Source organism: Amia ocellicauda, chromosome 20, assembly GCF_036373705.1.
Source record: "Amia ocellicauda isolate fAmiCal2 chromosome 20, fAmiCal2.hap1, whole genome shotgun sequence".
NCBI lineage: Eukaryota > Metazoa > Chordata > Actinopteri > Amiiformes > Amiidae > Amia > Amia ocellicauda.
The window spans coordinates 13,461,936-13,729,237 of record NC_089869.1 but is presented as its reverse complement, the minus strand read 5'-3'; the positions used below and the strand labels follow the sequence as shown (position 1 = coordinate 13,729,237).

Here is a 267,302-nt window from a genome sequence, read left to right as displayed (position 1 = left end):
TAATCTACGAGCACATTGTTTTTTAAAAGCATAGTCATTTGTTGCAGTTTGTCCTCTAGGTGTCCCCGCTGTAAAAGGAATAAATACACGAACCAGGGGAACCTAGAATGTGAAAGTCTACGCGACAGTGCTCTACGCACAGTGTATTTCTGTACGATGTTTTGCTTGTTACTATCATTGTAATGTAAGTAGTTGAAACTATACATAATTTGAACGAGCCTGAAGATGCGTTGTCTACATGCCGAAATACGTTTGCAGGATACACTGAATATCTACTCTTACTTGTATGGTAGTTTGCTACTTCGTATCTGTTAGGTAAGTAGTTATACATAAGTAATAGCATGTAAACGTAAATATGTAGCTGTAGTATAATATTAGGTATGCTTATCTTCATTAACGTTATATTATAGCCTATAATTATAATACTATTATTATTATTATTATTACTGATCATACAATGGAAATAGGTAGATAATTCGAAGTGCACCACGATGGCACACGACATTACTGTGTTTTAGGTTACTCTAGACTTTACTGTTTTTACCACACTACACTACACCTCACTTTACTCTGATATTAGCATGCTACACCAAAATAGTAATACAAGTAGTATTAGCATTTTATAGCATAATAACGGACGGCAATGTGAAATCACGCTGCAGCCCTTCTCACATTATATACAAATATGCTTAAATATAAAATGTTTTGCAATTTCACAGAGTATGGAGTCGAGAAACATTCCTTGTAGGGTACTTTAAAATTGTAATGTACTTACATTGTCATCGTGTGAACAGATACATACTGTAAAACGCGGACTGTACGCATTCATTCAAACAGCTAGGGCAGTCCCATCAGTCGGCACAGGTGGGGTTGTAGAGTTGCATACAGGTGTATCCCAATTGAACGCAGTTGTTTAAGACGACCCAGGTAGGAAGAACTGAGTTTAATCCCATTAGTCCTGGTAATATTGTGTTTCTTTAAGCTGGCCCTGGTCCAGCCTTAGGGCCACCTTATCTTTTTAGGAGCACTGACACCTGAGAAGAGCTGCTTCAGACGAGGCCGTGTTTACTTTGTTAAAGTGAAAGAGCTGCAGGGACAGATTTTTGAAGTTACAGATAATTGCATATAATCCTCTTTTTTTAAGTTTCAGACAAACCTTTCCAGATTAGAGTAGAATTTCCTTTTGAGTATTTTAATTCTCATTTCCTTGGAGAGGTGTATCATATTCCCTTTTGTCAGGTTTATTGTTTGAAGTATAGGCACCATATTCAAAACTAAACTACAAAAAGCTTTTTACAACTTCACTGCTGATCACATTTTGAGTGTTGAATATGGTGCCTACCTCAAACAATAACCTGTGTCAAAACAGGTTATTCACAGAAATGTCATGCAATTGCATCAGAAATCGAATACCGCTGTTCTGCATCTTCCACTGAAGCAATAAATAGTCCAGTCTGTGGTTACATGTGGCAAACTCCCTCTCTCACACACACATCGTTGAAAGACAGTGTTGATTTAAAAAAAAACGAATTACAAACGTTTGCCTTCACCCTCCAGTTGGACTCTGCAAAAGGCTAGACCACCAGAGTTGCATTTTCACTCGGCAATACCCCAGGGGCCACAAGGCCTGCCCTGACTGCAGAACCATCTCCAGCTATCTCAAGCCTCCAGTCCCCAACACTGCAGGCATTTAATCCACCCCCTGCCATTCCCCCTGGCTGATTACCAAGCATCACCTGAGAACCTGGCTGCTTCTTATCAATGCAACTTCTCTGGATTCCAAGCCAACAGACTGCACGTTTCTTAGGAGGAGATTGGTTGTGAAGAGTCGTAGAAATCCGGAGCGAGATGTACATTTCCAGTCGAAGGTTTTTATTACAAGCAGCTGCAAGGAAGAGGTTCAAGAGGGGATCTCAAGAACAGTCTTAGAGAAGTTACAAACTACAGGCACTTTTATGCAGTCCATACAGGAGAGAAAGATAACAGGCCCACATGTCTGTCCCGTGATGAGCATAAGTTCGGTTTCTGCCTGACAACTGCTCAGGAAGACCCGTATATAGTCAAACCGGGGAGAATTAAAGCATACGTAATGTTTAATATAAAGGGGGTTTGTACGATGTATCAAGCCCAAATTGCTGGAGAAAACTGGTTCTTATCAGACTCTGTTCCTCTGGGTATCAGGGTTGCACTATGGCACAGGACCGTAGCACAGCGAGACAGTGACCTTGTTTACACCGACACACAGGGGAAGAAATGCAGTTCATCAGGTTGTTTTCCAACTGTGGATCAAAAGAATGAACAAAACATCCTGTAATCAGACAGCACGACCGGAGGATTAAACAAGTTTAATACAAAAAAATAAAAGCATATTTTTTGGAGGAAGCTAAAGATTTTGAGGGACTAAAAACTTTGCAAAGGGTAGGTAAATTTAAACTCTGTAAATTATAATCTCATTAAGGAAATAAAAAAATGTTAATCTAAGAAATATTGTCTTTGTCAATATGAAGGTTTGTGCACACATTTACATGGAGGTTTATTTTGTGGAGAGATAAAACCTTCCTTATAGGATCCATGTGGCCTCTGCACAATTATAAATGCTCTGCGAACTTCAGAGTTTCCCCGAGATGAAGTAGAAAATGTATATAAGGTCATTAATCTTTTAGGAGTGATCCTATTGTACACATGCAATGTACCAGCCACCACCAACTGCCCCATTGAATAAACATGTCAAAAATATGTAAAGTCCATTTACTTTTATTCATCGCCATTTTACAAAAATGTTAACAATGCCAAAGGTTTAGAAATGTAGTCTCATGATAAGGTATTAAATGAATTCATCATGAAGTATTTAGAGCATTTTTTAAACAAATCAGAGGTATAAAAAACACAGTCCATGAATAATACCAACACGGACAATTTATTTAAATGAAATGCATGAGATCTCTGACAACAAAGTACTTCATAGCCCAAATCTCCAATTATGCCTGTTTCACTAATTTGGGTAAAGCAGATATTCAGGTCTAAAGCCTGGGGTATACTTTATATATGGAAGTTATTTACATATAAGAAATTATTTACATGTGTACAAAAATGTCTGTCTGTCCACTGAGCAGAGCAGTGCATTGTGAAGCGGGGGAGACTGCGCCCGCGGGGGCGATCACACGTTCATCACCGGCGTCAGCTGCAGCAGAGAGCTCTGGGGGCGAATCGCATTGCTCTTGGAGTGCAGCTTCTCCAAATTCTGGAGAAAACTCCTTCGCTTCAGTCCTTCCAGGATCACAGAGTTATTGGAAGCGAGACTCACACGAGTCCTGGGGAGAAATAAAAACAGACATATTGGTTTCATAGACATACCCTTTTTAGTTTCCTGTCCCAAATCCTTTTATCCACCAATATAGCCATTTAATTAATGAGGACCAAATGCATGATAGCCAACTAAATACAAACCTGATTACAGCTTTATATAAATTACTGTGCATTAACATCAGGACAACAAAGCATGTGTTTTGTGTGCGTTTTATTTTACATTGTGAATAACTTCAGCTCTGGGAGGATGTGACAAAATCTCAGCCTTTTGCATTTCACAATTAATCCAGATCTTTCCGGTTTTGATTCTTCCACTTATGATTTGCAATAGAGTTCAATTAGTAATATAGGCCACAGTACAGACATGTGGGATAACTTAAACAGAAATCGAGGGTTAGGATGACAATCAAAAGGTGAAAGGGGGTGGGGGCAATTATAGAGGGCTACACATGTCATACCATTTGTTGCCTACCCCACTGGGCAGCTAGGTGAGGTTTATAAATCACAATATAAATACTCAACTGACAGCTATTCATTTATTACTTTCCCGATTCCTCAGCAAACCACTTAGGACAGAAATCCTCTATAAACAGTCATTATGCACTGCAATCATCTTTTAAGTTTTAAGAACCTATTGCTCCCCAACTTGCATGGCCTTGTATATTTGTGTTATTAAGAGTATAAAGCGGAGGAGATTATAGTATTGTACAAATGCAACAAGTGAATAATCCAGGAATTGGGCATCTTGTGTCAGAATAGTTGTATTTCTGAAAGTCTGTATTATTTAAAATAGCAGCTTATTTCAATACAGCAGCTTCAGATGCATGAAATAACACCCCACTTGTACAACAATATGTGTAGCTTGAATAGGCTATAATAGTTCCCAATGCTTGCAGGCTTTTTCTTGGAGAGTCTAGCCTCACAATTTGGTTCTAACATGCAGGCAGTTAACATAACAGAGTGATAAACCAGCTGTCAATTTAACTAGATGGTTGCACCATATTAAACATCTTACCTAGGGGAATCTATTCCACTGTCTCCTGTAATGCTGTGATTTTCCACCTTTTCACCAGGAATCGGTCCTCCCGGGGCATTCTGACTAGACACTGTATTGTGAGGAGTACTGCGAAGCTCTAATTTTTGCTCAAACTGTTTTCGGAGGCTTTCCTCAGCATGCTGCTCATGGTTCCAGTGGGAGGACTGGCCTTCCCCTTCATCAGCAGACTTGTGCAAAGTCTCAGTGTCCGAGTCAGCCTCACTAGTGTGGCAGTAGTCAAAAATGCTGCAGTCCACCGCTTCTTGTGGCTCCACTGTATGATTCGCCTCTTCGCGGTGCTCGTACAGGAACGGAGATCTCTGCCTACACCCGTTCTCGGTTTGGGTAATATGTGTGTTGGACGTCTGCTGGGTCCCAGACTCGTGCCACCTTGAATCGTCCTGATGACAGAGAGACCCAAATACTGCACCGTGCTCCTGCTGAACGCTGGCTGAGCCTTCCTCCACCACAGTGCTGCTCCACAGGTCCTCTCTAGAGAAAGGCTGTTGGTAATGCACGGTGCCCGACTGAGACGCTTCCCTGCTGTCCAGATCAGAGTCCTCATTCAGGTACAATGAACTGCAGGCATCGTCATCTTCAACTGCCTGCTGATAGAAAGCCTGGTCATCATCTGTGAATCCCTCACTGTCCATCTGACCCAAATCTGGCGGCAGGCCATTATCTTTTGGCAAGAGTTCACTTTTCGTACTGTTAATCTGTGGGTGTGATGGTAAGTGATCTGGCTTCTGGGTCCTGTCACCTGTACTGCTGAGCTGTCTGAGTGAAAGCGAGAGCTGATGCTGGTTGTTGGGCCTGGACCATGAAGGCAGCACCGCAGCGGTGTCACAGTGGTATGTGACCTGGGGCGGTAACGCACAGCCAAGCTGTTCAGCTGCTGCCTCGGCCTGCCTGGAGTGATGCTTTGTGTTCAAACTGTCGCCCACATACCCATCCTGCAAAAACGCGTACCTTGTGTCTGTTTCACAGTCGTCATATACACTTCCGCTTCTGGATTTCCCTTCCTTCACATGTTTCCATTTGTCCTCTATCCTCAAGGTGCTGCTTTCTGGGTAACTTGAGCCATAATCATCCAAACACTCTTTCTGAGGTCTGGTGTCCAGACTTGCATCGTAATTTAAACTTTTCCCCTTAATGCTTTTGCAGGGCCGGTCATCGATGGCTTGTATAGCTTCACTGCCAGTCGCTTTTGTCCTGGAGGAATCCCAGGACTTGGACCAGTGGGCAGCGCGCTCCTTTCGCTCTGCCCTGTGCTCCTTTGCTTCACGCTTCTTCTGAGCTCTCAGGCCTGTCCCCAGTGCAGCATCTTTCGCCCCCTTCCCTTGAAATGGATTATCTATCCGCTTCTTGTATAAATTTTTGGAATCCACATTGACAAAATCCTCACGCGCTTGGTCCTCCAACTCATCAACGGCTATTTCGGGTCTTAGACGAGAAGGCACTTTTTCTGTCACGGCAGCCTCCTGCGCTCCCTCGAGCTCAGCGAGGCACATTGAGGCCTTGTTCCGGACCCTTTGCTTTTCTCTGGAGGAGTGTCCCTTTTTCTTCTGCCGTGCCGTTTTGGAAGCAGATCTCCGGCCGTTTCCTTTGGAGTGGAGCCGGTGTTTGGAGGCCAGTATCTCGGTGGAGATGCCCTTGTTGATACCGTGTTCCTCCAGCTTCTTCATCATGACTGTGTGCCGCACCAGGTTATCCACGGTGAGCTCTGGGTTGATGCGCTTGATGATGGCGTGCTCCAGGTCCCGGGGCAGATTGTTCAGGTCATCCTCGTCTCGGACGGGCCACTCCTCTGGGGGAAACTGACCCGAGTAGGTGGCGTATTCCTTCTTGGGTTTTTCCTTTTTGGCCGTGTTGCGCCTGAATAGGCTGAGGCCAAATTTTCTGCTGGCTTTCTCCTTGTCTTTCCGGCTGGTGGTCGACTTGCTCATCTCGCTGGGCTGGTAGTCAGCTGCCGTGGAGGTAGACTGGTGCTGAACAGATGGCTTGGTTTCTTTGGGCCACTTCAGACTTTTTCCAGTGTACTCGCTGACAGACTGCTGGTCCTGCACAGATTGAGCTGGCTGCTGAGTGAAACAGCGGCAGGATTTGCAGTGGGCTACAGTGGGAGCAGCTTCAGTGGTCGTCTCGACACAGCTTTCAGTGCTCACCAGATAGGTGATGGGAGGAGGGGAGGGAGGGTCATTTTCAGCCGTGATCCACCTTTGCTCGTCTTTCATCAGGCTGTTTGTGATGAAGTATGTCTGTGGGGTGACAATGAAATATCCCTCTCCAGTGTGATAAATCTTTCTCTCCTTAATCAAGGCACCCAGCGCATTGTAGAGGATGTCTTGGGTAGGAATGGTCATACCTGAAACAGGAAGTGTGATGATTAATTGATAAATACCAAAATTCCTTTAAAATAAACTTTAAAAAGGTCATGTTAAACAGCTGTGTTAAACAGTTGTAAAGTGCTTTACAAGTTCAGATGCATTTATAATACAGGAGAGCTAAAATAAAATAAAATGATCATGATCACAGAGAAGATTTAACAATTAATTTTGTAGTCATAAGGGATCTCAATAGATTTTGAGGTTACCTAATAGTTGGAGTTAACTAAAGAGGCCATTCAGATGGCCATTCAAGGAGAAGATTAATGTTTTAGTGCTAAAAGTGGGCCACAATTAATCACTTAATTAGTCTAAGACTGCTAAACCCTCAGACTACCATGATGGTGGGGGTCTAAGAGGCTCCCAGATGTACAGATTTCCAGTACAGTTCTTTAATATTTAAATAGAGGACAAAAGGAAACTTTAATTTACAAGATGTGTAGTACATAGAACTACACAGTGGGATATCTTCCTCAAAATATATTTATAACATGTAATAGTATAATATTACTTTAAATTATTCTCAGAGAACGTGTTTTTTAGGTAGCCTTTTTTTAAAGAAAGACTCAAAAGTAAACAATTAAAAGAATAATTCTCTAAACTCTTAATTATCTATTAAGTTCCACCTAATTAAGATTTTCACATGTCTCTTCACTGATGGACTTTCTCACTAGTGTCTTGACCTCTACCAGGTTATTGTAAGAATGATCTCAGCCAAATGTGAAGTTGTGTGTCAATGAAGAAATTGCTTGTTATGCAGCCCTCTAATGGGGACATTCAGTACCTGGATGAGCTTTTGTCATGTGACTAATCAAGGCCTCTTGATTGACGACGATGTGAGCGGTGTTCATGTCCGATATGACTGAGCACAGCACCTCGGAGAGAGGAATGAACTGCGACTGGGTGATGGGGGACATCTGCATTGGAGACACATCGCCTGCAAGGCAAAGACACAAGGAGACAAATTGACAAACAACATAAGGGTTTACTCATACATGTGTGTCTGCAATTATTTTAATGTAATATTTGTATCTTAACTGGGCTGAAACTGAATATCTTTCAAGAGAAGCTGAACATAAATTACAGTAAACAATGTGAGGTTCAACTGCATTAAAAGCAGCATTTTAAGTCAAATGGCAAGCATAGTAGTGAAAAAAGGAATAACTTTAATGGCAAATGTTAACCTTATTAAAATTTTTGAATTAGTCAGTTTCATGGCTTTATTTACTTTTTATGCTCCTAAAACAAATCAGATTCGTTTACAGTTGTATTATACATAGTTTTGTTATGTACATATACCCTGGTTTTGATTAAAGCAAATACGGTATCCCAAAGCTTTGGTTAATGTAACACACAAGCAGACCGTGAATATGCGGGTTTACACCATGAACATAAACAGCAGTTCAAGATTGCTAAACCTACTTATCCTGCTATTCCGTTTTGTTTATTTTTGCTGGGCTACGCTATGAACTGGTTGCTACAAGTTATTTAAAGAAGCAATAGAAACATTCTCCTCAAATAAGAAACCTGCAACAAATACAAATACAGAAGCATGATACATGTCAGGCATGAAGCCAAGTAAAGCATAAGTTCAGTGACTGGAATACATTAAGAATCCACATACCACAAGCTAATGCATAACATAATAAAATATATTTTAAATAAATAATATTACAATGAAATAAAATATGTCACTGTAAATATTTTGATTTGATTGACATTGCTTTGGAGAGAAGGTACATTTTGGAAGCTTCATGTATTGTTCTCTATAGGGCAATATCATCATGTTACCTCTTATAGCTTTTACCAGTATGACCAAAAACAATATACGGACTGTCAGTATGTAAAGCCACAAGGGCCATTCGGAGCAGTCACTGGAAGGTAAACAATGGAGGAAGTCTAAAAGGAAAACAACTATGTGTCACTCCAAGGCTCAGTTTTGGATTACAAGGGCCTCCGTTTTCTTTCCATCTGGGCCGAGTTACACAGTTACAAAGGTAATACACATTTGATCTCTTTTTATATGTACAGCATCTTGACCTACAGCTGCCAGGTTTTGGATATCACTTGTACTTCTTTTTTTTTTTCCTGGTTTCCTCTTCAGTAACCGGTCAAACACTCTAGCTCTGTGTATGTTTATAGCAATCTCATTAGGGAGCCGAGTTCTCCGGGGAAAAGCAGACTGGGATGTCATGTTTCATTGGCAATGAGGCCTTGCTTGGGTGGATGGACCAAAATGCACAGCCTCACAGAAAACAAAACAAGAAGGCCGTTTCCAAACAGGATGCCCAATAGTCAACACAGAAGTACATCGCAGCGTCATTGGGTGGCAAACCTTGAATGGTGGTAGGCCTAAGGACAGATTAACGACATTTAAAAGCAGTAGATATTTCATGAAAAGGCAACCTTCGCTATCCTGGAGCACAGAAATGTTACACACCTTGCTGTTTAAGCTTGTAACTTAATTTGCTCTGCAGGGCCTTACAAAGAGGGGGAGAAAAAAACAACCTGGATGGCATTTTTTCTGTACTTCATGATGCTAAATTAAACGTTAATAGCCTGAAGCTAATGTCTACCTAATGTCGTGTCCTAAGACTGAGTGACTGAGAAAGTAAATCTTTAATGACTTTGGTAAGCCGGTGAAGGCTTCTAGCTTAGCATCTAGTCATTAAGGGCTGCCAAGGGGCCCACCTTAAGAGCTCAGCCAACCTTCAAAATATCGCTTGTTTGCACACGGCAAACAATACGAGCAAGAATCGCTGTTCATCTTACTACGCTCCACAGAATGTCACCAAACTCATTTCGCTAGTTTTACAACTCCTTTTTTAAGCGCTTTAACTGCAGTAGGTTCAGCTTGAGAGACCCAAACAAAGGCAGTATCTAAGAGACGACTGGTGTGCATGAATGAAAGGCAGAATTACTCCAGCTGTAGGACCACGCTGGGGGCTAAAGTGGCTCTGTGGAAGTGAAATACTACTAGTACTCCTCCATGTGCTTCCCATATGAAAATGAATGCTAAGGAAAACACCAGCGATTGCTTACATTTCCCTCAATTAATCTGAAAGCACACAGGCTCTCTTGCTGAAACACTTAAGTCATGGTTTAAGAAAATAAACCCTTAATCAAAAAGAAGTCTAATCCAGAGATAAGACCTTGAACCAGTCTCCTGTGGCTCTCAGACCTGTTCAATCATCCTTTTTTCCTTTTTGTAAAAAAGGAAGGAAAAAAGGATAACAGAAGTCTGATTCATGGAAAACAACTGAAAAACTATTTCATATGCCGACACATAACCGTTCCCTGGTTCCTGCACCATCTGTGTGTAAGGGACTCAAACATGATAAACAAACCAGGCCTCAAAACAGCTGGCACTTCCTTAATCAGTGCTATTTTTTTTTAAAGCTCAGACCTTGTCTGCAAATCTCAGACAAGGAGAAATGTATTTGGTGAAAGGGACTACTCTGCTTAAAAAAAAAAAAAAAAAAAGGTACTACTTTTGGAATTAAGAAATCGTACATTTCTAAAAGTTCAATTAATGAAAAGCCATCTCTGCAATAGTAAGAAACAGTATCCATTAATGATTCCCTGTCACAAAATACATTTGTTTTTATGATGAATGTATAATGCGACATCTTTCAAATGGTGCCAAAGAAAACTTCAAATTTTAACTTCAAGAAAAAACTGAGCAGGTTTAAATATGGTTTTACAAAAAAGTGAAATTATTTTAAAAAAAGTACAATCATAACACGCAGAAAAACACATATCAAAACCGTGGCCTACAATAAGGAATAGGAATTGAGAGAACTTGTTCAAAGTTAAGTTTTTGAAATGTGATACCAAAGACAAGATTCTCTTAAAAGGCCTTGGAAGGCTAGATAGATATGTTAAATGGGGTGGTGTAATGGGGTGTACTCACTATGCAGTTAGACCTGAGATCTTTAAGCTCAGCTAATTAAGACCTTAAGCTGAGAGTGTCCTTTGTTGTTTAACAAAATCTAAGCTCCTTGAAATCCCTGAATTCAGGAAGAACACCTGATGATTTCCATAGCCTGATTTCTAACAACTTCCACTGTGATGAGGAGTGGAACTGTGCATATGTCTGGGGAGCAGCCAAACAATTTTTCCAGGGTCGGGCCTGTCTGTTCTCTTCAACAGTGTACTTATTCAACAGCATCTGCTTTGATTGACCTTGACTCTGAGGGAAGCCTCTCAGAGAACATCCCACTTCATAGACATCTCCCCACCAGAACCTCAGGTACGACATACTGACAAAACAGTAATGAGGGGAGCCGGAGGAGTCACTGGCTATAAAACAGGCTCTAAACAGAGATGCCAAAATGTACAAGGTTAAAAAATGACATTGTCCAAAAGGAAGAGGTATCAGCACTTCTATGCTGTGGTAATACGGATATCCCATTTTAAGTCTAGAGACAGAGAAGGAAGGAAGGAAGGTCTGTCTGGCTGGTCTGACTCTCTCCCAGTGACCTCCATGTTGGACACTGTGGAGGGGGCAGGTTCAGTTTTGTTTGCAAGTCAGCTCTGGTCACCCTGCTCTCTCAGGGTGAAAGGGGTGGGGGGGGGGGGGTTAGTAAATCCAGGTCAGGAGACAGACAGGGGAGGCAGGTCAAAGCACGACTCAGAGAATAAGGCCTTTGTCTGACCCAGGATGAGGCAGGGCTCTGAGCCCTGCTCAGTAAGAGAAGGAGACAGAAAGTTGTCTTCCTTTTGTAGGGCTATTGTCCCCAGATATTGAAGCAGGATTTGGAAACAAGTGCCTCTCTTATGAGAACATTGGCTATCCCAGGGGAAGAACATCCTTTGTGAAAACACAAATTAAGTGATAGTTAATTGTGGTTATTATTTTTTAATCGAATATATATAACTAAGAATGAGGACCTATGTAAAATCCATCCATTCATTTTCGAAACCGCTTATCCTGGTGAGGGTTGCGGGGAAGCCAGAGCCAATCCCAGCAGGCATAGGGCGCAAGGCAGGAATACACCCAGGACGGAACACCAGGCCATTGTTGGGCAACACACACACACACACACACACACACACACAGGGCAATTCAGCGTGGCCAATTAACCTAAGCTGCATGTCTTTGGACGGTGGGAGGAAACCGGAGTGCCCAGAGAAAACCCACACGGACACTGGGAGAACATGCAAACTCCACACAGACAGGCACCCCGAGCCAGGACTAACCAACGCGCCATCGTGCCGCCCTCTGTGTAACATCCTGATCTTAAAATATTAAAAAACGTTACTGACTGATTTGAACATTGCATCTCAATGGGATTTTTTACATTTTTGGCTTCTTAGATGTGAAAAGAACATGGTTTATAAATAAAGAAGAGTGGCAGCTTTTGAATGTGCCCACAAATTGCATGACTAACATCTGAGGAAGTCTGAAGCTAATTTATTGCAGAGTAAGGCCTAGCACACTGTAACCAGATCACAGAACAATGGGCATACTGGCTTTTGTCACGTATGTCATGGACACCCAACTGGTGCCATGGTTACAGAATAGTATTCCAAAAGCAGGGCACTGATCCTTTTCCAAGGGGAACAGGGAACAACAATAGCAGTCGTGTTGGAGGAATGCTGACAGTGATAACATGGCACTGACACTGAACTCATGAATACTGATCTCATCTCCTATCGCATTTGATTTACAACTTTACCATGCCCATGTTAAGTTCACCCCCATATTTAGAATGGCCATTTTAACTTCCATCCTTCAAAAGCACGTTTGGCATCTAAAATTCTAACATACTCTTAATTTCCATTGTTGATGCCATCTCTGAGGAGGAAACATAGTTTACAGCCACAGAGGATAAATACACACTCCTTTGAAACGAGAATTCCAGGTAAGGCTCTGCAGGAATTATCAAGGCCACAAACAGTAGTTGACACAAGAGAAAGTGACAGACACTTTACATAAGCCATTGGTGTCAGGAGCCCAGGAAGACAAAAAGGCTCTTTTAGAAGGATTAGCACTTAAAAGTATAAAAGGGTAATTCACTAAAGGGTTTAACCAATGTGTTATTAGCACAGTTTTAAAAAGAGAGATGCAAATACATTAGAGGAAAAACAATTTGTGGAATGTGACATTTTGGACATTTTGGTTCATTTAAACATTTTTCTTTGGATCATTACCTCTTTTCATATGACTGCATAAGAGACTTGACTTTGCCTAAATTCTATATTTTTCAATGTGGGTAATCACAGTACAGACCAGGTTTAAAAAAAAAAAAAAAAAATCATCACTGTAAACTAAAAGTTTTTCTTAAATGATATTTCTGTCACTTCAGGTATTTCTCAGTTAAACGCAGCATTATGTTTCATTGTGTAGCTGTACTTATGTTTATTAAAATCATGCTTCTTAGATTTGCACTCTTGGTGAATTTGCCTGTGACTGTGAAGAAGCGGTCGTAACTAAAGCAGTTTTGCAAAAGCATAAATATACCACCTGTATACACAGCTGTGATCTGCTATCCTATTAGAGTCATATGAACCAAATGAAAGGACTTGATTGCATTACTGGCCACTGTTTGTCCTTCTGACCTGTAAACATATAATACTGGCTTGTTGAAACTTATTGGGAAGAAAATTAATAATAAGTACTGCAACTGCAAAGCGAAATACACAGAATTTCACAGATGGAACAATGTAGCCACATTAGTTCGTATATGGTACACTCGGGATACAGGCCTTCTCGTGTTGTCACTCTGAAGCTCTCGGCCTGTTACTGATAGAGAAGCTCCTACTTTGTCCTTAATATAATCAGATCCAAAGACAAGGTCTTTCCAAAAAGCAACTGTCATTATTTGTATTTATTTTAAAATCATAAGTGCCTCATTCTTACTCTACTTACATTTGAAGAGAAATGGTTGTATTGGATGTTTTTGAAAAGAGAGGACAATAATGCCAAAACTTTAGTTCATGTACACAAAGGATTATTGCTTTTTCTTTATAGATTTCTCTCCAGTTGTACTTTTAATACAGCCTATGATTATTATTTATTTATTTGTTTATGTATGTATTTAGTTATTAGCAGACACCCATATCCAGGTCGACTTTACATAAGAAACATTTCAAGACATTACAAAGCGAAGTAATACAATCAGTACAAAATACAATAAGCACACACTCTAGTACAATGAGCTAACAAAGTTAAGACATAATATTATAATGTAATAAATTGAAATAACTGCTCTATAAAACTGAAATTGATTGATTTCTAATGCAAGACCTCCATAAACAAACACCACTATAACAATCAGTATCAAAAGGCTAAAAACATCGCACAGCAAAACCTCTTGAAAATGCCAAGGTTTCCGCCCCCTCCTTGATTTCAGAAAAAATAGCTTTTATAAGAGAGGAAAGTGGGTAGAAATAAATAAAGTGCAGGAGGTGGATTGAGGTGTGCCTGCTGTACACAACCCTTCTGTCTTCCGTCTTCCCCAGGTCTATAAAAACAAACGATCCATAACACCTCCACAAGTCTCCCCTTTTTGAGCAAACGACCCATGCAATCCCCATGTAAAAACAATCTGGGCTTAAGCAAAGCAAACACAGCAGAGTAAAGAACGACAAGAGATAAAAAGTTGTAATTGGAGCGCCTTCACTACAATACACGTCCTGCCACAGCCTGGCATTTGCCATTTCAAAATGCAGTGCTCTTTAAGGCTGTGGTGATCTTTATTTTCTAAGAGCATCTGTGCATTTGTCGGTGCTTACATGGGTTAGGTTTGCTGCTCTGACAAAGATATTATCTAGGGATGTGAAAGCTGAGATCACCTTGCTGGGGCTCATCATTGAGAGACACTGTGGGAAACTGCCTGATACAAGAGCCATGCTGAAAACCCAACACAGCCTGCAAAGCGTGGCAGTGCACAGCCTTCACGTTGCAATGCCTGATTCACAAAGTAATACAGCAAACTCCACTGGCACGCACCCCATTTCATAAGTCGTTATTAAGGATGGAGTAACAGAACTGTTCTGATGTTGACAATCATTGCAATACAACTGAGCTTTTCACTCTGAAATCTCCTCATGAAAGGACATTTCTATTTTATTCAAACTTGGTTCAGTGGACTTTGAGGACTGGTCTTGTCAAATCTGAAACCTTCATTTTTTTCATAAAACCATAATCATGATTATAGGAAATTCTTGTAAAGCAGATTGTAATTAAAGCAAATTTCTCTGTATTTTGAATGGCCAATTAGAACATTTTAGAAATATCTGTCATAAGAGACTGATTGCCTGTGATCTCCATGTCTTTGTCAAACAAGTGGCTGCTTTCAAACTGTGACATCCCAAGCCCGACCTGGAGAATTCACAGCCTGCTGAGAATGAGTGAGCTTGCCGCTGTAATCCGACTGAAGCAGCACTTAGCACAGGCCAAGTATTGAGCATTAACATTCTCCTTACTGGTGTCTAAACTGACATTCACATGTACCTGAACAGCTTGTTCTCATAAGATTCATCCCTCCCACAGCACATACATCACATTCCAACTCTAGACCGCTTTTTTTGTTGTTGTTGTTATTAATAATATTATTATGGGAGCCTCCTACAGGGATATGACACCGCCATGGACAGATAACTCCTGCCCTAGATGATTGAAAGCATCTGGAAATCGTGTCAGATGTTAAATTCCTGCATGTGAATTAATGGATACAGGAAGCTGCATTATTTACACATTACCACTGTTTGGGACAGGTTGTACTATTAGGGTTTTAAAAATCAAATCACTGACCAACTCTACCACCTTAAAAAGGTCTTGACCCTGAGAATGTATACAGCTCTCTCACTCTGAGCTATCAGATTCAGTAAAGCCAACTGACTGTATCAATAATACACTGGGCAATGTCTCAAGACACCAACCGTTTATCTGTTTACCAGCTTATCAGTCACATGACCCACAAAAGATACATTAAAAAAATGGTAGCTGGAAGGTGTGATAAGTTACTTTACCTCAAACACTGTAACCATTTGAAAACAAATGTATCAAAGTTATTTAACAACATTGAATTAATAACCACAATGTCAAATAATCCCAATGTGAAAAGCATCTTTTGAACCTCAAGAATATTGCATGCTTTTAGTATTCTGTCCTGCAAAGCAGCTGGGTTTATATTCAACAAAAAATTACTCTGTTATTGCATTAAAGCAATTCCACGCTCACAAACAAGTTTAAAAAACATTCACAGCCTTTTAGCGAGAGTATCCTCACTACTACAGATGACTAATGAGACTCCTAAATTGTCATAAGCATTTGCCAAGCTTTTTCCTTCCCAGACGTCCTCACATAAATACGTTTTATGGGGGCACGACTTCCAAGCCTACAGAAGGGGAGACAGATGTGGGCAGTGCAGTAAAAACAGCCATAAAGCCCCAAGACAAGGGCACTCTCCCCAGCCCAGTGCTACAGCCAGCAGCCCAGCATTCCCCAGGCCCTGGCTTCCAAGGAGATGAACCGAGGCTAAAGAAGGGGGAGACAGGGAATGTTAATATGAAGGTGGTAAAACTACACTACATCAGAAGGGACTACAGAAACTATTTGACTACTCTATCTGTTCATACAGCAGTTATATAATTTGAGATTATATATACAGACACACACAATCAAATGTATATACATATAACGTGTTACCTAATTTCAAACCAATGAATAAGCCAGTTGGCATAATGCAAACACGTATAGCACCAAGCAACTGTGTAGACATTTATATAAATCCCAGAGCTAATCACAAAGCATGTATGCAATGGCAGCAATTTCAGTCAGAGGCTAACAGCACTTATATGTACACTTTCTGATTTCTAAATAATTACTCCACCTTTCAATACTCTGATTAGACTGACCCTTCCCTAAAGAGGCTGTTTAAATATTTTAGCAGGATCATTATGTTTACACTCCTAATGCATTGGAGTTTAACCAGTAAAATGGGAGGAAACCAAAGTGAAGTACTGTATGACTTCATGATGTTTTGATTAAGGTCTTATCTCAAACACAAAATATGAGGAAATTGCCGCAGTTTCACACGTGTGCCCACACATGGCCATGCAGTTTGCTCCATCTTACACGGCCCACCAGAAGTGACAAAGACTTGCTGAAAGAGCGAACTCGTGTTCATTGTTGTTAAGCCACAGTTCAGAGGTGTTTGAAAATCAAAACTGCTGTGCCCACTAGTGAAAATAAACCACAATTACTGAGCAATTTGATCTAATTGCTGCAGCTACATCAAGTTTTTTCAATAGGCGAGTAGAAGAAAATACAGCTCAGTTCCGGTTTTAGATTTTTAACAAGTTGCTCTGTTATTGCTTTCACTGGTTTAAACATTTCAATCTTAGCCAGCATAGTATTTTAAAGAAATGGTTCACAACCGACTTCTGATGTATTGCAATCAGATTTCATGTTTAAACCACCACTGACCTTTCATATATATATATATATATATTTATATTTATATATTTTTTTTTAACCAATTTCTATTTTTAAATTTTAAATTCTAGAAATTATTTTCTGCAAAGAATCTTGGAATTGGGTATGGATTCAGTCCGAGACATATACTGTTTATTTGATTGGAAGTGTTTTGAAGTGCCTGGTGATTATTTCTTTAGAATATCAATTATTTTCTATCAGCTTTTGACTCTCAACACATGTTTAAAAATAAGCTGGAAACTGAGAGGGTATTTACCAGTCACTGTCTTTCCCACTGCCTTGATGTTTACTACATTTGTACAGTACTAGTACAGTGTCTGTGGCTATAATTTTGGACAGATGAAACCTATTTCCTCTTACTCCATCTGAACTGCATCTAATTGAGTTTTTTTCCTTTCATTTGTGAATCTAAGTGTACAGCAGTCACTGCATTCAATAAGGATTGTGGTGATCGGCTAACTTCACTACATTTCTGTTGGTGAACAGACCTTTTCAAATATTTTTTTTCAAGCAGCTTTTAAAGAAAGCAAAACAAATCTAAGAGAGTTTGCCTTTTTTAAAGACAGAAAAATAAGAAATCCGTCTTCAGGTTTTTGGTTTTCGGTTTCATCTCAATGGCTGTTTTTTAGATAAATGCAGTCACAAGGCAAAATTCAATTTAGCAAAACCACAGAGAAGACTTGTGCTGATGTATAAAGATTGATATTCACAGCACTCACAGGAAAGGGAGAAACCAGGAATAAGACCCAGCTCATCACTCAAGCACCCTGTCATGTCTTGACAGGACTGTTTAACCTTTAAGAAAAATAACAGTTTAAAGGTTCAAGCTTTCTCAAAAAAAACAAAAGAAAATGCCCAAAAGGTATTGCATCAAGCCATCACTAAACACGGTGGGTATACAGTTACTTCTCAAAACACAGCTCTTAACAGAAAGCGGATGCAGCTTGGATTACCTGTTTCACTCAAAAATCGTAACTTTCAAAGCAAAACCCTGAACCATGCAAACTGAAGGTCAAAGAGCTGGAAGAAGGTATAGCTCACTACACTTCAGTAATGCATGTCAACATCTGGAGCATTATTCTGATGAACGTTAAATAAATAAACAAAGTAATGAAGAGTGATTCCATGAAAAAGCTGGACATCCACGCTAAAATTACAAAATGCCTAATTGCTCTGGACAGTAGTCATTTTTTGTGCTCTAATCAAATTACATCCATCAAGTACATTAAAAAATTCATATACCTATACTTGGTTTAAATGGCTGGCACGAAAACACCAAAGAGCAGCTGTGTCAAATAGGCACTCACCTGTCAAACAATACTGTCCTAGAAAGTCATACAGCAATACAGGTTACGTCTGGTGTTATATTCATTACGGACAACTCAAATTTCCAAAACTGAGCCAGCAGAAGATGTTTGTAATTGTAAAAAAATACATTTTGAAATACCCTGATGATCTCATATGATACAGTTATCATTAAATAGTAGGATACAAGATATAACAATTTCAAACACATTTGAAGAGAACTACAGTAATGGCTATGAGTCACCTCCAGTCAGTGTACCTGGTTTATATGAATTGAGCAGTCTCTATTTTTGGATACGCAATAGTTTGTCATACACCTATAAACATTAAGTGCTAACTGTAGTACTTTACAACTCCACTCTCTCATAGCTTGCAGGGAAGCACAGACAAAAACATGAGCATAAAGTGAGGAGAATTCATTTGATAACAAGCAAGTTTTAAAGAATAGGCCTAATTGTAATCAAACACTATACCCTGTTACAAGGTTACTCTAATAAAAAGAGCCTTAAAAAACAGACACTGAAAAGAAAACCAAGAGAAATAGTAGAGGCTGATCAATGGAATTCATAAAGGCACACTAACAAACACCTCAGCAACAATCAGCCCTTTCAGATGCATTATTTTACAAACAAAACGCGCAAGGTACAATTTCATGCCGAACAATACAGCCTTATTTTGTATGTAACAGCTCTGGGGTTCTGAAAAGATGTGCGATGTGTGCATATGTGCTACACCTGGACTTCCTTTGTTTTTATATGAAACTGCCAGTGATGACCCCCATGAAAACCAATGACCTTTGTTCACTGGTCTGCTTCTTATATTATCCTCCCAGCATGAGGGAAGTATTCTCCATCAGTAGCAGGAGCAGCACATCAAACCACTCAGTAAAGAGGAGACATCTGGAAACAGCAGAACCCAAACGATGCCGAGGAATGAACGGGGATGCAGGTTGAGTGGTGGTACAATGTTTATTGGTTTCCTTCACATAAAAATCCAGAAGAAATATCCCACAAAATTACCACACTATGTGGTTCTTTTTTTCAGACCAAGTAAAATAAAATAAATATCCCTGGAATTAGAATAAACGTTACAAATGACCCAACACAGGTAATTGCTATCTGCAAGGAGACAGGATAGCCAATTACAACATGCTGCCACTAAACATAAATGTTTTAACATCTGGCAATGGGTCTGGAGTTATTTAATAATGCAGGAGGAGTAGAAGTGAATGAGTCTTCAGATTTCACTGACCAGGCAGAGGGAACCAATCACTTCAATGACAGGTTGAAGTCTCATCCTTAACTGCCAACATTCACTCACAAATATGTAAATATACTTTATTTTACTTTTTTTTTTAATGCAACTTTTTTTTTTACTCAAATCTTTACCACAGCATTTGTATGTTTACCATCTCATCGTTTCACACGCACATAAGATAAATAAACTCAGTATGTCTTTAAATAAGCAAGGTGATCAACTGAATGAGCAGTAATTCAGGTAAAGCTGGGTGTGTTCGTTAGCTCAAGAGACAAAACCCCTCTGCTAATTCCTTTGTCTGAAAAACCCTTAACATACAGAACAGTCATCTGTCTTTCAAAGATGTTGCTGCTATTGGTTGGGCCTACATCAGGAAGAGGTTATTAGTGGTGCTCTCAGGTTTAACTGCACATCCATGGGGCGTGATGCTTTTAACAAGTAATGATCACTGAAGGCTGTCTTATTTTGCTAAACTGCCACTTTCTCATCACCGTAGTTATGATCTTCAACTACATCAGGTTAATTATTAGTTGAATGTAATGCTTGGGACAAAATCTCCCTCTGACTGAGACTAAGGACAGTGTAGGAGGAGTTAATGTTTATAAAAGCAGTTCTGTATGTTGACTAGGGGTTGGCTTAAATCAAAACTTTGACCCATCCGCTAATAGGAAACTAAAAATCTGTACATAGTAGCGGTAATATTTATGATTATAAGAAAGTGGCATCTTACTGAAAATGAAGCCGCAACTGTGGACAATTTTGTAGTTTTCTATTAGCGGTTAGGTCAAAGTTTTGATTTAATCTGGCCCTAGGTCTGGAACAGACTAGTAAATGGGGGACTACTAAAGCAGGTTTAAAAGCCAGGTCCCCATCATCATACTACATTTTCTGTCTACTTTGATGAAGCACACTAAACATCTTAAATCTTTTATGCTTACAAAAGAGAGACACACAAAAAGTCTTGAAGAAAAACTCTTAATGCCTAAAACTTTCAGTCTCACAAAGACACACTGAAAACGGATGGTAGGAGGGTGTAATGGCCAAGCAACTTCATAATAAGGACTCATGAGGCTGATTATTGTTTTAAGACACCTTTATCCGCTCCACAAAATGCATCTGGCTATTGATTTGAGAGGGTTTCCTGACTGAGTCACTCAGGCTATTTAAACTTGTCCCCAGGGAACTCCAGACACACAAAAGAAAAAGAATCGAGTGTAAAATCACTGAAAGGTCAATTTGAATAATGCTTTCCAGTAAAGAGTTGTGCCCGAAAAAACTTCAGTGCGTATTTATTGCAGTCAAATGCTTACTTTTAACCCTGATTAAATATAGATTGCATTAATTCAACTATTTGTCCTCACAATGCAAAAAAATGTTAACAGAAAATGCACATTTCCACAGCGGCTATGACAGCAGGTAATAAACACTGACGAGCAGCAAGCCAGGAAAGTGCGGCACTCCACGGCATGCTGGAAGCTGTAAAGCACAGTTATCTCCTTGCATGTTACAGTGGCTCTGGATCCGATGCTAGATAAACTGGATACTGGATAAAAGCTTGCCATTGCGTTGTCTGGCCAGGGGAGGAAAGCAGTGACCAGCACCCCCAACTGTGCTGTCACCCTCATTAGGTTTACGTGCTCCTGTCACAGCACTGCTCCTTGGCCTGACAAACAGCAGGACCAAATGGCAGGCCTGACACAGAGTCTGACCCCAGCTGGATGAAAGAAAACAAACACGTGCCAAAGGCTCCCGAGCTGGACAAGCCAGGAGACATGTAGAAAAGCATATTAATAATCCAGCCACCTAAAGCCTCACACACTTTTCAATCATTCGGCCAAAAACCAATGGAGACAAATGAAACGTGAATGTAAACCCTACATTAAGAAAAGAAATAAATCATATTTCTCATAAAGCTTCAAAACAATGGTTTGCTTAAAAAAAAAAAATGGCTACCAACTAAGTTTATTTTTTTATCCAGTGCTTTGAGTTTACTACCTATAAGGGTCTTTTACAGCTCCATGCCAGTCATATTTAAAAAAAGGGTGGCTTTGGAGGAATCTTAACTTTGACCTCTGAACCTGAGCAGAGATTAACCTTCTGTTTGTGAAAGCAGGGGGAAATGGCCACCCAGCAGGTACTCCTGTGTCCTTATTAAACAGTTGTGTATGGTAACCAGATGGGAGCCAGGGACAGCACTGGGAAGTTCAAATTGTTAGTAGCACACAATAGGCAACGACTAGCGAAGATTAATTAATGGCCAAAGAGAAAGGTTTTTTTCAGACAGATGCCAATCTAAACCTAATTAATTTACTGCCTCTACAATAAACCGCAATATAAGACTCTTGGAAATTAACAGTATCTGACAAAAACAATACACATCGTAAATGGTAATGGAACATTTCTTACCAAGAGACTCAAGTCATTTAATCAAATATCTATATTTATGTGTGTGGATGTGTATAAAGATACTATGGGAGGTACAATGATACATAACTATTCCTAATTTATTAATAGAACTCACAACACTCAAGTTCTGAAGGAATTTCCTCCTCCTACTGACTATTCATTAATCAAACAGTGACCCATGAACTGGTCCTCTCTAATGTGTATATGAAACACTAGCCTGGTCTCACGTTCATTTGTGCAAATCACTGAGGCATAAAATAGATTGCATTACAATGCATTATCTGCAACCTTATTTAATTGCATGTATTTTTCTTAAGAGTCTTAGGACAAAGTAAATTAAATCAACTAGTTCCAAAAATCCCTCATCCCCCCCCTAAAAAATAAGCACAATATGTGTCAGGGCAGGTTAATTTATTTCACAAAAGAACAGCAGTTGTTATGCTTGTGTTGCACAGAGGTTAGGAGAATTGTAGTTTTCCGTTACTCCCACAAAATACGTGTATAAAATTCATCATGGTGCACCTAGCAATGTAACAAGGGTAAAACTATGTATGATGTAAGAACAAAACAAAACAAAAACAAGATCCTTTATCCAAGAAGAGTTTCCAAGCACCCACTGTAATAAATACCAACCTTTCACTTACAATGAAGGGCTTTTCAAAACCAAATTACAAGTCGTCTACTGAGTTTTATTGCAGCAAGAAAGCCATATATTCAATGCAGTATTCTGTTGTGTTAAATACAATTATTACACATGCTATTCATAAAATGTATGTTCATATATAATTTGTCATTGTAAGTAAGAATCCCAAAGTGCCTTTCAACAACCCACTGAAAAAATCTAACTGGAGTGCAGACAAGAAAACTATTTTTGATTGCAAAAACACACCTAGAGCCTGAATGGTCTCATAATTTTGATTTTTTTTTACTGCTGCCATGTACTTTATTCCTTTAATCCTTTACAGAAGACAAACACTATGATATTTCCTCCCATTGGACATAGGAAATGCCTTAATTATCTGCATGCCTGAGCTTTGCCGGTCTAGTTGGTTTTTTTAGGGTTGTTTAATGGGAAAGGGAATGTTAGGAATCGTTAGACATTCAGAAAATGTTTAATGTGAGATGTAATCTTTTTTTTGGCTTCAGTTACAGTGTAGAAAAAAGTAAATTCTTGATTTATGTCTGATGTAAAATGAATACACTAAACCCAATCCACAGTTTCACTCTGTTCACACTTACTGCCTGGTCTCAAGGCCCTGTTCTCAGCCCATCCATCGGCACTTCGAACTCTGGGGGAGGTGTGAGCACATGACACCAGGCCTTTCTAAAGCACAACCCACTACAACAATTATATCCTAGGTAAGCTGTGTCCCATGTACAAAGCCCCTGTAAGTGTCTGAGGTTACCAGGATTGTGTTCTTTAAGATCCTTCTGAAGGCAACAAGTGATCCCCATCACCTACATGTTTTACTAAACTACATTACATTCGACACAACAACTGTGACCACTTATTGCATTTTCTTTTGATTTTTGAGGTAACCTTTGAGGTCTAAATGACAGCCACTGCATAAAGCGCAGCGTGATCAACAACACAGGTAATAAAAACAAAAACAAACACAATTCTAACAGACATGTATTAACAAGGTAGATTCGGATGTACGTATAGGATGCATTACAATAAGCATGAGGCACAATCATATACAATTATTAATGGAATATTGTCATTTGTACAGCTCCAACTTTTCAAACCACTTATCTGCTACACCTTTAAATAGCAACACTATGCTCTAGAAACTGATTTCGTAGCTCCCATACCATTATATGTAGACAGCCTAGTTGTATGAAGTCAATCTATGGAGAAATAGCAGTGTCTGAAGTCCTGTTAACTGATACATTTCCTCTCATAGACTTCTATGCCAAAACAAAAATGCTAAGATGTCCATTAGTGAAACAGCCATAATGGGGTTTTGAAATGCCACCTCAATGCTTTGAAACCAATTAAATTCAATGAAACCAGTGCTTTCTTTAAGAACTGGCCATTTTGCAAACAAGGGTCTTGAAAGCCCCCCCGAGTTCTTTTATACATGCAGTTGCAGCGAGAGTTTCCTCACCGACCAGGCGGATGTAAATGAGCCTGCCTCGAACACTTCCTGCTTATTGTAGGAGCTCTCATTTGATAATGGTGTCTTCTGACCATAGCACACACAAGTAAATGATCTAAACTTGGGGGTGTGAATGGCTGTGAGGAGAACTATAGGGATGCATACTACAACAAAATCTGTGCTAGGAGGTGTGGAATCTGTGCCAGACAGTGCAAGTGTCAGTAAGGAGACTGACTGATTCAGGGGCATTTGCATGAACTGGTTTGGAAAACCACGTCTCTCTTTAGCAGTTGGAGAACAATTGACTTTGGATCAAAGGAAAACAAGCCAGACAGAGGGGATCAGAAGCATGAGCCTTGATTCTTGAAGACATGGTACTTCAGGTCACCTCAAACGGCTACTGTAGGGAAGGCTGCCCGGCATCGCTGCACAACATCTCCTAACAAGCTGGGGTTCGACAGGAGTCTAATAACCAGCCTAAAGTGGGTGTACTTATAAAAACTTGAACCACAGTATCTGAGTCAGTAAAACACAATGAATCACATTCCTTTCAGCTATACTTATGTAATCTCTTATCTGCCATCTCATGAAAAATATTAGGTTTTCATGTACGTGCAAACAGCAAGTCGGTGGCTTGAGAAAAGATCAAAGGAGGTTTGTTAAATCTCAGACTACCACATACATCTGTCATTCAACATGCAAGTTTGGGTGGTGTTATATGGCCTGTTTTATAACCTATTAAAAGCACAAAGAGGAGTGAGTTTGATCTTCTGATAGTAGATGAAAATGGTTATAAAACTGTTAGTCATCGCAAAGCCTTTAATGCATTCTTCACATGAGTGTGCCCTTTAGGTTTTGTACTCTTCATTTCATAGTTGATGTATTTAATTTATCATATATTTAAAAAAACTTGTTGTCCATATATTTCACTTTATTTTTGATCACTCACAGTTATTTTAAATTTTGAGACATATCAGAAGAAATCATTTGTTTCCTAAGGCTTATGGAGCTGCATTCCTCCCTAAGTACATAACTGTACTGTTTACAATCTTCGGCAATACATTACTGAAGCAATTATGCGCGAACATCAAGGAAACTGCTGTTTGGGTAGAAAGGAAGTATATTTAGCTGTACGTTTATGAAATTAAAACTACCATGCTTGTGTGTGGGCCTTTTAAGTAGGAGGATTCCCCGAAAAATAAGCAAAACCGTACGCTAACGTCCAGGCACAGTTAGCCTAGTTAACTACAAAAGAAATACTGTACAGCGATTCATTTAAGTGTATGCATCACGTTTGTATGATATTATAATTCACAACGATACATTTGTGTTTAAATGTGATCACCTTTTCCCACAGAAGTCAAATGCTTTCATTGCCACGTTAATGCTTGAATAATATCAAAACGTCTTCACCTTTCATAAGCTTGTCTTAGGACTTTCCTAGATAAACCAGTGCGTCAATTCAGTCACTGAACATATCTATTTTTAGGCGAGGTTGGTAAAATAAATAAATACATTTAAAAAAGCACAAATAAAATCTACAATATAAATCATAATACACAAATCTCGAAAAGGTGAATATAATGTTGATTACCTTAATATCTGAATGTATGCATTAGATGTTGTGAATCAAGTGAAACAAAGTGACCATATGTAGATAATGTAACGGCAGTGGAGTGAGCGTGAACCCCTGACGTGTCTCACATTCACACACATGCCAACGAGCTGCGTTCCTATAGCGCAGCTTTGCGCAGATGTGCAGAAATCCGCCGCCCCCATTGGTGGAGCAGCGCAGATCCGCGCAGAACTGCAGACGTCTGCGATACAAGAACCAGACCACAGTCCACAGGGTTGGCACGAGTGTATGAGATTCAGTGCTCATGCAGGGTGTCCTTATCTCCAGACAGCAATTCAATAAAGTGCAAATAGTGTGTGCATCTTTCACATTGGTAAGTATTAATCCATTCCGACAAGACTAGATATTTAACATTCACAAAAAGACTAATTGATGTCAGTATGCGCACATATTGACTTGGTATATAAATAAAATGTTAATTTCATATATATATATATATATATATATATATATATATATATATATATATATATATATATTATATGAAAAAATAAAAATGATCAGTACACTTTAAGTATGAGTCGAAACACAAGTACAGTCCACAAAAGTATACTTAACTGTACTTCTCTCTCATAAGGGCAGGCTACCCCTAGTATTGCCAGTCACATTTAAAATGTCCATATCGCAAGCCTTGATTTAAAGATGTTCGCCCTGCAAAAGGAGTATTGGCGACTTACCCACTGCCCGGATGGTAAATCCCTTTGGAGACCTCAGTGCCCGTCGCATCCACGTTTCCCTCAGCACTTCCAAATGGTTTGCATTCCCATGAACCAGCAAGACACAGTTCTCCATCCATCCCTGGAAACAGACCTCCGCCACGGCTTTCACCAGCCTCTTGTTCCAGAAGCTGCGCAGATTCTGGGCTTTAAAATCCGCGAAAAGGTCCTGGCCACTGGGAGCGGGACTGTCGCATTTGCCCCCCTCTCCGTCCCGGCACAACACCAGGGCAAGGGCCGCCGCGGAGAGCTGCACCGCCCGCTGCTGGGACATGGTGTGCTCACATGAAAGACTGCCCGCTGGCTGAGGAACCCCGGCAGATTGTGCGATCTATGCAAACATAATCGAAATGACCCGACTCAGCCCACAACTGCGCACATTTCAGCGCAAACTGTGCGCCTCCGCAGGCCAGCCTGGGTCTGAATAGTTTCCTTTCGCCTCCAAGGTAACGAGCGGTAGGCGGAGGCGGAGGAAAGCGTCCAGCCACTGAAGACAAGCCAATAAACACTGCAGTCGAGCCCATAGGCGTGTTCTTGTAGTATTAGCATGCGTATTGTACAGGTGCAGACACACGCAAAGATGCTGGTAAGTGCAGGGTATGCAGACCTTTAACATGTAATAAATGCAATGCAAACGTAACTATAATAACAGATACACTTTATGCATGTTGATTGCTCACACTCCGTTATAAAATTGTATTATTAATGTATGCAACTCTAGATAATTATTCTAATGTGAGAAAAAGACACGATTAGTAAGGCAGTTCAAAGTTATAAAGGCTTTAGAAAAAATCGTTTAACGGATGCTTCTCTCTTTACTAATTAAGGGGGTTAAAGTCTGCTGAGTAGGGTTTTGTACATCCATATTTCCCTACAGCTTTTTGACTATGATGTTGCAAGGTAAAGCATTTCTTGTAGACATATTTGGTGAGTCTCACTAGATGAGGCTGTTTTTTTTGTGCTTTTATAAAATGTCAATTTATAAAATTAGCCAGATTGGTCTCTCCCTCATCCTCACACTGCCCCACAACATATTTTTTGACTCGAAACTAAATGAATCAGTAACTAAGAGGGTAAAGGGGGAAATCATGACAATGCAAATGGGCAATAATGCTAATAACTATGTTTATTTTTCAATCTATTCTTGAAAAAGTAAGCTAACAATGACATTTTTGACTAATAATTCTTCCCCAGGCCCACAAGTCATGTGATGTGAAAACTAATTTCCCGAACATAAACATATCAGTAAAACAATACCCAATGACTTAACCATTTAAGATCAAAACTATTCAAAGACATGACATGTCAAACAAGAAATTTGTTAAAATATCGAATGCAATGGGAATGGAATACCCTGGGGGCCCTTTAACCTAAACTGATTTAATCTGTGTCTTCACCTTATGTTGAAAACCAGAGTCAAGATGAAAATCAGATTTGTCTTGAATCGCTTTGCAGGGATTTCACTGTAAACACTGTGCCGTCATTCTGACTTTTTGTATAAATTCAGAATTTACAACATGAGGAAGCACTCGGAGAAAGTTTTTAATTACACTGTGGATGATATGACATCACTCAGACCTCCCAACACTCGGGGGAATTGGTTTTGAAAATCCCCCCACATGTCAGGAAGGCAGCACACACATGTGTGCCCGACAGAGCCGGCTTTAAGGTATGGTTTAGGGTATTTCTTACGCACAATGAATAAGCTGATGGCAAAACCTGGAGCAGCCTATTAGAGGATACACAGTGAAAAGAGTCAGGCTTTGGCCCTTAGTCCATACAGGACATCAAATGAAGGGCCATGACCGAGTATATTATTGAGCCTTGTGCAAGAACAGAACAATGCTTTATGTTAGTTTCTTTGATGTGAGCTTGGTGACATATGTCAGAGAGCTCATGGAGAGGGAATCTATAGGACAGAGAGGGCCGAGATCTCTGCTTCTTCCTGCAGGAAGCATATGCTGCACTTTGGCAGAGCTCTGTTGCTATTGTGTAAACTGGACAGCCCACACAGATATACATTTTGAGCAGCCAGGTAATACTCCTTAATTTCTCACAGCTAGTTTAGTACTCAGTAAAACAAAAGCCTTTTTGATATAAATTTTTCAGTCAAGAACAAACTTTTTATTCCAATACTCCTGTCGTAGGAGAGAAAGAGTACGTTGTTGTGTTTGATATGTACAACAGTTAGGATATTACTTTGTTTTGCCAAGGGTGTTAGAACTCTTTCCCAGGTGTTCCCATGGTGATTTTGTCATCTTATCTACCTTCACACAATATTTATTGTGATTGAAATGCAAGTATAGAGTCTGCATTTTAGTTGTGACCTTGAGGGTGCTTCCCTTTTCATATTTTTGCAGCTGGAAAACTGCTTTGGAGTGTTTGCTTTGCTAACCTAAATCACACTGATTGTCATAATTAAGTCTGCAGGAAGTCATTCCAATCACCTGCAGAAAATGATGTTAAGTGGTCAGAGGTGGTTAAACGTAGTATGCATTCGGCATTGTATATTAACAAAAATGAGCAAATTAGATTGGTTACTTTTGAATGCTAAATATTGCCTTGGAGCGTGAAGTGTTTATATAATGTATTTTACAGGTCTACTTATTCAACCATCTCTCTGCAGAAACATCTGAGACTCTCCTGCTAGACTAAATCCTGGGCAAAATTGTATAATTAAACAAAATTATTTGCTAGGCCAGTACTTGCACATTTTTAAATTCAATTTAAATACTCCTGGCAATAAAGTTGATTGGGAATAGCATGACAAAGTCTTATTAATCCAAAGAAAACATCAGTGTGAAACAATATGTAAATCTCATTAGGTTAAATAGTGCAGAGTGTTTATTTAACCTGGGGAGAAAGCCTTTGAGACAAGGATGCCATTACCCATGGTGACACTGGCCTCTGGTCAGGGACTCAGTGGGACCTGGGGTCCCATAAGTGGGAAAGGGGTAACCCCCAGAGAGATGAAGACAGGAGGGTGCAGTTGTCCAGGAGCACCTGGTGGATCCATTAATTAGGCCCAGTTCACCTATGATTCCATATGTTGATGTAATACACCTAATAAACTCAATAATCTCAAAGAAAACAAATCCAAAAAACATGCGATGCAGGAAACCTGGAAATTTTTTGTCTCCACTGAGAAAATTCTAATTGAAGTTTGGTTTAACACTCAAGAACAAATTGTATATTTTTTATTTTTTTTACAGAAGCTAGAAACATAAGAACACTGATAAAAACAAAAACTAAAAAACACTGGGGTGTGAAAACAGCAAAGTAAACAGTTAGTGTGAGTAACTAAAGACAACTTTTCTGAAAGGAACAAAATACATTTAAACATACAGTAGCTGAGAACAACACACTCGTTTTCCCAGACGATGCAATGCTAAGATTTTTATTGAGATACATTTATTTTGAGCTCACTCATCCTCAGTGCTAAAGATTCTTTATTATAATTTTGCCTTGGTAGTTTTTATTAGCACTCAATTACAACTATTGATATTACAAACAATGATTCAGTCTTTGAACTTTCATCTTTAGATGAATTCTGATCAGTCAGCCAGGGCCATTAACAAATTAATTTGAAAAATGTGCATCCCTGCACATTAGCTAAGCTCTGGAAGCTGAACATTATTTCTCTTTCATCACTTTTGTCTTTTGGAGAGTTAATATTACGTACTTGTTCATTTTCGTGATATTTTTATTAAAAAAAAAAAAAAATCCCTTGATACTTTCTGAAATATTACTATGACATTAAGTAATTATGATACATTTTATTACCAAAAAACAAAAAAATTCTTTACAATTTATTGTTAATTATCAGGGCCAATTTGTTGCTTGTCTAACTTAAAATGAATCAAAGCATCTGTAACCTGTTTTTTTACTAAGTGCATTGAAAAAATAAACCAAGAGAACATGCCTGTTGGTGTATTAATACACTCCAGACAGAAAACGTATTGAAAAATCAAACTGCACTCAGTATGACTGTCATTAACATAAGGAAAAACAGACACAACAGCTCTAAATGACTGTGGCCTAAACAATAAAATGTAATAGCTCTGAATCGAGTGCTTGTCATCTTGTTTTAATATGTCTTAAGTTGTAAAGAAAAGAAAGGGAAAATTATTTGAAAGCAAACATGTAAATCTAAACCAAGAAGGAGCTGTTTTTTTTCTCCTTTAGTACTTTTTTTATGAATTGCTGAACCAGTGAGTACATCAAAGAGCAGGAAACACAAAATCCCCATAAAATGCATACGTTGCTCAAACACATATTATAATTAGAATCAAATTCTATACACAAAATGCTTTTGTCAGCTAAGGAAACATGACAACAGGCCATTAGCCTTGAACCTGACATATAAGTCTTTTGGACACTCATCAACAAGACTCAGACTCACAAATATCATGATTAATGAGCAAAATATCTTGGAATCTGAGTTCTTGGCTTGGCTTGTTTTCATGTTCAAAGATCATGATGGCTCAGATATAAATCTTTTGGGCCTTGTATAATTACTGTCTAATTTTAACATTCTAGACATTTATAGAAGACAACATATACATTTCATCCAGCTGAAAATCTATTAATTGTTCACACAAAAAGCTATAGGATTTGAATGCGGTTCAAATGTAGCATTTTTTTTTCCTTCAAATATCAAGTCTTACAGAATTAAGTATTGTTCTGTATTTGTTTTAATTCATAAATGGATACCATGAAGACCAGAATCATAATGAAGCTATCCTAATTGCCATTGTAGCAACATTTTGATGCCACCAGAGAACCATAAGGCCTACAAAGCAACCATTTCTCCCTGAGGGCTGCTGTTGTGTGTTTATACATGATGATTTTCTTTTCCAGTGTTCTTAGTGTCATGTTAAAGGCAAGAGATGCCTACTGATGTGCTTACTTGAACTTTCATAAGTTTTGACAAAAAACAAACAAGAAAAAAGAAAAATTAATATTTCAGCACATGCCAGAACAGAAAACCTGCTTTTCATGTTTTGCACAGACATACTACAAAAACAGCAATCAGCATCCACTTTGAAAATGGCTTGGTTTTGGATTTCAGGAAGAGGTGGATTAAAAAACAGCTCGGATTTAATTATTCTAACTTCAGGTCACCACTCATACATATATATTAGCACGGAGAGCATGCTAATCATTAAAATAATTGAGATGTTATAATGGCAATGAGCCAGACACACAACAAAAATCAGATCAGAGATGGAGTAAATTACAGAACAGAACACAGAAGACAAGAAAACGACCCAGAAGAAGAACCCAAAGAACATGTGACAATGAGATCAGGAGCTTTGCTGGAATAGACTAGGAAAGAGATGGTAGAAATGTAAACAAGTACAAATATCTTGGGGAAGCCTTCTTCCAACAAAGGCAGCTGCTGATTATCTATCTATCTATCTATCTATCTATGCATGTATGTATGTATGTATGTATGTATGTATGTATGTATGTATGTATGTACGTATGTATAAGTTCCTATGCAAAGAAACAACTTGAATACAAAACGTTGTAATTGTTCTTTAATGGACCTGACTGATTTGTTTCCTGTGGTGTGGAGAGTGGGTGGCGATTCCAGTCCCTGTGGAGAATGACAGGACAGGCCCAGGTGGGCTGTGGGAAAGAGGACGGGAAACCGCAGCTGTGCTCAGAAGCCTTCATTTGAGCTATCGCTTCCCGGCAAACCAATAAGCTCACTTAGGGCAATAAGAGCAAGCTAGCCATTCACAACAACCTGCTACATTAATATGGTCATATATTAAAGCCTGGGAGAGCTCTAGGGAAGGTATTTTAATACAGAAGACAGGGAGAACAGATTCATTTGGCTCCAATTATTTCATGCTTTAAATACTAATTTTCCATTATATAGGGACAAATAAACCTGAGAGACAAACAGCACAGTCAAGTTACTTCAACATAAGTAATATGTTTCTTGTAGCCAACACATAGAAAAGTGAATTTACTTCAAATAAAGTTAATCAAGCAGACAGACTACATGTAGGAATCTCAGATTAGATTCAGGGAGAGAGTTCAAAATGTCTACTTGACTTTAGATGTTTAGATGGCTCATTTACATAACACACTACTGTATGGGACCAGGAAACTAACAAGATGAGGAAGACAGCTGGAGTTTTATGGGAATGCAATTCAATGATTCAATGATATATAAACAGAGATCCTGATTACAGGGAGACTTCAATGCCTTTAAAAATTTAAATGGAAAAAAACCAAACTCAAAGCAAACCAACTACAGGCAATGACACGAGTTAAAGTCTTGCACATATTTTCTTCATTAACAAATGAGCAACTTAAAAGTCGCATGCTGCTTTATACAGTACCCTGTATAAATAGCGTTGCGCCACACAGGAAATACCTCCTCTGGTCCCCTTTACCTGCCTATAGCATTAAGTGAGGTAAGCCTGGGATGTTTTGTTTTAGAGTAGCACACTTTTAGACATTTATTTAATCATCACTAAAAACCCATGACATTGAGCTGTATCTTTCTCCTGTTATTGATTCACTTTTTATGCTCAATAGTAAGATTACCTTAATTATTACCTCCAAAGTGTGCTATTTATAAAACAGCATACCTTCTCTCTTACAGGATAAATTGCACTGATCTCAGTCAAAAGAGACTTTAAACAAACCTAAATTAACTGACCTTAGCAACATATAAACATGGTTCAATGTTTATCTAGATCTGGACAAAATGATTGAGCATTCAATGGAATTAATCTTTCCTTCCTGGCTGTCAGGTTATGATAAAGGCCAGGGCCATAAGCAACCATCCTAACACAAACCCTAGGCCTAAACCATTGAAAAGCTCCCCATATTTCACTGTTCATTAAAACAGGCCTTTAAAAATCACCATCTACCAAGAAAATAGTGTCTGGATTTACTGTGAAAACCTGAGTCTACGGCTGCCCAAGTCCTTTCAGAATTGCCTTGCTGGCTTCCCTCTGGAATCCCATTCATCTCCTCAGGTGTTTGTGCAACTTTAGACTCAGCCTACGAAGCGTGACACCCAGCTGGTACACTGGAGGCCTTCAGAGCGGCCAAGCCCAGTGTGGGGGCAGATTGGGTTCTGCTTGTGATCGGGGTATGTTTGAATGGGTGTTTCATTTATACTTTTTGTTAATTTAGAAAACAGAAAACATGACTCATAAAGAAGTCCCTGACATAAAGCTGGTTGCAGTATCCACACATAACTTTGCTTTATTAAAGCAACATAAAAGCGTTTTCTATTCGAAGTTATTTATTTATTTTACTACCAAGGGTACAAGCCATAAAGAATGCAGTGTTAAAACACAGAAAAAATTGAAAGAATATTTAAATGCTTTAGCACTTCTTAAAGTAGCTGCCATGTAATGGTGTACTGTTGTCTCAAAATGAACCTTATTGCAGTTGACATACTACTCAAGAGTCACAGACCTTAGACCTGATAACTGATCTCAGGCTACAGACGATCTATAGTATGCTTCAAATCAAAAGAAAACTGTATCCATCTGAATTTGAAAAAGAACAGCAAAGAACTTCATGGCTAGTTTCTTTTTCTTATTATTGAAATGTCCACCTTTTATTGGTGAAGCACAAGAGGAACCAAAAGTGGCCTGATTTAATTCAATCAGAAAGGTCCAGAAAAAGTGAAAAACTGTATACATTTTTTTTTTCTGCAACTCAGTATTCCCAAGACTCCATCCAGGAAAGGGGTTAATTTCCTCTTGGACCACACCACTCTGGTTATTACTGAGCCCAGGGACATTGCGTCAAATTACACCCAGCACACAGGTCCTTTGGATGCTAGAGGCCTAAACATTGATAAGCAAAGAAATGGCCACAAAATATTTCAAACCAGGCCCAGCAACTCTGCCTCTGTTGTAAAAACGACCAAATCTGCCAGGATAACAATCAATGAGTGTGACAGCCATGTAAAACAACCCTTTTTTGGAACTAAATTAAACACAGCCATTTAGTACAGGCACTTTATACATATATTTTGACTTTGTGGTCCAAATATCAGTGTTTTACCTGATAAGGAAAGTGGAAATAAGGTGATTGCTATTCACATCATTTGCATGCTTGTCCTCTAAACAGGATGGTTTTACACTGGCTACTTTAATACATTAAAATAAACCTAATGAATAAAAAATATGTTTGAAACAGGGGACGCATAAAGGAAATCCTAACTGGGGAGCGGTAGGGGTACAATACATACATGCCTGTATCTGTGTTTAAGGGACTGGTACAGGAAATAAGGAAGTGGAAAACTTAGTTGTATCCTGTTAACTGCCCTTATATTTTCAACTTGTCCCTACTCTACTTCTAAGAGTGAATTAAAAAAAGAACAGTTATTATAGGTAATGTCAATATTCCATAGTGCATAATAAATAAAACACAACAATATTTCAAAACCATGTTCATATTTACTGAACTTCCAGTTCAGTAGCGGTAACTGGTACATTTCATATGAGCAATGTAAATTTACAGGGTTCCCTATTTTATCACTATCTGCTTCATGTAAGCAAATGCCACCTGTAATATTGTTTGAATTGTACTGTAAAGCCAAATATTATGCTTACATTACTAGATTATTTCCAGCACACACACACTGGGGTGAGTACAAAGTCCTTGGCTTATCATTCTCCCCTGAGTAAGAAGTAAAGTAATGCATGAGTGAATGAAAAACTGGGGGGAAAATAGCATGTACGCTATATAAAGAACAGTGGTGTAGCTTTACATTTTTCCAAGTCGGGCAAAAAATACAAAAATCATAAACTTAACTGATTCCAGTGGTCAGCTTCAACACTGACATTTTATGGGGTTGTACAAGATTTCAGCACTGTGAGACTCTGTAATAAGTAATCGTGGTGCCAGAATACATGATTCCTTTACTGAGGTGTTTTATGTGAGCATGTATACAAATATCTATTGGCAATACTACATGATTGTAATTTGAACTCCAAAATGGAAGTGCTAAACACATAAATAATGCACATAAATGTATAATAAGCCAAAATGTACCTGAAATGGCTTTGCTGTAGCTCCAGGAACTTTATACAAATTTGCCTTGTGCATAACAAATCTCTGAGCCAATGTGTAGTGCTTTTTGTGTCAACCTTAGCAACAACTCTTCCACAGATACTAAGCTGGATTTGTGTGATCTCCAGTTGCTGATCTGTTTTCTATGATTGCATCTGCCTTGTGAAGTAGTAATACTGTATGTTAAATTGTACTATTTGGGCTTTAATGGGAACTCATACAAATGGAATGCATAAGCAAAAAAAAAAGCATCAACCAAAAATGACACCAACGTCGAATTAATAGGTTATTATGTAAAGCTTAGGTTTTGGTTTACTGTAAAGCTTGAGGTTGTCAGGATGCTTTGTAATGGAAATGGGAACAGTGAACTTTTGACTACTAGGCCAAGCATGTATTCAGAGTCACGAAGAATGAACAAGAGGAGGGAGATGACAGAGAGTGAGAGAGAGAGAGAGAGAGAGAGAGAGAGAGAGAGAGAGAGAGAGAGACTGAAAGACGGCTTATAAAAACATAGCTGTGCTTGAAAAGGGAGGGGAGCTGGGCTCAGACTGAGGTCGATTCGATTAACAAACGAGGAGAAGGGGGTATACAAAGCCAATGGATCAGACTGTAAAAGGAGGTGATGGAAGGCAAAGACGGCTGAATCCCAGAAACAAAGAGAAGCCTAATGAGATGTAAAGAGATTAACACTTCTAAATTGAAATTTATCCTGGCATACAAACAGGGAGGAACATGAAGAAAGGAGGGCTTAGGGAGAGTGTAAAAAACGGGTTAATTAAACGAGAGAAGGAGCATAAAGGCTTCTTTAGATGAGGCTGTGCGACAAAAAGAGCAAGATGAGAAAATCAAGAGCTGGACTAAAACACTGAAAGTCTCAATTTTCTGTAATGAATAGCCTCTGGTAGGAACAGGGGAAAAAGCAGCCTTTAGCTTTCCCACCAAGATAAAGACTGACACCTCCTTTGCCTTCCAGCAACACTTTTTCCTCTTAAAGTGAAGTAATGTTTAAAATGCTAATTCCCAAAAGGTGTCTATGGACTCAAGCATGTTCTTGTTTATAGTTTATATACTGCAGTGTAATGCAGTATGATATAAATAATACAGTGTAATGTAATATACTGTAGTGCAGTGTAGTACATACATACTGCTGTATTATTCCTGCTTCTGAAATACATATACTTCAACTGATATACTGTCATCGACACTAACATATTTGCTTTTATAATACTGCTAATGACCTAATTACTGTCATATACTATGACTACTCCTAATCTAATTTCTAATACTTCTTCTACTTACACTAACCTACAAACTATCACTGATCATATCCTCTATATGACCATTAAAAATGACACATATGCAGGAATACAGTGACTTGCAAAAATGTTCACCACCTACCAATAATTTCACATTGTGATGGTTTATATATAATGATCAAACTTCACACTGTTATCTGTGAAGGACGTTGAATGTCACCTAAACCTGCAAAGAAAATATATAAATTGAAATTTACTGATTGCATAAGTATTCCATCCCTAAATCAGTACTTGATGGAAGCACCTCTGGCAGCAATTACTGCTGTGAGTGTTTTCGGATAGGTCTCCGGCAGCTTTGCACAATGCAATGGCAAAATTGCTCAAGTTCTGAAAAGTTCGATAGGGATCGTGATGGAATGCAATTGTCTATTGCATTCAAGTCCGGACTTTGACTGGACCATTCAAGGACTTTCACTTTCTTCTTTTGAAACCATTCCATTGACCTTGTCCTCTGGGTCATTGCCTCTCTGAAATGTCATATTTTGACACAGTTTCAGATTCTTGCCTGACTCTAGGTTTGTAGGTTTTCCTCTAGGATACGCCTATACTTTGCAAAATCCATTTCCTCTGACTCCTGACACACTTCCCAGTCCCTGCTCATGAGAAGCACCCCAATAAATGCTGCTGCCACCACCATGCTTGACAGCTGGGATGGTACTGACTGGGTGATCTGCCATGTTGGGCTTGTGCCAGATATGCTTAATGCTTTAAATTTAGACCAAAAAGTTCATTTTTCCTTTCTTCTGACCTCAAAACCTTCTGCCACATATCTACTACCACTCCATATGAGATTTAAGATGAACATTTTTAAAAATGGCTTATTACTTGCCACTCACCCATACAGGCCAGCTTTTTGTAGGGACTGGAATATGAATGTCTGAAGAAGAATCACAGACATCCCAACAACTCCCAGCATCAAACAGAATAATGTGTGCATTTCTTAATTATCTAGTAACTGGGTAAGATAATATATTTACAATTTCTCAACACCTCTCCCTGTGTTTAACTATGAACTGTTATCAAAAGTACAGCACTACAAATACACACAAATCACACAATTATTATCAGTGAAAGTGTTGGTAGGCAGTCTATAAGAAGTTAACAACACACACACACACACATATATATATATATATATATATGCTAGCCCACCCATGTGAGTCTGTTGAAAAGGAGAGGACTGAAACTGAATCTCTATAGTACCCTAACAGACTCTAGACAGATGCAACACAACTCCCCTTTACCCAGTTCAGTACCTGCAATCAATTGGGCTAATTGTCCTGGGAACAGCCAGTGTTACACTCACTACAGTTTCTGTTCAGGTTTTACTGAAAGAGCGAACAAAGAAGAGCACTGTTCAGTGACGGAGTCAGGTTTACCTGTGCAGCTTGCTTTGGCCATTTCACAACAACCGTAGGCCATATTATTACTGTACACTAAAAGAGAGGCCTGATTTGAATACATTGATTTTATATCAATATGGGAATAAGTGGAAGAATGCCTTCATACATATACAGATATAGGCCTATATATTGAAATTGTCACACTATAAATGGTGAAAAATGCTTTATCAGTAAATCCCTTACCAATCATATGCTCATATATATATTTAAAATCTATGGGGAAAAAAAGTTTTCACTTAACCTGCCGATAATGCAATTCCATTCACACTGGAATTATTAATCCCTGCACATTTACTGTGTCATTACAGTTATAACAATTTTCTAACTCATTCCAAGAACGGGAAACTATCTGTACTAACTATATCTACATGAATGTGGCCCTTATCCTGAGTGCAGGAGAGAACAAATTAACAATCTGTTTTTTAATATACAGCAGTGAATTACATAGTGCCAGCTGGAAAACAAAAGTGACATCTCTCAAAACCCGTTTATTTCCTTCACTGAGGTGGGAAAGGGAAGTAAAGATTCCCACCATTGTATCCTTATAACAAGGCCGTTCAAAACAAATACATCCTGCATGGGGTGCACCCGGTTGTGCATCAGGACAGGGTTACTCTCTATAAAGGGCTTCAAGTGTGAGCTCAGTTTGTGATTTGGGGAAGTGCTTTTCAAACGGCTGTGTACAGTCACAGGCATGGGAAGGTGTTTAGAGCAGGGGGTGGTGCCAACCACGTAATATCAAGGCGCCATTGCCATTTTTAATTATAGTGCTGTATCAGCTTGTTTGTTTATGTATTTTGCAGGGAGGAGCTTAAGAAAAGATAGTCGTGGTCAAGAATCATGGTCAAAAGATTCGCCCAATACAATAGGACCACACCATCGTAAGAAAGAAACATGTCTTACCTACAGCTATGCGTCCTACTCTCTGCTAAAGGCTCAGCACTTGCATCTGCGATTTTATTTTTGTTATCGATGTTGTCTTTTCAGTAGAACTGTTAAAAAACAAGTCAGATCAAGTCTATTTTCCATTTTGCATCCAACTGTATGTGAGCGCCCATGCCAGCAACCAGGGCGCTGATTGGCTGTTGTTAAACTGAATATGCTATGTATTGTCTTCCCTCAACAAATCGCGATAAACTATTATTGTGGCTGCCAGTTTCCCTGCCGCTTCAACCAATGACGCCAGTCTCAGGGTTAACAATGTATTTATAAAAATCGTATATATTGCGATCCTTGTCACTGCGCTAAGCACCAGCAGGGGGTGCTGCACACCCTCACCACCCCCTTCCCGGGGCTGTTTACAGACCACCTGAACTTGGGGCAAGGTCGGCATAGACTGCACAATAAGTACCATGATATGAGAAAGATGTATAGTTTAAATGAATACTAATGATAACAAAAAGTGAAGGCAACCCCCTCCCCCCGCAAAACTACAGTACTGCACAAATTAATTTCTAATTTGCAATATGGTACAATATATTTCAATTAAGTAGGGTAGCCACCTCTGATATGATGTGACTGGAGGGGTTTTACCATGGCCTGCCTCACAAGGCTTGGTCACTCAATAACAATAACGATACATTTAGAGTTGTACAGCTGCATGTCTTGTACATCTGTGCCACCTTGTGGTTGGCCATGTTTTGTTTTTTAATTATAATTTATTTCAGTAGTCCCGAGTACTGAAAACACCAAAGGACAAGTGGAGATTAGCAGAAACAATATTAATAACCATTTATTTACACAAGAGAGAACTTCAGGGTACATTTAGTTTTATAATAAAATTCACTTAATTAGTTGGCTCGTTGTGCTTGTCTGTCTCATTCAGAAATGTTCACCTTGCACACAAAAATAATCAAAATATATTTTAGTTAGATTATATAATTTAAGACTATAATTAAGCTATACATGTTCTATAATCTTATGCAATATTTGCTTTAGAAAGTACAAATATAGAGGTTTATGTGGAAATTGACCACTTGAAAGTTTAAAAGAGGCTTACAACAAGCATACTGTGGCTGCAATTCTTGATCAGTGGCAAGGACTACACATTTAGTTTCCACAAAACATTGTTATTTATTCCTGTTGTACTGGTGCACACCATTTATTTTTCATTTTTTACATGTCTTCCTTTCCTCATAAAAAAACTACTGAAATAAAAAAAAAATCTACTGAGAAACTCCTAAAATGTATAAAGTAACTGATACAACCCTAAAATCAATAAATATAATTCAAACCAAATACAACAATATGATCCTTAGTCTGGTAACAGCAAACAACACAAACATTTTTTTAAACATGTTTAATTATTTTATTAAATTAAGCAAGCAAGCAGCTGAAAAAAATAATACAAACATTCAGTGTAAACATTTGTTACCAGACTAAGTTTCCTTAGTATTTCAACACTAACTTCAGATAAGATTGAGATGTGCTACACTTTGTGCTTAGATTTAAACTTGCTAACTTTTTGTTTCTTTCTTTCTTTCAATGGCCCATACATATTGAAGCATTGGTTTAAAATAAAATGTCTCCAATAAGAACAGTTTGCACAAGTAAGTAATGGTACCTGCTACTTTAAAATAGAAAAATATCAGTAAAGCAGTAACCACTGTTTTAAACAAGGAACCTTCAAATTCATTTTAATTGGGTGTTATTTGAAAAATACAGTTGAGTCCCAAATTTCTGCTAAAAAACAAACAAAACAAAAATCTGATATTCAACAATCCTGTCAAGAACACATTTTTGTTAGGCAAAGTATTATTTTAATATTATAATAAACTTACATTTGATAAGTTTTATTATAATTCAAATACATTTGAACCTACAGCTTTATGGAACAAAAAAAAATATCAAATGATAATTAATCTGACATGAATTTTATGGTAAGACAACACTTGTTCATAAAACTGTACATAGCAACAACCAAATTCAGTACTTCAAATAAAACGTGCATTATGTTCATTTTGTCTTGGGCGTTAATTCTTCTTATTTACACATTATCTAGCACAAATTTCTCCTAGGGGAAAGGCAGTAACATCATTCGTCAGATCCATTCTCTTGAGATTTTCGGTCACTATCTTCAGAAGGAGGAATGTCCTGGAAGAAATTAAATTGAAAATAAGCTAAGAATATATTTGAACACTTATTTGAACCATGTTGACTTCACTGCACTTAAAATGTACTGCTGACATAAAAAGGCAGCATATTAAAAGAAAGTCGACAGCCCCCAAATCTCTGAATTTTAAAATAACAAATTGCTATAAAATGGGTGATCTTACTTTCCCAAATGACCACAGCTATTGGTTCATTCTCAAGTGGTGGCAACAAATGATGGCAGAAAGAAACTGACATATTTAGGTGGAAAAAAGTGCAGAACGACTAGGAACTAGGTAAAAAGCATTCAACAACTCATCTATTCAGGAAGAACAAGTTTAAATCCCTGATATGTTGTATTCAAAAGCACAAGATTGGTACTAACCTTTTTTAGGACCTTCTGCAGGTCCTCCATTACTGCACTCAAGCTGCTGACTGTTGAGTGAAGCTTTTCTTCAAAGCAAGACTTCTTTCCCTCCGAAGCTTTCAAATGATCTTCCGTATGACTTAGGTCCTTTTTAACTACTTCTAGTTCTGTTGCAAGGCTCTTGTTCGCAGTCTCAAGTTGAATGATTTGTTTTGCATATTCATCTACAATAACAAAAAGAGCCTCAGTTAAATTACTACAAACTGGCTGAATATAAAGGTCAAATATTGAATAGATACATTTTTCAAAAATTCCTATTTACTATTATTTGATACTTATTCAGTTGAGCAGGGTTCCTGTCGTACGTACCACTTTTAGTCTCCTGAGAAAGCAGCTTCTGCTCGATCTCTTCCCTGGATTTCTCACTTTTCTCCAGTTTTTGCATCAGGCTGCCCACATCCACCATGGCACCATTATACACGAAGAGACTGCCCGAGTCCTGAGCCGCACTGGCCTGATGCTTTGCTTTAGGCAACGGCATCAATGGTTTATTCCCTGAAAAAGAAGGTTATTCATGACTCACACACTGACCTCTATTGTGGGAGATTCATTAAATTTTTGTCAAATGAAGCAAGAATTTGAATGCAGTGTTTTAATTAAAACATGACCCTTGGTTTGTATGAAGTGTTTTAATTAAAACACCCTTGTTTTGTATGTCATAAAAGATGTACCTTGAAGAGTTCAGTGAACACGTCAATCAAAGGCTGGGACAGTGAGTAGGAGGGGCACTAAACCGGTCTTCTGAGATATAAGGAAGGCGTCTCAAGAGCCGAACATGTTTAGATACCACTGTATTTTCCCCGGGCCTTTATACTCTTGTGTCATCTCATAGCACCACAGCATAAACTCACCCAGCAGGCAGTCTTGTGGGGCCTCAGCAGGGACTGGGGCCGCCTCGTCTTTCGGCCGATCAGTAAGTTTCCGGTAAAAGCACGATTCCCTAACGACAGGTTTGTTAAGTAATTTCTTCACCTGAAAATGAATGAAATGATGTGTAAGTCAAGTTGAAATCCCTATAGAAGTCTGTTAAGTCCACAATATACACATCCACACATATATTATACACAAATACAGTATGGTTGAATGTACAATATAAGATCTGCAGCACCTGAGCTCGGGAGAGGTGCAGTCCCAAGGTATACATGATCTCTTCCAGGTCCTTTTCCAGCAGGTATCCACAATGACTTTGATCGAAATACACGAAAGCCATTAGGAGGTCTTTGTTGTATGTTACCATCAGTTTCTTTTCCTGTTTTAAAAAATGTATATAATTTTAAATAAATTATAAATGACACTGATACATTTTAAGTGAATTACAAGTAAAGCATGAAAAAGTGCATTTTTGTGGTGAATTTGTGGTGAAAAAATGCATTTAAATTCCAGGCCATGAGGCAAAAAGTTAAAATTTTAAAAGGGGATGTAGACTTTCTAAAGGCACTACATAAGACAGACCTTGTCTTTTGAAGACCTCTCTTTGGACTTCCTGTCATCTCTTCTGTCGTCCCTCTTGTCCTTGCCATTTGAATCTTCATCATCTTTGTCTGTGGGCAAAATGTAAAAAGGTCATATATAGTTGAAAATGTACCATAATCTACCTATATAATGAAAAAAGACCTGTAAGACGACACTGGAATATAGTTTGGAAAGTTTTACATGCAATCTGAAACTCTGCGCTGTAGAAGTCTATTTTACCATCATCGTCGTCGTCATCAGCCTCCTCGGCCTCCATGGGGTCATACTCCTCGGCGTTGGTGTTACTGCTCTCCTCCTCCACCTCTTCTTCATCTTTAGACTCCTCTTTCTTCAGCTCCTTTTCCCTCTCTTTCTCATCCTCCTTGAGATAAATTATAAAACACCTTTTACTCTTACGGAGTTTACAACTGGAATTAGCCTTCTGAAGGACACCCTGGCCTTCATTAGAAAAGTTAATATGAAATCATGACACTAAAGTGCTTTGTTCTTCTGCCAGAAAAATAAATACTGAATGGTGGGAGTTTTATAGTATGGAGGTGCCATCTAATAAACTTGACAACAGTGGAAAAACATATTCCAATACCAACTGACTGGCTGCAATTATTAGGTTCAGTGAGACTCAGACCTTTTCTGAAGATGTGAAGGCATGATTTACTACAAAACATAATGGAATGAGTCCCACAGAGTCAAGACTTGGAAAGTTATTAAGCACTTGTAGGTTTAGATCAAAACAATTAAATCGCTTCCATCCTTCTAATAAAGCAGCTAATTGTAGCACATACGGAAGTGATTGCCAACTAAATGTAGAGACTGCCAAGATTACTAAACATAGTGATCGGCAGCTTACGGCAATGGAAGATTTGCAGAAAGGAAAAGGGTTCAAAGTGTTTCACATCCTGACAAACAGAGGCTTATATTAGCTGGCCACATTTAACTCTCGTTTTACAAATATGGCAATTTTCCTCTGCACATATAGCTAAAACACTCCCAAACAGTACAAATGTGACATTAAACGTGCATTTCTAAATACTATTACAAAAATACTTTCCAATCTAATTATTTTGCATCATTTCGGTAAATCAAACTTTTTATTTGCCGACCTTCTTATCCTCCTTCTCGTCTGAGTTTTTAATTTTTTTCACAGACGGCTCCCCATTTTCTTCATCCTTTTCCTCCTTTGGTTCCTTCTTTATTTCTTTTCTTTCAGTTTCCTTCTTCTCTGCCTCTTTCTTCTCAGCCTCTTTTTTGGCCTTCTCTTTCTTTTCCTTCTTCTCATCCTTCTGAGGTATCGAGACCAGCGCTTTGAAGATTCTGTAGCCAAAGTCTCTTTGGAGCATTTCATTGAACAACTCGGCAAACAGGGATACCTGTAGAGAAACATACTTCAATCATATAATCTCTGAGGAAAGGATCTTGTTTGATTTGAAGTTGTGGTACAATGGTATTAACAAAAGGATCTGAAACTAAATGCTGAAATTAACATAACAGAAACGTCCTCTACTGCACTTGACTGTAGTTCTAGATCCTGTTTTCAATATCAAAATATTTCTATAAAAAAAAGAAAAGCAGTATGGTAAGCAGCAAAATATTATAAAATAAACTCCAGTCTATCCTCAGCACAACACACACATCCATACAAAACCTGTTTCTCTCTTATTTCCTCTATTATATCCTCTATAACTTTCTTTAAATAAGATAATTTATAATAAAATCAACCACATTAGTTGTGAAAAATGACAAGAGCCTGAAGCCCAGAATGGAGGAGATCTGCCCTGAGGTGAGAAGGAATGAACGCTTACTTCAAATGAGTGCTCCTTGTTGTCTTCCAGCCTGTAGTCCAGAAGGACACTCAGGGACATGATGCTACAGTCAAACTTGCCATTCTTGGCCGCCCAGTTAGGATGGACAATGATAGTGGGCTCTTCTGGCAGGATGTAGCGTCTCTCTCTGCGCTGCCGCTCCTGCTCCTCTTGACGTTTCCTTTCCTCTTCCTGGGAAGAAAAACAAAAAAAAAATTCTACCTTGCTTCTGTTCTAGGGTTGACTTAAATGAACAGGAGGAAAATACATGAACTCCCTCATTCACACTCAAGTTCCCTTAATAAAGTGGTTAAATAGCCTATAGTAATGCTCCAAATAATCCTTGGAAATTGGAAAGATAGGGCACTATTCCTACTGAACTAGCTCAGAAGCAGTATTTCTGTAAGCTGGAAGTAAGTGTTACTGTAAGGCATCTCCATCTTGTGGCTCCAGGTCTACCTCTTTGTCTTCCTCCTGCTTGGCCGGCTCTTCCTCCACCTCTGGCGGCACCTCTGGTTTCTCAGGCTCTTTGGCCTCATCCGTCTGTTCCTCCACCTTCAGCTGTTTAGTCAGACGAGCGATCAGCTGTGACTTGAGGCCCTTGGAGCTGAGGCTGCGGCTCTCCAGCTCCTTGCGCAGGTCATTCACCTATCAATCGGAGAAGCGTCATCGTTCCGCTCATAAACATCACCCACAACAAACAATCAACTCTTTTGTCCAACATGCTACCAACTTCAGCTAAATAATGAAATACATCTGTAACCATCCATGCCAACATTTCTAGTTTATGCTAAGAAAGTACATCTGATGCTTTGTCAAGTTGGGGAAAGCTTAAATTTACACATGGGATCACATTGTTAATCTCTACTATTTTGCAAAGCCAACGATATAGTTAAGTGTTTGCATACAAGATGTTAAGACCAGTGAATACGTAAAAGTATTTAGAAGTGAACCAAAAGGGAATACGAAAGCAACTTCACTCTAATAATACAGATATCTAGAAATCCTACTGTACAAACGTTTACACCCACAGCACAGAAGATACTGAAGGGCCTTGGTACAGATGTCAAAACATTTATAGCACGTAAACCGTAGTAAAAAAAGCTTTCACACCTTCATTGACTTCGGATCAAGCTTGGACCAATGGGTAGGAGTGGATATCTCTTTTAAATCCTCTTCGTCCTTTTCTTCTTCCTCCTGAATCGAGAAACGTTCATAAAGAGAAAAGACGACATTGAAGGTGCTGCTCCCACAGTGCACTGCCACTTATTCATTCTGAAACAAAGTTGATCCGTGCAAGTAGCAAGGTCACAACTGTCTCTCATTGTCTCCTGCTATTAAGTTTTCCAGTAGGTAAAAATCCACTGCTACGTAACATGGAAGCTCTAGAGCTTTTTAAAGATCAAATGCCACCCATCAGCCAATCAAAGCCAGATCTGTGGAACACAAAAAGGTCATCAATGACAGTAGGTCCAAAAGATATATAAGACAGGTGCACACAAAGCTGTTGTCCAAATTGTGTGTGTTGCCTAAGCCTAGCTGTACGCCACCGCTTGAAGATTTTTTATTTCTAGTCACTCGTAAAGCTTGGAGACTGTCGCTCAACCAACTGCCCTGGAAAATCAAACACTTCAAAAGGGTCTAATACAGAGTCCAATCGGAGAGTACCATAAATCAAAAGGGACAGACAAGAGACAGAATTTAGAAGTTTTGGAATATGGCAGATAATGGCAGAGTACAAAGCTAGGACAGACCCAACAAGACAACTGGTCCTCCAGGTTCCAGCATGGTTTTGGTTTTTAAAGTTTGCCTCCACTCAAATACACACAAGCCTAGCATCTATAGCCCTTCCCAAAACTGACACATCAAATCCAATTAGAAACATGAATTTAGTTTTCACGTATCAAGGAAAAAATCTGACAGACGTGGCTCTGCCGAAGCTGGAATCTGTTTTACCAGTTGATGCAGTTTCAATGCAGTAAGGCCTAAGCTCGTTCCCCTGTGTGTGACTGCGGTGTAGTATCGGAGTGGGGCGGGGGGAGGACGGGGGTGGGTTTGGACAGGTAAAGGGGGTGGGTGTACGTATTTGTTTTGTGTTTTGTTTTTTGTGCCTGTGTTTCCTGTGCCTGTGAGAAGCGGAAATGAGAAAAAGGGATTAGCGTTCAGTGCCTGTTCTCCATCAGCCTCCTTGCGTTCAGCCAGGAGCTTCTCTGCCAGCTGCTCCTTGTATCCCCGGGAGAGCGACTCCCATTCTGAGCGGGTAGGAAGACAATGCCAAACATCCGGGAGAAATAAAACCACTGTCTCCACATGAGCAGGAACTGTACGCCCCTTGTGCGTCTCCTCGGGGCGGTGATACCGAATCTCTGCAAAACGATACCTGTCGCAAGGGAAGAAGCGTATTGGAAAGAAACACTCTATCAGACATCTTACAGAGCCTAGCACACGCTCACACTTCCCTGACAACTTCATAACTTAACTACTCTCCCCCACCCCCTTCTCATTTCCTCCACTTTTGCAAAAAACAATTGCAGCTCCAAATGTAGCTTCTCATCTTGAATGGCAGCCACACGTTCTAAAAGATCACGCACAAAAACAAGACAATAACCTGGACACATTCTCATTTACCATCTGATTTGTGTGTAGATTGGTGTGTGTGTGAGAGTGTACAAGTTCAAAGTCCCTTCAGAAAGGGGACAGATTACAGAAAGGACAGTGAATCAAGGACATATTGAAAGAAAGTTATAAAATAAATAAATGACAAAACATAAAAAGAAAAAGAAATAACGATGAAGCCATGGACGACGAATCCTCCAGCACGGCTCTTCGAGCGACAGAATCAATACATTCATCACCACATTAAAAACAAAGAGTCAGGGTTTCTTCACAGAAGATTAGCAAACACAGTTCGAAATTGAAAGCAAATTAAAATTAATCATAATCTTAATAAAATAAAGCATCCAACACAACATGGAATATAGCAAAGTAACTGACAAACATGCAGTTGTTTTTAAATACTGTGGATTTTAGTACCACCGCATATTAACATATCAATACACCTGTGGTATACGTGTTGTATGGGTTTGTACTTACCACTGCGTGCACAAACTCAGATCAATGCCTGTGAGTGCCTTACAACAACGTATAGCCGTCTTTATCAGGACAGAGGCGTCTTTCTCCGGATCGGCTCCATCGAGGGAGGGGGACCAGTGCCCTCCAATGGCCATGGCCTCATCCTTGCCTTTCATTCCAACTAGGAACTAAAGGAAACAAGTTTTAAGTTTAGTTTCCTGGCAGACAAACACAAATCTGTATTTAGGTACAGGTACTCAGGTACTCTCAGTGTGCAATAATCTATCTGCTCTATCATTCTGAAACCTCCTGTACCTTGATCAGCCGGGCCGGGTGCTGAAATGAATCCCGCAGTTCCTGTGGATCATCAGCAAGGGCACAAGACTTGTGGTACAGATCCTCCAAGCTGGGGTTTGCCAAGAGCATCACCTGTGCAAGAGCAGACAAGTCAACGGACAGCACCCACATCATTTCACAGCTGAAGAAAATGAAATATCCCCCATAACTTTTGTAAATTTGTAATTTTTATGAATGATATCCCTGTGATGATTTCTGTACCGTCCTGCCCAATGTAATGTAATGTATAAATCACGTCTGTTTTGTATTAGTGAAATTTACTTCAACCAACACGCACACCCTAAGACATGTTTCACTAGAATCAACAGCGACCAGCTACCTTTGCACTGTATGAGTGATTGGCATCAGGGGGGTCCAGAACTGAAGTATTCTTCACCAGTGGATCTACCTCCTTGTTCATTATGTGGAAGTTACAGTAATTTCCAAAGTGAAAGGAGCGGGACACCGGGAAGGCATCCACCCAGGTGAACTCGGCATCGAAGAAATCGCTGGGGATGTAAAGATTCTGGTATCGTCTCCTGAGCTCCATCATGTCACAACTAGAGCTGGAATTTGAAGACACAATAGTAACATCAGTGCATTAGCAGCCATTTTATTATATATAATTTTTGTACAGTATAGCAGCATGGAACAAACTACAAGGGTAATAGAAAAATCCATGTATATTTAGTCATTTTGTTAGTCACCCAGATTAGAAGGGGTTTAATGTAGTACTGAAAGAATCCATCAGATATTTGCTGAACTAACACAGCAATTCCTGGCCCTTATTTGGAAAATTCAAGACTAACAAACATCTAAATCTTCACAGAAAATAATCATATGCTCCCAGTGATCTGTAGGCCAATCCGAACTGTCCCTGTTAAATTCTATTGAGAACAAGACTAAAAAAAATAAAAATACAGCCAATATTACCAGTTGAATTGTACAAGGTTGAATTACATCAATAACACAACAACAAAGCATTTTCATGTTTTACACTACAAATTATTTCCCCTCTTTACTCCTGTGAACCTCTTTCTGCCACCCCATATGTATTTTCTAAAATAAATGCCTACTTGACCTACTGGAATGGTTTCCTTTTGCTCTCCATTATTGCACACACCAGGACTACTGAGACGAGAAGATGAGAGCTGTGGGTGACCTACCAGTCAAGAGAGAATTTGGAGAACTGCACCGTGTAGCGGGGGACGACCCTACGAGGCCGCCGAGGAGAGCGGTCTCTGCGCGGAGAGCGATCTCGAGAACGTTTCCGTGTGGGCGATCGCTCCCTGGACCTCCTCCGGTCACGATCTCGCTCACGGCTACAACCGGGAGGGACAGACAGACGAGGTGCTTAGCACACAGACGGTGATTTTCTTTAATCACTTATCACCTAAGAAGGTTATTCCAAATAAATACAAAACAATCTGACATTTCAAATACATTAATATGAATTCATTCTTGAAAATATAATAAACAGTTGAGACATCAAATCAAAATTTTAAGTTATCATGCACAAATTCAACTGTACTGGTTGAAGCAAGAAGCTAATTTGTAGTGTTCACATAAAATCATATGCCTTACTCATGTAAAATTAAACAAACTACTCACCTGCGGTCATCCTTTCTGATCATCAGGTCTGCCCTGTCATTGCGGCCGGGGAACCTAGGCGTGGGGTCTAACCGGCGCGCTGGCTGAGGCTGGGGCATCATGCGTACTGGAGGCTGAAGCAGCCCCCCAGAGAACACACAATCTGCAACAGAGACCAGAACAACACACCGGTGAAATCCTCAGAGTGCCTCAGTTCTCATACAGAACGCTTCAAGAGGTAATTGCTTTCCTAAACGAGCAGCTGAGGAATACCTTATTAATGCCGACTAAAAAAATAAAAAGCCTCAGCTTTATTTTGCTCTTGACGAGACAATTATAGACCTTAAAATACTTTTTTGTGAATTGTTCTGCATTTAAACCCGTTCAAATATTGGCAAAATTAATCGTAAAGCCAGGGTGATGTGCCACAGTTCAAGAACTTAAGAGTTACTATGCCGATGGCTGTTCAAACAAATTATTTATACATTGGTCATAGACTGAAGCTACAAAAATAAGGTGTTATTAACAAATCCTTTAGATTGTCATTTCTGTAAAAGCTATATTGGCATAACAATCCTATGAATCCCTGAATTACACTATACTTACCTTTAGGTGGTGGCTGGGGCAGCAGGGGCTGGGGTGGGTTCTGCAGCAGAGGGGCCAAGGAAGCGGCAGAGAGCTGAGCCTGGAGCAGGGATGGGGGAGGGGCCTGAGATGGAACGCCGAAGGAGGTGGGTGGCGGGAGCGACTGCAGCATTGCTGGGGCAGTCTTCATCATGTTCGGCCCTGGGGGCTGGCTCTGCGACAGTGGAGAACACAACAGGGTTAACATTTTCTCAGTAATGGTCAGTGAAACTGAACAGCTATGATACCAAGATACCAAACTACCCGACTATAGAGCGCCATACAAAATTAAACGGGGGTAGAACACAGAGGTCATTTTTTGTGCAATACACTACACACCGGCCTGACCACAGACACTGCTTGAAAGGGAGTGTGCGGTGCAGGAAACAGACTCTGAAACTCTTACAGGTAGGAGTGTTGGCCATATTTAATATTCTCCTTTGGATTTGGCCGTGAGACCACATTTGCACATTTAACAGCAGATAATTGAGAAACATTATTGAATGCTGTGGACAATATTAAAATACGCCATTCAACAGAAGACAAAGAAAAGCCTCCACAATACAAGACCATCATCCATATATAAAGCTAAAGGCCCAAGCATTAGAAACGTGTTGCTATTAACATCCCAACACCTTTTGAGAAAAGCAGAAAAAAGAATTTGCATTTATTATTGTGCATTTATGCTAAATGTGGTTTTAGCTAACCTTTTCACAGTAATCAAGGACAGGCTGACACACAAAAATGGCCATGTCCTTGTAAAACCAGCCAAGTCAGATTAGTCATGTCACACTATCATTTCCAAACAGACCGCAGCCAAACACAGGAGACATCAAATAACCCTGACATTCAAATGTCTTCGGTCATGAAACAAAACAGTCATCCTTGTTTACTGTAATTTTTCCATTTAAAACCAACATACCAAGAAAGAGAGAAGTGAGAACCCATGATCAAAACATACCAGACTTTTAAATATAATGTTACATGCTGTATGTTGTACTACACTGTGTTATCTGTAAAGCTCTTTGAATTTTGCATTGTATTCAATGTGACATTAACAAACCCTTTGTAATCAAATTAGTTGCAATAACTAACATTATACCATCACTTGAAATTAAATGTTGCACAATAGCCTCCCACCACACACACACACAGTATTTCATTCATAATTTGAACTGTCCAACACTTATTTGAATTTACACTTAGAAAACAATTGGTAATTCCTGTTGTCCATTACTATGTGTGTTCAAAGTTTTAACATCAGTGGGCTTTTAAAAATTGGAAAACACAAGAAAAGGAGGGAGAATAACCCTCCACAATTCAGTTTAACTACACTCCCGGGAAAAGATGTCAGTAATCGGCACAGAATGTAGATTACATTGGAAATAAATTGGCGTATTTCATATCCTGTGGGGATGGTGCTTCTGTCACAGCAAATGGAGCTTTGTAGAAGTTACAGGTTTCCACATTAAACTGCGTCAGTGATTAATTTGCTAGAAAATTATTTATGTTTGTTTTATAAACCTCTCTCTCTCTCTCTCTCTCTCATATATATATATATATAAACAAATCTGCATGCTGTCAGCTTATCTTGGGAGTGTAGTTTCACTAAGGTTTGACTGTAAGGAACAAGTGGAGCAAATAATTTAGTCAAGGGGAAATCACCCAAATCATTTCTGTTACATTTTGTCTCGTGTCCACCGCAGGGAGACCATCTGAGTAGAGAGACAATCCTGCTTCCGAGTAAAAACTCGCCGACTGAGGGGAAATGTGAGGTAAGGGCAGGGGCTGCTGTAACTATATAAAATTAAGAAAATGATAAAAAAAAAAAGAAAATTAAGTTTGTTAGTGCAGCACACATTCATAGATTTAACTACAGACAAACAGCTGGCTTGACAGTAAATACTTACCGACTGTGGGGTGATCTGAGGTAAGGTCTGTATCCTCTGGGCGTTCCACTTGAATGGCATGTTGGGATTGTATACGGCTTCAACCAAAACACGGTCGCCCACCTGAGGGGTCTTCCCCTTCACAGCACTATAAAAACAATAATGCATTTTCAGTGCAAATATGGTCATTAGACACAAACTAAGGTAATTCTTTTTTACCAGATCTAATTTCCATTTCTACACCATTTGAATAAATACAAATATTGTTTTTCCACACAGGATTTTATAAGCAAACACATACACAACTTGTTGAAGAAACAAACTGTCTGTAATTCATGCACTTGCTAATTACAATATGTATTCCCGACATGTCCTAATAGTGCTCATTAGTCAACAAAACAATACATCCTTACAGAGAAATAACCCCCTGCACACACAAAAGCAAGCATTGTTCTGGATCAGCAACAACGCCAATCTGGCGATTGGGAGATTAGCATTGAGAACCAACAGTGCAGACAGCTCAGTAGCACCCCCCATGGCTTACATATGGTGGGGGGGGGGGGAATTTGATTTGGCTAAGACACCATTGAGACAAAGGGTTCATTAAAAAGGGGTCCTGCAACAATTTAAAATTAAAAGCCAGTGCAAACCAAAATCAGGAGCAATCTACAAATGCAAAACACATACTTTATCTGTCAGTATTTGAAGAGAAGAAAATCTGATTTACCTACTGTCAGAGCCAGTAGCTTGATAACCAAATAGCATAACCTAAAAAGTTGAATAACAAGAGGGCTTACCTTAGCTGAAAAAATACATCTTCATCCACAAAGCCGAAGGTGTCGTGCAGTTTGGTGACGACTCCGGTGAAGACGCGCTGTTTCTGGGGCTGGGTCTGCTGCTGGCTGGACCTCGGGGCTGGGTAGGAGACTGTTATCTGTGCAGTTTGCTGGGGGTTAGACAAGCTGAGACTTGTAGGCAAGGCAACTGGAGGCTGCAAAACAAGTCCAACTAACAAGTTACTAAAACATCTGCAGAACAAATCTAAAAATACTAACAACATGTACGGATTGACAGTACTTCAACTTATTCACTCATGCTTTGATAGCAACAAGGATTTCAAGGACAGTTTTTAAAGGAACCTGTGAATTGGTATAGACTGCCTGCATATCATGAGAATGGGACTACACAAAATGTAGCTCTACAAACACTTCTGCGCAAAGACAATACATATGCTGTAAGAAAAAGCAAACAGACATTAAATGGCCTTAAAAGGTAATATTACCTGTGAAAGCAAGGCTTGCTGGGGCTGCTGTAACTATATACAAATGAAGAACAATAGAAAAATGGTCAGATACATAGCTTTATTTATATATTTTTATATATATATATATATTTATATACACAAACACATATACACAGTGCAGTCGCAATCGATCAAACTAATAGGTCAGTCAGGTCATTCGCAACTCATTATATTTCAGTGTTACCATGTGAAATCTGGCCACCACAATACGTACAGACAGTCATACAACACCTAAATAACTAACGCAGCATAACACATAGTTAATATGAGCTATATTAAATAATTGGTAATCTTCATTTGACATAACCGTTGCAAAATGCAGGAAACAGATGTGCTGTGTACCAAATTTTTCCTTCCCGTTTTTAGATCCTTGGTGCTTCTCCTTCGCCATAGTTACTATAGATGGGATAAGCACTGCAAGGCGAATCAAAGTCAGCACAATTATTAAAGATGCCATTTCGAATGCCGTATACCGCACACTGTGAAGGTCTGTACGCAACTGAACAGCGGGTTTCACTGAAGCACAGTCCGAGTCACGGCGCGCCATGCTGTCTTCGCAGGTGTAATTCTGCCGTCTCACACGCATACCTGTTGCTGGACGCTGTACAGTGTCTGCTGTGGGGGAGGCTGCTGCTGCTGCTGCTGTTGCTGTTGCTGCTGCTGTTGCTGTTGCTGTTGCTGCTGTTGTTGCTGCTGCTGCTGGTACTGCTAAGAGAGAGAATGAAGGTGTGAGTGCAGTCTGACAGACATCACACGCATGATCATGTACACTGACAACACACCGCTGCAGGCTGACACAGTCAATGCAGAGGTGCTACATAAGACTATCAAAGTTCAAATAGCCCAGTTCCTAAAATAAAAAAAAAATAGGGGGTTGTTAATATTAGTTACGTGGAGTTGTGGGGGAGACTCAGTGAGCGTGGGAGAGCAATGCTCCCTTACCTGTTGCAGTGCAGCAGCAGCAGCAGCGGCTGCCTGTTGCTGCAGGGCCGCGGTCTGCTGGGAGAGCTGGTAGTTGGCAGCGGATTGTGAGTTGAGACCAGCGGCTGCCAGCGCAGACTGCTGGGAGTACATTGCAGGGGAGGCACCCAGGAGAGAGGGCTGCTGAACTCCCAGAGCTGTGGAGAGGCAACAACATCAAGGACTGACAAGGGATACAGCCATATACTCTTTGATAGATCCTGCTTTATGTAAGGGAGAAGACAACAGGTTATTTTATAGCAGAAGGTTTTAACTGGGACTTCAGTCTGAAAGCTCTACATCATCTACCTATGTTTCGTTTTTATACACTCACTCTTTGTGACTAATTTTCAAATTTACAAAAAATGGTATGAAAGCAAAAACAAATATTTTTGATAAGACACTTAAGTGGGGCAAAAAACATGAGAAAAAAAAAAGCACGCACATATAGGCTACATTACAAACTTAAAAGAACTAATGAAAGGCATTATAGTCTGAATACAGAAGTCACAGAAAAACCTCAGTGGAAAAAATGCTGTACCATGAAGTGACATGGAAAATACCTAATAGAAAAGTATTTATTCATAGAACATATCACAGAAAAAATAAATCAAGAGAGGGAAAATGTCATGAAATTATTTCCATCACATTTGCAGGATTTGTCAATTTCAATGTTTCAATCAACATTATTTTATCTATAGTATACTTCACTTGACATTACTTACATAAGAATATAAATTACATTTTCAAAACACTGATTAAGCAGTCAAAATAATACTTATCATCATGTGTTATTCATCAAATTGAACAGGAAAGCATATTAGTATATTCTTTACATTCATAAATATAAGTGTAATTAAAATCATAAGATGTGTGAAATGGAAAACAATGAATTAAATATGGTTAGAGAGCTCCCATTGCAAACAAAACAAACAAACAAAAAAAACATCGTATTGTAAACAACTCGGTAAATATAAAAATATCCTGACTTTGAAATCCTTTGACATTTACACTTCTTTATACCGCGGGGTGGATTGTCATGCATTTTAAATCAATTAAGAATATAAACAAATAACTGCGAACAATTTTAGCTTGAACAAAACAGATTTTTTGGTTTTTAAAACGAATTGGAAATACTTACAGTGCAGACTGTTCATGTCGAGCGACTGCCCGGGCTGAGAGACCGCGGTAGCGGCATACTGAGCCGCCCACGGAGGGTTCTTCTGCCCCCCGAACTGAGCCATAGCGGACCGGGCTGCGGTCTGGCGTCTTTACAGGCAGATGCTGCGACTTCAGACCGATCTTGTCAAAAATAAAAAAGAAGAGATCATAATTAGCTGACGTCTGATAATAAGTCTAACGTGTGGAGTCCATGGGGGATGCGCACTGCGAGGAGTAAGAGGCCACGAATGTCACATACAACAGTATCACTAGCTACAGATGGTGAAGTACCTCAGTACTAAATTATATATGAAGAGTATGCGCCAAAATACTGCATGAGGAGCAATTCACTCACCCGATATTAAAAATAACATCAAAATCATAAAAGGATTCACAGATCTCTAACTCTGGAGTGTTGTTAATGAAGGGACACTGAATGTCCGAACAACAATGCACCAGCAAACTTCCAGATGTAGATGAATCAAAGCACAAACATGTAAATGTCTAGTAAACACTGTGCTTATTAATAAGCACGTATGTTCTGCACTCTCGTATTACAGTGTATCTGTACATGTACTCTGGCGAACCACTGGAGAGAAGTCGTCCTGGTGTCGTCGCTACACCAGTCCGATGATGATGGCAGTGCTGTTTTGTTTTCATGCAGGGCAGGATAATTAAGGCCCAAGGCCTGGGGTTCATGGCGAGACTAAAGTACTCTTCAAAACAACGGGCGCTTTCCGTTTCCCTGGCGAGTCCGTCATGCACTCGTCCTTCAAAATGCTGCTTCATCTCTGGACACACACATGGTCGAAACACAACGCTGTGGTTTTTTTTTTTAATTATTTCTTAATCCAGACTGTTCGCTGTCTTACCCTGTCCTCTGATCAGTCACGGAGCACCGGCGGAGACACATACGAGTCCGAGTACTAACTACTGCGCATGCTCCGCTGCCCCAGCAGACATGCGCGGACTCGGGACACATTGCAGTGTGATAGGCGATAGATACTGTGTGGTGACGTACTCGATCTCATACTTCATTCGAGTAGAAGTTCATTTGTCCATTCAATGATCACAAATGGAAAAGTAGTTAACTAATGTCAGTGTTGAAATTATGTAATATAACTGAACCCGATGCACTAAGACTGTTCAAATTATGAAGGAGGTTTTGGACTAATGTGGGTGCGATATCTAGCACAAAATACATTTGTCTTATGACTACAATAACTGATTCATACATCCACACAGCCCCACTATTAAATATATATTCTTTACTTTCATGACAAAAAGACCGGCGTTTAAAAGACTTGACATATAAAATGGGCCCTTGATTCCATGAAACATATTTAAAAAGAATATAGTACATTTTAGCATATTGTCACAGACTCGTCTCTACACATTGATTTATTTATATTCTTCATTTTATTCACTGTAATTGTATGCGTGTGTGTGTGTGATATCAGTGTCGGCCAAATAATAGTAGTAATAATCATAGGAACTAGAATTTTTAAAATAAGATATCTTGTGCAAAAAGTACTGGCATGCAGAAAATGTATTATTGAATATGTATTATTTTGATGAGTAATATACAGATTATGGTCAGTGATATTTATTATTATTAATACTGTTGTTGTTGTTGTTGTTAAAACCATTACATAAACACAAGAGTAATGCTCATGTTTCTATCACAATAATTAAGTAATTCCCCCTGAGCCCAAACTGAAAAACAAACAAAACTTTGGCATGTTTAAATGATTTATTTTTTATTATTACACCTGTATATAAGCAAATCAAGGTTACAGTAAAAGCCATGAATGCATTTGATTTTAAATAGTGAAACCCCGACTTCATATTATAAAAAAATAATTTGCCCAATTCTTTTGTAATAATAAGATGTTTTATATTCCAAGACCTGCATTTCAGTATTTCAACATCATCAGAATAACCGTTACTGGGCATCTGGCAACAAGAACAAGAGCACTGAGACTTGCATAAAAACATATCCAGGGCGACTTTCCATAGTTACAATATATCATAATGTTTTACATACAATTACCCATTTATACAGCTCTTATTGTTTTTTTGATCTTTTTTTTCTGGAGCAATCTAGGTGAAGTATCTTGCTCAAGGGTACAGCAGCAATGTCCCCAAGCCGGGACTGAACCCACAACCCTCTGCCCCAGAGCCCTAACCACTACTCCACACTGCTGCCATTGAAACATCTGAAAAATGGTAAATGGAAAGTATCACATGTCTTAATTTGTTATTTTGGACTGTACAATATTCATCTACACTAGTAGTTTCCCTGCTCAAATCAAAAAATGTTTTTTTATCAAATTTATTTTACTTTGTCATAAATACAAGTTAATATAAATACACTGCAACTATTAACTTCCAGCATAAGCAAAGTTTTGCAAACTCAGAAATTCAGCAGCATAAAAAGTCAAAATTAAAGCTAGCAAATATTTCATACTGTATTTTAGTTACTAAACACTAGTCATGAAGAAATGACATCCTTCAGCAGCAGAAAGAGACTATAAGGACATGTGGGAGATATTCTGAGTGTGTATATTACCTTTTAAATATCAGTTGTACACAACTGTTTTGTACAGTTCAATACACAATAATACATACTTTTTATTTCACCTTACTTAGCATCACTGCACAGCCACAGGCCAAAAGATACTTGGTTTAGTTTTCCTACTGACATTTCTGAGATTCAACAAATAGCTTTGTGCAACGCATTAAAAAAAGAAAAATCACAATATTGTATTTCAAGTTACAGTACTCATTCCAAGACTGACCAGCTATTTATTAAATCTGTCATAGAATAAGGATATTACATTATGAACTGCAAGAAATTAAAACCACAGAGGGTTTTAAATCCCAAGACAAATCTATGAGTCCTGCAACCTTTTTTCCAATTCTGAAAATACTTTCTTACTAACTTCATCCACCTCATCTTCAACCTGAATGAAAGAAAATAAGAATACAATAAGCAAAGAATTACAGTTCAGATTACAGATTGCTGCATTAGAATCAGTCATGTACCATCGACACAGACATGGTCTTGTGTCATAATGGAGCTTTATTTTATATTGCAAATTAAAATTATATGTTTGTTAAAAGATGTTAAATTCCTTTTCATTAATACAATATAAAAGCAGTTATACCTGGTTCAGAACACTTGGTCATGCCGATTCTGAAATCCTCTTACCTGCTCTACCTCGTCCACCTCTGGGATGTAGAACTGCAGCATGTTCTGGATGCCATTCTTCAGAGTGACCGTGGAGCTGGGGCAGCCTGTGCAGGAGCCCACCAGCTTCAGTTTCACAGTCCCATCCTCAAAGCCTTTAAAAATCACATCACCACCATCTTCCTGCACTGTGGGTCTGGGAGATTAGAGAGAGGTCAGCTCCCTGAAAATAAACACTGTCCTGGACAAATCTTTGCAAATACATTGTGTGGCAAATTTTCAACGTATCAAAAAATGAAATCCCTTTGCAGTAGACCTGTATATCTATATCTATCTATGTGTGTGTGTTAGGGCTGTGCGATATGACGATATATATCGTATGACGATAGAAAATGGTCTATCGTTTCATATTGTGCTATATCGTTTATATCGTGGTGTCGCAAATGGCAATCTTTACGGCAGTATTTTTCGTCATTAGGACGCTTTGCGTTCTTCCCGGTTCTTCCACACGTGTCGGATGCGGCAAGAAATGAGCATCAGAAACACAGACAGACAGGAGGAGAGTGAAGTGACACACAATAGCACACAACCAAGAGATACTTTAATGCGCAAGCGCACACGGTCCGCCCGCTCTCGTCGCCGGGCTGAACTCGATCTCCAGGCACCCCCCACCCCCGCTAATTTAGACTTATATTATTTGTATAAAATTAATAAACGTTTGTTTGTATTTTAATTAATTGGAAAGCAATGCAAACACATGCAGAAAGTATAATTTTCTTTTTATTAAGATAGTGAAGTGGTTCAACAGTTGTATTATTATTATTATTAAACTATTTTGTATTAAAAGCGTGCTGTACTTGTAAGTAGAATCGAGACGCGACAGTCACAGGAGAAACGTCTGTCCAGCAGATGTTAATGCGCCGCTATAGACCCGGCTGTGCTCAATCTGCCTGAATCTGTACCTTTACTGCGCATGTGCTGCGTGATTACCATTACTTGTGTTATTGTTATGTGACAATAAATCATAATGTGTGTGTGTATATTTGTGCTCTGAGGAAGATAAGTCGAAACGCGTAAGCATTATGATGTTCACTTTTTCTCTAATAAATCATTTTTGAGACATCGGTGAATATGGACTGTTTTTAGACGGGAGCTGCTGTCCTTCCTTCCTTGACCGGATAATTGTTCTATATAAAATCTCTGGGATAAGGCACCCTGCATTTAAGATTTATTAAAACTATTGTAACGCCAGCTATTTTTAAACTTATATATATCCCATAACAACATAACACACGTAATAGTAATCACACAACACTTGCCCTGTAATGTGTTGCATTCTGCATATATTTACCATGACAGCCTGCATGTAGTATTTGTTCGTTTTGCTTATTGGAGGATTAACGAAATACTTGTAGTTTGAATGTCTCTGGTCTTATTTTGTGGCTTGATTGAATAAAAACAAGAAATATCGAGATATATACCGTGTATGGCCCAAACTTCTAAAAATAGAGATATTATTTTTAAGTCATATCGCCCAGCCCTAGTGTGTGTGTATTTGCAATTTATGTTTTTTTTTTTTCTTCACACAATCAGTCTTGAAAAATAAACATATCAATTAGTATTAGGAAAGGTTCTGCAAGCTCTGGTCCAAACTGCATATACAAGTTTGCCGATTCTTACTTTATTTTGCATTGACACTGAGTTAAGCAGGATAATATATGCAGAAACTGGATTGTTTGTTCATACAGTTTGTTGTAGCAATGCAAAAACATGTCTATGTCTGTAACAAACCTCTTCCTTAGCTGACCAAAAGTTAGCAGAATAGTAATTGTTCGTTTATTTAGTAATACAAATGTGTGGTTTACATGGAAAATCTCTGAGATAAAATTTGCAGTCAAAAGTTTTATAATAAACACAACAATGAAGAAGTCCACTGTGTTTTGCACTACAAGCCATACTAGACTTTGTATTTCTTGGTTTTACCTGATCCTAGTGTCCAGAAGTTCTTTGATCATGGCGACAACCTCATCGTCTTCTTCTGAATTGCCTATGACAGGGAACAAGAACACCCAGGTGTGATAGCCAATCCACAGATCAGGTTGTATATCTGGCCTACCCCAGGGAGTCCACTTCCTGCCCCACCTCATGTCTGTTCCAGATTAAAGAGATTTTAGTCTCAACGAGCTTCCTAGTTCAATACAAGTCGAGACAAATAATATTTTTTACATTATTATCTATTTTTTTGTTGTGTAAAATGTGATTGAAATTTGAATGACAAGATTACTTATATCTTACTGGTTTCAGCTTGTGGCTCTCCAGTAGTTATGGGATTTCCACTAGCAAAGAACTCCGAGATGGCTGCAGAAACTCCAGCCTTGATATCCGTCCAGGGTATTTCAGCATCAGCCTGTGAACAGAGCATGTCACACTTGTGGGTTCAATACACATGATACACAAATGAGTAACAGAAAATAAGAAGGTGCCCAGTAGTACCTTAGTCACTGTGATGAAGTCAGGTCCGAAGAACACACTCTTAACACCCTCCACTAGAAAGAGGTCTCTGGGAGAACATATATACAGAAAGAGATAGAGAATAATTAGTACCTTCATGATGATATTGATTCACTTAGTTTAGACATCATGACAGATTCTACATATGGGCTTGTGCTAAATTACTTATTAATCAAATGTATAATTCTAAAGTTCATCAAACTCTTAGACTGAGGATGAGGGAATATATTTCAGATTATATGTTATATATTTAAGATTAGATGACAAAAAACTATGAAAAAACTACAATCATGTTTTCGTCACAACGCACTTTCTTAAGACAGTCCTTACCTGGCTAAAGATGAAGATTCTGCAGAGCTTGAATTGGGGAAGTCAAGAGTCCCTGTTCCCAGAACTGGCTTCCCAGGGAGGAATTTCAGACTTCTTGGATTTGGTGTGTCCTGAGTCTGAATAAACATGAACCGCACTGCAAAATATGACAACAATATCCATTTTTGCACTCAAAACGTATTGAATGACGTTTTGACCAGTGCTGCCATCAAACATCTGAGATTGTGGCGTTAAATGTAGAGTGAGAAGAATGGAAGGTATGTATACATCTCCTATTGTTGATAAATCAATTGCACACCTGTTGGAAATAGCCAGGCGAAGCTGTATATATACCTGAACTTGAAGGCTTTAGTGTGGAAACGTTCAGGATCCTTGGTTTGCTGCTCTGTTTAGCACATACAGAGAAGCACTGATGACTAACTTTGGACGGTGACCTGTTAAAACAAATAGGAAAATGTCACCTTTCGTCACGTATTTCCAATAAGCTTTTCTATTTGTGTTCAATTAGGAAGGCTGTCAATGCTAAATACACTATATAAAGCCTAGTTACGTATTCTACGTGGAAGTTGAATTTTGTACGCAATAAAAAAAAATACATGAGACAAATAGCACATCCCATAATCAAACATGTGTCTTTTTACTAATTGGCATAATTCATTTTCGAATCACTTTAACCTGATGTCGCGTAAAGCTGTCCCCAGTCTCAAACCAATTAAACTCCATCTTCTGGACGCCGCCATGACTGTTTTGAAACCCAGGACCCAAAGCTGCGTCCTTACATATCCTGATTGAAAATAAAATAGTATACATATATCATATATGTTTATTAACTCTGAAGTTCATAGAGTTCATTCATATATAAATATATATATAAGTGTATGGTGTCTTTTTTGCTCGCATTGTGAATTGGTGATCTAAACAGGCATCGTACAACTCCAGTAGCGCGTCATTGGAGTAGGACCGCGGGACGGAAGTCTACGTCTGACGTCACGGTCTGTAGGACGCAGCGTGGACATTTGAGCAGATTAATTAAATACGGATGAAATCGTTCATGTTAATTCAAAGAGCTAATCTCCAAATCAGTTAAAAACCTAGTCATTCAAACATCAAAGTAGTATTCATAGTAATTTGTAGCAATGTTTAACGTATTATTATAAAGTCAAATAAAACCGGTCTTCTCCCTGAGAAGCCGAAGCTCCTCTATCTAATTTAGGATACAATCTGGAATACTGACATTAATTACAGTGAGAGTTTAGATGTACCCTTAGAGGTTTATTGACAAGTTCATAACACTAATCAATGCTGTGTCGTGGTGATCCCGGTACTGACAGTCTCCAGTGGCGAGTGGTGTTGGCACTAGCGGTGCCACCAGGGGGCGACAGAGCGCGGGGAGATCTTCATGAGTGATAAATCTGGGGACCAGGGAAGTCAAATTATGTTCTGCAGAGAAAGGTGGATAAGTCGACTGCCCTCCAAGTTTCAACCAGTACATTGGTTAAAATAAGTGATAAGGGCGCCTGCCAATAAATAAATACATAAATAGAAGTAATACATTTAATATATCTTAATTTATTTACGAATTTGTACATCCAACTTTGTGTTTATGTAAAAAGGTTTTACCTGTAGACTGTGATAAAGGTCACTAGGCACTCCTATGATGTCAAATAGCACAAAAACATTGTCCCTAACTAACATGTACCTGAGAGGTTAAATGCTATTCATAATATTTGATGTCTTCATTAATGATGTCACTAGTCATGAAAGTCATCAGAGCATTTCACACCATCGTGGGTTATAAGTTCAGTATCATTTGTCTAATGACTTCCATACCCGTGGGCAACAGTAAAAATACTTTCCTATGGCTCAACAAAGAGTTTGAAATGCCAAATACCACCATTTCACCTTACGTCTTACTGGGTGAGGCTACCTTTTAAAGCAGAAAAAAAACCACTCAGATATTTTCCTCTGATGGAGCAATGAGGTGCAGCTGATCTGCTGTATTAGTTTGCTTATTGAAGACATCTATTTAAAACAACAGCAACAACAAAAAGTGAAATAATGGACCATAATGTGTGATTTTCTCCAGATATATTCTCGAATTTAGTGTAATGGGGAGCATTTGGCTTAAACATGTTCTTCTAGTTGAGAGGTCTAAAATGTGTGAAATATGGGGACCATCTTTGATATAAATTGCTTCTATCAGAGGCAGTTCAGACAGAAAAGCAATTTAAGAATGATAAAACTGATAAGAGAAAGAAACTGTTGATTTTCTATGTCAGGGTGACTATTTTCAGTTATTTTCTAAAGACCTTAGCATTTCAGGACTTTCTCAGACAACTTTACTGTATGGTTTCACTGTTGGGGGAACAAGAGGGGAGAGATGAGATATTAAGATTAAGACATGACATTGATTCAGTGATTAATTGGCACTGCTTTAGAAAGTCGTTTTAATCAGTGCAGTGTGTTTTCCAGTAAAGGCGCTGAAGGATATGTGGCTGCAGGGAGGGTGTGGCCAAACTGGTCTGTTGAGCTTTTAGGTTCACCCTGCTGTGGATATAGCAGGAATGTTACTGTACTGGGCAGAGGAGCATGGCAGCTGAGAAATGCCACAGAAAAAAAACAATTTACTCACGGGAAGGAAAAAATTGTAAAGGTGTGACACCAAGGAATGCTTGCATACGATATCAATATTGTGACATCTTAGCCATACATATTTCATTTGACTTACAAGAGCTCTAACAGTCTTCATCATCTGAACATTGGCTGTACATCCTCGCAAACAAGAAATGGTTTTCTGGATTATCATTCCTATCTTGTTTTCATCTATATCATTCATAGGTTCATGGGCAGTGTAAGTAAAACCACTTTATCTCATAGAAAAATGTTTTTTTGTTTTAAATTTTAAATATGTCTGTCTGGAAATATAGATCAAAAAGCAGCAAGTGCAAGATGTGGTCATTAAAGTAATTGAAATGTGCTTTAACTCTGTAGGGAGAATGTAGTGCAACGTTCAGAAGACAGCAACATTTTAGTATTAAGGAATATAACCTTAGAAGTGTTTTTCTTATTATTATTATTTAGTTTCCTGTCATCATCATCATTATAATTATTATCACACACACACACACACATATATATATATTTACATATTTCTGAAATATTTATATATATTTCATGGATAAAATGTATTTCAGCATTTTTCCATAACTGAAGGGTTTTATCTTCATCTTTTTATTTTAAAAAGTAAAACATTTAACAGGAACTCTTATCTGGAGTTTAACAGTATCAGTTACTTCATGTAAATGTCTGTGACTGTTGAAACACTACATGAAGCAGGATATAACTTGTCAGTTTCTCTCACATGCTAAAAGACTGTCCCAGTAAATATTCCACACGATTATTTGTTTGTTTAAAAAATCAATTTCAGAACAGGTTCAGACATCTGATATTTTGAGAGCAACCTCTGATATTAAAATAAGTCTACAGAATTCTACAGAAAAAGTTCAGTTTTTGTCGTCATGAAACAGAGCTTTGTATATGTACAATAAGAAGTTGCATTTGTCATTTATTAGCACTACAATCTGTAATAGTTACTATATACAATCAAGTAATGTGAAACAAATCATACTTTATACCTGCAACTAGAAATAAAAAATATCCATAATCCATAATCTTATCTGCACCCAATGGCAGCAAACGTTTAACATCCAATTTCTGACCTTTCTTGTTGAGTTATCTTTTTAATTATTCATGTTGGGGATACCAACATTGTTTGCCTTTTAATACACTTCTCAATTCAGTTTATCATGTGTACAAAGGTGCATTGCATATGTATTTGAATTTGATAATACATCTGTAAGGTATGGTAACACCCTAGCGCTATAGAGAGAGTTAAGTGTTGATTTTAGGCAGCTCTCACAGATGTTTCTCCTTTTCAGTGTATTGACGTAAGGACCGGTTCAGTTGAAGACAGCATACATAGGGGGAGATTCTCAAATGAAACCTTCTCAAATGACTAACATGGAATATTGAATGTTTTGAAAAGGTTATAAAGCAATAACTACATATATTTTGTCAGTATCAACCTTTGTAATTGAAGTTTTTTAAACAAAACATAATAAAGAGAGAAGACTATGACAAATGTGTGTATATATATATATATATATATATATATATATATATATATATATATATATATTCACTCACCTAAAGGATTATTAGGAACACCATACTAATACTGTGTTTGACCCCCTTTCGCCTTCAGAACTGCCTTAATTCTACGTGGCATTGATTCAACAAGGTGCTGAAAGCATTCTTTAGAAATGTTGGCCCATATTGATAGGATAGCATCTTGCAGTTGATGGAGATTTGTGGGATGCACATCCAGGGCACGAAGCTCCCGTTCCACCACATCCCAAAGATGCTCTATTGGGTTGAGATCTGGTGACTGTGGGGGCCAGTTTAGTACAGTGAACTCAATGTCATGTTCAAGAAACCAATTTGAAATGATTCGACCTTTGTGACATGGTGCATTATCCTGCTGGAAGTAGCCATCAGAGGATGGGTACATGGTGGTCATAAAGGGATGGACATGGTCAGAAACAATGCTCAGGTAGGCCGTGGCATTTAAACGATGCCCAATTGGCACTAAGGGGCCTAAAGTGTGCCAAGAAAACATCCCCCACACCATTACACCACCACCACCAGCCTGCACAGTGGTAACAAGGCATGATGGATCCATGTTCTCATTCTGTTTACGCCAAATTCTGAATGTCTCAACAGAAATCGAGACTCATCAGACCAGGCAACATTTTTCCAGTCTTCAACTGTCCAATTTTGGTGAGCTTGTGCAAATTGTAGCCTCTTTTTCCTATTTGTAGTGGAGATGAGTGGTACCCGGTGGGGTCTTCTGCTGTTGTAGCCCATCCGCCTCAAGGTTGTACGAGTTGTGGCTTCACAAATGCTTTGATGCATACCTCGGTTGTAACGAGTGGTTATTTCAGTCAAAGTTGCTCTTCTATCAGCTTGAATCAGTCGGCCCATTCTCCTCTGACCTCTAGCATCAACAAGGCATTTTCGCCCACAGGACTGCCGCATACTGGATGTTTTTCTCTTTTCACACCATTCTTTGTAAACCCTAGAAATGGTTGTGCGTGAAAATCCCAGTAACTGAGCAGATTGTGAAATACTCAGACCGGCCCGTCTGGCACCAACAACCATGCCACGCTCAATATTGCTTAAATCACCTTTCTTTCCCATTCAGACATTCAGTTTGGAGTTCAGGAGATTGTCTTGACCAGGACCACACCCATAAATGCATTGAAGCAACTGCCATGTGATTGGTTGGTTAGATAATTGCATTAATGAGAAATTGAACAGGTGTTCCTAATAATCCTTTAGGTGAGTGTATATATATATATATATATATATATATATATATACACATTTTCAAAAATTCACATGGAAATTGATTTATGACTGTGATTAATATACTTACATTTCTATTTATGTAATGTCAAGTTAACCAACTATTTAAATTGACCAGTCATTTAAATAGAAATGTTTCTTTTCAGTAAAGTCACACACTTCCGAGGTGAGACAAAAGTTTCTAATGGAAAAACACAAAAGGAGAGGAAATTAGGTTCATGGAGCATCCTGTTTTACATGGGTTAAACTCTTGATTGTGGGCAGTAGAGCCATTTCACTGTTTTTGTTTAGTTTTTTCTTTCAGCATGCTTGCAAATGCACTTAGATGAATAAGGACTATGACACATTAAAATCAGCAATATAAGTAATCACTTGGCAAATTAGAGATTATCAGTTTATTTATGTTGATTTCATATTCCATGAAATACCCCAAATACTGTGTTCAAATGTTTAAACACTGCTGCACATGCAAAGATATTAAAATAGTAATAGTGCTGGCCTTTGTATTTATAATAATAATAATAATAATAATAATAATAATAATAATAATAATGCAATAACTGCTGCATCAGGCATTTAAAATAGGGCTTACAACACATCTGTGGGAGGGAATGCAGTAAATTTAAGATTAAGTTATTTGCTGAGAGAAACACACCAAGTCAGTGAGTCAGTAAGGAGTCAGGGTTTAAAGCAGGAACATCCTAGTAACACGTCAATAGCCTGATGTGTTTGTTAACTTACACTGAACACCCAGATTAAGAAATGCAGCTGTGCATTTCCTTGAATGTTACCCAAGTTCTATGCTGGCCACAGTCACCCTTTCCTGACAGAGAAACACATTTTAATCAGTTACCGAAAGCCATTTGTGTTCTTTATATTTCAGGTCATGCTTTCTGGTATTTGTTTGCTTCCAAGCAGTTACTAACTTGGTGTCGAGTTTTAAGTTTTTCTCTCCAGACTGCACAATAACACATGAAAAGTGTTCTACGATCAAGGTGTTCCACAATGAATACCTTGTCATTTTTGTTATCCAACAAAAACAACTGCCTGTACTAAGACATGACATAACAGGCAGTGCTAGATTTTTCCTCTGTGGCAAATTACATGTGTCAAGAGACTATTCTGGGAGTGTACATAACAGTGACATGATGTTATTTTCTAGAGAATGTCATGAGAATCGATCACAATACAAACCTTCATTGTTGAAGCATTTCCTTATTGAACAAAGATGGGTCAGGGTACACACTGCAACACATTGCATATGACAGACTTGTGAATGTTTGATCTCCTTTTAAAGAGGAGTTGTGTACCTTTCCCTGGACTGTATGCATTCAATTCCTGGTTACTCATTAATCAACTCAGGTGTTGAATTCACTGGTATTATTAGAACTGTAAATGGAGCTATTGGAACACACACTTTTTTGGGGAACTACAGTATTAAAGATGAGAGTCCTGACTATTGATGGGAACAGGCACTGTAAATCAAACAAAGCCAGAATATCAAAGACAAAATCATTTCAAGTTGGGTAAAATATCAAGTGTCTACAACATCAGCCAAGAAAAAGTATACATATTACAGCATATTGGTGTTAAGGCACCCAAGTGATTTCTATCGTAGAAATACCATGCTTAACTAAAGTTACACTTTTGGGAGGTTACACATGAGTTGATTGTTTTCTTTTCTTTTTGGAAAATGTGCTGTTGAATGTACCAATGTATCAATGATGAAAGGTTTTAAGGGGATGTACTCAACAGGAAATATGGTGTTTTATTTGCAATGTGTGGTTTGGTGTGGTGAAATATTAAGGTTTTAATTAAGATTACGTTGAGAAATATGAGGGATTAGACTTCCTTCAGAGGTAGATGCTGCAAGTCTGTGAAATCTTTGAGGGATTTTCCATTCCTCCCATACAGCAGTTACAATCTTATAGGTGTATTTATTTATGACTGAATATAACAAATCAGCTCCTCTGGTCACCATTTATATCAACACATACACAGTCAATCTATTGTCCAGTGAGGTTGGGTACATATTGGTTTCCTTGTAGAATAATCACTGAAACTCCTTGCAATAGGATTGAAAAGCCATTTAGACTCACAGGATGAGTATGTGTCCAAAAAAAGCAGTTAAGGAGGGCTGGAACTGAACTGCAACAAAAGGTTTCTTAACTATTAATGATAGACTGAAAAAGCACTATGAAGTAAATTGGAATGTCAGTTACCATCCATAAAAAAAAAAAAGTAAAATCTAAAAAAAAGTTGACCTACCCGTGGATCACAAAGTACCATATAATAGTTTAATATATTGTAAGAAATCCCTTTCTACTACTAATAAATCCAAACACAATAGGGTACAGGATTGTTGAGTGGCTCAGTGTTGATTTGGTCTAGCCCTTTGTCTGAATGATGTTTATCTATGGTGGTAAAGAAAAACACACATTTTCCAGGTTTACGGGGCACCTTATTGTTCTTCAGTTCTGACGTCAGAAATCTGTCATGAAGGCTCAAGGCAGAAAGGCTTTTCAACATTCTTCCAGTAAGATAAACCAGTTTAGTCAGAAAATCGCCAAATGTGTGACAGGAATTTGATTTTGGCTCGAATTAAATTATGCTTTTGCCTTTTGAGCTGAACTTCAACTTCAATTGCATATTTTATTTTTTTCTTTACAGGTATGGACTAGCACTGGCCAATAAACATGTATGTCCACTCAACAACTGGTACGTTGGTGTTTTTCCTCAATTTCCCTTTCAAACAGTCGATTACTTTAAGGCATTATCATTTAAAGGCAAACCAATAATAACTCAAATGTTTGTGATGCAGCTCCTCTGTCTGATACTGTTAAATTGTAAAATCCTAGTACTTTTACTTTGGCTGTTGAAATTAGATGTCTGTGTGTGGAAATTCTCCTTGATGCTTCATTATATCCTGATTCCTGTTTTCTTTCTAATCATTTCCAGGGAATATAGGAATTCCTGTCAAAACACATCAAACACATCAGAATTATGCTGCACAGATGCAAATATCCCTATGATAAGGTATGAAACCAGTTCTCAACAGCACATGTGGAACTGAAAACATATAAAGTGCATGTACATATAGCAAAGGTAACAAAGAAATAGGCATGGGTCTTAAATTACACTGTCTACCTTGCATCTGACAAAATGGTAAGCCCATTTTCTGATGATCTTACGTACAATATACTATGGCTTCCTGCTCTCCGGAGGTTCCTGACATTAGAGTACTTGATGAGCAGTGTGAAGGTTTAACAAACTCCTTAGAAGATGTCTTTTTGACATAAATAGGGTGAAACCGTTTCCCAATCCATTTTCACTGCATGTATGACAACCAATTTTTTTTTACAGTACTTGTGGGACAAATGAGCCAGAGAATTCCCTGTTCACTGCAACTCTCAATGCCGGATCCTTTTTGTGTAAGTGTTCATAATTTAAGTCTACAAGTCTAAGACTAGAGAGTTAACAGGAAGAAAATGTCAACAGGTGGAACATTTGAGGTGAATTTCTGTTTTTAAACTAATAAACGAATACGTATAGAAGTCCGAATCCACGTGTCTGTGTGCTTATGCAGTACACAGTGTTAAGATGTTTTACGAGTGCAGGTGCTGAGCTACACTTGTGTCTTTTGCAGTTCTGCTGTTGTGTATTTTCCACCACGCTCACATCCTGGACAGAAACAGCAGCTATGCGATTGTCAGTCGAGTGGCCTTGTTCTTCGGCTGTGTGACGGCCTTTGGAGCTTTTGTAGCTGGAAACTGCAATGTAAGCATCTCAAATCCGTAGAAGTTGTTTCCCCCTGAACTTGAAATTGAGCTTTCAATTAACAAAGATGCATTTGTTAAAAATGAGATTCAGACATTATTCTCATCTGCTACGGGATATTTAAAATATATGGGTGCTTGGTGTTGGATCTTTCTTCGTTTCCATACATCCCCATATTCAAATTGACAAGCTCACTTCCAAACCACTCTTAGGCAAATCGAAAAGAACTTCAAATACACTGATATTTGTATTTCACATTGACAATCAATTTCTATTGCATATCATTTGCATTTCTGATGGGCTCTTCAAGAGAGCAATCGAGAGTGCTTTACAACCAGCACAGGATTGCACAAAAACAACTCATGCGTCACTGCTATCTCAGAACGCAAACAGTAGCTCCACCCTATCTATTACGCTGATGCACTGTGGATATACAATATACTGTGGGGGGGGGTCATCTGAAAACTAGCATACTTTTCTGGGTCATTTCAAGTGTGGAAATGTGATAAATGTTTTGCAGGAATTTCATTACATTCATCGCATAACATCTTAGTAGTTTTTCTATATTGAAATGCACATGTATTCTCACCGTTTTCTTCTAGCCTGGATCTGTGCGCTTGCTTCACTACATGGGAGCCGCAGTGAGCTTTGTGTCGCTGTGCTTCTATGCCCTTATCGTGACCTTCCTGACGTGGCGCTGTTACATCAGTGGGCTGGAGCACATCCTCGCTCCCATACGGATGATATCAACCGTCATTCAGTCTTTTTCCACAATCTTATGTATCCTTTAAAGCAACAACCCCAGTGTGACAGTGTTTAACTAGCTCTATGCAGCTTTTTGTGAACTCTCTCAGGTGAAGGGAAACAATAGCTAAGGGTAAGCAATTTTGAAAAATACTTTCTTCAAACGTTCCATTGATTATCAATTTTTAAATCAACACATTTACTTTCCAAAAAAGAACCAATGTCGAGAAATAGATAAACTCAAAATCATATCAATGCCACAGTGTTGATGGCGTCCTCTGTCAACAGCTGTCCTAAAATCTTTTGTACAGATCTTAAACCGGTCCAAACGAGATGTAGATTAAATTTAATTAATTAATTAAAAACACACTTATTTCCTTAACCAAGTTTAACCAGATATCGTTTTCTTTCTTCAAACGGAACACACCTACCTACACCTGGCTGCTATTTTTGAATGGATTTTGGGCACCAATCTTCAGTTTTTTATACTGACTTACATTACTGAATTTAGCTTTTTTTCCACCCCCATGCTGGCTCTTCTCATAAAGACAAAGGATGAGGAGAAATCACTGATTTTGTCCTGAGCCGTAGATTAGCTCAGTAAATCATACTTGAGTAGATAGAAACTTCTAATGGCCTTTTTATGGACACTGTGTGCCACCCATGGAACTTGTAAAAACAGCGGCGATCGATCAAATACCTGCAACCCTCACATCCTTGCCACGCCACAGTGCCAGGGATTTATTAATCCGAGTAGGAGCTCTGTAGTAAAAAGCTCTGTAAATACTTCAGCTATTTATTAAATTGATAAAATGCTTAACCAAAACCAAAGAGAATGTAAAGCAATGGTAACTAAAATGGCTAAATACTCCAGTATGGTGCAGTGCAATTCAATAATTTATGGTTTTAATGATTGAGCCTTGACCATTAATTTGGTTGTGTATTTTTGACCCAACTGAACACATTGGGTGCCTTCTTCCAGCAAAGGTAGGTAGGACTCTCAGGGGTTTTAAAGCCAGAACAAATCAACAAAACTTCTTAGCTTACCTACACATGTATCAGACCGTCTGATCAAATGTACAATAGAATAATCAAATGTTCTAGATGTTCTAATGTTAAGGCTAAGAAAATATAAGTATTTATATATAAGTATTTAATATATTACAGTTAAATTCTAGATATACTTGATGTGACAGCTAATAGATTAATGATTTAACAGTTTTAAAAAATGTAATTATAACTGACAATTTGTATTTTTTGTTACCGAAAATTCAAAATTGTGTAAATTGAAGATGATTTTGAAGTTGTTGGTAAATGGTGTAATGGATGTTAGAAATCACTTCAGGTGCTTCCTTACAAATATGTGAAATTACAGTAACGTTTCAACAGTAGTGTGCAATTAGTAATACACAATGTCAGAAAGCCATACTCACTGACCATGATCTTAAATATTTAGTGATCTTCATTCAGCAGTTAAGTATAAATCAGTTTTTGTAATTAAAATAAAGGCACATGTTAAAGACTTGATCTTTGCCCATTTTATTTTAATTTAAAACAGTCCTTTTCAGTGGATGTGCTTGGGTGCACCTTTTAAAGGGTGTGGTGATAAATCGGTGTTCTACCCTTCATTTTAGTCCTCTGCAGAGAACAATACCTAATACATGGATGAGTTTATGAACAGTTCAAGTCAAACAAGACAGACAGGTTCATACCAATTGTTTAGTTCTTAGGTTTTTCATGGAAACAAACATCTTTGTTATTTTAAAACTTGTGAGCAGCTTAAATCTGTATTACAGAATAAATAAGACATGACAATCAACACACTGTATAATCCAAGGGTTCCCAAACTAGTCCTTGAGGACCCCTTGCCATGCTGGTTTTGTTCCAGCTGAGCACTTAATGCAATATAATGCTCAATTATATAATTGTTAGTTCAATTAACTAATCAATTAAGCAATTATGTCAGTCAGAAACACACAGGGGGTCCTCCATGACTGGTTTGGGAACCCCTGGTATAATCCAATAATTTAAAACAAGAGAATCATCTTGGTCCTCTCTGTTTTTAAAAGAAAGAGAGCCTAAAATTGTCTGAGAATTGGGATGTATTTGGTGGTCTCAAACCAGTCAAAACATTGATGAAAAAGCAGAAATCCAGGATTTATAACCATGTTTTTATTCCCCCCACCCCCCATTTTTCCAAAAGGCATACTAAAGAGGTATTTAATATCTAAACTTGGATATCATTTTGAGTGGGTTGATATATATCTCTAGCTATATATATATTATATTTATATTAATTAGTTTTACATGCTGATAATAGTACAGTGACAGTAATTATAGTAATCACTTTAGTTTATTTAAAATTAAACTACCTCAGTGTTTTTCTATGATGAAATAAAAAGGTGGGTAGTTTACCCATTTCAGTATAGCGGGGAAAGTGTCAGACATTGGTGCACACATGTACAGTAGCAGATGGTGTGAAATGGTTACAGAAATGGAATTTGACCCGGTAACATTTGTTTACTCTAGGCAGCTGTGCATTTTGTTTGTTCACACTGTGGATGGAGTTACTGTAAAAGTAATATATCCGGAAGGAGTGCCTTTTAGATGTGTAATCATCAGGACAGTTTAACTACCTAGCAATGGCAGAAATTGCAGTTAAGGACTTAGTTCTGCTTCACCTTTACCACACACATACACAACAAACCTAGCTTCAAAATCCTGTTTGCAAAGAAAGCAATCCCAAATGGTCATACAGAAACTCACCATGTAAACCACACCTGCTTACATCACCAGTTACCATGGAATGCACCTGCAGTTTATGGGGTGTATTAGAATAACCAGAACCGATTAGTTGTTACTTCGTCATATAAAGCTAGATAATTAAGCATTGTTAGAGATTTTAAAAAAGTGGGTTACATCCAGCTGCCAAAAACGTATGGAACTTAATTGGAATATTCTGGATGGTGAGGAATGGTGGATATGCCTTTTCAAACAATCCTGAATCGTTACCAATTTCTAGAAGGCACGCTAATCAGAATAGTTTATTGATCTAACAACTATTGGGACAACCCTGTAAAATAAACTTTGCACTTAAATTTGAAAACCTCTACACAAATTAGGATTACTGGTAAAACTCAATCTCCGGTTAACGTCTAGACTCCCAAAAAGCTATTCAGACTTTCACTGTAAAACGATGAAATGTCCGATTTGCATGATATCACTAGTACAGTCACTACAACAGATCAAATCACAGGCAGCAGTTTGTTCCTCAGCTATGCACGAGAGTTACCAGGACAGGCAGACAATGGGATAACTGTGTATAAATACAAGTAAGGCGATTCTGAAGGCACAAGTTGGAAGGAAAATGAAACAATGGAATTCAGATCCAGAAAAACTTGGGCATACAGAGTAGCTAGAGATAGTGACAGGCCTTAACTTAAATCCACTGAAATGTTACAGTACAGCATGATATTTTAATGAGAAAAATCTTAAGCTAAAATAAAACCAGAATTTGTTTTTAATCCAGATAGTTTGTGGATTCTTTGTTGGATATCAATAAATATGACAAATTGACCATGTGTGTTCTTATTCAGATTAAGAAAAAGACAACTAGAGATGAAACAACACAATGGCCTCATGTACCCTTAAAATAAAAGCAACATAGCCATTTGGTGCAGATAAGTGAACCTTTACAATGTGACTAACAAAGAAGAAAAATGAATACAGTCAAATACAATATGATGAAGCCGATATGAATATTTTTGCAAAGCAATTAACCTTTAAAGAATTTAATATACATCCTGGAATTACAGAATCAAAATAGATACATTAAGAGCAAAATAATTCACAATGAATTCACTTTTGCATTAACCCAGAAGTAGTGTGTAACCAAGCAATGTCAATTTGAATTAAATGGTGAAAAGCACTCTTAAAAAGCATGTGTCCAGGCATGTACTGTATAAAACATCTCTATCATATAAGCAGTAGTCCACATTGCTTTTGTTAACAAATCAAAACTAAGGACTGCAGTCCTCAAACTAATAAGTTCCACAGCAATGCTTATACCATAAATAATGTTGGAAATCATAGTTCAAAATATATAGTTCTACAAGCAAGAGTGCGATTTCAGCTTGGCCGAAATTTGACGCTTTTCTTTGAGTTTCTATTCCAGCGTGAAAGTCACAGCTAACTTCCAGAAACATGTCATAGATATTAAATTTAAGTCTGCAGGCTTAGTTCTCAATACTTATTTTTCAACACTGTTTACCACAAAGGATATTAAAATGTTCTAAACGGTCTACTAAAGTAACATGGAAATGCCTTAATTATTCTATTTTTGAGGAACATTTTAGAACATTGCAGCAGCATTCTTAGAGATCCAGAAAAGCAAGAGTTTTATTTAAACTTCACAACCTCTTTAGTGTAACTACATATTAGTAATACACGTTAAAAAAAAAAAGTTTAATATACACTTTTAGTTCCATTCAAACGCACTGCTAATTCCATCGGTTTAGACATTTGCTTGATTGCTCAATTAGTATTGAAAAATACTGCCAGTAAATTTATCGTGAAGGTAATGAATTATTGTACATATACAAACATGTTAAAAAAGGACACTACAGTAGTTGACAACTCAAAGTATTAATATCATGATGAAGATGGATAATTGTATAAACCTACAGCAAATTTAACCCAAGTTTTCTTCAAACTGTATACATGTTCTTTGTTGTGGATCCGCTTTTGCTAGAGGTGTCGTCATGTGACTGGTAGCCGATTAGGGCTTTAATGGGAACATTCAAACGCTCTTTGTATTGTTGCCTGTGATCAAAAGAAGGAGAGGAAAAAAAAAAAAAAAAAAAAAGTTAAGTTTGTATAGCATACCAGAAATAGAAGAAATGCCTGCTAACTAAGCTTGCACAGCCCACGAGCCAGAAGGAAGGGAACACCCCCCACCGCCCATTGTCTTCCTGCAGCACAACTTTACACTTTCACTTTTGTTGAGGCTCTGTAGTTGGTATTTTCTGGACATTTGATCAATTTTACAAACCATTATCCATGGCCCAAAAGTCATCCCAAGAAAAGATTTGGTGGAACAATACCAAAAGGTAAAAATGTTAATTCCTGCAAACCAATCTATACTGATCCCATTACTTAAGCTACTTACACAGGGTGGAGGATAGGTCAACACGGCGAATTATATGCGAGGTCAATGGATAGGTTCTTTTTTCAGAAAGACCTGTACAATATGTACGAGTGTGCATACAGTTAACAGCAGCAACTCATTTTTAATCATTCCTTTATGATGCACATAATGACCATAATCCTATTCTGTGGAAATGTATTGTTTCCCCAATACCATCTGTTAAGGCAGGGCTAACCAGATTTCAAAATAGTTAGACAACCATCATGTTGCTCAACATTGTGTGGGCTGCTTAATTAGCAGTTTTAAAAAGTGAGTCAGGTTGTAAATAATTAAAATTGACATTCTACTGCCACTGACAATTTAGGAAGTCTTGCTAATCAATTTACTGTACATAGCTGCCACCTAGTGGTGCATTACAATTAAAAAATAAAAAATAAATACAGTATGAAATTGTACAGCTGGCTGCCTGACCTTTCATTTCACCCATTACACATACAGAGCTCTAAAACAATGTGTCAGGGCCTGCAAATCTGAATGAAATGGAAGTTGAATCTTAGAGAAGTTGTTCACATTTGCACAATAATCACAAATGAGTGCAGTAGTGTGAAGTGAGTATGCGTCCCAACCCTCCATTCCCTCAACAAACTGGAAGAAAAACTGACAAGTGGATAAATCACTAAATAGCCTTTTAAAAATAAGCAACATTAATTAACAGGAATAACATATACTATTAAAAAAACAACTTAGAAATGGCAAATATTCTGGTCTTGCTTGGAGGTGATTTTGAGATATTCCTTAATTAAAAGATAGTAATGCGAATGTAAATATGAACACTGAACAAATACTCACCCTATTGTCATGATGGCTTCCCTATTTTGGCAGTTTCCTGTCCAGATGGCTAGTTTGTCCCCTTTTGGTCTAACATTGACGACGGCACCGCAGACATCTTCACTGGCTTCATCAAAAGACTCGCCGATTAAGCACAATAGCTTAAGAAGAAGAAAACAAAAAAATCACATTTCAGTCAGTAGGCCATCACAAAACTTTCTCATTTCTAAATGTCAAAACCTCAAAGCAGAAGAAAAGAAAGGAGAAAAGCAGAAAAAGATAAAATGAATTTACCGTCTCCATCCAGTACCGGTCCAAGTCATTATGTCTCTGCTGTTTGCCAAGTGTCATTAACCACCTGCCTCCCAGTTTATTTCGGTCATCTTCCCACATTGGTTTTATTCCATCCTGACATGAAAGCAATATCAAATCTTAAGTCCAAATTGATTTATAACGCAAGTTTCAGCCTTAAGTTACCTGTGCTCAAGGACAACACTCCACACAGACAGTTTACACTTATTCTACAAGGTCTCCAAGTGGCTTCCTTTGATATTTATACAAATATATATATATATATATATATATATATATATATATTACACACACACACACACACACACACACACATACACATATACCTGACCATTTTCTTAATGCATTTTACCTCCCACTAATCACATTAAATTTGTATTTCTTGCAATTCTGATAAGATGCAATACAATAACTGGGATGTACTCCAAGGATCTGTCCTGGGCCCCTTCCTGTTCTCTGTACAATGGCTCTCTGAACCTCCTCATTGCATCCCATGGGTTCTCATACCACTTCTATGCAGATAATGCCCAGATCTTTTTTCTTTTCCCTCTTTTAATACTCTCATCCACTTACATCTAGGGCTGTGCCAGTGAAAGATTTTGTATCACTACACCATGCAAGAATTCAACATGGTGGCCTGTTATCTTCTCCTGGATGCACTCATCACCTGAAACTTTTAAAAGGTAATATTTTCTTGTTTCCCTTGTCCTCAACTGATCTCTCGATTTCAAATACCCCGAAATCTACCACACTCTTCCTCTAAGAAACTTGGAATCACCTTGACACAGCTTTGTCATAGTCCTAGTACATTTCCATCCTGACGCACACCTGCCGATTCTTGCCGAGCAGAATCTGACCCACCCTCACCAACTACTTGACTCGTCCATATGCTAGTTCTCTGCATCTCCCTCTCGGCTGGCCTGCCTGCTTCTGCTACCCGTCCATCCGACCTCATTCAGAACTCGGCTGCTCATCTGGTATTCTCTTTGCCTCGATTCACACAAGCTACTCCCCTCTGGCTGCTTATCTCAGCCCCTATTCAGTTCAAAACTTTGCTTCTTGCCTACCAGACTGCACCTAGCAACCTACAGACTCCTCTTCTTAACTCTCCCAAACCCACTACAGACCTGCTACAGACGATTCACTGTATACCCTATCCACTCCCATATCTCCAAAGCCCGCTCCTTCTCCACCCTTGCCCCTAAGTGGTGGAATGACCTACCCATAAGGTCTGGATCACACACTGCCTGACCACTGCTCAAGACATTAGTTCAGACCGCACCTGTAATATGGGCCCCTTAGCCCACAGCAGGGACATTAGGTTTGCAGCTGTTAGCTCATTTATACTAGGATGTATGCTTATTGTATTTTGTACTGATTGTATTACCTATACTTTGTTATGCTTTGAAAAGGTTTCTTTTGAAAAATAATTGTAAAAAATCTCCCTGGGTAAGGGCATCTGCTAATACATAAACAATGTAAGAATGGGGGGGGGATTATTTGAATAAAAACAAAACCCTACAGTTTACATTGTGGATTTTATTAATTCATTCATTTATTGGACCAGTATTTTCCAATAAGGGGAGTGATTTCAAAAAGACTATGTAAACATTAACTTCTGTGTAACAGCATCCAACATCTAGCGTTTTACAAATGTCATGCTTTGACTTACCTTAAATAAACAATAGTCGCATCCAAATCCAAGCTTACTAGGTTGCTGTATGTGATTGTATAACCTAAAGGACAAAAAAGCATGGTGTGACTATACAGACAACAGATACAAATAAGTCTCAGAGCCAGGGCATTGCAGTTTTCCACAAACTTAACATTTAGTTCTGAAATTGTGACGTGTCCAATGGCAGATGTGAGGCAAATGCTGTAAATATCAGTTTCAGTTCTACTTAACAGAAGGACTTGCTTACCGAAGCTTCAATTTGCACATGAAATACATTTATACCAGGTTAATCTTATAGTGGTATGTCTTCAAGTGCTCTGATCTACAAGATCATTTACTTACGCCCAAAAGTCCTCGACTGTATCAAATTTGGCAATGAGACGCAGATTTTCTGTCCAACTCTTGCTTTTGTCATTTTTGAAATACCAAAGGGCCCATCTGTGAAGGAAAAACAACAACTCAGAGACGTATCATATGCGGTGAGCCTACATCCAGTCCACTCTCAGCTCTGGTCTCCTGACTGTAGTGTCTTTTTCCCCAAATATCCAGCCTACCCAACCCATTGCCATTCCAATGGAAAGTCTAACAATGATTTCCATTACATCCATTCAAAATTTTGAACCTACCTAAATGAAAGGGAAGGACTACATCTGCGCTGGCCTGCTCTACTCTAAGGATGTGCATTTTTATTTTTATTTTTTAATGTTTGATACACATCCCTATCTATACTTAAGCTCCTGCCAATCTGAAATGTTAATGCTCTTTTAGAATGAACTGTTCAGAAAGTAACAAGACAACAAAATCTTATTTATGCAAAATTAGATACTTCAGGAAAATAATCTGTAAACTTAATAAAAAAACTAAATAAAAATTGGATAAAAAAAAAATGCAGAAGTATGTTCAGTTCAAATGTGACAATCGTAACTCACAATGAATGAACTCAACTCTCTCTTTGTTGAAAACCTTTTTAAACTAGAGACTTTCTAGAAAGCGTAGACTAAACCATTTGTGCTTAGCTCCGCGGAAACACAGCAGAGATGAAAACATGCAAGCTTTTCACAGAAACCACCACTGTCCACAAGCTCCATTCTTTAATAGGGAGGGGAAGGTATTGCAATTATTTTGGTATTATGACAAGTCATATGGCAATACAAAGCAAACCATTTTTATTCCTTAGCCAGACAACTGATGATATGAAGCTCCAGCACTATCACAGGAGCATGAAGGTCTTAGCACTACAGCAAACTACTGTTCATATAATCTGCTGCTGCTGGAATACAGACTAGTACATACATTTGAGAGAGATATCAGATGGGTGTGCTGACTACATGGCAATCTTTTTGCCTTAGAATTACGCTTGATACAAACTGTATGGTATATCTGGCCTGAGAAACTGAACCCAACTGAGTGTAACCAAAAGATCATTGTAATCTTCATTAGAATGTGCAATTTATACCAAGAGCACATTTTACATTTATTATTTTCCATTTTATGTAACCGTGAAAGGTAAATACAAAAAATCTTCAATCCTTATTCTGAAGTACGATGCCGCATTGCAGTGTCAAAAGGAGATCTTACCCTATAGCTACACGGTTGAATTATGCTTTTCCTAGATCATGTTCATATGTAATAATATTCATGGATTCAACCATTGTATTACAATCAGCAGGTATCTTGCTGCATTTTAAGGCTAAATGCCAAATCTTCAAGCTAACCCACACAAATATACACCGGATTCAGTGAAGTCATTAGAAAAGCAACCCTAACGAGAAAGAAAGCCAACCTTAACCCTGGACAAACTGTGACCCAAAGTTACAACAATTTATATGCAAAATTTGCAAGATTACTGAAAAATGTAAATGAGATCAGTCCTACCTTCATCCAGTTACAAAATTATAAGTTATCTTGGCTACATTTTCTAATTTAAGATGTTTTCTATAAACAAAAAAGTGAATTGTCCCATAAATATACAAATATTAAGTTAATACATGAACAAGTCAAAAACCTAAAGCAAGATTATTTTTTTCTAAGTGTAATTTAAAATTAGTTTAAACTAAGTTTGAGAATCCATTAATGGATGAGAAAATACCACGCACTAGAAAATGCCAGTTTCATTTTTTCCAATTTCCCTACGATGACAATCAGTCTGAGAACTCTCACTAAACTTCTGCATTTTAACTTTGGATCATATGACAAGTATGACATATGTATATAAAAACCTCTTACTTTGAATTGTTGCTTTAAAAATACATTTATATAAACTGCAATAGCATTGGAAAAGTTGCATAAAACAAGCACCTTATCCATTAAAATGTTTAGGAGACCTTCATTTACTCAGAGTTTAACGATTCTAAGCACAAGGGCATATTAAAAATGTAAACCATCAAGCATTAAGTCCTTTGATATTATAACTACCTCTACTATAGATTCATTTCAGCCACAGTTAAATTATCTAAACCCAAACACTGTGGTAAAGCATGAAGACAATAAATAAGCATATGATTTGCTGACCCTGAATAATCTATTTTGCTAGTGTTGGTTTCACAGGTTTCCATAGATGAAATATTCACAGCTGCACATAAAAATAAATTCCTTGTTTACAAACCACACACAATAGTGTAGGCAGCTGCAACACAATAGGTTATGTTTCTCCATAAACTCAGATATCTGACTAGTGAATATACAGCCTTCTAAAGTGGTAATTACTATTGTATTCAATAACTGGAATACAAATGTTCCTAGGTGAATGTTACCATATACACAACCTATGCAGTTTTATTTTCAAGCACAAACAGATCACTGAAGTGGTCTCAAAACCACCTGATATTCCAACAACAAGACAAATGCACAAAAAACAGTTACCTGTTTTGCAGGGGGTGTTTTACATACTGCTCTGTGCTGGTGACTTCAGGTGCGGAAATCTCCACAGAAGGTTCTTCAGGATCAGTTGCACGCTGCTTAATGCCAAACAGAAGAGAGGGTTTTTATTAGCATACATTTTATTATATTTACATTTTCCATTAGTGTGTTAAGGAAAGTACTTTATAAAGTGGATAAGTGTGCAGTGTGTACTGAATTAAGGTTTATATCCTTCAAGTGGAGACAGGACTGAAGGAGGAAACGTGTACATTGTTACATAACTGTGAAAATCCTTTGGTTAAGAGGTTCCTAACACATTACATTGTTTCTGATGAACAATGCAACATTTACAAAATGATTTCGCCTCAACAAACGTCATTAGACCTACTGACACAGTAACGGTGCCCTAAATAGTGTGTATGTACCCCTTTAGATATACACTTATATGTAATTAAGTAATATATAGAACTGCGATTCACGTTTTCGAGATCTCCATAGCAAACAACTTAATTCTAACTTAAAGTGTCAATTTTATTATCCAAGAAATTAAGCTGAAATACAGTGTATAAGAATTAGAAAACTTTTGTTTGGAGATTATGCATTGCCTTATTAGATCGAAAAGAGCTACCGTGTGCCTGCTCTTAAAACAGCACTACACCGGGTGTATGACTATGATGCACATTATTGACGCAGCGCAGTCGGTGTACAGCGGGCTGGCGCTGCTGTGCGTGTCCTATATTCCGAGACGCCGGCGATTCCTCCGAGGTGGCAGCCGAGCCCGTGTAATTCAATCGGCGATTTACATCTACAACCATGCTTCCCCCGCTGCGATCAGACACAAGAACAACACACCCGCTATCTGTAACAGGGTGCAAAGAAAGCCACGTCTTGAAGCAATGGCAGAAAGCGGACATAATCCAAATTCCGGGTGTCTGACCTACTCGATTCATTCAGCCAACACACACGTGTCTGGCTTTTTTGCTCAAGTCCGTCGAACAAATGAATCCTCCGCAGCAACACGTTTTACAAGTTAAATACACCCTAGAGCAGGATTAATAAAATCCACCCTGTACACAATATTTCACGTCTGCCTTTTTTTCTATTAAATCAACTAGTATTGTTCCGTCTCTACACAGAACCAGGTCGTTACAGCACCACCTCCCCCCTCATTTCACATTAGCATTCTGGGTACTGAACATATTGCAAACCAGACAGCATCGAAATAGAGGCTGCGGACTCTTAATACTCCCTTAAAACAACATTGCTGGCATCTCGGATGTTTACAGTCGTCCGTACTGGACAGCTAACGTGTTTATTCCGCTTTTCCCGGTCTCTTTAGACCGTCGGAGGCCCGACACTCCATCCCAGCTTACCGGCTCCGACGTCGCCATCTTGCCTGTAAAAATGCTCCTGTCCGCTCGGCGCTGGTGCGTCACACATCCATTCGCACGACGACTACGGGAGCTCGCTGAGGTCAATCTTGTTGTAGTAGGATTTAACACACACTGTCCGTACGCCAGCAAAGCGTTTACTGAAGTGCGACGTGTCTGACTGTCCATTGAGTCATTGCTTGCCCACCCTTTGGGGCATAGTTGAGTGACTAATTATAATGGGCTTTATAGTCAACACTACAGGGAACGGGAAGTTTCAATGTATTTATGTACCTGATAAATCATTGACCGTTAAGTAGGCCACTGGAATATGAACATTAAAGCAGATTGTGTAAAATGTCAAATTAAATTAATAGTTTGGTTGCCTGAAAGTGAAAATATACACAAACTATGTCAAATAAGACTTTCATTATTAGGATTCTGTGAATTGTAGCTACATAATCATTTAAACTGTCAAGCATTTCCTTTATTCATTTATCAAATCATTTAATTGTAATAATGTAAAACGTTGTCTGATATTATCTCGAAAATATAGAACTTGCAAACTGACCCTTCAGCCAAAAAATACATAATATAAATAAATCTGGCGTGATTCCTTGACATGTTTTATTCTTGTTGCTATATTGAATTTTCAAAACGTGTTATACAAAAAGTAATGGACTTTCATACCATGCATGATGGTGTTCACCTCCATGCGACTTATATGTATATAGGCTATATATCTTCCTTGAGTTCCATTATGAAGGCTCAATATCAAGGTTATCATTTGATTTTGTGTCAGAAAGAAATATATCCCAAAACTCAGTGATGGATAGCACACAAATGGCATGATGGCTGTTGTGCTGTATACTTACCTGAATCATGTCCACCTGTTTTAAGAGTTGAAAACAACTGACAAGGCTGAAATAAGACAATCATCAATTAAGGGTCCAAGTAAGAGCTCAGATAGAAATTAAACCTGCAGACATGTGAGACCCCCAGGACCCCTGAACCTCTGATCTGATGAATAGCAATTTATGATTATCTTACTGATACATAGCTGTTGGAAATATAATAATACATGATATTTGTCCTTACACGATTATCGTATTGGTTTAATTAAATGGAACTGTGATTTGCCATAAGGAGTATCTTAAAGTCAGTGCTGTTTCACTTTATCACAAGGGACCAAACTTACTCCTCTACAAAGATGTTATGATGGCACAGAGCTATCTGGAATGTAGGTGAAGTTTCAGAGAAAAAGGGCTAATTAGTTTCCTATACAGAAATATTCACTCTTTGAAGACCCTGAGTCACAGCAAATAGTTCCATTTAATAATATAAATACACTTTCACATGCACATTGTGTGAATGTTAAAAACATAAACATAGCATAACATAGATTTCATATTAGGTGTGGTAGATTCTGAGTTAAAGGTTGTATTTGCTGATTAAGGTGGGATGATTTATTAGCCTTAATTAAGCCCATTTCTAACACCAACACTTCAACCTCCACCAAACCCTTTATTCTACATGAACTACTCAAAATAGTACTTTTAAACAACCATACGTATGTGTAAAACCACTCATACCTTTACCTGTATCCCTGAATGAACCTAATTATAATAACCCAAGTCTATACTTTACATCTAGGGCCGGATTAAATCAAAACTTTGACCCACCCGCTAATAGCAAACTACAAACCTGTACATCATGAGGTTACATTTATGATTAGAAGATAGTGGCATCTTTCTAAAAATGAAACCGCAACTGAGTACAGTTCTGTAGTTTTCTATTAGCGGGTGGGTCAAAGTTTTGATTTAATCCCAGCCCTAGTCTCTTTTGGCTTAATAAAATCTACCCTTAAATACCAGGTCTGTATATTGCAATTGGTGAGTGGGTCAACGTTTTCTGGGCATTAGTGAGTTTTCTTTGTCCATCTGTGCATTACAAAGTGAAGACCTGCTCAGAAATGTGAAAGCATTGTTTTCAAATAATGAAAGGTGCATGTTTATACAGAAAACATAAACGCATATGAAGTGCAAAATATAAATATATCTTTATTTTAAAATCACCCACAAAAGTAGGCATTATTAGGAATGGTAAAATTATTCAGATTTTTTTTTTCAAGTCTGTAAAACTGATATTTAACTAGCATTTATGTACAGTATTTTATTTCAACCAGTCCCCAAGGAAACAAAATGACTGATGACTATACCATACAACAACGTGTAACTCAAGAATATACAACAGTCATTTCCACATGGAAAAAACCTTACATTGTGGATGCCTAAACTTTACAATCCATTTTCCTACAAGAACCTCAAGCATTTACAAAGCTGGTGTTCATTAAATCTCCTCGTTTTACGACAGGTTTCAAGTTACACACAGGTACAACTCAGAAGTCTTCAAGTAAAGCTAGCAAAATACACACTTGTCAGCAAAAGAAAAACACGGTTTTATGCATTACAAACGACTTACAGAAGAAAAAAGCTCCAAATCACACTGTTTTATACATTTTTAAAGTCCTTGTTAATTTGTAATTGTTCATTTTTGTTCCCACCCTCTCATATACAGCAACTACCTTTCAGTTAAGTTGACTGTAGCTGACCATTCAGTCACAAAGTCTTTTTGTAATTCACTGTCACAGAAAGCCAAATGAAACCCATGATATGACACTAATGTCAATGTGCATATCTTTACTGATATTTTTCAGGCTAAATACTACATATACACAAGCATACAATCAAAGATCACCTTTCATATCTTTATCATCAAAAAGACTGAATTTAACCCAACAAAATAAGTAACTGTTTTCTCACTGTGAACTAGTTGATGTTCTGATTATTCTTCCCTATTGATTCCTTCTAATATTGAATTAAAAGATGGTTAACTTTCCACTGCAACATTAATATAAGACATGGATTTTTACCAGAAAATAAAAACAATGGATTACTACATAGCAGTAACAGAGTCCAAACAAATTGAAAGTACATTCAGGGACAAACAAATACACGTAAAAATGCAATTTGAAGCTTTTCTCTTTTGACAATTTCTTCACCCATGTAACTTCAGACAAATTATTTTAGCTTATTTGGGAAATCCGTATATTTTTAGCCCAACATATTTGTTTGTATTTAATCATTATTTTACATGTTATATTTTACAAGAGTGTCTGAAATTAGAAACGTACAATGTACTAAAACATGGATTACTCCCTGATAGATATTAATGAAAAACAAGAACCTAAAAAGCAACATACATGTACAAGTATCCCTGATTCTGAAGTAGAGAAAAAGGCATTCATAACAGTTCAACACTTTTTTTGATGAACATACAGTCAGAACAACTTTCTGACACACAGTAAATCATGAGTTGGGTTCCTTTATTTGCAGCTTGTATCGATTTACACCAGAATATCTTGGGTTTAACAAAGTCTAAAGTCTTTAAAATAACTGATATTTCTGTGGGCTTCAGTGAGGTACATATAAAGGAAATATATTTGAGAGCTTAACACTTAACACCTGCAACACCCACAACTTTGAACTCCAACCACAATCTACCATGTTTATTATTTTGATGATTTGTAGAATTTATGATAAACTACTGACATACTCTTACAAAAAACCTTTACACCTCTCACCAATAATTTATAATCAATACTAGTCCTACTTAGGGTTGTGGCATTATAGTCTACATCGGTCCGAAATATTCCCTATTCAATGGAGTGTCAACTACATCTCTTATTCAGTTACATCCTCATGGCTGGTAACCATTACTACGTACTGTACCAAATTTTGTTAAAATATATACTGCAGTGTAACTGTGCTATAAGACTTTGAAACGGCATAGCATAGAACTACTGAGGAAACTTGGATTTTTGGAGTTGACCCAATGATCAAAACAGTAAGGAGAACATTTAGCGTTAAGGTGAGGGCTCCCATTTTTCAAAGACTAATCAAAGGAAAATGCAGTGATTATTATTATTATGATTGAGGATTAAACAATTATTATATACTACATATATTCTGTATATGTAAACTAACTTTGTCTGAACATAATACATACATATATAAGTTTGTGTTTATCATGCATTTCCTTTATATCCCCTAAATGTATTCAGAAAGTTTTTTTATCTGAATGCATGTGCCAGCACCTTCAAGCAGTAGCAGAAAGTAAATGTCCCCTTAAACAGAAATCAAATAAAATATAATACAAGACAAAACTAATATTTTCAAGCCGCATTATTAAAATAACAAACTTTGAAAGTATATTATGATGTTAATTCATGCTATGCATTCTTTATATGCCCCAAATGATTCATGCAGTGAGCCTAAACACCAGGGCATGACAGATGTACTCCCAGAGTTCACAGACTATGTCACCGGTGTCATTGCTGAAGAAATGTGCTACGTGATCTAGGAGAGATCTTCACTGGAATTTCTGCTGGCATACTGACACATCTTTAGGTTCTGTAAACTAAACCTACCTAGGCAAAACATGTCAGAGGTTAAAATGTGCCCCCTGGAGGCAACATCCGGGAATACATCTGGCACGACCCTCTGAAAACACACTTAATCCTGCTAATATACAGTTAGTGTTCCAGTTTTGAAATTACAGGTAACAGAACTAACAGAATAATTTAAACATTATTTAAAGAGTTTAGAAACTGTAAAAGTTCTTTTTGTGCCTTGCTCGTCTGTGACATTCTTTGATTTCATATCCTGTTGCTTCTTGTGTTTTCTCAGCAACTTCAGTTTATACCTGTACAGTTGCAGTGCACCGTCAATTTTCTATCTAAACCATTCCATACTGAAGTTCTAGTTCAGAAATGTGTCGGCTTCCCACGCACAGAGCTGCATTAAATTCTGCTATCAATCAAACTGATATTCTAGTACAGCTGAAATGGCAAAAGTATACTACATTACACCAGATGTGGCTGTTCTGCCAACCGGATTACTTTCTGTATAAAAAGGATTTAAAATATCTCAAAAAAGCCAAAGTTTTAAAGCATTGTTACAAGACATCCTAGGGGTGCAGGTTTAGCTTATACAACACAGAGGTGATTAAGAAAAATGAAATCAGACACATTTCTGTACAAATATTATAATTTCTAGAGTAAATTAAAATAAAAATAGCATTTGAAAAGTGGTTAATAATTATTTTAAAACATAAAAGAAACGGAAAATCTAAACACAACAAAAACAAAACAAATTGGTGCTGTTCACTGAAAACCTACTTGGTAATTGAATATACATCATTGGCAGAAGCACAGCAGTTATATTTCTTCTACCAAGTCGCTGTTAATAATAATAATGCATTATTTTGTTCTGCTTTCCAGTTCCTTTGTCTTTACCTATAATAAACTCATATTGCATATTGTGTGAAAAACTTTAAAGTACTATTCTGATCAGTTGTCCTACTTCAATATTGTTGGGCCACCCAAACAGTATTGAACCAACTCCTTATACTAGGGGGTTAGCCATATATGATATACATGTGCTTTTCAAAAAACAAGGTGACCTACACAATTATTTTTGTGTTTGCATGCATGCTTTTATCAGTGTAAATCATCAATTTGGCTAGCGTAGTGCTTCTGCCTTTCTCTGGTTAGGAGGCATATTGATGCACTTTATTGACTGGCCAGTTATTGTTATGGGTTGAACAATGTTGTAGATACTGACATGGTATGTGGTTTGTACAAAATATATACAATCAAACTTGATGGAAAGGAGCTTGCCTAGGAATATGACCATGGTTGGATTATATAATATTTGAATGGCTCTGTCCAAATTAGAGTAGAAGATCTCAGTCAGCTGGCCATAGTGTGAGTAACCTGCTGTGACTCTATATGTCAACTGCAGGTGTCAGTAAAGACTGAGCTGAACAGGCCTTGCCGCACAATTTCCAATTGCAACACACTATATGTGTGTCTAAATTGGTTTCTTACTTTAAGACCCAATTTTCTACTAATTCTGGTTGTAATATTGTTGTTGTATAACTGAAATTAGCCACCACAACTACGCTTATACTCCTAAGTAGAAATGGGCAATATGCAAACTGAAAGCATTTTAAAACAGAACAACTGCACAAAAAACAACAAAAAACAGCTACAATTTAAATATGGGACTAAAAAAGTGATCTAAAACTCAAAATAAGGCTAGACACCTGTGTGTATACTGCCAGGTAAATGTTTATTTGGTAAACGACAGTAAAAACTGTTCATGTATCAATCTGAGCGATTTTGCAACTACATAATTAATGGGAGCCCTAGTCAAATTTCACAAATGTATCCGATATAGCATGATTTACCATTTTCCTGCATCACGTAAATGGATTCTACACATTTTTTAAGTGCCTCAAAAGGATATTCAAGTTTTCTTTTTCTTCTACTGACTGTTTCAGGTCACAACCTGGGGAAATTATACTGCATTATTCCTCCTGCAGTTCTAGATAGATAGATAGATAGATAGATAGATAGATAGATAGATAGATAGATAGATAGATAGATACAAAGTGCACATTCGTAGCAATTAAAAGAACTCAAAGATAAGACAATCTTGGTGGACAATGACCACTATAGCTTAATGGTTTTACAAGAGCTTCTTCACAATTAGCACCAGGACAAAAAACAAAGTTCATTTTTACACCACTGTTGGTCAATTAGACAGACATTCTGAAAACAGTTCCTCGTTTATCATTCTCATTAGATAAAAAAAGAAATACCTTGATGTAATCTGCTAATAATCTGCTAATAATCAAGCCCAGAATATACATATATATTGTTCCCAAATGTATGTATGCTATAGTTGATAAACTGTGCTTCTGGGATGAATTCCACTATATACCATGCCTTTTCACAGCTTTTTAATATATGCCAGCCATAGCACCAAATTTATGATATCAATTAAACAGTAAACCTGGCATTTTCAAACTCCACGTAAGTTCAATGAGAATACTGAACTTGAACAGTACATTATAAGAATGTATTTTTGTGGAACACATTATTATCCTCAAAAACGAATAAAGCACCATTTTTCCTTTAGAAGAATAGCACCGAATAGGACTTTGACAGCTGCAATCTTAGTTATAAGTTTAGTTTGTTCTGACATCAAGCCAGTTATCTTATGTTACTAGCACTGTGTTTAGCTATAGTGCCAGGAAGGCAGGTTGTGTGGTTGCCGACATTTAACAAAATACTGTGAAGAAGCTGCTTAGACGTAAGAAGTTTGATGTATTGATGTTTTAGCACAATTTTGGAAATGAGGAGGTGTTTGTATTATTATTAATGAGCAAGGAATTCAATATCCTGCTGAACTGAATTGATTGAAAGTCTAAGAAAATGTGCATGTAAAAGTATGTACCTTGATGCTTTTTTTCAAGTTTAAATTGCAAATATTAAATGAAAGAAAGCTGAAAATAATTAGATGCTGAATTATATATAATTTCTGCAGTTTCATATATATATTCTGTATTTCATGAGGGCTTTAATCTTGTTGATGTGTGAGCTATCTCATAGCAGTTCAACTTATTTTTAATTAGCACCTTGGGAAATGTCGACCCAATGAGGAGGAAACTTTTAGGATATTATCCAAATTCTCTCATGGTTTTGAAGATTTCTGCTTCAAATATAATCTAAATTTCTTACGCATACTTTTCACTGAGTATCACTATTGTGGAGAAATGTGTTTGTTGGTTCTATTATTACAGGAGATCTACAATCAGAAATCTGTGTATAACAATTACAGAGTGTTTTTGCAAATCAATAATGCATTACCTTAGATTTTTAACAAAGGAAGATCATGTATTACAGGGTATTCACAACTTCTGTTATCTTCATCTATGTAAATCTGATCTTTAACTATTTCAAGTTACTTTCAAATTAAAAAGTGCTTTTAGATATTTCATATAAGTAGGCTGAAAACAAATCAATGTAACAAACCAAACGAAATACATATCATGTACCTTTCCTTCATTGTTAATGCCATAGTCAACAAAGTCAATTTAAACATTAAAGTTGAAGGAGGAATAATTAATGTAATGCTACAATTTTGCATTATAAAACACCTATGGCAACAGCAATATGTTTAGCTTTTTTGTTTTTGTTTTTTACTTGAAGTTACTGCTACAATGGCACCATAAAAATAGTTAAATTTTTATTAAAATTCATATTATAAAAAAAGAGCACCAGAAGCTGTTCTTTCTACGAGTTAATGCAAAATATGAATACAAATTAATAGTATATAATTTAGGTTTCACTATGTAAATTCAGACCTAGAGTGTTACTATTTGCAAGTCAACATACAGTAAAATTGCAGTAAACAGGCGTAATCGAAAGCACCAGAAATAAAATCTCTTCCTATGAGAAAAAATAGCCTTGATGATAACCAGAATAAATAGTTATTCCCATTTGTACGTTCTCATTCAATCTGTATAGAAAAACTGTAAAAAACAAACCAAAAAAAACATTTACTTTAAAATCTGCTCTGAGCACCATTCTTTTAGAACCAAACGAACAAGAAACAAAAACATGTACAAATAGTCCTATACTCACAGTTAAAAACCCACAAAACAGTAAACCCTCATCCTAATGATAGTTGAGATGAAAAATATATATTTAAAAAAATTAAAAATACTAAAAAATAAAAAGTGTAAAACGGTGTAAATCTCACAGCACCAAATGTTAGCTAATGTTGAGGTAAGGCAGCTTGAAAGTGATGGGAATTTTACAGCCAGCGGCTGTAGGGGCCAGTCACTTGAGTCAGGGCATACGAAGAGACAGTTATGACTCCGTCCCGGGTGATGGCCAGTGCCCCGCGAGTTGGAATCTGCAGAAGCTCTTGCTCCCCCTGCACACTCTCCTCCTGGACACCACCATTGCTGGGATTGGCTCTTTTGTTCTTATGTTTGGTGGAACCGCTATCGGCCACCACTCCTAACCTCAATGCTTCCTCCTCTTTCTCTTTGGCTCGTTCTGCCATCTTGGCCTCCCACAGTGCCAGCCCATGCTTGGGCTCATTCAGGCTCTTGTGCTGGTAGAAGACGAGGGAGATGCGTGTCGGGTGGCTGCGGTTGGGTTTCTTGATGGGGGTGGTGGCGTGGAGCTCTCTTCTGGCACATTCAATCAGGATGGAGCCGTGGGATGGAGCCACAGCCACCCCACCAATGTTAGCATCCAGGAAGTTGTGTTCACTATCTGACCAAACTTCTTGGGTTTTATCCTCGGTCAGTGGGTCCATCTGGGCTGCAGAGACATTGTGTGCCCCCTGCGTGCACTCAGGAGGAGGTCTGTGGTCATCCTTTGAAAGCTGAACTCTGTGCAATCCATTTGGCCGGCTCTTCAGTGCCTCAGGGGTTTTGGAGCTAAAAATTTCAGGAGTGCTCTCCATGGGGAATTTTGATAGTGAGGAGCTACGGTTCTTCTCACCGAGTTCTGCTTTGAAGTTGTGTGAGTTACAAAGTGCCTGATTCGGCCCCAGACCAGCAGAGTTGGCCAACAGGTGCTGGTTTCTGTGGTTCTTCTGCTGAGCAAGATCATCAGTGTAGCCATTCACCGCAGTCCCTAATGGGCTGCTGTTGTATTTCAGAAAGGGTGGACCAAAGCTTTGACTCCCAGGTAAGCCAAGATACCCGTATGGGACAGAAAAACTGGGATGAAATGTGGAAAGTGCTTCCATGCCAGGGGCAGGCATGACGGATGATAAAGGGTACATGTTAGTTAGGTCATAAGGGGAGGAGGGATTATATTTGTCTAATACGTAGTTTCCAATGCCAGGCAGTTTAAATGAGCTGTAATAGTCCTGAGGTTCCATTTTGAATGTTGGCGACTGTTCCACTGGGGTTCCTGCCAAAACAATTACAGTTGTTACATACAGTACTGGGGAGGAACAATTTCAATATATTTAATTTCTCAGGATTGTGTTTTTTATCATCTATTGGTGGCTAAAATGAGTGATCTTAACCCAACACTGGCCAATCATCCCATAATACATAATCATCTTAACTTCCAAATAGCTTAATGCTTGTAGCAACGCAACAAGCACAATCTCCATCACTCTCAGTTTGATAACAAGAAAGGCAGCAAAAAGACACCTAGTCACCTGTTACATTCTGAGTGCTTCTGTCTGGCTCGTTTTTGAGCTTCGCGGGGGTGGTCTGTTTCTTGTCCTGGCTGTTCTGTTTCTCTGCCGTGGCCCTCTTTGCTTCCTGTTTCCTTTTGCGGGCAGATTTGACGGGCTCTGCCAGCAGGCGCACCTCCCTGGGAAAGGCGGACAGGACTTGTAGAGCTCCCGTCTCCATTTTGGCCTGCTGGGCCTCCACGCTGCCGAACTCATCGGTCTCAGAGATCTTGTACAAGGGCAGCACGTGCAGCTGCTCGTCTTCTGGTGTGTTCCTCACGGCGCGGTTGTCCTCCTTCGTTAAAGTGCATACCTGTTCAAAAACAGGGGGGAAAACTTGGCTTACAGACAGACACAAGTACAAAATTGAAACGTACATGGATAAAAAATATGTGCGTTAAATTATTGCTTTCCCTACAAGTGAGAAAATACTGAGATACGTACTACAGTGCTTCCATTGTTCATGTTGTGTGTGTCTTTATGGGCATGAGCGCAGAAGTCAACACACGCTGTGACACCTGAGAACGGCTTGCCTTCTTTCAGACCGAGACGGCAGTCAATGCCCATGTGTTCCTGTACAACCTTCAGACACAAAAACACAAGTGGTTCAGATAGTTTGCATATGTATTTTGGGGATCATACTGAAAAGTCATCAGGAAATAGACTACAGTTACTGCCACAAAATACACCACACTGTAATTATAGTATCCAATATTGGTGCTGCACCTGGTTCTGAAAGGCCTCTGGAGCAAGTTTCTTGTACACAGGAGCCAGGTCTGATGCTAAACTCTGAAGATTGCTCTCCAGCTTTCCTTCCTGCACAAAGAAAAAGTCAGAGCAGAATGAAAATCACCTTTAAAACAGGGCATCCTGTGCAGCTTCAGCAAACACATCTGAGAATTAATGTGCCCTTTGACACACTCATTTTCATTAAAGACCACATCCTCGCAACACAGTATTTACTGTAGAATCCCAAAACTGAAACTATTTGTATTAATTAGATAAGTTTGCAAAGCTGAATGGTTTGAATGGTTTCAAATTCCAGAGGAGTCTCTCCTCCAAAGAAATGCTAAAAAGCCCTAATATTTCTTTAATTGTCCTCTCACAGGAAGCTCACAAAAACACCAAGCATTACTGTTTTAAAAGTGGGAGGTTTTCTCCAGCCCAGGTACATTCTTTTTGTTTTACTGAAAATACACAATGTATATGAAATAAAGCACGGTAAACAAGACTTTCTTTTTACTTTGTCTGAGCCAGAGCACAATTAAACCCTTTCACAAAAACTAGTTTTTATTTTAAAAATGTTGAAAAAGAATATACTGTACATTTTACTTTCATTTCAGAGTTTCAGACCACTGAAAATACATAAAACAGTTGCAGCTCACCTCTGCAGGGTCGTCTCCCAAGAGCCTGAACTTGCGAGGGAACTTGCTGCGGGCAAACTTGCAGCCGTTGAAGTACATACTCCACGAGCAGCCAAAGGAGAAAGACGTCCCACAGGTCTCAGGGTCCAGTCCTTGACAAGCACAGGTTCGACTGAATTGAAAAATAAATACATTTCAAAAATACAACTTTCACAAATCACATTTCAAATAATCAATATTACATCCTTTCTGTGGAACAGGTGGGTGTGAAGACAGACTGCAAACACACAATCTCTTTACTCCAGTAACTGACGAGGCAGAAATAAAGTATTTTAGAAGATATTGCTAGTAAAATTAAGTAATCCACTGCAACACAAGTAGATAAATTAGGTCATCGGGAGCACAATTTGTACTTTAACTCTGTCTTTCAACCAAGAATGTTTGATTTATGTATCGTTTAATGTCGTGGGGTCTGGTGCACTGGGCTGCTGGGTCCCTGGGTGTTCATATGACAAACAAGCTGTACTCACTCTTCGTTGAGGGCACATCTGCGGCTGGTGGGGGAGCCGTACTTGCACAAAGTCTCGGTGAGCTCCTGGTAGAGAGTGTCAGCCACCAGGCGTGGGATGCCCTCCCAGGCCAGGATCAGGATGACAACCACGGCGTTCTGGCAGTGGTGCCCGGCCCGCTTCCTCACCAGACACAGCAGCTTCTCCTCCTCACTGCCACGCCGGATCACCTGCCCGACAGCAGCACCCATATCACAATGCTAGTCCCACAAACTAGTCCCACTATTTCCAGCAACTGTTTTGTACAACACACACTTTACAATGGTGACACAAGACAACAAGTGATGTCAGCAGATTTGCAAATTGTTGATGCCAATTCACAAGATTGTTAAATACATGGCTGTGATCCCAGAGACGGCAACGTGGGCTCTGTCATTTCTGCGATAGGGTGGTGATGGGATTGTATTGTAACATTTTAACATTTGTTTCCTATAACAGCCTATATCTGTAGTGAAATAAAAAAATTGAATGTAACACATGATAAACATATGAATTTTGGTTTTCCTTATTACACAGAAGGAGAGTAGGTAGAACATGGCTTACATTCCATTTTATTTAAGATATAGTGAGAGTTTAGATGTACCACTGCAATGATCATCACATATGCCAGTTTGTCCTGTGCCAATAAGCAGCTAGACTTATTGGCAGCAGTTTTTCTAGGAGGATTTTAATTCAGATGAGAATTCAAAGGGGGATATTTTGGATTTCTGAAAATAATCTCTCCTATACCGAATATAATATGCACAGCTATCCAGACCAAAACACTGACAACCATTGACCTCAAGGCAATAAAGCTGTTGATTTCAGGGCTAGCACAACGTGTCAGTGAACATCTGATTTATACTGTCACTTACCCATTTTGCGATTGGACATCCCTGGGAGCTCTTTCCCTCCTTCCCAGTGTAAATCACCACTTCAACCCGGACCGCTTTCCCTTTCTCCCCATACCTGCGTCACCATGGGAACAAATAAAACGTGAGACACCAGACTACAACAGATTAACTCAGTACAGGACAGAGAGACCTACAGAAATCAACCTGAAGTTGGAAAGACAAAACATGTTACATATAAAATCATAAAACAGATTTAATAGTACATTTCTATTAATAATATTAATACTGGCTAAGGCACCAGTAGTGATAGTAGATGTACTTGATGTACTAAGATGTGGTAGAAATATCCTGTACAATTTTACTAATATTTATGGATGAAAACAGATTGTCTTTTTATATACTTTTTATACATATATTATTGTATCTTCCTTAAGAAAATCATTACGTTACTAATTAAAAACAAAAGTACAGATCTACAAGCTGAACATTTAAAACAGACTGTTGTTTCACTTGCATTTTATTAACAAGCGTATTTCCATCAATAGGTCAGCAACATGGCCACTAAGAAAACACCTTTGGGTTTCCTCTGCATACATTGTTCACATGTCAAAAAACAAAAACAAAAAAACACAAAAAACAACACCAGGAGGCTCAAGTGAGCAAATCTGAATTTAAATAAACCAGTTTCTACACAATATTCTCCATTGACTCCACAGCATGGAAAATATGCAGAGATCCCACCACCTGTTTTCAAAATAACTGAATGTAAGCTGTGGTTCAAAGGCTAGCAGGCTCCATTCACATCAGCTTTACAAAAACACACCTGCTTCACAGAGGTCATACAGAGATCAGTGAACCTTTCCCATATCTAATATGGAGCCACAGGAAAATGAACTGCTCTTAACCCAGAAACTCTTACTTTCAGAACATGTATTTTATTGATCTAAATCAGTTGGCTAGTCATGGATGTCTAGCACTTGTTTCCATTTCTGGCTCCTGATGGAAATGTATTATTAAGGAATTAAGTATAGGCTCTATATTTAGCAAGGCTTAAAATTAAGAAAAATAATGTCACGTTGCTATACATTTCTACATAAATATTGTTCTTATAAATTAAATTACTTTTCTCATGAACTGTAGTTCTTTCAAAAGCAAGGATGAAATATACTAGGGCATTGAAAGCATATTTGCCAGACTTAACAATATTAACATGAAAGCTGGTGAAAAATGGATGTGCTACTCTGGATAAGAAAATAAAAAGCATCCTGCTATCTTAAATCTCCTTGGAATTTTTTTCCCTCCTCAAGCATATTCTGCAATTAATAGTTAGATTTACCTTATTATGTTGTTTATACACAAAACAAATAATGATATTGCATACAATTAGAAATATTATTTATCATGTGAAAATTATGACTCATTTGATTAACTTTGAGTGGGCAATAGTAATTGTGAATTACAGATAGGAAATTATACATACAAAAATAAATAAAAAATAAACAGCTTTACTTGTCAGTTTCCTCATTTGTTATTTTTCTTTTGTTCTTTGTACATATTTTCACATCCTGTGGCTCAGTTTGTAAAGGAAGCCATTAGAACCTCCACATTTCAAGTTGCATGATGCTGGGAGACAGTGTGACATTAAGTGTTGGTCCAATCTGCCATGCAGTGTCCATGGTGAAATCGAGGGTAAAACACTCAATTTAAAAAAAATAACAATTTACTATTTTCCTAAGAAAACAAGAAGAGACAAATTCTCCAAGCAGCTTTTTCTAATTTACATTAAAAAAAAAAATCATATGGGCCTAAATAATTTTATCATATCAATGACAAAAATCCTGTCCTACCTGTTTTCCATCAATTCCCTCACCGCAGCAACACTTGGTCCAGACCCAAGGTGTGTGTAATATGGTCCTTCCTCTTTCTCTATAATTTGTTCTGTAGAGAGAAATGGGTACATTTAATAGTCTTTCTCCACACATATATAAAATCAATATATTTTTAAAACTCTGGTCAACAGCAACAAAACCTCAAAATAGTTTTAAGCCTTCTGCTCTTGAGTCTGAGTTGTATTACGTTCCGCTGTGTCCTCCTGCAAAACGTATTTATACTATGACTGCAGGTTACATAAAACCTTTTCCTTATTGCTTTCTAATGTCAAGATTTGAATTCAAGACATATCAGACGTTGCCCATATCAATTTTGGTGGAGTCAACTTACCCACACAGTCACAAGTAGGGAAATCACATCCTTTTTTAGGAGGTGTGTTGATTAAGTTTTTTGTTGGGGTATCCAGAAACTTAAGAGGAGAATCCAGAAAGCTATTCAGCGTGTTTTTGGCAGGAGTTGACCCCCCGTGGAGGTCGGGTTCAACTCCAGGACAGTTCAGATTTGATGTGGAAAGGACAGTAACAGAACCAGACGTTTCTACTTTGATACGTTGCTCAGTTGTTATGGAGGGCAGTACTTGACCTCCTAAAAAGCTGTTGACAATAGATTTGTCAAGACTGCCTGGAGATTCATGCCTGTATTTTGAGTCTTGGATTTGGAATTTGACATTGGCAGAGTCTGCCTGTGAAGTAGCACCATGCTGCTGCCCATATGAACATTGAGATACCTGAGTATTTGAGTCACATTCTGTTTTTGGCCCTGGAGAAGCTTCTAGGTGTTCATTTTTCTGTTTTAAAAGTCTCTCAGAATCCCAAACAGCGTGAAGTTCAGACGAATGATTTGAAGGCAGAAGCCCAGAGTTTCTAACAATATTGACATCTCCAAGTTCTGAAACAGACTGATGGTGTAAATGCTCAGACTTCACACAATTGTTGGAGTTGCTGGGGTAAAAATGTGTGTGTTTTTCCTGAGATACCTTTGCTAGGCAACTTTTCAGGTCTATCTGAGCCCGTGGAAGAAACAGGGGAGATTTGTGGTGCTGAACTGTTGGTCTCTGTGGGAGCACCTTCTGGACTTTGGTTCTGTTGGGTGGCTTGGTGTTTGGACCCCTTTTGGGTAAAAGGTCTACATGATTCTGTTGCGCTTGCCCCCCAAAGTGGTGTGCATTGTTATCTACAAGGTTTTGCAATTGGGCCTTCTTAGATGTCCTCTGTTTAAAAGGGGGCGTTCTGCTTTTTTTTACTGGAGTCTTTTTCAGGTTTTGAAGCTGTGACTGATGACTGTTTGTAATTATGTGAACTGGGATTCCTAGGGGAGCATTCCTGTCTGGTTGTTGATACTGATGAATAGCAGGAGCTTCATCAGCTTTTAAGGGATCCAATTGGCCCTTCTTGTGAGTTGATTCAATTATGAAAGCCAGCTGGGCTAACTGAGAGGCCACATCTTCTTCATCCTTGTTCCTCACCCTTTTACTAAGCGGCAAAGTGCCTTTGAAATGAGGGGCTTCCTTCTGTCCTTCAAAAACAGTGCCTCTTCGGTCTAGTCCCTGTGTTTGAAATTGCTTGTATTCACTTTTACTATTGAAGCCTCTCTCAGCGTCGTAACATTGTTTTTCACAGTTGACACAGGCTGGGATTTTATCTGCTGCTGAACTGGCTTCTAAGAGATCCTGTAAGGAAAGCTTGCCGGTTGAAGATAAGCGATGAGAACTGTGGCCAGTGCTGCTTCGTGTATCCAGTGGAGTCTGGATGGGGGAGTTCTCATGCAGCACTGGGCAGATAACAGGGTATTCCCTTAGGACAGAATCTGATGCCAGTTTATTGTCTTTTGGAAGTTCACTTTTGTATGAAACTAAACCTGGAGATGCATGTTCCTCCGGGCTCTCATTGGTTCCAATGGTTTGTGAGAGGGTTTTCAAAGGAGTTACTGCAAGTTGAGTCAAGGCGTCTATAGCTATAGCCTGCTCAATGCTGATGTTTTTTTTCTCAACTAATGATAGCAGGCTTGGCTGAGACAGCACCAAAGAGTTTTCACCAAAGGAATTGTTCGTGTTTGCAAGACTTTTAGCACCATTATTAGGGTAAACATCATCTACAGTGTCCTCCAGTTCATTTTTGCAAGTGTCAGAACTTATGAGTGGTCCATGAAGACCATCGCCTACTACCTGATTTTCAGATATCGAGTAGCAAACTACTGCCGCCAAAGTGGTTAATGCATCCTCATATTCACCACCGCTTTCATACTGGGCCAAGCTGGATTGATGACAAATCCTCATGCAGGACTCTTCCAGCTTAATTTTTTTAAGGGGCACAACACTTTCTGCGAGTTCCTCAGCTTTGGATTTGGAGGCATTTCTGGACTGTTGTGGGAAAGTTTCTTGGGACTCAGGTAGGAGTAAACCATCAACTGGGTTTACTCCATTGTGCTTCCAGTTTTCAGGAACTTCCCTGGCCACATATACATTGCCATTGACCTGGGGGTCAGAAAGCAGATCCTCACACTCTCTAGCCAATTCCTTCTCTAGAACACAATTGCTATTCTTTGCTTCTTTCACTGCTGGTGGAATGGGGTATATCTGCAAGGTGAGATCCTCCTCTTGCATAGAAAAGGTTTCTTCCATCTGGCTTGCTTTTGTGCCATTTACTGATCTTCCATGCGGTTCAACCTTCAAGTAAAAACAAAACAAACACAAACACTAAACACAAAGAATGCAAAAGACATGAAAGAAGCAACTTTTAAAAATGACATTGTGTAATCAATGTTGCAACATGGAAGGCAAAGGGGAAAACTACACACCTAACAGATTGTTACACAACAGGAAGATACTTACTTACAGTCCAAAAAGCTATATAGTATTAGCAGCAACAAAATGAGTCTAATCATGTAATAGAAATACATTACAAATACCCTAAAAAGTTGGTCACTTTAAGGGGATACTTTTCTTTGCTGTTTTATGTATTTTTTTGTTTGTTTGTTTGTTTGATGAGGTGCATGAGCAGAGTACATTTGATTTATTATAAGTTTCATGTACTCACATTTTTTAATAAACAGTACAATATTTTAATATGTAGGGAAACAGATGTGGTTGTTTTCAGCACAAATGAAAACACACAAAGGATGTCCCCAACCAAACATGAATATATGTACACACCTAAACAGCACATCAATAATGTACTTTGCTTTGCTATCAATTAAAAAGATCAAATTGATTATTTCCTTATGCATACCATAAATAAAGCTTATTTATTTATGTATTTATTTATTTATCATTTTAAACAATTTTGAGCTTTTTAAGTCTATGACTAATATTTTTAAGAGAGCAACTTTTTTGTGAAGCAGGGATTTCACAGTTGCTACTCGAATGTTATGTTATATGCTCCACATTTGCCAGCATAAATAATTTCTGATACATTTCTAATAATAATAATAAATGGCATTCATTCTCAAGAAATTAGCAATCTAGCTATTCCTAGTTTCACTCTTCTCATACTTTAGCACACAACACATTTAAAAAAAATGTTTTTTAAAAATGTATAATACCATTATTACATACACTCACCTAAAGAATTATTAGGAACACCATACTAATACTGTGTTTGACCCCCTTTCGCCTTCAGAACTGCCTTAATTCTACGTGGCATTGATTCAACAAGGTTGCAGTTGATGGAGATTTGTGGGATGCACATCCAGGGCACGAAGCTCCCGTTCCACCACATCCCAAAGATGCTCTATTGGGTTGAGATCTGGTGACTGTGGGGGCCAGTTTAGTACAGTGAACTCATTGTCATGTTCAAGAAACCAATTTGAAATGATTCGACCTTTGTGACATGGTGCATTATCCTGCTGGAAGTAGCCATCAGAGGATGGGTACATGGTGGTCATAAAGGGATGGACATGGTCAGAAACAATGCTCAGGTAGGCCGTGGCATTTAAACGATGCCCAATTGGCACTAAGGGGCCTAAAGTGTGCCAAGAAAACATCCCCCACACCATTACACCACCACCACCAGCCTGCACAGTGGTAACAAGGCATGATGGATCCATGTTCTCATTCTGTTTACGCCAAATTCTGACTCTACCATCTGAATGTCTCAACAGAAATCGAGACTCATCAGACCAGGCAACATTTTTCCAGTCTTCAACTGTCCAATTTTGGTGAGCTTGTGCAAATTGTAGCCTCTTTTTCCTATTTGTAGTGGAGATGAGTGGTACCCGGTGGGGTCTTCTGCTGTTGTAGCCCATCTGCCTCAAGGTTGTACGTGTTGTGGCTTCACAAATGCTTTGCTGCATACCTCGGTTGTAACGAGTGGTTATTTCAGTCAAAGTTGCTCTTCTATCAGCTTGAATCAGTCGGCCCATTCTCCTCTGACCTCTAGCATCAACAAGGCATTTTCGCCCACAGGACTGCCGCATACTGGATGTTTTTCCCTTTTCACACCATTCTTTGTAAACCCTAGAAATGGTTGTGCGTGAAAATCCCAGTAACTGAGCAGATTGTGAAATACTCAGACCGGCCCGTCTGGCACCAACAACCATGCCACGCTCAAAATTGCTTAAATCACCTTTCTTTCCCATTCAGACATTCAGTTTGGAGTTCAGGAGATTGTCTTGACCAGGACCACACCCCTAAATGCATTGAAGCAACTGCCATGTGATTGGTTGGTTAGATAATTGCATTAATGAGAAATTGAACAGGTGTTCCTAATAATCCTTTAGGTGAGTGTATGTGTTCAGCTAAGTAAGAAACAGCTCCCAACCTTGCATGTCTTTTACTACAGTACATCAACCAGAATAAAATGATGTATCTGTCTAAAAAGTATATTTAATAGTATGTTGTAATAATCTATATTTACAAGGCATTTCTAAAGCGTTTCCAAACAAGATCAATAAAATGGTGACTTCTACAGCAGACTTAATTCCCAAGATGCTTAAGTTATAGAAGCAGAAGTAGACAGATATGCCACAGACCTTACAGACATTACACTCACAGATAATAATAGGGAGCAGGTAATGAAACAGGTTATACAGTATAATACAATATAACTACATCTATACATCAGCAGTGAAACTCTGTAATTACACACTGTTTTATTGTGGCTTGCTTCACATTAGAATAGCTATATCCCTGTGGAAAATATGTAAACAGCATTACCAGCTATTCATGTATTTGCTATTTACCCCAGGGTGATACAGTTGAAGCTATAAATCCACAAATACCACTTTGACTCATGTACTCCAGAGCACACATCTGCTCTTTTATACATCTGACAGAACACAGCATACATTTGTATTAAATTAAAAAGCATTGAGATTCTTTATAATTATGAAGGAGAGTGAAGTTTTACTAAACCAAATACTAACATTACACTTAGTTATTCATTTCAGTATATGGAAATGTGACAACAACAATCAATACCATGACAATATCTTGGGTGAAATGGAAAGTGAACTTTCCTCCACTTGATTGTATCAATTGTATCAAAATGGCTCAGCCAAAAGATTAACTTCAGTAAATATTTGGGTTTGTTAAGCATGGTATTGAACAAGCAGCCTCACACTTTTCACTCAGTGAACAACTCGTGTGGTTGGCATATTTATGCTGTTCACATTAAAACCACTGGGATTTGAATGGCTAGCAAGCACCAATGAGCTGCTGATTCTACTGAATCATCAAGCAGATCAATCAGAACAGATTCGCAGGTCCAGATCATATGAGACATTTATTTATTTTAGCCAAAAAGCAAGGATGAAGGATGGAAACAAAAGCGATACAGGTGGAAGAAATTAAAATAGTAGAGAAAAAAACTTTAAAAGTACTTATATTAACTACCTGTCTGTACAAAAACCGAAGCACAGTACATATGCAGGGAACAATAATACATCTTGCATACTTTCAATAAACTCCCAAAACATTTCTCAGTGTCAGTCTCTTTCTCTTAGCATTTGCACACCTCAGTATTTCAAACGGCAAATGCAATGCTTTTCTCCCTCTGTCCCTGAATATTTAAATGAATTATCTTTCTGTGTATTGTTCCCCTCTCTCTTGCTTTTGTTTTTGTCTTTACAAAATGTTCTTACATACTTCAAAGAATGAACATTGCATGAACTACTTACTACCATATTGTGGTGTTGTGCTTTAAAAAGAAGAGAGAGAAAAAAAAAAAACTTCCTTCCTATGCAAGTGCATTTCTCTGAAGTCTTGTGAGTATTCTTTTCATTCACAGAGCTTACCTTTCCTGTTTTAGCTCTGAACTGTTCTGAACCAAACAAAACAGCAACTGAACAGAAAATCAAACCAGAGAACATCTCTAATAACACTATAATGTGTATAACTATATTCTACACAAATTACATTGCACTTACTGCAATAACAGCAGGTGCTTTTACATCTAACTGTTTAACATCATAAAGCACTGTATAAACGCTGCTCATAATACAGACATTCAATTTAGTATCCATTACCTTGGAAACTCGCTTTTTATTCTGTGGTTTGGCTGTATCCTTGCACCCCACCTGCAACAAGACATCAGAACACATTAAGGGTGCTGTCTCAGATTATAAAATAAAAACAAAATAAAAAAATAAAATAAAATACTAAAAAAGGGCTTCAACCCCCTTAATCTAGGCATGTATAAAATAACTGCTGGCTTACCTTTTTTCTGCCCAAAACGTGACCCTCAATTATGGGTAACATATCCTATAAGGTAGCCATCTTGCTTCCTTCAGCTTCAAAAGAATAACTGGCTACAGTACCTCATTCTTCAGAGAGCCTTTGGTATCATTATCATAGCGCTGGAAAGCAGTTGCTGGCTGCTGGTGCTGCAGACGTGCTGGGCATGCCTTTTCGCAAAAGCAGCCAAGGCCAAATCAGCCAATAGCGTGGGGAGTTTAGCGGCTTGTAAATTATCTTCCATGCTTAGACCCTCCTAAACAAAGGATCCCCTATGTGGGTTTTACTCTACAACTACGCACAGGAGAGAGATACAATCTGTGTCATGGACGTTTCACAAGACTGGACTGGAGCTGACACCAGCACATGGACACAGTGCTGGACTAAAAATACAGACTCAGAAATCCTGTCTGAGTTTTTTTGGTGTCTATTTTCAAACTGATCTCTTTCTAAAGTCGTGCAGAGAAATACAATCATTCAACTTACTGTCTGTCCTTGTTCTCCAGACAAGCAGAGATGTTTTTAGTGTTAAAAATATTCATAAAACCCAGATTTAATTATTTACACAACAGCAGAGAGATGCCTGTGTAACTTTAGGAAAACTTAAGTCCTTTATAATGTATGTACAAATTGTTTTTAAAAAGTATTTTTCAGGAGGAGTAAGGTACACTACTTTTACTTTTAATTAAGATATTGATAGATTTACATTGTTTTTCACTTTTGAAGATTACTATACAGTATATATATATAGAGATACAAAATTGTATATCATACACATATTATACAAACTTACAAACATAGATGTTAAATATAATTAAAACATGATTTATCCATATGCATTATGGACTAATGTGAATGTTAAACAATCTAGTAACCATGGAAATGTTAAACTACACATTCATCATGCAAGGTTGAATTCCTCTTTAACAAATGTACATTTCAGCATTTGAAATACACTCTCTCTTCAGTGCCCATTAAGTACACCCTCACTTCTTAGGTCATGAAATCTACATTGGGATCCGCTGACCTGCGTAAACTTGACCCGAGTGAACTAATGTTCAAGAGGTCTTCAAATTCAAATTACCACATCCTGAGAGAAACATTTACATTGTCTTCAACAAAATCCAATTCAGTCTTTCTGTATTGTTGAAACAATAAGGTAGGCCCTCTTCAAAACACTTGACCTTGTGAGTTATTTAAGGATTGATTGAGCATTCATATAGCATAGGCTTTGGAAAAGCAAGAAGTAATTTGTTTCTTTAATAAAAAATTGAATGCGCTCTGGTACAATCTCAATATAAATAAACATAAGAAATCAATATTATTTTTACTGAAAACAAACACCTTAGGTAGTATTTATCAGTTCACACTCATGAAGTCATCAGCTTAGTAATTATTTGGGATGGAATTATTTCATATATCTTTAGGATACCTGTATATTGCAGGCAGGAACACACAAAATAAGATTAACATTTCTCATAAAGCTTCTAATATCTGACCGTACGGTGATGGGAAAATCTGATCAAGTTGTTGGCACTAATCAGTGATAGATTTCAATACAGTCACAGAGGACGAGAAACCTCAACATTTTATCATAACACTTACTTGTGAATCTTACTGTGTTAAATGTTACCTCTCATAAACTTCTGCACTCCTGTCAAAATCTGTGATGAAATATAAGTGTCACCTATCGTGGACGAGGAGGACAGCTGCTGAAACTGTCGTTAGCAGATTTTACTCACTGAACACAGCGGACAACTTTGACGTCTGCTTCAGTGCTCTTTTGGAAACGATCAGAAACAGCTGTTCATGCCATGGAATAACAAATAAACTGCTTACCTCCAGCTAGAAGTTCGACTGATTAACTTGCTAATTTCAATCATTCCCTTTTTCTTCTGTGATTACATAAAAAACTAAGTGACTGCAGTGGTTCAAACTTTCCCTGTAAAACTCTTTCTCTGTTTATGGAAGAGGTGGGTATGAAATCATGAGGGCTTCACAGAGCCACTCTCTCTTCCCTGGCAGACTGTTAACCCACTCCTAGTTGCTGCTGAAACTATGGGTTTGAAACTACACAAAACACCATCTTCTTAAGAATAAAATACTAAACAAGCACAATGCCTGGAGCTGTATGCATTGCTGCATGCTTTAAGATAAAGTTAAACATGTGGTGGCGAAGGTCACGTAAGGACAGCAGTTTGCTACCTCCATCTGTCAGCATGTCTGATTCCACGTTACCGCTGGTTTCAAACTCTGTTACGCACTCCAGCAGCCAGACAGCTCTTCTATCACAAGCAATAAAACTTGTGGCAAAAGCAAGATTCGCAGCAACCCGCATGACAACCAACAACAACAAAAACAATTACAGTTCTTTTCTATTTTTTCTGTAATGTAAGTCATGTATTTTGCTTATTTAGATTCAATCACAGTCTTGCCACTTCTGTCTTGAGGAATACTAACTGTAACTCTGAAGTAACCCTTTAGGATGCTACAGTAGTAAGAAAAGTGTGAAGGAGTTATAAGGTCAGAAGTTATGCAGATAAAAGCAATGCAATTTACCTGAAGCTCTTATTTCAGTAGTCAAAGCATCGTCCGCATTTCCAGGATAGTTTCACAAATTGAAAGTTTTGAAAGCATACAACCATATCATATTCTGCTGTCATGCAGATCAAGATACTTACTTTTAAGAAGGTGAAAATGCTGTCAAGGCTGGTTTAGAGTTGTCTATCTACGTGCAGCTAGTTAAAGATTATGGGTGTGTCTTATTCATGCTCAACTGGCCGAGCCAGCTGCTTGTAAACAGGGAGGAAGCCCTTCATAAGACTGGATACATGATCTTATTCTGACAACAGTGTTCTGTCAACATGTAGGGAAGTATTCAGGGGAATCTAGCTGTAGCTGTAAGGATTTACTGCAATAGACTTCATTTCTCTGATTTAACTTCAATTTCCATTCTCGTTTTGCATTTGGATACTATACCTTACAACATATATGGTAATTTAACTCAGTTTAAAAACACTGCTTTGAGAGTGTTGGTTAAGGTTATGTTGTAGATGCCTTTATACCGGATGATTTACATGTTTTTCAAGCACTAATTTAAGCCAATAACTAATAATAATAAGAGGGGGCAGAGAAATCAAACATTATGGAAGTACCAGTTTTAACTCCATTCAGGCATCTCTGATTTAGGGCTGCAATACAAATGTGACTTAATTTAAAGAAAAAAGAAAATCCTACGTAAACCCCAGTCGGTGTACTAAACAGGGCTTAATACAATCTGCTGGGGCTCAGCCAAGAAAAAGCAATACGCTTCTCATGTAGGAACTGCCAAGCACCCTCCTGGCACACTGACAGCCCAGACAGCATTTACATGGTTAACCGTCAGCTGTGTATATTTGGCTCGTCTCCCCTCCTCCCCTCCCCCTCTCCAGCTCACTCAGCCCCTACGTAGAAACAGCCCTTAAGACCCCCCCCAGCGTCTGCCAACTCAGGCGCTGAAATCACGACCTCTGTTCACACGCGCACTCCCCCGCACACACGCACTCAATCGCCTGCTCCTGTTGCCACACAGGTTCTCGCAGGTGCGGTACAAGATTTACCGACACAACTGGTTAGGAGGGACGGCACGATTCTCCCTGCACAGACTTTAAATCCTGACAAAGGCAACATGCCACTGAACCTTCAATTTACCTAGCCTTGAGTTTGCATGCAGGCAACTTTGTATGGTCAAGGTAGAAATCAACATGCCGCAGCATTCTCCTGTGCTTTGTATCAACAGCTCTTGAACAGGGGGGGCAGCAGACCTCAGACTGAAAACAAAGGACTCGTGAAACATGCCTTACTCTTTTTACAGCTCTACTAAAAGTAAAGTCTAATATAAAAATCGCAATTATTATACCAGTTTTAAATTATAATAATAATATCAAATAATGAATCCCTCAGTTACAGAATAATATATAATCAGCAAATCTCTTCTTCTCAAGGTGTAAGATACCTAAACTACATTTGGATATAGTAGCTATAGTATTTGACTTAACATGTAGACAGTTATGATGAAGAGGAGTTTAATTGTTATATTATTATTTGTGTTTGGTTAGGTGTACAACGTTTATCCATCACAAAACAGGATGCCTTTTCAAACACTTTTTCTAAATCAAAAGCGTAGTAAATACATAAGGTAATAAAACAAAACCATTGATTTTTGTATTAACGCAAAAGCTGTACACCCCACTATTTATGCAAAAGCTTTGCCAAAAACTTACAAAATAATACAATACCTTTCAACCGATGATACAGAGTAACTAAACTGGTTATTGGACCCATTTGTTTACTGTATCAATTCACTTGTTTTAATTCTGTAACCAGCACCACCAGTTTTGCATGAGCTCAGCGATACTCAAAATAGACAGCTCCTAATGCATTATTAACACGGTAGTCTCACATCAGTGAGGATTTGGCATGTAACAGCAAAGATCTACAGAAAACAGCTCAACCTGAGACGCGGGTTTACTGAGTTTATATGTTCATTTCCAGTAAAGAATTAATGCATCATAACGTTTACAAAGCAATTATAAACCCAGAATCAACTGTATTCCACTTACAAGATGCCTCCTGGAGAAAATACATTGCATTTGTTAATCAAAGATCTCTCTCCTGGCTGTTGGCTTGAGGCTAAAGATCTGCCACATTTCTTTTCCTTTTTCCACAATACAATATTTTGAATGTTTAAAATATTCCACTTGTAGAAAATTGTCCAGTCTTTTACAGAGTGCTCACACCTGTCTTCATTTTTGCACTGGTTTTCTCACCCCATTCCTGAAAGACAAGGTACACCACCAGCACAGCCCATTGTTGACCTTCTTGACTTGATCTTGAGAATGTGATTGACTGAAGAAAGCAAGACTATCACAGGACACAGATCCGTGCTCTACTATCACAGTGCAAAAAAGATGTGCTTGTATCCCTACTCATATCAACAGTTGTTAAGGCCTGGTACACCTCAGCTGGCAACAAGGGTGACTCTGCTGCAAATTCCCCAGACTGCATTTACAGTACAGAAATGGATCTGCACGGAGCAACCATGACGTTTGTAATGAGTACATTTGCATGAGGTGTGTAGACAGGCAGGCAATGTTTTTTTTCCCCCTTTGCTATTTAACTGCCGCCTCCTCTGAAACTGTCCCACCTTATTTGATCTAACAAGATGTCCAGTGGTCATTAGCCAAATTAGGTCTAAACATCACTCATCAGAATATCTTTGAAGTGCTGTATATGTCAACTAACTGGCAGCTTAAGGTGGGGCTGGCAAAGTGAGCAGTTCAGGTGGCCAGAAAAATCCCATCACCAAGAAAGAACATTTTGAACTACACGTGTGATATTTGGACACAGATGTTTCAGCCAGGAATGAAAAAAAATATTCAGACACTAGCCATGTTTTTTAGGGAGTTTTGACAGTCATGGGAAAACATGACTTCAGACCTGGACTCTTCTTTGGTAATCACACACTGTAAATCAAATGCTAAAATACCTCAGAAAAATATAGACCTTAATTTGAAGCAAATGTTTCAGTGAAGAATATGGCAATTTAATTAGTAAGAAACCACACATAATAACCTTGCTCTATTCTTGAGGTTGAAGCTGCAAAAGTAAGTTTGTCCATAAGGCATGACACTCAAGCACAGAGGTATATAATATTAATATTAATGTTAATATTGATAGGTTAACTTTAAAAAAAATGGTTAGTAACAATGAAAACTAGAAACTAAACTAATGTTGCTAGTGTCCATTAAAAAAACAATGGCTTAGTTTCTCTCCTGAAATACATACATTAAAATTCCAAGATCACCCGTACCCAACAGTCAGGCATTTTTCTTTTTTTTTTTTTCCAGCCAACAATAACCACTTTCATGGTCATCTGCAAAGCTGTAGTTCACTTAATTAGGGGCTTCATAACCACTCACATTTCTCATGGTGCATGCAAATTGTTTACTGCGTTTCTGTTATTAAGGAACAGAAGCACCAAACATTTAAACTGTCATTTTGAAAGAGTTTGAAAGTGACAATTTATGACTTAATCGTGTTTTCTTCTTCATAGGAGAAAGCTTTGCCTTAGCCCAATTGTTGAATGATATTGAAGAACTCTTCTGCCACTGCTTTTGATCAGATTATGATCATAAATCAGATTATCAATGATTTACCATATTATGAATTATCCCTTGTAACCTGGTTGATTTTACAGATTATTAAACTCATCCAGTCTACCTAATTATCAGTTTACCTGTCTGAGAACCATCACTGGCACATCGAACCTTCTTCAGAAGATCCTACTACAAATTCTACATCACCCTCTACCCCTTCCCTAAGAGACGTGTTTTGCACACATCCATCGTACAATACCAGGAATTATTCTCCTGCTAAAGTTTTTATAAATCATTAATAAGCAATATCATCCCATAATGAAATGTTCCTGTTGTTTAAGTGAATATGAAACTTTCTTTTAAAACAATAAAGGAACATACTAATCCCTGCCATTCATATGCTGAGAGTGGGATAAAACTGTTGCTCATACAGCCTTCTCATTCCAGGGGGTATACACAATTAGCATACAAAATATGTTTATTGAAATATCTTTCAAAAAGTCAAGAAAGCCTACCTTGTCTTACTCATAATTTGAGTGGGCTCTTTAGCGTCCATGCCTCTGGTTCATCCTAAATTCAGTAGTGTTTTTAGACTGGCCTCTCGAACACAAAGCTTCAGGCTTTGTCCTTGACTCTGGCGCACGCCAGGCGTCAGGTGTAAACTGAACCAGGCTGAATGTAGCTGCAAGCGATTGACAGCTTCACCTTTTCTCACAAAAGCAACACAAATACAAACCTCCACAAGCTGTAATATGAGCCAACACGGAGCCAAGACAGGGTTTTCAATATTTACTGTACTGCACTTCTTTTTCAGAAGCTTATGTGTGTATTGTTTCTCAACCAAGCAGGGTAAAACTTGGGGTCCTTTGGAACCCCACACAAAATATCCCCCCCCAAAAATTACAACTTGACAATAAATCTATAAATTGAGTACTTTCTCTTTCACAGAGAGCTAAATGGACCAAAGGGAGCTCAGCTATTAACTGTATAGAATTGCACACCAGTGTAAAATCACAACACAGTCAATACAAGCTAGTCCCGTGCTTTTAGTGTTTGGGGCAGGTTTCTACATTTGTATGTTTTCCCACAATTGATTTGTATACACAACAACCCATCTGCCAATGAAACTAATTTGAAAGGAAAACAAATGAACAATAAAAACAGCAAAATAAACCAGGGAATGGATCCAGTCACTGCCAGGTGAATCATAGCACACTGTGATCATCGACATGTCCCCTCAAAGTAGGGTTTATTTATTTATTTATTAACTCTATGAAACACAGTCCACTCTACCTCCTTGTCTAAAGCTCTCTGCACATCGCACCTTTTCATTGTGGAACCATACAACACATTATAAAAGTAGGTGCCTGCTCAAAGAAGGAAACTTGATACGAGTCTGTTTCGGCTGTCAGCCGTGTGCAGAGTCACTGAGAAGAGGCCGAGCCCAGAGTCAGTGCTGCTGCCTCTGCCAGAACAAGCCACTCCTTCAGCCACTTCTCCCAGCAGCTGGGGCCGAGTCCTGGAGGCCCAGGTTTTCCCAGGAAACAGCTTGCTCAAGTTTATGCAACATAAACTGCTGAGTCAGGAGAAAATAGCAGAATATACAGTATACATAAACAGAGACGATGTGAGGCCACATAGTGCTCAATTGCAGCGGCAAAAGTAATGTTGTTTCCCCTTTGCAAGCTACATTTTTTCTCTTTTTTTAAGAGATCCATTTCAGTTTGCAAATGCACAGGTTCAAAATGAGAGATGGCTGATGAGAACCAGATGTAACTCTAAAGACTGGAGTTCTGAAGGCCAAACTAGAGCCAAATGTGATTTGGTGCATTGGTTTATATGGAAGTATAGTATCACTAAATAATAATCTTTATCTGGTCAAGTTATTAACACCTGTATGCTCATTAGAACTGATACATTAATGTCTAAGTAAATAATGTGTGTGAATGTGTCACACTGTCTTAAATACCATTAAGATGCATCTGTGATAAAACCTTTCAGCTGATAGATAATGCATTTGATTTAAAGAAGAAGAAGGTTTTACTCAATTACAAGACCCGCAGGTAACTGATAATGGAATGTTTGAGGACCTGTAATTTAGCAAGCTTCTCAAAACTACTTGGCCCTGTGCTTAAAATCTTTTTACCTTAATATACAAATATATATATATATATACATATATATTACTTTTTGGCTAAATCCACTTTAATAGTGTAGTAATGCCTTTTACTTTTCCATTTAAATTGAGTTATGAGGACAATTTCTTAACTATCTGATTTATCTTTTATACACCATGGCTTTGCGTGTAGTGTTGTTTTTCACATGAAGTCTACTCAATTATTTGAAATACAATATTCTTGCCTATTTCATATGAAGTATGACGGTTCGTTAAAGCCAGTAGAACAACACCTGTTTCTCCTCTTTTAGCTCACAGTCAGCTTTTCCTGCATTTTATTTCAGGAAAAGTTTACTTCCAAGTGCTCTAACTCTAGAGACTGCACTGCATCGCTCCACACAGTCGGCCTTGTTTTACTTTGCTCTCCTGTACTTGCATCACTACATGTCACAGTAAACCTTTACTGTGACCTTTTACATTTGGAAGTCTCTTATGTACAGTTTTTATATGTATTTGAGGAAGAAAACATTCCTGGCTGAGGCTGCAGGAAAATGGCAAAGCATTTTTAGCAGCTCATAGGCAAACCCCCAAGGAGGAACTGTAAGGTTCATGGGTACAGCCCAACCACTGTGTAAACTAACAGTCACCCAGCCACTACTATGAGCAGCATTTACTGTTTACACTAGACTGAGGTCAAAGGGGTTTATGGATTTCTGCTTTCAGGGAAAAATATATATATATTTGTATCTACTTTCAGACATATTATAAACAATCTTTTATACAGTCCTGTAAAATATGAACAATTTTTTTAAAACAGCTGTTGCACAAAAAACAATTTTCTTAAAGTCCTTTATTGAATTTTCTAATAATACAGTACGGTATTTGTGAGTACATTTTTTTTCTTGGAAACAACCCACGTTCTGTACAACTGCCAACTTATCATGGGAGGGTAGTATCTGCAACAGCAATGGTCACTGGTGAATACCATATGATGCTCCTATTCACAGCACTCCTGTATGTCCTCTGCACTCCACGTCATTTGATGCAGTCCTTCAAAAGCAGCCTTTACTGGAACAGTTCATTAGCACATCAAAAAGCAATCTGTGCAGATTTGTTTTTTTTAATCCTTCAGAACACAATCACTATTACAACAAGAATGAAATAATTCATAAGGAAACAGTAAATGACATAAACTGTTACAATTACTCTTGTGTCCTTTGAGATCCAGGCTGAAGTCTGAGTTTTATATTTTTAATTTATTTTGTATTCCTTATCAGGACTGTGATGTCACATATTTGTTCAGCTGTCCTGATTTTTTAAAGGAGGAATAGCAGCAATGGAATATGACAAAAAGCATTTTCCATGTCAATTGTTTGAAGTGTAGGTACTGTATGAAATAAACCAATCCAGATTCAAGTAACGTTTGCAAAAACAGTAACTCTGATAGCGTAAAGTGTGTGGTAAAATGTAAAATGTAAAAAAGAATGCCTCCAAAACACCTTTTAAAAAGTAAACTAAGCTACTTTCTATGCACAGCAAGTTGTTACTGATATCAAATAAAGGTGTCGAAAATTTTATGCCAAAAACTTTGGAAATGATTCAGTGCGACTCATCATTTCAGAAGAGTCACGTCACGCAGTGTGCCGAGTGTCCTAATCATTTCTCTGACTTTTCACGATTCTCATATTTGTATTGCCTCTTCCTCCTACTGTGCTGCAAAGTTTCACTCCTCACAGCATCGCTGGCCTTGCCCTCCTGTGTACCTCTATCCTCTGTATTCATCCTACTCAGAGACACAGCTTTGTTAAAACATGTAGTGATTCTTAAAGGCTGAAGGTCCTTTCTTTAAACACATTCCAAAAGCACAGCCTACCAGCTATAGCACAGTATGATTCTCCTAAAGAAACAGCAGCAGAAGAAATCATACTTATTTGGTCTTTTTAAGTCTTATCCAAAGTTCCTTGAATATTTACAAGAAAACAATGTAATACACCATGTTTACAACATTATACAATACCAAATATCAAAAGTGCTCATGTAGGGAAGAGTAGTACTTAAGATTAATGAAATTAAAATGTCTGGAAAGAATGAATAGTGTTGATCAGTTCAATCGAAGCTCATTCAGTGAAAGACAACTGCTTGAATCTGTATTGACTGCCCTACATAGGAGGTCATAAGAGGTCATGCAGTTTTTTTCAGAGCTTGACATGTGCCTTTTACACAAACCAATATGTTAGCTGTGAACTCGGTTTAAAAATGAAAATGTTGACGCAGAAATGTATTACCACCACAGGTAAAGCAACACTGAATAAACATGACCTTCAGACATGTAGCGCTTACACTGTGATTGTGATGAAGTCCTTATTCTTTAATGCAAAGATAAGTCTATTTTGGCATCCCACACCCTTCAGTGGTCTTGGATGTATACCCTACAACCTGGAATAATAGATTCAGCCCCACTTACCAAATAAATCTATGCAGTAGCCTGGGAAAGGTGAAGACAATATTTTCACACTCATCGATCTGAGACCATAACACAACCATTTAGGTTGTCTGTGCCAGAGGGGTACAGACACAGTTATCACACACAACAGACTTGTAAGAGGGATCACTGGTGTGAGGATATGAGGCTCCTACAGCCAGCCCTTTTAGCAGCTCAGCCTGGTCTGCTCCACCCACTGGGACCTCTTGGTCAAAGTCAGCTAGAGTCATAGCCTAGGTAACAGGTCAACTCCAAGCTATAAGAGCTATAGGACCTCCTGCATCCTTACCAGAATCTAGGGTCTGCCCTGCAAAGCCTCAAATGCAACCATTCATTACTTACACAAAGAACTCAACCCTTTCAACAACTGTTAGGCTTCCCACATGATGCAGTCTACACTGTAACCATTAATCATTTTGTAATGTGGATGAAGAGTGGCAGTGATGGAAAAAGACAAATGTCCTGCTCCTGAGACAGCCAGGGTCTCCTTAAGAGCCAATTAAGTCCACAGTATGACACAAAGCAGACATCTGGCATCTAACCATGAGTCAGAGCAGAGGAACACAGACCGGCTAATAAACACACAGGCACTGCAGCTCAAACAGGGTGCCCACCAGTAATAAACTGGGCTGGTTAATGAAGTTGGAAGTGTGTCACTTCACTTTCTGTAGAAACACATGACATACAATTTTTGGTTACCTATGGTACTGTGAGCATATTGTCTTTCTGTGATTTTACTTTGGTCATATCTGGCATAAAGGTGAGCAAAAGAAATAAGTTAACACTGTCATAGGTTTGGATTGATTTCCAAGAACTGGCATGCAAGCGCCTAGGAAACATGAACACTGCAGGGACTCTAGTAGAACAAGGCTGCTAATGACAGTAGAAGTTTGGACAGCAGCAAATTCAATTTAAAGTTTGTAATATAAGGCTGTAAATCTGTCCTGCTGTAAGAGACGTTTATTGCCACTACACTCAACGAAAGATTTACAATTAACTGAAAAGAGTTCAGGATACAGGGGAAGAGGTTATCCTTGTATGTTTGCCCCATCCAGACTACAACTGCTTGTTACCTGTGAAAACTCAAGTGTACAGTAGTCTGAGGTCGAGATTCCATTTGTTGGTCGACCCTTACCAAATACAGAAACTAATTTAAAAACAATTGTAAAATGCATAATGTATTATTCTAAATAACATTCTCCTCTTAAATTGTTATTATCCAGCATGTTGACTACCAAATGATAGCCGTGGGGTTTTTTTTTTTGGTTAATATTTAAAATAACTTATGTTTTCACAATATTTCACTGCACTGCCACAGCTGGGCACAGAACAGTAGAGTAAGTGATTGAATCCAGGCAGTTTTGAATGAAAGTACCTCTTATCCTTGATTTGCCTTGACTTAGTTGCCATTGGTGCCCTCCGGACCATGCACTATGCCATGTCACTATATTCAAAGGCTTAATTATGGGCAATGAAAGGTGGTCACATTAACCACCTTTCCTTCTGTTTTTCTTCACACTCCTGCTCTTTTAGGCAGACAGATTCACCCTTCCTCCATATTATCAGCCCTTACTCAATCTGAGGCATACAGCAATGCCCAAGGCAAGCTTCTTCAGGGTAGCCTTCTGTTCAGGTTACATCCATTGAATTCTCATGGGACGCCACTGATCTATTAATTTATGTCCAAACAGCAGTCAGGAGCAGATCCTGTAGGATTTGCTCTGAAGTAAGTTACGTGCTGCTTCTTATTTTGACAAGGTCAAAGAGAGAAGAGATTACAATTTAGCAACTGTAGCTCTGACACAGACCAACTCTTGTTGAAACACAAATATTTTCATTATTTTAACTGGTGTAGTGTGGACGAGTGAAAAATTGTCCTCCCCCAAGGTATTAAGCAACCCCCCCCCCCCCCCCCCCACACCACCACCAGGTGAAAAGGAGCTGGTGAAGGATGCATGTTCAAACAAGATGAATAACCTGGAGCTTTTTGCAGGGCTCTTGGTCCATATTACATTGCTGAGCCATTCTACATGTCATTAGGTCTACAGTAAGAATACCATTGGGAAAATCACATTATTGGTCTTAGTCTCGTCTTTGCACTTTAGATTCAATATGGCTGTTGGTACCAAAGCCATAAAAAATGTCAGGATAACTAATTGTAACACAGGTAAAGAAAACCAAATAAAAAAATGGATGCTACATTGACACATGCTACATGATACATGCAATTTTGACAAGCAGTGTGCAGCACATACATTTCTATGTAATAATGATGTAATCTTCTTGGCTGAATCTTGCCAGCTTAGTAGTTTGAACTTATATTATTGATGTATTGTTCCAAGTCTGAAAACTCAGAGGCAGGAAAGGAGTTAAAGGTAACTGTAGTTACAGGTAGGGATGATTTATGAAAGAATAAAGCATTCTCAATAGGATTGGTATAATCTTGCAAACACAAAAGCAAAACCTTTTTAAAATTATGATGCATTAAGGACAAGTTCTTTAAACCATGACTGAGTGTTCTGTATACTGTGAGGTTTCTCCCTTATCTCCAAAGACCTATACAGACAAAAACAATAACGAAATTTAAATACTTTTAAAGAGAAAATATGTGCGACATATATTTAATCAGCTATTATCTTCCTCTGACAGATTTACAAGCAAAGTGAATAAATTAAAGTTAGATAAACTTGAGCAGTATATCTTGTTCTACAAGAACAAATAACATTTGGTTATTTATTGCACATGTTCCAGACAAAGTGTGCAGAACTGGGTGTTAAAAGCCTTAAAGCTGCTTTACAAGCAAACACAAGTGGATGGCAAGAGTCTACCATTCAGAAACCAGTTTCTCTCTTCTTGCTTCAGTATCAGTGCCATATGAATGTGTGTACTGCTGTATTCCTGCATCAAAATATTTTTTCATGAACACTGGATTGAATAAGTAATGTACTTACTGGGGTCATTAAACTGCTCAAGGTGGGCATACAATGTACATTGTCCATTTGAAAATATTAAAAATTGAACTGTGCAAGTGGCACCACCCGTGTTACTTGAATTCCTTTTCCCCCACATTCACTCAAGTCAAATACATTCAAAAGTATTCCACTTCAATGCAAACAATCCCACTCCCTTCTTGTTAAACAGCCATTCAAACACACTGCACTGCTGCTCCCCTTGGGCAGTTTAGCACACCAGGACTATGGATAGCTCAGCAGTCAAATCATTTGTAGGCTATTGACCCAAATGTCTTCAGCTCAGCAAGAACACTTCGAACAAAACATCGAACTCAAGTGTGATTAAGGAAAAGAACTTGACTAGGGTCCAAAGGGCTCACAAATGGAATGTCAGGTGACACTTCAGTCTGAGCAACAAACATGCAAGCTCCCTACCCAGACCCGAGTGGGAAAAGGCTGTCTTATGTGATAGCATGACCCCTACCAAACACACACTTGGCAAGATGGAGATAGTACAGGTTATAGTGTAGCTTTGGCTCAACAGCAGTCCATATTACAGACACTATTGTTCTCTTGGGGAAAACATTAGACTTTACACATTGGGGGGGAAAAGAAAGAAAGATATGTCTATATTTAAAAGTTAATGTTTAAAGCCCACTCACCAATGTGATCATACACAGTGTATCACTTTCACCCCCAGAACCTTACTTCATCGGTGTGATAATGCTACAGTTACAGTGCACAAAATCCTTTACTTTACAATACAAATGATAAAAAAACACTACTACAAAAAATATATAAAAGTATATATAAAACAGGGCACAACAAACCAGGTGAAGAGAGTCTCTTAAAGCAACTGAAAACCATCAATACCTTCTCAAATAATCTTTGTTGGTCATTGAGTTTAAAGTTTAATTGTTAATAGTTTCCTCACAAAGAGTTCTGGGAACAAAGGTCCTTCAAGCATAATAACCATAATCTAATGGTCATCTTAACACACATAAACAGCTATGCTGATAAGACTGATCATTTGTACAGCTGCACTGTCATTTACTGATGAATTACAAATGATAACTTTTTTGAGTATATAAATTGCCCTTTAAAAGTCAAAGAGTTCAGAAAGAAAGCATTGGTAAAATAACAAAATAATAATCAAAAGAAAAAAGTATAAATCAGTTGTTTTAATTATGTACTGTTCAATAGAGTGATCAAATAATTCCACTTACCAATACATTTTGAAGAAAAAAACTTACTAAAGAGAAAGTCAGGCAGCATTACTTTGTCAGTTTTAGTGCCCTAGAAACATGTAATCTGAAGTGCCTGTAGACAGTATAGCTTTCACTGAAGGATTAATTAAAACACACCTGAGCTTGGCTCACCCTAAGTGCCAGCCTTCAGGGAAGGGGATATAGTGAATAAGAAATGAAATAACTGCCATGGCTAAGACAGTTTTTCCCCATGGGTAGTTTAAACTGGTTTTACTTTTGAATGAAAATGAACTTTCAAAAGGACTTTCAACACTGCATTCTCTGCAGACCATCTGAACCCAATGTTTCATTTGTTGCAAAGACGTAAGCAGACTTGCCAGGCTTGTGTCTTTCCAGCTGAGAATACACAGTTAACGTGTTCCACCTCCTGGCGGAAGCACACTGCTCAGATGGCAAAGCTTTGGAATTGGAAGCGCGGTAACAATATCGTTCAGTAACACAGCGCAGAACGACAAACCCACCAGGCAAACACTTCCTCCAGCAGTTTACTTCACAATTTCACATGCATGAGAAAAAACAATTAACTACATAGCAGGAATCAAAAGAAGTTCAAAACAAAACAAGACCCAAAAAGACGACTGGCTCACGAATATGAGGTAACATTTCATTAATGTAATGCAGCGGACTTTAACCTAGCTGCAGTGCCATGAAAGCATCCAGACACACAAGGAAGAGCCAGAGTTCGAACTTCAACTAGAAATGAAATAAGTTACGATTTTCTCAATCAATTACATCAGTCAATAAGGCCATATTCATTTAATTATAAACTCATGTAAATTAATTTTCAGCTCACTTTAAAATAGCATCTGGTCCCTTCAGATGAAGGCTCACAAAACATAGCATACCCTTAAAGACATAATAGCCTACTAACCAAATACTAAAAATAATTAATTTTGTCTGTTTCATATCCCCTTGGCACTTTTGGCAAAGTTTTCAAGTTCTACAGTATTATTTCTGAAGAATTATAATAATGCCAAGAGGTAATTCAGGCCAGAAGTCAAGTGATGCTTTCGGTCTCTGTATTAACACTAAATGTTGTTCTTGAGACATAGATTACCAATTCACAAAGTCCCAAAGTTGCTTGAGATAGTTAAATAAATAAAATGGAAAATATCATGTAAATAATCTTCATGTAGAATATTTGTGTGGTTATTAGACCTGGTTTGCCTCTTCTTGGTTGAATGCAGTAAATGCACATGTAATGTCTTACCTCAAGCGGAAATAAAGATGGCCTCTTCTTCAGTACATCGCATTTCCTCAGCTTGCAGATTTGGTGGCCTGTTTTACGGTTTCTGCAGCAACTACACTCCCCACAGTTGATCTTCCTGAGACATGGCTCACAGACTCCACACCGCCTCCTCTTCTTCTTATCCATCTTGTCAGGGTCAGATGAAGCATTCTGACCACTGCCCTCTGAACCAGATAAAGGGGTCAACACTCGAGGCATGCTCAGATCTAAGCACCTTGGTTCTTCTTCTATATCAAGCAAGGAAGCGTTGCTTTCAGAGCTACAGAATGATTTACCGTCTACAATGGCGTCCGTTTTGAATCCAAAATCCATCCCTGTTGCTAAGTTGAAAATATCTGAACTGCTGTTGCAATGTTGTGCTGGGGTTTCTGAATCAGAAGTCATCTCTCTACAGAGCTCAGGGCTTTCAGAAAATTCTTTGGTCTCTCCTTGACAAGGTGGCCCTGAAACTGCCATGGAGGAGCCGAGTCCTGGATTCACTGTTGCGTCCTGCAACACACAGCCCTGCGAGTTTTCTTCAAGAGCTTTGGGGGAAGGAATACAGGCAACTCGAGACTCTGGGCACATCAAAGTGGACTGAGGTGTTGAATTCAGTTCAGGACACAATCTGGGGGACATCTCTCCCTGGTTTTCAGACACAAGTTTTATACTATGGTTTAACGATTCTGATAGACTTGTGGCTGAAGAAACAGATTCCATTTGGTGGGACTCAGTGTCAGTAATCGAAGCCTCATCAGGGTTTGATGGACCACATTGTGGTATTACAGTACCTTCTGAATCTGGCAGTTTTTGGAGCTCAGGATCTGGTTCATCATGGCTCAGCTTATCTTCAGGACTATCAGAACTTGTAACAGGCTCCCCTTCCTCTACAGGTGAAGGAACCCCTTCAACAATTTCCCTCACCGTCTCTTCCTCTTGTTTAGGGTCTTTGTTGATAGCACAGTTGCTGATTTCAGGGCAAGAAGCGTTCTTAGCCTGGGTCTCATCCCCACCAACTTCAGTGGCATCATGTTGGTCTGGGTCATCCTCAGGAGGTCTTTCACTGATGTGACTTTCACTCGTCTGTGCTGGCTGACTGCACCTGGACTTTGAAGTCCCCTTCCTTTTGTTAAGCTTTGGAGCACAAGGCGGGATTTGGGAGAGTGGTTTGCCTCGAAGAGACTTCCTAAGGCCTGGAGGGTCTTCAGATAAACCTTGCTGGGGAATGGAATTACCCGAGGGCCTAAGCCTTGTTGATCCTATTACACGAGAGGCATTTTTAACACTGTTCTGTGATCCCTGTGAGCCCCCCCTGCCGGATTTGCCAACTTGAGTGCTCCTCAGCTCCTTGGCTGCTTGTTGTGTTTTCCAGCCTAAGTTTCTAGACCTCCCAGCATCCTCCGTCTTTCTCTGTGGTGGCTTTCCCCTTGACTTGTTGGAGTTAAAAGTCTGTCGCTTGGGTGGTTGAACATTTTTCTTTTTCCCAGTTCTGGTTGTGCCTCTAGGGGGTGCTTTCTTGGATGATTTGGTAGAGCGAGACATAGCTGGACTGGAGGAGAGTGGAAGGGTGACAGGATGAGGAAGCAGGCATGAGCATGAGTTGTGCTGTGATCCCAAGCGGCTCCTTTAATTTTTCCAGGTTGCACTTTTTTTCTATCTTATTACAATCACATGGGTTTACTATTTCATCTTTGCACTTTGGTGAGAATTTTGTAGGGAAACCTGCAAAATAAAATGTTGTTATACATATGTTTTGGTACAACTTAATATATCGAAAATACATGCACAAGTAGTCACATTAATACAAAAACATGTTGTCAAATTTGACACATTATATTTTAAGTGTTTTTCAACATAACCACAGTTTAAGCTATTCTTTGTATAACAAATTTCAGTGCCTTTCAAGTATTTATTTCATCAACAACCAACCAACCAACCAACAGCAATACAGTGAGAACTGATTACAAGGACACACTCTCAAAGTTTTGATTTCAATTACATATCACGTTTTAAATTATTTCCAATTCATGGGTCATGTTTTATTTGCGTTGTACAGTCAAATACAGTCATTTAACGCATGGGCTATACAGTGATGAAGCCACTGAGGAAGTGAGCATGTTAAACCAAGCCAAATATTGATCTAATCAGAAGTTACTTAACATATTTGCATTACTCAGTAGTATATTTATGTGTCGTGCTCCTTTAAGAAACGCAGTGGAGATGGAGCGTGTAATGTGGGTATTCACCCTGAAAACGGACACAACACCCTGTCAAACCAGTGACCCGTGGAAAAAAGACACACTCGACCCTGCTATAGAAAATAGGGACATTTATTTGACCTCTAATAATAATCCAAGCATCGTGCATTACGTATATTATTGTATGTTTCCGAGTAATAGCTTTCTCATTGCTTTTAACAATATGTATTAGATTTAAAAAAAAATGCACAACAGGAACAACAGTTGAACAGAGGCTTTCCTTAAAATGTATTTAAAGCACCGCGATTCTGCGCATAGACAACTTTGCACAGGGCTTCACGCCTTTTTTAGTTTCCAACTTTCTTTGCACCACTGTCTGTCATCGGGCAGTTGTAAACAGACACTTTAAACTGCACCTTCTGCACTTATGACAATGACGCGAGATTGTTGTGAATTGTGACACACGTCTTTTAACTGACTTAAAAGGGAAAAAAAAGAGATCAAATGAGTTACATACCAGAAGGACAGTTGCACTGCCTGTATTGCTAATAATACTCCAGTCTTGCAAGACACGGACGATCCTTGTATTTTTTTTTTCCTTTTCAAATATAGTTGGCAGCACCACTTGGATAAAATAAGACATGAATGCAAACAATCGATACTGTTTAACTGAAGTGACCCTTGCAATAAAAATAAACATAAAGCCCCAATATGAGTAAAAACCAATAATATAAAATAAAAAACGTAAAATCTCCCTATAGCAGTCTCTTCAAGGCAGCCCCTCTCCCAGACAAGACCTACAGTCTCGACTCGACTCGGCTCTTTAATGGACGCTTAAGGGAAAGAGAGAAAATCTGGACCGGATTTTCCCAGCCCCATCAATAAACAGATAAACCTATTAAAGTCACTGCACAAATGTCCAGAGATATACTGTATATATGTACACCTTGGCTTGAATGAATGTCTGTGTAATGGATGTCCAATAAGCCAACCACAATAATTGGTTTGAAAAATATACAGACCCGACCTTGTCTCTAATATACAAACTCAATTTATTTCTCTTCATCTGAATATGTTCCAGTCTTGATCAGTTTTTGACATTCCTAAAAACGGATCTCTCTCTCTTTGTGTTGTACAGGATTAAGTAAGGTATCTGGTTGAAAAATGGTAAACCATCATTCTTACAGGACAGAATCCCATCCAACATTTAGATATGTATAAAAATATTATTTGTGCACCTGAAAATAATCTTTGTAGAAAAAAAAATCCACAGGGATTGTCTAACACCTTCTTGTGAATACTCTTGTTTTAAACCAATTTATTTTGTATCCCAGTATATCTTGTCAGTATCTTTTCACTTGTTTCAGCATAAAAGTCCCAAATTATATTTCACAGACATACAACGGGTGCCTTACTAACCATAAGAGAGGTTCAATCGAACAATTATTGTTTGAGTTATTAGGTTTCCCATTTAATTTACTTTTTGGAGTGTTTTTATTAAATTAATTTGTGTTGTTAAATCAGGCCAAATATAAGAAATGATTGGTTGTTTTGACATGCTAGATGGCTTAAAGTCTCCCCTTTTCTGTATATTTCACCCCTGTAATTGCCCTTATGTTTAAATATTGCAAAGTTATCCTAATATCCTTATTCCAATGCCTATTAACATGTTTCGTAGCTTGTAGATCTGCTAGAAAAGCACCTTTCTGTGTAGATAATACCTGTAACATTCATAATCAGTGCTTTCACCTATTCACAAAATTGCTTTCAGGATGTCTTTACCCTACAGTTGCATAAAAGTATTTTTGTGAGCCTGAAACCTATTGTCTGAAGAATTGATTTCACTTGTTATGTTACCATTGATCTTGTAAGTGTGTCGTGGTGCTTGCTAGCAAACCAGTAAACTGTTGCAGGACTTTAAGGCTAATTTGTGCCATACAGCAAAATTAGTTCAATATGTTCAGTGTAAACTTTGACATTCTTAACGTGTCTTTCTGCTGTGAATGTTGAGAAAATGTTGGCATCTGGTCTCTTTGTACCTACACAACCCTCTGGTGGCCAGCTGGTATTCTACAGCAGAGTTTCCCAAGCTGGGGTCCGCGAGGGGGAGCTAGGGGGTCCGCGGCAAGCTAAGAATAAGGCTCTATGTTCTCCATTTTTCCTTTTATAAATGTAGTATAATGAGGCAGTTGCGGAATGTTTTATAGGTGGGGGTCCTCAACCAGAATCTGATTGGCAAAGGGGTCCTCGTGCAGAAAAGGTTTGGAAACCTGTTTTACAGAGTGTAACTGTCATAAACTTTAATTTTGCATATCATACTTGACCTATTCTCCAGCTTGGTTGTTTTTCTGACAAATAATGATTTAAGAAGAATAATAATAATATGAACATTCACATGTGAAAGGCAATTCAAACATAAATAGGGGTGTGAGGATGCCATTGGCCATTTTTCATTTGTCTTCTTGTTGCCTGTACCTTATTTATCCAGGGATCTCATCCAGTTGTTTCTGTAGGGATCCCAGTGAATTAACTTCAACACCATGGCACGGAAGCTTGTTAAACACCTTCCTTCTCCTCAGTTCCTCCTTGAAGATAACTTTCCCGATGTTAGTCTTGTTATTTGCATGCAACACTTTTAACTTCTCTACTTCAAACTGAATTTGCCTTATTTCTCCCAAGATCTGAAACACAATCATTTATGTTGTTTGTACAATTAAACAATAGGTGAACATATTTCATTGGGATGTGTTCTTTGGAGAATAGGATGGAATTATGCTAGCCAGGATTTTACTAAGCCATAATGAATTCAGGAACATAAGACACATAAAAAAGTCTATAAATGAGAGGCCATTCGACCAATCGTGCTCATTTGGTGTCCATTAATAACTAAGTGATCCAAGGATCCTATCCAGTCTATTTTTTAATGTTCCCCAATTTTCAGCTTCAACCACATCACTAGATTGTGACGACTCTGTGTGAAGAAGTGTCTCCTGTTTTCTGTCTTGAATGCCATGAAGCCCAATTTCCATTTGTGTCCCCGGGTGCGTGTGTCCCTGCTGATCTGGAAAAGCTCCTCTGGTTTGATGTGGTCGATGCCTTTCATGATTTTGAAGAACTGAATCAAGTCCCCACATGGTCTCCTCTGTTCCAGGGTGAAAAGGTTCAGTTCCTCAGTCTCTCAGTAGGACATTCCCTTCAGACCTGGAATAAGTCTGGTTGCTCTCCTCTGAACTGCCTCTAGAGCAGCGATATCTTTCTTGAAGTGTGGAGCCCAGAACTGCACACAGTATCCAGATGAGCTCTAACTATTGCATTGTACAGTCTGAACATCACTGCCCTTGTTCTAAATTCTACACTTTTGACAATATATCCATCAAAGATTAGCTTTGGTTTAAATATACACACAATATTCCTCTTTTAAAAACTGAAACATGTTAAGAGCATTCAGAACCAGGTTCATGTAGTCTTCTACCAATGTGGGAATAAGCAATATGCCGCAAACATTTGAAAGTCTGAGTTTATTTCTCTTTACGACTTATTCATCAAGACCTGCCAAGTAAATGCTGTTAATTGATAGTGTCTGCATACTCCTGCATAATTTATTTAAATACACAAATAAAATTAGAGCAACTTCAACATGATTAATGGAAAGGATTATACTCCCTTGCAGTTACTGGCACTGGATTATTACAGACACACCCTGAAATAGTTCCTTAAATCATATGTTAAAGTACACATGCTCTTTTGTATTGGATTATAGAACTGAGACTGTTGTATGTTATAACAATGCTAAGAGAATATCACAGTGTTTGCATCATATATATCTATATATAGAAATATATATGTGGACAGATATTTTTCAATATCAGCATCTGAATCCTTAATTCCTTGTGATGAAGCACGTGTGCAGACGTTTGATAACCTCGCCATGTGTGACCTGAATATCTTTTTCTATGTTCAAAAGCATAAGAGCCTCAATATGGTCATCCCTCAACAAAGAGCACAAACTGGTGGTTTTAATCCATTTAAGAATTGAGAAGCTGCATTCACAAGGAACATGGGTGAATGACTGAGTTAAAAGAAGTTTCAATGCACTGAATAAAGATCCAGAACTTGCAGAATGGGTTGCAAATGAGTGATGAGCAAATGAGCAAGATATGCACATGAAATGCACACTGACTTTCTGATGTTACACTGCAGTGTAGCGAGTCCTGCTCATCAGTGCTCTCATCAACACTACCTCTTAACTCTGACAGTGTGACATTATCCTCTTTTTTTATGCGTTGCTCTGTCGCTACGGATTGCAGCTATAGAGTCATAAATGCTAGCAAAAGCAAGTAAATCATTCTTCAAATCTTGGACATCAACATTAGTCATGGTGGCAATACCTTCCAGACTTTCAGGCTGAAATACAAAACCAGGCTCCACAATTTTCATATAATTCCTGGCATTCTTCATTAAGTTTGTATGTGTCATAAACCTGTTCTCAAGGGTAACAATGGCCTTGTTGAATATAACTTCTGGTTAGTACAGAGGATGGTAATATTAATGTAGTTAATGCCAAATAGAACAAACCAACTAGCTGAAGACTGTCCTCAGCTCCATACGTTGTTTTTGTAGTTAGTAAGTTAAACAAATATGGAAAATCTAAAAATATATTGCCAACTATTTAATAATAAAATATGAAATATTTTTTTTAATCTTTTGTTTTGCAAAAAAAACAGTTTTATGCCTAATATATTTCACATGGTGGGACAGAGACTAGATATCACGTTTTATTGCATTGCAATTAAATATTTAGCAACACTAATGATCATTATTATACTTCAAAATAAATAGCCTATACATGTCTTGCTTTTAGTTTTTTCATAAATTAAGTCACGGTCGCACTGTCCCAGCCCTTTGCTTTTGGCTCGAACCACCACCTGTGTCCCTTTCGGCTGACAATGCATATCCACTCGACACCCGCTCCTCCAGCTCTCTGTGAGCGAGCCATCCCGCCATCCCTCTGGCCAAATTAAAACTAGACTCACGCTAACGCGATTTTTTAAATCCCAACCGATATTTAAAATGGTGGGCTGCTCGCACTTAACGACAGGCAGGATTTCAACGAATTTAGGTCTTTTGCATCATGATGCCTCAAAACAACTGTTATTTGAGGTATCTGAATCAATACTTATGAAAATCAAAATCAAAAACTCAAAATAATGTAACTTGTTTTCATGGATGTGCTCAACTCTCATTGGCTGCTGCCGGTCTCGGACCCGAGTCGCATCTAATATGAATCGTGTTGGATCTGGTCGGTTAGGCCCCGACCTGCTGCTTTCTGTTCAACCGGACCCTCAATTACTCCATTGAATTAACAACCGGCTTAGATTGTACTTTTCAAATTGTGTGAAAAAGAGTTGGTTATTTAATACGTTATTCATACAATTCTATACTTAACCCCCTACTGTTTAAAATAATGAAAATGCTCTGATTAAGAAATGTTTGATTACTTCAATTAAGGTTCAATTAAGCAATCAAGAGCTCTGTTGGAACAGAAACCACAGCCAGTGCCCATCTTGCCAAAGACTGGGCAGCTTATCATTTGGCCACTTTACACTATGGCTACAGCACTGAAGGCAGTAATGACAGATGCTTTTCTATTAGCTACCATTATTGTTGTCTCTTGTTATAGGCCCACTACTGGCCACTGCTGTGTGTAAATGAGTGAAATCACTCAAGCTGATATTTATTGATTTATTTAACTGGGTTTGTTGAGTGGAAGTCTGATATGTCCATCCTGTTGGCTTTAGATTATGTCCAAACAAACCACACAAGGCCATGGGGGACAGGGAGTGGATATGTCCCGCCTATGGCGATTTGTCAGGACAGGGCCTTGCCCTGCTGATGCAAGAAACAGAGCTGCTCCCGGCCAGAAGAGATGGTATGACATCTTTCAGAGGGTATGTATTGACTAGAGATTATGGGAAACCCGGTATAAAGCCATGTAACATAACCTGAATGTTTCTTCTTAAGGGACAAGAAATTAGAAATGTCCAATGCAGGTCTGTGGACAGGCAACTCTATCTGGTGTCCCACAGGGTTATCTGTGTGGATTCAGCCTTATTCAGGTGATTGATTATTGTGCCATACAAGAAAGAAAAGTAATGCTGGCAAGTCCATTTCTGTCACATTGCCTTCAGTGTCATACTAGTTGTTCTTACTTCAGCATGTGGCTCACTATATAGAAGGTTTTATACATTTTAACTATTTTGATTTGATACAAATGTATCAGTGTATAGGGCTGTGCCAGTGACAGATTTTTGGTATCGATATACCGTTGAAGAATGATGATCGGTATTACCGTGGGGGGGCGTGGCTTTGTTCCGCTATTCTGAAAAAGTAGGAGGACTCTTCTGTTTTATTGTTCAATCAAACAGTACAACTGGTTACTAATTGCTATGACTTAAAATTCCGACTTTAAAAAAAACTGAGGCATTTTGACTCGCTGGTCAGTTCCGCTTCACAGGAGCTGCACAATGCACAGCGTGTGCTCCGCACATCTGACTGGACAAGTGTTGCGACCGCACCATTTTCACAATAACAGCGGGGGGATCACATGACAAGTTAAAATGTGTTTTAATGATAACGATACATTTATTTATCATGTAAATACACTCACCTAAAGGATTATTAGGAACACCATACTAATACTGTGTTTGACCCCCTTTCGCCTTCAGAACTGCCTTAATTCTACGTGGCATTGATTCAACAAGGTGCTGAAAGCATTCTTTAGAAATGTTGGCCCATATTGATAGGATAGCATCTTGCAGTTGATGGAGATTTGTGGGATGCACATCCAGGGCACGAAGCTCCCGTTCCACCACATCCCAAAGATGCTCTATTGGGTTGAGATCTGGTGACTGTGGGGGCCAGTTTAGTACAGTGAACTCATTGTCATGTTCAAGAAACCAATTTGAAATGATTCGACCTTTGTGACATGGTGCATTATCCTGCTGGAAGTAGCCATCAGAGGATGGGTACATGGTGGTCATAAAGGGATGGACATGGTCAGAAACAATGCTCAGGTAGGCCGTGGCATTTAAACGATGCCCAATTGGCACTAAGGGGCCTAAAGTGTGCCAAGAAAACATCCCCCACACCATTACACCACCACCACCAGCCTGCACAGTGATAACAAGGCATAATGGATCCATGTTCTCATTCTGTTTACGCCAAATTCTGACTCTACCATCTGAATGTCTCAACAGAAATCGAGACTCATCAGACCAGGCAACATTTTTCCAGTCTTCAACTGTCCAATTTTGGTGAGCTTGTGCAAATTGTAGCCTCTTTTTCCTATTTGTAGTGGAGATGAGTGGTACCCGGTGGGCTCTTCTGCTGTTGTAGCCCATCCGCCTCAAGGGTGTACGTGTTGTGGCTTCACAAATGCTTTGCTGCATACCTCGGTTGTAACGAGTGGTTATTTCAGTCAAAGTTGCTCTTCTATCAGCTTGAATCGGTCGCCCCATTCTCCTCTGACCTCTAGCATCAACAAGGCATTTTCGCCCACAGGACTGCCGCATACTGGATGTTTTTCCCTTTTCACACCATTCTTTGTAAACCCTAGAAATGGTTGTGCGTGAAAATCCCAGTAACTGAGCAGATTGTGAAATACTCAGACCGGCCCGTCTGGCACCAACAACCATGCCACGCTCAAAATTGCTTAAATCACCTTTCTTTCCCATTCAGACATTCAGTTTGGAGTTCAGGAGATTGTCTTGACCAGGACCACACCCCTAAATGCATTGAAGCAACTGCCATGTGATTGGTCGGTTAGATAATTGCATTAATGAGAAATTGAACAGGTGTTCCTAATAATCCTTTAGGTGAGTGTACATATATATTCTATTTTCAGTGATAAAAGTCAGTAAGTAAATTGTTGTACTTGATCCCATTTAAGGGTCAACCATAGACCTTTGCATGGGCCCCCCTGGGCCTTGGGCCCGGGGTCATCTGTACCCATTGACCCCCCCCGACGGCGGGCCTGAGGATAATCCATGCCAAAAATAAATACACAGAGCAAAGAATGAATACATACATAAACATTGCAATAAATACAGTTATACGAAAAAGGCCTACAGAAATAAGTAGGTAGATGTCCATGATTATTTAAATGTAGGCTATTAATAGATGTCTACATGTAGGCCTATTTTCACATTTCTTTATTTATTCTATTCTGTGTATTTATTTTTACTTTTGACATGGATAGTCTTCTATAACAGACTTTAATAGAGATTATACAACGCATCACAGCGCTCTAAGAAAAACTGAAGGTATGAAGGCCCCAGGTTCGATCCCTGACTCCGGCAATGAGTTTACACAGTTTCCACTTCTACACTTTTACTCTGCACAACAATGTGAAGCAGTACCAAAATAACTCACAGACATGCTCAAGTATTTCTATGTCGTATGCGACTAAATGGCTGCAAGCAGAGTGGCACAGCGGCAGCGCCTCAGGCCCATAACCCGGAGGACGATGGATCGAAACCATCCTCTGCTTCCAGCCTCTGGCAAGATGGGCACTGGCTGAGGCTTTTGCTCCAACAGAGCTCTCGAGTGCTTAATTGAACCTTCATTGAAGTAATTAAAAAATGACTGATCAGAGCATTTTCATTATTTTAAACAGTAGGGGGTTAAGTATAGAATTGTATAAAGAACTTATTAAATAACCAACTCTTTTTCACACAATTTGAAAAGTATAATCTAAGCCGGTTGTTAATTCAATGGAGTAATTGAGGGTCCGGTTGAACAGAAAGCAGCAGGTCGGGGCCTAACCGATGAGCCGCTGCCCTCTGCTCAAACCTGCAGCTCGCCAGGCAGCTGCGACCAGATGCAACACGCTTCATATTAAAGATGCGACTCGGGTCCGAGACCGGCAGCAGCCAATGAGAGTTGAGCACATCCACAAAAACAAGTTACATTACTTTGAGTTTTTGATTTTGATTTTCATAAGTATTGATTCAGATACCTCAAATAACAACAGTTGTTTTGGGGCATCATGATGCAAAAGACCTAAATTCGTTGAAATCCTGCCTGTCGTTAATTGCGAGCAGCCCACCATTTTAAATATCGGTTGGGATTTTAAAAAGAGCTGAGTTGCCAGAGCTGTGGAATATAAATAATAGTAATTCCAGTACAGCCTTCAATAAGTTATAAATAATTTCACAGCCGTTTTCATAATGCAAAACATCGATAATGAAAACCTCTGCAGCAAAACCAGTTTCATTATTCAGATGAAAGTAAGTCTATACAACAGTCACAATCCCACGTATCACCTCACGACTGTGATACTCATTTATTCATACTATTGTACACCTGTGTGCTGTTGGCAGGGAATTATTTCGTTAGTAACGATGCAGTTTTCACTTTCACTTCAGAAATACAGAATCGTTTATATTAGCAGATTAAACAGTTGAATATAAACGTAACTACTTAGAACATTGTTAAATGTAAAAATGTAACTTATTAGCCTGTGTAATTTACCATTGTTAATAAACGGCATGCGTATACATGTTGTAAGTGTAATACAGTTTTCAGTATCACTTTAGAAAAATAGATTTTAAAATAACAATTATTAAACCAATATAATGTTTGACTATTGAGAACAGTGTTAAATCTATTTTACAACACTTACAGTTGTTATTAGTAACGCATTGCTTTCAACTTTGCTTCTCGGAAGTTTTCGCCGCCATTTTTCTAAACTGTAGCGGTTGTTGCGCAGATTTCCGCAGATTTGCAGAATCGCACTGATCCCATTGGTGGAGCAGCGCAGATCCGCACAACGCATAAACGCTGCGTGTATGTATGTATGTATTTATATAAATTTGGCACAAATATTACATTATCATAGTATTTGCAAAAATAGTGGAGATTACAAAACTAAACCACAGGAAGTGAATTGCATATACTGTAGTAGGAGAAATCCCAGCAGGTTTCCTGTTGTGTCCTTTTCTCACATTATTTGTTGTCCGAAAACTTACTCAGAAAATTATGAATTATAAAACGATTTGATATGTCTTAGAAGACTTGTTGTATGCATTTAACAAAACTCTCGTTTTATTGCCAACCATAATTAAGCAAGTAATCTATGTCTAACCCTGCTTGGCAATAAAAAAAACAACAACAACGGGTAACTAATCGGTGTTTATGTATTTCAATAATTACTTGTTCGACCTGAATTCATGGAAAGCATTAACACATTTGAATATTAAAGGTAATTAGATTCCACTGCGGACAACGTGCACATGTTTTAAAGCCTACATTGAACAGGACCATTATCTCCTGCGCACAGAAATAAAGCCCGTCTGTGTGCTGCAGCTCTGCGGAAATGGCAGCGGAAACTGTGGTTGCGCACACAAAGTGCGACGAGAACGAGGAAGGACACGGTCCGTTACCCAAAGCATGCCCTGCTCGCTGTGGCAACATTAACCAGCTGCCGGGAGGAGGACCCTGTTATCTTTACAAAAGCAGGGAAGGCAGGGTGGGTTGATCAGGGCTGTGTAATTGGTTGTATCGGTAAGCCGACAGGAAACGGCGAACACGTTGTGCAACCGCAACCCGGCGCTGACAGCTGACCTTGCATATTGTATGGAAAAGGCGAGTAGGAGCTTCATAGCATGTTGGCATTAACAACATAAACCTTTGAACAGCGTGAAGGTGGCATGGCACGGAGAAGGTAAAGCCACTTTGCACTTCACATTGATCGTTTCCTAGTGCACGACACAAAATATGGTCTTGCTATTCTGTAATGTTTGAAGTTCAGCTCAAATCAAGGTATGGCATCTATAAGACTAGATGACCTACGCTTGGCAAGGTATCCAGCGCCTGTTATCTTTGAATTACACGTGTAGCAGCATGATTTGTGAATTGGATTTAATCGCGCGTCTGGTGTCCTAGCAGGGCGACGTGTTTGGTGACGAAAATGATTGCATTGCCCTGGTACTGAAGGGGCTCCTGTCTCAGTCCATTCCTCCATTTCTCTTGCCTGATTACTATATATGGTGCTACTGTTGTATTTTTAAGTTGACTTAAGACAGTAACTCTTGTAAGAAGAGGGCAAAGGAAGTAACACATCTTCTAAATAGTGTTTGAGATCAAGTAGATGAGACTTTGCAGATTAGTGTTAACTCTAAACCAACTTTAGGAAGTTTTCAATTAATGTGTTTGTAGATTAGCCTACACGTACAGATTTAATCTTATTAGGTATAATGTATAACAAATGATGCCATGTGACTGCAAACGCTGTATACAATTGTTATTAATTTCAAATAAAGATGGGTTCAACTTCCTCCTAACTAAATTAAAAATGAAGTCGACTGGCCTTACCAAAGTATTTTGGGCTTTTGTCCAAGCAGTTTAAGGACAAAGCAGGCTGGTCCAAAGAGAACATGTATCAAATCTGTTGCCTATTGTGAATACACAACACAACAGACATGATTGTATTTAATGAAAAGGCATGAGTTTATAAAATGAGTTGTTTCTTCCAAAATAACATTAAGATGGTTGCAAGATCAATATTCATACTCTGTGATTGGAGGTTTTTGCATGAATTTCAATCTGAGAAAAAACTATTGGCGGAAACAACAACAACCACCACCACCACAACAACAACAACAAAAACCTATTGTGAAAGAGCCACGTAGGTCAAGGGTTTAAGCATTAGACTATGTGACCATTTCTTAAGCTCTCAGTATTTCAGCATGTTTCCTTTTATAAGTAGCTGCTGTAGTTACACGTGTACAGTGGAACATGCAACATATGGAGAAAAATATTTGTTTTTGTTCTCTCAATAGGAAGTACTAAGGACATGGATCTATGAACACCCAAAGCAATTTCAGAAATGGCTACTGAGGCATCTGTTTCAGCCACCGCTCGGACGGGGATGCCCAGTTCAAGTCGGAAAGACTATTACTGGATCCGCTCCTTTGTCGCCGGAGGTAATTCAATCTCCAACAGAATTATTTTTAACGTGTTTTTCAACTATTTTAATAAATTATGGAGCTGCCTTCAGACTACTAAGGACACAGTGATCCTTTTCACTACCAATGCAAAATGCAGTTTTTTCAATAGGTATTCTTCAAATGACAATGCTTTCATTAGTGTATTTTATCCAAATCTCAAATCTTTTTGTTTTGTAAAATTATTTAATTGTTACTATTTACATATTTTAACTTGCTTTTCTTGGCTTTGTGCAGGTGTGGCAGGATGCTGTGCCAAAAGTACTATTGCACCTCTTGACAGAGTGAAGATTTTATTACAGGCTCAAAATCCCCATTACAGTCATCTTGGTGAGTCAATATTTCATGACACAACAAAATTAAGGTAAAGAAGACAAACCGTTTAAAATCTAATTGACAAATTCAAAGTTCATTTCTTTCTGAAGGCTCACCACAGGCATTGAGGACTGAAGGGAAATGTCACCCTGGGGTTAAAGTATTTGAAAGTTGTCCATTTCCTAGTGTTCTAGCTAAACTGAGCTACTGCATTCAAGAACAATCCCAAACCCTGCTGAACCACTCAAACTGAGTACAGAAGTACTGATGGTTTCTGTAATTTCTTCCCACTGGACTGAGTAATCGACAGAACTTGCAGCTTGTCATTCTTTTCACGCATGTCAATCAGTGCCATCCTATACCAAATCACTTTTTTCCAGCATCAATATTCGTTAACTCTTTTCTGTAGGAGTGTTTGAGACACTCTGCGCTGTGCCAAAGAAGGAGGGATATCTTGGCTTATACAAAGGAAATGGAGCCATGATGGTCAGAATATTTCCATATGGAGCCATTCAGTTCATGTCCTTTGACAATTACAAAAAAGTAGGTTAATACTGTATCGGTTCTATTCTGAAATATGCCATGTCTTAGAATTAAAATGGTTACTGTAGGTTTGTTGGCAGGTTGTTAGCCTACATTATTTCCAGTATTATGCCATTATAAAATAAAGGAAGAGAAAACAAAATGAATTTATGAATATATTAAATGCATTTTCAAAATCTTCATTTTCAACAGTTCCTGAACAAAAAGTTAGGCATCTCTGGACATGTTCATCGGTTAATGGCTGGATCTATGGCAGGTAAAGATTTTGTATGGAATTCAACAGCCTGTTTGCATATTAATTTAGTCTTTTGAAGAGTACTGTGAATTCCTAGTACCCAATCAGATTCATATCTTCATGGCAAATTATTGGAATAAATATCAATCCTTTTATAATCTCTTAATTAGGTTAACATGTTGGTAACAATAGTGTTTATTGTGCACCTCTCTAAAGCAGATTGAAAATGTATTACAAAAGCAAGTATGCAGTGATGTTTAAGAACTCTGATGGTTTTAATTGATTGAATGTTCTATGCAATGTTCATAGGGATGACGGCAGTAATTTGCACATACCCACTGGATGTGATCCGAGCCCGACTTGCATTTCAAGTTAAAGGGGAACACGGATACACTGGAATTGCCAACGCTTTTCAGACCATCTACAAGCATGTACGTCCTGTGGAAATGGAGCGTTTTGTACACAAAACTGTTTGCAATCTGAATTCCGCATGTTGTGCTGTACTGTAGACTGTAGTTTTACATCGCAGCAGGAATAACTCATGCCCGTTTTTGCATTTTTGTTTTTAACAAATGTATTTAACAAATCAATGAATAAAGATTTAACTCTTAACCTGTTAGTTTGTTCCTTTACAATTTCTACTGGTATAACTGATAAACCATTTAACCTGCTAAATGACTGAGCAGATATCCCATTGAAAAAACATGCATTTTTATTTATTTTCCTTTTTTAAAGGAAGGGGGTGTCAAAGGCTTTTATAGAGGTTTAACGCCCACCCTCATAGGGATGGCACCGTATGCAGGTGAGATGTACTTCTCATTTTCTGAATTGAAAATGGCGGGGAACACAGTCTACAGTTTGACTTTCTGTGGTGCTATTTTTCTTGCAGGCTTCTCCTTTTTTACCTTTGGCACACTGAAAAGCCTGGGCCTCGCTCACGCTCCTGAGCTCCTGGGAAAGCCATCGTCCGACAATCCAGATGTCTTAGTTCTGAAAGCTCACGTGAACCTGCTTTGTGGAGGGATAGCTGGAGCAATTGCACAGACTATTTCGTAAGTTGTTGCAAAACGCCACTCGGCTTCATTTTCATATCTTTGCCGGACTGGACAAATGTAACGTGCTTGGCAAAACTTTTAGCAATTTCAAAATGTTTAACTTTTTTTTTTTTTTTTCACCATTGGTTTCATGCATCACATGCCATTCCCAACAGTGTAATCTGAAAAATAAAATCACTTGCTTTAAAGGGGAACTTAGCACAGTCGCCAAAACATGAGTTTATATGTATTCTTAGGAGTGTATAAGTATCTTTCGGTTCCATTCTATAATTTTAGTAACTTTTAAAACGTATAACTTCAGTCACAATCATGGCTTCTGGAAATACCGTAAAGGAGTACCTGCCTGACCGCAGAAAAGACTACATCTAAAGTGCAAGGGACTTGTCTTTCCCGCAGCAGCTATGTTTAGTGATTATTTGATAGAGATTGTAAATTAGCCTAACGCTTAAATGTTCTTTATATTTTAAGGTCAAATGGCAGCCTGAATCCCAACCTTAGCCAACACCAAAATTTCAAGGTGGCCCCATACAAATCTATACCCGATTTCAGTTGGCATTAGAAAAAGAACCCTAAACTATTCAACAAAAAAAACGTTTAATGGGATCTCTAACCCTTGCCAGGACCAAAATGTAACCCTACTTAATTTAAATACAGAATTTAGCAAACCTATTCAAAATGATACTTTATAAGACACTTAAATGTAATTAGTCCATTCCTACCTACGTCTGTATCCTCAATTAAGACTTCCCCTTTATAGTGGAATATTTCAAGCTGAATGTAATGGTAAAAACACATTGTGAATTATTTTTAGACATCCAAATCTCCCATTAATACAGGTGTGACTATAACCTAGCCTGAACATAAATGTGATACTGTCATGCAGTGCCTAATTCCAGATGAGTTCCCTCATGCAAGAATGTTTTGCAGATATCCGCTGGACGTGGCTCGCCGTAGGATGCAGTTAGGAACAATCCTTCCAGACTCTGAAAAGTGTCTGTAAGTACCTGTAGGTTGTAGCCCATTAAAAATGCACAACGGTACAGATACAATTGGAGTAGTCTGGGGGGGAAAGCATTTTGTATTGTACATGCAGGATCTGCATTTCTGTGCAATTTGGATGATTTAGAGCAGTTAGTGACTACATTTTCAAGCCAAAAAAAGAACTAGCGATCCAACAGGATGTAATTTCTTTAAAGCATATTATGGTCAGTATGGAAGTATACATTTAAATTTACTACATATTATGACTTTATTCAGCATCTCTTGCTATGGATCTACAATTAAGGTGAATTGTCGGCAATTAACGATGTTACAAGAATGTCTCCCATTTAGAAGCAGAAACCTGCAGATCACTGGAAATTGCTAAAGAAAATGTAATGCTGAGGCTTTTTTTTTCCCTCTTCCTCAGTACTTTGACCAAGACCCTGAAGTATGTGTACACCAAATATGGAGTAAAAGGAGGACTTTATCGTGGTCTGTCTCTGAACTACATCCGCTGTGTGCCCTCCCAAGCTGTGGCCTTCACCACTTATGAGCTCATGAAGCAGGTGCTGCACCTCAATTGATCACCGATTTCCCAGAAACCAAGGAACCCCCAATTCTGTTGAGAGTGAGGCCAAGAAACCTCCCTTTGGCTTTATTACCCCTAATGCAGAATGATTGTGCCATTGCTGTAAAATCACCTTAACAAGAAGCATGTACTCGGTTATTTTGAATTGCCCTGATTTCTGTGGCATAGACTGGACTCTTATACACTGAATTGATTATTTTTATATGTATAGGGTTTCCTTTTATTTATTCTCTACAAGGAAGCGAGTGTTTGAGTGGCACTGTGCTATAAGCTACCAGGTGAAATCTGTGGTTAGCTTTACCATCTACAATTTGTACGTTTTTAGGTATGTAGTGCTTTGATTTCTGTGTTGCTGGGCCACCACCTTCTACACTAACTAGTGGGGAAATGAAAATGAGGGAGATCAAACCTTTTGAATTGCACTAGGAGTGTTTCTGTATTTTGCCTTGGTTTTAATCACTGTCCTTTGTATGTTTTGTTAAATTCTGAGGGGGCTTTATTGGGTTTTTAATGGTTTTGGCTACACTTGAGAATCTCTTCCACTACTGCCTGCTTTAATTATTTTATCCTGCACCTGGTAAATTAAAATGGTTTTATGTTTTGAAAAATTAGATGCTTTCTCATGATCATGAATTTCTCAATTTATAGACTGTGTGGCTAATTTGAAGGGTTTTGTTGAAAAAAAAGAGAACCCCTCTTGCAAATTAACTTGACTGAGCTTAATTCTTTCCTATTCTATGCATATCCTAAATGCAAACATTCAGGTTAATTGTGTGTTTACTGTTCATGTAAATATTTGGTTTAAATGATAAGGACTTGTGTGGATTATAATGGCCTAGATACCCTTGTTTTGGCTTTATTCTACCAAAGGCTGCTTTACACAACAAATGCTGAGACATGGCAAAAGCATCTTCAAACACAGCTCTGGAAAAAAAGTGAGACCACTCCAAGTTCAGAAATCAATGTTATGTTGTCTCAATTTTTTCCAGAGCTGTATATGTATGTGTATTTGCAAATTGGCTATGCACTCCCAGTATGGATAGACTGTGGCTGTAAAAGGTTTTAGGTGTAATGCCCACATGGGGGCGATATTTGCCTTTTTTGCATCTCCAAAGCGTTTATGATCAGATTAACTTGCAGATGTACAGTGTAATCTTGTACTGCAATGAAGGTCTTCTATCTTCGGTATATATTCATGATTATAATCTATTAGTCACATGTACATATTTATGAAAAATATCATTATGTTCTCTAGAATGGATTTTTTTTATTTTTATGATTAATCAATTCACACCCATTTGGTTTCTAATGTATTTTCCACTAAGGACATAGCTGCAGTACCACTTCATGCTAATTATGGTATGTACTAACAGTACAGGGAATACCCTTGTAATGTTTTGGTTCAACCAATGTAATCCGCAACAATCAGTTTCTGTAACAAATATGAAACAAAAAGAGGTACGTTACTAAATTTACACTATTGAGAGATCACTCTTAATAGCTTTTAATCACTCTGGTGTGGTCTTTTCATTCCACATCTTTTGCAGTCTTCTATTTGTTTGTGTAAAAGTTCAGTATAACTGTGAAATGTAAATGAATAAAAAGATGTTCTAGTTTATACATTGGGATATTCAAGAGTGAGCACAATTGTCCATTTGATCATTGTAAATCCAAAACAACAGTTGAAAGCAAAGACTCTTGTTCATCTCAGAAGCTTGTGGGCCCACAGTCCTTTGATGTGTATACACGCATTTTTTTTTTTTTTTTTTTTTTTTTTGTACGTGTGTAGTTCTGGTACATAATTTTTGTAGACCTTTATTAAAATTTGGGTGGGTGTGTGCCAGAATTTCAATTTACATTATCTGAATCAGTTTTATGGGAAATACATTTAAAACAATGTAATTAAACTGTAGAAAGTTACAATATTTCAGTTTGTACAATGTGGTGAGACAGACGTATGAAGCAAAATCAGTACATTAAAAGGAAATTCTTGGAAAGATATGGTTTCTTCAATATGTAACGAAACTCAGTGGGTAATGTTCAATGTAATTATGTAAATTGTAAAACTGTACATATTCATTCTGGTGTTAAATATGTCTGCTGTATGCAAAGTAGATAGTGGATACGTGATGGTTTTGGAGAATGTTCTTGATCTTCTGTATTTCATCAGTCATCGGTTTAGAATTGTGCTGCTGTCACTAAAACCTATAAAACTATGTACACAGTTTTAATTTCCAAACTTGTCAAATTACAAATTGCTGATAAACATGTATCATTCTATGCTTTATACTTGCAACACATATTTGTGGTGTGTGACTGATTATATCTGCACCTGGAAACTCTGTCTTGTAACATTATATGCTGAATTCTAATTTCTAATGATGCACTGTTGCTTACCTTAAAGGTCTCTGATGTTAAGTTGCAGATGCACCAAAATGAACTTGTTCCATCAACCAGTCTCTATGGGAATGTCTTTGCTTGTACATAGAACAAGTCAGTTCAATCAAAGTGTGGTGTGTATCTTGTGTAATTGTACAATATCAATGAGCACACTATACACAAGTCTTTTTTTCTTTTATCCATTTTCACTGTGGCCTTCTATGTTAAAGCAAATGAAAAAGTGTGAATAAATTGATTCTCTACAAAAGTGGAAAGTAGAATAACAGTGACTGTTTCTTGTCTGTCAGCCAGTTATATGTATTTTACCTTCCTTGATGAGCAAGGTCAAACATTAAATACATTGTTGGGAGAAAAAGCAAAGTACAGAGAGTGGGATGAATTGATTAATATTAACTAATTGCCTGGGCAAATAAAAGCTACAGCAGCATATAATATTTCCATTTCCCCGCACCTATTACAACTAAACCTGGTACTATTACAATTATGGTGCAGTGTTCTCATAATGAATTTGAAATAGGAATGAAAGGCACTATGAGACTGATTTACATATAGCTGCTGAATGGGGAGAATAAGGTATAAAAAAGGTATACATTCAAGGGCAAACATTGCTAACGTTCATCTTCCCAATTATTATTCTGCAGAGAGCCACGCAATCTCTGAGAACAAGGTTTTAGTATAATGGTTAACAATAATTAATTATCTCAGGTGACCTGAAACACCAGCATCACTCGTCTACTTATGCAAGAGATGGTTTTTATATGGTGAAATAAAAAAACACTTCCTTTTTATCTTATAAACTTACTATGTGCATACATCATATGATCCTGCATCATTCTTGGAAGTCACAAATATGAAGCAGTCTTATTACATTCGCAGAAAAGTGTAGGCATCAACCTACTAGGGCTGCACACACACGTCGTACGCTAATATACAGTTGTAGTGGGAAAATATACTTTTATTATTTTCTTTATAAATTTTAAAATGTTGTTAATTCAGTTTTGACTGAATTAACAACAAATCATTAGTTTGTATTTACCCCTGTCTGGAAGCTACTTCAATAGTTTGAAAAAGCATTTTGGTCTATAGTGGATGCTACAGAAATCTACCGAAGTCATGTTAACCTGCCTCTGCCTTAAGGTTAATTGTTTCTTGAATTGTATACAACCACTGTCGGAGAGGGTACTTTAACCAACTATTGTCTTTTGAATACTTCATCAACGACTGTATTAGTATGCATGGGGTAAACTGGACTTGTTCAACTGATTTAATTTGTACAACTGGATTGAACTGGTACAACTGGATTTGACTGAGATGTAATTACTTCTGATAGATAAGACTGTAACCTATTGTCAATCTAAAAATACAAAAAGGCTTCTTCCAACTCACATCTCTAGGTCTTTGCTTCACTTCATGTGAGAGGGAAAGCGTTAACCTGTATTTGTTTCCTGTAAAATAAACTTCTTCATCAGTGTATCCTGAGAATTTATGAAACCACTACAGTTTTATCAGTACATTAGTCAGCCATGTTTATTTATTTGCATGGCCTGTGGTTTCAATGCAACAGAGAGAGAGAGAGAGAGAGTGAGTGAGCGAGCAAGTAAGTGAGAAGATGTTTCACCTCTGGGAAAGAGGAAATCATTTGGTAGCTTGACATTACAGTCAAATCAGAGAACTTCAGAATAACAGACAGACTATAAAGCCTGGCTGAAATATTCAGTTTCTAAGAGTGACTTCTGTTCTGTTTTTCCGTTGATCCGTGATGCCGTGCTACACTGTGACTGTGGCAACTGGTAGCCAGTGGTTTGCTGGGACCGATGATTACATTTATCTGACTCTGGTGGGAACTGAAGGATGCAGTGAGAAGTCTCTGCTGGATAAAGCACTCTATAATGACTTTGAGAGAGGGGCTGTAAGTATTTATTCTCCTCATGCTTCTTTTGGTGTGTTTAATTGAAATTATTGACAGTAATAAGAAATAGGCATAGTTTTAGTAATACAATGGTTTTGAAGACCAAAACAATTAATATAAAAAAAAAAAAAACAGGAACATTTTATTAAGTTTAGAGAGAATGTGTTATTGGGGGTAGGACATGTAACAGGTACATTAACAGAAATAATAGGCTGAAAGTTCAGATGATTTTGTTTGGTTTGTGTTTGTGTCATGTATGATTTTCTGCTTCAAAATTTGTATTTAGAATGTATTTATTTTTATTGGGATAGGAGAAGTATTGTACGAATAGTCTGCCATAAAGTGGAGAATATCTTTCTTTTCTCTCCTTGGACTCGTAAGTTTAAAATGATGTTGGTAAGTTACAGGTACAGGAACTAAACAGTAAGGCAATGCCTGTTTCAACGCAAATGTGTGCAATATTATTTCTGCACCTTGCATTTTTAGTTCATTTCAACATTCATTTCAGGAAGGGGGAACACAGTCGTGACCGGGGAGTATCTAAACCCTGCTCACCAAACTTAATCCTGCCTGTTCTCTCCAAGGCAGAGAGAGGAGATATCAGTATATGATCTAGGTTTATTATAAGGGACACCAACATGTACAATTCACAGAATAGCCATCATATCTAGACTTACAAACTTTTACAAAGTTTATTCCAGACCAAAGAAGTTATCTTTAAATGAACCATACTTTAGTACAGTTAACCTGTTTAGAGGCAACACGGTCTGAGACAGGCTACATGGAGGATTGCTGTGCAATTGCCGACGGCAGCTGAAATACCATTCTTCAGAAAGCAAATGTGCAGTTAATCCTCCCAGCTGTTTCTTGCAACACTTACTAGTCATGTTGAAAACCATTCTGTTATATCTGTTATTAACCAGAATAAGAGTTCCATTACTAGAATGTACAGTTTCAGCATAAACTTAAATATAGTAAGATACATAGACTGTGGTTTTGCCAGAAGGAAATGAAAGGATAGCGATAACACTAAAAGGGGAAATCGAGCTGTCAGTCACACTTTGCAAGCAGGATCGCTCACATGAAACCTGAATTAAACTTTTTAATTCTTTTGAAAGCAAAATTCACAATGACTTTTTCTACAACTTCACATAGTTAGGTTCATAGCAGGTTGCAAACACACACTGGATTGTACTATACTAGTGCTGTTCAAATTCTGTAATGTATAGTTCCACTTATTGAATTTAAACATGCTTAATTCTGACCACAAAGCTGTAAGGCTACTGTGATCCTACAAGACTGACGACAGGTCTGGACTGATGGTCTTATGCAATTATACTAAAGATCTTCTACATTCTAGGATTCAGAAAAGGAAGTATATTAGGTAATATCAAGTTTTAAAAATAATAGTAATTACACAAGTCTAGAAAACCCTTCTAGAGTTTTCACAATGTACACACTACAGTCCAATAAAACCATAAAACAGGTTTAAATATTTAATTAATTTTTTCTTCTAAGTCAAATAAAACTATTGCAATTGAAATTTCCATCCTGCTTTGAAATAAGTTAGTAATGTGGAGAATAGTCTCATATTTAGAGGGCAGAATAGATTTAAAACACGTGAATCTGTTCATTTAGTCAACTATTGCTATTCCAGTATTAAGAGAGACATAAGAATCACACCTGTACAGCTTTTGTCTTATTTCCAGTTCTTTGTGTCTGTGTTAAAACCCATTCTTAAGACTGATTGCCGGACATGACTGACCTTATTTCACCAACTTTCTGCTCAACCAATGTCTGTACAGTATTGGCTAAAAACTTCAACTTCTTATTATTCTAGGTTGATTCCTATGATGTTAATGTAGCAGAAAACCTGGGTGAAATCCAGCTGGTGAAAATCGAGAAGCGCAAGTACTGGGTGCAGGATGACTGGTACTGCAAGTACATCACAGTGAAAACTCCGGAGGGGGACTATGTCGAGTTTCCATGCTATAGATGGGTCACTGATGACAAGGAGATAGTACTCAGAGATGGCAAAGGTAGGCATAAGCATTCAAATAGGAATGGGAAAAAACAAGAACAAAAAGCTTGGCTCAAGAATGAGAACATTTCAGCTGTCTGAAAGAAATGTTTTATTTCAGGAATTAGCATTAAAACTGGATTGAGTCAAACAAGCAGGGCGTATGACATTAATACAAAATACAAATACAGAAATATATTTACCAACTTCAATGTTAGGATAGATTTAAAATGTCAGTGACCCTGGATTTAATCACCTGGGAATGTGGGAGCAAGACTTACTGATGTAAGAACTTCATCCAGATGATTCTTGATGGGTCTCAGCTATGTTTTACAATTGTGAAATATTTACAGCAGTACAGTAGTTTATGTACAGTACTGTGCAAATGTTTTAGGCAGGTGTGAAACAATGCTGTGAAGTAAGAATGCTTTCAAAAATAGACATGTTAATAGATTATATTTATCAATTAACTAAATGCAAAGTGAGTGAACAGAAGAGAAATCTACATCAAATCCATATTTGGTGTGACCACCCTTTGCCTTCAAAACACCATAAATTCTTCTAGGTACACTTGCACAAAGTCAGGGATTTTGTAGGCACATAATCAGGTGTATGATTAAACAAGGTGCTAATGATCATCAATTCAATATGTAGGTTGAAACACAATCATTAACTGAAACAGAAACAGCTGTGCAGGAGGAATAAAACTGGGTGAGGAACAGCCAAACTCAGCTAACAAGGTGAGGCTGCTGAAGACACTTTACTGTCAAAAGTCATACACTATGGCAAGACTAAGCACAGCAACAAGACACAAGGTAGTTATACTGCATCAGCAAGGTCTCTCCCAGGCAGAAATTTCAAGGTAGACAGTGGTTTCCAGATGTGCTGTCCAAGCTCTTTTGAAGAAGCACAAAGAAACGGGCAACGTTGAGGTCCGTAGACGCAGTGGTTGGCCAAGGAAACTTACAGCAGCAGATGAAAGACGCATCATACTTACTTCCCTTCATCCAGCAGTGCCATCATCTCAGAATTGGCAGAAAACAGTGGGACCCTGGTACACCCATCTACTGTCTGGAGAAGTCTGGTCAGAAGTGGCCTTCATGGAAGACTTGCGGCCGAAAAGCCATACCTCCGACGTGGCAACAAAGCCAAATGACTCAACTATGCATGAAAACACAGAAACTGGGGTGTAGAAAAATGGCAACAGGTGCTCTGGACTGATGAGTCAAAATGTTAAATATTTGGCTGTAGCACAAGGTAGTTTTTTGGCCGAAGGGCTGGACAGCGGTATACGAATGAGTGTGAACAGTGAAGCATGGTGGAGGTTCCTTGCAAGTTTAGGGCTGGATTTCTGCAAATGGAGTTGGAGATTTGGTCAGAATTAATGATCTCCTCAATGGTCTCCAGAGAAGTATAGGCAGATACTTATCCATCATGCAATACCATCAGGGAGGCATCTGATTGGCCCCAAATTTATTCTGCAGCATGACAACAACCCCAAACATACAGCGACAGACATTAAGAACTATCTTCAGCGTAAAGAAGAACAAGGAGTCCTGGAAGTGATGGTATGGCCCCCACAGAGCCCTAATCTCAACATCATTGAGTCTGTCTGGGATTACATGGAGAGAGAAGCAACTGAGGCTGCCTAAATCCACAGAAGAACTGTGGTTAGTTCTCCAAGATGTTAGGGCCAACCTACCTGCCGAGTTCCTTCAAAACCTGTGTGCAAGTGTACCTAGAAGAATTGATGCTGTTTTGAAGGCAAAGGGTGGTCACACCAAATATGGATTTGATGTCGATTTTTCTTCAGTTCACTCACTTTGCATTTAGTTAATTGATAAATATAATCTATTAACATGTCTGTTTTTGAAAGCATTCTTTCGTTACAGCATTTTTTCACACCTAAAACGTTTGCACACTACTGTAGTTATAAATTCTATTATTAATATGTAAGGTAATATATCAGACCCCCAATTCAGATCACCATCACAGGCATGCCTTTAAGTCACTCAGCTCAAACAGAGGGATAGGGGCATGTGTACACCGTTGGTGATGTCACCATAGCAGGTTTATATACACACAGAACACTGTTGCCATTTTCCCCATCATGCTGTCAACAGCAACTGATATACGATAAAGTACTTAACCACTGTAGTGTCTGCACCTCCAAAGTGCCTGATCTACACCGTGACTAACCTCACTACCCTAAACTCTAGGCAGCAGCATAATAGGCTCATATACAGTACAAGATGAGCACATTTATATGCAAAGTTTAAACATTATTTAATGTCCTAATGTTTTTTTAACTATTTGAAATCCAAGCCAAGAAAACATAGCCTACTTCTTGCTTTACCATGAATGTGCTAGACATATTCCAAGCAATATGTCTACATCTGCAACTGTAGGTTTTGAAACATTACTTTCAATTCTCTGAAGCCACTCTTCCAAAGGATGGTAGCATTTTGACAGGTTTCTGATGCGCTTTCATTTCAAACCAACCAGTGCGTACTTTGTTCTTTATCTCTGCAATCTGCAGCACGGCTGGCCCAGGATGACAAAACGAGACTGGCGAAGGAACACAGACGCAAAGAACTGGAAACAAGACAAAAGCTGTACAGGTGCGATTCTTAAGTCTCTATTAATACTGGAATACCAATAGTTGACTAAATGAACAGATTCACATGTTTTAAATCTATTCTGCGTTCTAAATATGAGACTATTCTCCAAATTACTAACTTATTTAAAAGCGTGATGGAAATCTCAAGTGGAATAGTTTTTTTTATTGCTTGCCAGCGAATGGTTTGTGTAATTTGCGTAAAAGCCTGCAGGCACTGTTAAAAATAATTATAAATGTGGATCACAATCCTTTCAGTTTATCACTGCTTGGGCTCTATACTGTCATGCTACAATTGAATCAGAATACTATGAAATTGCAGGGGAACCGAAACTAAGAAGAAAGAAAGGAAGCATTTTGTGAGCAAATAGGATACTTTAAATGTTGCTTCCAGTTCTGTTCAGAAATCAAAATGCAGCCCGCCAGCTCATATCATGAAGACTGACGTCTGTAAGCTAAACTAACTCAAAGGAAAATAAAACGAGGAATGTGCAAAATCAAAACCATTAATATGAAATACATATATAAATAATATCCATCATCCTCAAAACATGATGCATTAACAGTTGAATCATAATATATAATATCTTAAAGCTAGCTCCTTCAATGCTGTTGTGAATTAGCTTAAACAGGTTTACTATTTATTTATTCTGCCCATAGCTTCTCTTTCAGTCATGCAAAACAATTATATATATATATATATATATATATATATATAGTGCATTAATAGCAGACCCTTGTTTTCTCACTTTGGTTTCTGAAACAACTAGCCAAGCACCATTCAGACCAGGAAGCTGAGAGGAAGACACTCCCTGACTGTAATCTCATATAAACCTTAATTCTAATAGAGGGATAATCATACTGTGATGTGACCCTGAAAATGCTGCAATCCACACACCACACTCCGGCTCTGGCTTAAATAACCTTTACCTTTTGAGTGCAATGTTCTCCAAACCGTTCACAATTGCAAAGGCCTTGTCACAATATCAATGCATGTTTTCTTAAAAGTATTCAAGGACCACTTTAACAATTTATTTTTATTTTTTTCAAACTAGTGTCTTTCAAAGCTTGATGACAGGAAATGGCATGAAGTAGAATAGTCGCACACTAAAGCTTGTAATGCTTCAACGGGGTTGTGTACATTTCTAAGCAATAAGTAGCTCTTTTTAGAAACAAATTTTAAGGATTTAGGAAATGCACACAAAAAGTCAAACTATAATTATCAAAGAAATCTCACATTACACTTTAAAACAGAATGCTCAAAATTAAGACTGAATATTAATGTAGATTCAAATGCCATTAACTTTTTTAATCCTTACAGCGGGTGTGTCATTAGTACCAGTTTCTGTGAATCAATCCAAGGCACAGTGATAGGACATGCTTTTAAGGCACACTATTAAAGCAATCAGCAATTCAGGGCTGTAAAAAGGTCTGGACTGTTTCCCCATAAAAATCTACATTTAAAAATCTGATCAAATCTCTCATGATAAATTTCCCCATGATTACAGTGTATTAATAATTTGCATTTATTAGATATTGTTGACTGACTTGCAGACTTTTTGAAATCTAAAATGGAGGAAAAAAGCAACATGGAACACTAAATATATTGAAACTGAATTCACAAATTAGTTATTTTTGAGTTTGTGTGCAAGATCCAATTACTTTAATTAAATTGGAAGGAAAAATTAAATTATTTGGGTAGTGCCAGATACACTGAAAGATTGTTTTTAAATATAATTTTGGCATACATTTAACTGTTCGTTTCCTTCACCTATCTATGGCATTGTCACTCACGGGGGTAGCTAAAGCACTGCATGTAGGGGAAATTCATAAAAGCTTGTACATCAGTTACTTCCTCTTGTTTATTGTGGTCAATGATGTGTCCTAATCAGTGAAAGTCTGGATTCTTTGCTTTCTTGAAGGTGGAAAGAGTGGCACCCAGGATTCCCCATGAGCATAGACGCCAATGCTCACAAAGAGCTTCCCCGTGACATTCAGTTCGATAGTGAAAAAGGAGTGGACTTCATCCTCAACTACACAAAAGCGTGAGTATTTTCACGCTGATTTACACTTTCAGTTCACAAACACAAAGGGATTAGAGCGTTTTTGCATAGCATAGTACTCAAATAGCAAAAAGTTCCACACAATCTAATAAAAGGTACATGCATGTACATGTATTGTAAATTGGACTGCTGCATAATGACCCATTAAAAAAAATAAAAATTAAAATTAGATGTTTTCATATTATATCTATTAAGGCTGTATTTATTTAGAAAGTTCAATTTGTTCAATAATCTGCCAAAAATTATTATGTGAGCGCTCACGATATCTGCAGACGCATATCCTGTCAGAAAAGATAGTCCCCTCAGGGTAGCATGTTGTGGTAATTGTTAGGGAGCCAAGATGATAAAGATCAAAAGATGTTACAAAATTGCATGATACACACGATAAACTGTGCCAGGAATGTGTAAACTTAGTTCATATGGATTCTGGATTTTGGATTCTGTAAATTAACTGGTGTAGCTGTGAGGCATATATATGTCATTAATATAACCTCTTATATTTACCCCCATCTTCTGTAAACGTATTTATGGCAAGACTTATTTGCATTCATATCAACTCATATCATCACTGGTATGGTTAAGCAAATAATGAAACACAAGCCCTTTATGAAATGTACACTTAGGCATTGAAGACAAACTTACTAACTTCATCTTCTCATCCATAATGATCAGTTAGAGCTCTATTGAAGATTATACAGCATTATATGTTGCAAAGTAAAGAGAGAACAGCTGGTGGTGATAGATTTACTGGTTTTGAAAATAAGGAATGCATAGACCTCTGTGACTTAGTGAATAAGGATATGTTTGGACATGACTTGGAAGAGAGTGAGTGAGAGGGAGAGAGAGAGAGCAAAAACAGTTTTGCTCTATTTCAGCTAATTCTTGCATCTGATTAATTGGCAAAAATAAAAAGTGTGACTGTGACAGACACCTTGAAGCTTTTAGTATTTGCTTTGACACATTTCCAATATAACTGCTTTTGGACTACAAATCACATAACATAAAATTGTCATGCCTTATTAAGATGCACAGAATATACATACAGTATTTGCTTTTTATTGCACATCATTTTGAGGCCAATTTCTCTGCCAGGTCTACAGATATCTCTTTTGTAACGGCTATCTATCACAATGTATTGCCAGTGTTAACTACCAATTGTTGGTTTTCACTTCCTGTAATGAATTTCAACTCGATGGTACATTTTCTACACAAAAATAAAAACTTAGGTAAGAGTCTGCAGCCACAGATAAAAATAGCAGCCACAGAATATCCATTAGCTACAAAATATGAAAATATATAATTATGAAAATAATAAAAGACTGCAGGTATTATCTATTAGAATGGAAAAACTACTTTAAAATATAAAATGTACCCTAAGGCTTCCCATCTTAGGATGTGATAAATCATGGCTTTATTCCAATATTAATGACTCCACAAAACATTTTCAGAGAATTGTGAGCTCACAGTAATAGCAAATGCATTAATTCCAGCCTGCTAAAATAACCAATCTGCTTTGAATTTCCCCAGGATTGAGAACCTCTATGTCAATCGGTTCATGCACATGTTCCAGTCATCTTGGAGTGACTTTGCAGACTTTGAGCAGATCTTTGTGAGGATCAGTAACACAATCTCAGGTGAGGAAAACATGGCCTTAACTTTGAATGCTGATCTTGATTGGTTATTTTATTGTTTTTTCTGAAGTGTCTGCTGAGTCTTGTTTAGTAAAGGCTCTCCTCAGGGTGCAACATGAACTTTACAGCCTGGGGGCAACTGGCTCACATTCAGACTATGAGATGACCTGATAGTGTCATAACTGAGATATCCATTATCCAGAAAGGAAATGGAAAGCGGATTCTCACTTCTGTATTCCCTGAGTTGAAGGATCAAATGAGGCTCAGAGAAATTCTCCCACAAGAGAGGTTATTAATCTGCAAGGTTTTTGTTAAGCAAACACCCTTAGTGGAAGTGGCAGATGTTGCTCTTAAGCTAGTGACAAGATGATATTTTTAAGATTTACAATAAAACAACATCCTTTTCTTGGAAATGCCCCCTCAAGTACTTTCCTCAGAAAAACTATGAAATGTTGAGGTCTAATGTCTAACACGTGAAGTCATCAAGTGGAAGGTCTGCTTGCATTATCTATCACCTTGTCATGGCCCCTTCCTCTCCCACTCTACTTCATGACTCATACTTAAAAACTGAAGTAACACAGTGTCACATTCACATCAGAGTCATTACTTTATTTAGCCACTAAAACAAACTCTACAATTTGTCAGAAAATACGTAATTGCTTGACAGTTGTCTTCATGTGGGTGGCATCGTGACGAAGAGTCTTAGCAGGCTTTTTCACCTGCAGATCACTAAATGCTCAAGTTACTCAAGCAGTTCTTACAGCCTTATTTCAAATCCTTCTGTACATGCATCCTTAGTTTGATTAGACCAACTATAATCAGAGAAGAGATTTTATAACACTATGGATATTCTTGAAACTTACTGCTCGTTAACAGGGAGCAATTCAGACTTTTCAAACACCTTTTGTGCATCTGTAAGTACAACTGTGAGAAACAAATGAGAACAGCCCTGTACTACAATATGAGCTATAGATAACATCATCTTGCAAACCACTATTTGTGTATGTGAAAACTGTTGGTGCACAGGGGTAGAACCATTTAACTTATCCAGCAAAATGGTAATTGCATTCAGAGTTCATTGAAAATATATTGGTTACCCTTTGCATTAATTGATGTAACATCAGGGTGAATTTTAGCTAAAAACCACAAGAAGAGTTTCTGAATCATATAGGTTACTCTAGAAATCCAGACTAGTATTGGGACCTAAATGCCAGCACTAATCATACCTCTGATGTGATCAACATTCAAATTCACAGGAAATACAAGACGTTTACGGGTTAAGCCCATTCTTATGTATTTGGATTCCATTTTTGACTAACAATTAGTGACTTCCTCTTTAAACTGTGGGGTGTATCCATTGCTGTATGCAAGATGGTCAATGTAGATTATACGGTGGTTAAGAAGAAGGTTTATTTTCATTTACAAGAATGACCTGAATCTGCAGTCAAACTGAGTTCTATATATATTTATTTCACATTCACTATTTCTATTCTCATCAGATGTCGCAATTTAGTTTCTTTCCAAATATACACAATAAACTATTAAATAAACAGACTTTCTAAGTTTGCAAGTCCATCAGCAATATTATTTATCCCAAGGCATCAATGCTTAATATAGCATATGTTTATAACGAGTCAACTCCCGGTACTTGTAAATTAAGTCTTACCAAAAATATGAATTGACAGCTTTTAAAGTGAAGTTAACCCTGCTTTGGTAAATTATAGATCTTGATATTTCTCTCACTTTTGTAGAGTATGTCATGCAGCACTGGCAGGAGGATTTCATGCTTGGCTATCAGTTCCTGAATGGCTGCAATCCTGTCATGATAAAGAAATGTACTGAGCTGCCCAAAAAGTTTCCAGTCACCCACGAGATGGTGGAGTTCTGCCTGGAGAGAAACCTCACTCTGGAGGAGGAAATAAAGGTAAGTGTGTAAGAAAAAAAGGCAGTAAATTGAAAACTGAGCATGGCCTTATGCAGAACCTTCCACCTCTGGTTGAGTGGGCAGGGAGACCCTTTCCATATTACATGTATTTGAACTTCTCCAGTCAGATGGTGGAAGATAAATAAATTAAACAGTTCACACTGATGACTTCAAACATGAACAAAATATTAGCACAGTAAACAGATCAAAAGCATTTTCTTCATCAACTATTTCCTTTCCCTCACTCTAGTGTGGTTGCTTGGATGATCATGCACTTATATAGTACTTATGTTTTCTTGTAATTGTACATGACTACCAGATTGCAAATATACATATACATACACACAGATCATCTTTATAGTGTGTCAGTGAAATTATTAAAGTTTGTGTTTGAGCATCATGAACTGGTAACTTAAGAGTAAATTATACAGTTTTTAAGGAGCAAACATTAATTGAAGTGGAGGACTGACTGAACATGTTTGATGTTATGTTTGATCAATGTCTCGACAAAAGCACACTTATAGTGGAGTATGTTTGAAACATTGGACCAAGGGCAAAAAATATGTAACTGAGAAAACGGTCAAATGAGTGAGTGAAGCCTTCCCAATTAAATGTTTAGTTGGAACAAAACCAGAATACACAGTTAGTCCCTTGGACCAGGACAGTGAAACACTTTGCCACACACACAATCACAAATCTTATTTTATACCAAAGCGTGAGAAACATCCTGTAATGAAGGTGCCTTTCTTTAACCACTTAGGTGGAATCCATTGCAACCACATGTTACTAACAAATAGCCCCCACAGTTCAGCTCAAGAAGCAGAAATAGGCTCACATTGGTTATTAATGCCTGCATTTAAATGAACACAGTCTAAAACTAAATCTGAAGTATGCAATTAAAAAAGCCAATGTGACATAAAATTTCTAACATTCAGCACTCCATGGATCATAAAGCATTTTTATATACATTGTCTGTGATTTGCAATTGCATGGAAACATTGACCTTGTTCTATTTAAATATTTCCTTTGCAGAATGGCAATATTTTTATTGCAGACTATGAACTTCTAGATGGTGTTTCTGCAAACTGTACCGATCCATGCACCATTCAGTATTTGGCAGCCCCCATTTGCCTTCTGTACAATAATTTACAGAACAAAATGCTTCCAATTGCTATTCAGGTATGTACATTCCTGCACCATGGGAAGACTATTTTACAATGTGTATAGTATGCTCATGAAAATGTGTAGCCTACATCAATGACAGCATTACCAGTGCTAAATTAAGAATTACAGATCAACAATGAATTATTGGGATCATAGGATAAGTGTACCTATTAAGCCCACTACCATGTTTGACTCAAATAAAAAAGAAAAAGTATGCTATGTTCTGCTGCTTGATATCTCCACCAATGCATGCATTTATTTCCATCCCAGTTTTTATTTTAAGCCAATCAGATGTATATTTATTAAGATATGGGGCCAGATTAAATCAAAATTTTGACCCACCTGCTAATAGAAAACTACAAATCTGTACATGATAGCGATTACATTTATGATTAGAAGAAAGTGAAAATGAAGCGGCAACTGAGTACAGTTCTGTAGTTTTCTATTAGTAGATGGGTCAAAGTTTTGATTTAATCTGGCCCATGGTTCATCAAGTGCTGTCACTTCCTAGTAGCCATTTTGAAAGTGAAGAAAAAACTTTGCTGTGCAGGGGACCCCAGAAAAACATTTTTTAAACATGTTTTAAGTTTCTAGCTAAATCAAAAGATTGGTTTAGAGAGTTCACGATGTACCACATGTCACAGTCAACATGTTAGGGACATAAGTTGTGTACAACACCAATATCAATGACTAGTATTACTGGCTTGCATTTTCCAATGCATTTTGTCCTATATTTATCTTAAATGAACCTTGAATAGTAGTACATATCTATAGTTTTTGTAAAATTCATAGTTTTCCAAGGTAGGCTTTAATGGTACAGTACCACAAAAAACAGTGCTTCGGAGTAGAATGTAAATGAAAATAAGATGAATATTACATTTTGCATAATGTTGTAGTCTACAGTATTTATTTATAGCCCAAACAATTGTTTTCCAAATACATAATCCATAGAGATGTATACAATGTTTTTTTTTATTTTTTTTACCAAATTCTACTGTTGTTCCAATTAAGCCCAGTGTGCTCCTTTTAAGCCCACTTACATAGACTGTGTATGTAAAAAGACATGAGCTCTCCAAGGATCCTCATTCTTGATGGCCATGCCCCCCACATCTCCCCAAGAATTGCTCAAATGGCCATTTGAAATGGTGTGTGCCACTTTACTTTTTTATTTGATTTTAACAGTTAACACTTTCAAATTCAAATGTTTTTGAACTTTTAATGTATTAATTAAAATAGATGTATTGACAAAACTCATGTTGTGGGCTTATTTGGTACATCGGGTACCCATTAAGCCCAGTCAGAACTTTCCACTAATATATGTATTTTTTTATTTTGAAAATATAAAAGTTGAGTAATATAACTTCACATGAGAGATTCATCCTTCATTTTCTCATCACTTCTCTTCCAGAAGCCAGTGAATCATGTCTTTAAAATGTCTCAACTTAGATTTTGCTGGGCTTAATAGGTACACTTACCCTAACTAATATTCCTAATTGAGGTTTCAAGTTATAAGTAACAACAGTAATAAGACATCTTAAAACTTATTTTAAAGACAAATCTGTATTTTCAGGGGGGAAATCAAATATATATATTTATGTGGAGAATATTAAAAAGCCATGCCAATTCTTTTTAACAGCTGGGTCAAACCCCAGGAGACGACAATCCAATTTTTTTGCCAAGTGATGCAAAATACGATTGGATTCTGGCAAAAATATGGGTGCGATCTTCCGACTTCCACATTCACCAAACTGTCACTCATCTCCTGCGGACACATCTGATTTCAGAGGTTTTTGGGATTGCCATGTTTCGCCAACTTCCAGCTGTCCACCCCATCTTCAAGGTGCGATTTGAACACGGTCAACCGGACTTTAACCTCATAGTCTAGTGACCCCAGACTGTAAAGTAATTCACTATTCTCTCTCTGTATTGATGGCTGTCTGGTCCCAATGACTAGGCTAATGTGCTTCTCTTTACTGGCATCTAAGCAATTCATTCTTAAATAGATCTTTAAAAAAATACTTTCAGTAAAAATTTAAATTCCTCTGTGATATAACAGCTTAAAAAAAACCTGTTGTTTAACATTTCAGTGTCTGTCTTCACTTCACAGCTGCTCCTTCCCCATGTGCGCTTCACAATTGCGATTAATACAAAGGCTCGAGAGCAGCTTATCTGCGAGTGTGGGCTCTTTGATAAGGTGAGTACTGCCTCGTTGATGTTTAGCAAATGGCAACTACTTTTACATTTTTAAATTCATTGTTGATGATATACAGTACTGTGTAGAAGTTTTTATGTTGTTTTGAAGGCAAAGGGTGGTCACACCAAATACTGATTTGATGTAGATATTTCTTCCGTTTGCTCACTTTGCATTTAGTTAACTGATACATATAATCTATTAACATGTCTATTTTTGAAAGCATTCTTATTTTATAGCATGTTTTCACACCTGCTTACAACTTTTGCACAGTACTATACACTCACCTAAAGGATTATTAGGAACAAATATTCAATTTCTCATTAATGCAATTATCTAACCAACCCATCACATGGCAGTTGCTTCAATGCATTTAGGGGTGTGGTCCTGGTCAAGACAATCTCCTGAACTCCAAACTGAATGTCTGAATGGGAAAGAAAGGTGATTTAAGCAATTTTGAGCGTGGCATGGTTGTTGGTGCCAGACGGGCCGGTCTGAGTATTTCACAATCTGCTCAGTTACTGGGATTTTCACGCACAATCATTTCTAGGGTTTACAAAGAATGGTGTGAAAAGGGAAAAACATCCAGCACCTTTGTTGCCTTGGCTGTGTGTTTTGGGTCATTGTCATGCTGGAATACCCATCCACGACCCATTTTCAATGCCCTGACTGAGGAAAGGAGGTTCTCACCCAAGATTTGACGGTACATGGCCCCGTCCATCGTCCCTTTGATGCGGTGCAGTTGTCCTGTCCCCTTAACAGAAAAACACCCCCAAAGCATAATGTTTCCACCTCCATGTTTGACGGTGGGGATGGTGTTCTTGGGGTCATTCCTGCTCCTCCAAACACGGCGAGTTGAGTTGATGCCAAAGAGCTCGATTTTGGTCTCATCTGACCACAACACTTTCACCCAGTTCTCCTCTGAATCATTCAGATGTTCACTGGCAAACTTCAGACGGGCCTGTACATGTGCTTTCTTGAGCAGGGGGACCTTGCGGGCGCTGCAGGATTTCAGTCCTTCACGGTGTAGTGTTACCAATTGTTTTCTTGGTGACTATGGTCCCAGCTGCCTTGAGATCATTAACAAGATCCTCCCGTGTAGTTCTGGGCTGATTCCTCACCGTTCTCATGATCATTGAAACTCCACGAGGTGAGATCTTGCATGGAGCCCCAGACCGAGGGAGACTGACAGTTATTTTGTGTTTCTTCCATTTGCGAATAATCACACCAGCTGTTGTCACCTTCTCACCAAGCTGCTTGGCGATGGTCTTGTAGCCCATTCCAGCCTTGTGTAGGTCTACAGTCTTGTCCCTGACATCCTTGGACAGCTCTTTGGTCTTGGCCATGGTGGAGAGTTTGGAATCTGATTGATTGATTGCTTCTGTGGACAGGTGTCGTTTATACAGGTAACGAGCTGAGATTAGGAACACTCCCTTTAAGAGAGTGCTCCTAATCTCAGCTCGTTACCTGTATAAAAGACACCTGGGAGCCAGAAATCTTGCTGATTGATAGGGGATCAAATACTTATTTCCCTCATTAACATGCAAATCAATTTATAACTTTTTTGACATGTGTTTTTCTGGATATTTTTGTTGTTATTCTGTCTCTCAGTGTTAAAATACACCTACCATTAAAATGATAGACTGATCATTTCTTTGTCAGTGGGCAAACGTACAAAATCAGCAGGGGATCAAATACTTTTTTCCCTCACTGTATATGGTGTATATGGTGCTTTTGTCCGTGCTAATTAATTCACGGTTACTACACACCCGCCTATGTTTGTCTTCCATTAGCCAGCTGGCCACTATGACAACTGAGTATACCCCCTTTAAATGGTAAAAACAAATCCTAACTGTTTAATAATGATTATGCCAGTTTAAAACCATACCTTTGAAACATTTACTGGGTAATCATCAAAGTAATCATCAAAGGCTTTAATGCTCTTGGACCAGACTGAGATAAGAAATACCACATCTATCACACATTTGTAGCTCTTTATACAATTACAACTGAACTGAAATAGTCACTTGAAAGGCTAACCACACCAAACACAACATAACTTTCAAACAAACTGAATATCTGTTCCTGCATTTGCTGATTGTTTTAGGTTTAATTAATTTCACCAGCTTCTCTACCACCAATGTGTTATTCAGCAAAAAATAAAGCCTGAGACATTTTAATGGTTAATTTCTGAAATAATAATAAAAAAAGTATTGTCCCTTTTCTGTCATATGTTCCTCACCATTAAATCATTAATTGGATGAAAATGGTAGGGCCCAAAAATACAACCTGTTTGTTTACATTGTAGGCCAACGCAACAGGTGGAGGGGGCCACGTTCAGTTAGTACAGCGCTCCATGAAGGAATTCACGTACACATCCATGTGTTTTCCTGAATCCATAAAAATGAGAGGGTTGGAAAGCCAGGAAGATATCCCCTATTATTTTTACAGAGATGATGGGTTAAAAGTCTGGGAGGCCACCTTGAGGTAGAGTATCATGCTTTTAAAAACTGCTAGTTTCTGCACCAGGCAAATTATGTGGTCTTAAAAATGTTTTAAACAAACAAACAAACAAACATGTTTTTATTTTGTATTTGAGCACCACTAAGGTATTATTATAATCCAAATTTCCAAACATTGATATTTTAAAACCTTGATTAACATTGTTTTCTTAATGGTATTTCATTAAGGATCAGTTTAGGCATTAATTAGTATGATCACGAGAAATTTCATAGGAGCCGAGGTAACTCAGAGAAATGGTATTAACTGAAATCAGATCAGTTTTTTTCCACAATCTGGACAATAATGATATGATATCACGATATACAAAAAAGAGGCCTTGAAATAATAGTAATTATAATAATAATAATAATAATAATAATAATAATAATAATAATAATAATATTAAATAATGTCTGAGCATTCATGGGCTTAAAAACCCTTTACACTCTGCCCCATTTTTCCTGTTATTTTCCTCTTTATTTGTGTGTTGCCCCTTGATACCTTGTGCCATGCATTTCTTCTATCAAATGAAAGAAAAAATTCTGGCCTTTCGTATTATAAAGGGTTAATCGACTGAGTAAAAAAATAAAAATGCAGGCATATGCAAATTAGTCCTGTACACTTTGAGAAATGGGTGATTTCGCACATCTGTAGCTCAGGCTAGAAATACCCAAAATGTATGAAGAAGCCTCCGATCTCAAATTTCTTAAAAGCCGTCTGCATATTTTGTAGTTTTGATAAAAATACAATTTCTCGAATGCTGGATGATCCAAAAATAATAGGGCACAGTGTAATGGGTTAATGGTCATATTCTGCACAGATTCTACGCACAATGATGAAAATATGTGCAATGTAAACATGCCGACAGAACAATGAATTCTAGGCTTGGTAGTTTTCTTTAGGAAGTCTGCTTACAGGCATGTAGCTGGAGTTATCGATATAACTTGAGATTAAAGAGTTGAAAAACAGACAACTGCCATGGGTATTCATAGTGCTATTTACCTTTTATTTATGTAATTTGTAAGTGAATATGTACTGTATCTGTTATACGATTATTATAGCGCTATTTGTTTTAGCACAGCTTATGATATATTGTGGCTTTGGTGACTATAAATTGTGTTTTCACTACTTGTTGATCTTATTGTCTTATTGTCCATTGTGGGTGATGAACAGGGTTGCCAGAGACTTCTCTCCAAATTCCAAATTCCCCTATTGGTAAAAAAAAATGGGTGGGGGGGAGGCACATAAATAGACTACCAGAGAGAGTGTGTTTTTGGTTTTGCTTCAGTATATTTATAGTAAAAGCAAAAAATATGTAATTATCACTTGACTTGACTTGACAATATAGGCCTAAATGTATTTTTAATTAATTAATTTATCACGATATCCACAATATAGTATTCACAACGTATTCACATTCATAACGGTATACTGCCCTCCCCTAACTGAAATTGAAGAACATTACACCAACAATTATCATGACAACCCTTTACATAGCTGCTCTTATTTTTAGGTCTGATATTTTTTTATTGTGAAGTTGTAAAAGATATGCTTGAAAAAAAACATGTGATGTTCTCTCTACAGCTTTGTGGAAGAGGTTGTGAATATGTACTACAAAAGCGATGAAATGGTACAGAAGGATGAAGAGATCCAAGCCTTTGTTAAAGATGTGTGCGTCTTTGGGATGCAGGACAATGAATATTCAGGTTGGTTTTTAGTTTAATTTATTCCTTTATGAATATAAATCCATATATTTTTATCTCATTGTATAAGAGATCATTCTTTAAAATTCAGTTGTGAAAGAACAGATCTACATCGATAGGCTTTAAGTTTTAACTAGATATAGTTAAAACAAATTCAATATAAACAGAATTTCATCTTTTAATTAAGAGATAATCTGTATTATGCAACCTGATTGCACAATAAGATGGGATGTGGTTTGTTTTATAAGAGGCCATTTTATACATTAGAAAGTTCAGAGACAGGAGGATGACACAGTGTAAAGGAAATCCAAAGCCCTCTCTGCAGCAAACGCAATTTCAAAACAAAGTTCCTCTATTTTCAGTCAGAAGTTGACTTCCTCTAAATCAAGCTGGGTTTGTTTGTTGGAGTTAGAAAGGGGCTCCAGTCCAGCTGACAATAGCTTTGCTGCCGTGTGGGTCAGGGACTGATATTATATTTTAACATACATTGTATGAATAGGGAGCATTTCAACAGAGACGTTGAAAACAGTGCATTTCAATTTAAATGTCTTACTTGGCTATTGAAAAGTCTTTTGCAAAATTAGAATAAACAGCATCCCCCTGTTGAACCCTGCAGGCTAAATAACAAAAACTCATTGAGACCTGAGCAGGACTACCCTGCTTACCCAATAAATATCCCAGTAGTCAATCCTGACACGTCTTTCACAGACTATTTAGTGGTAATCTTTGGTGATCTTCATTTGTGGTAGTGGAAGGCCACAGCTCATTCCTGTTTACCTTCAACTTGAGCTCTAACATATTTCAATTATATTTTTATAATTATAGTTATAACTTTATAATGAATTTGTCAAACATTAAAAGGTCAGAATCAGAACAAGATTCAAACAAGAGATGAATCACAGAACACCCACAGCAGGACAGTGCGATTAAGAAATTGTTATATCAATATGTTTCTTTTTCCCTTCTCATTTATACATATGTTTGTCAGAGTTTCCCAAGACTATTAAAACCCGAGAGAAGCTAATTGAATATGTGACTGTGGTGATTTTCACTGCTTCTGCACAACATGCTGCTGTCAATTTTGGGCAGGTAGGTGACTGCTCTGGGTCTAACATTTTCTTAATTCATTATGTGAAATATATCAAAATAACAACAAAGAGGAAAAAATAACCATTACATATAAAGTAATTAAATGAAAAACAAATCAATCAATCAGGTTAATTTGTATGAAGGTGTATCATATCATTTCCAGACATCTATAAATGTGAATGTGACTATTGTACAATTCTGCAGTTCTGAAGGAGTAGTGTGTACAATAGGAAGTACTGTATTTTTTTGAGTATTAATCTACTTTAGCATCTAAAAATAACTATTCATTCTAATTGAAGCACTGTTCAATATTTTTAAATACATAATGTAAGTACTTTCCAAGTTTACGGTTACAATCATTGAACTGTACCACTAGCACTACCGTGCTCCCCTCTACCCCCCCAATGCATGCTCTGAGAAGTGCAGTTAACACAACTTGTGTTTCAAAAGCCTATTTTCTTCAAATTCAGAGTAAGAATACAATATGTATTTGTACCTAAAACTATGAGAGCTGGATTTATCATGTTCTGCATTTTTAATCTGTTAAGTGCTAAAAGGAGTGTTCATCACAGGAAGCACAAATTAACTCAACCACTACGGTTTCTATCGGTGTGTGATTCTGAATAAGATAAAGTTCAACAACCCCAAGACACTGCAGAGCAAACTATGTAATTTCAAATTAGAAACCAAAAGATGACCGACTAGCAGTAGGTTAATAGTGTTCTGTTAAGACAAAACCAGGACACAGTTAATACCAATGCCTCTCATCTGGACAGTGGGTAATAATACCGGTCACAACTCCACACTATTTCAGGTTATATTGAGCCTGTTCTTCCTGGGTCCAAGAAGACTGAAGTTACCTCCTTAATAGTACTGAAAAATAATTTCTGATTCTCCCAATAACAACAAAAAAAAATAACAACACTCTAACCTACCGAGTTGTTTCAATTTTTTTTGTAACAAATAGAGAGGGGATGTTCAAGGAAGGTAATGTAAAAAAACTGATCTAAGCATATAATTTGCATGATCTCTTCCTGCAGTACGACTGGTGTTCCTGGATTCCCAACTCTCCCCCCACCATGCGCCGCCCCCCGCCCACAGAGAAAGGTGTCACCACCATTGAGTACATTATCGAGAGCCTGCCTGACCGGGGCCGGTCCTGCTGGCATCTGGGAGCTGTCTGGGCCCTTAGCCAGTTCCAGGAAAATGAAGTAAGTCAGCAAGCCAACGTAAGATGCCACTTGGCTAACCACCCCATCTCTTAACTATTACATGTTTTGTAAGTCGCCCTGGACAAGGACTAAGAAATAAATAATACAGAGACCAGGTCGAACTCAGGACCAGACAGCCCCACACGTGCTTTTAATGCAAGGCATGGTATCTTAGCAATACATCCTTACAAATTCGCTATTCCCGTGTTGCCAGGATACTGCTGTATAGTCAGAAAACAGAGTGTGAGAAACTCAAAAAGTTAGAGATTTACCTTTAACTGTTACTTAATATCTTACTGGCAGTGAAAATCTATGTTTTTATTTCTTCAGTTGTTCTTGGGCATGTACCCTGATGAACATTTCATCGAGAAGCCAGTGAAGAAGGCCATTGAGAAGTTCCAGAAGAAACTGGATGAGATCTCCAGCTTTATAAAGGACAGGAACAAGAACAAGAAGCTTCCCTACTACTACCTCTCACCGGACAGGATCCCAAACAGTGTTGCCGTTTAACTGTATGAGAGAGCAGATTTTGATTACCAAGTCTTAGAGAGCAAAAAAAATTGATAAAAAAAAAAAAAAAATCTGGATTGTTTGCGGTGTTTATATTTGAAATGGTGGATTCAAAACACACCATATTTGGATAATTGACAAAGTTCATTGTTGTAATTCAGGCTTGAAATGTGTATGATGTCGTTTTTTTTTCTTTAGGTGATTAAAATGGCACGAAAGTAAGGTGCTCATATATGGATTTCTACAGTAAGCCTTATTTTGTTCATTATTAGTGTTATAATGGTCAACAATTTATAGAATGTCTTTCTTTGTAACAAACATTGCAAATTATTATTTAAAAGGCTCACCCCAATGAGCTGAGGCTATATATATATATATATATACACATACACACAATGAAATATACATGTAATTCATGCTTGAACTGAACAATAAGCAAGAAACAAAAAAAACAAAAAAAAACAGCTAACAATATACTCTCATATTTGTATTCTAGGAACATTTTTACCTGGATAAAAAGTGTGATATTGTGTTTTACACAAATTGCTTGCTTGACAATTAGCCAAGCAGTTATATATATATATATATATATATATATATATATATATATATATATATATATATATATATATATATATATATATATATATATATATATTCAAAATATATTGAAAAGGTTCAGTCTGGCTTAAGTTCCATTGGATTAGGACACCAATTATATATGCCTTAAGAAATTTGGATACTCAATTTAATGTATTTCTAATTCATCCATAAATTATGTATTTTATATATTGAAGGCTGATATGGAAGGTCAATAACCAAATCAGAAATCCAATGTATGTCCTACACTTAAATGTATGTCCTAAAACTAAATCTACATTTTGAAGAATTTGCATCCACTATGCTATATGATTAAATTTTTTTTATTATTATTTAAGCCCAGAGTCTAAAACGTAGTATTTTAAATACCAAACATATATATATACTGTATATATATATATATATATATATATATATATATATACATACACACACACACACACACACACACACTTAACCCTTTTATCTCCTTATTATTTTATTTTTTTATGGACATCCAACCTTGCTTAATTTACTGCTGTTCACTGGAATTAATAGCATTTTCTATGTTTTTATGCTTTGTGGTTGTGAAATTCCTTGTATTTTGTAGGCCTGTATATTTGCAATCAAGACAATCAAGCTCAACTCGTATTTAAAAATGCTTACATTTAAAATGTATTATTTTTTAATCAAAAATCAGGAAGCATTCACTGAAGCTTCAGTTTAAAATAAAAACCACATTGTACATTTTTATTCCTTAATATTCCTGCTGTTCAAACCAATTACAGTTACAGTTTCTATTTACATATAAGGGAAGATTAAGAACCCTCTGTTTCTACATGCACTCAGCTACTTTCAAATTGAACTTATCTAACAAAAAATTATCAAAATGGTATATTGTGAATAATAAATACATTTTAAAATACGAACCAGCATAACCGCAATGGAACACATTTAGCCCGAGTGTGCAGTTTACTAGAGCCGAAGTAAAGCAAGCTTTTGTTCAGTATTTATAGCTTTCATCATTATCTAGCTACTTGTGCTGTGCTGCTTCAGTAGATGCATAATTTCCTGTTTACTTTACTAATTTACTTACATATTGCTTAATACTAATAATCATAGTATTTGCTTTAGTTGTCACACATGGTTACTGGCATGTCATTTTCACTTTTTGTATTTCTTTGTCTAAACACCCTGAGAATTCACTAGATCCACAAGCTGTAACATTCTCTATTGCAGTACAATAAATGGTAATCCTGGAAGAATCCTTCATGTTGAATGCATTATGGTAGTAATACCACAACTGTTAATTATCATTGGAAGCCTATATGGTGGTGTGATGCTTAATATAACAGAATGAAATGTTACAGGACATTGAAGACTCATCAAAGTTCCTGCTTGTTCAACTCAATGTTTCTATTGTTCGTGTTGCTGAGAGATTAATGTAAGAGCCTGCAGTGGTTTCTAAAAATAAAGCTAAACTTTATGCCAGAGAAACAATGCCTTTCTATTCATCTAATACTCATTCTGACTTTTCTCTCTCAGAGCAACTAGTAAACACATTTGTTTATCATTTGCCTGGGAGAGTGGGATGGGGCTGTTCTTACAGGGAACACACTGGAGCACCTATCTTGCACAGACAGCGTTTGCATAGATGTGGCCTCATCAAGGGCCAGTTTGCATGGCTAGGGAAATTTGAACAGGCTTGAGGAACAGATTACTGTTATTCTGTTTTTATTTACTTATCAAGAAACAGGGATGTTACACACACAACTGAACTCTGAAAAAAGTTTAAGCAAAGACATTATCTTTTATAACCAATATGACAACTTGACATTATAATGATTTCTACAATGTCTGCCAATACATTCACATTCTAACAATTTTCTGTGCAGAATCATAAAAGGTAAGATTTTTTTTATCTACAGTAAATATGATTTAAATAAAATGGATGAGGCCAATGTATCAACTGGTCACATTGTTAAAAAAAACAGACTGAAGGTTGAAAACAAACACGAGGAAGTAAATGAGAAAGTATATTAATTTGTGTTATCCAAATGAAAGCTTTAAAAACAAACAGGCCTAAGTTACACAGTGCAGGCAAATCAATCATTTGTGAAACAGCATACTGCAAGAGAATTTTATGACTTGATTTTAGAGGCTGACATTTTTTGTAAATCTTTTTTTTTTCTTTCAAATCACTAGTGCCATGCGTTAAAGCTCTTTAGAAATAGATCCCTGTAAACTAGATACCATCCCAGGCACACACATTCAGGGGACACATTGGAAACAAGGGTCGCACTGCAGCTTATGATTGTTAGGTTTAAGATGCTTCACTTCTGTTAAGCCTGATACACTTTCTTTCATGCTTTGCTTGAAGAGAAAAAACTGACTGATAACTGCGTACTGCAAACCAGCAAATATAACACTGAAATACAAGAAGTCTAAAGTTATTTCAAGTAACCATAGAATGAAACAACAAACAGAAGCTATGTGTACAAAGCCTTGACATCCTGATAGATTACAATCTTATTGCAAAAACATATTGACACTGGTATTTTGGTTAAAATATTTGGGGTTACCAGTAAACTGCACTTTACTGGTACAAAAGTTAAATTCTACCAATAAAACATAATTTGTTAATCTCACATTTTGCTCGTCTTTCATGGTGTGAGCACAGCTGCCACAGAAACTTTTATCCATAAAAAACAAAAAAATCACACGTACATAAGTATTCACAGCCTTTGCCATGACACTCAAAATTGAGCTCAGGTGCATCCTGTTTCCACTGATCATCCTCGAGATGTTTCTATATAAGGTCCCACAGTTAACAGTGCATGTCAGAGCACAAACCAAGCGATGAAGTCCAAAGAATTGTCTGTAGACTTCCGAGACGGGATTGTATCGAGGCACAGATCTTGGGAATGAGCACAGTGGCCTCCATCATCCGTAAATGGAAGAAGTTCGGAACCACCAGGACTCTTCCTAGAGCTGGCCGCCCGGCCACACTGGGAGGTGACCAAGAACCCAATGGTCACTCTGACAGAGCTCCAGTGTGTCTCTGTGGAGAGAGGAGAACCTTCCAGAAGAACAACCATCTCTGCAGCACTCCATCAATCAGGCCTGTATGGTAGAGTGGCCAGACGGAAGCCACTCTTCAGTAAAAGGCACATGACAGACCGCCTGGAGTTTGCCAAAAGGCACCTGAAGGACTCTAAGACCATGAGAAACAAAATTCTATGGTCTGATGAAACAAAGATTGAACTCTTTGGACTGAATGGCAAGCGTTATGTCTGGAGGAAACCAGGCACCGCTCATCACCTGGCCAATACCATCCCTACAGTGAAGCATGGTGGTGGCAGCATCATGCTGTGGGGATGTTTTTCAGTGGCAGGAACTGGGAGACTAGTCACGATCGAGGGAAAGATGAATGCAGCAATGTACAGAGACATCCTTGTTGAAAACCTGCTCCAGAGTGCTCTGGACCTCATCTTGCAACAGGACAACGACCCTAAGCACACAGCCAAGATAACAAAGGAGTGGCTACAGGACAACTCTGTGAATGTCCTTGAGTGGCCCAGCCAGAGCCCAGACTTGAACCTGATTGAACATCTCTGGAGAGATCTGAAAATGGCTGTGCACTGACGCTCCCCATCCAACCTGATAGAGCTTGAGAGGTCCTGTAAAGAAGAATGGGAGAAACTGCCCAAAAATAGGTGTGCCAAGCTTGTAGCATCATACTCAAAAAGACTTGAGGCTGTAACTGTTGCCAAAGGTGCTTCAACAAAGTATTGAACAAAGGCTGTGTGAATTCTTACAGTGAGGGGAAAAAAGTATTTGATCCCCTGCTGATTTTGTACGTTTGCCCACTGACAAAGAAATGATCAGTCTATAATTTTAATGGTAGGTGTATTTTAACAGTGAGAGACAGAATAACAACACAAAAATCCAGAAAAACGCATTTCAAAAAAGTTATAAATTGATTTGCATGTTAATGAGGGAAATAAGTATTTGACCCCTTCGACTTAGTACTTGGTGGCAAGTGCGCTGTGAATACTTTCCGGATGCACTGTATCTAATCTCCAGCTGGTTCACAATTCTGCAGCCATGCACATTGATCACTTTGGTGGTCATTTCTGGTTCTGCTTTTACCTCACATGTGTGTAAACTATTCCTATAACATGACATCAAGCATATTTCCTTCTTGCTTGTATTAAACAAAATATATATGCAATGCCCAAAAGGCTTCTGTACAGCCAATAAATAAAGCTTTAATTAATTTTGTAAATTATCTCCTAAGGATTGCTCAGCTCTTCTTGTAAATAAAAACTCAATTAAGACTGTGTTCTAGGTGGATAAATTATGGATTGATTAACCAGGCTGATATAGAAAGAGATTGGTCTATTTTACAAACTTTTCCTCTTATTTCTTCTTTCTTGCTTCATAAACTGACTTCTCCTTCCTCTCTGTACTGTCTTATACCACAGTCTCTCTTTGCAGGGCAGGAAGCTGCTGTCTGCACAGTAAGGTTGTTGTGTCAAGTATTTCTGGTGCTGAACATATGCTCTGCTTTCTCTGTGAAGGAGGTTTTGTTTGTTTTGCTCCGTTTTGTGTGACCTGGAAACAAGTATGACACAGGATTAAATATTGCCCAAGCAGCATTCAGTCAGAGCCTTTTGAAATTAGTGAAGTTTGCAATCTTCCAGTATTAAGCCAGGGTTACACAACAATCTACGCAACGTGGTGAATGCAGACATCTGCACAAACTGCTCCACACTGTTTGGTTTAATTCCTATTTCATTGTTAAATACAGTTAGCCTCTCACCAGCTCACTCTTGAATTAACACTGACTACATGACTCAGGTTGAGTCCACCTCACTAGGAACAGACAGCGCATATCCTAAAAGAAGTCAAACCAAAGACCAATGGCAGGTTCCAATGAGAATCCCTCCTACCTCAATGTGAGTAGGTTAAATTGGCATTAGGGTTAAGATACCTATTCCTCATTAGCTCTAACAGCAGCCAGAACCCCAATCCATGCCAAAAGAAACGTCTACACACTACATTTAGCAACTCAATTCATCTATGTAAATGCAGCAGAAATGCATACCTTACCCCAATGGAAGTCTAAGTGGAATATCTAACCAAAACCCTACGCAAATTGTAGCCTGCTCTCTAAATAACAAAAAGGTAATTTTACAATTCAAACATCTCTGTATGAAGCTTCTGGGTGGCTGATGTTGGGATATATCTAAATACAAGATCAGCAGACATTTTCTCTACACAAATTCCTCTCCTGGGTTGCTTCCAGATGTGTGCTCGGGATCAATCTGTAATAAAGAAGGAAATCCCAAGCAAGCACAGACTTAGGAATGAGAGCTTTTTGGTTAGATCTCAGAAAGGTCAATAAAGAGATGTTTGCTCTGTTGCACTGCTACAAATGCAGGCATCCAAGGCACACGCACGTACCAAAACTTCATCACAGAATGGCGAGAGAGCTGATTGCAAGCTTAGCAGGCAGCTGCCCATAGAAAGAGAGGTACCATGTCAGTCCTGCCGTGACCAGTGTTGCTATATCTGTCCCTAAGTGTTATTCCTACTGTCAACAGGAAGAAACAGGGAAGTGGATAGATTTTGTTTGTTGACCGATATAATGATGTTCATGCTTTTGTCTAAGTCATAAAGTATTCATTCCATTTTTTTTTTTTTTTTTAAATTCTAAAGTTACACTGACATCTGCTGGAGGGGAAAAAAATAACACTTGTCAACCTGTAGGTGAGATTCTTAAAAACAAAGGACAGGGAAACTTTACTTGAATTACACCTTCTGTGTATCCACATTTAAAGAGTTTTTCATAGGTTTTTGCTCCAATGTAAATTTGTCACAATGTTACTGAAAGCCACCATAAGTTTAAAGGTACAGGTTTCCAATAAGCAATATAGTTTACTATATGGCAATATAGGCCACTTTTCTTAACAAAGAGTACAAAGAAAAAAGGAGTGTTATATCATCAGCTATAAAGTAATACCCACCGAGTAAAAAAAAAAAAAAATCAATCAATATTTTCTACAGCCAGTCCCCTAGTAAGGCCATTACACAAATCAGAGATAGATAAACATTTTTAATTTCCAGTAAATTGTATCTGAATATGTATGATTTAGTTAATTGCCAAAATTGGTAACATTTTAGTATTCTGAGTTTTTAAGTCTGCAATTTAGAGATTCATGTGGTGAATTTCCAAGTCATCAAAAGATCATTTTAATTTAGTCACTTAATTGACACTGAATTTTCCACAGAGATGCTGTGTTTGTGATCCTGGTTCTCTAGATATCTGTGAATGAGACTAAATGAATATTCAAGAAGCTTAAACTTACATCAACATGCAACCAATTACAATATATACTGAACAAAAATATAAACACAGCATGCAAACATTTCAAAGATTTTACCGAGTTACAGCTCATATAAGGAAATCAGTTAATTGAAATAAATTTGTTAGGCCCTAATCTAAGGATTTCGAGTTCTAAGGAAGCGTGCGACTGGCCTGCTGACTGCAGGAATGTCCACCAGAACTACAGTCAGGTCAAGACAACAAGCCGCAGATGAGACGGTGTCTGCAGTCCTGGGCAGTGGTCCAAATTGTGGTCTGCGATTGTGAGGCTGGTTGGAAGTACTGCCAAATTCTCTAACACAACATTGGAGCGGCTTATAGTACAGAAATGAACATTCAATTCTCTGGCAACAGCTCTGGTGGCCATTCCTGCAGTTATGCACACTGCCTCAAAATGTGTGACATCTATGACACTGTGTTATTGTGAAAAAACTGGACAGTTTAGAGTGCCCTTTTATTGTCCTCAGCACAAGGTCCACCTGTATAATGATCATGCTTTCTAATCAGACTTGAAATGCCATCTTGGCAAAGGAGAAATGCTGATTAACAGGGATGTAATCATTATTTGTGCACCAACTGAGATAAATAAGCTTTTTGTGCTTTTTTGCACATTGATTACAAGTTTTCTTACAAACTTTCTTTACAGTTCAAGTTTTCTTACACTTTATGATCACTCCTGTTAGATTACAGATCTGTCCTACTGTTTTGCAGAAGTACATAGTTTTGCAGTGTGGCCACAGCTGTTGACTGACCTAGAGGAGGCACTTCATTATCTCAAAAGCAATCGAAACTCATGTTTGCACTGATCTTAGTTTCAACTGCCACACCTCGCAACTAACTTTTACTGGAATCAGAAACATGAGTGAAATAGTAAAACCATAACATTATTTCAAAAGCAGGAAATAACAATATGCTTGCTCTGAGACAGTATTAACTAATTACTTTGCCCACTGCTAATCCAAGACAAGAGAAGATCTGCTTGTTGATCCAAATGCCTACAGTAGATTTGTTCAGGCATACATAGGTGAACAGCACTAGGAAAGCAGATTTGCAAAAATGCTATGGTACAGTTTCTTTGCGGAATTTAGGAGCTACCGGCTGACCAGCATCTCAAAATTACACAACAGTGGACTTGATCTATTGTTTTAAATGGTAAATGCTCCCTCAGATGTACCTTATTATGCTGAATGATAGTGTATTCATGTATGTATTGAGTTCATACGGAACAAACACAAAGTAAGCACTGCTGAGAAGTGTACAATAAGGAAGTCAGATATGTACGAGAATAGGTGGGTCTAGTGAATTGGACAACAAAAGTAGGTATGTAAGCACAGGCAAAGTACAATGTGCTGTAGAGACAGAAAACTCCCTTTCCTCAACATACACGGATAATATAATTTTCAGAACAGGTATGTACCATTTCATAACACACATTTATGTGAAACGGCTACAAATGCATAAACATTTCTTTAAATATGGGTCATTGATTTATAAATCTTCTCTCTCCCATACAGGGAAGATAACACATATATGGTATTTGATATGAATGCGTAAAAATCATAATGAATAATGTGTAAATATCCCCAGATTACTAGAAGAGTTACAAAGAATTGTAAATCTAAGATCTGATTTGTATATATAGATTGTAACTATTGAAACTAAATTATAATTGCAGATTGATTTTAAGTGTTTATATTAGGTTATAGTGTAGAGGTTGAAAATGACTATTTAGGAAAGCTTTAAATCAGTATTATAAATAAATGGCATGTATGCTTCACATTTTGAATCTCAACTTTAAATACTTTTCATATTTAGCCACTGAAGTTCTACACATAATACACATATAGAGAGATATTTTGCCATTTCTGGACTATTTTAACCAAAATGTTTTATTGCTGTAAAAGGCTGAATGAAGAGTGTTAAAATGAAATATTGCAATCTGAACTATCATGTATGCGCACACACACACACCCCTAGGTGTTTAAATCAAATTTGTTTTGATTAGTTCATATATTTTGTACAGGGTAATGAATCTCAAGTGCAATGTGAACCTGCTCTCCGGTGTGGAGAAACTTAGGTTCTTTCCCACTGTTAATAGGTTAGTCTAAGCTGTGGTGCTATTTATAACAAACACGGCCAGTTCAAAAATGTCACTCCAAGGTACTGATGATAAGGAATTAAAATGAGAGATATAATCAAGGAGTTGAGATTAGGGGTTTGTGAACATTTGTAACATTTACACTTAACAAACCATTTTAGTTGGGCATTAAGAACTAGTATTACTGTATAGAGAGAGAACATGCTGCCTTGTGTTCCCACTTCATAAACCATAACTTGGCATCACCTGTGTATTGTGTTTGTTTCTTCTTACGCATCCAGGTACGTGTTCTGTATAAGTATCTGTTATGGTTTCTGCTTGTATATTAAAACAGTTAAATTTAGTGAATAAGACAAGGCTGTATAGCAGTGTGACATTTTCATGAATACATGTTGCAGTAGACAAACTCCACCTACTTCAGATTAGGCAAGGGAACCACGGCTGTCACCACAGAATTACAGCAGAAAGTGTCTTTAGACAGCCAATTTCACATCACCAATCCAGAGCAGCAGATGCCTTGTGGTGAAACCAGGATGCCTGCTTAGCTAAGCAGAAGTAAAGGAGAATCTAAGACACATTTTACAGACAGACATCAAGGAATTAAGTTACAAGACAATGCAGATGTTCTAAGCCACAGCTCTTCTGGTCCACAACATCATCTTCAGCAGAGATTATCTAGATGATTTAGAGAAAGGTGGCCCACAATGTTCTGCACTTCTCAAACACTGGAGTTGAAAACTTTAAATCCACATGATCATGATACATAAAATTTAAAATGGTATTATTGGAATTACATTTTGAATGCCAAGACCACTACATATTATATAATGGAATTGGAAAATAAGCACATTTTTTATATAGTGTTAGTACACAGGAAAACTCAACAATTTTTAAAATTCAATTTAAATTACTTAGTTTGACAGCAGTGAAATCAGTTGCCTTTGGAAATAAAAGGCTGGCTGTATCGTATGCAGTGTGGGCAATGGGCAGTGACATCCAAACAGCTGGGTGGCCGAGCCTGTGGAGAACTCTGACTTTACTCTGAATGGACAAGAATTGTCTCAAAAGCCCCCAGTTAAAGAAAAACAGCAAAAACAACATTAATGTCTCAATTAAACAATTTTAGTGAAAATAAAACACTATCAATAAGCTCTTCTCTGGCATGTTATTTGCTTGCTGAATTTCTGAATTGTAGGAAAAATGCTTTAACAATATTGTCACATGACCATTGCCAACTGTAATCATAGCACCAAGCTAGACTAAAAATGTAATGTTTCTCCAGATGTAGTTAGATTTGCTACTTTTTCCACATCTTACAAATATTTGTAGCTCAACTATGTTTATATCAAGGAAGGCCTTTGCTTGACACATTTAGAAGTAAATTGACACTATTTATTTTACAGATGTGCAGATCCTTGATACTGGGTAACTATGAATGACAATACGGATCACTGTAGGGACTGTAAGGCAAGAAAATTTGGTAAGTGCTTTCGTTCTATATGAAAAATAATATTGCTCTAAATTACTGTACAGTTCATGATTTGGCTAAAAGCCAAACCCACTATTATTGTTGCTACATTATTGACATGAAGACTGTTCTTTTGGAATTATATACAGTAATTGAAAAGGAAACCTTTCTGTTACTAATCACCCTTCAAAATCAGACTGCTTGGTACTTAACACAAACTGCCTAGATAATAATATCACATGAGGTGATAAGCAGAACTGTGATCTATGTGATAAGCAATCTGTACTTCCTTCCTACTATTAAAACAATGATAGTATGAGAGTAGTGTGATACATGGCAAATTCCATAACTCTGCTTTGATTTGAGTGTTTGGAGCATTATAAACGTATTGTTTAAGGTTTCAGATTACAATCCTAACCCAAAATACTACAGAGCTCAAACTACAAAGTTTATCAGGAAAAGCTAAATGTACCCAACAGTGGGTTAAGACAATGACCAGACATATCTATAACTATAAGAGTAGTAAATCCTTTTATAAATACCAGTAACAAAGAATCGAACACACTTTGCTGTACCAGAGGTGGCTGGGACAACAGCATGCAAATTCCAATTTAAATGCTACAACATTGTTAAAAACAAAAAAAGGGTTTTGTTAAAACAGGGCTGCTGCTGTTTTGCTTGTCATGTCTTGTACCTTCTCTTAATGTATAAGGAAATAAATCTGCCTTGTTACATAGCTCTCCCCTCCTCCCCCCACTCCACAACTACGCGCACTGCACTCGCTCAGGCTGCTGGTTTTGTCAGTGGGACCTGTTTCTCTCGCTTTTTTCTAAGTGAAAAATCTCACCCATTGACGGAATGAAAACTTGAGAGCTGTTACATGTTGAGTATCCTAGCTCTACTGCACAGAAATCACTGAAAAACGCAAGACCATCACTATGTAAAATCAAGTAATTACAGCTTCAAACTATTCAACAAAAAACAAACACTGAACACTTTAGATTACCTTGAGAATACACATGTATCACAAATTAATAAGCTTACTGCTTGTTGAATATATAGTCCATTTCATTTCACAGTTCATTTAATTTCTACAGGTGACTCGGTGTTCCATGAGATATACTGCTACGATCTCTACATCCCTTCTGGTAATGAACCTCGAAGTAAAAAACAGGAAGAAATTGACGATCGGATAGAGAAAGAAATTGTCAAACCACTAGAAGAGAGAGGATACAAGTGTTACCATGGCTGCCGGGACTACACTGGAGGAGGGGTATATATGCAAGCCTTCACTGAACCTCTCAGAGTCATCCCAGTTACAATTCTTCCAGTTTACCAGGACCCGTGGTTCTCCAGAATGAAAAGCTGGTTCATGCAAAGCAACATACTGCGTAGAACGGTTCTCCTGTTATTTGAACCCATTGATCACAAATCACCCTTCTTAAAGACCTGCTTCAGTCTGAATGCAATAGACTCTGAAATGGCAGTATTGCTGCCAAAGCTTTGTGAAACAATAGAGAAAGAGAAGGCCAAGTTCCCCCTGGAGAAACGTCTGCAACTGGCTAAAGGAGAAAGAGATTCAGGTAAGCAGCACTGACCAGAAAAGTATGTTACCTGTACTTTTAACATCACTGCCACGCAACTTTCACCTTCATTTGAAGAAGGAAAAAAGTAAGAAATCATTTCAATTCTTGTGGGTTTCCACACAGCTTATTTTTGTGAAGTTGTGAAAGTAGGTTCATTGATGTGGTCAAGTTTAAAAATGCTTAAGTATTGGGAGGATGTCAGAAACTATGTAAAATGATTAATTTGTTTTCCTTTGTGTGTCTGTATCTTTAGGAACCTATAAGAAGTCTTATATAAAGAGATTTGTGCTGGTGATGCACTAAGTGATGTGCACAGTGTACTGCAGCTCACTCTTACCTGATTGACAGGGGGAAAGGTTGACATTTCTGGTCTACAAATGACTTTGAACTGATCAATCCAATGGGATGCCGGTATAATCTCGGCTATGTTTGAATGGCATCATACCTAATGGAATCTGAGTTAACCGTTACCGTACGAGTCACTTTGGTGGATTTCAATTTTGATTAGGGTTCTTCTTTACTCCCCCAGAAATGTCATCAACAACTTATTACGAAGTAACTGAAAGTAAGTAATCCTTTTAAACTGCTGCATTTACGTCAAGAACATGGTTGTTGAGTTGAACATTTTAATCAATGTCATAGTAACACACCACCAATCATTTTACAGCCAAAACATCCCAGGCTACACAAAAGACAGTACTGCGGTTCCACTGGCTTAAGCGTCGTGTCTGCCATGCCGTCCTCACACGCGTCTGGGCTGCGTGTGTAAAGCAGGCCGCAGTCACCCGTCCCTGTGATGGAGGAGCTGCGGCCGTGGGTTTGGTTTGTGTTAAAAACAGAGACAGGAAACACTGCGAGCGACACAGCCTGACGTGGAGAGGACTTGTGTGTCTGCTTTATATGATTGCAAACAGCCTAATAAATACACGTTTCTGTTCAGAGATATTAGGAAGAGCTGAACGTGTACACAACATTATTTTCACACAAGCGTGTTCCCATAAGAATACGTTTCCATGCGCAACAATAAAATAAATAGCAAATATGTATTGTTATTATTATCGTCACCATTTGTGCTGGTATATATGTATTTTAAACGGCACAGCGTGACTCCCATATTACTCTTACTACAGATTTGTAACTGCAATCGATACTATTTGCCGTATTATTTATAATGTACTTATCAGACGTCCTTAACCCGGGCAAGTTACAGCTGAAACACAATACACACGATTCACGATGAATCATCCAGATACAATATAGCCGGTTATAATTGAACTAAAGTGCGCGTCTCAGTCATGCCGTTTATGGACGCATTTATTAATGTTTTAGAGGGAAACCCAGATCCGCTGTATTTATTTATTCATTAATGCATCTTGTAAATGGACACGTTAACTGAATCGTGTTCGCCTTCATACTGATTGTCCTGAACACCGGCCAGCTGTCATACAGTATTAATAACATCGGCTGCTGATCCGATTAATATCCTTCAGTTTATTTTAACTAGTCAGGCGCTGTGTTAATACACACGGATATTAACTGTATCAGTCATTGTTTCTGTACGTGGATTTTACTCCATGCTGCTAATAAAACTGCAATTTCTTCGTGATCGCACTCGGCACTTGAGGTTATATCTCCGACACAATGTGTCTCCGTCAAACACACACTCCGCTGCCCACAGTGAATCACGTCCTCAGTGGGACGGACGCGTCCAGCAGCAGCAAGTTAACCGGCCGCTGAACACGGACGCTTAGCCAGTGGAAACGGGGCACGCCAGCACACACACAATGCCTCACAAACCTGCTGCCCATCCCTCTTCAGTGCTTATCTTGTTTTTTAAATCATGGCAATGGCACATTGTACTATAGTATAGGCCTAACCTGCATGTGTTGCTTTGTTAGTGGATCACTGTTTAGTTCAACTAGGCACGAGTTGCTTCAGATCTGTTCAGTTTTATGTTGGTTTATTTCAGATTCTTCACTCTGCACAGTTTATGATTTGCCCGACCGTCGTAAGTATCCTTTCACGCAGAAACGGCTAATGATATTTGAATAAGTTGAAGATGCTATGCTACATTTCATATAAAGTATATATTAAAGTAATATTAACTGACCCAGAGCAGGTGCAAGTAACAATAGATTTTTCACTGAATGTGATTTATTTCAATAAACATTTTAACTTACCTTACTTGTTTGTTTTGTTGCAGGGGACGTATATTATAATGGGTCTGTTCTTCCTGGTAAGCATATCTCATACCTTTATACTAAATTGCATCCTTACTGCTCACAACAAAAGTCTGATTTAAAATGTCCTGCGGTTTATATTATTTATTATTAGCAGACACCCTTATCCAGGGCAACTTACAAAATATAAGAGCAATACAAAGTGCAATATTAAACCTTTGTTTAAAATTTCAGATTCAGTGTAAAGATTGTTTTGTTTTTTTAATCTTGCCAACATACACTCACCTAAAGGATTATTAGGAACACCTGTTCAATTTCTCATTAATGCAATTATCTAACCAACCAATCACATGGCAGTTGCTTCAATGCATTTAGGGGTGTGGTCCTGGTCAAGACAATCTCCTGAACTCCAAACTGAATGTCTGAATGGGAAAGAAAGGTGATTTAAGCAATTTTGAGCGTGGCATGGTTGTTGGTGCCAGACGGGCCGGTCTGAGTATTTCACAATCTGCTCAGTTACTGGGATTTTCACGCACAACCATTTCTAGGGTTTACAAAGAATGGTGTGAAAAGGGAAAAACATCCAGTATGCGGCAGTCCTGTGGGCGAAAATGTCTTGTTGATGCTAGAGGTCAGAGGAGAATGGGCCGACTGATTCAAGCTGATAGAAGAGCAACTTTGACTGAAATAACCACTCGTTACAACCGAGGTATGCAGCAAAGCATTTGTGAAGCCACAACACGTACAACCTTGAGGCGGATGGGCTACAACAGCAGAAGACCCCACCGGGTACCACTCATCTCCACTACAAATAGGAAAAAGAGGCTACAATTTGCACAAGCTCACCAAAATTGGACAGTTGAAGACTGGAAAAATGTTGCCTGGTCTGATGAGTCTCGATTTCTGTTGAGACATTCAGATGGTAGAGTCAGAATTTGGCGTAAACAGAATGAGAACATGGATCCATCATGCCTTGTTACCACTGTGCAGGCTGGTGGTGGTGGTGTAATGGTGTGGGGGATGTTTTCTTGGCACACTTTAGGCCCCTTAGTGCCAATTGGGCATCGTTTAAATGCCACGGCCTACATGAGCATTGTTTCTGACCATGTCCATCCCTTTATGACCACCATGTACCCATCCTCTGATGGCTACTTCCAGCAGGATAATGCACCATGTCACAAAGGTCGAATCATTTCAAATTGGTTTCTTGAACATGACAATGAGTTCACTGTACTAAACTGGCCCCCACAGTCACCAGATCTCAACCCAATAGAGCATCTTTGGGATGTGGTGGAACGGGAGCTTCGTGCCCTGGATGTGCATCCCATAAATGTCCATCAACTGCAAGATGCTATCCTATCAATATTGGCCAACATTTCTAAAGAATGCTTTCAGCACCTTGTTGAATCAATGCCACGTAGAATTAAGGCAGTTCTGAAGGCGAAAGGGGGTCAAACACAGTATTAGTATGGTGTTCCTAATAATCCTTTAGGTGAGTGTATACCAGCTCACTGATATTGCTGTAATGAGCATTAAAAAAGACTAACCTACCTGCAGTAGAAACCAGTAGAAAGTGTCTTCTGACCACATTTGTAATTTGTGATTCGCAGGTCGGTCAAAGTTTTGATTAGCCCTAATTGTTATTGCTTTTAAATAATCTAAGGTAAGGCTAATATTATCCAAGTCTGAGCAGTACTAATACAGACCAGGTAAAACAAAAAAACTTCATACGGAATACTTTTCTTTTGATTTCATTGATAAGATGTTTTCATCAATATATATTTGGTGAGCCACAGAACTACTACTTAATAGCAAAAACAAAACTGACAGCATAACTACAGCTACAAGCCCCTGCTTGCATATGGGTTCAGTAAATCCTACAAACTCCTTCTTTAACAGATCCATTAAAACAGAGTTTCGACAGAAATCACTACATGAGAGGATCTTTCAGAGGAAAAAAATCTTTATTTCCAGAAATAGCAGCACAAGGTAATAACTGTGAAACCTTTCCTCTAATGGCTAGAGTTATGCTTATAGTAATAAAAAACTGTAAATCTAATACAGATAAACAATAAATCTTTCAGACAAATTCCAGATTAATTATTCAACAAGTATGTGTGAAGACTTAAAATGATGAAATGCCTAGCGAATGTGTTTGATTATTCACTAAACCATCCTGTAAATACCACTGAGGCCACAAAAGACTGAATATCTGAGTCCACACAAATTCAGCAGAACATTAAATGGAAATAATAATAATAATAATAATAATAATAATAATAATAATAATATGATGATGATGATGATGGCTGGAAACAAACCAAATTTGTTCTACCTTTTTGTTAATATTAAGTAGAGACAAAAGAAAATATCTTCCAAAGGATTAAGCAGGCTGCCTCTAAGAATCAAGATGATGTTTTGTGGGCGGCAGCTACTGAAAATGAAGATGAAAAAATAAGAAAGGAAGCCACCTCTGCTCTGGCCAGAGTCTTGAAGAGAAACCTCATCAAATTTAGCAAACAAAGGGATTTGAAAGATTTGGAACAGGATGTCCAGAAACTTATTCTAAGAGAGACCTCTGCTGACCCAGAGCTGTTGTACAGGCAGCAAGAGTTACACTGCTACATCCTGGCAGCTTTCTTCTTAAACACCTGCATCTCCAAAAACCTAGACATACCAGAAAAGATGGTATCTCCTCGTCGGGCATGGAAGCGGTTCTCATTTGCCAGAAAAAAGAAAACCTTCAGCTCACTCTGCCAAAGGTTCTACCAGAAATTCCGAGGAGCCCTTTATGCCAACCTAGAGAGTGCCCAACAGAGTACCAGCAGTATTGTGCAGAATTGCATCAGCCTTCTGGAGAAAGTTCCTCGACTGTTTGAAGAGATGGATTCGGTTGCGTGCCGAGATCTGCTGGTCCAAGACTTCCAACGGAACATGAAGAAGCTACCTTGGGCAATCAGGAATATTTTCCTAGTGATCATCACTGAAAAGGTACTTCATTTTATACCCTTTAAAGGTCTGTTGGCACATTTGGTCAACTGCCAGACAAACAGCAATGACAAACAGGCAGGAAAAAGTATCATCTAAGTGATGGATGGTGTTGGCTTTTAAAATCAACACAGGTCAAATTAAGTATTTAAGCCAAGTAAATTTAGAAAATTGTAGAAGTATTTTTTTCTAAATGTATACATGATAACTCAAGTCTAATTTTAGAAAAAAAAAAAGTCTTTTTATATAAGCATTTTTTTCAAACATCAATACCACTGTCTGACTGCCATTTTCTGTTTGGTTAAGAATGTAACGTCCATCAAATATAAATGTAAATGTTTTCTTAAAATGTACCATGCTATAGAAATCTGACATTTTAATTCAGTGAATTTTGTATTTAACATATGTTAGTGTTAAAGTAAATTAATTTGAGAAATGTATTTTAGATCTTTGAAGAAAATCAGATTAATCAGCACAAGGTATTTCTCCAAAACACCTGTGTAAAGCTGGGAAATAAGGAATGGGGGTGTTTTCTGGGAGTGGTGGAACGCGTCACTGACTACATGCTAAAGGGACGCACATATGGTAAGCAGCAGCTCAATCGGAGCACACGTCCTCCAAAACCAAAACAGTAACAACTGGAGTTCAACAATCGTTTCTCATGTATCTTATTCAACATTTTGAAAACCAAGCTAGAGAGAATCATTAAAGAATGTGGTCACAGATGTTAACATTAAGCTATTCAACTTTATTAATGAGAAAACCCACTTTCAGGCATTATTGATCGGATTACTCATTTGAAAACAAAACCGTATCATGTGCCTCAATTAGCATACTGTGCTTGGTGTTGTTGCCATGGAAAATCCAACAATAAAAGTCTGCTTTCTTGGGCAATGTTTGATGGATGTTCATGGCATATTTTCAAGCAGTCTTAAGATGGGATATGACAGTACGCCATACATAAAAAAAAAGAGGTTTCAAACTCATGAAATCATGTGCTAGAATAGAAATAATCTAAATTTGATTTGATCTGCTCTGAAATTAAATTATAAAGATGTTACTACCATATCTGTTAGAAGTTGTTTACCTTAAAAAAAAGCAATAGCAGACTGTTCACCCAATCCACGTTCTTTACACATGTTTCTCTGTGCTACTTATTTGTTTATTTCCCAATTCTATTTTCCTAACTATTTTTCCATCATTCTAGCGGACGTGGATCAGTGCAAAGCATTACTGGAGAGATTGTGGACATACTGCCAGCAAAAGAGTTCCAAGAAAAGCAATCAAATACTTATCCTTTCACATTTCTTCCAAAAGTTAGTTTATCACCCAGTCAAAGAGGTCAGGAACTACTTTGCCCCCACAGTGTTCTTTAACACAACATATAATGTTTCCAGACTTGGTCAAGAATTTGCAGTAATAAAGGAAAGTCTGGCAAATACCTGCATTGTGCAGTACAATTCTCAGGTATTACTTTCAAAGGCAAGCATCAGAAAAGGATGAACACTTTAGTTCTCAGAGGCACAACATATCAAGGGGATGTTAAGATATACGTGAGCTTGCAGCAGACCCTCAATGATGCCTTGAAAACAAACCACACGGATGAATTTTACATCCGATTTCACGATCTAGTCTTCACTACCCAGGCACTTTGTCAAGACAGTGAGAACGATTTTGTGGCGAAACTCTGGAAAGCCAATCCCCGTGGTCCTTTGCCTTTTTACGCACTCGAGGACCATCAGCCCCTGCTCAGACTCCTGCATGACAATGAAAACCATCTCCATTTATCAAACATGTTGGAAATCTTCCTTTCGGTGGCCAAAGCCGTACACTACTGCCATGACCGCAAACTCCTTCTGAGAGACATAACCCCGGCGAGTTTCACTGGATCAATGAGAACTGGGAACCTGGCGCCACAGCTCGTTGTCAAGCTCTCAAGCTTCCTCATGGCACGAAGTGTGGTGAAGGATCAAAATTATTATTATTCCGATCCAGACTGTGAATATGATACAGATGCAACCTTCCATGGTACTGTTCAATCCTTCTCTTCTCATGTTGTAAAAATAACAGTGCAAAAATCATAGCATTGGACTTTGGGTAAAAGATATAATGCTGTTGTTTGTATTTTTTTTTAACTAAGACATGTATTGGGGTTGCTTGTTTAAAGCACCCTTAATCAGTATCAAATATTGTTAATATAGTAACGTTCTCCACTTTTATCTGACAAAGAATTATTTCATGAGAAGTTTAAAAGGCCTAGGGACAGACTGGTGGGTGTGCAGACAAGTATCCTTGTATAAAGTTAGTATTCCCTCTCTTGCAGGTGACATGAAGGAAGCCCTGGCTGTCCGTTTCAGTGCGCCGGTGTCTCTGAAAAAACACGAATTCTCCTTTGGCTCAGATACATGGATGGTTGCCATAACATACTTCTCTGTCCTGTCATATGGAAGGCAGCCCTATTTGGAGTTAGACCACATGAACACACAGGATGTCATAAGCGAGGTATACTCTCTCTTTTTGTCCAAGGGAGGGAGGAGTGGGGAGGTGGTGCCAGATTGTTACCAAGCTCCTGGGAGGATGCAACAATCAGTCAGTTATGGTTTAAATGTGGGATGAAAACCATAACGAGGACTATAATTACTTCAGTAAAGTTCTGTTTAGCTTGTTATGTTTGTTTAATTATAAAAAAAATGATGGTTACCCAACTTGCCCATTAATATCGTTCAGGTTTATTCCATATATGTTGTAGTAGTTGGATCATTACAATCTCCAATGCAATAGAAAAAAATGCAAGGAGGAGAGTTACAAAAAATAAAAACAGTAAATAACTAAATGTAATTAAGCATGTATTTGTAACAAGTGCCTCTCTCTGGAAACTCCAGACCCAGATGTAAACACTTCTTGCCAAAGATTACATTTAAAAGTAAAGACAAACTGTACAGACTGTATGCTCCTGGTTATTATATGCAATAAAATGTTTTATTTATTTGTATTTCCCTTATAGGTAATAGAAGGGCATAAAGCACAAAAGCTAATCTTCATACCAGACATGTTATATGATATAATAGCCAGTTGTTTGGACCTGGAGACTATTAACAGTTCAAGTGCTGAAGATTTAGTGGTTAAGCTGGAGAATTACAAATTATATTCTGGTAAGCAGCAATAAGCAATATTACATTTTTAACTACATTCAAACTTATATTAAACCAATATATTGAGGTATATACAGGTCGCTGATTTTAATGTTCTTCACTCTTAGGAGACAGGATTGCGAAGCTTCACATTACTGATTGTATATCACCTCCAATTGATGAAGGTAACATTGAAAGGGTAAGTTTCAATTTCAATAACCTTTGTCAAAATACCTCTATAATTAGGATTTGTTTTTTCCCCAGGTGCAACTCATTACTGTCACAGTGGTTAATGTATTACAAATAAGGAAAGAAAACAAGCCATTTCTGAGTCTTATCTTACTATCTGTCCACATTTCTGTAAATACCTGTTCAATAAAACACAATGAGGAAATATAAGCCCTATATACATACATACATACATACATACATACATACATACATACATACACATACACACACACAACTGTAAGTCTGGTGTTGTGTAATTAAATGACAAATATAATTTTAAAAGCAATATAATCAGGTACAAATCAATCCCATGTCTAAAATATAAATTGCCTATATTTGCACTCCAGCATACATAGTTAATAATATTTGAAAGTGCAGTGACACAGGTAGTCAGATAGTTTACTTTAATCTGATGTATACTTCTGTAAGGAAGTTCAGAAACTCCCAATGTTGTCTGTCTAGAAAAATATGAATAAAAATGTAGCGTCTCATTGTTTTGTTTGTGTTTTTCCCCTTTTGCTTTTGTTTTTTCAACAGGGCTATTTGGATGATGATGGTAAGGGACTTAAATCCTAATGTTCAATCCAGAGATCTGCTTCACACAAAAACATCTACACACATCCTTTACATTTCCAGACATTTATCTCCAAATTGAAGGGAGAGGACACACCAGATGGTGGTTCATGATAGGCAGGATCTGTACTGATGCTGCAAAACCACCATTTCTAACCCACATGTTGTGTGTGGTGCTCTCTGTGCGGCAGGGTGGCTGCAAGAAGGCGAGCATGGACAATCGATCCATTCCATTGCCAGAAGGAAGCACACAAATCAACCAAGCACCAGCAAATCAGATTGTGGTTTATGTGTACTTATTTAATCTAATACGATTTAATTAAAATACCTCTTGAAAAATGTGGCGTATATTTTGTTAATTTAAGAATACACTCTAACCTATGGATGAGAGCCAAGACTGTTTGCATAGGAGCTTGATGGATAGACTTTGTTAGATTAATTCTACAGCCTTTTTTATTTTTTACAGCAATACTTTTAGAACTTATTTTAGAACTACAGCTGGCTCAGGTAGCCGGTGGAAACAAGGCACATACTGCCCTCTGTCTGTAGTTGTGAAATATTGCTTCACCTACTTCAAGTTATGCAATACAGCTTCATGACAATAGTCTTAACCTACTTTATAGTCTTTGCTTTTAAGCAATGAGTCAACCAACATTAAACAATTAGTATATATTATACTCACAATATTTTACTGCAATGCTTTCATGAATCCGATATTAAAATGGCTCAATAGTGCATTTTGTTTTGTTTCTCTTTTTAAAGGGATTTATGTTCCAGAGAAAACAGATGAACCTCAGAAAACTGACTTGTGTGCTGACATGATCACAAAGGTGAATATTTCTTGGATAACTCTGCACGCTAGCTGGGCATACAGCAGAAAGAATCCATATTTTAACATTTACCCAACCGGTTTGTGTGCGAATGCAGTTTTTTTTTCCCTCTCTCCATACACTTTTGTATGTGGTTACATGTGGATACATATGTATTATGAAATCAACTTATTGAGTTTTCCACCAGTCATTAAAAACAGGCCTTCTTATCCCTGTATGGAAATGTTTTTGTTATGCAGTGTATTTTGTATATCCAGGGCTTTAATCTGAAAGAGGTGGTCTCTGTAAGAATGAGCCTTGAGACCAGGAAAGCCCTTCTGAGTTTATCAGGACCCAGTTTCCTGTGCATAGACGATATCTCATACAGTTATTCTACTACTCTGGTAAGTGTAACTGCAGCTTTTGAAATGCATCATAAAGTGAAGTTACACTATTTAATTAAATGAATCCCAATTCATAATTTAGATGTATACCTTTAGCATTACAGAAATCTTAATTAAAAATACAACTTAAAAAGTCCATGTCTTTTACATTATCAGTGCATAATAAATTGTATTAGGCTTAAATCTCTAAACTATTCTTCTGGATATAATTACATCTGTTAAAACATATATGACCCACTGTGGTATACTGAGTTAACAAAATAAGCCTATAAATGATAGGGAGCAAAGTATTGTAACTTTTGTTATTTTTGTATAATAAAGGTACATACATCATACCAAAAAAAAAAAAATTGTTACCTAGGCCTGCAGTCTCAAGTCATATGCATCTGAAGACCAATCACCCTCTTAAATCTTCAGTGACATGATCTTGTACACTGGATTTCAGTGTTTGTACGACACTATCAGATACAGAAACACACAAGTGACTGTTTCACGGCCACTTTTCTAGAGTTCAGAGCCTCTGGTGAACTTCCATTTCACCCTCCTTGACATTGCTGCCATGGAGAGCGTGGAGCTGCAGGAGCGGCTGGACTACTTGCAACAGATCGCTCAAGCACTGAGGAACCTCCATGACCTGTCAATCATTCACTGCGACGTGAGGGCCTGTAACATGTTCGTCTTCCAACAACAGGTGATTGATGTGTAGTTTTGTTTGTTATATTTGTATTTAAAGGAAGAATTTGCTTTCGAGAACTGTTGCGAAGGGAGACAAAATTCTAAACTCCATCACTGAAGTCAAATTTCGAACTTCTTTTCAGCAAAAAGTGAAAGTTGGCAGATTTGGACGAGCCGTTTACCTTCCCAATAAGACGTCGGACAATTTAGCATTCCCAAATGTCTACAAATTAATGCCGGAAGATGCAGTCAAATGGTAATTGTGTTTACAACCACATGTGTTTTTAGACAGAATCAAGTGCCATATTTAAAATTCCCATCACAGCAATTCAACCTCAAATATTGATCTAACTTTAACTGTGTTTATGCCTTATGTGATCTTGAATGCCTAATATGGTTACAATATTAATCATTCTACATTTTCATGTTTTCAGTTATACATACTGTGCAGCCAAATATGAACACAGTAGGATTAGAAACTTCATTGATCTCACTAATGCGAACTGAAGTCTTCAAAACCCTGGACCAATGTCTAATGTTCTACTGTTTATTTCACAATCAGGTCTCCTCCAGAAGTTCAGCAGGGGGGAGTGTATTCCCGGGCCTCGGACGTCTTCATGTTTGGCATTATGATCTGGGAAAGTTTACTAGTGTTTGGTATACCCAGGATTTACTTTAAGAAGGCCCTGAAGCCATTCTGTAATGTGAATTCGTGCCAGGTAGGCAACACTAACTTTGCTATACTTAGATTTGTTTAGTGCAAGTATTGATACATTATTCACACAAACTATAGCAGGGGTTGATTGGAAATCACTGTACATTCAGAATAATCTATCCAGCTGTAGTTTCACATATTTAAACCCTTATAAACAAGTCTCCATTTCTCAAATGTTAGTACGTTTGTTTTGTCGATTTCCAATTGCATAACAATTCAGAATGTTGAAGTTATTACAGTTTTTTTAAATTAATTTCCTCAAAAATATAAAATAGTACAAATTACAGAACTGATACATTGTCTGGAGGATATATATTATTGTCTTCATTACAGAAACATGTTTTTTGTGTCCAGTTTGAACTTAGCCAGTGGATATTGTAGAGTTCTATGCAATAGTCTACTTACTGGGGTGGACTTATTCAGTAAAATAAAGTAAAATGGTGCCCACTGGATTCAGAGTTTAATGATAACTGATTTTCCCATATTGATGCAGGTTCTAAATACTGTAAACCCTAGAAATCTCCCAGAGAGCATTGATGGGCCCCTGGATGGCCTGTTTCAGTGCATGAAGAGTTGTTGGAACCCAAATCCCACCAAACGTCCTTCTTTTCACTCGATAATACAAACATTTGGGGAAGTCAGGTAAATGTCAGTCAAGATTCAACATCATAACAAGAACGTGATGAAGAAATGGAATATGAAGAGAGAATACATTTTGGATGACTAAGAATGTATTTGGTAGTGCCTGATTTAACCTATATAAACTGTTTTTTACTCTTTTTATTCCCAGATCCAGATTACCAATGATGTCCAACACAAGGGAATATATGTTGTTCGGTTCTGAATCCAGCACATCCGATGAAATTGATTACAACTTCGAGGAAAATATTTATGAGAATATATTGGAGTATGAGGATGTCATAACTTAAGAGAAGAGACTCTCCTTTCTAACAATCATGCAAGAATATAAGAGTTGCAGATTAACCAATGAGGGGCACTTTTACTGTTCCTGGCACCCTGAGCAGCCAGTCTTAATCAAATTTGCATGTGTGTGGTCTCCAGAGACTGCAGTCATATTATTTTTATAACTGTGTCAAATTAAGACTTTGCACCCTAACACACTGATAATGGGTCAAAGATCTGTATATGCGGCCTATAAAATGAACCTAACTAAATAAAACTTAAAAATACTATTAAATTCTGAAACCTATAAATTGTTACAAAGAGATCAAATAACTTAATATTTTAAGCCAGCAGTGTTACTAGACTATACATCAGTATTATTAGTCATAATTTGATTTGCTTGTAAGCTTGTATGGTATTATGACTGTTTCAAAGCATGTTTGAAACCAATAAAATAATAATGTTCTTGAAGATCAGAGTTCAAAACCAAATTGCCACCAAGACAACCAACCAAATAAACAATAAAAAATAACTCAATCAAACCCCTCGACAAAAGGATGGTATGAAGCACACACGTTGCCAAAAATGAGGTTTGGATTCTTCTCATGTTAAATCAGTACCATTATCTGACACTTCTCCACACAAAAGCCTGACTTGCTAACACCCACGGTTTATGGGCCACCTTTCACAACACCACAAACAAGACAAATTCAAATGTTGCTAAACAGTAAAAGCAATAGCAATAGCAAAACAAATACCCATATCTGACAATTCACAAACAATTCAGATGAACACCTCCATGCACACAAATCCAAATGCAAAAACATAATTGTATTAAATCTGAAATCCTGTGTGCCAGGTTGTGCAAACACTTAGCAACCACAGCTATGCTTTACAGTATCTTTCTAAGGGGATCAATTTAGTCTCCCCAAAACAAAATCAATGATTGTACTCACCTAATTGTTTGAATTGTGTCCTCATTTTCTGTATTTCTTGCTGTTGCTTGGATTCCACTTTACTTTATTATTAGTTCAAGATGGTTCAGTCGTTATGAGTGTGCTGGGAGAGATCTTATTAACATGCAAGACCTCTTCCACTGGCACTTCCATCTCAATCTGAAATGATCAGAATAGGAGGATATGATGAACAGTCCTTTCCCAGCATCAATCCAAAAATACATTAGGGCATAGCAGTCTCACAGACACAGGCTTTATTGAAGCAAAAACTGTTATTTTCAAGGTGCAAATCAGTCAAGTTGGCCTAATGTTCAAAAACCCAAATATGAAATGCATGAAAGAAGAAGGAAATTATAAAACTGTGAAAGTAGGGTTGTGTAAACCAGTTTCTTCTATATTTAGTTGTCCATTACATTCTCAAAGCTTGCCAATGCATCTCCCCCTTATACCCATTAGTGTCCACTTGCTTCCTACAGGTTTTATTAGTTGTTAGTGGTTAATGAGAAGAGACTAGTCATTTGTCCAGTGAAATCATTCAAAACTCAACAGGCTCTCCAGAACCACGCATGGGAGCAGATATAAAAAGGTACCAGGCGGGCACACATTTTACCTCCCTATATTATTGAAGCATTAGCTATATGAATTATTAAAGGTCTACATCATGTGAAAGATAGGGCTAATGATCAATTTACAACAGTTAAGTACTTTTCCGTTGTTAATCTTATGGCACCAATACATTTTAAAATCAATTAACACGTTTCAAAAATCCTGTCAAAAACAATAATAACGAGCTACAATGTAAGAAGATCAAATCGCAATACAGAGTGAAACTGAATAAGGCGGTGAGGATTACTCACTGTACTAATGCATTTCTTATTCAGTTTACACACTTTCATGTATTTCTAAGTCCTTTCAAATGTAGTTTCCTTTTCTTGCTCACTACGACTGTACACAATGGCCGTGTCCCTGTAGCGCAGATTTCCGCAGATCTGCAGAATCCCGCCGATCCCATTGGTGGAGCAGCGCAGAGCTGCGGACAACTGCGCTACAGCAACAGATCAGTATCAAAGTGCTGTAAATACGTTTGTAGCAGGCGATCTGACTACACTTTTTGTGGTTTTCCAATCCCGTCGGGAATGTGGTTCAACAGCTCCATTTGGTTTCAAATCCTGTTGCTGAAATGCATTCATGGCCCGGCAGATATAGGCTTTGAATTAGGCAGCGGCGATGACAATCAAGAAACTACTCAATGGACGGGTTGTTACATCTACAATTTTGTTTGTCAGGTTTACGCATTTTTTTCCGGACAGCGAGTACCATATTGCCTGGTTGTGCTAACGGATTAAAGCAAAGCAGAGCAAAAACAAAATGAAATGGAGACGGAGACGGTAATAGCCTGCTCGATCAATTATTTACGACACAAGTGAATTGCGCGCTTTGAGTGACAGGTGCCGGTGGGAGGGATTTAATGATCAAACGTTGCCGCTAGTTCAATTAAAAAACTAAAGTTAATCTCCCCACCTAGAGTTGTGAATTAGTCATTTTACACGAAATATGGGAAATCTTTTCATGGTGTGAAATATTGAAGATGGCTTAGAACGTCTTCATCTGGAATGTTACACTTCTCAATGTGAAATATGAATGATCTGATGGTAAAGCTATTTTTAATTATTACTTTGCTTGACATGCTGTGATCATATCTCAACTGTGAGAACCTAGTGTCCCATAAACACAACATAAAGTGTTCTTGATTTAAGCAAAGAAGTACTGGGTAAGACTGAATCAAGCCTCCAGCTGTACTTAACATTCATTCTAGATAACATGAACACGATGTTTCTGGAAAAAATACTTGCATACAGGGCTATGAAGGGAGCTCTTAAGACACCCATGACTATAGTGTCTAGTAGAAACCAAGTTGTAGAAATGTAACACACACTCATGTGTTACACAACAGTACTAGGATTTTGAAGACTACAGATGTCAAGAGGTTTCTTGGAGTACATATATACATTTCCCCAAATAGTAATATCAGTGTGAATCCATAACATTTGCCCTTAAAGATGGGAGAACGTCCCTGACTGCAGTCTGTAGATCCCTGGCAATGCACTGGGCTGGCAACATGAACACACTTCCTCACCTCAGTTCTTCACAGTACAGCTGGAGGAAGGGTTTCCCGAAACATGTCGGTTGAAAGATTTACAACAGCAAACATTTGATGCACAAACCAGCAGAGACTATTGTGAAGAACACACACAAAGGGATACAAAACCAATAAAAGATAAATCTAGCAGTTAAGCAAGAGCAGATTGTGCCAAAAGTTCAACAGATATTACTTTTAATTCTCCAGGAATTGTACTCCTATCGTCACAGATGTGGGATCTCTAGTCATCTACAATAACACCGCATTCAGGCCCTTCCTGCTTTCCTGTCCACCACAGGATATGCGTCTGTGCCAGATCTGTGTTTCTAATTTATTGCGGGCAAACACATTCCTCAACTATTACTTGTGGTCTGACATTGTGAGTCCTGAAATATAACTAAATAAATGCCCATTACTCCCCAACCCAATACACTAACCTGGCTTGCCACACTTTTCTGGTTATTTTTAGCATAAAACAGCGAATGAGATGGATATGCCTCTGATTTAAGGAAATAATGCATCTGTTTTAAGAATTCAGTGATCTGATTTTACAGACTGCCAGCAAAAGAAATATGTCAGCTTCCTACACAGTAACTAGAACCTTGGCTAATTCCCAAAAGCTGAAACGCATGTTTGATTATCCAGGGATTTGCAGACCACTGCTGAATTGAGATTATGGAACATGGAACAAAAATCAAAAACACATTTGACATGTGAATCTAAATCTACATGAGAATTAATCACCTTTTTGAAATGCTACTATTTTTAGAGAAAGACTGAGTTTTTTAAGTAGAAGTCTCTCTGCTGTAAACGTGTTTGATGGTTATGGAATACAGACAGCCTGTAAGAGGATTTTTATTGATGACTTGATTCAATTATTCTAAATATGTAAGTGAAGAAAATCATTCAATAATGTCAAATTATTCCTACATTTGCCTGTATCCTTAATCAAACCTAATAACACAATTTGGAAGGAAGACTTTGCAGAATTCTCACATTGGTATTGTAGGAGTTATTTTGGTGTCACAATTAAATAGGCACCAATCTTTTGAGAGACCAAGGCAGATACAGACATGCAAGCCAGTTCAACATGTTAACACTTCAAATGAGAGTTGATTTTTTTATTTTTTTTAATAAAGATTTTTTATTTTTTATTGCTGCAATCAATAACCCCTTGAAACCACGGCACAAACGTAATCACTTACATTTCAATAGGAAACTAAAGAGCCAACCTGCTAAAAGAGAGAGAATACTGAGAAAATATATATAAACATACATAAAAGAATACAAAACTATACATTTAAATTACAACATTTGTTTGTTTTCATTTATCAACAATCATATTTAGCTATTTAGAAAGCAAGAAAGACCGAAGTGTTATGTCTTTGTTGGTACCCCCCCCTTCCCTTCCTTTTTTTCTTCTTGGCAGCACAAACCTTTGAAAAGAAAAAAGAAACAGCACACAATCTATGCTAAATTAAAGTTGCTGTGAGGTCAGCTGTTAACTTCGTTCTTGTGCTGTTAGGTTTCACCTCAGCTCAGTGTAAGGAGCAGGCCCTCCAACTTATAATACTACTTATAATACCTCCAACTTAATAATAATAATTGAGCTGCAGAAAGCCCTAATTGTGTAGTGCCACACTTCACATAAAATAATCTCAGTGTCATTTCAATGAGCAAATTTAAATTGACTGAAAGGAGGGATACATTTTCGAATGATAAATATCTACTAGAGAACCACTTTATGAATTTTCTTTCATTTTTCATAGGGGACAAATAATTCTGAATTTACCACCAAAACATACATACGTGTGTACATATATATATATATATATATATATATATATATATATAACCCACGTCCTGCTACCCAAATTGATGATTACACTTCAAACATAATTTACATTCAGATGTGTAGAAAAGGAATCTGAGATTAAACAGAGTGGTATTTTTGAGGTTCAACTTAATTTGCTGCAAGTGGTCATTAATGAAACACTATATCATTTTATGCAAATAACGCTTTTTCCAAAGAAAATCTAAAGCCTGGTAGTAAATGACTGCTAGCATGGCTCTAAAAGACTATTTGGCTCCTTATGCTAATTTGGTTTGATTTATGGATTTAAAAAATGTTGGAATGTTGATTGGCTATAAAAATGTCACATGGCAAAATGCACAACTTCATGTTCCTCTTCAGATCTCTCTACTTGACAAGTCCTCATCTCTGTTCACACTGCACTGGAAAGCATCTCATTTCAATAAAACTATAAAATCTAAAAAACATCAGAGTAGAGGCATAGGGACATCACTCTGCTGTACAGGTCTTTGGGCCGTGTGTGACAAGTGGCTCAGCTATGGGGTGAAGTTGCCTCATCTGTTACTCCGCAAAACTCTCTAAAAGGGCCAGCCTCTCAGAGCCGGATGACAGCAATACAGAAGTGGGCAATATGGCCACAATGTAATAATATCATTTGAGGGGGAAATGCTACAACACTTAAAAAACAATAAAAAAAAACAAGTTCAGGTGTAATACACATGCAGTGAAATGAGGGCAAATACCAGGACAGTTAGTCTCTGACATAGACCTCAGCGTGTGCGGTGCAGAACAACACGGTAACGGTGTAAACAAGAGGAGCCGGGTCAGGTGATGAGTCTTTGAGGGCTGTGATTCGAACAGCAAGTGTTAGTTGCATAAAACCTGGGTTACTCCGACAAGTGTTAGATAAACACCAAAACTGTGTGCGCTTTACAAACTCTTTCCCCAATAAATACAACAGAAATAAAAAATATATATATACTTATGTATCCAGTCCACCTGTACACAATACACAATGAAATACAAAATGTTTAGCCAAATGATCAGCTCAACAAAGGGTAATTGCACTTTTAAGATGCACATGATCCGATTATGTGGAGCCTTTTGGTGATCATAGAAAGTAATGCAAATCAAAGCCCCTCCCCATCATGTCCATGTTCACGCTAGATGGTGGTGCCATTCTCCTGCCTTCTAGTAAATGGGAGATCCCTTATTCTGTCAACTGGAAAGTTAGAAAATTGATCTGGATTGAAACAAGTAATTAAGCTGTCTTCGTGCAGGATGTGAACATTTTTAAATTGAAATTTTTCCTTTTTCCTTGTCTTCTCTTGGAATGTTGGGTTAGGTATACATGTCTTGAAGACCAAGGAACCTTGAATTACTCCCCCACCCCCCCCGTACAGCATGGATGGCACCATTGATTTCCACCAATTAAGCACTTGCAATTTGGAGTTAATACCCCCTGACACTAATAATAATACAAACAAAAAAAACTAGCACATTTAATACAAGAGGTATCATTCAGACAATAAAAAATAAGACCAATTTCATTTTGAAAGTTTGCATGATACTGGTGGAAATAACCTAAGCAGAAAAGCTCTGTTAAATCGGTAGAAAAATTAGTGTAAAAAGTTTACATTCTTACATCAGAAGGTATGCTTCTCATGGTTGTGCAAGTCAAGCAAAAATTGGGCCCCTTGACTTGTTTGAAGTTACTGAAGTTACTTTCTTTTCCTTTATGGTTATAGACCAATGAATTCCACCCAAGGTCTGAATCAACAGACTATGTTTTACTGAGTTTTAAAGTGTACAATCTTATTTAAAACTGGAATGATAATTAAAATGTGGAATTATACGTGTACTCATTTTTTTACCTTATTTCATCCACAATCTGTTGTGTTACAAAAACCAATAGGATTTCTCTTTTCATCCATAATTATAAAACAGGAGAGTTAGGATTTGGGGAAAAAAAAAAGTGCTTGTATGCATTGCTACAGACTTTACCAGACCTTGATCAGGAGAATCTCAAGAGCTCAGATAACAGCAGTTAAATGGCAGTAGTTAGATGTGTTCAAGATCTGGTGTACTGATTCATACAGATTAGCCAACGTAGATTTACAGGGACAAAAAGAGCCTGGTCACGTTTTCACAAGACTGCGAATCACAGAATATCCGTCCAAGCGCAGGAGTAGGTGGTCCCACTGGGGTGAAAGGGAAGGTCCCCCACATCAATCAAACGTTGAGTATTTCCACGCTGTAGTCCTCTGGCTCTGTGTAAGGTGAAGAGTTTGTGTCTGACTGGTGAGGAGCCAGCGCTTCTTTGTTCTCAAAGTTTGGCTCCATTAGTGCAGGCTTCTCGAAAATTATCTTTTTATAGGTCTCTGGTCGGTTCTGCACATATATTACTCTATTGTAAGCCTTCAGTCTCCTCCACAGTTGGACGTACACTTTGCACTGTACGTACATGAACACCAGTCCTCCAGTGAAACCAATCGCTACCACTACCAGTTTTGTCCAAAACGGCCATTCCAAAATCCCTGCAACAGAAATTCAGAAACGATACAAGTTAAAAACCACAGGCATGGCTTTACAACAATCTGAATATTGTATAGGTACAAAACCATCTCAACACTTTGATTGTGCTGTATGCAGTGGAGCTGCAGATATGTCTTCCAAATAGAGAAATGGAGGGGAGAACATGGTCCAAAATGTACAAGATAAGGTCAGGTAATGCGGAGTAATGCAGTAATTGTTTGTTTTTAGTGACAAAAGTTTTTACACCATTAAAATAAGGTCCGACATTATTTTATGATCACTATCTCCTGTTAATCACAATAAAACAGAACAGATAATTATAGCTTTAAATCGCACTACTAATTCAGAAGCATGTGCTTGGTGTGTAGGCTTGAAGATGTATTGATATCAAAAAAACTAAGACTGATTGTTGCAGACCAAGTACAAGTCCCAGTTCATTCAGGTTGGACTTTGCAGTAGCAGGTTTTGAACAAATGGCAGGGAAGATGGTTAGCAGTCATGCTCATTCATGTGATTTGTAATAACTCTGCATTAACTATTTATAAAAGCTCTTGGTGTAACACGTGGTGCTGTGGTTGATGGGCCGAACACACTTGTAATGTCACACAGGTGCTCTTCCTACAATAAGAATGTATTATCTGGCTGTTTGTGGAAATGTTTCCAGGAACCTGAAACATCAGATTGTTTGAATCCCAACAGTCTGATCTGATAATGATCTTACATAAGGTGAGTGACCTGTCCAGTAACCAAAACAGTTTGAGCAAATAAGATTAAAAATAAGGTTTTAGAATCACAGAGATGGAAATACATACATTTTTTTATTTTATATAGCAATTCTGCAACTCCTAACTTGTCTAACCGGTGCAGCAACATTTTGGAATTGTAAAGCAGTTCTAAATGTCTAAAATAGTCTTATCAATTTCAATATTGGAAAATTCTGTTAATAACTTTGTACAATAAAAATGTCACAAGCCCTGAAAAAAAATACATTAGATTTTATTCACCCATTACAATTTCTAGATTGGCCCATACAAATGTACACCACATTCTGTTAGCTCAGTAGAAACACTATTCTAACCTTAATAACTTAATGGACTCCGTATACTGGGGTCTCTAACCCTCGCCTGGACCAAAATGTAGCCAGAATTTTCGGACTACACTTAATTTTACTGCAATTTTGCTGAATTATGCAATGACACTTTATGAACAACCTAAATGTAACCGTAAGATCGCTTCTATTGTCATCTGTATCCCAGGTCATATTTACAAATTCTGCTTTTTCTAATTATTGTTTTTGTATTAAAAATATATATACTATTTTAACACCCCAATATTCAGTCAATACTGGTAAATCTATAATTTATCTTAACAGCTAAATAATATTCAGAATATTTTATCCAAATTGTGATATTACATTATTTCTAGTTCTGGCGTATTGAAGATAGCCTTTAAGTCTCCGTTTATGTCCACAGATAATGCCACTAAGACAGAAAACAGAGTTGCAAGATGTCTGGTGGAGATCACATGATTTGCACAGCTATTCTCTGCATGTCTTATTGAAATTACGGAATTGACAATTCGGGGATACTGGATAAAAATGCACATAATTATATCTAAAACTACAGGGCCTGTTATATGCTTATTAATGGGCTAGATGTGGGATTCATTGGCTCTTGGGGGTTTTAAATCAAACATTTATATTTGATTTCCTGTTTTCTTTAGTTCATTATTCTGTAATTTGTTTTATTTATTGAATGCTACATTGTACTGTTTACTTGTCCTGTGTACTACATTGATAGTCATGTATTCTGCCAAATCCCAAGAAGCCCATAAACCCCCTTATCTCTGAAATACATGGGACTACATAAGGATTTGTTTGTTCTAAAGGCATACAATTCTGACTTTTGCTGTTTATTGTGATTTTTTTTTTTTTTTTCATGTCGTGAGAGACCCCAGCTATTGCTTTTACATACTGGATACACAATCTGTCTTTAAAATATATTTACCTTGGCAAAATGTATTCCTGTTATTAGTGGACTACTGCAGTTACATCAATATATTGAGTGCATTCTCAATGTTTGAGAGTTAAATAAAATACTGAAGTATAATATATATCCCTTCATACCCAGTTTAAGGAATTATAAACTGCTTTTTGATGTGTAGCACTCAAAAAAATAAAATAAATTAAGGTAAAATATTTACCTGGGATTCTTCCGGCTGCATGGTTAAAAAAAGTTTTAGTTATAATGTAATGCCGAAGAAACACTGTTACCAAGAGAATACAATCCGATATCTGTGGATTGTATTATTATTGGATCAGATTTAGATATTAAATTCATTAGTACAATTTGAAAAATGTAATTCAGCTTCCCAATATCCACAACCTTTCAATTTCTCCCATCATTAATTGAAAGTCAGGAAAATCAAAATCTATTACACTATTACATATTTTTGTAGTAGTAACAGAAGTATCCAATCTTTGTCAAATACTATACTTTTGCAGTAGAATTTTTTATATTATTAATATTAGAGATGGATATTTTTAAGACGAGTAAACCGTTTAAAAGCTTGTATACTTTTATATAGAACTTCTTAAATTATACTTCTGTACCAATTAAAGTATTATTTGATTTAGTAAAAATAGTGGCAAATTCTTCTTTACTTTAACTTCCAGTTCACCCTTGACAAAATGTAGTTCTTCATCAGTAGACATCATCAATGTGAACCATTGACAAGTCAATAATTTCTCTGCAACGCTCAAATGCATCCTTCTTTATCTCTAGACTACTTTAATATGGACTTCCTGCTCAAATATTTAAATGTGCCCCTTTTGACCTTGTTACCTGTCCTACCTTCACAGCTTTTTTTCCCCCCAAGAAGTATCTTCAATGGGGAAATGGGAGTTTTCTCTGCTAAGAGGCAAGCTGCAATCCCATCATCAAATATGTAAGTTAAATCATCAAAATAGGTAAGTTTCGTGTGGTAAAAGCAGAACTTAAAAGGGAAAAGCAGCCGCAATTGTTTTTTTTTTTTTTTTAAGTTTCAAATACTATTTTTTTCAGACGCACATCAAACAGAACACTCCAGTCACCTCCACATCACAAGACAACCCATGCTGAAATCACCAAAATCACATTCCCTTTCACTTTGATGTCGACTGGGACATCGATTGTCTGCGGCACCTTGGAATATTCTTAAGTGCTTTTCTACCCAAGATCTTGCTTTCATCTCCCACCTCCCCCACATGGAGAAACACCCTCAAATGACATTTGTTTTAAGCCTGACTCCATCTACCCACTACTGAACATGTAACAGGAAGACCTCAGATATACATTCACCAAAGAAAACAATGAGGGGTTATTCATAATCGAGACAGCAGGGTTTAGGTACTGGAGTTTACAATACACAATGAAGCTGGTTTAAGCTTGCCGTCACTTTATAATGACAGGTTTGGTGAAAGAGCACCAGACTCTACATACCACTGGTCTGACCTTGTTTAATTTCCTCGGCGGTGCGGTCGATGAGCACATAGAGGGACCACACCACGCAGGTGATGGCGATGACGTGGAAGGTGACTGAGCACATGATCTTCCGTCTCTCGCTGGACGTCATCTGCAGCTTCTCCCACTGTGAGGTTGAGTCAAGAGCCCTTTTAAATCACACCACCAAGAGGAGGGCAAATGCTACCCACAAATCTATCAATGTTATATAACAGCATTGTTGTCTCAATAGTGTTAATCTGTTCTGTTATATTGGCTACAGCACTCTTCTAAAGAAATGTAATTATCAGTTATTTTCTTGATTTCTTGATTACTAAATGTGAGGTTCATCACTTACACTACCATTTTGCACTGCGGGACTCAAATACAAAACAAATGCTTTAATTAAAAATATTTTCTCCTTGAATTTGTTTTACATTTTGAAGAAAAAAAGGTTGATGTAAAACAACTATCATGTTTAATGAAAGTATATTTACATTACATTTGTCATTTAGCTGATGCTCTTATTCAGGGCGACTTACATTTGTACCCATTTATACAGCTGGGCATTTTATTGGAGCAATCTAAGTGAAGTACCTTGCTCAAGGGTACAACAGCACTGCCAATCCCGGGATTTGAACAGAGCCCTAACTGCTACTCCACAGTGCTGCTTCAGTGCTACTTATCAGTTAACACAGGTAGGCTACTCCCCAGCTACAGAGCTGCTATATAATCTGATACTGAACAACAAAAATGGTCCATTGCGTTCAACACAGCACATCCGCTCCTTGACCACTCAGACAATAGCCTTGGATTGAGACAAACTAACTGAAAGCTGGATCCTTTCATAAGAATCCCATACTGAACCAAACCAAGCAGCCTTTACTATACAACCAGCTGACTTTAATTATCAGTTAGAAAGAATTTTTTTAAGTGGAATAAACAGCTTGAAGCAGTGAATCTGTAAAAGACAATCCAGTTTCTCATGACTCATGGCACTCAAAATCTTAGAGTCTTTTTACAGATTCACCACTTCTCGTTGTTTATCCCTTACGGAAATAACATTCATATATATTGTGCTTAAGACGTTAACAAAGAAAATCCCTTATATATGGAAAAAAGCAAAGAGCAAGGGAAGTTATAAGGGCACACAGACTGGTTTGATTTTCATCAACTATGATCAGATGGGGGCTGCAATACCATTTTTAAGAACTAAGCCTTTAAGCTATGATTATAAAGTTGGCTTCCTCAGATCTGGCACGAAGTTCAGTTCATTAAACAGCGATATTCCGCTGGGAATCACAGGCTATTAGCAGGGAGCCTCTTATCAGAGTTCCTCCTTGCATAAGGGCATGTAGTTAAAGAGAATAAAATTCATTAAAATGTTAAATTCTGAAATGATAGGCAACTTATTAAGTAGCTGCTCTTCCGAGACATTTTCCTTTCTTCTTTTAAATCAAACTGTACTTACTTTCCGTAATGGTTTTAATTTGGTCTCCATGATGAACTCATACTTGCACAGCTCACAGCAACGTGTGTCGGAGCTCTTGATCCACTGCTGCAGACAGGCCTGGTGGACAAAGCGCAGGCTGCCCGTGCAGTGGCAGGGGGTGATCAGCGGGCTCTCGTCGTCTCCTTCACAGTGACAGATCCTGAGTGAACAGGTAGGGGAAAAACACGCTGTTAAAACCTGCTCTCAATTAAGCAATTAAGCACAACTACAGATTGAAACTGAAATCTTCAGGGTCTCTGTGTCAACACATGCAGGAATATAAAGGTCATTACTTGTGGCTCTCTGTTTTCCTACCTGTTGCTACTGTCCTCTGCATGTCTTGAGAGGCTTGTGTCTAATTGGCCCAACACACCACTAATGACTTTTTCTCGGGTCTAACCTTTAGAACATGCAGCCACCTGTTACCTGATTATGCTACTGGAGAAATACATATTTAGACAATACAGAACGGGACAATGAGTGCAAGTGAGTAGGGATATGAAAACAAATAGAATGTGAGTAATTTTTATTTTTTTTCCCTCAGGCTAGCCATAAGATATTTAACCAGTGTGCATGGTATTTATTTTGTAGCTCCTATTTTTCCCCTCAGGATACAGTGTTGTCAAAGCTTGTCCAAGTTTTAGGGTTCATTTCCACAGCAGTGATTCAGAATGGAAGAGGAAGAGAAAAAAAAAAAGAAGGAAAAAACAGACTACATTCAATCTTGCTGTTGTGTTTCATTTAATCCAAAACTGCTTGATTGAGGAGAATGTGCAACACACCCACAAGCTTTCAGCAGGATATTTCAATTTAAATACCAGTACAAAAAAATTGGATTTCAACTGAAAATTATTCAACAATAGCTAACACTTATTGGCAAGAGTTCTGACAATACCAGTAGAAAATTGTTTCCAAGCATGTCAATGCATGCCATTATTTTGAAATGCAGTACGTTAGTATTTTTCTGAATTGTCAGTGTAGCTGTGACTGCTGATACAGAACTGTATAATCTAATCTCGTTTTACATCAGGATAAGAATAATTCACACCAAATTAAACATATTTGGTCGTTGGGGGCTTAGAGAATAATGGCAATACAACCAGTTACAATATATTAAAAGGTTTTTCCACTGAAGTTGCATCAGGGGGTAGGGAAGACAAAAGCCAACTACAGACAGTAAGGATACAGTACACTGTTGGTGCATTATTGTTGGTCTTATGTACAGTCCAGAAAACACCTCTGACTCCTAAGATGACCACATATTATTTGCACAATATAATTATAAAAACAATAAAACAAATAAGTGAGGAACACTTTAAACAGTGTTGAGGAACACATGTTCAAAATGCTCTTTGACACCTACAGGGAAAAGTGGAATGCATCCAATGTTATAGAAGACAGGTTTTAGGATGAAGGGATATAGCTGCTGAAAAAGATTTAGTTGCACTGCTCAGATAAAAAAAACATGTTCAAACCACATATCACAGGGGAGTGGAGACTTATCCAATTATGATATTTCAGTTTTGTATTTTGAATACATAATTGTTTTCACAATAAAAACTTGTTTCTACTTAACAGTGAAGAGTACAGTGTTTAGATAAGTGGAAAATATCCTAATTTAAACACAAACTCTGAGGCACTGACAACAAAATGTGAAAAAACTTCAAGGGGATATAGACTTTTTATAGGCAGTGTATATGCATCTACCTCGAGGAGTTGATGAATATGCCATCTGAGAAGTTGGTGAACCTATGAAAATGTCTCCTCCATGGTATCAAAGCCAAAGGAGGATTCATAATGTACAGATTGCCAATGTATAAATACATTTGAGCACTGGCAACATAGAGATATTTATTTACAGATATACTATGGATACATGCAATATTAGTTATAAAATTCATAACATTTTTATTGACCTATAATTTCTTGCTAAATTAACTTTTAAAACTCCCTTTAGGGTATGAATACATCTTTCTGACACACAAACAATATACAAGAACATTTCTGCTGCTGTTAAGAAGACAAAAAATATGGGTATCAAGAAAAACTGCTTGATATAACAGCAATGTAATGAAAATATACATTTTACATGACTGTTTGGCAGCTACAAAGGAAAACCACTGTTCTAAAACTCCATTATCATCATACTCTCACAGTATCTATTATTTGTTTCCAGTTTCTGTAACAATGTAAATTATAGCCAGATATGTTATCAGTCCTTTAATTGCAACTATAATCCGCACAACTTTTAAATATATTTGTGAATGCCTGGCTTCCCTTGCTTTCATTCAAGTGTGCACACTTCATTTTGCGTCAAGTTCATGGGTGTCATGTAAAATCATCCTGCAGTCTGCAAAGGATGGACTCTGTAATGTGAATTTGACTCGACATGGATAGACAGTGCTTTAGGTGATTTTAAGGTGTTAATCTTTTATCACTGAGGCGAGATGTCATTGGGGGTTTAGAACACTAAAGGAAAAAACACCAAACTGGTCATAAGAGCTCACCGTGCAATAAAAAATGTGCTGTGACCAAAGTTGATGCAAGTCTATCAGTTGTGAACATGTTGCTCTGCCCGAGTCAGCAAAGCCTTCTTCATTATAATTTCTCTTAACTTGCTACATTTTTTAACCTGATAGACGTATTATCTTAAAGTATGTGAAATGTTCAGAAGTGCTTGCCAAAAATGTGTATTCTGTAAATGTCAGTTTCAATATTATTCCTGAACATTATTTTGTGGTTCCAGGTCTGTTAAAATCTTGTATCACTATTAGAATCTGTCTTTCTTCCCCCATTATACATTTGACAGAAAAACAGACCCCAGTAACATGGCTACACACTTCAGTGTGAATCATCACCTTTGCTCCCCCTAGTAAAAGGGAGTTAATTTAATTTTTTATGGTCAGGTCTCTCACAAAATTAGCAAGAAACAAGTCTGCCCATGCATTGTGGGCTTTTTGTGCACCCTACCTATGTACCATGTACCAGCAGTGTCCTGTGACATCTCACAACAAACATATTTCACTGCGTCTTCAATCAATCTATACAAATATATATTTTATTTCCAAGGTTTTAAATGATATTAAAACCAACCATGCCAGTCTGCAAGGTTTTTCAAGCAGTTTATTCAAGCTACTTGATATGTATTTTTCACATGCACCATAGCATGGTGTACCGCAAGTTATACTGTTGATGAGTGGCATGTGTTGCTGCCCCGCAAATATTTCAGATCAATGTACAGGAATTCATTTATTCTCTTAGAAAAATGCCACATATTGAATATTGATTTTAACAAATTTTAAATCATAAGTATTTAAATTTGTTTTGAATGTTTTTATTATTGAAATGTAAAATACTTTCCCAATAAAACAGTATTTTAGAAAAATGAAGACATCTGGCAGCACAGTGAAGAATACATTCTACTGGAATAACAAAACACGGGGGATAATACATTAAAAGGAAATCCACAGGCAGTGATCCTATATAGAGGTGTAGATACACCTCTTTTTTCCTTCATTGATTCAGTATTTTCTAAACTGTGGCTAAAATGGCAGTATCAGCAGATTTAGTTCCCTAATTATTCTGGCCCATTTTAGTCTTGGAATATATAACCAGGTATCATTTCTAAAGACAGAAGAAGTGTACAAGTTAATCCAGTGGTTTGCCTTCTGTCTGTTTGGGAATAGTGATTAAAGCTATCCAGCAGTACAAACAGTTCTCATTTCAAATCAAATGGCCCAGAGCCGGAGCATTAATCCCATGTTAACAGCAGTAGTAGGCAGCATTTTCAGTCACCAACTACATCTGGCCTCAGGACACTTTTGTACATCTGTAAAGCTTTGAATATGGATTTGAGATTGAGTAGCTAGTCACATTTTACATGTTTTTCAGTTGTCTCGTCTCTTATTAGACTTACGTAAAAGAAACTAAAAAGTGCGAAATATGGCTTGAAGTCTAAAATCACACTAAAGTTGCACTGACATCTCAAATAACTTAAAAATACAGCAACAGACTAAAGAGGGGTATAACTACCAAAAACACATGTACAGAAGTTGTTTTACAAATAGACCAATGTACAGCCAGTCACAACTCGTTCTCTCTAACCTGCTAACAAAGGGACACACAACAAATGGAGGACTGAAAACAGGAATGAAGATGAAGAAATTTAACAGGGGTCTACAGGGCTGTGTCTAGGGGAGCTGTAGTTTAGAACCAACCTGCAGACATCCCCTGACATTGAATACGGTGACTGTGGGACCATTTTCTCAGAGAGGGGTGATGAGCAGTAATCCAGGTCGCTGTCCTCCTCCAGCGAGCAAAGAGGGGCTCTCAGATCTTCCACTTTACCATGCAACTTGGGACCTCCACTGTCTTCTTCAAAAACCTCATCATCACCAATGTCATCCGTGCAGTACGACTCATTGCCCTCCATGAGCGCGCTGGAGGACTTGACCATGTGCAAACGGGTGGCGTAGCTCTCCAGCTCCGAGAGCTTGTGGAGGCTGCCAGCGGTGGACGAACGGGAAAATGAGAAGAAAAGGCGAAAGAGGTTGGTGCTCCTCTGTGCATCAGGCACCAGCTTTCCTTCTTGCTGAGGGATGGGAATGCTATAATAATCACTGCCCAGGCCGTTGACGTATTTGTAGTTGGTGGAAAAGGAGGGGACACGAGTCGAGAAGGGGAGGTTGAAGTGGTGAGGTTTGCCATTATGAGCCTTGGTTTTGTTGACCGGGAAGCGATTAATACCTGAGCAGTTCTCTGGGACAGATGCCAACTCCCCCTCTGAACAGGTCCTGTCAATGAAGTTCAGTCCACTACATAGGTTATCCATCTTTTGCCCCACATCATTGAGGGATCTGGAGAATTTCAGAGTGCCGTCAGATTTGACATTCATGGAAGGCTTCAGAAAATACATCCACTCGTGCCCAAAATGATTCTTCCTTTTGGTCTTTAAGGCTGCATCTGGGCACACTGTTGTTACGGTGACACCTGGAGCTGCACAGTTCTTGCCATTAGAACCCACCAGGACTACAGCTGTTTGAACTGGTTTCTGTACGCCCTGATCCCCCACGATCGCATCAGAACTGCATGCAGGGTTAATGGGATTAAATGAAGGAAGAACAAAAAAAGGCAGAAAGAAATGTAAATTAAACAAAAACATTCATAAGTCAGAGAGTGCTCAACAGAAGACCAGAAGATCATAGCCTTTTTTTCTCATCCGATCTTGGCTGGTGCCATTTTGCAAAGTGAAGCCCCCAGTATGCCTCTGGGATGTACTGCACTGCACAGCTCTTATGACAAAGGGAAGCTTTACCTGCAGATATCCTGGTTTGATGGTGTGACAGACGTCCGTGAGAAGCTGCAAGGGGCATTTACGGAGGTTGGACTTCCTGCCTGTAAAGAACCAGACATGGTACTGAATAAACGGTAGCATTTTTATGGTGCATTGCATAACAATAACAAAACAAAGACAGTGGAATTCATGTAGAAAAGGAAAACATGTTTTATATACACCAATCTGTGATTTTCATAATGACATTGTTTTATTACATAATTCCTATCCAGGGCAAAGAAATCTCAAGCTGGTCCTTTATGTGACTCTTTAAGATTTTTAAGAATCAGATCGTTTACAGATTTTATCCTTACATGAATGAGCACACATTTATGATCCTTGGCTAAGCAGTGTGTGTGTATATGATATATATGTAAGTATATAATCACTGTGTAAGCAGTGCCTGTCCCATATACTTAATTAATAGAACAGGATGCAATACACAAATACATTTCAGGGAATGTGGTGTTTTCCTGTATTGTCAATTCTACGTTTTTCAAGTGTATATTTTAGGTTTTGTTTTACTCTCAAGGGAAAAAGTGTTGCAAAGATAGAGAAAAAAGTGATTGGTATTTTTAATTCTAGAATTTCATCTACAGGATATTGACTCAAAACGATATGACCATGCAGGCCCACAGGGCAATTTCATAGGAGCCTGGTATCTAGTGGAAAGAGGGAGTATTTTTATCTAATGAGTGCCAGCGATTTTGTTCTTTGCCTTTGTCACCACAGTGGCTTTTAAAATCCCTGATGAGATGATGGCAGAAACTTGGATGAGTTTTCATCCAAGGCGCACTCAGACCATCATTCACTTGCTGTGCTACGGAGAGCCACTGAAAAGAGAAAATCGCTTTCTGAAGAGCTACTAATAATTGAAATAAATCACAAACGGATGTTGGAATATCTTGATAATGAGGACATGAGAGTGCCTGAAATTCACTGGAAACGAAAAGGATATTGTTTAACCTATTTTCCTCCAGCTGGAGATGGATATATTCTTGGATAAGCAACTTATTTAACTATTAAAAAAAAAAAAAAAATGACTGATCACCTGGTCAATCCCCAACTGTCTATTGACAGTTGGGCAATTGCTGTCCTAGTAACCTGTAATAAGCATCTTAAGAAATGTGTTTGAAATTTCCCAAAAATGCAATATCAAATTTAAATTTACTAGGGGTTTGAACTATTTCTGTCCTGAAGACAATACTTTTTGCGCATTGAACTCACAGGGTCACACGATTCTGCCTTGCCACAATACTTCCAATGTGTTGGCAGTCCCTGTCAATTACACTACCCTGTCTTTACTTTCTGTCTGATATTTTCCCCTTCCACTTCAATTCCTAAGGACATTTGATAGACACCTCTGTCAGGGTTAAACACTGTCTCGAGGGATAGCTATGGCACACACTCACTAGCTGCCACTGAATTGCCACTTGGAAAGCCAATTAGATGCATTTGTTTTCCCTTGCTGTAAAATAAATGACAGTAGACGTAGCACAATGTATCTTGCTTATATAAGAGGTAACTATAAACTGACTTCATTCATTGCTTTGAGGATAACTCCCAGACTGCAACATGTTCTCACAAACCACACAGACTTAAAGATAGAGGAAAGAGAGATTATGTCGTATAGACACCTTTGATGCCACTAACCCGTGTATTTGGAAGTATTACAAGATATCATGTTTACCTATACTATTTATTAGCTGACCTGTAATTAACAAAACAGACATATAGGTAGAAGTTCACATCAACAGAGCAGAGTGTATAATATTTGGTACTGAAGTGAAGAAGTCAATCCTATGAGATGGCAATGTATGAATTCTCTGCCTAATATAGACTCTCCTGCCATGCTGGGCCCAAAGTAGATGAACCATGACCCACATGTGTGTGAAAGCTACTGTCAAATGACCTCCGAGGTGAGGCAAGAATTATGCGCTCTGTAAATTCTTGCTAATCCATGAGATTAGCATGATATGACTCATGAGGAAAGAGGGAATACATTATATTATATATATATATATATATATATATATATATATATATATATATACACAAAAAAACACAGGCTACCCATGCTAAACCCTTGTTGTGTCACTGTGCAGAAATCTGTCTAGTGTGCACACATGGGGGATTTAAGGTCTTCTCAGGTCAGGGTACTGCATTACAAAGAGTCATAGGGGGAAGTGGCACAGTAAGGCACACTTAATTTATTTTTTATTTTAAAGAGACATAGAGGATTGGAAAATAAATTCATTTACCCTATAGGGACAACTATCTATTACCAAATGACCTTTAGACAATATCACAGATAATGTGGAAACAATAGTGAGCCAACGATCCTGCCTGTTGGGAGGCCTGCGTTAGACTATCACACTGTGATTGCAGAAGTTATTCCCTCCAGATGCAGGCCAACATCAGTTACTACTCGATAGGCAAGGGAATGGCCATATGAAAGAAAACAAACATAACAAAACAAACAAATGGAGAAAAAACAAAACAAAACTGCAGTGAAATCAATCAATGTTCGTTTGTTGCTATATTGTATGTTTTCCCCGTGCTGCCAGGTTATTTTGGCAGATTGTCTGATGTTGTGTGAGTGCAGAGGTTGCAAGCCTCCTGGGAAAAGCATTATTAGCAGTAGGGCTGGGCGATATGACTTAAAAATAATATCTCGATATTTTTAGAAGTTTGGGCGATACACGATATATATCTCGATATTTCTTGTTTTTATCCAATCAAGCCACAAAATAAGACCAAAGACATTCAAACTACAAGTATTTTGTTAATCCTCCAATAAGCAAAACTAACAAATACTACATGCAGGCTGTCATGGTAAATATATGCAGAGTGCAACACATTACAGGGCAAGTGTTGTGTGATTAATATTACGTGTGTTATGTTGATATGGGATATACATATATATATATATACATACACTCACCTAAAGGATTATTAGGAACACCATACTAATACTGTGTTTGACCCCCTTTCGCCTTCAGAACTGCCTTAATTCTACGTGGCATTGATTCAACAAGGTGCTGAAAGCATTCTTTAGAAATGTTGGCCCATATTGATAGGATAGCATCTTGCAGTTGATGGAGATTTGTGGGATGCACATCCAGGGCACGAAGCTACCGTTCCACCACATCCCAAAGATGCTCTATTGGGTTGAGATCTGGTGACTGTGGGGGCCAGTTTAGTACAGTGAACTCAATGTCATGTTCAAGAAACCAATTTGAAATGATTCGACCTTTGTGACATGGTGCATTATCCTGCTGGAAGTAGCCATCAGAGGATGGGTACATGGTGGTCATAAAGGGATGGACATGGTCAGAAACAATGCTCAGGTAGGCCGTGGCATTTAAACCATGCCCAATTGGCACTAAGGGGCCTAAAGTGTGCCAAGAAAACATCCCCCACACCATTACACCACCACCACCAGCCTGCACAGTGGTAACAAGGCATGATGGATCCATGTTCTCATTCTGTTTACGCCAAATTCTGACTCTACCATCTGAATGTCTCAACAGAAATCGAGACTCATCAGACCAGGCAACATTTTTCCAGTCTTCAACTGTCCAATTGTGGTGAGCTTGTGCAAATTGTAGCCTCTTTTTCCTATTTGTAGTGGAGATGAGTGGTACCCGGTGGGGTCTTCTGCTGTTGTAGCCCATCCGCCTCAAGGTTGTACGTGTTGTGGCTTCACAAATGCTTTGCTGCATACCTCGGTTGTAACGAGTGGTTATTTCAGTCAAAGTTGCTCTTCTATCAGCTTGAATCAGTCGGCCCATTCTCCTCTGACCTCTAGCATCAACAAGGCATTTTCGCCCACAGGACTGCCGCATACTGGATGTTTTTCCCTTTTCACACCATTCTTTGTAAACCCTAGAAATGGTTATGCGTGAAAATCCCAGTAACTGAGCAGATTGTGGAATACTCAGACCGGCCCGTCTGGCACCAACAACCATGCCACGCTCAAAATTGCTTAAATCACCTTTCTTTCCCATTCAGACATTCAGTTTGGAGTTCAGGAGATTGTCTTGACCAGGACCACACCCCTAAATGCATTGAAGCAACTGCCATGTGATTGGTTGGTTAGATAATTGCATTAATGAGAAATTGAACAGGTGTTACTAATAATCCTTTAGGTGAGTGTGTGTGTATATATATATATATATATATATATATATATATATATATATATATACACACACATATATATACGTATATGTATATATACGTATATGTATATGTGTATAAACATATACACACACATATATATATACATATATATATACATATATATACACACATATATATACACACATATATATACACACATGCATAAGTTTAAAAACAGCTGGCGTTACAATAGTTATAATAAATCTTAAATGCAGGGTGCATTATCCCAGGGATTTTATATAGAACAATTATCCGGTCAAGGAAGGAAGGACAGCAGCTCCCGTCTAAAAACAGTCCATATTCACCAATGTCTCAAAAATTATTTATTAGAGAAAAAATGAACATCATAATGCTTACGCGTTTCGACTTATCTTCCTCAGAGCACATATATACGTATACACATTATGATTTATTGTCACATAACAATAACACAAGTAATGGTAACCACGCAACACATGTGCTGTAAAATGGTATAGATTCAGGAAGATTTACCACAGCCGGGTTTATAGTGGCGCATTAACATCTGCTAGACAGGGACATTTCTTTCTGACTGTCGCGTCTCGATTCTACAGTACAGCATGTTGTTAATACAAAATAGTTATAATAATAGTAATAATAATAATACAACTGTTGAACCACTTCATCTTAATAAAAAGAAAATTATACTTGCTGCATGTGTTTGCATTGCTTTCCAATTCATTAAAATGAAAACAAACATTTATTAATTTTATACAAATTATATCAATCTAAATTATTTGGGGGTGGGGGGTGCTTGCAGATCGAGTTTAGCCCGGCGACGAGAGCAGGGCGGACCGTGTGCGCTTGTGCATTAAAGTATCTCTTGGTTATGTTGGTTATTGTGTGTCACTTCACTCTCCTCATGTCTGTCTGTGTTTCTGATGCACATTTCTTGCCGCATCCGACACGTGTGGAAGAACAGTCCCAATGACGAAAAACACTGTCGTAAAGATTGCAATTTGCGACACCACGATATAAACGATATAGCATAATATGAAACAATAGACGTTTTTCTATCGTCATACGATATATATCGTCATATCGCACAGCCCTAATTAGCAGTAATGCTAAACTATATTAAAGGAGTAAATGCAAATAGAAAAATACAAACGGCAATTTTACTGGCAAATAGTGGCACATAATCACACATACACAAGTCCCTGTTTTTTATAATTATTGGTTTTATATTTTTAAATTATGAACAAATCAAATAGCTATCATGTAGGCAATGTGGAAACTAAGCTGAATGTTTATTGAAAGGTAAATTCGCAGTCACTTTAATGCAACACCAAAGCCACATATTGATGTTAATTCTATAATATACATCATGAAGGTTGAACTGAATTTTCGTACAGTGGTGAGCACACGGTGTGAAATCTAACAAGGTGGACCGTATGAGACCAGAGATCTAAAACGATAGGTTATCTGAAAAAGGAAGCACTGCCCAAGGGGGAGGGGTTTCTGCACACTTCTGTAGGAACCTGATCGAAAACATCACTATCAAAGCTGCCATTGGCCCCTGCGCACGTCACTCAGAACAGGTCCCTTCCCACTTCCTGTTCTATAAAACATGACGTCTGTGCCAGTTTGTCCTCTATTGCCAGGAGCTAGGACTCCCGCGCGACCTTGCAACCCATGGGTTCAATCACAAACGGAACACAGGAGCAGTTGATGCCTGCTGATGAGACCAGCTAACGCAGGGCAACATTAGCTCTACTGTGCTGACAAATTAACTATGTATATAGTGGAACACGAGAGTCCGGTCAAGTGCTTACCACTGAGGACAGCAACAGCCGTCTCTTGCTCTATGGCACACAGCCAGAGCGGGGCACAGACCTGCTGACCAAGGAACTATGTACAAAGCGAGGCAGTGAACAACTTGAGCACCATCAGCTGGGAACAGTGGCAGTGAGCTCCATTCTACACAGGCTAGAGCGGAGCCACAGTCCTGCTGTTTACATATGTTATATGAGGCGCCTCACCACGGAGGGTCAACTGGGCATTCACACCCAAGGTCTGACGAGCCATCGCAACCCAAAGTCTGTTGATGGTCAAACCCCCCCACCACCGATTGCCAGCGAGAGGCCTCCTCCAGAGGGAAGACCACAGCCAGCAGCACCGATAAAGAACTTTCTGATCTCCTTGCTGCTGTAATAACTATACTGCCTGGAGGGGAGGCAACCATTAGGCATAGGCCCTAAGCCGTGGACCCCCAGAGATTCATTTTCTCCTACATGCCATCCATAGGAGTTTCTTGTTTTTCTCTCCTCCGTACCTAAATGGTTTATTTACTTAAATGTTCACTCACTTTATTCTAGATCATGTAAAATGTTTACAGGTCTATATTTTATTTTATTGTATTTATGTATTTTATTTTGCTGTACGTTTGTTGTATGTTTACCAGTCTGTAAAGCACTCTGTGGCTACCCTGCGAAGGGCACTATACAAATAAAAATTGATTGATTGATTGATATATACATAGCGGGGTACAGGCCAGACGCCTGCACTACCGCAACACAATGTAATAAGGAACTATACACAGGGTGGCCTCATAAGGCAACTTATCTGGAGGCCGCATGACAGAACCTGGGACACATCAACAGGCTGTGAGCAAGTCAAGGAGCAGCTCACGTGGGCACTCGACTGGAAGGCATAGTCCGGTGGAAGGGAAGACACGCTTCAATAGCTCCATCAGATGTGCTCAACAGGGGCAGACTGGGAGAGGAAATCAGGAGCCACAGCCCGTGGGCTACTGGGGCTTGTCTGCAGCCAACACCAGAATCACAATGGAAGGGACCGGTCCCGTCACATCCAACCTGTAGAACCGGACAAATGTAAGCGGCAAAGCCCAAGCTGCAGCTGCACAAATGTCTGACAAGGGGGTGCCTTGAAAAAGGGCCCATGATGTGGCAAAGCCTCGAATCAAGTGGGCCACCAGGTGTTCAGGCACCGGGGTCCCGGTGGACTCGTAGGCCATGGTAATAGTGTCCACAATCCAATGCGAGAGGCGGTGCTTTGAAAGCGCCTGGCCCTGTGTCCGCACTGCATAAGACAAAAACAATTGGTCTGAGTGCAGAATGTCCTTAGTGCGTTCCAAATAGCACCTGAGGGCCCGCAGAGGGTAGAGCAGGTGAAGCCAACTCTCTTGCTCAGCAACAAAGGGAGGAGGATGAAAAGCCATCAACTCAATAGGCCTGTTGACATGAAGTGGAGACAGCACTTTCAGGAGGAATGCAGGGTTATGCAGTAGCGTGACCCTGGAGCCATCTCCCGCATAACGGCTATACGGACAGAGCGTGTAACTCGCTCACGTGTTTTGCAGAGGTGATTGCCAGCAAAAACGCAGTTTTAAGTGACACTAACTTCAGCTCAGCTGAGTTCAGTGGCTCAAATGAAGCTTGGGAAAATGCGTCCAGCACTACATCAAGCCACCATGCAGGCAGTTGAAGGGGTGCGAGGAGGCAGTAGCTGTTGAGCTCCCTTCAGAAACTGTGCAAACAGGAAATGAGACCCAGGGGGCTTGCCATCAATCTGGACATGACATGCTGAGATGGCCACCAGACACACTTTGAGCGTGGATGGGAATTTTCTCTGGTCCAACAGTTCTTGTAAAAATTATAATATGACCCCAATGGGGCAATTAACTGTGTCTTGACCACCGTCTTGGCACCAGGTACTAAACGTCTGCCAGCGGTAGGGATACCGTGACCTCGTAGAGGGAGCTCTCGCCAACTGAATAGTGGCTACTACCGCATCTGACAGACCACAGGCAATCAAACAATCCCGCTCAGGGGTCAGGCCCAAAGCTGGAGGAGGCCCAGATTGGTGTGCCAAAGCGTGCCCTGCACCTGGGATATCAAGTCCGCTCTCACTGGGAGCTGCCAAGGCTCTCCGTGGACCGCGACCAGGTCTGCAAACCACAAGGCCACCGTGGGGTGTGCAGAACTGCAGAACTGTCACTCGTTCTTTCCTGACCTTCTCCAGGACAACTGGGAGAAGGGGGAATGGGGGAATGGTGGGAATGCGTAAAGGAGACCGCGTGGCCATAAGTGTGCTAGCGTGTTGATTCCTAGGGTTCCCAAGTGGTTTCGGACGGAGAACCATAATGGGCAGTGTGTGGACTCTGCTGAGGCAAAGAGATCCACTTCTTCTCTGCCAAACCGGCTCCACATCGCTGTATCACAAGCAGGTGGAGCCGCCATTCTGAAAGTGGGGGGCCTCCCCTAATGCAAAGAATGGAGTGACATGTACACATCCAATGCCTCGGTTCCACTGGCTTAAGCGTCCGTGCCGTGCCATGCCGTGCTTGACGCGTCCGTCCTCAGATGCGTCACAGAGCTTTTTTTGCAAAACCAGGCTGTTGTGAAGTCAGTCCCTCTGATGGGAAGAGCAGCGACTGTGGGTTTGGTTTGTGTTTCGTTTTAAAAACAGAGACAGAGAACAACAGTACGAGCGACACAGCCTGACGTGGAGAGGACTTTTGTGTCCGTTTTATTCTTTCTGCTTTACATGATTGTAAACAGCGTAATAAATACACGTTTCTGTTCAGAGATATTAGGAAGAGCTAAACGTGTAGACAACATTATATTCAGACAAGCATGTTCCCATAAGAATACGTTTCCATGTGCAACAATAAAATAAATAGCAAATATGTATTATTATTATTGTCACCATTTGTGCTAGTATATATGCATTTTAAACGGCATAGCGCGACTCCCTTAATTTATTACTTACTACAGATTTGTAACTGCAAACAATACTTTTTGTCGTATTATTTATAATTTACTTATCAGACGTCCTTAACCAGGGCAAGTTACAGTTGAAACAAGATACACACATTTCACGATGAATCATCCAGCAACAATATAGCAGGTTATAATTGAACTAAAGTGTGCACGTCTCAGTCATGCCGTTTATGGACGCATTTATTAAACCAGTCCTTAATGTTTTAGAAAAAACCCAGATCTGCTGTATTTATTTATTTATTAATTTAACTTGTAAATGGACACACGTTAACTGAATCGTGTTCGCCTTCATACTGATTGTCTGTGGATTGTCCTGCACACCATTCACACAACACAGCCTGAATCACCGGCCAGCTGTTCATACAATATTAATAACATCGGCTGCTACGATCTGATAAATATCCTTCAGTTTATTTTAACTAGTCACGGCACTGCACCGGTCCTGTGAAATCCAAGTGTTTAATGCACTCGGATATTAACTGTAAGGAGTAAAACATTTCATTGTTTCTGTACGTGGATTTCACTCCATCTTCGTGATCGCACTCAGCACTTGAGATTATATCTTCCGACACAATATATCTGATCTCTTCCCTGTACAAGTCAAACACACACCTCCGCTGCTGATAGCGAATCATGTCCTCAATGGGCAGGACAGACGCTTACGGACATGTCTAGCACCAGCAAGTTAACCGTCCACAAAACACGGACGCTTTCACAAAACAAATGCCTAGGATTTATTTCATTTATTTAAATTTTTAACAGCAGCACAAGTATTTATACAATGTCATACAAAAAAGAACCAAAGCTCTGCTACAAAAGACATGGTCTTGCATTGTTGCATCCAAAAAATATTTGAAATAAGAGACTGTATTTCTCATTGGAAATTGAAAAACTCTGTATACTCAATTCTAATACAAAAACTAAATGGATAGCAATTTAATAGGTCTATTTATTAAACTGATCTTGTCAATGGGAAGTCAGCCAACGCTGAATGAGATCTTATTCAGGCGGGTGGGAGTGACCTTACTCCTGAGACATATCATTTCCAACACCCAAAACACAAGAACTGTTGAACTTATTTTACTATGAAAAGTTTTTAACAGTTAAATTCATTTTTAGACACTACGATAAGTGATTCTGAAGTTACTAAAGCTGAAAAGTTTATATTATTCTTGTTACAGGTTCAGTTGGAATTCCTCTGAAAGGCAGGTACATATTTTATACTGTTAAAATAGAAAAAAGTTGGACATATGACATACTATTTGGATTCTCATTTTTACATTCAAAATTAGGTTCACCACCACTGACACTTTTCATCCAAAAATATACACTAACACTATATTATTGTAATGATTAAAAACAGTTTGTCAAGTGGCTCAAACCAGGATGAAACCCACAGCATCTGAAATAGTACCCAAACCCATTACTAGGAAGGGTGACTTGAAGATCAACTAAGGGTTTATCTTAGGAGACACAGATACATCCCAGAGTGAAAGTGGTCGCTTATCACAGGTTCACTGCTGAAAGGCGAGAAACATGCCCATATTTCTTCTGCTGTGTGCTTTTTCTATCCCACTGAAAATTACTTTAATCGTGATAAGGCAGTGATTAGAAAGGCTGGCATTTGAAAGTCACATACTGTGAAAGGGAATTATCTAGAAGGTGAGAAACTACCCATCATTGTATCATTTTAATAATTATATTAAAAAAATAAACACACACCACGACCTGGTTTGCACTTTCTCTGCGACTTGCCTGTGGTTCTCAGACATGCTGTAATGCTAGAATACAGGACAGTAAAATATCATTAAAATGTCATACTGGTCTTACCACTACCTATTTATCATTTCTGTAAATCATAATGCACAGAGTCCTTTTAAATTCAACACTTATGGATGCCCTTCAAATATGCCAAACAAGTAATCTGTCTACAAATAAATGTCTTTACATTAACTCTGTAAAGATTTTATGGGGAAAAGGCACGATAATGGGCCCTAAACTTTCAATGAATAAAAACACACACTGATGTATAGTTATTGTTTTGCAGTTAAATATTAAATATTTTCCATACCTTTGAAATGTTACTTGACCGACTTGCAGAATGTCCCAGTGGCTTCTCATTCTAAAAAGAGAAGAAAAAATACTTTTTAAAATAAAACAGAGAGAGAGATTGAATTTGAACTACAATACTGTAAGCAATTATACAGGAAAGACTTAATAAATATCCAGATAAAGATGAAGAGGTGATATTAAGTGAAACTAAAGTAAATGAGCAACATTTTCAAGATTTACAAATACTGAATTAACTAAAATATTCAAATTATGTAAAATTTTAACTATCGAATTTCAATTTTATGGGTCAAGAACTTAATATAATCTGTAATCCCAGGTAAAATAGTCATCCATACTAAAAACTCCCTGATGTCAACAGTGCCAGGTATTGAGGCATTGCGACTTTCAACACAAATCAAGGATTTAACAGTACAGGAGCTATGGCACAATACAAAATAAAAATAAATATAAATATCTGGCATTTCTGAGAGTAAACACCCATGATTCCTAACTGCTGGATGTGTAAAATGTTCTTATAATTGTTAGTGTCTGACCAAAGGACCTTTGCACAATCCTTAGTGGTCCTTGTTTTTGCCCATGCTTTAGCAATTTCTCATCATGGCTCTTTTTGTCACTACATAAACTGCACATGTAGCGTGTGCGGTCAGAGCCTCAGTCAAAGAGGGATTACATTACACCCTATCGAGCTCATACACTATGACTCGACACAATATCTTCTCTGTAGAGTTGGATTTCTTTATGAGTGATCCAGTCAGACTCTTTCATTACCATTTTAGATACAATACATATTTTAATGGTTACAAGAGATCAGACAGCTGAGATCTCCAGATTCACAGAATTACAAAGAAGTAAATGTTATCTGAATTCTGTGACTTTAGACCAAATATTTGCATTAATTCAATATCTGCATCTCTCCCAATAGAAAACCTTCCTTTCAAAGATAGAACAGTATAAAATAAGTTAACAGTTAACTGCCACTCCCCATAGGTATAATTATTCCACAATACATGCTCAAGGAAATGTATTTTGAATTTTAAACTGGTTATCAACTGCATTCAGTTTTACTGATCAAAGTGTACACTTGAGGCAACATTTAATGAGGCAATTTAAACAAGGCACAGTGTATGGAAAGCAAAAGCTAATTCAGTATAATGAAAACTTAATTTGTTTTTATTATGGAATATACAAGGTGTAAACTGTGTACACAGTCCCTGCCAAGGACAGGAAGACAATGCGAGGCAGACAGCAGGAAGTTAAGGAGGATGGCCACAATGCAGGGAGGACAGCAGCTCAGGTGGCAAAGCCAACACACAGGCTCATCCAAAAACACAGTCTGTTAGGTCAACCTTAACATTAGCCAGATATAATTAATGCACAGCTGCAGTTTAAAGTAAAAAAAAAAAAAAAGAGAAACCTGAAACGGGGAATACAGTCTGCCTCCAAGCTACAGTACAGTCCCGTGCACAGACCGTTTCAGGGGATGACAGATTTCATGTGTGCAGAATTCCCCTGGGGCCGTAAGACATGACACGGTCCTGCGTTGGGAATCAGATTTCTTGGTTTGTGTTGCATATTTATTGAATAACTTTTGAAATAAGATATTTAGGCATTTGTGTTAGAGCACATAATGAGCCATTTAAAAATGTTCTAATAATCATAGAGTATGTAAAGCAAAGCTTACAATTATATATATATATATATATATATATATATATATATATATATATATATATATATATATATATATATATATATATATATATATATATATACACATATACATACATACACTCACCTAAAGGATTATTAGGAACACCATACTAATACTGTGTTTGACCCCCTTTCGCCTTCAGAACTGCCTTAATTCTACGTGGCATTGATTCAACAAGGTGCTGAAAGCATTCTTTAGAAATGTTGGCCCATATTGATAGGATAGCATCTTGCAGTTGATGGACATTTGTGGGATGCACATCCAGGGCACGAAGCTCCCGTTCCACCACATCCCAAAGATGCTCTATTGGGTTGAGATCTGGTGACTGTGGGGGCCAGTTTAGTACAGTGAACTCATTGTCATGTTCAAGAAACCAATTTGAAATGATTCGACCTTTGTGACATGGTGCATTATCCTGCTGGAAGTAGCCATCAGAGGATGGGTACATGGTGGTCATAAAGGGATGGACATGGTCAGAAACAATGCTCAGGTAGGCCGTGGCATTTAAACCATGCCCAATTGGCACTAAGGGGCCTAAAGTGTGCCAAGAAAACATCCCCCACACCATTACACCACCACCACCAGCCTGCACAGTGGTAACAAGGCATGATGGATCCATGTTCTCATTCTGTTTACGCCAAATTCTGACTCTACCATCTGAATGTCTCAACACAAATCGAGACTCATCAGACCAGGCAACATTTTTCCAGTCTTCAACTGTCCAATTTTGGTGAGCTTGTGCAAATTGTAGCCTCTTTTTCCTATTTGTAGTGGAGATGAGTGGTACCCGGTGGGCTCTTCTGCTGTTGTAGCCCATCCGCCTCAAGGTTGTACGTGTTGTGGCTTCACAAATGCTTTGCTGCATACCTCGGTTGTAACGAGTGGTTATTTCAGTCAAAGTTGCTCTTCTATCAGCTTGAATCAGTCGGCCCATTCTCCTCTGACCTCTAGCATCCACAAGGCATTTTCGCCCACAGGACTGCCGCATACTGGATGTTTTTCCCTTTTCACACCATTCTTTGTAAACCCTAGAAATGGTTGTGCGTGAAAATCCCAGTAACTGAGCAGATTGTGAAATACTCAGACCGGCCCGTCTGGCACCAACAACCATGCCATGCTCAAAATTGCTTAAATCACCTTTCTTTCCCATTCAGACATTCAGTTTGGAGTTCAGGAGATTGTCTTGACCAGGACCACACCCCTAAATGCATTGAAGCAACTGCCATGTGATTGGTTGGTTAGATAATTGCATTAATGAGAAATTGAACAGGTGTTCCTAGTAATCCTTTAGGTGAGTGTATATTTTGTAATAAAAACTGCTAGACCTTCCATTACAATACCACAGAGCACACAGAGGCAAGTCCTGTAGCTTCTTCCTCCTGCAACTGGAAACCTTACAGCAAGAAACGGACACTTTAATTCTCCAAAAACACCTCCTGATAAAAGTCATATATGCCATGCACTTGCAATTGTATTAATCATGGTGCAAATGGTAGATCCTCTGGTACCTCACCTTTAGCATGCTTTTATCCATCATAATAATGGAGGAATCCTGGAAAAGCTGATATTATTAATGTACTAGTGTTTCATGCTAAAGAAAATTAAAAAAAAGGAAATCTTATAATTGCATAGGTAGGAGCCTGTTCCGTTTGATACTTTTTAAAACCTAAACATTTTTTCTAAAATTGAAAAACTACAGTACGATAATTTTACCTATTTAACTGGCAGAGCATCAATATATTCACAATTCATTAATTCAAATGATAGACTGTGAACTTAAAGCCTACTCTGCTATAGCTAACACTACTTTCATGTGCATTCATCTTTTAACCATAGGCACACAAAACAGACTGTAGCTGAGCTGGGAAAGTGTATTTCACCTAGTGTAGAACGTTAGTCTTACTCATCAACACATGGCCGGTTAAAACTATTAGAGGACAATGAGAATCAAAGGAGTTTTCAAAGATGGCAAACAAGAATAATCAAGCACTTACACACCTGACTACAATTCTAACATTTTATGGTGAAATCAATTATTTTCTTGCTAAAAACTGCATTTTGGTCTTTCAAAAAAATACTAACCAAATCTCTATGGTTTTCAGACAGCATTTCCATCTTTAAGTTGACTGTGTAGAAAAACTATCAGATTTTAAGCATCAGTTATAGAAAGTGAACAGAGAGCTTTCAAAGCTTGTCACACTGATAAGACATAAAGGGCCCAACAAATGGCATCTGACAGCAAGTCTTTTTAACTTGTAACATTTGTCGCAGATATCGGAATGTGATTATGCTGTAGTTGTTTTCCAGCTTTTAGAGGTCAGTGGTGTAAAAAGCTTCCCAATAATATCTGAAAAGGAGGCTGCAGGACAAATGTAGGAATCTCTGTAATTACAACAAAAACCACACTAACTGAAGAAAGATGGCCCAAAAATATTATCGCAAGGTCTACATTTAACTAACACATTAACCCTTCATGTGATACAGCACTTTACAGAAAGAAACTTGACACTATAAAAAATATGTATGTTCCAAAATGTGGAAAATGTTTGACACATTGTCGCAACATTTTTGATTAGCTTAATGACTGCACCCTCCTTCTGTTAAAGCTTCCTTCACATTTTTTGAAGATGAGATAGAAGACAGTGAAGACAAAAAACATCTTTAATGTGAAACTCTTGCTGCCCGTAAATATTTGTAATTTATTAATAATTTAATTGTTTCGATTAATTTACCCAGATTAAGTTGTCTTCATATGTAGTAAACAGGCATACTTCCAAAATTTGAAAGCTGTAAGTCTACCCTTATAAGTGGTTAAGCATAGTGCACCTCTGATTGAAATATTTAATGTTCTAAAATTACTTTGATTATTAAATACCAAGAACACTGCCATAAAGAGCACAGTCCTGTAAGGGCAGTGAGGTGTAACATGAATAGTGCTGGAGTTGTGGAAATCTGAGGCACTTGACTTGGTAGACTTGGTGGGTAAACACAACAACTTGCAGAAAGACATCTGAACTCTCGTTATTTATCATGAAGAAACTTCACAACACTTTTCAACCCAAAACTGCCATCAGCAGGCTTTGAAATAGAAAGGGGGACCACAACAAACATATAGGGTGAAAAAACTGAATTAAAAAACATATACAGTGAGGGAAAAAAGTATTTGATCCCCTGCTGATTTTGTACGTTTGCCCACTTGATCAGTCTACAATTTTAATGGTAGGTGTATTTTAACAGTGAGAGACAGAATAACAACAACAAAATCCAGAAAAACGCATTTCAAAAAAGTTATCAATTGATTTGCATGTTAATGAGGGAAATAAGTATTTGATCCCCTATCAATCAGCAAGATTTCTGGCTCCCAGGTGTCTTTTATACAGGTAACGAGCTGAGATTAGGAGCACTCTCTTTAAGGGAGTGCTCCTAATCTCAGCTCGTTACCTGTATAAAAGACACCTGTCCACAGAAGCAATCAATCAATCAGATTCCAAACTCTCCACCATGGCCAAGACCAAAGAGCTGTCCAAGGATGTCAGGGACAAGATTGTAGACCTACACAAGGCTGGAATGGGCTACAAGACCATCGCCAAGCAGCTTGGTGAGAAGGTGACAACAGAAACACAAAATAACTGTCAGTCTCCCTCGTTCTGGGGCTCCATGCAAGATCTCACCTCGTGGAGTTTCAATGATCATGAGAACGGTGAGGAATCAGCACAGAACTACACGGGAGGATCTTGTTAATGATCTCAAGGCAGCTGGGACCATAGTCACCAAGAAAACAATTGGTAACACACTACACCGTGAAGGACTGAAATCCTGCAGCACCCACAAGGTCCCCCTGCTCAAGAAAGCACATGTACAGGCCCGTCTGAAGTTTGCCAGTGAACATCTGAATGATTCAGAGGAGAACTGGGTGAAAGTGTTGTGGTCAGATGAGACCAAAATTGAGCTCTTTGGCATCAACTCAACTCGCCGTGTTTGGAGGAGGAGGAATGACCCCAAGAACACCATCCCCACCGTCAAACATGGAGGTGGAAACATTATGCTTTGGGGGTGTTTTTCTGCTAAGGGGACAGGACAACTGCACCGGATCAAAGGGACGATGGACGGGGCCATGTACCGTCAAATCTTGGGTGAGAACCTCCTTCCCTCAACCTTAATCCCATAGAAAATCTGTGGAGGGAGCTGAAGGTTCGAGTTGCCAAACGTCAGCCTCGAAACCTTAATGACTTGGAGAGGATCTGCAAAGAGGAGTGGGACAAAATCCCTCCTGAGATGTATGCAAACCTGGTGGCCAACTACAAAAAACGTCTGACCTCTGTGATTGCCAACAAGGGTTTTGCCACCAAGTACTAAGTCGAAGGGGTCAAATACTTATTTCCCTCATTAAATCAATTTATAACTTTTTTGAAATGCGTTTTTCTGGATTTTTTTGTTGTTATTCTGTCTCTCACTGCTAAAATACACCTACCATTAAAATTATAGACTGATCATTTCTTTGTCAGTGGGCAAACGTACAAAATCAGCAGGGGATCAAATACTTTTTTCCCCTCACTGTATAGTAAAGTATTACATAGTAGTTTATTATAAAAAATAATGATCTTATGCTTTTCTCCTGTTAAAAAAAAGTCATTCTGAGTAAATTGCTTTTTAGATTTCCTTTTCCTTTTTTAATAGTTTCATGAATCTCAGCCTCAAGCTACCCACTGACAGTACTAGAGACTTCAGCCAAGCCTGAGCTTTACATTGAGTGTTTCTGGAAATAAATGTACAACTCAACTGAGCAGGAGTTGCAGAGTTTGTGAGGCATAATTGATCATGTTTTAATTTCTTCTGAGCCTTTGATTTACACTGTTCTCTTGTTAGCAAACCATGTAAGAAAAGTATCACATGACTGCTTGCTGTTATGGATACAGAACAATCCCCACTCTCCTTACTATTGACCCAATTTAAAGAACAAAGCAATAGGCGTTACATTTCCAAATGACAATCGTGAACAATTAGGTAAGCCATCTGCATTTGTACAATTGATTCAGAGATAGAACATAAAATCAATCATTAGTGATGTGTAACAGAAAATGTATAAAGCTGTGTTGAATCCTCACATTAGTACTCTAAATGAATATGACTATACGTTTGAAAAATGTTTCAACATGCACCTGACAATGATTGAAGTTTTATGGAATAGACTATATGGATCATACATTATTTTGTACTGGTGTACCACTAATCTTTACAATTTCGATCATCATATTTACTTGTCACAACACAGTCTCTTGGTCAAAAATCCTAAATGTGTAGTTCCTAGTAGCAGACTCTACCTTTGCAACCTGCAAAGACCCACACTTATGTTTTTGGACAGCTGTCTAATGTATTGATAGGTGGAGCTACATGTGATTTTACCTTAAAATGGGAAAAGCGTGCGTACACAAAAATGTAATACACGAGAAGCCTGAAATAATCAATTAAAATAATAGAGAACAAATCATATTTATACAATAATTAAAAAAATACTAATATACTGATATACAATTGCCATTAAATGATAAACCTGGACTCAAATACAAAGAAAGATATGTACTTAAAGACAAGAGAAAGAAACTGTTTTACAATTATTCATTTATTTTTGGTCTCTGAGGATTCAGTGGAATGCAATTCACTGAGAATCCATGGTGAGGAAGCCTCTGAAAAAAATAGCATTAAAACAGTAACATTAAAAAAGTTTTTGGTGCTTGCAAGACCTCACGCTCATTACAAACACGTATCAAAAAGTGTATATTTCTCAATAAGGCTTGACACCTGAACAAGAAGAATTGCAAAATATCAAAAGAAAAAGAAGGTTTACTTTACTTGAAATGCTTTCAAAAAAGGCAGATCTGTGCACGAGAAGTATCGCACTTAGACAACAGGCAATGGATTGGAAGAACTGTCTGACACAGGTAGCATATTTCCAGGTTGACTCCTTATGGTTTTTCTGACCATTAATTCCAATCAGACTGAAATTCAAGATGCTCATGCAGTATTCTCTAATTAGTTATGGTCTCTGCAGCCAGTCAAGACATTGCCAATAAAATGCTCCCACATTCGGTCAATTTGGTCTTCAGTCTCTTTCATCATAAAATGCCAGATCTTGTCACAATGACTCATGAAATAGTTCTACCGAGCTCCATCTGGTGAAAGTAGTTCTAGAAATTCACATGACAGCAGGGTATAAGGTGGTGCTTCTGGATATTTTTGGTTTTATTTATTTATTTTGCCTCAACAGACAAATTTTCCTATTCATGAGTACAATTAGGGCATGACTGTCTATTTTTAGGTAACAGTGGCAGTGTGCCAAAGGTAATACAAAAGCAGTTCTCTTCAAAAAATAAATTAAATTAAAAAGGATCACAGGGCACTTGACATTTACATTTAAGAATATATATATACTATATATATATATAAAAACAGCCAGACAGCAGACTTGCATTGTATTATACTTATACTGTTCATATAAGCAGGAAATTAGGAAAAAAGCTTGGGAGACTAAAAAGTAGGATGAGCCTAACGGGTAGGTTCAAAGTAAACGCAGGTTGTGCCATTTCCTATGTGCAGCAAAGAGATTCCATCTGGAGAGACAGGTGGCACAGCGCCACCAGGCCTGAGTAGGGCTGAACTACGACCTGCTTTATGTGTCAGCATTGACTCCTGCCTCTGTGTGCATGCCCTGGGTCTTGGTTGCATCAATAGGTGACGTGTACAGTACGTTCTCTGGGTGACACCCAACACAAATCCAACCTGACTCTGGAGCACAGAAGCCCCATTCTGGATATCTTCCATGTTGTGTGTCAAAAATTCCTTTATTTTAAAATTGTGTCATTTGAGATTTACAATGATATTAATGTAGCTTTCATATTTTCATTTTATTCAAACAGCAGTGCACCAGTTTCTTCAGTTTTCTTTTACAGTTTGTGATGGTTAAGTGACTAACAGCATCACCACTCTTGGTTCAGGTTGGCGGAGGACAGATATCAAACCTTACTGATCACTTATCACAGATATCTAACCTCACCGATCACTTCACAAGAGCAGAGAACAAAAACAAAGATGTGACCTAGCAATACTCAGAGCACATGTTTTTGGTTCTGCAAGGGTTGGATTGCAGTGGGGAATCAAGTTTAATAACTTATATTGTAAGTCGCCCTGGATAAGGGCGTCTGCCAAGAAATAAAAATAATAATAATAATATTAATAATAATAACATTAATAATAATAACAGTGTGGGATTTCAAATTGGAGAGGAAAAGGGTAGAAAAGGGACGGGGATTACCAAAATAATAATAAAAAACCCAATAATAATATAATGATTAATAATATACCGGTTATTAATAATAACAACAACAATACTATTAATAATAATAATAATAATAATAATAATAATAATAATAATAGATCCATGAAGCCACAGTTTGTATGTGTATCAAATAACCCACTCAGACAAGAGAAAAAGTCTGCAGTTGTTTAAATGCAAAGCTTGGTCAAATGGTACGATAACCATTAGCTCAGCAAACCACACATCCACCAAGTCATACCATGAATACCCTTTAGTGTGCTGCAGGAAATAATTTGCTCTTCATCAGCAGGAACCACACATATGGGTTTCTGCTATCTCAAGAATTCTTGGTAAACTAACAAGGCAGATTGCATCCATATGTTTGCAAAGGAAGCTGGTCGACTACAGTATGCAATGCACAGTTAAACTACGACTGCACCTGTAGCCGTATTTTTTTTTTTATTATTATTTTTTTTTTAGAAATTAAGTAAATTCATGTTTATTTGATAAGTTTAAAACAGGAAGAGGACAGCTAAATCTTTTAACAGTTACTAATATATAAATGCCATGACCAGTTAGAACCACATGGGAAAAGTTATTCCTGCTACAGCGTTTTAAAATCAACAAAACAGACCCTGTGGTGTAAGATGCCAACTTCTGATCTTAACTGATCAAACATTTCACATCCTGTGATCGTGAAGTAAATAAAAACAAAAAGATACACATTAATGCACTATGCACAACGACAAATGCTGATAAATAATGTTTAATTCGTAACAATATGTATGAAGGTGAACATTTCATAGTCACCATGGTTTTGTCAAGAATCACACACAACAGTGCAACTAGTCTTGATATGACCCCATGCATTCACTCAAGCAACATGGCAGGTGACTTACTAAAGATATTTGAAATGTAACCTAGGAGTGTTCTCTCACTGTTACTGTGAGTGCAAACAGAGAATAATTCAAAACTGGGTTATATTATCAGTTATGCATGATTGTGTTGACAGAAAAACTGTAGTTAAAAATAAATAGCAGTCAAAAACTGTCAATGTGAGACATTTGAATTTAAAATCTGGCAGGCTTGTTATTTTAAGTCAACAAGTTTTTAACACATTTCTGCAATGCTTTGACTTTTATGTTGTGCCATCAAGTATGTTATGTTGCGTTCAGAAAGGCTGTCAAGTGAAAGAAAACAAGAAGGCCTAGTTAAAGACAAAAAAAAGTGCCAAACCAAACTTACATCTTAAATTATCTCTAGTCTAAAAAAAACATACCATCAGAAACTGATTATAACTAAACAAAAAAAAAAAAAAAAACAGGATAAAGACATCAGGGGAAAAGTATGTGATGTCACTTGTCAGAGCTAATGAATTTTCAGCATGTAAATAAGACTAAAGGGTCATGGCCATATAGAGACTCATTAAACTATATATCTATATGCACACACATAGACACACACGCACGCACAGTAAAATATAAAATCAGTTAGTCATATGTCTCAAAGAACAATTTTGTGGGTTTTCTGCATAATACTAGTACTAAGAGGGATAGAATACTAATACTAAGAGGGATAGAATTTGTGCGTTTGTATTATAAGTATTCATGTACATTCATGTACTTTTAGTAGGTTTACCTTATTTTGCATTCTCTTGGTATTTATTGTATCACAGAAGTATCATTCAGGGCACAATCTGTTATTTTTTTCTGGAGGGGGGGGGCGGGGTGTAGTATTGTATTGTATACACAAAGCTAATCAGAACTATGTAGTCACAGATGATGAAACAGGTTGCCCCTAGTGTAGATCGTGAATCATTTAATAGTATTGTAAACATTGTGTGTTTAACATGGGGATAATCATTAACTTACTGGAGAAAAAAAGCCAAGCCACAGAGTGTAATGTAAATCCTGAGACACTTCGTCCGGGTGTGCTTTGTTTGTGTCATTTTACAATACAAAGTTAATTAACACATATGTCTGGCATACTGGAGACTCCCGTCTGGACCACTGTCCCCTACTGCCATCATTCTGGCAGATTTTACATTTAAGCTTCCGCACAGCATGTGACTGCTAATCTCCTGCTTAGGGATTTCACACAAAGCCACTGATTTTGTACATCAGTCAATGATGCAATTTGCTAAGCCTTGGATTGCAATTGCAAATCAATCTCAAAGCTTCACTGTATACTTTCTGTAAATTTATATATTGTATATATAGTAATATACTGTGCACTCTATGATGTATTTGTACTCCCAAACACTTCATGAAGCAAAGTTTCTTTCTTAGACCACACAGCAGTGATTCAGGCTAAGGGCTGATCCTTTGTCAGTGACAGCTCGGAATAACATTCACACTTAAGGGGAGCCAAAGGAGAGCAAGTGGCCGACCTTCCTGACAAAAGCGATTTTCAATCGTGAGTGAGACGGCTGAACAAAGTGGACATGATGCAGCAGTTCTTAATAAAGATGTCTTTTGTCAATTCATGCCCGAAGACCTCAGGCAATGCAATCGATTTTAAACAGAATGAGGGTAAATAAATCATATTTTAATCAGACACAATACCGGTATAAATGACAGCATTACCCTAAGTTCACAACCCTACATTCAAATCTGTGTATATAATTGACACATTGGAGAACAGAACAAAAGAAAAGCCGTCTCTTTCCCATCCCTCTTATCTCCACAAAAGCCTTTCCTTCCATTAGTCACTTCTCTTTGAAAGATTTCATGCATCAATTCACCAGGTTTGGTGTTTTAAGTGCAAAACAGAATCAGGGGAGGGGGGAGAAAAATAAATTGGGTCAACCTTTTGCATGGCTCCAACAACGGATGTTGTGCTGATCTGAACCTATAAACAAAACAAAATCAGCCAGAGCCTGGGATAGCAGCTTATACATCATGTCAGAGTGGATGAAACTCCTTCTCTATCCTTATAGACAATTGCGCCTGATCAGTAATTATGAAAAAACTGTCTATATTCATAATACATCTTACAACATTAGGCAAGCAGTGTTTTTCTATTCTCTAAGAGACAGTGCGAGAAGTCCTTCCACGGCATCCATGGTTACAGAACAATTATATTCCGTGGCACTTGAGGATGCTAGTCTGGTCTCTGTAAACATACAGCTGAATTCCTTGCTCTCGACAAGCCTGCCGAGTGCTCTTACCTGCAGCTTCATTTTCCAACAGGAATGCATTTGTGAATCCTTTAATGTGGATGTCACCCCCCAACACACAGACCTTCCTGACTCTTACATGTCTTTTATAATCCTCACAGAAAAGGCTTGCAAATATGGAAGTGTAGCTGTAGTTGTAGCAGCAGCAGCCGCAGACTGCCCTACATTTGCCTGAGCTTGCAGAGCAGAGTTGCTACTTGTCTGGGCTTGCTTGCAGCTCCAAAGCACCACACCAGTCTGCGATCACATTGGCCAAGTCGCTTCCTCCAGCTGATTCCAATCAAAGAGGCTTCTGCTGAATAATTCATGAGGCCTGGGTGAATCCATTCTGTCCCCACCTCCCTCTTTGTCCCCTGGGGAATAATGCAGTGAGCCTTCCTGTCTTAAAAGTGCAGCCTGCCATTTGTTGCTGTGAACAGACATTTGAGGAAGGAATAAGGACCACACAGTGTTTTTTCTTGTATCCCCCTCCTTCTTATAAAATAAATACATTCTGCTATGTTTGTTGCATTCACCATTTCCGCCTTCCCACCAGTCGCACAAGGAAACGCACACTCCTGCCCTTCCTATAGACAGTTCTTTGTAGTGGGAGACACTGTTTAGTGAACAAAGTGCAACCTTTGTGCCCCAGGTGCTTGAATTATTTAAGCTCAAGCAAATTAATTAGCATCTGCTGAATACGAAAATAAGAACATTTACAGAAAGTTTACAAATGAGAGGAGACCATTCAACCCATCGTGCTCATTTGGTGTCCATTAGTAACTAAGTGATCCAAGGATCCTATCCATGAATGTTCTCAAATTTTCAGCTTCAACCACATTGTTGGGTAGTTTGTTCCAGATTGTGACAACTAAAAGCTCCTCCATTTGAGATCTGTTAGTATAGATTCCATTCACTAGCTTGGGACATGTAATACAATAAAACAACTGTAATACATAATACAAGGCTTGTACAAACTAGCTACAATCTAAGTGTTGCTACTTTAAATTAATAATGGGATATATAGCATTGATAGTTTCCCCTCCGGATCATGTCCTCTCTCCTAGAACTGCATGTGTGTTTTTCCATATTCAAGGAAAGACGCAATGTTCTTAGAGATTAAGCTAATATGTACACAACTGCAAAACATTGATACTCCTGGCTACTGGACTCATCTTGTGATCTTCAGCCCCCAGGACAGCTTCCATCTCCAGAGTACACACAGATCTGTGCTTTCCTACCACACTACAGCTTTGCCTCCTTCCACCGAATGATAAACCAAACACTCCGCCTTTCTTTTTATGTTCCTAATTATTGAGCCCCTGGCTCTGTGAAACGAACTGCATTATAACCCTTTACTTCCTGGACTTTGCTGGGTGGACATGGCTGATTACACTACGTGGGATCAAAAGATTTTGGGAAAGCGCCTGTTCCTGCCAAAAATGCTAGTTTGTGAAACTCATAAACACTTAAATAAAATGGTTTTAGGACACTACACTATATGGTTAAAAAAAAAATCATAACAATTATGAAAAACAATTAAGAAATACTTAATTTCGTAAATGAGGGATGCAATTTTATTAACACAACAACTGGATAATAGCAAGAGTAACAGTTTAACAGTGTTAAGAATGAATTTCCATTGTTTTGAATGTAAGTGCTACATTGGATTTTGCAAACAAAACATAAAATGCCCCTGTAAATAATGTGTGAAAGGCAGGGGATTTAGGACTTATTTAAATAAAACAACTACAGTCTAAAATAAGGAAAGTGTAATGTTCGTATAAAACCATTACTGAAGTCTGCCCAATAAAGCTCTTATACTTCCTGGGATTTCAGACCTTAAATACAAATGCTGAAGCGATAATACTCATCTATACATATTGCCATATTTCTTTTGAAAATATCTGAGCCCACCATTGTAAATAAGAGCATTTATAGTTCATTTCTAGAGCTGCAATCAAATGGAATAATATACCACACATTATTGCACACTGCAGCTCCCAATGTCATGTACAGTAAAATGTGCAGTTTCACAGGTTCATTTTAATGTGTACAAGCTTGAATACTAGAACTTAATATTCCCCTTACAGTATGCATAATATACACGATTTGGAGAAAAAGAGAACAAAAAGAAAACAAAGAACATAAGGCCCCGAGTATGCTATAATGGAAAAAATCAACAAGACGACTCCCTTTCTTCTCATGACAGACCCAGGTCTCTATAACTTGATCTACAAACAACAGCTGGTGAGTTTGAAAACTGCAACAGAACCCAAACTGTAGTGTAGTGCTACTTAAGTGAGCTGAATAGGTTCACTGAAACTGTGATCATTTTGTTGATTGTTAGGCTTTCAATACACTGACCTCAGCCCCCTCCCTTATTTAACATTATCACACCAAGTGATGTGGATCCCTCTCTACTTTCATGATCCTGTCATTTCACTTTTGTTTGATAATTGCTCTTTAATTTAAATGGTTTATTTATAACATCAGTATTTACACATTACATTATTTATATACTGAATACCCAAATACAGTGAAGGAAAAAAGTATTTGATCCCCTGCTGATTTTGTACGTTTGCCCACTGACAAAGAAATGATCAGTCTATCATTTTAATGGTAGGTGTATTTTAACAGTGAGAGACAGAATAACAACAAAAAAATCCAGAAAAACACATTTCAAAAAAGTTATAAATTGATTTGCACGTTAATGAGGGAAATAAGTATTTGATCCCCTATCAATCAACAAGATTTCTGGCTCCCAGGTGTCTTTTATACAGGTAACGAGCTGAGATTAGGAGCACTCTCTTAAAGGAAGTGCTCCTAATCTCAGCTCGTTATCTGTATAAAAGACACCTGTCCACAGAAGCAATCAATCAATCAGATTCCAAACTCTCCACCATGGCCAAGACCAAAGAGCTGTCCAAGGATGTCAGGGACAAGATTGTAGACCTACACAAGGCTGGAATGGGCTACAAGACCATCACCAAGCAGCTTGGTGAGAAGGTGACAACAGAAACACAAAATAACTGTCAGTCTCCCTCGGTCTGGGGCTCCATGCAAGATCTCACCTCGTGGAGTTTCAATGATCATGAGAACGGTGAGGAATCAGCCCAGAACTACACGGGAGGATCTTGTTAATGATCTCAAGGCAGCTGGGACCATAGTCACCAAGAAAACAATTGGTAACACACTACACCGTGAAGGACTGAAATCCTTCAGCGCCCGCAAGGTCCCCCTGCTCAAGAAAGCACATGTACAGGCCCGTCTGAAGTTTGCCAATGAACATCTGAATGATTCAGAGGAGAACTGGGTGAAAGTGTTGTGGTCAGATGAGACCAAAATTGAGCTCTTTGGCATCAACTCAACTCGCCGTGTTTGGAGGAGGAGGAATGCTGCCTATGACCCCAAGAACACCATCCCCACCGTCAAACATGGAGATGGAAACATTATGCTTTGGGGGTGTTTTTCTGCTAAGGGGACAGGACAACTGCACCGCATCAAAGGGACGATGGACGGGGCCATGTACCGTCAAATCTTGGGTGAGAACCTCCTTCCCTCAGCCAGGGCATTGAAAATGGGTCGTGGATGGGTATTCCAGCATGACAATGACCCAAAACACACAGCCAAGGCAACAAAGGAGTGGCTCAAGAAGAAGCACATTAAGGTCCTGGAGTGGCCTAGCCAGTCTCCAGACCTTAATCCCATAGAAAATCTGTGGAGGGAGCTGAAGGTTCGAGTTGCCAAACGTCAGCCTCGAAACCTTAATGACTTGGAGAGGATCTGCAAAGAGGAGTGGGACAAAATCCCTCCTGAGATGTGTGCAAACCTGGTGGCCAACTACAAGAAACGTCTGACCTCTGTGATTGCCAACAAGGGTTTTGCCACCAAGTACTAAGTCGAAGGGGTCAAATACTTATTTCCCTCATTAAATCAATTTATAACTTTTTTGAAATGCGTTTTTCTGGATTTTGTTGTTGTTATTCTGTCTCTCACTGTTAAAATACACCTACCATTAAAATTATAGACTGATCATTTCTTTGTCAGTGGGCAAACGTACAAAATCAGCAGGGGATCAAATACTTTTTTCCCTCACTGTATGTCATTGCAAATCATGTTTAAAATTATAGAAGCAAGTCCTGAAGCCACATAGCAGGCTAGGCTTCACATTAAAAAATAAATATCACCTTGTGGGACTAAAGAATTGTGTGATTCACCGATAGGTTCATGGCAGTCAGAGGAAAAGTGAAATTAACATCTTTAAGGTCTTCAAGGTCTTCCAATGGTTAACCTGGCACAGTACCTAAACGTCAAGCAGGGGGAAATATGTGGAATTATGTGGAGAGATTCAAATTGTGTTCCCCTACAAATTGCATTTAGGTTATAAAGGTTTCTGTACGTAATTTTGTCAGTAGACTGAGAATTATAATAATGCTACAAAAAGCAAAGCAAAAAATATATATTATTCGTCCAGAGAGCAGAGGTTTATATACCTTCTCATTTAGGAAGAAGTGTCGCTACTGCCATCTACTAGCATTCAAATTAGAAAAATGGGCCATATTTTTCATTTGGAACCTTTCTGATGTTTTCATGCACTGGACAAGCTTGTGAAAGGATGCCACAAATAATTTTCATTTTAAATTCAAAAGCTTTTTTCTACAGTTCCAGGTTTTTTACCACTTTCTCACATGAGACCAGGAACACTTGTTCTTTATGGATATGAAAAATATTTGAATCCAAGGCTGAACTGGACAAAGATCAATCACATGTATTACTCATATCTAAGAAATGCTTTTAGTTTTGTGAGAGTTAAATAAAAGCAGTGCAGCTAAGTACACTTATTATTTAATTATGTTTTCATAAGAAAACCTGGTAAATTATTTTGTAAAGGTTTCCAAAATTATTCAATTTTCAATAATATGGGCATTGACAAGTATTTGTATTCAAATCGCAGGATCCATTTGAAGCTAGTTATATTGGGCATAACCCGAACTGGAACTGTTCAGGAAAGGCATGTCAAAACAGATTACACCACATTAATGAAAAATCAGAACTATAACCTAATGACTTCCAGGGAGTATAGTTTTTTTTTAATTATTATTATTAAGCCTCTCAAATATTAAAGCACAAATCTGATGTTATGTGTGATGGATTGATTCCTAAAATGTGTAAGAATTATGGGAGCTGCAGGGGCTGCTCAGAATGCAGGAAGCCGGGAATTTGCCAGTTAAAATCAAGGCCAAAAAGCTTCATGTTGACTGGGTACAACTGAGCTACAAGGCTTGGTATGGTCAAAGTGTGTCTGGGATCGTAGCGTTTCTACGCACCACGATCCCTGTTACAAGTCAAAAGGCTGAGTTTGGGATGTTAAAAAGAGCTGTATCTGTCCTCCTCACAACATGACAGTCCTGCCCGTTGTGTTCTTGGCCTGGAGTGCAAAAATAAAAGTCCTTCTCTGAGATTCAAGTTTCAGAATTTAGGGTTGTATCATCTTCATCTCAGCCAAGCTAGTATTGACCAGCACTAAACTGGCCATCCCAAATCTGGAGTATAAAAGTTAAAAATTTCCAATACTACCAGGAACACACCATGGATTGTATAATAGCTAGGACAAATGCTTTTCTGAACAAATACTATACTAAATAACATTTTAAACCCCTTATGTTGTGGGGGGGGGGTGAAGTAGGTTTACATCAAATCCCCTTGAGAATTGTGTGCTTCTGTTGATCTCTATCCATAGAGCAGAAATGCATTCTCTCACAGTCTAAACAGATGTCTGCTCCTCAGACAAGCTTGGAAAATGTGCAGACTGGACTGAGGTCACACACACTCTGCCAGTTCATAAGCTTCCATCTGCTCGAAGATTTACATTTTTGGCACTGCTTTGTGTTTACTATTGGGCTAAATGATTCCCAGCAGACCCGCTGGAAAACTGTTAAGTAAAATCAGCATTTATTAGTCAGGCAAGATGTCTATTTCCAAGGAAGTTATTACATCCTGTTCACATTAATAAAACTGTTAAATGAACGCAATGGTTTACCACTTCACAATGTCTGTGTTCAGTAAATACTTTGGGTCTTTTCAGAATACTGAGAAATGATTGGACGTGTTCAGAGATAAACATGGTAGACAACTCATTTAAAAAAAAAGACACTACACCAATACAAATTAAGATAGTCCGAAATAATACAATGTACTTGCAGTATACAGAGCTTAGTTATTTAAACAATTGAATTAATAGTGCAATTTAATTCACCCCTTGCATCTACCCAGTAGCAAATGTTCGGTTCACCTTATCTAATCACGCAATCTAAACATGTGCACGAGACTGTCCTCTCCTGACATGTTCCGATGTGCTTTCTGATGAACCCCAGCCAACAGGTTTGCAGAGCTACTGCATTCAGAAATGCACTGCTATTCATGCCAGAAAGACCCCATCAAATAGCATAGGAACAGCCATAACATTTCTGAATGACACCTGCAAGTAGGACAGTACTTTTAAATGTCTGCAAGTTGACATTTTCACTCTTTCAATCATATCACATATTTTTGTTTGTTCTCCGAACCATTTGTTTCTTTTTCTTGTTATTCCTCTCCCTGCTTCTTTGTGTAGTCCGCAGTTTCTATAATATTTTTGCATTTAGTGCTCAGGTTTCAGAGCAATAAGTCAGCACACACAGCGAAGGGTATATTAATAAAAAAAACATCTTCAAGCCTTTAAGCCCCTGAAGACAACATTATTATTCAAACATTTCCCTAATCTTATTTCTGAAAAGCGATATTTCAAAAGACAAGACAAGCTATCTTTGGCATATAATTATATTATCGTGGTACATAATGAGATCTGTTGAAAAATATTGAGTACTTCATGATTTAGTAACCTTAGTTTGGAAAGCACTCACCATGAGAAATGATTACATATAGGGCTATATATTATTTAAAAAAAAAAAAAAAAAAAAAAAAAAAAAAAAAAAAATCTCCAGAAATGTTTGATAAATGAGAGGCTGAATTGTCAGTTTGTCTCAATCTGATGACATGGCAATTGACCCCTTTGAAAGCCAGCAGTCACCTCACAGTCCTCCAAGACTTTGGCCGTGATGTTTGATTGTATGTGTGTTTTACAGTTAATCATCTCCAGTGCAGATGCAGAGGACTACCGAGACCCCTTCTGAGCAAGTGCAAAATTAATTTGTGACCAAAATGATGGACTAACACTCATGAGGGCACTGTGCATCTAATCTATGCTGCCCTTTAGAAGGAAGGAAAAAAAAAAAAAAAGACATCTCGCAAAGAGCAAATAATGACATTCATGAGGGTTTCTATGGTGATTTAGCTTTCGATTAACACACCTGTGGCTGCCCCAGTTCAGCGTTCCTGGAATCAAAGCTTTATGCATCTTAAATGCCATTTGTGCAATCATTTCTTCACTTAACCCGTTCCCCTCCTGAAATCTGGGAAAGAACCAGCGGGCCATTTTTTTAGGTTAGTAAAATCAACCTTACTGCAATGCTGTTTGTGGGCCAAACTGATGGGGCTTTGATAAAAAAGGATAGATTTCATTTCACTCAAATAACAAATAAATAAACACACCTAGACCACCAAATTATAACGAAAAAGATAAACATTTGGGGCATTTAATTTTGAATTACAATACTTGTGTCTGTTATCTTGTTCAGCATGTAACAGTTTAATTTCTCCTGACAACTGTAGTAGCTTGTGATCTCCGGACTTTTGTTTCTAAGATTCCAGTCGAATCAATTCTGGCCAAGAAACAAGACTAATGTTTTGAGAGAGTTTGGACAATTTATTCCTTTCCTAGCTAAATCTGAAACTGTCCGTTTTCATTAAAATTGGCTATTTGTCAATAATAATGCTGGAGCTGGAACAGCCACACACCCTTCAGAGACGTGTCGGTGTCCGTTTCCTGTTCACCTTGCCTTGTGATCAGAGACCACATGTAGTGCAGTTGGTGTGTCAATTGGAGGAGACAAAACATTACAGAGTCTTTTTAGTTCCCTTAAGAGAAGGCCACAATAGGTTACTAAATGTTCTTTGGTCTCTACACTCTTCTAAGGGAAAGTCTGGTCAGCAGACCCTTTTGGTATACATACTGATTAAAGATACTGAACCAATTCAAGGCGGTTAATAAGCTGTGATTCCAAGGCTGTGTGCTTCAGAGGATATGGAGCATCATTTGCTGTAGCACAGTTGGGATATGCTGTGCACTGCAGTGAAGGGAGTTGCCAGTCTTATTTACACTATTAATCTCTGGCACGGTTTCCTGGGTAACCGGCAGTACATTTCACCTCGCCTGTCTTGCAGTTAAGGCACACATGGTTCTGTGGGCTTTTCTTTCGTCTAATGGCTGGTCCCGTGTGAGTTCAACTCCCTGTTCACAGGCCGACTGAAATTACACTGAAGAAAAGGAAGCTCTTCTCCAGCAATTACTTCAGAGAAGAAAAAACACAAATGAGGCTTCTTACAAAGTGCTTTATGCAATACAGGCCACCAAGTAGAAAAATTAGACCAACTGCAGTTCAGATGAATTCGAAGAAGCACAAGGCAATAGATGATGCTGGGACAGGTGGAACAGCTGGGAGGTTAAAAAAGAAAGATGTAAGTGACTTCCGAAGGTTTTATACATTTAATGCCTTAATTCAATACTATATGCTTCAATTTCAGAGTTAGGAACAGACAGACAGGAAAGCATATACAGAGGCAACTAGTGTTAATACTAATACTTCATCACATAGTGAAATCTAAAAGGTGACAAAAAATCTAAAATGCTCAGTTTGTGGGCAGTTCTAAAATGATCATAACTGTTGTCCCCCCCATCACTTTCCATCTAGAAGATGTTACCACCAGCTGTTGACAATATGCTTTTCAGCATCTGGGACTTCATAAGACATACAAAACAGAGATCTTTTTTGCTTCTTTCTAAGCCTTTTGCTAAAGTTTACACTTCTTGTTTCTAAAAGGAGAAAAATGCCTTCTCCAGTATTGTATGAGGGACTGCATCTCAGAAAAAAGAGCCCTTAAACTGTATTAAACTACAGACCGGCTTGGTTCCATTTCCATCAAACCAGCGTGACTTCTCTTTGAAGAAAAGACGACACAAATGCCGGCTGCCCTTATCAGGCCTCACCTACGATGTGCACTTCACAGGATCACCACAGCAGACAGGATTATCCTTGATGTCTCTATTATTATAGCACTGGCTATACGTACTAGCATATCAATTCTATATAGGTGCATCTGGTCTGAGATGATACTGAACTGCAGTGTACCAGAGTAAATATTAATGTGTCATGACAGCAGATGTTCCCTTTTCTTCGGCAGCACCTGCAGTTAGATTACAACATCCACACCCACGAAGAACATTTCTTTTCCATAACTTACTGATGAAAAGTCTTGCTAACAATAATTAAATCAAAGCAGTATTTTTCTTTAGACACAACACACAATAAAGCTGTTTTCATCCTCTTTTTCTCCAGTGAAAACCTTTATCTCTTACTTAAAGTATGCAATCACTTCATATTGTATATTTGTGTTAGAATACAGGGCTGGAATCCAATCCATACTAAGCTTAAAGCAATTTTTAGCAGCTGAAGCAGAGTTTAACGCATGCCTTTGTTTGATCACGGATTAGTCTAAAAGTTTGTTTTTCCCCAAGAAATACTGTCTCTTGTTTACAGCTTAGTAATTTAACAACAATGCAGGAAGTGAGATAACTTATTTGATTTAGGAGACATATCAAATCGAAGTAAGCCATCATCGAGATTCCTCACTGAATTACACTGAATTAACCTCCAAACCCAAGCTACATTTTTCCATACTGTTATGGGCTAGTTGAGGCTAGCTAAGGATTTCAGATTTGACTTTTTTAATGTTGACAGAAGACTGGAAATTAATAGGTATAGTTTAAACCAAGCACTTTCACAGGGGGAAATTTTCAATGCTTCTCTTTGAGCAAATAAATTACTAAATAAACTAAATCTAGTCCAAAAGCTGCCAATAAATGTACCCTTCACCAATTGGCTATCACCTAAATGCAGACACAATGGAAGTAAGATACAATATTGTAAACCACCAACAGAACCACTTTTAGATTAAGATGGATTTTTGGGGATTGCATAAATTGGAATAATCATTGTGGGCATATGATATTTAAACAGTTTTACATTTGTTTTACATTAAATATCTAAAAGGGTAGAAAGGGCAGATTCTACACTGAGCAATCAGTCCAAATTGAAACACTTGTTCCTTAATAACAAAGTGCTGAAGTGTCCTCGATAAACCTCATTTAATCCCTTCCACAATGCTAAATCCCAGTGATCAAAAGATCAGATACTTCAGCTCTAATCAAGAGATCTATCCGACTTGTAAAGTGTGGCCAAAGTGGAAGATATAAAGTTGATTTTGATCCTGTGATCATGAAGAGCTCCAGCCCTGCTGTGTCTTATGTCCACCATGGATTTACATACTATTCAAATTTAAAAGCAGGACACCATAAATCAATGGAAATCAACAGGTGAAATTAAAGGATTCAATTACATCAAAGCAGGAAAATGGCATCATCAAGCCCTAGTTAACATGCTGTACACTGACACACACTGGAGGCCTGAGTCCGCTGCCAATACGGCATACTATACCTGCTATTTTTACTGGGGTTTACACACATAGAGAAGTGAAGTCTCCGGATGTATTGAAGCAGACTGGTAATCGACCCCTTGACCATAGATAGCACTTGGATGTTTGTATGATATCATTCTTTGATCTGCCTTTGGATCAGAGTTCGAATTTGAATGCTTGATACCAGCTTTTAATTTAACTGAGGATTCTTCCTTCTATTTTATACAAATCTACCAACTATGATATTTTAAATTTGAGATTGGCAGGTGGGTGGAAGTTTGAGTTTATTCTGGGACATGGTGTATATGGAACCTGTTAAGATGGGACCTATGGAAGTGATGCCAAGTACCGCACAAATCCTAAGCACCCTTTGGCTGGCCTTTTGGCACAGCGGGTTGTCACTGGCTGAGCTTTTAAACTGGACACCGAAAAGTAGTCCTGAGATGCCAGATCAAGCCAGTGGTCCCACTGTGTGTGCTACATATGGCAACAGATTCAATTCCAATTAATTGCTGTGCTAATAATATTTTCAGTGGTCAGAAACAGTACGCAATTTCCACCATCTGTAAATGGACAAATAATAGATAACATTTTATTATTGTTATTTTCAAATACAGTATATATATATCACTTAGTGTACTGCCAATCTTCAAAAATATATAACAATAAACCACAGTCAATACAAGGACTAACATTCTTCATAGTTCTGGTCTCCTCTTCACCAAGACATTAAATATGTTGCTGTTCTCAAAAGCTGCTGATTCCAATGGAAGTATCCCAAGAGTTAATTTGATCGGAGATGCCGTAACAGTGAATTATTTAGTTTTTAGTTTATACAATAATACAATTAATAATAGCCTAAAAGGCCAATTTGTTATGGGACATTAATACTTAATAATGATATAGCCTAAATTGTTGAAGAATTTCAAGAGGCACATTTTCTCAAACAGATTTGATTTTTTTTAATCTATTTGCACTTTTTTCCAATGTAACCTTATTGAACTTTTTTGTCCAACTTTTCCATCAAACATTTTAAGGAAATTATTTGAAATGCAGGATTTAAGAGCCAGTTAATTGGACAATAAAGTATATACACTGCTCCTTTGATAGGGGACAAAAGGCAACAATTGATATGATATCCGGGTGAAAAGGATTTTGTTGGCTGCATAAGGATTTCAGAGCAGCTATTCCGCTGTAACCAGAATTGAAATGCATGTAATCAAGCTGGAGTGTTTTAGTGGAAAGAAAAATTTGGCAGCCTTCTGAAAATGAATCATCTTGACCGTGGGAGTCCAATTTACAGTAAACATGCCACCAATTATTAGTCTGGTCTAATGGTAGCTGGAAAAGCATTATTAAATGTATAAAGAAGTGGAAAGTTTAAAGCTATTTTTTTTTCTTAGCTAAAAGATTTATCCATTCCTGGGAGAAAGTTGGTTCAATTTTCCCCATCAGAAAGGTATTGGTAAGCACTTGTGTGAATGGGTTTTGCTTTTCATTGGTCAGGTTGTGAAGTGGTGGATGAAACTGCCAGAAAACTGTGCCTTGGGGTTAATTAGAAGGTATTAGAATTAGAATCTGCTGTTGCCTCTCTTTAGAACTGGGTTGACTGCCAGCTCCCTGATAACCAAGAACACCCCCGTACTATACAGGAACAAAATAGCTTTTCGTTACTTAAACTGACAATATGCACATTTTGCTTTAAACTGGCTTACAGCAGACTGCTTAGGGACATCTTTCAGTGGTTAAAGTCTCCAAAATGCACTATGCTATCTTCATGTGCTACCTCCTCACAACTGCAAGGGAGTGTGACCGGTTTTCTCACCCACAACCTTCACGTTGTTTCAGGGCATACCCCTGTCTTTTACCCTTAAAGGTGTCCATGTCACAAAGTTTAATCTACAGTCTGTAGATACTGCTGTATATATTATATATTTTGTCCTACATGTTTAAAAAAAAAAAAAAAAGTGTGTATGCACCAAGTTAAATATTTTGAACATGTTTTGCAGATTTAAAGCATATTGCCTCTTTGAATCTCACATTTTATCATAAATTGTTATATTTTTAATTATTCTGAATTTTCACTGTGAACAAGCTGTAGCGTTCTGTATTGTATTGCTGAACAGATCATGTCATTTCAGTCCTATAGGTGGCAGCATTTATATGTATAATAATTACCGTAGCTTCTTTCAGGAAGTATGTCGTAAAGCTTGCATGTCCTAGAATGGGTAAGTTACTGTTGTCTCTCGTCTACTGTATGTCTTATTCACAAAAAGGAATTTAATTTCAACTTAAAAATGAAGGTTAAGTAAAAACCCTGCAAACACTCTTTAGCATGCTAGCCTATTTCATTGTAATTCTGCTGTTTCATTCATTGATATTTTTACTCTGCATCTGAAATGTTCTGACATATTATACATTTATAATAAAGACCTTAACAGGGACCATTATTAAATGTTCATCATTAGACTCTTTCATTTAACATTTCTTTCCAATCTATAACACTAATGATCTACAAGCATCTATCCATCTATCTATCACCATCTCTGGTGAATTGTAAAAACTTCTGCCTGAATTTTCCTAATTGGATTATAAAGCATGTGATAGTAAAATACTAAATGTTATGACTATACCACACTTCCTGGTTACAAGACATTACAACAGGAAAAAGTTCGTCTGCCAAGAAATAAATAATAATTATAATAATATTAATAATAAAAAGTCCAAGGTCTGGCTACAGTGTGAACCTTTGCACTTCCTTTTGCTTTCATCAAAAATAATTTTCGATTATGCCATGTCATATGACTAGAGAATATATATATATATTTTTTTACTATACGCTGTAATTTCACTAAAAGAATACATATCCAGACGGTCTTTCACAAGAGTATATTTTGGTTACTCATACCGATTAGTGCATTTGAATAATTATTCATTACTCCATGTGTTCTTACTGTAACTGCAAGCTCAGGTTCCCAAAAGCACAGTATTAAACATTCATTTTAAGTCATACAAATGTTTCAAGTGGAGCACCGTTTCATGTTGCACCAAATAAAAGCAGAGAATATAATACATAGAAAACATTTATATCATGCCTTTCAGTAATACAATATGGTTTAAATAAAGCATACATATATATATATATATATATATATATATATATATATATATATATATATATATTAATCATACCTGTAAAATATTCTGCAGTATTGAAGTAAAGTTTAGGAAACATGGCCTTTCTAGCAAAATAATCCATATATTATGCCAAATGTTTTTTTTTTTGTTTTTTTTTATGTTAAATGCTATGTGCAAATATGAAAATTGGAAGCTAAAAGTAACAATAAACCCAACAAACTAAATACACTCCACAAACTATAACTTATATTAATTCAATGTTTCCAAATAAGAGAAACACACACTGTCTAAAGAATAAATCATAAAAATTGTGTGGTTAAACATTATATTAAAGAAAGCTAGACTAGAAGAACAAGCATGCAGGGATTAAGTAGATATAATTAAAATGTTATTAAAATATCTATATCAGGTTCTGAACAAAGCAGTTTATACGCCGGCCACATTGTGAACTGAAATCTGTAGCTTTTCTAATTCCGCCTAACATATTTATCTGCTACAGGGTTCATTAATTAAATATTTGGAATGGTCATCTGCTTTTGTTCAACAGCCATTTCCTGTTTGCCATTGAGAAATGAACCCTGACCATGCACACATTTATTTTCTACTGATGTTTATTTAATTTGTTTGTTTGTTTTCACCTGTTCATGAGTACTTTAAATAGTTTGCCAGTGTTAGCCAGGGTGAAGAGCAAGATGATTGTGGTGGTGGTGGGGGAGACCGTAAAAGTGTGTTTAATAAATATATTGCAACATGTAAAAAAGGCCACAAAAGTATAAATACATTTTTAAAATATAGAGAAACAGAAAACATAAACATGTCAATTGCTGTATATTTTCAAAAGGAATTTCATGATATGTTGTCAGCCATTCTGAATACTGTATTATAGCAGGATGTTTATTTATATTTTTTGACATTTGAGCAACTACAACATGTAGGTACATCCTGCACAAGCTCTAGGAGGCAAGATATTTTAGCAGGTAGCTCAGAAAGAAACAATGTCCTTCTATATCCCTGATTATCCACCTTAGTATTTCATAGTCCTTCACTCCACTGACTGAAAGAGTTCTGAGGTTGCAATTCAGTTTGAAGAGATCGGTTCAGTTCAATTCCGAAAAGTAAGTAACCACAAACTACCACTCCTTCTTGTTATTCACTCACAACAAAGCTGATGCATGCTCATTCATATCCACCAAATCGGTGAATCAGTCAGTAGCTCTCCTTCAGACAGAATAGTCAACAGATAATACATCCTCATCGACAGAGAGGACTGGACTGGATTATGCTTGGTTTGTTTTATTCAAGTCCTAGAAAAGTGACTCAATTATTGGTGTTAACAGGTCGAGGCCGATGTATTGAGCAACTGATAATCCAGAGGCCTATAAAACCTGAAGGACAGAGACCCTCAAGAAACAGGGGTTATACACAATTATTCTAAACAACAGTAACTATTATTTTTAATGAACAGGGACAAATGGGGTTGTCACAATTAATTTAGCCACTAGGACTGTTCATGGTCACAGTGGGCAAAGCTAGTTCATATTTTCCATGGGAAACGGTAAGAGAGCCACTTGAGTAAAAAATAAATAAAATAAGTAATTCTAGTGTATAATCTAATGTGCCAGGTGAAAGAAAAGTCTCCCACAATTACATGTATAAAAAAGTTTTCCTAAAATTGAGACCAGAGACCAGCATGCTCTCTCTGAAACACACACGCACGCATGTACGCACACATACACGATGGCCACTTGTTCTCCAATCTGCAATGGCGGAACGTGCTCAAGTATGAACCACAGGATGGTCACATCTATAACTGGCACATCCGGCCCTGCAGCCACTCAGCCAGAGGCAGGGACACTGTTGTGAGGCAGGGTAAGGATTCACCCCTAACTGCACCCCCGCTGATCCTTGCAGCATTCAGCGACTGCAATGTATTCCCTATAGGATACATATTTACCTTCAGGTTCAGTGGGACAATATTTTGTAGTCAGATTAAATATAAATTGAACCTTTTTGTCTATGATGAAATGGTTAATGGAGCCAATAAATGTTTTTGATCTCTGGACCTCTAAAAATGCAGTCCATAAGCACAAATCACACAAATTGGAGAGTCTGACGAACCTTTTAATAGCCTACAGAAAAGTCTCCCCCTGCAAGCAAAATCAAGGTAAATAAAATAAAAATTAAAAAGATGCAGAATGAATTGAACATAGTGCATGTAGAAACACATGTAGTGAATTTTGACAGATCTGGTATTGAGGAATATAATATTGATTGTCATAAAACATGTATTTTCTTGTGTAGAAAATGACTGAGTGTATACATGTAATTTATTTGGAAGCTATTGTATACATAGTGCAAACTATTATATTAAGTCTTCAGTCATTCATTGACAAACTAGGCCTCTATATTCATACCAGCATTAACTTATTATTAGTAAAAGGCATGCTTTTATTTTGTTGCCTACAATATAATTACAGACAACAATGATAGTGCTAACTTAATTAAATAAAACCCTAAAGGCTAATTTGTAATACGGATAATAAAAACAGCAAGAGTCCTCAGAGAGATAAAGCCAGAACAGACAGGAAAAGCTACAGTAAATTTGTACAAACCCATATAATTCATTTTACTTACTGTACACTTCATTGCAGGCTAGGATAAAACAAAATCAATTTTAATTATAGACATTTACACATAATTTATTCTGTACTAATCAGATGAAGCTTTCTTGGGATTTTGCTAGTGCGAATGTAAAACAATAGGCACACTGTAACTGTTGAAAATGCAAATATTAAATCAGCAGTGACTGGAAAATGGTCTGAACACATGAATGAAAAGTCTCAATCTGCTTTTTTGAAAAATTCTGCTTGTGATGCAAACTGAAAACACTTAAATGTATTATGATTCTTACAAATTCTTGGATCTGGGAAAGTTTTAAACCCAGTAAATCTGTTCCTAGTAGCAAAAGTAAATTTTCCAAACATTACAAACATTACAAACCCAGCAGTTCTGTGTACAACCTTTAGCACATTGTAGAAAGCTATCAGGTTGAGTCTTTAACATGCATGTGCATAAGGGACACTTGAGGATCAAGTCAGTTATGTGAGAATGCAATGCCGAAACCAATAATAAATACAATCCAAACAAAGGTTTTCTTTTTCTTTCACAACAGGTACAGAATTTATGGACTCTCATGTTGATCAAAGTCGGTAAAAGCTTAGTTTTTAGTGAGTTGTCAGCACTGGACAAGAAAAAAGCAGCAGCAGTTTATAAAATTTGCTAGCTCTCAAAAGAGTGCAGCCTAATACAACATGAAGTCAAATGACTTAAAAATACTTCACCATATGTAACAGAACCTCTTGAAAACACCTGGGGTTACTAACAAAAGCACTTGAAGCATTAGGCTTCTGTCTGCTGCTAGACTGCTGTCACTCAAAAACCATTGACCTGACCACAGATTTACTAAGCACATCTTTTGTGTTAGTTGTTTGTTTTACAGAAGAGCCCTCCCAAGACCATTGTTCTATTAGAAAAGCAAAAGGTAAAGGACTGAAAAGTACAAACAATTTATTATTTCAGGGTGTTTCATAAACATAAATCACCCAACTACAAAGGTTTTGCTTGAAACGGTAAACATGGTGTTCATTTACCTTTTCAGATAAACCAACTAACTTATTGAATAAATAAATCAGCCTGAAGGAGTTCAATATTTCATTTTTACTTTACTATTAGATGTATAGGAACCATTCTCTTATAACATACATTGTAAGATACACAAACAAGTGGACATGCAAAGTTACCGGTCCACAGTAAACATTATAATAATAATTAAACATGACCATCTTCCGTATCATCATCATCATTCTGGAGGCAGTTTTTTTTCAGGTGAAAAATAAGACATCATCAGTATGTGCCACACAGAATTAATGGCATCTGTTACATGAAGGCAGGCTGTGACTTCTCTGGCAGACCACATGCATGAGTGTAGGTTTCTCCAATACATTTTCCAGACGAGCCTGATTTAGGGGATCGCTGCAATATCTGCTCAATTTAGGCTATTCTTAATTATTGCAATTTACATTTCAACCAGTAGTACTTTTATGAGGAAAAACTGTAAATCTGCCTAAATCTGCCTGTTTTTGCCCCACAAAGAGTACAGTAGACACATTTGGTGAGCTAATTACACATTACTGCTCTATGACAAATTTGCAAAGACAAGAAGTAGCCTATATTTCAGAATATCTTGCTAGTGCAGAACTTTTTAAATCTGTCTTCAGTGTTAAATTTTCAGGATGATTGTGTTTGATTTGATATCTTTATAGTGAACTAAAAAACTGAAATAAAAACCACAATGAAATATCCCGTTAGCCTTTTTCTTGTGAAAAGTTAAATACATTTGTGCATCAGAAATACATTCATATTGTCCGAGATATCAAATTAACAGATTCAAACTTTCAGAAAAATATATAACAATTATAAAAAAACATAATTGTCAGTAGAAGAATTGCCATAAGATTCATGAATAGAGCCTGAAATGAGATGGGAATGTTGGGATTACAATTTTGCAATAAAATAATTAAAATTATTATCTATTAATATCAGCTGTTTTTCTCTTGGAAATGTGAACCATCATGGCGCCATTCTGTCCTGGGCTGGACTCAACAAATCACCCACTGTCTCACAGGCACAGAATCACCATTTTTTGCATGTATTTTAAGATTGTTACTTAATGTGGTCTAGTTCTCATTTTGGAAAGATTAAAGATTATGCACAAGAGAGACAAATATCGAAAGATATCTTAGGCACAATTTATTGTCAAGTGAAGAAGATTACAGTGATGTTAACAGTATTGATGATGGTACCCTTAAATTTAATCTCAAAGATGGTCCATTTCTAAGTTTTCTGATAAAACACAATCCATCAGGAATTTGAAATTTTAAGTTTATTAAAAAATATTACTAATTTTATGTTTGACCATTTCACATTTGCCTTTAGTTTGTCTTAATGGCTCTTTCAGGCTTTTATGGTATTCAAGCATTTGATGGATTTAGTGCAGGTGGAAAAAAAGTCAGAGTGAAGTTTCAAATAAAAATTCATTTTTTATTATATCATATTATATCCCTTTCTTTCAAATTAATTAATTTCAGCTGGACCTGGAGCAGAGAGGTTTTAAAACTGCTGCTCCGATTCCCTGGCAGTGAGGCAAAACTTTACCACTGCATTACAAAAAGGTTGAAAGACTGATAACCAAGTAATTGAACCCGATATCCATACATGTGCAAACAAGATTTCAAGGACATAAGGCTTATTGAGAAGCAACATTCTTACATCTTTGGAGCTTGTCAATGCACAGGGTTCACTGGACGCAATGTGCTCTAAGGGAGACGGTGAATTTAATCACGTTACACCTTTTACCTTAACAGAATAATTTATATTGGCATGTAAAAAAAATAACGGGCAATGTCACTTGATTTTTTTTTTTCTGGAAAATATATATATATTTTTTTAAAGCCTGAACACACAGCTTATATGGCCTTTGACACTACATGGTTAATTATCTAGGCACAAAGAAACTCTACAAAGACTGACCTTGCCCTCAAAGAGCTGCCGAACGATAGATCATGAATTTCAATTAAATGGAGCTGAATTAGAAGCAACAAAAGTACAGAGTGGAATGCAGGAAAGAAGACGTGAGATTGGGGGAACATATTATCAATGTCTTGTTCATAAGGTCTAAACCTGGGGTGTCAGACTCAAGTGCATGGGGCCTGGCGTGACTGCTGCTTTGTGCCAACAGGACCTCCCAAGTACTCAGACAGGCTTATTTATGCAAGATATTGCCCCCACATAACATTTTGGAATATGGAGAGAAGTGTTCAATTTATCCAGCCAAGAACTGGGATGGATCACAAACCAGGAGATTCCCCCGGCCCTGCAGGACTAAAGTTTGACACCTCTGCTCTGTACTAAAGCTTGTCTAAAGCACGCATGTTTCCTCTCTTTCAGCCTTGACAAGCAGATTTTTTTCATTCTGGAATGTAGAACATCAAATAAAAACAATGCCAACAATCATTCTGAATTCACAGCATACAAAACATAAGGAATCAAACATGTTGAAACAATTAACTGCCGCTCAAATTCCATTCATGTAATAACTGCAAGCAGAGCTCCTGTCCTACCTGTTTGTCCCGGTCCTTCTCCTTTGACTTCCCACTGGAGACTCTGGACGAATTCACATCCCGGGGAATGACCGAGATCTGGTGCAGTGGCATGTTCATCCCAGCCGGCTAAGGTTTCTCAGATAAACAGACTCTTCTTCAGACACAACATCCTTGTGGCTTGTACAGCAGTCCCAGCTCAGTCTGGAAGGAATGCAGAAGCAGAAACACTTAGGGGCTTTTCATCAATGTGCAAGTGTCAAATAATTATCAAAAGGGAAGTCACACACCGAGACCCATGCTGGGAAGTTGCAAAGAGTGGTTTAAAAATAGCACACTTTGTTTTTAGCTTCATAACAAACATCTTACAGGCCCAAATACAATGCATTTTATATTACAAAATGTCCTATTGATACAGAGAAATAAAAAAAAAACAGATCATGCTCTTATGTTGATACAGATTTAGCATGTAGATACTGGAGTTTATATTGTTTTTTCACTTTGTGGACATAGTTAACATTAAATGTTTATATTCTGCAACTGCAAAATGCACATTCATCAAGACCTATACATTTTGTTACATTCTTCTATTAAATTAAATGACCCTATACATATTATTGTCATTTTCATTTTATGCAACTGGTTATCTTTACAGTGCATGCACCGAGTATAAACCCGGTATACAACTATACAATGAACTATGTACAATTACAAGTTTAATCATTACAATTAAATTTTCCTCCATCATCGTCAATCAGGTGTTCGCCCAAGGTAGAGAGTCTGGCAAAGGAGGTTGACGATTGAATAGCTATATCATTATTTCCACAAAGTTATCTGTAATCTCTGTGTGTGAACTGACTATGTGGAGCCACAGATGGTCACCCTACTCTACAATTTGAAAAACAGTGCAGTGAATTTTGCAGTTACCTCAAAAAAGATCAGCTGCAATCCGAGAAAAAACAGAAACCATCTTCACGTAAGTGGCTTTTAAATGTTCCATCCCAAGAGGGTATATTGAAATGCCTTCACATGACAATTTTCTTGCAATGACTCAGCTATTATACAGCTGAACAGATTATTAAGAAGCTAGTGGGAAAACACAAACAGCCAACAAAAAGGCGTTATACTCTATATGTCAAGCCAATGGTTTCCAGGTACCCACACATCAAGTCTTCATCCCTACACACTCACACTATGCACTGCCTCGTTTCCAAAATACTACGAAGTTATATTAGGACTGGCAACATTTACTACTGTACTCCTAATACAGTGTAAGTCTATATGTATAATGTGATTAAACGTATTCCTGAAGGACAGAGACATGTACAGGAAACACCTTTCCTAAATGAATACTTCAGCTTCAAAAATAATAACTTCAAAATGTCAAGTTTAGTACAGCTTTTTTAATTGTTGACATACTGTAAAAAGACCCTTTAAACTTGCAGTATTCAATCTAAATACCTTAATTAAAAAACAAATTCAAGATAATTTACATTTACATTTTAGTGCAGTTCAGAAATGTACTCAATGACTTAAAAAGAGAAGATAAAATTCTGACACAATGAATCATTGTAATGGCAGGGACTACTCTCTCTCTCTAAACGACTTGCCAAAATGAGTGTGCAGAGTATTTTAATATAAGACTAACACAGAGCAAAACAAGGTGCATAAACACATTTGAGCAGTTAGACGTGCCTTTCAGCAGACTGGCTCAATATTCCTTAAAAGAGCTGATGTGGATTTAATATTATTATTTGATTTGTTTTTTCACAATTACATTATTAAACAAAAAACACAAGGAATTAAAGTAAAGGCACAATAATTTATGTACAGGAAGGACTTCTGTAGGATGTCCCATGAGGAGAAGAGGAGGAAAAAAGAAAGGATGTGGTGAACACAGGTTAACAGGCAGCCAGACCTGTTTCATCTTTCCTGAGACTCATATGTTCATTGAATAGTGCCCTGTTGCAAGACTCATTTTCTTTAAAAGATCTGTTGGGGCTGAGAAACTGTTCAAGCGAGGTGAGGGCACTGTCAAGTGAGGGCACTGTCAAGTTATGTCAACTCAAACGCACTGTCATGATCAACTCTGCATCTGCCTGAGGGTTTTACCTTTAGTTGAGAGAAAAGAAAAGTCCTGCTATCACAACAAATCTGGATGCAGCCACTAGATGATACAAAATAAAACCTCTTTATAATTGTATTTTTCACTGGCAGCTGCCTAGAAGAATGGCGGGAACATGTATTAGGGCCCAATGCCTGTCCCACATGTGGCTATGGAACATCAAATACTTACACAGCTCAGAAACTGGTTCCTACAAGGGAATGGTTTATGTAGTAGGCAGGGTGATGGAAATTAAGTGTAAAAAAAAAAAAAAAAAGGCAGAATTCACTGACTCACCACATGTGGCAGAACATTGCTAAAAGGATCCTACTCTGATTAAACATTTCTGATTTGCTTTGTGCAGTATCCTAAGCTTCCAGGGTGTCTGTTTATTGCATGTGGTGTGTACCTTCCAGGAGCCAGGCAAGTCACTAGGTTGGCACCTTCCCAAGAGCAGAGGAAGAATGCTGGCCTCAAAGTCGTTCATGAAAAGAAACGGTCGACAAAGGTTACAGAGCCATTTGTGTGTGATGGCCTCCAAAACAGCCTCACCTTTAGGTCTCTTTCAACCAAGCTATTCAACACACAGAGATCAGAACACATAGTGCAACCTGAAGACACCATTACAGCATCAAGCAGATGAATACTGCCCTTTCTGTCTGGTGAGCTGATCACCTACTTATTCAATAGACTGCTGTCACTGTGCTGCATGAGATCCATTGTTAACTTCTGCTCTTTCTTCCTAGGTACTTTAAATCCACGTTCCAGCTGAGTAAAGTGAATTCTGAACTTCTCCTTATCTTGGAAAATCACAGTTTGAGGAAGAGAGCCTTTTAGGCCTACCTATATGTTAATGTCTGTTTAGGTCTGAAAACCAAGTGTATTGTATCCCGGCAGTCACCAAGACAGACCCTGCTGCAGTGATTCATTGTCCTTGCTTCCGGATTCTGTGAAACTGCTGTGTTTTTTTTTTACATTTATTTCCCAGAGAATCCTTCAGTATGGCTTGATTTCATGAACTAATGACATCAAATGATGACTATTTCAGAGGAAAAGAATACTGTCTTATTTTACTTTAAGGATCTGTTGAAATCAACTGGAGTGAATTTGCTACTCCTGATGTCCTTCCATTCCATACATTGTCTGTGTATTCCTATTCTGTGTTTTAGTCGGTCTACGGACTAGTTGTCCTTAGTCATAAATGTATAGATCAACAAACAAGCGAAATGCAAATGGTATTCATGTCTTACAGGCAAAACAATTAATTATCCTTATGACAAAATAATGTTTTGAATCTTTATTCTGATCTGTGAGACACCATTGCAGGTTTAAATCAGAACAACTGAAACTATCACTGTATGTTGGCCATAAGAAGCCTACCTCTTTATAAGCTTTAACAACAGGTAAACCTCAACTCTTTCCAACACTTTTGCATCTTCAAAATCTATTAGCAGCAATAGACACATTTGTAACTGTATGTGGAAGGCTATGTGTATGAAGCCTTCAATACCCACCTAAATCCAAAGCAATAAAACCTTTTTCAACTTAAAAGTTTCCCAAACATTCACAAAAAATGTTCCCCCTCATCTGTAATTCGATTATTTTTTATAGTCTTACATTTTGAATCACGTTAAGATATTTTAAAATGTAACCAGAGCCAAAATTACAGAACGTTTCGGAAACAAAAGGTCTATGTCATATTACAAATTGATCCAGGGCTACAGCCCCGTAAGCCCAGGTCTAACGACAGCGATGGCTGTAGGTGCTGTGGGGATATCCCTTCCAATGCTACAGCATTTTTAGTGTTAAAGCACAGAACAATCTGACACCGCATTGTTAAAGAGCACTTACAGCTACATAAACGTCAACTGCTTACATGGAAAATAATTAAATGTTAGTATAAATAACCGAAAACAAGTGTTTTTCCAAGAACACAGCCTGGGAAGCAGGATGTCTCTACCCTGCAATTCTGAGCAATGCTGGATATCTGTTGGCAAATAACCAGAATAATCAACTACTTGAGTTAAGGGAATGCTTTACTTACATTCGTTGAACAAGAAATAGAATTCAACATACACAGAACTTCTAATTAAAATTAAAATAAAGCAGACTAAAGTTATAATTATAGCAGTCAATGCCTATTTACTGCAGTCCAGTGTCATAATACTACACCACCCACTTAAATGTAGTTTTTATTTTAATAAGCTGTTGAAAAATTGATAGCATGCATTACACACTGTGCCCGAAACTGTGAAAATATCTACGTCTTCCATAAACCTTTTAAGTCAAATATTAAAAGACACTTAAAGCTACGGTTTTTTGTACCTCATTTTGTAACGGGGCTTCAAAATGGTAGCTTGATGTTATACAGTGAATAGAAAATTGATTGTTTAACTTGGAACAAAAGATAATTATTTTAAAGGTTCTTATAACAATTAGGCTTTCTTGAATATAGTATTAATTAATTGTGTGTGTGTGTGTGTGTGAGCATACATTGTGGTGCAGTGCCAGGTGAGGCACAAAATGGCCACCTGAAATGGAACTATAGTCCCAAGAAGTCTTGGGGGATGAATAAGTGGTGGGGAGCACCTGACTCACAAGTCTCCCCTGATTGGCCTAGCTCCTATATAAAGGCTAGAAGTTGGCATGCCTTCTTTTAGAGTTAGAAGTGCAGAGAGAAACAACGACAACAATTATTTACTTATTTTGCACTCTGAGTGTGGATTTGTGTTTAGGTGTATTTGTTTCCTTGTCTGTTTGGTGTCTGTGTGAAGAGAAGGACCTGGAAGGAGTTTAGGTAGGTGGCTCCAGGGCCCCATTCCTTGTATCTGGTTTAACTAATGCAGGCTAATCAGCCAAATTCAGTTAATTTGATAGCCTGATTTAAATGATATAGTACTTACTCAGCTGGACTTTAAGCTTGCTTTGAGGAATGGAAAAAGCCAGACTTCTGGCAAGTTATCTGGCTACCACAGCTAACCAGTTATGAGGAACAGGGCCCAGGGGAGCTAGGTTCTGGTTTGGCTTTGGTTCTTCTGTTTATCCACTGAGCATTTTACATAATAAATTCACCTACATTTGCACCATATCACGGCCTTCTGTGTTTCTGTTTCCCTAGAGCCCGCCTATTTCTCAAGCCCAGGACTGTGGTCGTCCCCCCACAGTGCCATACGAGACATCGACACGAAGACGCATGTCAACTAACTGCTTTGTGTTTTAATAAATTACTACATTGTCTGTAAGGACAATAATGATAATGTAAAGATTCAAAAACGGACAAGAACTGAGCTTCCCCCACATTTCTTTAGTGATACAATGGCTGCTTTACTTACATTTACACATTTATATATAGGTATACAGCTCCCACTATAAACTTGTGATTAATAATCGTCTCAGTCTTCCTAATCAATGTACGTCAATCTTGATGCACACAAATTGAAACAAAACAGGTATTTTAATGTTTGATTTTGTGGTTATATGCCATCACACATTCATTCATATTGTCTCCTCACTTGACAATGTTTGATTCTACAGGGCTTTGTTGATTCTGCTACCAGGGTTATGTGACGCAAGTAGTATGCAAGCTAAAGAGAAGGAAGACAGTCTGTCTGTCTCCAAGGAGATACTGCACTGCTGAGTTAGTCGTCCTTCCATTAGTGTTATTAAGTCTCTCTGTAGTCTCCACCACTGTTAGGAGCTTGACAAAGCAATCATCTTACAAGCAAGAATAATATAAAGAAATTAGGCTATAGACATTTAGGTCTCCCATTGGTCACTCTAGTTAAAAATAAAACAAACAAAAAAAGATGGCCTAAGTACACTAAGTAATTAATGAATATGAAACAATAATGATGTATTTTGTCCCTTTAAAAATCCTCATGCAGTTTAAATGGCAACTGCATAAAGAAACGTGGTCATTGTAGCATGTAAGCCTGTTTGTAATCTTAGCTCTACTCAGATGTGTTCTCAGAAACTCAAATGCTCTTCAAGTTCTGATTGGGTTTGCTAAAATAAAAATTCATATATTTCAATATGCTGAAATTGAGGACAGCCACCTGGGTTAACTTCCTTTTACGTAGGAGTGTATTTTAGTGGTGTAAAAACAAAACAAAAACCAATTAAAAAAAAAAAAAAAAAAAGAGTATGTATGTATTGTTTGCTCAAAAAAGAAAAGTATTGAACATCGGCTGACCTTGAATTATAAAGCAGCAGAGACATCATATAGGCCTACATGCTTAATATTATTCTTGCTTGTAAGTTGATTGTGACAGCACAAATCTTGCTTACAGCTCAGGTATGTCTAAACACTGAAAGCCTTGGTTTATCCCAGTAGATCTTTACATTACAAATATGGACAAGGCTGTAGAACTTGTCTGACCTTACATGAAGTAAAAAGTTGCTAGGAAACTAAAACCTCTTCAACAAACATCTGTTGACAATGCACGGCCTTGAACATTTCTTTGGAAATGTATTGTTTAACTAAAGAAAAACTAACTAAGCATGACAAAGATGTGAAAACAGTACAGGAAAGTGTGATATGTTATGACATCTAATGAACAGTAAACAGTTAAGATACTAAAAAGACAATAATTCTATGCAAAAAGGTGACAAGCTCTTCATTAATGACTGAAAAACAATCTGCAAGGAGTTCTGTGAGAGCCTCATACTAACATTCTTCCTTCAATAATTTTCTCAACTTTCAAAGGTTACTACACTTGTCAAACCTTTCTGCACATTTCAGAACTTAAATAAATAAATTATATTAAAAAGGGCACTTACTCTGGTTTTAAAGAAAGGTGAATATATTGTCAAAAGCAGAAAATTGACACTGGGGATTAGCAGCCATAAAAGTACACCTCAGCTGTCAAGAATATGTCTGGAGCTCAACTTTTCAAAGGTACGTCGCTCATGCAGTGAAATGGGTATATTCTTGCGTCAAGTTTCATCAGAAAAAACCCTGCAATATACTAAAATCACATTTTCTTTTATCATATTAACCACATACATTTTTCACCAACCACTCCTGACCAGGTAAGTAGTAAATTGATTTTGAAAATCTGGTCAAATAAAGTGAAGTGTCACAGTGTAAATACAGCATGTTTGTGCTGTGACTGGCCCATCTTATTATATCTGCCCAATAGTCTTGCTGATTACCTTAGTCTTAATGATTATTGCAACAGCCCAGCTTTAAACAAATACAGCACTGCATGTTCACCACTTAATGGTATACAAGTGTAAGACAAACACTGGCCTCATTCCTAGTATTCTTCCATATCCCAATGATTCCTGCACTGAGCAGACGAGAGGAATTGGAGCTCAGCCTAATTTATGATACGGTGCTCAATGCCAACTTATGATACAGGCACATTTTCATTTAGACGTTGGCATTGAGCACAGAGAAGAACCCCACGTTTATTAGTTTATTAAAGTATATTTAGTCACTATATTTTATCACAAGAGGATAATGTTGCATACAATGCAGACATTACACTCAGTCGTAAGCTAAACATTCAAAATACATTAACCAGTGTAGTTCATAGATAATAAAAACTAAACAAAATAAACAATAAACAAATACTGTGGCTTTTTATAAGGTGTACCACTTCCAAGTGGTTGGCAAATGTATGCTATTATGAGGCTTAAGCCATGTAAAAATACAATGAAAGACAAAATATTGCAAGGAAATATTCAAAATGTTCTATCCCAAGAAAAACAAAAGTTCTCCTGTATTAGACTGCAGGTTTCATATACTAAAATTTTCAGGAGAAAACATTTATCTTTCTGGTACCAGGCACAGAAATCAGTTTATTACATTTGTGTCTCAGAAAATTAATAAAAGTAACTCCACACACATAGGCATGAAACTACAAAAAATGTTTTAATGATACATTCTTTTAAAACGTTAAACCTTATATTCCCACAACCAATCTAGTCACAATCTGTAAAAAGAAGCACTGCGATCTGTGAATTTACAAAGATTAATTTGCATAAGTAGTATATAATTATACCTTCCTATAAGGAACATTAAATGAAAATTACTTTTCTCCTTTAAGATTAATTTTGTATGCAGTTCACAAGATGTAAGCTTCAAAACTAAAAATGTGCAAGAAAAAAAAAATCTATATTCTTTTTACTTTGGCTCTGTATTATTAAAATAAGCCACACAATTTTTCCTCAAACCTAAAAAGAACATTGAACATTTACAACACATAGGATTCTACATGCAAAACAGTAGGCTCCCCAAAGACAATCTTACTTTAAAGTGTAGCCTAGTTTATACTGCCTCTTTAATTTTGCAGTTTCGGTGACATTTTAAAGTAACTAGTTTATTCTCAGATATTAGACATAAATTACCATATCCACTCCATTGTTGTAAATGCAGTTGATATGAGCTTTCAGGTGATCTAAATATACACCTCACATAAACCTGTACCAGACTAAAGTCTATATCTTACTCTTTTCTTTACTACAAACAATTACATTTTACTCTGACATTAAACTAATGGATAGGCTTTCATGGCAGTCAGATGGTTATCCCAGTTTAGTGGATGTGTTGCAGACTTTACCCCAATCACAGAACAGTGATAACTGTCAGTGGGTGCCTGTTAATATACAGTGATAAAGAATCAAAACCTTAACATACTTTTTTATTTTTATGGTTTAGTTACTTTATTGCTCCAATGGCATTTTACAGAAGCAATGGCCTCATTAAAACAAAGGAACTAAAATAACCCTGTTTTCCCCTTCATTATGTTGTCTGTCAAGACCAATAGGTTTTACTTCACTGAACAGATTTACAAGCAAGGCACTGTTCACAGGTCAGCTGTGAGGAAAACCTGGTTGTCCAGTGTTCTTGGAGACATTCACTTTACTCTGTGAATCATTATCAAGCAAAAACAAAAGTGTTGGAGAAGGCTAAGTTCTCTGTGGAAATGGTTTACAAAAATCACATGTCATCTCTAGGGAGGAGTTACTATACAGAAGAATGTATAAAATATAATCATACCTATACTGACGCCAGACTGTATGACTCATTAGCCTACTTGTGATTGGTACTTTCCGATAAATACTGGATTCAATTATTTGGAAAACAACCAAAACTAAATACTGTTTTATCAAAAGAAATAAATGCACAGTGGTGTATGATTAAGGAATTCTGGAATTTAGTCAACTGGTTTGCAGGTTTCTCTTTCTTTTCAATCATAAAAAAGCAATATGTAGCCTACACTGGCAATCAACTAACAGATGACACACCAGTGAAAAGCCAGGAGCATGAACAGAGCAGGTTACAAGAGTACAGAATTGACATAACACCTACTTTCACTTATGTTTAAAATACTTCACAGTAAAGAAAGCTTCTGGATATTATTAGTGCATTTAAAAAAAATGTTATTTTAAATATTATTATTTGTTTCAATTCATCCTTATTCTTCGTTGGTGTCTGTGCCTTAAGCTTTACTTTCAACTCAATGGCCAAGCATATTATGTTGTGTTCAGTGATTGGAGCAGTCATTTAGCATCTGAAGAAAAGAGACCCACTGCTTTACATCTTTATCACCCTTATATCCATATAATGTAATGTATAAAATAAACCTGACTAACACTATACACTCACCTAAAGGATTATTAGGAACACCATACTAATACTGTGTTTGACCCCCTTTCGCCTTCAGAACTGCCTTAATTCTACATGGCATTGATTCAACAAGGTGCTGAAAGCATTCTTTAGAAATGTTGGCCCATATTGATAGGATAGCATCTTGCAGTTGATGGACATTTGTGGGATGCACATCCAGGGCACGAAGCTCCCGTTCCACCACATCCCAAAGATGCTCTATTGGGTTGAGATCTGGTGACTGTGGGGGCCAGTTTAGTACAGTGAACTCATGGTCATGTTCAAGAAACCAATTTGAAATGATTCGACCTTTGTGACATGGTGCATTATCCTGCTGGAAGTAGCCATCAGAGGATGGGTACATGGTGGTCATAAAGGGATGGACATGGTCAGAAACAATAATCTTCAGTCAGCACATTTGATTTTGTCTTGATGTTTCACCACTATACCACAGTAGTCTTGGAAAAAAAATGAACCTGTCAATTATTTTAATAATCTAATGCTAAAAACGTTTACGTATATTCATTAATAAATAATGAAGGTGTAGACTATTCTTATATAACTTTAACAGATTGCTAAATAAAACAGAAAAAGAGAGAGATTAACCAATATAAATAGAATTGGTGGTTAGGTGATACTCAGAAAGAAATATGCTTCTAGTTTCATTGTGACTAGGCTTAATCCATTATATTGAAACTACTTAAGGTTACAGCAAATAGCTCTGAAAGAAAGTTAAGGTCTTCTGCTAATAAGAATTGGAATAACCTTCAAATATACATTGTTTATGTATAGTACTGTATAGGCTAGCTATTTACATACACGTTAATAGTAAATCAATTAAATGAAGAGCTTTTGTAATGTGTGAATTGGTTAAGGGAAGCTGAAGGTTGTCATGTATAGCATAGTATCAAAGCCAAGCCCAGTCCTACAACCAAAATTAACCTTTTCAGTGTCCCCACTGAATCAATTTCAGACTGACTGACAAAGATTTTCAGGCTGATAAGCAAAACATGTTTTCCTGGAAACTTTAACACCAGTGTGAAACCTGTGAGTTTCAGGCCAAGTTATGTGGAAATATCAAAAACAGTCAAAAAAAAGTGTCAGTAATGAATAGGATATGCAGGCTTTGAGACCAGCTCATCTGTGAATTTAACATTTTTGCTGCAAATTGTGCTAAAGTTGCATTTAGAAATAATTTAAAATATTAATATTTAATTTATCTATTCAGCTGTCACAGTAAATGTCTGCTTGACCCATTTCAGGATAAAATGGACATAAAAGGCATGTATGCCAAATAGCCAGTACAATACTGCAGTTTGGATCTAATCCACATGAAAAAAAATTAAACTACACATTTAAAATATACTAAAACTATTCTTCTATAAATAACAAACACTACTATTATTAACACAGGTACAGAAAGGCCATAGGTAATTGTTAAGTAATATAATCTCAATGTGCTTAAAGTTACTTACCATGAGTATTATAAGGAATGCACAAGTTACGTTTGCAGAGTAAGTTTAAAAAAAATAAAAAATAAAAGGAGCACTGACAACCTTTGCTTTAGGAAGAAGTAAAAGGAATAAAATGCATCTTTCTAAGAGAAATAAAGAAAGGATCTAGCTTTATTTGCATATTGTAGCATTTTCTTACCAAAACCCTTTATAAAAGAAAAGTACTATATTCTGGGTTTTGGATTCTAAATACTGTTGGACTTTTCCTGTTATTATGCTCAACAAGGAAATCTGAATGAAAGAACACACTTAAAAGACAATGTTTTCAGTTTTGAGCAGCTGGAACAATCTAACCATGATATAGATGTTTCACTACTGAGTTAAGTTCATTGGACTACCAAAATCCAAACAGCTAAATGAACTGTATACACAGTGTTCTGTGTAACCTTTCTTATGTTCTTACTTTGCAATATAAACTAATTAGTGGCTACCAGTGAATCTTGGCAACAAAGCTATGGACTATGATTTCAGCTCTGAGAAATGTTGATAAATCAGTTTTATTTATCATGTTTACTGAAATCCTTAGCTTGATTTAGCTTTGTTATTTACTGTAGAGTCAAGACTTGTGGTAATTCCAGAACTGCGAGCAAATGCTATGACGACAGTGAGAGAACGGTTCATTATTAAAAGTCTCAATAAAAAATGTTTATTTTCCACTCGCTAGCTCACTGGAGAAATTTGTAATATTGAAACTCAAGTGTAGCTGCCTGTTGTTGAGATAAATTTTAGGAGATATTTCATTTTTGAACTAGAGGCTTGCCAGAACAGTATAGGGCCTATTTGTTCAGACCATTTGTTCTCTTGGAACAGATAGTGTGATGGCAGCTTGCAGGGAGTACAGCAGGCATTTACAAAAATGTGAAGGCACAGAGCATTCTGAGAGTAAATACTACTGGTAAATACCTCTGGGGAGAGTATACCATTGCAAAAACATAGCAGTACCTGTGCTCTGTTTAGGAAAAGAATGGGGGGAAAAAGGATAATTCCTTGGAGCAAAAAAGATATACTAGGGCCTATACCAAGATATCCAAACCTCTTTAATATGTACAATAGACAAGACTGAGAAGTTCTAAATAATGTATTCATGGCCAGAGGACATAAATATAAATTAATTACAAGAAGTGTATATAAGAGATAAGGTTAGGAGGACTTTCAAGTCACAAAGACTTGTGGTGTATTGAATATACTGGCTGGCCATGCTGTGGATGCCAATTCACTTGCATCCTTTCAACAACAGCTTGATGAGGTTCAGGAATCAATAAGCCACTAGAAACTGGCTGAGGCTGTCAAATGGAGGACTCTGGGTGTGTTTTCTTCCCAAGGTGAATATTCTACATGGGTGAAAATCTGAGCTGTCATTGTTACATATCTTAGGGTAGTCAATGCTGTTCTTCTAGGACATGCTTGAGTGCATAACACTGCACCACTGGGTTTGGGCAATGCTCTTTTGGTTCCACTGTGCAATTCCTGACTATTAGCTTTAGTGTTTAGTGCAGATAAAGATGATCTATTATCTAAGCAGGAAGAACAATAGCAGAATACATATGCACAATAATAAGAAATGTATAGTATTTAATATAAATAATAGTAAACTGGTAAATACAGAACATATTAAGCATGCCACCTGCAGGTTCTTTTCAATTTTTTTCAGTTTATAACATAATATTTCATATTGCAAAACACCCCAGTCGAATATGGGATATAAAGCAAATGATTTCAGAATCTTGTAAAACTGCAAAAGAGATGGAAGGGATTGGATCGTATTGACGGTGTGTCCAGTGAATAGATAGAACACAGGGCAGAAGAGTAGAATAAAGTAAATTTAATCAAAAGCAGATTTATTGAGAATTGACCAAACAACCAGCCAGGAGTCTAACCAGTCTAATCAATAATCCTGATTTGAGTTCAGCAACTCTGGCATTTTGGCAAGTGCTATAGCACACAGGAGTAAAGCAAGGCAAAAGCCCAAAAATGTATCATGCCAGTCCTTCTGGTGAAATACAACAGGACAAAGTTAACCATGGAAAAAATATGATCAAATGAATGTATTTGAATTAACCTGCTAGAGCACAGAGAGAGAAATAATGTTTTATTAGCAGAAAATATGATAACCCTTATGGAACTGTGAAGAAATACTAAGGTAGGCTACACCCTAAAAACAGTTAAAGAGTGGTGGGGTAGGAATAACATTATAACTTTTAGGGAGTCACAAATTACTTAAGTGAAGAATGTGAAAATGGCAGCAGCAGGTAAGGTAAATTAAGGTAAATGTTCTTGGGAGACATTTAATAAAATCAAGAATTTAAGATTTTCAATTGGACAATTGCCTGAAACTAAACCTGTCATGCATGGCTCTAATCACAGCAGGGTATAGCTAAGTTTATTTCACAAAAGAAAGAAAACATCCAGTCCTTTTTTAAAGACTGTCAACCTTTTGTTGTTTCTTTCTGATTTGTATTGCCCTCTCAGGCTTTCCCTAAACTTCAAATTTGAATAGCCTCTGTTGTTCCTCATATTATCAGTGCCGATTTATCTACCTGTAAATTATTTTTTTTTCATTAGGACTTAGGCTACACATTTGTGCACTTCTCACGTGTGTCACCAGCCTTAAAGTACTGAACCAGACGAAAATTATTTCTAAATTGTATAATATTAAACTGAAGTCAACTAATGTTGTGCTTCTAAGTGCTGTTAGATTGAACAGATTGGATCCTGTGCCAATTATCCATCTTAAAATGCATCTCTTAAGAAGGATTATAAATTAATTTGCCTCCACTCAGAAGCACATTCCTTTAAATTGTGAAGTGCCTGAAAAGCAATTTTGTGTCAATTAGCTTGCTAAGCTGGACTGACTTTGCACTTGCCTAATTTGGTTTTTAATTAGCAGTTTGAACACTATTATTTTCCATTTTCTACAATTCTGTTGTAAACAATTTAATTAAAGTCCTACACTGATGAGGGAAATCCAACTACAGTATATTATATTAAAACAAAAATCTAAAACTAAGAAGTGAGTATTGAAGTAAAACACAGCAGCATTAATTATCAGAGATAGAATTACCAGCTGTAAATTTCAAGAAGAAAAAAACCCAACAACAACAAAAATGCATATCCTGTGCTAGGTAGCCTGCAGGTAAGAATTATGCTTGCCATCCTGTTCAAAAATAACAGGAGGGATGCCAACTGTTGCTTCTGTTGGCAGAACCATCTAGTCATATTAATCGTATCAGAAGTATTACAAGATATTCTAACTAGTTCTCACTGGGGGGGAGGGGGGGCACCATCCTGCTGCATCCAACCCAGCATTGAATTAATTAATTTAACTAACAATTTGCTTAATCAAAATGTATTAATAGTTTACACATTTGAAGATTTCTAGGTAAATATAAACTTAACCAATATAAAGCAGATGAATTCACAGACTTTTTGTAAGCTAAATAATTTAAGTCAAATTAAGCAAATTATTAGTTCAATTAAAGTAATTGTGGTCTAAGTTGGAACAAAAACTAACAGGACAGGGTTGATACCACTGTTCTAACAGACTATTGACACTGAATTCTGGAAAGGCTACAAAAAAATACTTCATACAACCCGAAAACCTGTCAGATGTTTTTTGAGAATATGCAGACAGTATGGAGTTTCAACACATCCTAATCAAGCTGTTTTCAGTTATGTATACATGCAGTATTGCACATCACACTAGTAAAAATAATACACTAATAAGAAAAAGAGTAAGTAGTGAGAGCATATCTGTGACGCATTCACAATATGAAAAACTACAAAATCGACAAGGCCAATATAAACACATGCACATCTATTTGGGGAGTATGATTCTCCAGCAGCCAAGTTTGGCCCATAGCTTATTTTCCATGAAACACAAAAATAAACAGAACATTTTGTTTTTAAGTTTAATACTAATAATATTTGTTAAAATATTTTAATAAAATAATAATTTTAAAAGATAAAAAATAGCCAAGTGAGGAACGGAGCCATGTTTACAAAGTGGGGACCCGCCCAGAATGCAATGGGACTGTGTCCGAACCTGCAGCCACTGTGAGCCCTGCTCTGCAGAACAGCTTTGTACAAAGCATGCAGCAGGTTTTCTCAGGTCTTTCTCTGAAAGAAACAGATGCGTTCAGTAAGAAGTACTAGTCCTAAGTCACTGAGCGGACTTCCCAGGTGACTATTAACATCAAAGGAATAGTGTATGAATGTGTGCAGGTCAACGTACTACTAGCACAAGCCTAAAGGGCATTCAGGGGCAGCACTGAGAACAAAGTTACACATTTGGGGACCCCTGCAGGTCCCCACTTGGGAATAGACACACACTCACTCACTCACACATACAAATGGGGGTCTATGCACAAGTATACATAATTTAAACACTTTTTCAGGTGAGGGCTGTAGATTAGGTCCCAGTTTGATGAATCTGAGACCCCACTAGCTTAGGTAGATGAAAATGTGGGGGCACAGAAACATGTAATTATATGTTATTTAAGTGTTATATACATATATATGTAGTTGTAATCATCATCATCATCATCATCATCATCATAATAACCATCTGATATAGATTGTCATTATACACTAGACAAAGGCTTCGTTTTGAAGGTAGGGAAAGTGTTAGCAAGAAAACCCAGCTCGTCACTCGTGTCACCGTGTCAGACCATTGTTTCCTAATAATAGGCATCAAATTGAATGTGTTATTTGCCGGTGCAGACACGTTTAAAAATACAAACATATATATATATTGATATCTCTAATACTCTCCAATGACATGCATGCGAAAATCTAGCAATACATACAGTTGTAACCTGCATCTCCCAACATGATGCTGAAGAAGAAGAAGAAGAGCGTCTATGGTCTGTCAAGTCCTGCTTCCATCAGCCCGTCCTCAGCCGTCTCTAATCTCAGCGTCCGAGTCCCCGCCGTCTCGGCTCAAAGGTATAGCGCTGCTCGCAGCTTGTGACAGCACGTTTAAATTGCACACACGTCTCTATCCTCACGTTTAAGCAAAATGTCAAACCTGTTTTATTCAAATATCCACACTGACATCGCAGAAATCCTGAAGACAAGGACGGGCTATTGGTTTTATTGTGTTCCAGCAGTTCGGTGTAATGCCGACGGTAATGCCGACTGGGCAGCTGTACTCCTAGGAAGAGCAGCTGTAATGCTCGTAAATTGAAAAGGCTGTGCCGTGTTAATAAAATGCATCGAGCCCATCAACATAAAAGCACAGTATTAAATAAATCATATTTGCACTCACCCCGTTTTTCAGACTCAATGGCGATGTTTTGTTTATTTCCTAGTCCCCCATCTGAATTCGTGCGTCACCGACTTCCGTGTTATCGGAAAGCCAGGCATGCGCGCTGGGAACGGGCTTGGTGGGGTCAGCTGGCACTGACAGTGATTTATGGAAGATGCTGCGGGGTGGGATGAGCACTATTGTGTGCATTAAACTCCCGTGGGTTTCCCAGATCAAGGTTCACAGAGACACAATGAGTTTACAGTAATACAATACCGTTTCCTATTGTTTAGGGGTGGGAAACTGTTAAAATTGTATGAGTCAGCCAGTAGGATGAAGCATACAGCTGCTTTATACCATTATTAAAATACAAATTAAAATTGTCCTGCTCGGTTTATTTACCTGTGGGACAATATATGTCTCAATGCACAAGTTACTCAATGCACTTTAGCAATGCTAGTAG

At 37.8% G+C, this 267,302-nt stretch overlaps 10 protein-coding genes across 22 annotated transcripts; 4 read left to right on the top strand and 6 right to left on the bottom strand.

The window, feature by feature from the left end:
* Nucleotides 1-2,738: 2,738 nt before the first annotated feature.
* stox1 (storkhead box 1) lies at nucleotides 2,739-27,027 on the bottom strand. Its single transcript, XM_066693481.1, has 4 exons — nucleotides 26,557-27,027; nucleotides 7,511-7,663; nucleotides 4,322-6,707; nucleotides 2,739-3,311 (listed from the first exon to the last, which is right to left on the bottom strand). Exons 1-4 carry the CDS (start codon nucleotides 26,867-26,869, stop codon nucleotides 3,158-3,160), a joined length of 3,006 nt encoding a protein of 1,001 aa, XP_066549578.1. The 5' UTR covers nucleotides 26,870-27,027; the 3' UTR covers nucleotides 2,739-3,157.
* A 13,053-nt stretch (nucleotides 27,028-40,080) lies between these two features.
* On the bottom strand, nucleotides 40,081-57,053 carry ccar1 (cell division cycle and apoptosis regulator 1). Of its 5 annotated transcripts, none has more exons than XM_066692743.1 (26): nucleotides 56,971-57,053; nucleotides 56,079-56,239; nucleotides 54,920-55,095; nucleotides 54,566-54,685; nucleotides 53,957-53,989; nucleotides 53,472-53,665; nucleotides 52,696-52,822; nucleotides 52,451-52,582; nucleotides 50,768-50,960; nucleotides 50,183-50,324; nucleotides 49,738-49,893; nucleotides 48,912-49,137; nucleotides 48,551-48,664; nucleotides 48,257-48,423; nucleotides 47,333-47,543; nucleotides 46,277-46,360; nucleotides 45,623-45,811; nucleotides 45,164-45,355; nucleotides 44,465-44,731; nucleotides 43,584-43,725; nucleotides 43,344-43,432; nucleotides 43,000-43,140; nucleotides 42,743-42,863; nucleotides 42,201-42,386; nucleotides 41,850-42,055; nucleotides 40,081-41,467 (listed from the first exon to the last, which is right to left on the bottom strand). In XM_066692743.1, exons 2-26 carry the CDS (start codon nucleotides 56,179-56,181, stop codon nucleotides 41,408-41,410), a joined length of 3,771 nt encoding a protein of 1,256 aa, XP_066548840.1. In that variant the 5' UTR covers nucleotides 56,182-56,239; nucleotides 56,971-57,053; the 3' UTR covers nucleotides 40,081-41,407. The 5 variants fall into 5 exon arrangements, with proteins under 5 accessions (XP_066548840.1, XP_066548842.1, XP_066548843.1 ...); XM_066692745.1 differs by having other exon boundaries at nucleotides 52,469-52,582; XM_066692746.1 differs by having other exon boundaries at nucleotides 53,472-53,620.
* A 787-nt stretch (nucleotides 57,054-57,840) lies between these two features.
* On the bottom strand, nucleotides 57,841-62,947 carry LOC136715957 (NFU1 iron-sulfur cluster scaffold homolog, mitochondrial). Its single transcript, XM_066693380.1, has 8 exons — nucleotides 62,808-62,947; nucleotides 62,466-62,566; nucleotides 62,133-62,268; nucleotides 61,785-61,851; nucleotides 61,587-61,698; nucleotides 61,275-61,338; nucleotides 59,313-59,487; nucleotides 57,841-59,064 (listed from the first exon to the last, which is right to left on the bottom strand). The coding sequence occupies exons 1-8, from the start codon at nucleotides 62,870-62,872 to the stop codon at nucleotides 58,993-58,995; spliced, it is 792 nt and encodes a 263-aa protein (XP_066549477.1). The 5' UTR covers nucleotides 62,873-62,947; the 3' UTR covers nucleotides 57,841-58,992.
* Nucleotides 62,948-64,675: 1,728 nt separating this feature from the next.
* Nucleotides 64,676-73,605, top strand: LOC136715536 (transmembrane protein 150A). Its single transcript, XM_066692762.1, has 7 exons — nucleotides 64,676-64,983; nucleotides 70,230-70,277; nucleotides 70,518-70,595; nucleotides 70,923-70,990; nucleotides 71,206-71,336; nucleotides 71,939-72,116; nucleotides 72,477-73,605. The coding sequence occupies exons 1-7, from the start codon at nucleotides 64,919-64,921 to the stop codon at nucleotides 72,662-72,664; spliced, it is 756 nt and encodes a 251-aa protein (XP_066548859.1). The 5' UTR covers nucleotides 64,676-64,918; the 3' UTR covers nucleotides 72,665-73,605.
* A 2,250-nt stretch (nucleotides 73,606-75,855) lies between these two features.
* On the bottom strand, nucleotides 75,856-84,408 carry eif4e1c (eukaryotic translation initiation factor 4E family member 1c). 4 transcript variants are annotated; one of them, XM_066692758.1, is made up of 7 exons: nucleotides 84,274-84,408; nucleotides 82,904-82,998; nucleotides 80,384-80,479; nucleotides 80,039-80,102; nucleotides 78,349-78,462; nucleotides 78,076-78,215; nucleotides 75,856-76,901 (listed from the first exon to the last, which is right to left on the bottom strand). In XM_066692758.1, the coding sequence occupies exons 1-7, from the start codon at nucleotides 84,289-84,291 to the stop codon at nucleotides 76,787-76,789; spliced, it is 642 nt and encodes a 213-aa protein (XP_066548855.1). In that variant the 5' UTR covers nucleotides 84,292-84,408; the 3' UTR covers nucleotides 75,856-76,786. The 4 variants fall into 4 exon arrangements, with proteins under 4 accessions (XP_066548855.1, XP_066548856.1, XP_066548857.1 ...); XM_066692759.1 differs by having other exon boundaries at nucleotides 82,904-82,995; nucleotides 84,274-84,377; XM_066692760.1 differs by lacking the exon at nucleotides 84,274-84,408 and adding an exon at nucleotides 83,842-83,998.
* A 1,897-nt stretch (nucleotides 84,409-86,305) lies between these two features.
* tet1 (tet methylcytosine dioxygenase 1) lies at nucleotides 86,306-124,908 on the bottom strand. 2 transcript variants are annotated; one of them, XM_066692756.1, is made up of 12 exons: nucleotides 124,612-124,908; nucleotides 121,879-123,618; nucleotides 105,507-105,557; nucleotides 99,375-101,709; nucleotides 99,002-99,092; nucleotides 97,176-97,269; nucleotides 96,283-96,491; nucleotides 95,774-95,924; nucleotides 95,115-95,204; nucleotides 94,833-94,970; nucleotides 94,371-94,701; nucleotides 86,306-94,114 (listed from the first exon to the last, which is right to left on the bottom strand). In XM_066692756.1, exons 2-12 carry the CDS (start codon nucleotides 123,436-123,438, stop codon nucleotides 92,997-92,999), a joined length of 6,168 nt encoding a protein of 2,055 aa, XP_066548853.1. In that variant the 5' UTR covers nucleotides 123,439-123,618; nucleotides 124,612-124,908; the 3' UTR covers nucleotides 86,306-92,996. The 2 variants fall into 2 exon arrangements, with proteins under 2 accessions (XP_066548853.1, XP_066548854.1); XM_066692757.1 differs by lacking the exons at nucleotides 121,879-123,618; nucleotides 124,612-124,908 and adding an exon at nucleotides 105,697-105,983.
* Nucleotides 124,909-134,480: 9,572 nt separating this feature from the next.
* Nucleotides 134,481-142,480, top strand: slc25a16 (solute carrier family 25 member 16). 4 transcript variants are annotated; one of them, XM_066693111.1, is made up of 10 exons: nucleotides 134,481-134,622; nucleotides 135,935-136,078; nucleotides 136,337-136,429; nucleotides 136,824-136,957; nucleotides 137,150-137,213; nucleotides 137,502-137,623; nucleotides 137,928-137,994; nucleotides 138,082-138,244; nucleotides 139,175-139,243; nucleotides 139,656-142,480. In XM_066693111.1, the coding sequence occupies exons 2-10, from the start codon at nucleotides 135,982-135,984 to the stop codon at nucleotides 139,810-139,812; spliced, it is 966 nt and encodes a 321-aa protein (XP_066549208.1). In that variant the 5' UTR covers nucleotides 134,481-134,622; nucleotides 135,935-135,981; the 3' UTR covers nucleotides 139,813-142,480. The 4 variants fall into 4 exon arrangements, with proteins under 4 accessions (XP_066549208.1, XP_066549209.1, XP_066549207.1 ...); XM_066693112.1 differs by having other exon boundaries at nucleotides 134,481-134,738; XM_066693110.1 differs by lacking the exon at nucleotides 134,481-134,622 and adding an exon at nucleotides 134,629-134,817.
* Nucleotides 142,481-143,851: 1,371 nt separating this feature from the next.
* On the top strand, nucleotides 143,852-164,989 carry alox5a (arachidonate 5-lipoxygenase a). The gene is made up of 14 exons (XM_066693414.1): nucleotides 143,852-144,126; nucleotides 145,967-146,165; nucleotides 148,686-148,767; nucleotides 150,686-150,808; nucleotides 152,354-152,460; nucleotides 154,209-154,381; nucleotides 155,414-155,560; nucleotides 157,182-157,385; nucleotides 157,653-157,739; nucleotides 160,045-160,223; nucleotides 161,823-161,944; nucleotides 162,930-163,030; nucleotides 164,071-164,241; nucleotides 164,572-164,989. Exons 1-14 carry the CDS (start codon nucleotides 143,977-143,979, stop codon nucleotides 164,749-164,751), a joined length of 2,025 nt encoding a protein of 674 aa, XP_066549511.1. The 5' UTR covers nucleotides 143,852-143,976; the 3' UTR covers nucleotides 164,752-164,989.
* An 18,511-nt stretch (nucleotides 164,990-183,500) lies between these two features.
* On the top strand, nucleotides 183,501-189,953 carry LOC136715960 (uncharacterized). The gene is made up of 12 exons (XM_066693382.1): nucleotides 183,501-184,069; nucleotides 184,365-184,543; nucleotides 185,046-185,193; nucleotides 185,301-185,371; nucleotides 185,941-185,959; nucleotides 186,739-186,806; nucleotides 187,064-187,189; nucleotides 187,698-187,880; nucleotides 188,008-188,120; nucleotides 188,427-188,583; nucleotides 189,073-189,221; nucleotides 189,370-189,953. The coding sequence occupies exons 1-12, from the start codon at nucleotides 183,541-183,543 to the stop codon at nucleotides 189,506-189,508; spliced, it is 1,881 nt and encodes a 626-aa protein (XP_066549479.1). The 5' UTR covers nucleotides 183,501-183,540; the 3' UTR covers nucleotides 189,509-189,953.
* Nucleotides 189,954-195,088: 5,135 nt separating this feature from the next.
* On the bottom strand, nucleotides 195,089-266,968 carry marchf8 (membrane-associated ring finger (C3HC4) 8). 2 transcript variants are annotated; one of them, XM_066692903.1, is made up of 8 exons: nucleotides 266,861-266,968; nucleotides 250,383-250,565; nucleotides 218,249-218,299; nucleotides 207,212-207,291; nucleotides 206,115-206,981; nucleotides 201,877-202,057; nucleotides 200,406-200,553; nucleotides 195,089-196,928 (listed from the first exon to the last, which is right to left on the bottom strand). In XM_066692903.1, exons 2-8 carry the CDS (start codon nucleotides 250,479-250,481, stop codon nucleotides 196,624-196,626), a joined length of 1,731 nt encoding a protein of 576 aa, XP_066549000.1. In that variant the 5' UTR covers nucleotides 250,482-250,565; nucleotides 266,861-266,968; the 3' UTR covers nucleotides 195,089-196,623. The 2 variants fall into 2 exon arrangements, with proteins under 2 accessions (XP_066549000.1, XP_066548999.1); XM_066692902.1 differs by lacking the exon at nucleotides 206,115-206,981 and having other exon boundaries at nucleotides 200,418-200,553; nucleotides 266,861-266,966.
* Between the last annotated feature and the right edge of the window lie 334 nt (nucleotides 266,969-267,302).

Bases quoted from the DNA above. Each gene is read 5' to 3' on its own strand.
- tet1 (XM_066692756.1), bottom strand. From the start codon at position 123,438: ATGTCTCGCTCTACCAAATCATCCAAGAAAGCACCCCCTAGAGGCACA. The intron at 101,710-105,506 runs GTAATGGATACT...TTTTACTTGAAG, and splicing joins ATAAAAAGCGAGTTTCCAAG to GTTGAACCGCATGGAAGATC. The intron at 96,492-97,175 runs GTAAGTGACAGT...GCTGTCGGGCAG, and splicing joins GATGTCCAATCGCAAAATGG to GTGATCCGGCGTGGCAGTGA.
- LOC136715957 (XM_066693380.1), bottom strand. From the start codon at position 62,872: ATGGCGGCGTCCAGAAGATGGAGTTTAATTGGTTTGAGACTGGGGACA. The intron at 62,567-62,807 runs GTTAAAGTGATT...TTGTTTTAACAG, and splicing joins ACAGCTTTACGCGACATCAG to GTCACCGTCCAAAGTTAGTC. The intron at 61,339-61,586 runs GTAAGATATAAG...TCCCTGTCATAG, and splicing joins AGAGCCACAAGCTGAAACCA to GCAATTCAGAAGAAGACGAT.
- LOC136715536 (XM_066692762.1), top strand. From the start codon at position 64,919: ATGGTTTTCTGGATTATCATTCCTATCTTGTTTTCATCTATATCATTC. The intron at 71,337-71,938 runs GTAAGCATCTCA...GTTTTCTTCTAG, and splicing joins TTGTAGCTGGAAACTGCAAT to CCTGGATCTGTGCGCTTGCT. The intron at 72,117-72,476 runs GTATCCTTTAAA...AAGTTTAACCAG, and splicing joins GTCTTTTTCCACAATCTTAT to ATATCGTTTTCTTTCTTCAA.
- eif4e1c (XM_066692758.1), bottom strand. The intron at 80,480-82,903 runs GTAACTGTTTTT...TTTCCTTCACAG, and splicing joins AAACACCCCCTGCAAAACAG to ATGGGCCCTTTGGTATTTCA. The intron at 78,216-78,348 runs GTAAATTCATTT...CTTCTTCTTAAG, and splicing joins ACCGGTACTGGATGGAGACG to CTATTGTGCTTAATCGGCGA.
- ccar1 (XM_066692743.1), bottom strand. From the start codon at position 56,181: ATGGCTCAGTTCGGGGGGCAGAAGAACCCTCCGTGGGCGGCTCAGTAT. The intron at 52,583-52,695 runs GTAAGTATTTAC...AATTTTATATAG, and splicing joins CTCAGATCACCCCACAGTCG to TTACAGCAGCCCCTGCCCTT. The intron at 45,812-46,276 runs GTGTGAAAGCTT...TCCGATTGATAG, and splicing joins TTGATCCGAAGTCAATGAAG to GTGAATGACCTGCGCAAGGA.
- slc25a16 (XM_066693111.1), top strand. From the start codon at position 135,982: ATGGCTACTGAGGCATCTGTTTCAGCCACCGCTCGGACGGGGATGCCC. The intron at 136,430-136,823 runs GTGAGTCAATAT...TCTTTTCTGTAG, and splicing joins TCCCCATTACAGTCATCTTG to GAGTGTTTGAGACACTCTGC. The intron at 139,244-139,655 runs GTAAGTACCTGT...CCTCTTCCTCAG, and splicing joins CCAGACTCTGAAAAGTGTCT to TACTTTGACCAAGACCCTGA.
- stox1 (XM_066693481.1), bottom strand. From the start codon at position 26,869: ATGTCCCAGCAGCGGGCGGTGCAGCTCTCCGCGGCGGCCCTTGCCCTG. The intron at 6,708-7,510 runs GTACTGAATGTC...TTCCTGTTTCAG, and splicing joins CATGACAAAAGCTCATCCAG to GTATGACCATTCCTACCCAA. The intron at 3,312-4,321 runs GTAAGATGTTTA...ATTTCTCCCCAG, and splicing joins AGTGGAATAGATTCCCCTAG to GACTCGTGTGAGTCTCGCTT.
- LOC136715960 (XM_066693382.1), top strand. From the start codon at position 183,541: ATGAACACTTTAGTTCTCAGAGGCACAACATATCAAGGGGATGTTAAG. The intron at 184,070-184,364 runs GTACTGTTCAAT...CCTCTCTTGCAG, and splicing joins TACAGATGCAACCTTCCATG to GTGACATGAAGGAAGCCCTG. The intron at 184,544-185,045 runs GTATACTCTCTC...TTTCCCTTATAG, and splicing joins CACAGGATGTCATAAGCGAG to GTAATAGAAGGGCATAAAGC.
- marchf8 (XM_066692903.1), bottom strand. From the start codon at position 250,481: ATGAACATGCCACTGCACCAGATCTCGGTCATTCCCCGGGATGTGAAT. The intron at 200,554-201,876 runs GTAAGTACAGTT...TCAACCTCACAG, and splicing joins AATTAAAACCATTACGGAAA to TGGGAGAAGCTGCAGATGAC. The intron at 196,929-200,405 runs GTATGTAGAGTC...TTTCTGTTGCAG, and splicing joins TAAACAAGGTCAGACCAGTG to GGATTTTGGAATGGCCGTTT.
- alox5a (XM_066693414.1), top strand. From the start codon at position 143,977: ATGCCGTGCTACACTGTGACTGTGGCAACTGGTAGCCAGTGGTTTGCT. The intron at 160,224-161,822 runs GTAGAGTATCAT...TTCTCTCTACAG, and splicing joins GTCTGGGAGGCCACCTTGAG to CTTTGTGGAAGAGGTTGTGA. The intron at 163,031-164,070 runs GTAGGTGACTGC...CTCTTCCTGCAG, and splicing joins CTGCTGTCAATTTTGGGCAG to TACGACTGGTGTTCCTGGAT.